This window comes from Pan paniscus, chromosome 11, assembly GCF_029289425.2.
Source record: "Pan paniscus chromosome 11, NHGRI_mPanPan1-v2.0_pri, whole genome shotgun sequence".
In the NCBI taxonomy this organism is placed as follows: Eukaryota; Metazoa; Chordata; class Mammalia; order Primates; family Hominidae; genus Pan; species Pan paniscus.
In genome coordinates, this window is record NC_073260.2 from 80691583 (window position 1) to 80979940 (window position 288358).

At 43.0% G+C, this 288358-nt stretch overlaps 1 protein-coding gene, 1 long non-coding RNA gene and 1 other non-coding gene across 7 annotated transcripts; 1 reads left to right on the top strand and 2 right to left on the bottom strand.

Annotated features, from left to right (window-relative positions):
• Positions 1 to 51123: 51123 nt before the first annotated feature.
• TLE1 (TLE family member 1, transcriptional corepressor) lies at positions 51124 to 158157 on the bottom strand. 5 transcript variants are annotated; one of them, XM_008963855.4, is made up of 20 exons: positions 158016 to 158157; positions 157129 to 157229; positions 155628 to 155691; positions 155471 to 155515; positions 123745 to 123807; positions 121983 to 122057; positions 103849 to 104053; positions 103099 to 103115; positions 90195 to 90311; positions 86384 to 86437; positions 85721 to 85873; positions 83139 to 83283; positions 81613 to 81800; positions 80066 to 80142; positions 60462 to 60711; positions 58242 to 58489; positions 55131 to 55278; positions 52960 to 53110; positions 51888 to 51964; positions 51124 to 51745 (listed from the first exon to the last, which is right to left on the bottom strand). In XM_008963855.4, exons 1-20 carry the CDS (start codon positions 158037 to 158039, stop codon positions 51638 to 51640), a joined length of 2310 nt encoding a protein of 769 aa, XP_008962103.2. In that variant the 5' UTR covers positions 158040 to 158157; the 3' UTR covers positions 51124 to 51637. The 5 variants fall into 5 exon arrangements, with proteins under 5 accessions (XP_008962103.2, XP_003811495.2, XP_008962098.2 ...); XM_003811447.6 differs by having other exon boundaries at positions 81613 to 81803; XM_008963850.5 differs by having other exon boundaries at positions 121953 to 122057.
• A 1434-nt stretch (positions 158158 to 159591) lies between these two features.
• On the top strand, positions 159592 to 218978 carry LOC134728542 (uncharacterized). The gene is made up of 3 exons (XR_010109058.1): positions 159592 to 159766; positions 214953 to 215064; positions 216689 to 218978. It is a non-coding gene; the product is annotated as an uncharacterized LOC134728542 (long non-coding RNA).
• Positions 192205 to 192311, bottom strand: LOC112440949 (U6 spliceosomal RNA). The gene has a single exon (XR_003028926.1). It is a non-coding gene; the product is annotated as a U6 spliceosomal RNA (small nuclear RNA).
• Positions 218979 to 288358: the final 69380 nt, after the last annotated feature.

Consider the following 288358-nt stretch of genomic DNA (forward strand, 5'->3'; position numbering starts at 1 on the left):
TTTCAAAATATTAGAAATAACTGCAAAATACCCATTTCTACTGTATTAATCTGCTAGGGCTCCCTTAACAAAATGCCACAGTCTAGGAGGCTTAAACAACAGAAATTTATTTCTCACAGTTCCAGAGACTGGAAGTCCAAGATCAAGGTGCCAATAGGGTTGGTTTCTCCTGTGGTCTCTCTCCTTGGCTTGCAGACGGCCACCTTCTACGTGGCCTTTCTCTGTGTGCACACATCCCTGGTGTTTTTCTCTCTTTTTATGGGCTGCCAGTCATGCTGGACTAGGAACCCACCCTTATGACCTCATTTAACCCTAATCACCACTTTAAAGTCCCTGTCTCCTGTTACATTGGGGGTTAGGACTTTAAAATACAAATTTTGGGCTGGGCGCAGTGGCTCATGCCTGCAATTCCAGCACTTTGGGAGGCTGAGGCAGGCGGGTCACTTGAGGTCAGGAGTTCGAGACCAGCTTGGCCAACATGGGGAAACCCCATGCCTACCAAAAATACACACACACACAAAAACTAGCCAATGTGGTGGCACACACCTGTAATCCCAGCTACTCAGGAAGCTGAGGCAGGAGAATTGCTTGAACCTGGGAGGCAGAGGTTGCAGTGAGCCGAGATTGTGCCACTGCACTCCAGCCTGGGCAGTAGAGCAAGACTCTGTCTCAAAAATAAATAAATAAATAAAAATATGAATTTTGAGAAGACATAATTCAGTCCCTAATACCTACCTTGCATGATTTCAATAATTCCCAGATTTTTCACAGTCTATGATGGGAACTCCTCCCTTGAAATGTGTACAGGGAATAAGAAGAGATAAAGAAGACCAAATCGAGGGGCACTGCTTTGGGAAAGTCTCCAAAGAAGGAGTGGGGGAGGAAGAGGAGGAGGGAAAGGAGGGGTGGTAGGGAGAAGAAGAAAAGGACACAACTTAGCTTGTATATTTTCTCTGTCACTGTTAGCAGAGATTCCATATTTCTTATTTATCAGAGATAACTAAATAATAATAACTAAATAAATAATAATTGTATCCTTCTCTTGTATTAGTAAGCATTGGGATAACCATAGTCCACATGGCCAGAATATGCAGCATTCTAATTTCTGTCCCTGCCATTGACTAATATGGTCATTTTGAATATTACAATTTTCTTCTATTTTTAGAGGAAATCAAATATTGCATAATAAACTGTAGCAAAAACAAAACTATGCTATGCTTCTCAGCAATTATAAATAACCAGATCAACCCTAATCAAATTGAGGGAGCATTTAGAGTCTACTGAGTCCATTAGCTGTGGTGTAAGGTAAACAGAATAAAAAGAATATTCTTAACAAGAGACACAGGTCCTTGCTAGCTCTGACTATACCCTCCTCTGAATGGACATGGTGATGCGCAGCACCTGGGGACCCTCAGGTGGTTAGACCTGGGGTGGATTCCTAACCCAAGATTTGCCTAACCTTATATTAGTCAAGGAAAGTTCATTGTTCCCACGTCTTCGCAGCAACCAGGCCCATAAGGTCCATTTGTTAGCACTACTTCCTGACAGATGCAGCAAAACCTCATAAGAACCCCTTCTCTTTTCTTGGGCTGGCTGCTGTAAGGTTTTCTTTCTGCAATCAAGGGAACTATCACTACTAATTTGGGGTTCAGCACTCTAGTTCGGCTGTGCCTTTCAATGTCATCAAATCTAGGAAAACACTCCAATGCCTGAATGTCTCTCAATCTAGTGTCTCTAGTACCAAAAAGGACTTTCTGTTGACATTCTGTTTATTAGACATTATGTGACTTTTTTATTACTGTTATTCCATATTCAAAGTGTGTGAGGCATCAGTTAGTACTGAATCACCTTAACATGGTATCTCCATTTGCAAAGCATTTGTCTTGGCATCTGCAGATGGATTTACCTATAAATAATAAAACATACCTTGAGCTAAAGAAAAACTCCAGTTGATATTGCTTAGCAGGAAAAAGAAAACGAAGAACCAATAGATGAGTTTTCAAATCAGGGTTCTTCCCAGTCATTGTGAAGCTCAATCAAAGGTTGCTGAATACAGAAGAGGAAAGAACCCAGAGCTAGAAATCAGGAGGCCTAGACACTGTGCCAGATCACTCAACAAATAACTCTGTGTCCTCAGGCACTTACCCACCAGCCCTTGCAGTTTCCTTACCTCTCTGAGCATAACAACAGCTACCTGAGCTATTGACAGGGTGCTTATGGGGAGTCAGCAACAATGGATGCACAGCGGTGACTCAGTAATTAGAATGCAACATGAACAATAGGTTTTTAAAAAATGTATTATCTACTGGTCTAAGTACAAGACTGCCTTGATTATTTCAAAGTAATGCTTATGCTTCCATTTTAAAATATAAGAATGTGACATTTGAAATATATGGAAATGTCCTTTTATCTAATGCCTCCACTTCGACATGCAGAATCTACTCCTGGGAACCAGCAAATGCAGTCAGCTTGGTGTTCCTGACCTCAGGCCTGACATGGACATGAGTTAGATGTGACTCGGACATGACGACTGACATCAATTTTCCATTCTCATCCACAGCCCCACTTCCTCTCTTCCTATTTCAATCTTAAGTGTCATGTAGATAGAAAGTAAATCTTACTTTATATTATGCACCCTGTGCTCAAAAAATACTAGGTATTCCACAATAAATATTGATGAACAGTTTTCAAGTCAATGAGTAAAACTGCCCTAAAAATTATTCCTTTTTATTCACTGACTATACTACTGCAACACGAGTTTTCTCTTCCCCTCATTTTTATTTAGGAATCCTCATAAAACTTTAAAAATATGTTTATAATTTTAGTCCTCCAATTTGATTTAAGTTATTGAGGTCAGGAGATTTATCTTTTTTTATATTTTCTCCATGGATTTTAATGTAGCAGCTGCTCAATAAACAGTGGTTGCTTGGCTAAATATTCAGTGCAACAACTGACAATTCATTTTTGAAAAAAAGCGTATATCAGTTGTGTCATGAATTGACTGATCAACTCTTCAATCTTTTAATACCCAAATAAACTCTTCTTCTCATTTTTGAGGAACAGTGGTTCGAATTAAATGTCTATATAGGACAGTAGGAAAGTCCTAATGAATGAATGAAATATGTCCATATAGGACATTAGGAAAGGTTGTTAATTCTTAACCTTTTTATTCATATTTTATACTATTTTATTACTTACCATATATCCTGAAAGTCTTCTTTATTTTAATGGGGAAAAAGATAGCAAAAGAATGTGTAAGAGACGCTTTTGGGAAAAGAAGATAAATCAAATTGGAAGTTTTCTAGTATGAAAATGTTTCTCTTAAAAAAAAAAAAAAAAGCATTCACAAAATAAAACAAGTCAGCATTCTCAATGCTGGAAAATGACAGTGACTAAAAAAGTCTTTCCGCCCGTGTGAGCACTGTCCTCTGTCCCATCCCTAGTGCTGGGTAATGCAGAGATATAATTTATGATGGATTCACAAACAAAATGGTCAATGGTTCAGCACAAACCAAACATGAGCAGACACATTTCTAAACCCAACCGTCATGCTGCTTACACAATCTGTTGATCCATTGAACAAATATATGTTGAAAGATTAAGCGGGAGTTGACTGCCATTCAGGAAGATAAATGTAGAGTAGACTCATTTTCCGCCTGACTTAATGCTTAAGGATTTGTATTAGAAGGATGTTGGGGAGGGCAATGTCTGCGGGGGGATAGGGGGAATGGAAATTCCAGTCACCCAGATCTTTAGAATGAGATTATCTCGCTAAGGACCTCACACAGAGGCCTTTGCCAGCCGTCTTTCACACCCTGGACTGTCTTTTCCCCTTACTCTTTTATTGTGGGAAAAAGAAAAAATTCAAGAAAATAAACTAGTGCTGCAGGAGCGCTTGCCTTACCTATTCAGGCCTTGTTGATGGAACGATAGGAGACGGATTGTCTTATACAGTTCAGTTTGAGATTTCAACGGGGAGAAAAGAGTCAGGCTGTCATAAAGGCACATTGTTATCCAGCTGTCTCAGAAAAGGTCTGTGAGCCATTAAGCTATAGAAAGAATTGAAAGCCTGAAGCTGGAAACGCGGTGTCCCTGCTGGTAGGGCCAGTGCCATCCCCAGGCAGAGAACAGGGCCAACCTTGATTCAACTCATCTTGTTGACACCTTCCTCAATTGGGGTATGAGGCCAGTCTTCTGGAGTTGCGTTTGTTATCTTCACTGGGCTGAAAAAGACAGCCCTTCACTGCTGTTGATCTTGTTATAAGTGTTTGAGCTTCACATCAGAGCTTTGTTAGAAAGAAATGGAAGAGGGGATAGAGAAGGAAGAGGGGAAGGAAGAAGGAAAGGAAAGAAAGGAAGGGAGCAAGGAAGGAAGGAAAAAGGAAAAGAGAACAAAAGAGAAAGAACAACCATTTGTACAACATAAGAGGGATTTTCTTGATTTGTAAACCTGGGACATGGCCACGATACAATAATGCAACCATGCAGCTTCCTTGTTTAGCAAGCTGTGAACAATTTTTAGAGCCATCCAACAACTCTGGCCTGGTCAGGAATGCATTCAAACAGAAAACCACTGAGCACTGCAAAAAGAGATGGATCTTGACCTACCAGAGTACGTGCGCCAATAAATGCACTGGAAAGCAATTCACTTTGATTCAACATTTATTGAGCGTCCGTATGGGTCATGACACAGGAGCAGAAACCACACAAACTTACAAAAGACATGGTTTTTGCCCTTGCAAAGTACTTATGCCAACAAAGACCATGTGGACGTGTACAGAATGTTGTGTAGCTGTCCAGGAGAGATATGTCTCCTTTTGTATTGAAGAGTAAGTTGAATCTTCTAAGTTGGGAATAATTTTAGGCAAGTGCTAGATTTACACAGTGCTGTGAAGAAGCGAAGAGAGATGAGCATGGAAAGTTTCATATATATGGGGTAGACATAAAGGCCAAAGAAGAAACAGTATTCAAAGTAAGCTAAGAACATCTTTATTTGCCAAGCAAAGCGATGAGTTTGTAAATCAAGTAGGTGTTGGGTAAAAATGACTGATGAAAGGTCTTGAAATTATTTTTAGCCAGTCATATGAGACCTTGTTTTTCACTTTTAAATGCATCTAGTGCAAGATGAAGAGTGGCTAAGACATACATGGATGCGCATAATTCTCTAAATCAGATCTCTTTGGGTTGTTCTTTTTAACTTTTAATTTTGTTTTTTCTCTTGAAATTTCCTACCCTGACTCATCACAGTCTCCAAGTCGAAGAAGTTAATGACCAACATATTCTAGCCCTCTGTATCAATTTCTTGTTGTCTTTTTATTTCACTGGAAAATTCTGTAGAGATTTTAAATGATGCCACGCAACAGCTGGGTATCGGCCACTTCTTTACCATAACATCCCCATCTTCTCCTCAATGCCACCATTATTAGCTTTATCCTTCACGAACACTTGACTTCCAAATAAAACTAACTATCTAATAGCATAAGTCTCAGTCAAGTTTTACCTTTTGGACCTGTGGGTCTGCAGCTCATTTTGTTCCATTGTATTTTAAGCGAACATCATTGACTTTCTTTTTTTCCACAGGTTTTTGGGGGAACAGGTGATGTTTGGTTACATGAATAAGTTAACCAATCATAATAAGAGTTGATTTCTGAGATTTTGGTGCACCCATCACCTAAGCAGCATACACTGTACCCAATTTGTAGTCTTTTATCCCTCACCCCCCTTCCCACCCTTTCCCCCTAGTCCCCAAAGTCCATTGTTTCATTCTTATGCCTTTGCATCCTCATAGCTTAGCTTCCCCTTATGAGTGAGAGCATATGATCAAACATCATTGACTTTCAATGCTTAATCTTAAGCATCTGATCTTTCCTCTTCTTGGATAGCTAGTACTTAGCAAGCCAAAACTTTATAAACATAGGAAAGAAAAAAAAACAGTGAATTCACTGGAAATGGTTTGCAATGTAAAGAAAATATGACCATCTGGATCAAATTACTGTAGGTTATGGATTGAGCTGTCTGTTTGGCTTGGTTTGGGGTGAAGGGAAGTTACACTGTATCTAACAGTGCAGTGTCAGAGAGTACCATTCTATGAGCAGCTTTTGTCTTCATGTAAGACTACCCCATTGGATAAGCAAATCTGTGTGAATTTTGCACATGATGAAGGTTGGAAAGCATTCCTAGATATATTCGCACAGCTTCCTAAATCTCTTTCTCCTCTGCCCTGGGGTGCACAGGGAACATAAGGATTATGTTACCCTCTCACCAGCTCCAGTCGCCTCAGGTCCAGGTGAGCAGCTTTGTCTTCAAATACCTCCATAAACGAGTATAAGCTAGCTGATAGCAGAGCCTAATCAGAGAGCCTTTTTATCCAAGAAAGGCAGGAACTGGTACACGCTCTCCTGATTGACTTGTGGCTGTCCAGGGAAGGAAACAGGGTGGATGTGGGCTCAATGCTACTTTGGCAGGAGGTAATACTAGCCTAGTCACCCCTCAATGAAGGAAGACAGGAAGACTAAATTGTCATTGGAGGATTTCAAGGAGAGAAAAGTTAATGATTCTGCCACAAATTCTATTCTGAACTGAAAGAAGTAATTCTGTTTTTATCCCCTAAATCTAAGAGAAATTCTTCCAGAATAGCAAAACTAATGGTAGCCAAAGCTAATGGAGTATTCTAAAAGTGTTTTATTCTTTTTCAATGAAGCTCCATGTGTATGATGACACTTTCAGAAAGAGCTAAATGCTATTTTGCCAAAATTAAAAGCATAGTTAGAAAATCTACTCCAAATACAATGTTCTGCTGGGTTTGAAATATTGCTCCAGAGACGAGCCCCATGGTGCTGGAGAATACCTGAATCAGCAGAAGGTGGGAGGGAGCACGAAGACTGTATTTATTATGTCTTGAGACGACTCCATAGGTCACTGCTGAGTTCTGTTTACACTGCGCTGACCCTTCACACTCCAGAGCAGTTTGTTCAGCTGTGATCTAAAACCAAGAATACATTCAGTATGTCATCTGCTAGGCCCTACTCCAGCCAACCGATCTACCAAGAATAGAGACAGTATACACTGAGAAACGTCCATTATCCTGCAGTTCTATGAATTGTCTGTTTTCTCCCTTTGTGCTTTTGTACTAATAAAAATTTATATGTCTTGGGACACCAATGTAAAGCATGATCCTAATAGAATGGATCTTAACAAAGCGATTATTTCCACTGTACGTTGTGGTAATTGGAAAATGAGCCTGTGGAAACAGTCCTATCTCTAGGTCATTATTTCACCTATCCCAATTAGGATGTGTTCAAATACTAAAGTGCAATATAACGCTTTTTATAATGGCCTGTGCCAGCTCTTTTGCAAAGGGCTATTTGAGGTCACCAAGCTGTGATAGAAAAGAAACCACATCAGATCTCTGAGGCTGACACCTACATTCTGACTTACGGCGGGTCTGTTTTTTGAATTTGGAGCTTCCTGATCAGTTTATCCACTCATTCAAAAGCAGAAGATTCCTCTACACTCCCACAAGAAATGTGTTTGTGATTTCTTTAAGGCCAAAAACAGTCTCACACACATAATATAAACAATAATTATATGGTGTTTGTTTCCCAGACAAAACTCCAATTCCAGGGACCTGACTACCTCTGTCACTACATTCTTGAGCTACAAGATTAGCTCATGTGGGGTCTTTTTTTTTTTTTTTTTTTTTTTTTTGAGACGGAGTCTCGCTCTGTCACCCAGGCTGGAGTGCAGTGGCGTGATCTCAGCTCACTGCAAACTCTGCCTCCTGGGTTCATGCCATTCTCCTGCCTCAGCCTCCCAAGTAGCTGGGACTACAGGCGCCAGCCACAATGCCCAGCAATTTTTTTGTATTTTTAGTAAAGACGGGGTTTCACCGTGCCAGCCAGGATGGTCTCGATCTCCTGACTTTGTGATCCACCCGCCTTGGGCTCCCAAAGTGCTGGGATTACAGGAGGGAGCCACCGCGCCCCTCTCATGTGGGGATCTCTTAAAGGGGAACTCCCACATACAGATTAACCTCCTCTAGACACCTTCTACATCTGCCCCGCCCCCCTGTTCACGTAGCACCTTGTGCTTCCACTTGCCATGGCACTAACACACTGCACAGCCACCCCACACAACCAGCTATTTTAAGGCAGGATCTTACTCATCTGTGGAGCCCCAGTGCCTCCCACAGTGCCTGACACACAGTTGGCACTCAATTAACATGTGCTCTATGAATGAATGAAACAAAGTTCAGGACACCAGTCATGATATTTTAAGTCTAGTGCAAGCCCACAGTGTCATATGAGATGAGAAGGCCCGTCTCCTTCGTCAACAGGTGTTCTGTCTGTTCTTCCTTCTCCAGTCACTGGGTGCTGTTCTGAAGCCGAGTGAGAGACCCGCGTTGTACAGCTGTATGCTCAGTGACTGATCTAGTGCGTCAGCTTCTCTGAATTGTAAGGACTTCAGGGGCAGGGACCACGCTATATTTATCTTGGATCCCCTATCACTGTTTATAGCAAGTGCTTGATGGATGTGTATTAAATAAATCTGATCTTTTAATCTATAAAACATTATTAGACAGTATGTTTTATGCAATGGAATGAATGGGCCCTCTTAAAATTTATACGTTGAGAGGTGGGGCACGATGGCTCATGCCTGTAATCCCAGCACTTTGGGAGGCCGAGGCGGGTGGATCACCTGAGGTCAGGAGTTCGAGACCAGCCTGGCCAACATAGTGAAACCCTGTCTCTACTAAAAATACAAAAATTAGCCAGGCGTGGTGGCACATGCTTGTAATCCCAGCTACTCAGGAGGCTGAGACAGGAGAATCTCTTGAACCTGGGAGGACGTTGCAGTGACCCAAGATCGAACCACTGCATTCCAGCCTGGGTGACAGAGATGAGACTCCGTCTAAAAAAAAAAAATCATATGTTGAAATCCTAACCCCTAATGTAGTGGTATCAGAAGGTGGGGACACTGAGAGGTAATTAAGTCATGAGGGTGAAACCTCATGAATGGGATTAGTACACATATGAAAGGGACTCCAGAGAGCTCTCACACCCTTCTTCCACCATTTGAAGATATAAGGAGAAGATGACAGTCTGCAACTGAGAAGACAGCCCTCGTCAGAACCTGTCTATGCTCATACCCTGATCTCGGACTTCCATCCTCCAGAACTGTAAGAAATAAGTTCCTGTTGTTTATAAGCCACCCAATCTGTGGTACTTTTTTATAGAAGCCCAAACTGACTAAGATACCTTATAATACAAATGACTGAGAATTCACAATATATTCTTGACTGGAGAAGTGAACAGTGATTCTTCTACTTTTTAAAACTCGGCCAGGTGCAGTGGCTCACACCTGTAATCCCAGCACTTTGGGAGGCCAAGGCAGGCACATCACCTGAGGTCGGGAGTTTGAGACCAGCCTGGCCAACATGGTGAAACCCTGTCTCTACTAAAAATACAAAAATTAGCTGGGCATGGTGGTGGGTGCCTGTAATCCCAGCTACCCAGAAGGCTGAGGCAGGAGAATCGCTGGAACCCGGGAGGCAGAGGCTGCAGTGAGCCAAGATCGTGCCACTGCACTCTCGCCTGAGTGACAGCAAGGCTATCTCAAAAATAAACAAATAAATAAATAAAAGCCCACTGGTGACATGGCTCTGTGGCCCTAGATTTCTCCAAAAGAAAGAAAGAGTGAGACAGAGAGAGCAGGAGAGAAAAAAAGGGGGAGAAATGTGAGAGGAAGGAAGAAAATGAAGAGGAGAGGTTTTTCAAAAAGAAAGAAAGGAAAGAAAAATAAATAAAAGAAACCCCATAGCTCTATGTCTAACATGAAGAATGCTGGGATAATAAAGGAAGTAATGTTGATGAATATAAAGTGATCAAGTAAGCACTATTTTTTGAAGATGAGACAAAACAGGATTTAGAATTCTATTTCCAGCAACATGGCAGACTAATCCCTCCGGGCATAACTAAAATGCTGTATAAAATATTTAAAATGTCATTTGAATGCATGGCTTGGCTGGCAGGAAAATATATGGATGGATAGGAGGCCAGAGATGAAAAGTGTGAATCTAGAAAGATAAGCAAGCAGTAGAGAAGGCATTGAAGAACCCTCAAGTGGCCTGTAGCTCATATTTTACTGGGCTACATCCAGTACAAGTTGGGGCTCTAGCAAAGAAACAGGTCGGATTAAAGAGCTTTGGCATAAAACTGGTTCCTCCAAATATATACATTCTCAGAGTGTAGGGGAAAATTATTCCACACACTGCAGAGGGTAATGTTTGGCATTTATGCTTCTGTTGATGTTGGCTTTGGATTTGAGTGAAGTAAAAAAATAAAAAAAAATTATACTGTCCCATTAAGGATTTCTAAACACAAGCCTTATTTGTGTGAGTTTGATGTCAGAATTTTCGTTCTCTGCATGACTCCAAAAAAAAAAAACACATACTAAAAAACAATGTTTTCTTTAAGTGGTCCAGCCGTCACATCCACATGCTATGAAGTTGTACACACCAATTCTGGCCAGAACTTAGTCACATGACCATGCTTAGCTATGAAGGATGCTGGAAAAAGTAGTCTTTATTATGAGTTCCAAGGTTCTATTTATGAAGAGAAACTGAAGAATGAATATTGAGGGTGGGGAGTGGGAGTAAGCTCCGCCTTGATCTTCAAATCCTGAGACAACTCCCAAAGAGAGAATTAAGGCAATACTTTCTCCTTGGACATCTTTTTGTTTGTTTTTATGAGATTTATTGTGGAATAAATCAGTTTTGTTTTGCTTCAACTTTTCTTTTCTTTTCTTTTCTTTTTTTGAGACAGAGTCTCTGTTGCCCAGGCTGGAGTGCAGTGACCTGATCTCCGCTCACTACAAGCTCCACCTCCCAGGTTCACGCCATTCTTCTGCCTCAGCCTCCCGAGTAGCTGGGACTACAGGCGCCCGCCACCACATCCAGCTAATTTTTTTGTATTTTTAGTAGAGACAGGGTTTCACCGAGTTAGCCAGGATGGTCTCCATCTCCTGACCTCGTGATCCACCGGCCTCAGCCTCCCAAAGTGCTGGGATTACAGATGTGAGCCACGGCGCCCAGCCTTGTTTCAACTTTTCATTTAAAAAGTATAAAAATAGGCCAGGCACGGTGGCTCACGCCTGTAATCCCAGCACTTTGGGAGGCCGAGGCGAGTGGATCACGAAGTCAGGAGTTCGAGACAGCTTGGCCAACATGGTGAAACCCCATCTCTACTAAAAGTAAAAAAATTACCCGGGCGTGTTGCTGCGCACCTGTAATCCCAGCTACTCGGGAGCCTAAGGCAGGAGAATTGTTGGAACCCAGGAGGCAGAAGTTGCAGTGAGCCGAAGTTGCGCCACTGCACTCCAGCCTGGGCGACAGAGCAAGACTCTGTCAAAAAAAAAAAAAAAAAAAAGTATAAAAATATATATATTTGAAATTGAGAATCAATTTGTTAAATAATAGGAAAAAGGAAAGAAGAATTCAAGAGCAAGAAATTACATAAAGTGCAATTAAGTTAAAGTTAAAGTTCTATGTCTAGGAGAACTTGCAGTCCCTAGGGTAGACAAAGCTGATCAGAACTGAAGCAGCCTTACTATTTCTTCTCTATTTCCTTCATTTTGCTCCTCATAACACAAGTTTCCTCAAAAGAGTGTAATGGTAAAGCCCCCCTGCAAAGCTAGAAAAACAGAGAAGTAACTGAATGGTTTCCTTTTAATGGAATGTTATTTTTTGTTCTTTTTTGTTTTTTTAGGTGTCTGACCAAAGCATAGGAAATTGCAAAGTTAAACTTTTTAAACTTTTTAAAAGGGATATTTTCTACAATCAGATAACATCTTTTAAAAACAGACACACAAGCTGGGCAAAGTGGCGTAGGCCTATAGTCCCAGCTACTCAGGAAGTTGGGGTGAGGAATCACTGAGCCCAGGAGCTTGAGACCACCCTGGGCAACATAGTGAGACCCCATATCTAAGAAACTCATAATTATTATTATAATAAAATTAAATTTAAAATTATTTAATTCATTCAAAAAATAAAAACACATACAGATAGCTAATGCTCTAAATTTCTTAGTGGAAGGCAATTGTAAGTTTCTCTTTATAGGATTAGCTGTACAGTATAAAAAAAAAAACAGAGCACCAAATCTGAAAGTCCACAAGAAGGGCCTATGTAATTTCTCAGAAATAAGGAAGGTATTTTATTTTTGTGTAGTGCTTCAGCTAATCTACAAAAAAAAAGTTAAAACTTGCTGTTGGGCAATTATCAAAATGACAATGACTGGCGGGAATGATTGTCCTGGCTAAGGCAAGAGTGGACTAAATCACTGGCTGATTTGGGGTGCAAAGAGGGAACCTCCTGTTGAAGCCTCTCAGACATTCACACGATTCTTTCACACTTGTACATACACCTGTAGACACACACCTGAATGTGAGTCACAACAACCCACTATATGAGCACAAAAGATTGCTGAATGATTCAGCCCTATTATCTGAAACTTCAGATTTCAGATCTATACTTAGTCCATGAAAATGGACAGCAATAAATCTTTATTTATTTATTTATTGAGACAGAGTCTTGCTCTGTCGCCCAGGCTGGAGTGCGGTGGCAAGATCTCGGCTCACTGCAAGCTCCGTCTCCCGGGTTCATGCCATTCTCCTGCCTTAGCCTCCCAAGTAGCTGGGACTGCAGGCACCTGCCACCACGCCCGGCTAATTTTTTGTATTTTTAGTAGAGACAGGGTTTCACTGTGTTACCCAGGATGGTCTTGATCTCCTGACCTCGTGATCCACCCGCCTCGGCCTCCCAAAGTGCTGGGATTACAGGCATGAGCCACCACGCCCGGCCATGGACAGCAATAAATCTATCATAATATAGTACTGCAAGCGGGAAGAAAGCAAACAAGAAAGGCTCTGTTGAAATGGGCTGCTTTTTGAAGGGTAGATATGATCAATATATTTTTATGTACATTTTAACTGAATCGAGATTTATTTAAGTTTATTCTTTGGAGCAGATCCTGCAGCAATCCTCTGCACTCCAGTCATCTTTCTTTTTCCTCTATTTTTGAGACTCCCTGGATCTGTGATAGTAAGGCACCAAAATGTAGAATTTATCCAATGGGCTTAACTTTCTGAAGGATTGGGATTATGAAAAATATTAAATATTAAAGATATTTCACTAAGTCATGACTTGATACGGGTATATTTTTGAGGATTGTTTTCCATTCAATTTATAGATCCATATAAAAAGGCTTTAACCAAATAGGGTTTTATTGACCTCATGTAACAAGTCCAAGAGTAGGCCATCTTATTATTATTATTATTATTATTATTATTATTATTATTCTAAGATGGAGTTTTGCTCCTGTTGCCCAGGCTGGAGTGCAATGGCGTGATCTCGGCTCACCACAATCTCCGCCTCCCAGGTTCAAGCAATTCTCCCGCCTCAGCCTCCTGAGTAGCTGGGATGACAGGCATGCGCCAACATGCCCGGCTAATTTTGTATTTTTAGTAGAGACAGGTTTCTCCATGTTGATCAGGCTGGTCTGGAACTCCCAACCTCAGGTGATCCGCCCACCTCGGCCTCCCAAAGTGCTGGGATTACAGGCATGAGCCACCGCGCTCGCCCTAAGCCATTTTATTCTATTTCTATGTTTTTTGTCTGCCTTCTTTAGCATTTTGCTATCATCCTCGGGGTCTCATGATAGTAGCTATTCCTCTGGGCATCACGTCCACATTCCAGGCAGGAAGAAGAAAAAAGTGACAAAGAGGAAAAGGGTGTGCCAATATCAGGAAAGCAAAACTTCCCTAGATATCCCTATAGAATTCAACTTATGCCTCACTGGCCAGAAGTGAGAGAAAAGCTGCAGGGAAGGTGGGAAATGGGCTGTTTTTAGTAGACACATTGTTACCACAAACAAATCAAGGTCCTGATACCAATGATAAGAAAGAATGGCATGAAATTTAATGCCAAAATTCTAGAATTTCAATCCACGGAGACAGTAATTTGGCTTCTCAGGGAAATATCATATTTACTTTTTGCTCTCCATGAGCTGACACACAGTATGCAGTCTTTCAAAAACTCTTTATTGATCTCCTATTATGTCCCGCGTGCTATTTTAGATGCTTGGAATATATCCAGATAAAAATTCTTGTCCCCTTAGATCTTCTATTCTAGCAAGCAGAGACAGTTTATAAACTATAGTTGCAATAAATAAATAAAGTCTACAATTTGTTCAGAGTTGATACATTCTATGGAAATAAGCAAAAATATAGCTGAGTAAAGAGAATTAGTAGTGGTGGGTGGAAGGAATGGGTTGTAATAAAAATAACACAGGAATTATGTATTAATCTGTTCTTTCATTCCTTCGACCCTTCTGATTTCTGGAGAGCACAGTGTGTTTTATCTTGAAAAAAACATAGTTCATTATTTTTTCAACTCCCATTCTTGGAAGCGCTGAATCCACTGCTGTTATTTACACAAGAAATGTCAACGATTGTTTCAGGCAGTTTGGTAGGCTAGACAATGCTTCACACAGGGGGAACTGTTTGCAATTTACTTAAAGGGTCTAATTCCATAAGGAAGAAGGAAAATTCAGTGGGGAAAGAAAAAGAGCAATCAACAAAGAGAAAATGCTGTCTTGACCTTGAGCCTTTTGAGTGTCAGAAGCACGGCCTTTCTGAGGAGTGTGGCTTTTCAATAGGCATAATGCTATTGGATTAACTCTTCTCTGCTTTAAATCTTAAAAGTAAGAACTATACACACACACACACACACACTTACAGTTTAGATTTTTTTTTTTTAATTCCAAATCTAACAACTCCCAGGGGATTGGGATTTGATTGATTTTATTTAAAGTCTGGGTGGGTTTTTGACCACTAAATATTTGCTTAATTATCCCAGCAATGAAGAGTGATGCTCTCATTAGCAGGGGTTAGAAGCCCATCTGTGTTCTCTGGCGGTTTTTTGTGCAGGACTGTAAACCTGCAAATTGCATGTACAGTTGGGGAGTCAGAAAACTGTAATTGCAGCTCTGATACTCATTATCCCATGAACTTGGGTAAAGTAATTTTCCCCCCTGGGTCTTGGCCTATCTGTGCACAAATTGTAGTTAATAGTACTCCACAGCAATATACAATTTCAATATTTTATGGTAAGCCAAAAAGCCTTGCCTTGTGTGCTTCTCACTGGCAAAAAGTGATGCCCTAACAGATCCTGAAGTTGAAGTTATTACACAGAACCAAAGAAACTGCCACACAATTGGAAAGCAAGAGGCATCTTATCACTTGGGAATTTGCAAACTCAGAGATCACAACATGCCTGTCCATGTCCCTAAGGAAAACCAAAAGTGAATTCTTCTCCAGGAAGAAACACTGCGAGCTCAATTTCATGGGTGTTTAGGGAGATGACCTAATGAAAGTCATTTGATAGTTATTCCCAGCAGGAGCAAATCTAGATTTTGTGAGGTCTGAAGTATTTACACTTTTGTAAGGGAAAGGTGAGTAATCTTTAGTAGGAGGATTACTTAATAACTATGTCTTTAGAATGAAAAAAGTCACATTCTAAATTTTTTAAATATTAATATCACAGATGTTACAAAAGGCAAAAACACTTAATATTTGTGACTGTCTGATACCCCTCTATATTATTTTTTCTATATTTTTTGGTCTGCATTCTTGACAACTGCTTCACAGAACAATCATTTTGAAAAAGTGTTTCCAGAAGTGGATTTACCATCAAACTTGAGCTTCGGGACCTCTCACTCCCATGGGTCCCTTGCAAGGCCCTATACCAATCTTGTATTTTCCTCAATTCTCATTTAAAAAGAAAATTAAAAATGGTGTTTTTATAATTGTACATGTTGTATTATCAGGTTGTATTCCTGAGAAGAAAGACCTTCCATTTACTGGGCTTCAATGAGAACCAAATTTTCTACTTAGAGCTGACAATTGGACAAATTTTCCATGTTTGCTACTGACTCTGTGTGTTTCCCTCCATCACTTACTCATTTACAATGTTGGGCTCTAAAAGACACGTTCATAGTGCAAGAAAATTCTTCCCCATATCTTCATGGCACAATGCTGGGTCAATTAACACAACAGGCAATAGGAGTATTTCTAGAAACCATTCCCATATGAGGATACCTAGCCTAATTATCATTCTAAATAAACATTCACTACGTACTTCCAGAAAGTTACTGGGAGCCACATAAACACATCCTGTTAACCTCAAACTACCTGCATTCCCAATTCAACTTCCTCTAACTTGGATTCCCAACACTCATGGCCATTCCAATGCCATCCTATATGAGAAAAGGAGTAGTAAAAGGGAAGTTGGAATGGAAAGAGACTGTGATCTTAAACAATATGTTTTCACTGTGATCTTAAACTATATGTCATACTTTTGCAAATTTTACAGAAACATATGACTTTGCAAATGGATGGCCCTAAAATTTAACCATCATTCATTCCATGATAAAGCTTCCTCTGATCCTGAGTCTTGATGTCTCCACACCTGCTCCCATGATGGAGGTGATGCCTTTGAGGAAATAGACTGCTATTAAGGTATCAAATAGAGTGAGCTTCAGGAGTAGCATTTTGGCATTTCTAGCTTCCATGAATATTGTGATATGGATACTGCTCCAGACTTCAGAGGACACAAATTATTCATTCAGCTGTGGTTCACTCATATATCTATCAAGTTACCCCCAAAATACTCACTAAACCCTATCATCATTAAAAGACTATGCTAAGAGTTGTGGCTGATTGAAAAATAAGTAAGCCACAGTCCCTGCCCTGAAGGAACCTAGACTAGTAAAGAAGACAAAACATACATAAATCATAGTGCAAGGTAGACTGCACTGGAAGAGCAAAGGAAGTAGATGTCCAAGTTGGAGTTCAAATAACCAAATTGTGGGCTTATTCCTTTGAATAATTTTATAGCCCCTGATTCTGTTTCCTCATCTATAAAATCCAAGTAGTAATACTCGTCTCACAAGACTACTATAAGGATTAAAGGAGATAAGCAAAATTGACTAAACACAAGGTTTTCTCTAAATATAACTCCCTAGAGGTAAAAAAAACAGTCTTATTCTTTTATGTACCTATTTATATTCTATTGCCTAATAAACCTCTGTTGAAAGTGGAATTATGAAAAACAGGTGAACAAGATAAAAAAATTAAAAAAAAAAAAAAAAAAAAAAGATGCAAGGGCTTCCCAGAGCACATCTGCCTTTACCCAAAGCCTCAAAGAATATATTGGACATGGAAAAAAAAAAAAAAGAGGAAATGGTTGGCTCATGAAACTAAGAAATCCAAGGGCAAATTTAACTCTAGGTGGGCAGAGCCTTGGGATGCGAACAATACTCCCGGAACCAGTCTCTCTCCTTTGCTTGGCTCTGCTTTTCTTTGTGTTGGCTTTATTCCCAGGCAGCCTCTTCCCACACCATGGCAAAAGGTCACCTGCCCCTTCAGGTATAGTGAGCGCAAATCTGCAATCTATGGTAGAAAGAATCTCAGAGTTGGAATATGTAAATGAGCTCACCCCTGGAGATAGTTGGAAGGGTGGTATGCAAATGGGGGAGGCATTTAGCTTAACTGTTGTCATGGGGACTGAGAATGCAAAAGGAGTGGATCCCTACAAAAAAATATCTCGGCAGCTAAGCAGAAGGAGGGAAAGAAGTGCTGTGGAATTCTACAAAGCACACTTCAGGTAGAGAAGAAAACGAGCAAAAGCACAAATGTTTACTGAGCACATACTGCCCTGGTGTCTGGGAGGATCCAAAGATTTGATTCTGGCCTCAAGCAGGGGAGGTAAGGCTTGTCTGAAAAATAAACAACCATAATCCAAGGTAGGAAGTGAGTAAAGCCCTAAAAGGGTCGATAAATGCCATTCATTCAGAGAAGGCTGAGAGCTCTCTGAGCTGGAAAGATTGGAAACTTTTCAGAAAAGGCGTAGCACCTGAATTGGATTTTGAAGGAGCTTGTAGGGAAAATAGTGTTCATAAATCACCTGAAAATTAAAATATCTCAAAACCAGCCCTAGCCTTGGGCTTTGAAGCTGTAGAGTTATTTAGGGGTCTGCAGAATCAGAACATTCAGTCATTTCTCACATCATCCTCATGGTCAAAGATTAAAGTGGAAACGGAGGCAGATAAGAAAGGTCACGGGGGTAGTTTGTGGCAAGAGCTACACTGCCTAGGCTAAAGTCCCCATTTTAAATGTTAAGTAATTATATCTCCTTACATTTGTTCATTTATCAATTTAACTAGATCTCCTTCTTTTATTGAGGTAAAATTCACATAACATAAAATTAACTATTTTAAAATGTACAATTCAGTGGCATTTAGTACATCCACACTGTTGTTCAATCATCACCTTTATCTAGTTCCAAAACATTGTCACCTCTCCAAAAGGAAAACAGTACCACTAAGCAGTCACTCCCTGCTACTCCAACCCCAACACCCCTAGCCTCTGGCAACCACTGACCTATTTTGTATTTCTGTGGATTTACCTATTCTGGATATTTCATATATATAGAATCACATAATGTACGATTTTTTTGTGTCTGGCTTTTTTCACTTAGTATATGTTCTTGAGGTTAACCAGAACTCTTTCAATATTCCTTTTCATATTGTGTAACACGGAGCTATAAAGACCAACTCTATACCTAAATTCCATACCCCAGCAGCCCCCTTGTGATGGGTCTCCTACACCCAATGTCCACTGACTCTGACAGTCAATGTTTCGAGGGGCTATTTCTTAAGAACTCCTTAGGGTTCTTCTGTAGTTACAAGGAAGTATTTTACTTGATATATAATGACTGGTAAATTCGCTGGTTGATTGTTGAGTGCTTGTAGACTCCAAAGTAGATTCTTTGACAAAACAGAACTCTTTCCCCAAGAACAGTCAGTCAAGCATAAGAAATAGGCAGGCAGCAGGGTAAGGGAGCCTGACTTAGAACCAGCCCAGCCTTCCATCCTACCACAGCTTCTTATCCATTACCATGGAATTTAATATTTGGAAGAGTTCTTGGAGAACATTCATTTTTTAGATAATGAAACTGAGGCTCTAATAAGTTTTTTTTTAATTATCCAAGATCACACAGCTAGAGCATCAGAGCCCATGTAAGAGCTCAGAAATTCTCAGGCTAGATTCAGCACTCTCTGATACAATATGGTGTCCAGTAGTTTTCTCTCTAGAAACAAGAATGAAATGTAAGAAAGCAGCAGGTTGAAAGAATACCTCTGGCCAGGTGCAGCAGTGCACTCCTCAGTCCCAGCTACTCGGGAGGCTGAGGCAGAAGGATCACTTGAGCCCAGGAATTCGAGACTGCACTCTAGCCTGGGTGACAGAGTGAGACCTTGTGTCAAAAAAAAAAAAAAAAGAAAGAAAGAAAACCTCTCTGGACTCTGGAAAAGCTGAGAGGAGTCCCGTTCAGTAATTTTTCAATCTGTACAAATAATAAAAGGGGGGACATTGCACTTCACAAGGAAAGAGAAGCCGGTATATCATAACTGAGAGCAATTTTGCTCTTAAATTATGAGCATATGAATGAATGGGCAATGCTTTCTATCATGTATAAATTTGAAGTTTCATTGGAGCTATTTTCCCCTGAGTGGGGTGCCTTCTTGTCAACATGGTCTATATCTTACTGCTTTATAGAAATGATGATCTGCATTTGACCATCTTATTTCAGATTTGTTCCCAAGGGTACTGAAAGCAAATGACCCAGTAATGGAAGGGGGGTGAGGCTGGTGCCGAGGGGACAATATTTAGGATATAGCAGCACTGAGGGCATCCCACCCATTCAGGAGCAACTAAGCTGCTCTTCTCCCTCTGCAAAAACACTGCTCATAAATGGGAGCTCAGATCCTTCTAGGGAGAAATGCAAGCCTATAAATACCATGTCAGGGTCTTTATTTTTTTTGTAACATAAAGTTAATGATGCTTAAAATATGCACAATATGTACCCCTGTGGAACACTGAATTATCTTGATGTCTGAACTTCTGAGGATGGCCTATAAAGAAAATAATTCAGAAGTGAGTAGAAATAGACAGAATTGTAGAATTGTAAAACGCAATTGGGGATTGCGGGGGAAGCCCCAAATGTATGTACCGCACAACAGAGGGGAAAGAAAAACAATGCTCAAATGTGCTCATCTTTGTTCTTTAATCTCGTCTTTAAAAGACTGACTTCCTGGATTTTTGCCTTAGAGATTCATGAGCATTTCCTTGACATAATTTAGTTTTTCTTTTTAACTCAGGGGAAAAGCTGCTTTCAAAAACAAGCCAACTGGACTGTTTTCTCCCTGCAGAGGTACAACACTCAAACCCTCTCCAGCTGAAACAAACAAACAAACCAAAAAACAAGAGAAGCAGGAAAAAAAACTTCTAACTAATATTTAAGCTTTCAAAAGCAGGTTGGCTGCGAGCCTCACTAGGATAATCATTTGCACCCTCCTTCAGCCACATATAATACAGTCTTTATTCAGCAAATAGCAAAGTCGTTTCCCAGAAAGTCAAAGGTCAGTTTTTGCTGTATTAATAGCTGCTCTGGGAGGGTCAGTGTTGTGCTATCCTACATTTTTTCCAGGGCCTGGAGATGCAATTTCCTACAATCTGCAGGCAATTTCCCACCAATTTTCTTGGGGAGCTAATAGGCTGTGACAGGAGATGGAGCTAGCAAGCAGCAGGCGGCTTCAGAAAAGACAAATTGCATCTCTGCCACCTAACTGGGCAATCTAGATCGACAGAGTTTATAGCTTTGTAGTGTTATTGGGCCCCATGCTAACAGCAAATCATTCACGCTGCTCGCTGAATTTCATATTCCCTTCCTTCTGAATTTGTTATTGCCACATATCACTTTGCAGCACTTTCCCTGGAAATTGCAGTAAAAAGGGGATCACATATATATTAGCGACTTCAGTGTCTCTTAAATGGCTTACCAGAAATTATTAGCATTCAATAATTTCTGTCTACAGAGCTAGGGCTAAGCTGGTAATTTTTAAGTCATGGGGTGGGAATGTTGGAAGGAAGAAGGCACCATGCAACAGGTTGCAATCCTTTGGGTAGCAAATAGAGACTTTTTTTTTTTTTTTTTTTTTTGAGATGGAGTGTCGCTCTGTCACCCAGGCTAGAGTGCAGTGGCGTGATCTAGGCTCACTGCAAGCTCCACCTCCCGGGTTCATGCCATTCTCCTGCCTCAGCCTCCCGAATAGCTGGGACTACAGGTGCCCGCCACCACGCCTGGCTAATTTTTGTGTGTGTGTGTTTAGTAGAGACGGGGTTTCACTGTGTTAGCCAGGATGGTCTCGATCTCCTGACCTCGTGATCCACCCGCCTCAGCCTCCCAAAGTGCTGTGATTACAGGCGTGAGCCACCGTGCCCGGCTGAGACTCTTTCTTATATCTCCTCTGACCATGTTCTTGTGTACAGTGAAATGCATTTCAAAAAATAACATAAACATTTGCAAAACATGCTTGCAACACTGATTTACGCTTTGCCTAGAATGTTTCTTTAAAACAGTGGAAATGTTTTCATAGAATGAAATAGAAACATCTTTATTTTGTATTTAAATCTTCTTTCATATTACATAAATAATACATGTTCAACCTAAAAGATTTAGGATAGATAAGGGAAGGGGGTAAGTCTGATTAAAGAAAAAACATAATCATTGTACCAACTCAGGCATTTTTTAAAAACTTTATTTATAAAAGACCTACTCTGTGCCAGGCCTGGCACGTCCTGAGGTTTACAAAGATGAATAAGACAGGATCCCTGCTGCTGGGGATTTCACAGTCTAGTGGAGGAGACCAGCATATAAACAGATAAATTGCAAGATGTTGTGGCCACAGTTGCCTGGATGCTTCTTTTGAAGAAAGGGGGAAAAAACTGCCTACAAAAGTAAACTGAGGTGAGAAACAGAACAACTCAGATGGAATTAAACAGTGCAAGTAAATAAACAGCAGAGATTCAGTCAGGTCAGCTTTCCTCAAGTGGTTGTATGTGAAGGGACTGATGGAAGGGTATGGAAATAGTAACCAATGCACTCTGTGATTATTTCTGTCTAGGGACGGTCACTGGAAAAGCAGATCAACAGGAATGTTTTGGACAACCTGATCTATGCTCTAAATTACTCTCACATTAGGATAATTGCACACTCATGCCCTGGCATAAGGAGGCTGGAGTGAGTCTCAAGGTTACAGGAGTCTAAAAGAAGGGGTTAAGAGCAGAGTATGTGGCCGGGTGCGGTGGCTCATGCCTGTAATCCCAGCACTTTGGGAGGCCGAGGTGGGCGGATCACCTGAGGTCGGAAATTTGAGACCAGCCTGACCAACATGGAGAAAACCCATCTCTACTAAAAGTACAAAATTAGCTGGGCATGGTGGCTCACGCCTATAATCCCAGCTACTCAGGAGGCTGAGGCAGGAGAATCTCTTGAACCAGGGAGGCGGAGGTTGCAGTGAGCCGAGATTCTGTCATTGCACTCCAGCCTGGGTGACAAGAGCAAAACTCCGCCTCAAAAAAAAAGAGCAGAGTATGTGCCAGAGAGGAATGCAGAACCCCTTGCTAATCTTGTGAACCTCGTTTCTAAATAATATCTATCTTCAAAGAACTTAAAGAAGGCTGGATTTTTTTTTAAAGGAAGAAACAAAATAAAAAACTAAAACCATCACTTCCTAAAGATTAGGAAGTACCTAATCTTCACAGGTTAATAAACACTGAGGCAGAAACACCTCTCATCTCTCTGAACTGGATTAGCCTCTGGAAAGAGTAGGTAGTCTCTGCTCTATTTGCTGATATTGCTGATACCTCTATAAAAAGTAGTATTATGGTGCTTTATTTTTGGCTCATTATCATACCAGTATGTGTAAGCAGTACACAAAAAAAAGATCACCTCAAAGAGAAAAAGCAACAAGTTTTGGCATGGAAATTTTCAAACCTTGAGAGTTGCAGGGTTGATTTAAGCAGATTACCCTGGCTTGCTGGTGTGGAGGACAGGCAGGGGAGGTTTGCCCAAGCAATAGAAAAGCAATAAGGTCTCTGCTCCAAACCATCTGTTCCACTTGCCGATTGTGGGATCTGAAGCTTCATCATCCATACTTATTCCTATCCTGAAAACTTATTTTGATGATCATGAGTCTTGAAGACAGAATGTTTTTAATCTCAAAGTGTCCAGAGCTAGGCCCCTAATAATCCTCCATAAACACTGATTGACTAAGTAGAATGAAGAGGCCCTTAGCTAAAATGCTAATACTTTCTGGTATAAACCAGTCACTATCCATTTGCCCCTCACTTGAGGAGGTTCCAATTGAATAGGTCTCAGGAAAGACTCCTGGCATCTCCTGGCGGATTCTGCCACATAGCTAGGTTGAAAACCCCTGGGATAGGTATGGGGTGAGAGGAATGGAACGGACACCAAATGTATACCTCATAACGAATCTCTAAGAATGGCAATGACACACTGTAGAAAAAGCATAGGAATGAGCCCTCAATTTAAAGACCCACTTTAAATCTTACCAGCTATGGGCATTTAGCCAAGTGAACTAGTTGTGGCTTTGTTTCCTTGTCTGTTACAGTGCAGGTGGATTACAGGAGGTAGTGCTTATGAAGCACCATGGAAGCAGCGCTTATGAAGAGGGTAATGCTTACTAACCTCAGCCATTATGACCAGCACTGGCAGAGCACCTTATACAGGGTACACTTACAGAAAGCCCCCCCTTCCTCTCCTCCTTCTACTCTTCCTCTTCCTATTCTGTTCATCATCCTCCTCCTCCATCTCCCAGGTTGGCAACGGATGCTCTGCTCCCCCTGCTTAAGCCACCCCCTAATATATGAAGTGCAAAGCTTCCCCCAGGTCTCAGGTATCACATGGAATCAGCCTAAGCACTGAGGTATAGTGTTTTCTCTTTGTTCTCCCTCTTCCCTTTCTCTGGCATTGCATGCCTCTTGGGCATAACTTCCAAATGGGTGAGCCATGATAGAATATTCTTGCTCCATGAATGGATGCAGTCAGTTCCTTCTTGTCATTTCTAGATAAAATGGTTTTGAATCAGATTCTGTACTATGCCTTATATGCTACATTCACTTCTCTTTCCATAAGTAACAGAAAAGTGAACCCTATAGTTAATACCATTGGAAATAATATACAAAATGGCATCCTTTTGCCTTGAAAGAGTCAGAGGGCATCTCTGAGTGTTTTACTTGTTACTTCAAGAACAGGAATTAGGTCAGGGAGAGAATTTGGCTCATTAAATTTCCTTCAAAGATAAAGACAAGTTAAGGACTTGTCCAAGGTCACATAGCATTTCATATATTCCTCAATCTCAAAATTAAAAGAAAAACTTATGGACATATTTTCATGACCTTCATAAACTTAGATAACAAGAAGTGCAGACTCTATAACTTTTCTCAGGGCATGTAAGAACTAGGAATGAACAGCCAGGTGCAGTGGCTCATACCTGTAATCCCAGCACTTCGGGACGCCAAGGCAGGTGGACCACGAGGTCAGAAGATCAACACCACCCTGGCTAACACGGTGAAACCCCGTCTCTACTAAAAAATACAAAAAATTAGCTGGGCGTGGTGGCGGGCACCTGTAGTCCCAGCTACTCAGGAGGCTGAGGCAGGAGAATGGCGTGAACCCGGGAGGCGGAGCTTGCAGTGAGCCAAGATCACACCACTGCATTCCAGCCTGGGCGACAGAGCAAGACTCCGTCTCAAAAAAAATAAAAATAAAAATAAAAATAAATAAAATAAAATTTAAAAAAAGAACTAGGAGTGAACTTGTAGAGGTCATGATGAGACAAAAAAAAAAAGAACTTTCAGTTATGCTTACCCTTTAATACTAAATGCATATCAGTTACTAAATCTAAGAATATTTAGAAAGAAATGATATTGAATAAAATTAGCAAGGTTTGCAATTTTTCATGATATGAATAAATGAGATAGAATTAAAAATATTTCCTACTTAACACTGTCCAGTGGGAAAGAAAATTAGTTTATGCTTAGTATAAGGATACATAAAATTTTACTATAATTCAGCCCTAAGGAATTTTTTAATTACCACAGTAATGAAAAATGTAAAATTACTATAAGCGTGTGTGCTGGGATCTTTCAACACCCACTCCTCAGCTTAAATCACTTGCCATTTTAATATCCAATTTCATAAATACAATATTTCCAAAATGTTTGGCCCTTCAGAACAAGGCAGGAGTGAATACATGATAACATCTAGCCATAACTTGCACTCAACAAGAAAAAAAAAATGGCAATATCCATGGATTGTACAACTCCAACTGTGTTTAAATGCCAGCCAGTCATTTCTTCATCAGGAGCAGTGACAAAATCACAAATTCCATTGCTGCTCTGTCTTCAGAATTGGGTCCAACAAATCAGAAATAACAACCTCCACTAGTTTGTGTGGTCTGGCAAAAGATTAAGCCAAAAAATTAAATATTTTCCCAATCAGCAAATGTTCCTATGAATGGATTGGCCAACAACCCCAAGTGCATTTCTTTGAATTATATCTTACATGCAATCCCATTTTTTCCAGTGATCCATTAGTTAACCAGAAATACTGTACATATTTTAATGGGTTAGGGGACCTTAAGGGAATTGATGCATCTCAAATGAATGCCTCAGGGGACTCTGGTTTATTACATAGAAGATAATTCTTTCCTGAAAAGGAGCAAGCTTCATTTGAAATTAAGATTTGGAGATCATAAATGGAATCAATTGAGCCAAGAAGTCTTTTGTAACGTATGGCCCATGGGAGACAAATAAGCCTTTGCAGCAGGTTATTCGAGTGGTGAGAGGAAAGGCTAGAGAGCGACACAAACCTCTTCTCCTACCTGCCTCTCATCAGAGCCTGTAAACACAACATTTTTTGAAGGAGACTTAAAGGATTTTCCTGGTCAATGTGCTGCACTAAGAAGTTCTTTCTTCAAAGGGGCAGAGAGGGAGAGAGAGACTGAGAGAGAGAGAGAGAGAGAGAATGAATGTTGGTTGTGTTCCAGAATATCTTGACGCAGTTAACCACAAAATAAGTTATTAGCTTATTGTAAGTGCAGCCAGTTTTAAAGTAATGGAGTAATCCACTGTGGATTGCAGCAAGGAAGTGGAACAAAGGGTGTGAAATGAACAGATGGATTTGATTTTAAACAAATTAGGCCCATGACAAGGGATGTAACAAGTCATTTTTTAGTTTTCCATGCTATGGGTTAACTTTGCTTGTGACCTTTCCAGCCTGTGAGCTCATTATTCCTTTACCAGGAACTCAGACCTTTCTGGGAGAACAGCTTTCATGCTCTGCAGTTGTAAACTACTGTCTCTTGCTTCTACTAAACTGATCAAACGAGGCACTACAGAGACTGCCAAGACAGAATGCATGATTACTTAATCTTCAAACTATTTGTTCTCTTAATCTCGTACTCATTCTTGGCCACGTTGATAAATACAAGAACAAATGTTCCGGAGGTGTCACACCTGTAACCCTGGGTTCTGAGAGCACTTGACAATCCCCTACTGGCATATCCATTCATGTGGCTGATACTTACTCCAGGCAGACTTGTGACATGGGCCATCTGTGTCCTTTCCACTCTTTCTTTAATCCCCCGTGTGCCTCCCTGTCCCAACTTCATGTGTTCAGTCACAGAAAACCACTGGAGATAGCCCTTCTGCAGTGAGGCACAGCCCTACGCCAAGCCTGAACTCCCTCACAGGATCCACTGCCTCAAAACGTCCTACTGTCTTCTCACTGCCTCAGTAAAACCCTCTCTCCTTACTGCCAATGCCATCTAGAGCTTTGGACAGAATTGATAGGTGTATAGAAATTCACACCAAGGGGTGAATGATTGGCCCCTTGACCTAAATTACAAATCTCTTGACTCTTCCCTCTCCACAGAACCACTAGGGTGAACGGTCTAAAATGATGATTCCCTGTGACCCACAGAAAATGTTAAAGTTCCCAACTTTACTCCTCCTGGATCCTCACCCTATTCAACCTAGCTCTGCCCAGACATCAACCCTGCTTCTCTCTCTTCTTGTCCCAGAACCCAGACTGACATGATTACCTTTCTTCTAAATCTTCTTAATCTAGAACACACTTGCTCAGTCACAACTATTTAGCAAAATCTGAGGCCAAAATCTTAGTTCAAGCATTACCTCCTCTAGAAACTTCCCTGACTCACACCCACTCAAGCAAAGGTTGTGGCTTACTTTTGGTGTCAAAACCTTACCTAGTTCATGACAGCGACTCTCAGCAACATTCACTTGATTTCTGCAAATTCAGCCCTACCCAAATTGTTCCCTTAATTACCTCTAAAATGTGACTGACATGACACTTTTGTACGAACAAAAAAACAAGGTAATTCAGTGTGTGCGTAAATGCTATGCAATGAGAGTGTGTGGTAGAGAGACACCAACACAAAGAGGAGGCTTGCGATTTGTTCCTGTTCCCGGAATGAGGGATCCTGAAGCCATATCCTTCAGTCTTGTCCCACAGTTAGATGCCAGGAGAAAGGCCTAAAGGGACTGAGGTGGGAGAGATGCTACAAGGATCCAGAGATTACATCAACCCTGACAGCCACTGGATGGACTGTCGAAGACTGCCTGCCATTTACTTCTTGCAGATTTGCCCTCCAGATCCCTCTCCTCCCTACAGAGAAGGCTTTGTCAGCCTAGCTCTGAGTTTGTGGTCATGCAGAATCCAGAAAATGTGTGGCAGGAAGAGTATGAGAGAGGCAACAGGAATGTGGAATGATAACTGCTTGCGGGATTGGTTCTCAGTTTCTTATTTCTGTGAAGAGAAGCAGCAGGGCAGAAAGAGCAAAACAAGAAGGTGAATGGGTCACAGGGAGTGAGGAGGGGGAGGGAAACTGAAAAGGTACAGGAGTCGGGTCTAAGAGATTCTTTAAGTTTAGCATGGGAGAGGTTTTGAGGCCCTTCAGGGGAGAAAAAAACTGAGCAACAGAGAAAGGGGTTGTTGGGAAGTGTTGCTGTGGATTTCACAAAAACATAAAAGTTGACTTCATTCAAAATGGCGGTTGGCCCTGGGGTGTGGGTATTGACTGACTGAGAAGGGGCACAAAGGAGCCCTCTGTGGTTCTGGAAATGTTCTCTATCTTGATCTGGGAGGTGTAGGCGTGCCAGATAAAATACAGGATGCCCAGTTAAATATTTGGGACCCATTAATACAAAAAATTATTTGTTGTTTATCTGACATCAAATGTACCTGGCTGTCTTGTATTTTGTTTGTTAAATCTGGCAACCTGAGGGTGGTAGTTACATGGTATAGACCAGGTAACCACCTGGGGGTGATTTTGCCCCTGCAGACATGATATAAAATCAACTGGGGGTGATTTTGCCCCTGCAGACATTTGGCAATGTCTGAAGATATTTTTGGCTGTCACAACTGGGTGGGTATGCTGCTGGTACCCAGAGGGTGGAGGCCAGGGAGACTGCTAAACATCCTGTATTGCACAGGACAGTCCCCCACAACAAAGAATTATCCAGCCCACACAGCAATAGTGTATACCTATGTAAGAACCCAGCAAGAAGACACTTGCTCAAAGCACCCTTGCTCTTTTTACTGTATGTATATTATAATAAATAAATTTATGACAGAAATAATTCTAAACCAACAAAACTATTTACAGTATCAGAGACCTTAAAATGGGTTAAAAAAATGAATTAGATAATGGGATAATGAATCTAAATAACATCAGGAAAAAAATGGACCTCGTTTTTAACATTTGTTCATTGGAATGCACTTTAATAAATTTGAGTCCTTGAGGAGACTGAGCAATATGCACTTGATGTGGTTTGGCTCTGTGTCCCCACCCACATCTCATCTTGAATTATACTCCCATAATTCCCACATGTTGTGGGAGGGACCCGGTGGGAGGTAATTGAATCATGGGGGCAGTTTCTCCCATACCGTTCTCATGGTAGTGAGTAGGTCTCATGAGATCTGATGGTTTTATCAGGGGTTTCCACTTTTGCATCTTCCTCATTCTCTCTTTGCCTGCTGCCATCCATGTAAGAGAGGACTTGCCCCTCCTTGCATTCCGCCATGACTGTAAGGCTTCCCCAGCCACGTGGAACTGTGAGTCCCACTAAACCTCTTTCTTTTGTAAATTGCCCAGTCTCAGGTATGTCTTTATCAGCAGCATGAAAATGGACTAATACACGGCTCACGGCTCTGGGATTTTTCGAGTTGCATATTTTTTCAGTATTTACATAAGACTTCATGGTTCCCTGTGGCTCCCCAGCAAACTCATAGAGATACCATGAGATATGTTAAATTCTCAAGAGAAACACAGAGGTACTTAACAACTGCCAGACACTGTACAAACTGCTAGCCTCAACTAGTTCAGTTTTAACATGAGGTCACAAAATTCAATATGAAACAGAAAGTGAGGGTTGGTGGTGCTTCCATAATTTGAGAAGCCGTAGTGTTCTCAACTAGCGTACACAATCTCATTAGTAAGTGTGGTCATCTAAAAAATTTTTTTTCTTCCGATTTATGTGTATTTATTTAAATGTTTACTAAGTAATATATAGGGCACAGGTATTATTAAGTTGTTTTAACCTAACTACTTAATAAGCAGAACTGGGCCAGGCATGGTGGCTCATGCCTATAATCCCAGCACTTTGGGAGGTCGAGAGGGGAGGATCACTTGAGGCCAGGAGTTCAATACCAGCCTGGCCAACATGGTGAAACCCTGTCTCTACTAAAAATACAAAAATTAGCTGGGTGTGGTGGTGTGCACCTGTAGTCCCAGTTACTCAGGAGGCTGAAGGAGGAGAATTGCTTGAACCCAAGAGGCAGAGGTTGCAGTGAGCTGAGATCATACCACTGCACTCCAGCCTGGGAGACAGAGCAAGACTCTGTCTCTCTGTCTCAAAAAAAAGCAGAACTGTAGATATTTTCTTTAGGTTTGGAGTGCCATGAAAACATCACTGGGTACCGTGAACAGAGAAAGTTTGGGAACCCCTGCCTAAGAGAACTGAATGATTGTATAAATTTAGCAGTATTTATACAATACATAGCACACTGATTTGCAGTTTTTGAAAGTAAGCGTGTTTCCTCCCCCTTGAAAAAAGGCATTGTCTTAATCGTCTTTGTCTGTCCAAAGACAGAGAATGTTTGCTGAATGGCAGTTGAATGAAAGGGGGAAAATTAGCAGCTTGTTACCCCCAGAAGAGCGTGGCTAACGTGTGATTTCAATTGACGGGATAAAATTTGAAAACCCACAAAACAGAGAAGAAAGCAAGGAAATTTTTAGACAGGGAGATGTGAGGAATGGGGCTTTCCCTGTGTCCTGACATGACAGAGCAGACACAATGGCCTCCTCTGTCCCTGGGAGTGGCTTGGCCTTCATGTGAGCACAAAAGACATAAGATAAAATTCCTTGGGCTGAACATTAGAGCAGTTGATGTCACCATATCTATCTCATAATCACCAGTGGAAAACAGCCCATTTGCCTTGAGCAAGCATAGAATTTTTCAGTTGTGTTCAAAGCATTGCCACAGCCATGTTCATTTTGTCACCTGCTTCTTACTTGGTGAAAAACATGAACATCACGGGGCTCCTGTGCCTGGCCCAGGTTCAAATTTCCTGGCTTTCCAAAAGGCATGCAGGCCTCTCTGCTTTTGCACAAGGCAGTAGCCCCTTGACCTTTTGCAGTTTTCCACAGTTGTGTCATATCCAGTCACTCACGGGCAAGCACAATTAGTGGTACTGCCAAGTGTCGGTGGAGAAATGCCAAGGCGGTGAGGAGGTGAATCAAAATGAATTGAAATTACCTGCAGAGAACTGATGAGGAGGACTCAGTCTGCCGCAAAAATCAATGAGTTACAAAACAAAACAAAAAAAGGTCTGCCTGAGAAAATCAATGAAACCCAAACGGGGTGACCATCGAGAAAAATTCTCACATACACACAAGTCATACCTGACCTCAGATGTGCCCAGCAAATCCAGCTCTTGCCCAGCTTGCTAAAGGGAGCATAACCCATCTACCCTCTGCAGCAGGATTTCTCAAGCTTCCCTGTGTATGTGAGTCACCTGGGGACCTTGTTAACTTGCAGAATCTGATTTAGTAGGCATAAGGTGGGGGTCTGAGAGTCTACATTTCTAACAAGGTTCCAGGAGACATTTCTGCTGCTGGTGTGTGAACCACGCTGAGTGGCAGGCATCTAGAGGTATGTGGTTTCTCAAAGGGTAGCCCTTACACCAGCATCATCAGTACATCTGGGAGCTTGTTACAAATGCAAATTCTTAGACCTCCACCCCAGTCCGACTGGATTAGAAACTCTGGGAATAGGGTCCAGAAATCTGAGTTTTAAGCTCTCCAGGTGTTCTGATGCATTCTAAAGTTTGAGAACTGCAAATATTCTGATCTGTGTTTTCGTGTAGGTCCATGCCCATCTCTACAATAAAAATGTTTTATGCTAACCGAACCCTAAGGTCTCTTGCCTTCCTCTGAAATCACCATCCCTTAAATTTCTATTTTATGTTGTTAACTTTTCAACAGTCATATTTATCTCCCAAATAGCTATTGTCTTGTCTTAGAAACGACATCAAGAGCTGCTTGAGAGCAGGGGCCATACCTTGTGTAGCTCTGTATTTCCAGCTTAGCACAGTGTTTGCCACATGGCATTTGCTCAACAAATACTTCTTGATAGGCTGATGGGTATTATGTGGATTCATGTTGAAGTCAAATATGAAGTGACACGCAGGAATTCATTTTCTAGTTTGAACATCCTTTTCAACTGAATATAGGCATTTCTGTGAATATCTAATGCTGCATAACAAACCACCAAAAAACTTAATGGCTTAAAGTGACAATACTCATTTATTATCTCTCATGGTTTCTGTGGATCAGGAATTCAGGACACATGTGGCTGGCAGTTCTGGCTTGGCTTGGGGTCTCTGATGAGGTTGCAGCCAGATATTGGCAGGCTAAAGTCAAGCAAAGGCTTGAGTTCCTCTCCACTGATGGCTGCTTGAGTGACCTCACAAAATGGCAACTGGCTTCCCCAAAAGGAAGCAATCCAAGAGACCAAGGTAGAAAGTCTGAGGCTGTCACTTTGTTTAGTATTCTATTGCTCACATAGGTTAGCCCCAGTGCGAGGTAGGAAAGGACTGCACGAGAGCGTGAATAGCAGGAGGCAAGGATAACTGGAGGTCAGTTTGGAGGCTGGCTGTCGTAGTAGGTATCTTCAGGTAGCCACAGACACTGCCTTTGCTCTCAAGGAGTTTGCATTCCTGAGGAAGACAACCAACAGTAAGCAAGTCCACAAATAGGGATTTAAGACAGAAATATATGTATAAAAAAAAATAAAACAAGCAGGCAACGGGGTGGGATGGGGGTGTGACTTCAGATAATGAGGCCAGGGACTCTATGCGGTCATGATATTTGAGCTGAACGATGCAAAAGAACCTCCATGTGGCAACCAGACAGAGGGAACAGCTTGTGCAAAGGCACTGGGCAGGAGGCACAAGCTTGGCATGCTTCAGAAACAGAAAGCAGGCAAGTGCAGCTGGAGAGTAGTAAAGAAACAGGAGAATGCCAGTGAGGAGAAGCCAGAATCCAGGGAGGCGGGAAGGGAGCTGGAAGGGTTTGGTGTCTCCAAAGCCAAGAAAAGAGAGCGTTTTTAGAAGGACAGAGTCATCCACTGTTCTAAATGCTGCTGAGAGGTTGAACAAGAAGAACATAAAGAATTGGCCAACGGATTTGGCAAGGAGTGCTTTGCAGACCTTGTCAAGAGCAGTTTCCATGGTGTGCTTGGGATTAAAACCCTGATGAGTGTGTTGAATTGAAGCCGGGAAACGAAGACGTGGAGACAAGCAGTGTGGAATAATTCTGAAAAGAACTGATGTCGTGAGAAAACAAATGGGGCAGTACCTGGGGAGGGGGGGGGGGGAGGGGAGGGGAACGTGGAGTTAAGAAAACTTAGTTTTGATTTGGTTTTGGTTTGGGGCTTTGGGTTTTAGGTTTTGGTTTTTGGTTTTAAGGTGGGAGATGGGACAGCTACATGGGCTGAAATATGCTGAAGGGAATGAGGTAGGATGCGGAAGTCTCTGGAACACAGCAGTCACTCAATACCTGCTGTTCCCATCATTACCCATGTGACTAAATTGTACTTTGACCCAACTAGCTCGAGACAGCAGATGTGGCAATTTGGGAGACTTCTGTTTACTCGGGAATTGTAGCTCGTTAACTCTTCTCATTTAACCTATGAAATTACTACTTATACCTTAGTGTCTAACTTGTAAAGTTTATGGAAGTAGTAAAGCAATCTTTTGTTTCTAAAATATATAACTTTAAATTGCCATTGATTTAGACTTGTCTCCTTCCTTTCACTCTTCTGCTTATTCCTACTGAGTTTTTTTGTGGTTAAATATGATTGGGTGCAGAGACTCACCCCTGGCTGTGCTCTGCCTAGGGTGTTCCCAGTGATCTCAAGGGGTATTGAATTTTTCCTACATTTTATTGAAACTGTCAACTTTCATTTACTTTAATTAAATATATAAGTTATAAAGAAGGGCTTTTTTTTTTTTAAACAAATATACAAAACATCCCATTGTTGCCTTGAGGCACCCTGGGGAAACCACAAGATCCCCTCAGTGATCCACAGTACTGGCAGCCTCTGTCTTCCTTGTTGTATTTTATGAATATTTTCCTTTTTTGTAAGTGCCATGAACTGCAGAACACTGGGAAATCTGATTTTAAAATACTGGATGGATGGAAGTCAAAAGAGACACAAGGCCTTCTTGCTTTCGCCTGGCTCCTCCATGGTGGGACCCCAGCACCCTCCCATCCTCCATCACCAGCTCTGCTTGTCTGTCTTGGAGACTTCCTATCCTCTTTCCATTCACCAGCCTTGTATAGGACCATGTTACACTTACCTTTGAGGCTGCTGCCTGGAGAAAGGGAGGAAACAAATAAAATCAGTGATCCACATGTATGTGCTAGTTAATGTCAATCTCCTTGGTTGCTGTGAGTTAGTACAAGCCCTCCTCAGGAATCCCCACTCTAGGGGCAGATGATTAGGAAGTGAAGAATCCTAAACATGAGTCCATTCTCCAGATTCTGCAAATGCTCCAAATAGCAACCTCTAAATCAGCACCAGAAGGCTCCTAAATTAGCATATGGGTGTTAGATTTAGGCTTTACATTGGGAAAATGTTTTCAAGGTGTATAGTTGGCTAAAATGATTATGCATGCACCACTGCCCTGCAGTCCGACACCTTCCAAGCGGTACCCCAGTTACAGAACTCCATGTGGTCCTGAATGGCCCCATTCACAGAGGACTCTGCTGCCTGATCTAGCTGGAAGACTTGCTGATTCTTCCCCGCAGGGGGCTGTTCTGAACTCCCAAGAGGACAGAGAACAGGGGCTGCACCAAGCCTAGAAAAAAGGTTGTATGATGCTTTTGAACCTGTTTTCTTACAAGTCTCTACACGTGAAAGAATTCTGTCTGAGACCAGCTTCCATTTTTAACCTGTTTCACTTATCTGCTGCTATTGACCACCCCCAAACCCAACGGCTTGAAGCGATGATTTATTATGTTTCATGATTCTGTTGGTTGGCAATCTGGGTCCTTTTGTTTTTTTTTAGATGGAGCCTCACCCTGTCGCCCAGGCTGGAATGCAGTGGCGCAATCTCAGCTCATTGCAGCCACTGCCTCCCGGGTTCAAACGATTCTCCTGCCTCAGTCTCCCAAGTAGCTGGGATTATAGGCACCCACCACCACACCCAGCTAATCTTTGTATTTTTAGTAGAGATGGGTTTTCACCATGTTGGCCAGGCTGGTCTTGAACTCCTGACCTCGTGATTCGCCTGCCTTGGCCTCCCAAAGTGCTGGGACTGTCCTGAATCCCATGTCTGGCTGTTGGTGCCAGCTGTCGATGGGGGCACCTCTGTTAATGCTTCCCCAGGAGACAGTGCTAAGCTTTGTCACAGCATGATGATCTCAGGCTTCCAAGGGCATGAGAGTGGAAGCTAAATAGCCTCTAGAGGACTAGCTCAACATCACTTCTGACATATGCCCTTGGTTAAAGTGAGTTACAGGCCAGCCCAGATTCAACGGGGGCGGAGAAATAGACTCTGTCTCTTGTTAGGACTAGCAGCAACATCACATTGCAAAGAGGCATGGCCACAGGAAAGAATGACCCATGAAAGCCATTATTATATTGATTGATTCCCTCATCTGGTAGTGAGATGGTGGCAGAGGAGGCAAAGAATTTCTACCCACTGCTGATCATTCAACGAAATAATCCAACAAATTAGGTTGAAGTACATCCTTTGTCAGAATAGATGTAAACCCTTTTTTACAAATCGTCTTCTTGATAATTTTGAATTTTTCTTCAGGAAAAACTTGTTAGGCCTAATGAAAACCTCATTTTTTTTTGAACCTCATAATTTGGCTGATGAAGAGTTTCTCCCAAATTGGAAAAGTGTCAGCATAGGCATTTTTGATTGCCTTATGTTTGCATGATTACTATTATCTTATTCAACCTCCAGCTCCATCGCTGGAGGATATCTAAGCCACCTATACAATTGGTAAGCGTTGCTTAAAATTGGACAGGCTAATACAGAAATCTGCTTTACCTGAACATGGAATCTGCAACACATCATAATTTGCTAATAGACCAACAGTGTCAATCCCTCTTCACCATCCCTGCCATCCCTCGAGATACCTTGTGAACTGAATGTGACATGTGTCCTGCTGACATATGGATCAGGTAGGGGTTATATCATCAAACCTGCTATTAAATAGTAGGAAGCCTTATTTTATTATTTATTACAGATTTTATATAACTCTATATTTATATTTTATAATATATTATTATATATTATATTAATTATATATTTATGTATATTATACCCATTTTTTCTTCCTATGCCTCTGGTGGATCATGTTTCACACCTCTTTGGAGATGATAAAAGTTACCTTCATGCAATGCATAATTTATTACCTTATTTTATAATTAATCGTGTGTGTGACATCTACCATACTCAGGACTAGGACTAGGGTGAGGTGACTAAGGCATTTGCATTTGCCATGTGCACAAAATTCAAGGAAACATCAGAAAACCCTGTAATCAAAATAAGTACTATTTTAATGCAATATTTTAAAAATCAAAGTTAATGCAAAAAAGATCCATGATGAACACAGTATGAAAGTCTTAAGTAAAGACAGCCTCCAACAGGGCCAAGATTAGCATTAGGCGAGTGAGGCTGTGTGCAAATGCAGAGTTGCACAGTGTTTATTCTACATGTTCATACTGTGTTCATCCATGAAACACAATCTGAGATATGAAATTTTTTAATAAGAGTTTTTGGATTCACAGCAGTATTGAGTGGAACATACAGCGAGTTCCTGTGCATGCCCCGTCTCCACACATGCACAGCCTTCCCCACTATCAACATCCCACACCAGAGTGGTGCATTTATTACAATCAGGGAACCTACATTGCCACATCATCACCATTCAAAGTCCATCATTTACATTAGGGTTCACTTATGCTGGTGTGCATCCTATGGGTTTGGACAAATGTATAATAACACATATCCACCATTACGGTATCACACAGAATATTTCACTGCCCTAAAAATCCTTTGTGCTTTGCCTATTCATTCCTCCCTCCCCACTAAGCCCTGGCAACCACTGACTTATTTACTGTCTCTATAGTTTTTCCTTTTCCAGTATGTCTATAGCTGGAATCATGCAACATGTATCCTTTTCAGATTGGCTTCTTAGGCTAGTAATATATCAATTTCCTCCATGTTTTTTTGTGACTTAATAGCTTGTTTCTTGTTAGTACTGAATAATATTTCTTTGTCTGGATGTTCCAGTTTATCTACTATATTAGTCTGGGTTATCCAATAGGAGATATATATATATGTGTGTATGTACATATATATGTATATAGGTAGGTACAGAAGGTACAGGGAAATGGACTGATGATAAGGAACTGGCTCATGCAGTTATAGAAGCTGAGAAATCTGAAGGTCTGAGGTTGGCAAGCAGAAACCCAGCACAGGAGGGCTGATGGTACAGATCCAGTCCAAGTCCAGAAGCCTGAGAATGCAGAGAGCCTATGATGTTAAGTTCCAGTCTGAGACCAAGTCCAAAGGCAGAAAAGACTCATGTTTCAACTCAATGATAGACAAAGCAAATTCTCTCTTAGCCTTTTTGTTCTATTCGGGCCATCAACAGTTTGGATGAAGTCCACCCACATTAGGGAGAACAATCTACTTTGCTCAGTCTACCAAATAAAATGTTCTTCTCATCCAGAAGCACCTTCACAGACACAGCCAGAATAATGCTTAATCAAATATCTGGACACCCTATGGCCCAGTCAAGTTGACACACAAAATAAAGCATCACATCTACTCACTTAGTATAGGATATCTTGGTAGTTTCCAAGTTTGGGCAATTATAGTAAAGCTGCTATAAACATCCGTGTGTAGGTTTTGGTGTGAACATAAGTTTTCAGTTCATTTGGGTAAACACCAAGGAGTGAGATTGCTGGATCCTCTGGTAAGAGTTTGTTTAGTTGTAAGAAACCAACAAACTGTCTTCCAAAGTGGCTGTACTTTGCATTCTCACCAGCAAAAAATGAGAGTTCCTATTGCTCCACATCCTTATACATATTTTGAACTAATTTTCATATCTTTCATATTGCAGTAAAATATATTGGTCACTGCATTTTTTGGCACCACTTTAAATTTTGAGCCTAAGGCCAATGCCTTCCTCACCTCACTCTAATCCTGGCTCTTGATTTAGCTCCTTCAGGGCAGAAACCATTTCTTCTAATTTTTGAAAATATCTCAAGTAAAGTACTTAGGAAAGTGCCTGACATATAGTAAGTGCTGGAAAAATGTTAATCATAGTAATTACTATTATGAAATAGTGCCTACCAGAGTTATTTGTACATACTAAATGTTCAATGATGTAACTGCTTTTTATATAATTGAAATATCCTTTTACCTTTACCTTTCACCTATTTTATTAATAAAAGCACATTGTTGCCTATTTTGTCCAGCTCAGCAAATTTGTTATTTGCGGCCTGTCCATAGCTTTATATTCACTTCTAACATTTCGAAGGTTGCATTTTTAAAAGTCAAGCCTTGTGCTTTCAGGTAGAGCAGATGAATCCCGGATGGAGAAAAGATTTTCTACTTGGGCTAGAAAAAAAGGCAGTTTCCCTTGCTTTCCTTGTTATGCAGTGCAGTGAGGATACACATTTGCTCTGAGATTCTACTGGTGATTAAAATAACATTATAATTCAATAAAAAGTGCACCAGGCAGCCTCTCTTCCAGATGATTACATGTCACTGTGGTTGTTTTCTATTTAAAGTTCAATAAAATAAAGTATAATTCAGTACTGACTTTAGGATTTGCTCCAATGTTTTCATCAATTATAGTTTTATGTACAGTCTTCTGATTTTCCTCACAGTCTAGAATCATTGAAGAGTTGGTCCAAATGACTTTAAAAATTTCAATTGCTGAGGCAGGAGGATCGCTTGAGCCCAGGAGTTCAAGACCGCAGTAAGCTATAATTGCACCACTGCACTCCAGCCTGGGCAACAGAGCAAGACCCTGTCTCAAAAAAAAAAAAGATTTCAATTACTAGCAAATTACAGAATTGTAATTCTTAAAGTAGAAATAGCCGTAAACCAGAATTCTCAATGTAAACAATAATGACAATTGAATCTTGTGAAAACAGCCTACAGAAAGGGTGGGAGAAAAATTTCCCATTCTGGCAGGATAGTCACTGATATTTTTGTGACTGTATCAAGAAGCTATTCCCAAAGTTCTCACAATTACGATAACCTGCTTTTGAACAGCTGTCAGTTGCCAAAATAAAGGATCACATTTACCACAACACAACGAAATTTCTGTTCAAATCAAATCAAAGGTTTATTTCACACATTTGTGTATCTCCCCACCAAAATAAAGAAATCACACATGCATCAAGGACTTCAGTCAATCCTAGCCCCGTTTACCAGTTGAATAAAGATAGAAGCAGAGGGGGAAGGAAAAGGGAAAGTGATCAGTTTAATATTTTTTTAGCTTGTGATAGTATTAGCTAACTGGTGATTTATCTTAATGTTTATCTGCTCCCAGGAGTGGAAAGAAAGATCAGCAACAAAATCCATTCAGTACTTTTTTTCCTTTTTTCTTTTTTGAAATGGAGTTTTGCTCTTGTTGCCCAGGCTGGAGTGCAGTGGTGTGATCCCAGCTCACTGCAACCTCTGCCTCCCGGATTCAAGTGATTCTCCTGCCTCAGCCTCCTGAGTAGCTGGGATTATAGGCATGTACCACCACGCCCAGCTAATTTTGTATTTTTAGTACAAAATGGGTTTCTCCATGTTGCTCAGGCTGGTCTCGAACTCCCCACCTCAGGTGATCCACCCACCTCAGCCTCCCAAAGTGCTGGGATTACAGGCATGAGTCACCGCACCCGGCCCATTCACTATTTTTTTTATGTGAGCCATTCAACCAAGCACCTCACTCTCAGAAACGTGTTCAGTTGTGGCTACCATGAACACTTCCTTCAGCTGCTGATGGTAAGAGGAACATGCCCGGCAAGGACAGTACGGCCATGGTGCTGAGCTCCTCATGCCTGTGTGTTGCCTTAGATTTCTCTTACCACACAGGCAGGTCTATGCTAAAAAAGTATAATTTATATATTCTGAACCACCATTAATAGGTAGCAATTGATATTTACTAAGTGCAAATCATCCATTGAGGTTTAAAACTTAAAGCAGAAAACTTCTAATAGATTTACTTTCAATGATTTAAGTCTAATGTCAGTAGAGAGTAGAGAGCATTCTGAATTGTATTCACTTTAACAAAAGATGGCTGGAAAGGCTAAAACCCATCTAAAATTCATGTGAGTGATCTGGCATCCCTACATGGGAAAGGCCCAGGCTGGAGTGCAATGGCAATTCACAGGAATGATCAACGCACACCACAGCCTTGAACTCCTGGCCTCAAGGGATCCTTCTGCCTCAGCCTCCTGAGTAGCTGAGACTACAAGCGTGTGCCACTGCACTCAGCTTCTTTTCCTTCATTGAGTCCTTTCTGCTACGAATTTGTCCACGTTACTAAGAAATAATCATCCTTTGTTGAAATGCTCAATTGAATTATGGCTGTGATGAGACATTAGTATCTCACTTACCTGTGGAGGATTCTGCTCCACAGATGCTAGCAACAGCATAGAGCTTTTAACTATTTAGATGCGTATATTAGAGATTTCTAAATATTACACACTAAAAATCCATGTTGTCTAAAAGTTAAAACATCTAAAATGGATACAAGCCAGGCACAGTGGCTCACGCCTATAATCCCAACAGTTTGGGAGGCCAAGGCGGGAGGATCAGTTGAATGCAGGAGTTCAAGACCAGGCTGGACAACATAATGAGACCCTGTCTCTAAAAAAATAGAAAATATTAGCCGGGCATGATGGTGTGTGGCTGTATTCTCAAGCTACTCGAGAGGCTGAGATGGGAGGATTTCTTGAGCCCAGGAGCTCGAGGCTGCAGTAAGCTGTGATTGCACCACTGCACTCCAGCCTGAGTGACAGAGTGAGACCCTGTCTAAAGTAAAATAAAATAACGAAATAAAATGAAATGGATATAAATTAGTAGACAGTATGACCAAGTTTTTTTTTTTTTTTAATTTTTTAGACAGCGTTTCGCTCTTGTTGCCCAGGCTGGAGTGCAATGGCGTGATCCCGGCTCACCGCAACCTCTGCCTCCCAGATTCTAGTGATTCTCCTGTCTCAGCCTCCCGAGTAGCTGGGATTACAGACATGCGCCACCACGCCCGGCTAATTTTTTGTATTTTTAGTAGAGATGGGGTTTCTCCATGTTGGTCAGGCTGGTCTTGAACTCCCAACCTGAGGTGATCCGCCTGCCTTGGCCTCCCAAAGTGCTGGGATTACAGGCATGAGCCACCATGCCCGGCTTATGACCAAGTTTTTAGGCACTAACAGAGATTTTCAGAAAAAAGACAACACTAATATTTATGTTCTGTAAACTGAAGGTACAGGAGGTCTGCATCTTCCAAATCTCTGAGTAGATGGTTACCATGCTGCTACGTGCAGGTCCAGAAACGAGAAAGACAAACATGGTAGATGACGAGTTTTGCACATTGACAAAGTGGATATCATGAAAAGCAATAATAAGCGCCTGGGCCATATTCCTGAATTATAATTTGTTTGATAAAATGCTAGAAGGATAGACATCTTGGCTAGGTGTATTCTATTTTATTCACTCTTCAAATAAAACAGTCTTTCCAGCCCAGTGATACGTCATGGGATTGTACAAATTGGCATTTGCGGATATCAAAAGGATGCCTGCCACCTAGAGAGACACGGGAGTTTGCTGTCAGCTGCTGGCTGTCAGTGGCCTTTCTGATCTTGTTTCCATGGAAATTGACATTAGATAGGTGAGGGGGAGGGGAGAGTTATGGGTTGCGTTTTTATTTCATTATTTCAAATGAGATGTTTGAATCCTTTACCTTCTTTGCACCCATCTGAAACTGGTTTCCCTGACAACGGCATCAGGGATGCTGCCCCCCCCAAGATCTGAGAGCAAGAACTCTTACTTCGCTGGTCTCAGACGACGGCATTGAAGAGGACAATCAGCCCAGGCTGCAACTCCCTCAATCAGCAGAAGGGGGTCAAGAAGAAAAGGAATTGGAAGTGACCTGAAACTTTCTAAGAAGGTTAAAAGAAATACAACAAGGTTTCCTTTATTTCAAAAACTAGTCATTCAAGTAAAACAAATGCACAGGTAGTGAGGCCTGGCTCAGACCTTAAAAACTGCCATCATGCGGATAACTACCTAATCCTGCTGGTCCACACAGCTCCTCTCTCTGTGGCTTGGACCACCTGCTCATGCGCTGTCTTAGACATCATGCTCACTTTTCTTGGATAGAAAAAAAGAAAGGAAAATTCCAGACAAGGGCTCATTAGGTCATTTTCTTTCCCCACCAATCAATGTTCTTCATACTGAGTGCTTTGCTTTCCAAGGAACTATAGTTGTTTTTAAAGGATTTTCGCTGCAGAGGGTATGCTAAATGCAGAATGTGGTGGCACTACAATGGCTGTCTGCTTAAAAAAAATACTATACAAGAAACCATAAGGGAAAGAAAAGAGTGGCCATTAAAGTAAACTATTAAGAATGGTTGCACTCTACATTCCAAATGTGAAGTTATGTATCAGGGCTATTACAATGGCAGAGAGCTGTGCAGTGGATTCAGTAGAATGGCCATGTAAATTGAAAAGCAAACTAATGTCTCTTAAAGCCTGGAAACCACAGAAGGAATTTGCTCCCAAGTGGAAAACTCCAGGCAATCAACCAATGAATCACTCACCCAAAGAACAAGAGCTTTGTCTTTCTCGACTGTCTCTTATGCAGAAGGATATGGGTCACCACACACAACATCAGAAGAAATCTAGAAGGGCACAGGCTTTGGCATAGGCCGTACTTGAGTGTTGATGGTTTCTATAATGAAAAGGGAAACAGTTTGTTCCTTTTCTTTAATTTTGCCATATAAAACGTTCTTACAAAAGGCTATACCAAAAATGCTTGATAAATAGAAAACTCTTGATTGAGATGCTTGTGTCAGGTGGAGGTAAATTTTACTTTTATGCAAGCCAACAACAGAAATGGAAAATAGGCTTATGATATAGTCACACTCTATGATGTAGAAATCTCATTCTTGAGATTATTGCAAGGTAATAGTTCAAAAGAATAAAAAGAAAGTTCTATATATGGAGACTTTAATACAGTATTAGTTATTAGAGTTAAAATAACCATGCAAGGCCAAGCACAGTGGCTCACGCCTGTAATCCCAGCACTTTGGGAGGCCAAGATGGGCGGATGTCTTGAGCCCACGAGTTCAAGACCAGCTTGGCCAACATGGGGAAACCCTGTTTCTATTAAAAATAGAAAAAATTAGCCAGCCATGGTGGTGTGCGCCTTATAGTCCCAGCTACCCAGGGGGCTGAGATGGGAGGATCACTTGAGCCCAGGAAGGTGAGCTGAGATTGTGCCACTGCACTCCAGCCTGGGTAAGAGGAGTGAGACCATCTCAAGGAAAAAACAAAACAAAACCATGCAAAATGGCAGTAGTCTAATAAATGGCATTGTATTATTTGATGGGGTCAATAAAAAGTACAGAAGACTATGCAGAAATAAAGGGGAAAAATTTGTGATAGCAAATGGAATGGGTGTTGTGCTTACATATGTATGCATGCATGAAGAAATAAATGTAAGGGAAATATACCAAAAATAGAAATACTAGGATGGAAGAGTTTTGTTTTTTGTTTTGAAACAGGATCTCACTCTGTCACCCAGGCTGGAGTACAGTGGAGCAATCTTGGCTCACTGCAACGTCCACCTCCCAGGCACAAGCGATCCTCCCACCTCAGCCTCCTGAAGAGCTGGGACTTCAGGCACCTGCCACCATGCCCGGCTAATTTTTGTAGAGATGGGGTTTCACCATGGTGCCCAGGCTGGTCTCAAACTCCTGAGCTCAAGCAATCTGCCCACCTTGGCCTCCCAAAGTGCTGGGATTACAGGCATCAGCCAGAAGACTATGCAGAAATAAAGGGGAAACAATTTGTGATAGCTAGTGAGAGCAGAACACAAAATGGAATGGGTGGTGTGTTTACATATGTCTGCATGCATGTAGAAATAAATGTAAGGGAAATGCACCAAAATAGAGATATTTTTGCCTGGCAGTTTTGTTTTTTTAATGCTTTGTAGCCTTTTCCTCCAACAATATATAAAATAAGGCAGTAAACTGAACGTTTGGGCCCTTCCTGCCTCACTTTTGCAAGTGGATTTGCATGTTGGCTGTTGCTTGCTGCATCAGTTCGTGGCATGTGAGCTGAGTCATTACACTGGTTACTTCTCTAACTAGACTTAGCATAAGGAAAACAGGATAAACAGTAGCATATCCTATTCACAGCAAAGGAAATGACCACTTACATCAAGAAATTGCTGAAAACTTGACAATTAACAGGAACATACAACAGGTGGAAACTGTGCAAGCCTTAATAGAGCTCACTCATTTTGAGAGATATGAATGTAAGTATAGCCTTTAAATTGCAAGAGATAAATGCCACCTATGCTTTAAGAGGTATTGAAACACATTTTCTTTCTATGGAAAATGGTCTGAACAATCATTGTTCTAGGATAATAAGGGTATCCTCAAAACCAGTAACATACTAGGTAACCCATTTGCTGACACCATCAGCATCTTTTTTTTAGAGCTGAGAGAAGCTATCCACAGATTGGACAAACATAAGTTGATCATATCAGGACTCACACAAGTCGACCATACCCCTACAATCCAGGCATGCTGCAAAGCATTACAAGTTTCTTCAAACATCACCTTTTCCGAAGGTAACATTTGAATTTGGTTATTTCTAGGAAAAGACGCCAGTTCAGAAGGTCCTGGATGTTGAGGCCTGACTTCCCAGTCACCACCCGTGCCCTTAAACAAACTAAACAAGAGTTGCTGACTGTGCTAGTTACACTTTGTACAAGCTTTTGTTAAAGTCTACCCATTTATTTACCACTCAAGGCAGGCCCAAGTAGATACCAGCTGGGGAGGTCCAGTGGCCAGCCAAACTGGGCCCAACATGGCAACTTCTCAAGGAAATGCATGACTAACCCCCATGTTAAATTCTCAAAGTGCAGTACCTGTTAACAACTCTGTGAGGTATACGCTTTTATTCCAATCTTGCAGCTGACGATTCTAAGAAGGGCTGAGGAAGTCGCTCAAGGATATACAGAAAAGGTAACTACGTATCACACCTGCCATCTGTGCCTGGTCTGGAGTTGATTACAAATGCAGTGTCCTTCTTAACACACTACAGTGCCCATGGCATATTACTCTTACAACTACAGAAGATCTTTTTAAATAATACGAATATAGGAGTAGGTTATAGGTCCCCACTCTTATTAAGGTTTATCATCATTGGGGTTTCTAAATTACCCCTTTGTGGCAAGTAAATGATAACAATGAAAAATAATTATGATCCTGGAAAACTATAGATTCTTAATATTGAAAAACAGAACACACAAGTATATACAATAGAAACTGATCAAGAAAATTAGGCATTCACGTTAAGTGTCTAAAAGAAGCTATCAAGAGTCTATGAAAGCTTTTCTAGGAATTGTTAACAGGACAGACATCCATTGTTCTTAAAGATGGTGTTAGCCTATGAACTGACTTCAGGATCCTTTAGAAAATAATGAATGGAAGCTAGAACAAAACTAGATGGAACATGAGATATTTATTGCCTATCATTAGCAAATACTTTCTTAGAGTAAGAATATTAATGAGGTTGACCTGAGAAAAGCAGCTATTGCCATGCTTTGCTAGGGACAGTATACATAAGCCCAGTATTTCTGGAAAGCAATTTGGCAGTTTATAATATCAAAGATCTGAAATATCTTATCTTTTGATGTGGTAATTCAACTTCTTAGGATTAATCCTAAGGAAAGGAGCAGAAATGAGGAGAGAAAATTATATATGAACATTTTCTTTATAAGGATTATAATATCTTCATGTTTAAAATGGCCTACATACCTAACAAATGAGAAATAGGTAAATTATAATATACCCAACACTGTAAATTTCAAGTGATTAAAAAAAGTGAGAAGCAGGTTATAAAACTTCATGGACAAGAAGGTAGAACAGAATTAAAACTTTGGAGTCTAAACATCTGAATTAAAATCTGATGCCACAATTCGCTGTGTGATCTCAAGCAAGTTAATCTCTGTGCCTCGGTTCCCTCATCTGTTAAATAAGCATGAACCCAGTAACTACCTCATTGGGCTTTTGTGAAGGTTCAGTGAGATAACACAAAGTGCTTAACTGTCCTTTGGTAAGTAGCAAACACATTATTAATAATCTGTATTACATTTGGCATGATTGGCACAAAAAAGAGCAGTTTTGGCCGGGCGCAGTGGCTCATGCCTGTAATCCCAATGCTCTAGGAGGCCGAGGTAGGTGGATCACTTGAGGTAAGGAGTTTGAGATCAGCTTGGCTAACATAGTGAAACCTTGTCTCTACTAAAAATACAAAAATTAGCTGGGTGTGGTGGCATGTGCCTGTAATCTCAGCTATTGGAAAGGCTGAGGCACGAGAATCACTTGAACCTGGGAGGTGGAGGTTGCAGTGAGCCTAGATCATACCACTGCACTCCAGCCTGGGCGACAGAGTAAGACTGTCTAAAAAAAAAAAAAAAAGAACAGTTTCTAGGTGAAACAATTATGGTGGGTTTTAATTTTCTTCTCTGCCATCAGCAGATTCTTCCCCAACTTCCCTCTTTGGAATAACTCCATCTTAGTCACCAGCCCAGTGACCACCCTGCTTTAGTCAAATGGCTGGTTGACTGAATCTAATATGATAATTTGAAGGACAACACTCTGTCAAGTCAGCAGCTTACTGTTTTACACAGTTAGGTATTCTAATTTTCAAGGAATTATTTCTAACTCTGCATCACCACTCCAGTTAAACACCATGTACATTCTTGTGGTCTCCACATTAGGTCCTTGTGGTATGTTTTCCAAACCTCCACAGACTCACATTGATTTATGTCTAAGAAAGAAGCAACATTTTTAAGAACTCGATTATTGTAGGGCTCTTATAGTACTCTGCTTCAAAAGTTAGTTTTGGGCAGAGACTACTCAAAGAACAGATGTCAAGCAACTTCAAAACAGTAAGCCTTACAGTTTATTGCCATCTTCCTTTTAATCTTCAGCCTCAAACTCTCAAATACTGAGAGGGTTCCAGTCTTTAGGAAATATTAATATACTCTCACAGTTTATTAAATTGATGGCTCTGTTGTAAAGATTATTATGCCAGATCACTAGTTCTCAAAGTGTGGTCCCCAGTCCAGCAGTCTCAGGACCACCTGGGAACTCGCTTTAGAAATGCAAATTCTCGGGTCCCAACATGGCCTACTGAAACAGAAACTCTGAGACTGGGGTCCAGAAATCTGAATTTTAACTAGTGATGCTGATGCAGACAAAAGTTTGACAACTTCTCCAGAAACGTGAACCTGATTAAGAACAAAATATTTAACTGTTTATTAAGTGCTAGTTTAAAATATGAGGCAAAAAAGCTTTGGATATCTGGATAGTAAATTCCCCGGGGCAGAAAATGACCCTTATATGGCTTCATCTTGCTCAGGGAAGCCTGAAATTGTGGTGATCTGATGATGTCACTGCCACATGAAGAGAGGACATCTTTGAGAAGTAAACAATCCACACACCCGAGCAGAGAGTTTGAAATGTCACCACTCAACTTCCTCGCCATGATGACAGAGGCAGCAGTCTCTTGAGGGAATTAAACAACATGCTGAAATTAAGAATCTGATCCCTTTCTCTGATCTGTTGGCAAATCTGGGAAAAGTCAAAACTATTAGCAAAAGTGTAATTTTAAAAATCCCCATGTTGGCTGAGCATGGTGGCTCATTCCTGAAATCCCAGCACTTTGGGAGGCCAAGGCAGGCAGATTACCTTGGTCAGGAGTTCCAGACCAGCCTGGCCAACATGGTGAAACCCCCACCTCTACAAAAAATACAAAAAATAAAATAAAAATAAAAATCCCCATATCAATGTTCTCAGCTTTGGGGCAGCTGCTATTTACCAGTCATATCTTAAAAGAGCCCATCAAAATCCCATCAGCCACCACAAAAATTAGAATTTATGTCAACCCCCTACCCTAACACCTCACAAACAACAGAAACTTAATAAATGGTAATTATATTGATGCAATACTTTGTCCTTAGTATATAATAGGTGCTAGAAACATCTAGCTATGAAAAAAGTATTACAAAACCAATCTCACTAGGACTTTGATTTTTCAACCCAATTCCATAGATGAGTTACATGGTAGAAACATACATGCAAGGCATGAGTAAAGACTGTGAGTGATTTAAAACATCAATATTAAATATATATGATTTGTTGGTAAAGAACGAGGAAAACAAATATTTACATAAATTAGGTTATAAATTAGTGAACGCGAACGTATTTATACACCTAATATTACATAAGAGTGCTACTTAAGGGAACAGTGCAAATTATAAATTTTTTTTTTTGAGACGGAGTATCACTCTGTCACACGGGCTGGAGTGCAGTGGCGCGATCTAGGCTCACTGCAAGCTCTGCCTCCCGGGTTTCAGGTTCACGCCATTCTCCTGCCTCAGCCTCCCGAGTAGCTGGGACTACAGGCGCCCGACACCACGCCCAGCTAATTTTTGCATTTTTAGTAGAGACGGGGTTTCACCGTGTTAGCCAGGATGGTCTCGATCTCCTGGCTACTTGGGAGGCTGAGGCAGGAGAATGGCGTGAACCCGGGAGGCGGAGCTTGCAGTGAGCCAAGATCGTGCCACTGCACTCCAGCCTGGGCGACAGAGCAAGACTCCAACTCAAAAAAAAAAAAAAAAAAAATCACAGCCCACTGTATGAAATTTGAAAGAACACAGACAAGGCTCATGGCAGAACCTGCATTTGGTCTGTCCTGTGAGGCCATGGGGACACAGCTTCCCTGACCCTTGGTTATATGAGGATAATGATAACCACCTTCTGACATTTTTATATGCGAAACTGCCACATACCTCTTGGCACATGGTGACCAAAGAATCTGAATTTGTTGAAACTTACTTTGTAACCCATATTCAGGGCAAAAGGTATACAAATATTTGGCTTACTAGATCTCAACAATCACATGATTCCAGTCTCCTGGGGGACAGGAGTGGTGACTCCTATGGTCACAGCTTAGGAAGAAATTGCTCTCCCACTTGCACTTGCATTTGTGAGAATCACCACTCACAACCCTGTTCTCATACCTACCGCCATCCTCCAGACCCTGAAAGGTAGACACAATTTTCACTGTTCCCATTTTCCAAGTGGGAAACACTCAATTGTCTGGGCAATTTCCTAAGACTCTAACCCTTCTGCAGCTGGGCTTGCACTAGTCATCTCCAGGACTCTTGCCACCAACACAGTCAGAGCCTCTTCCAAAATCAAATAGAAGTGGCTTCATCAGATTCAAGATGATCTATGAGTTGATAAAAGTTTCAGAAAAATACCGTTACAGAAAGAATGTCACAAGTTTGGGAACTATAAAGTATGAGGGAAAATGAAGGGAGAAAATCCACTAACAGAAAACAGGAGTATCTCTTTAACCCACACACATGCGTCCCCCTTCTCCACGGGCATATGGCTGCAAAGCAAGACATCGCATTTCCAGTCTCCCTTGTGGCCACCATGTGACAAACTCCCTGCCGATGGACTGGCAAATAAAAGTGATGGAACAAATTCTAGTCACCTGCTTAAAAACACATCCCTTTCCCTGGACTTCTGCTCTTTCCCCACTGCTGGCTGGAAGTGGTGGCAACTAGAGAGGCCTTACAAGTGCAGAGCCGCATTGTGGGCCTGGGTCTCTGGGTCGCAGGTAGGAGGGAGACAAACTCTAATGGTCTTTAAGCTACTTCATTGTTGGTATTAGAGAAAATAGGGAAGTAAGGCGGGGAGGGAGAGAGAACAGAAAAGATAAACACTCCATTACTCCATTAACAAGCCATCTGAGTCTGTCAGATAGAAACCTACTTCGTTATACAAGGAAGGGATGACAGCATAATCAGCTTTAGTAATGGGGGTTTGCCATTCACTTAATGAGAAGTGAAAATATTTAACTCAGTATATAAACATTTTTTTTTTGGCAAAAAGCAAACAAAGTAATGTTTTTGAATATATAAAGAACAAGGTCTTGGTAACAAATGAAAAATATTAAGACAAACTGCCAACAACTCGCTGGATCATAAGAGAACAAGAACATTAAAAATTCCTTAGGTGCTATTTTTAAACAGCCAGGAACACTGCCTTAAATTTATTAGCTATTATTTTATAAAATAATAGAAAATAATGGTATATAATAGTATATAGTATATAAAAAATAAGCCATGTAGCTTTTTCAGGAGGAAACATGGATGGTAACTTATTAAAAGCCCAGGGTTACAGATTTCATCTAATCAAATTAGTAAAAGCATGTCCACAAAGATAAAGACCAAAGACTAATGATAGACAATAATGGCTAGAGCTGCAGGGAGGGCCTTAATGAGAAGAATGTGGAGAAGTGATGGGTATGGTTGGCTTAAGTAAATTAATATAATAGACCAAATAAGTATTAATGAAGACAAAACCAGCTGACTTTCCACCTTTTACAGGTTAATGAACTCTGCAGCTTTCTGTGTATCACAGATCATAACCCAAAACCCAAGTGAAGCTTGTGAAGAGAGAGAATACAGATTTGAAACTACTGAGGCCGGCATGTAGTGGGTCATGCCTTTAATCCTAGCACTTTAGGAGAACAAGGCGGGAGGATCACTTGAGGCCAGGAGGTCGAGACCAGCCTGGGCAACAAAGTGAGACTCTGCCTCTACAAAAAATAAAAATTAAAAAAAAAAAAATTTAGCCTGGCTATTCAGGAGGCTGAGGTGGGAGGATTGCTTAAGCCCAGGAGTTCAAGGCTGCAGTGAGATGTGATCATGCCATTGCACTCCAACCTGGGTAACAAACAATGTGAACTCAAATCTTTAAACAAAAAAAAAAAAGGAGAGAGAGAGAACGAACGAAAGAAAGAAAGAGAGAAAGGGAAAGGGAAAAGAAAGAGGAGATTGGGCCTTCCTAGAAAAAGGAATATTTTGCCTTCCAGTGAATCACCAGGAAAAAGTAGAGCTTTAATTTGTGACCTTGAATCACAATAGTATCATAACAAAAGAACAAATCTTGATGAAGTAATTTTACTTTCCCAAAGAAAACTGTCATTAGTAAACCTTCAATCACTCACAATTCCTAGTCTTGAGTTCCCAGTAACTCAAGCTTGTGAAGGATTAGGTTCTAATGCAATGGGAGCCTACCACCAAATATATTTATAAAATAAGCAGTGCAATTCAAAACTTCCTCTACAAATGTATAATCTTTGCTTATAAAACCCACATTGATGATCCCAAAGCTTTAATAAAAAACAATAAAGAAAGAAAAGGAAAACCACTTATTGGTACTAAAGCCTTTACTGTAATAAACCAAATATATTTACAATTTATACAAATGTTTAACCTTCAACAAAAATACAAAAAAACATTTCACAAGATGCAAAACCAGGAAACAAGTTCATTGGAGACACCACTGCTCTACAAAGGACGGAAAGTGAGGTGAACTGCAAGGAACAGAAAGGTAATCTCACACTTGGGCAAGGCGTGATCCCCAGATCACCCAGAAAGAAAGAATGGGCTGTCATGTGAGTCGGCAGATTCCGTTCCTCAATCCTACAACCCATGGCCCCTCTGTCCGCTTGGCCTTGGTGCTCCATTTGGTCTATGTAGACAGGTGACTTTCTGCTGATGGACTTGTCGCCTCCTCTTTGTAGACTCAAAGTAGTTTTGTGTCAAGGTTTGGAAACAGGTGTTTGTAATTTTTTTTCTCTTTTAAAGTTACAACTTTTCTATTTCTATAAATTCGAAACATTTTGGCCCAATTCAACTATAAACGTTAAACCACATAATGTTTCAGTAGATGACTTCATAGACTGTAGCCTTCTTGTCCCCCGAGCCAGTGACTATGTACTTATCATCCACAGAGATGTCACAGCTAAGCACTGACGAGGACTCTTTGGACTGGAAGAGAAAACAATGGACATGTGTTTAATGTGGAACAACGGTACTCAGAGGCCCTGCTCCCTCGGAGGCACCTTCACTCCTGGCTTCAGAGGCGACACTGTGGTCAAACTGTGGATCTAGGTGAGGAGTACTTACTCACCTGGAATATGCTGGCTCCATAGGGGGTCCGCCAAGCATTGAGGAGGTTATCTTTTCCAGTACTCACAAACCATTTACCTAGAATTAGCAAAGGAATATCTAGTTTTCACAAGGTTAAAATTCCTACTATACAATTAGCAACTTGGACTTAATCAAACTAAGAACATTTTTAATATATGAGCTATCATGCCCTAAGGACTGGTCCATGATATGAACAGAGGTTTTAATCTGGGCTCCTCAGTGATTTATCAGTGATCTTGGGTATAATCTAAGAGGTATCAGCCTCCTTAGTCACTGGATACAGGACTAGTAGCATCATATCCAACACACGGTAACCCTCAAATATAGAAATCAATGAAGAATGTGTTCTATTTTAGTCAGTCTCCTCATGATAAAATGGGATTAAAGATTCCCATCTTTAATGGGAATTAAAGGATTAAACATCCAACTTAAGTAAAATGCCAGTCACATCATATAGCATGAAGAAAAATGCTGAATAAGTGATAGGCACTCATCCACCCATCCACCCATCCATCCATCCATCCATCCATCCATCCATCCATCCATCCATCTATGCGTACTGTGAACAGATATCTGCCCATCTGCAGCACACAAGAAGGGTCACCACATGAACTTCTTCCCTCTTCATCCTCACTGTAGAGTAAAGTGTAACTAAGTGTCTGCGTATAACTAAATATCGACTTCTCTAACCCTGGATTCCTCATCATGGCCAGCTCATAATGACTTCCACTGCCCCTGCTCCATTCTTCAATAAATTCCCACCCACCCCTCTTCAGAGTAGAAACTCATTGTCGTCTCCCAACCCTCCAAAACAAACTTGTGTCCAAACCGTGTATTAGGCAATCACATTGCCTGCTGACTTTTCTCAAATTAGCAAAACAGACTGAAACAGACATTGCTGTGCTCTGAAGGGCATATTAAAACAATAGAATTATTGCATCCAGCTGCTCGGAGAACATTTTTTCCAGATTATGATCTCTACCATATTTTTTTAAGAAGCATTTTCCATTTGGGCCATCAACGGCCTCCAGTTTCCTTTCGGCTGAACTCACCACAGTAAGCAAATTTCAGGGACAGCACGCAGCTCTCGTGCAGGTGCAGCTGGTACTTGTCAGGCTTGTTCACGTGCAGCACCTCCACATTGCTGCTCTCCATGCCCACCGCCAGCCACTCCCCGGTGGGGCAGTACCCCAGGGAGAAGATCTACAAGGAGCAAGACAGACTCACTCATGATTCCGCCTGATACACTTAGGAAGGGAAGACGCAATGTGAAAAGTGGGGAAATAGTAAGAATGGGGGGAAGTAATCAGCCAAGTCCAGACTGTGGGGAGGTCCACAGGGCAAGTGATCTAACGCAGATGAACCAAGTGTCAAAACCTTTAGGAAACCGGAAACATTTGAACCCCTCTGTCCTTTGGGATAAAATTAAGAAATGATTCCTAATAATAATGGCATTCATCTGTACATTTTAAAGGAGGCTTTACCTTTTAGAGACACTAACTGAAATACGATCATATATCACCTATCAAGGGGGATACGTTCTGAGAAATGTGTCGTTAGGTGACTTTTTTTTTTTTTTTTTGAGACGGAGTCTCGCTCTGTCGCCCAGGCTGGAGTGAAGCGGCGTGATCTCGGCTCACTGCAAGCTCCGCCTCTTGGGTTCACGCCATTCTCCTGCCTCAGCCTCCCGAGTAGCTGGGACTACAGGCGCCCGCCACCACGCCCGGCTAATTTTTTGTATTTTTAGTAGAGACGGGGTTTCACCATGTTGGCCAGGATGGTCTCAATCTGACCTCGTGATCCGCCCACCTCAGCCTCCCAAAGTGTTGGGATTACAGGCGTGAGCCTCCGTGCCTGGCCTTGTTAGGTGACTTTATTGTGTGAACTTCAGAGAGTGCACTTACACACACCTAGAGAGTGGAGCCTATCGCTCGTAGGCTACAACCCTGCACAGCATGTTACTGTACTGAGTACTGTAGGCAACTGTAGCATAATGGGAAGTATTTGTACATCCAGATACATCTAAACATTGAAAAGGTACAGTAAAAATATAGTATTATAATCTTAAGGGACCACTGTCACATATGCGGTCTGTCCTTGGCTAAAAGGTTATATGGTGCATGGCTGTGCTTATGGATAAAATGATATGCTGCTAGAGTTTATTTTAAAATAATCCAGTGTCTGGGGGTGGGAACGAGAGTTATCATATGGCCAAATAACTTAAAGCTGAGCGATGGGCATGTGGCATTTATTGTACAATTCTCTGTGCTTTCATAAATGCTTGGACATTTGCTGTACTCATATGTATTTGAGAATTTCTCTAAGAAGTTTTAAAAAAAGGCAGAACAAAAATTGTATCCTGCTTATGTTGGGAAAGAGTGAAAACAGCAAGACTCTAAGCAACTCAACAAAATGTTAACAGGAATATGAAATTTAGAAGTATATATGCTTGTTTTCTGTTTCTGTCCTAGTTTTCTAAGTAGAATTATTTTTATTACAAAACAAGGTAAAAAATAAATGCCAAGTCATGATCGAAAGAACAATTCTACCACCAGAAAGCATTTAAAATGGCAAACACTGTTTTTTCCAAAACAAGTCTACATTCAGACATTGGACATCAAAATACTTTTCACAATCTACAAAGTTGCCATTTATATATTATTTCAAAAGTCTGCAAATCTAGTCAGCCACCAGTTCATTTTTTAAAGAATGAGGAATAAAATGGGTATCACTGAGGTATCTGTGCATTTTTTTGAGCTCTCTGGTGCAGGGTAAATAAATGAACTTTCAGAGGAGCTGTGACTTTTCTCTACTCTTAGTGACATTCTGCAGATTTCTCAAGTTCTATTTATTTGGGAATCAAAAAATCATCTCCTACTCCTGCATTAGATGGTGAGAATATGTGCCACAGATCAAACACTGCTGAAGGAAAACTATACATTCTTCAATGTACAAATCCCTTAAACAAACTCATATGTAAATATAACAGAGAACACGCCTTAACCTACAGGATTCTAAAAACCACTCTAGTTTTGGGGAAGGTAGGGGGAGGGTCGTGAAGGAGGAGGTGGTGGTCATTGTTTTTAAATTAGTTATCTCAAATTCAGCCCTGATCTGTTTGTCCAGCCACTACCATTCTAGGGTAAGGAGGGAGGGTTGTGAGGAGGAAGACACACCCTAGCCACCTCCCAGACTCCAGGGCAGGCGGAAGCCACTCAGTCACCTGGGAGGTGAAGTCGTGCTGCTGCAGCTGCCGCCCCTCGCGCAGGTCCCAGGACCTGACTGTGTTGTCCAAACCACCCGTCCAGAGCTTGGTGCCATCATTAGAAATGTCAATACAGCTGGCTCCGTCTGTGTGGCCCTGGAATTGCCTGATAAAACAAACCAGATTGAATAATGATTTCCTGCCAGAGCTCAAGGTAAACACTGTTGTGTTGTTAGTTTTGGACCGTGTGTGTGTGTGTGTGTGTGTGTGTGATCCCGCCAGTGTCTGCTGATGTGCAAGATCAAACTAACCTTCCCTGAGGAGGAGGGCAAACAGCACCTGCGATTGTCTTTCCCTTTTTTCACCATCCAAGTGCTAAAGAAATGGAATGCCACTGCAGGTCACTACCCAGAACTTAAATATGCTACCCTGACAAAACCGTCTGGAAGGTAAAATTCTTTCCAGGTCTGGAAAAGTGTTTAATTGTTAAATAGAAAATAAAAGGCAAACACACAAAATCCCGATTGTATTCCTTATGGGAAGATAAAGGTCTGTTCTTTAATCGTGCAGGCCTGAGTCCGTGAGAGAAAGAAATGGGGACGTTACAAGCACAGGGTGTACAGAAGCATTCCTGTTTCCATGAGTGAATCAACACAGCAATGCCCTACGTGCCAACAGAGCATGAGCTCATGTATTTACTCAACCTTGCTTTCTGTGTTAGAAAGAGCCCTGCATTAGGAAATCTGGACTCCCAGATACAAAGGGTCACGCATGCCGGCCTCCTGACCTCAGAGGCATTGGGCAGAGACATAGGTAATTGCTGAGGCAGATCCATGGGCACCTCAGCAAGACTCTGCCTCCAAGCGGAGCACAAGGTTGTTCTTTAAAGAACCTTGTGCTTCATTCAAAAATCGCCATCAGAAACGATCAGCCAACAGGGATCTGCTGAGCACAGATGCTGTGCAAGGCAACTAGCAGAGCTGCTGAGGGGAGGTCAGTGTAAGCCCCAGCAGGGACGGTGACTGGTGGACTCAGTTCTGTATGCTGAGAGGAAGGTGGTGGGGGAGCAGCCAGAAAAGGCGAGCAAAGTCTAGACCCACCCTCAGAAGCAGGCGGGATCCAGTAAAGAACTGCGTGGGAATTTCAACACTGAGAAGAAAGTTATCATGCTGCTTCTTCCTCCAGGATCCCCACACCTTATCATTCCTGTAGAGCTCCAAACTTTTAACCTGAGCTTAGATTTTAAAGAGTGCAAGGGAAGGAAAAAGCACCACTACTGCCCTAAATTCTAAGCCAAGACGTGAACCATCACTTTTAAAATCTTCTGTCTGCAAGCCATCCCCAACTTCTGCACTTTAGGATCCAGGTTGAGTCCTCTCTCCTGCGGCCGTGCAGGTGGACCTCCAATGTTTCCACTTGCTTCCCAGACATCCCCACAGAACACCCAGGCCTGGAGCAGTCCCTGCTTCACTTGGTGAAAGTGTTGCTTTTCTTCCCTTCAAACAGCTCTGGAAATCCAGTGACCCTCTGACTTCTTTTGACCTTTCTAACTCATGAAACGCTGTGCCTCCTTGACTGAAAACACCTTCCTCTGCTGACATACAGTACCTCGCAGCTGCTCCCCCATCCCTCTGCCCTCTCTCCGTCCATATACTATACTCCAGCATTACTCTCAGGCACATCCTATGACTGTTCAGAACGTGCTAGGTTACAGTGGATACAAAGACATTCAATAGGCTGTACATGGCCCTATTACATGCAGCAGCCACTAGCCACCTGTGGGTGGTCCAGAGAAAGATTTGTAAGACGCTACCCCATTCTATCCAACAGGTATTTACTCCCCAGGAGCCGGCACGGAGCAAGGGTTCAGAGTACAGACAAGAGAGCAGAATGCCTGGGCCTCAACTTGGCTCCACCACATCTGACTGTGTGACCTGAAGCCAGTAACTTACCCTCTCTGAGCCTCAGGCACTTCCTCTATAAAATGGGGCAAATAGCAGGACAGACGTTATGAGAACTAAGTGGAGGAATATTTGAAAAGTGCTTAGAATTGATATTTTGAAAGTGCTACTTATGGAGTTTTAAAAAAAGAAAAAAACAAGTAACTTTTGCTAGGATAAAAGGTGGAGAGGGCGTTCGGCCCTGGCTCCATCATTCCATTTTGCTCACCTACACTACCCAGCAAACAGAAGAGGAAAGTAACTGCCGCACTGTCACCCACACGCAGGGACCGGGCCCGGCTCAATGACACTTCATGGATTTCTACAGTGGAGGTTTGAAGAGAGTGAGCTGTCATGATGACTTCTGGAGCCCGTCCCTTCTCTGTGCAGCATGAGAGGGGACTTACCAAACAAGCCACAGACCCCAAACTGCGCCATCCGCAGGGACGGCTTCCCAGCAAAGATGAAACAAGAGTAAAACACGTACTCATTTTACCTTTCATGTTTCATTCGTGCTTACTTTAAAAAGACTTTTTGAGAACAGCTCTGGTGTGAGCACTGATTTCTGAAGGGGGCATTTGGCGGGGGAGCTGAGGAGAGACACAAGGGTACCAGAACTGCAGCTGCTGCTAAGGTGACAGGGCTGATGCCAGAAGGCCAGGCAGAGCCCTGCGGGCTCCTGGGTGGAACCACCCCTGGGCAGGTCTATTTCATTATTGAGATACTTTAAAACCATTTTGTAGGCAAAATTCATAGAATCTCCTCTTCTCATGTACCTTTGTTGATTTTCTGTTATCTTTTATCAGTTGGCTCTTGTCTGCACCAAGTTCTAGCCAAAGCCCAAAACATCTAGTATCAAGGGCCTTTTGTGCTGCCGTGTAATCCACATTAGGCCACCCCTTGGCAAAAGCCAGAAATATTTTTAGAACAAGTTTGGAGTCTGTATGTGGGCTGAAGAATTGGCACATTAAGGAGATAGAAAGTCTCGGGTGACACCAGGCATAGTAATAAGACTGTAAGCCCCCCAAAGGCAGCAACACAGTTGTCTTTGTTCCCTCATCACCTAGCCCCATGCCTGGCATTCAAGAGGCTCTTACTGTGTGGGCTGCAGGCAGCCAGAGAGAAGCAGAGGTGATAGGCCCAGCTGCTAAAGAAGCGAACCCCTCCTTAGACGACCATCTTTGCTCACCTCACTAGTGTCTGGTTGTGCAGATCCCACACAGCGATGTTGCCGTCGCTGCAGCATGAGAAGCAGACCTTGGAATCAGGGCTGATGGCCAGGGCGTAGCAGGCGGGGGCCGAGGACGTCAGCTCCGCCTTGATGCGCGGGGTTGGAGCCGCCAGGTCCCAAATGGACAAAGTACTGGCTTCCCCTCCCACTATGAGAGTGCAGCCATCGGGTAGCAATTTACAGGAACGGATATAATTGTCTCTGTTCTGTAGAATAAACATAATTCATTGCTATAATGAATTACCGAGCAATCATAGCACCATGTTCTCTAATGGCTGTCTTGGTTTTTTGAGTTAAGAGTGGCGTTTCATGGACACTCTAACAGAGCAAGAGTTCTCTAGTCAAGATTGGGGTCCAAGTACAACTGTCTCCTTCAAAATAGTAAACAAAACAAATTCACAGGAGCTTAGGTAACTGCTTCTGGTGTCCTGCATCACAGAGCTGAAACTATCTAGGTATGAGGTACAGGTGTACACATAGTTCCCTGAGAAGAAACCACTTTTCCAAGCTAGTTTATAAATCCACCTCATCACCCTGCATTATTTACCACTTGGAAACTGCAGGCCCATCCTCTACATTTCAGTCTTCGTTATGCTGAGCACATTACCTCATTAGTCAGAAGGATTCTTGCTAAGAATTTACCAGAGCTGCTTTCTCAAGTTGTCATGTGGCTGCTGTTACACTTAAGCCCCTCAATGCAAAGGCCAAAGAACCTGATAAAAGCAGGCATCTTTCCATCAAAACCGACACATATGAAGGGGCTGTGGGTGGGGGGCCCTCATATGATCAACTCCTGAAAGATGCAGATATGGCTAAAGTTTGCTTACATGCTTTTAACGATGGACTATCTTTCAAAGATTAAAGAAACTTTAAGCACATGACTTCAACAAAGGATACTCCTACTGCTATAGAATATTGGGCCATATTTAAATAAGAATTTCATGAATGAAGACATTTTGAAGTTATTTGGTTTTTTTTAAAAATGCACTAATAACTACTCTAAAAAAAGTCTGTGTTTCAAAAACACTGCCACTCTGCTTTTTGGAAACACCTTCTCCGGAATCCTTACAATTTTCCAGGCAGGCAGTGGGTACGTGGCACCATCTGCAACAGCAGAGTGCAGGCAGACACCACACCAGGGCAGGGCAGGGCAGGGCAGCTCGGAGTCTGCTTAAGGCCAGTGGTATGTGCTCTGTAAATCCTGGGGTTATGGTTTAGAAATCGGCACATGGCCGGGTGCGGTGGCTCACGCCTATAATCCCAGCACTTTGGGAGGCCAAGGCGGGCGGATCACAAGGTCAGGAGATCGAGACCATTCTGGCTAACACGGTGAAACCCCGTCTCTACTAAAAATACAAAAAATTAGCTGGGCGTGGTGGTGGGTGCCCGTAGTCCCAGCTACTTGGGAGGCTGAGGCAGGAGAATGGCGTAAACCCCGGAGGCGGAGCCTGCAGTGAGCCGAGATCCGGCCACTGCACTCCAGCCTGGGCGACAGAGCAAGACTCCATCTCAAAGAAAAAAGAAAAAAGAGATCCGAACATGTCCCAACATGTTTTATGTCCCTGAAAAATGCTAAATGGTATTCTCAGGCTCTGAGCGGACGTGGCTTAGGTACTCTGGGAAAGCATTCTCACTGCTCTCTTTCGTTGATGGCTGCCCCGGGTCTTTGCAGTGACAGCCTTTAACCCTTTCCTGAAGTTAAGGCCATAAAACCTAACCAGCTCTCTCAGGTCTCCCTTAAAAACACAGACCCTGTTCAGAATGGTTTTTATGCCATGTTATCAAATATTTACTATTCTATATTTATCTAAAGGCTGTAGGTCAATTAAAAAATGAGTGGATGGCACAGATCAGAGTCCAGGCCAAGTTGTGCTTTTGTCCATTAAATGGGAAACCCTCTTTTGTAATACACATCCATACATGAGGAGAGCCTCTGTAAACCACTGTAAAATATTTTTTAAAAAGAAATCCATCAACTCTGGGATTTAGCCAGTACAACAGCAACAAATGAAACCTTCACATTTAAATGGGGAGCCGAGGGGGTTAAATAACCAACACAGGAAACAGAAGGGGCTTCTATTTCCTCATAATGGGAATAAAACCCAGGCCCACACAGCTATTTCCTTATTGAATCTCCAGGGAGAAATTGCCCTTGTGCACCAGTTCCTGTTCACTCACCAGACAGTCGAGCTGGGAGACAGGGCTCTTATTGCCAGGGTGGCTGATGTCCCAGACCTTGACGCAGCCCTTCCCGCCTGTGTACACGTGTCTCGTGGGGTTGCTGATGGTCACAGCGCACACCACCTCCCCGTGGTTGAGGGTGTTGATCTGGCGAGCATGCCGGGGGATTCCGGGTCCGATGAGGGCGTCGGGGGGAAAAGGGACAGGCTGCATCTGACCGTCTGCAGTAACGTGGAAGGAGTATGCACTTTTGGAAAAACGATTGGAGAGAAGACAGAAAACACATTTACAGAGGAAGCAATCGTTATCTCGGCAATGTGCTACGACTATGAAAAAGATGAAAAAAAGGAAAGATTCTCTTGTATAGTTTCCTTTGAAATCAATACAAATTGAAGCATTTACTGATGGTGCAAATTTAAAATAATTAATAGCAGAAATCTAGCGTGTACCAAATGACATATATATTGAACTGTATGTAAAATTTTTTTAAGGGTTTTAAATTGTTCTTACCCATTCTGTAAAGCATTCCCTCAAATCTCATTATAAAACACTTAATGTACTTCCAAATGAACATAAAATACCTCCTTCCATGTATCTTGTGTAATTGTATGATTTCTTAGTATAATTTTAAATGATTATTTTCCCTGCTAAAGATGAAGCCCTTAAGAACTAATAATAATTAAACAGAGTAGATATATTTCAACAGCAAAAGCAACCTCCAAAAAAACAGCTTTCTAAAAATACCAGTTTATGGTTTGGACTTCAACTTTCTCTTGCTTAAGGAAGAGAAAATAAGAGATTATCTTATATGGCTGTAAACAGAGATTTTAGGTTTCCTACTCAACAATCTTCCTTGCCTACCTTGGTCAGGAACGCCATTATATAAGACAGCAAAGTGCGCAGCTAAAAAACTACTACTCTTCCCCGGTCTCCTTTAGCCCAGCCTGCCTATGTTCTGACCAATGAGGTGTAAGAAGAAGCTGTTGGATGGCATTTTGAGGAAGCTCTGAACTTGAAAGAGGGGACAGGGATGGGGGATATGGGAACTCTCTGTAACTTTCCACTCTATTTTGCCAAGAACCTATAACTGCTCTAAAAAAATAAATAGGGAGAGAGCATACTTGCCCTCTTCTCTTCTTCCTTCCCACTGCCTGAGCTAAGAGCAAGATGACTGGTGCTCCTACGGCCCCTCTGGGCCACAAGTTGATTTCAAAGACAGAAATCAATTGCTGGATAGCAAAGACTTGGAACCAACCCAAATGCCCATCAATGACAGAATGGATAAAGAAAATGTGGCACATATACACCATGGAATACTATGCAGCCATAAAAAAAGGGATGAGTTCATGTCCCTTGCAGGGACATGGATGAAACTGGAAACCATCATTCCCAGCAAACTAACACAGGAACAGAAAACCAAACCCTGCATGTTCTCACTCATAAATGGGAGTTGGACAATGAGAACAATGAGATCGCGCCACTGCACTCCGGCCTAAGCGACAAGAGCAAGACTACGTCTTAAAAAAAAAAAAATTATGCACATTCTACTTTGAAGACCACTACTTCCACTTTCTTAACTTGAAATCACTAGGAGAGCTAGAAGTTCAAACCATAAACAATAAGTGAAGTATGTACTGCTTCCTCCTTCCCATTACCCTCGAGAAAAGTCTGGGCCCTTTCTGGAGCTTGTCATTGGCAGCTTTAAATATAATGTAAACACCATGAGTACTAACACAGAGCTTAAATTTTCATTTTAATACAAACTCAAATTTTGTAAAGTAACTTAGCAAGCACAAAACTGAAAACCGATTATGCCAGGTCTCTACCACCCTGCACTTAAAACCCACATACATTTGCTTGAAAATAAAATGCATGCTATTATCTTCCCTCCATAAAAGCAAAATATCAGACACATGAAGACTTTTAAACTTCCTCTCCACTCAATCACAGGACATAATCTCAATCTGTTATCTGCTGGCAAATTGGTTCCAGTAACTAATAGTAAATAGCTTTTTGGCCCAAATCCTTAATGTTACTCTTAATTTGAATGAATAAGCACATATAATGGGAACCATGGAGACTGTCCTGGGGAATAAATACACATATAAAAACAATACAGCTCAAAGCCCTCACATCACCAAACCACTCAATCTCATTTTTTATCCAACAGGATTATTTGGTGTCCTTAGCAATATATCGAGTCCACATGACATTTCAACATGCACATTATAGTTAGTTGAACAGGAACCTATGCCACTTATTATGGGATATTTGGAGTCATAATCAAATAGCATTTTGTTGCCCTTGAAGACTGCCACAGAACTATGGGAGTTTAAGTCTATTCATGTCCTACAAGAATTCTAGGCTTTGAAGAATGCTCAACGAACAAAGTCCAGTAGCCAAGTTCTATGACTCAGAATCAGGCTCCATGCTCTGGGTCCAAAAACAACAAAAAAATAGCCAGGTGATACTGAAGAAATGACAAGTAAATTTCCATAAAATTAAACAATTGAGGCTGGGCACAGTGGCTCACGCCTGTAATCCCAGCACTCTGGGAGGCCGAGGCGGGCGGATCACGAGATCAGGAGATCAAGACCATCCTGGCTAACAGAGTGAAACCCCACCTCCACCAAAAATACAAAAAAATCAGCCGGGTATGGTGGCAGGCGCTTGTAGTCCCAGCTACTTGGGAGGCTGAGGCAGGAGAATGGCGTGAACCTGGGAGGCGGAGCTTGTGGTGAGCCGAGATTGCGCCACTGCACTCCAGCCTGGGCAACAGAGACTCTGTCTCAAAAAAATAATAATAATTAAAAAATAAAAGTAAGGGCTGCGCTGGGAGGCGGCGATGAGAGGCTCGCACGCCTCCAGCCCGGCCCCGGCTCCCCGGGACGGAGAGCCGAGCAGCCCCGGCTCTGGGCTATGGACTATGGGCGAATAGCTCTGACCACCCGGCGAAGCATGCCGCCTGCCTTGGCCTCCCAAAGTGCCGAGATTGCAGCCTCTGCCCGGCCGCCACCCCGTCTGGGAAGTGAGGAGCGTCTCTGCCTGGCCGCCCATCATCTGGGACGTGAGGAGCCCCTCTGCCTGCCTACCCAGTCTGGAAAGTGAGGAGCGTCTCTGCCCGGCCGCCATCCCATCTAGGAAGTGAGGAGCGCCTCTTCCCGGCCACCATCCCATCTAGGAAGTGAGGAGCGTCTCTGCCCAGCCGCCCATCGTCTGAGATGTGGGGAGCGCCTCTGCCCCACCGCCCCGTCTGGGAAGTGAGGAGCGCCTCTACCCGGCCGTGACCCCGTCTGGGAGGTGAGGAGCGTCTCTGCCCAGCCGCCCCATCTGAGAAGTGAGGAGACCCTCCGCCTGGCAACCACCCCATATGAGAAGTGAGGAGCCCCTCTGCCCGGCAGCCACCCCGTCTGGGAAGTGAGGAGCGTCTCTGCCCGGCAGCCACCCCATCCAGGAGGGAGGTGGGGGTCAGCCCCCACCAGGCCAGCCGCCCCGTCTGGGAGGGAGGTTGGGGGGGTCAGCCCCCCACCCGGCCAGCCACCCCGTCCGGGAGGGAGGTGGGGGGGTTCAGCCCCCTGCCAGGCCAGCCGCCCCGACCGGGAGGGAGGTGGGGGGGTCAGCCCCCCGCCCGGCCAGCCACCCCGTCCGGGAGGGAGGTGGGGGGGTCAGCCCCCCGCCCGGCCAGCCGCCCCGTCCGGGAGGTGAGGGGCGCCTCTGCCCGGCCACCCCTACTGGGAAGTGAGGAGCCCCTCTGCCCGGCCAGCCGCCCCATCCGGGAGGGAGGTGGGGGGGTCAGCCCCCTGCCCGGCCAGCCGCCCCGTCCGGGAGGTGAGGGGCGCCTCTGCCCGGCCGCCCCTACTGGGAAGTGAGGAGCCCCTCTGCCCGGCCAGCCGCCCCATCCGGGAAGGAGGTGGGGGGGTCAGCCCCCCGCCCGGCCAGCCGCCCCATCCGGGAGGGAGGTGGGGGGGTCAGCCCCCCGCCCGGCCGGCCGCCCCGTCCGGGAGGTGAGGGGCGCCTCTGCCCGGCCGCCCCTACTGGGAAGTGAGGAGCCCCTCTGCCCGGCCAGCCGCCCCGTCTGGGAAGGAGGTGGGGGGGTCAGCCCCCCGCCCGGCCAGCCGCCCCATCCGGGAGGGAGGTGGGGGGGTCAGCCCCCCACCCGGCCGGCTGCCCCGTCCGGGAGGTGAGGGGCGCCTCTGCCCGGCCGCCCCTACTGGGAAGTGAGGAGCCCCTCTGCCTGGCCAGCCGCCCCGTCCAGGAGGGAGGTGGGGGGGTCAGCCCCCCTGCCCGGCCAGCCGCCCCGTCCGGGAGGTGAGGGGCGCCTCTGCCCGGCCGTCCCTACTGGGAAGTGAGGAGCCCCTCTGCCCGGCCAGCCGCCCGGTCCGGGAAGGAGGTGGGGGGGTCAGCCCCCCGCCAGGCCAGCTGCCCCATCCGGGAGGGAGGTGGGGGGGTCAGCCCCCCGCCCGGCCAGCCGCCCCGTCCGGGAGGTGAGGGGCGCCTCTGCCCGGCCGCTCCTACTGGGAAGTGAGGAGCCCCTCTGCCTGGCCAGCCGCCCCGTCTGGGAGGGAGGTGGGGGGGTCAGCCCCCCGCCCGGCCAGCCGCCTGGTCCGGGAGATGAGGGGCGCCTCTGCCCGGCCGCCCCTACTGGGAAGTGAGGAGCCCCTCTGCCCGGCCACCGCCCCGTCTGGGAGGTGTACCCGGCAGCTCATTGGGAATGGGCCATGATGACAATGGCGGTTTTGTGGAATAGAAGCGGGGGAAAGGCGGGGAAGGGACTGAGAGATCGGATGGTTGCCATGTCTGTGTAGAGGGAGGTAGACACGGGAGACTTTTCATTTTGTTCTGTACTAGGAAAAATTCTTCTGCCTTGTGATCCTGTTGATCGGTGACCTTACCCCCAACTCTGTGCTCTCTGAAACATGTGCTGTGTCCACTCAGGGTTAAATGGATTAAGGGTGGTGCAAGATGTGCTTTGTTATACAGATGCTTGAAGGCAGCATGCTCGTTAAGAGTCATCACCACTCCCTAATCTCAAATACCCAGGGACACAAACACTACGGAAGGCCGCAGGGTCCTCTGCATAGGAAAACCAGAGACCTTTGTTCACTTGTTTATCTGCTGACCCTCCCTCCACTATTGTCCTATGACCCTGCCAAATCCCCCTCTGTGAGAAACACCCAAGAATGATCAATAAAAATAAATAAATTAAAAAAATAATAATAATAAATAAAAGTAAAACAATTGAGTTGCACATGATTTATAAGGATGGTGGTTAAGATGGAGAAACTGCTTCTCAAAGATCTCGGTGCTATGAGAGAAATGACACATGTGAGGATTAGTTTTTCTCTGTGTACCACAAATCAAGCTGGGCGCCTCCAGCTAAGGCCAGGTTTCCATGAGGCACCCTTTCATCAATCTCAGATTTTTCAGAGAAAGGAAATTTTATCTTCCTCCAACTGGAAGCCTGCTTATCATAGAGTTAAATGTTCCAGATTAAATAGATGCACCGAGTAACAGACGGGAGATCTGTCTGCTGATCTTTGGAAGACACCCACTTCTCTCCCAGGTGTCCTCTTCTTTAAACTGCACAGGAGGCCTGCGATCATCATACGGAGGCAATTTAAAATTGATTCACAATGCAGCGAGCTGCTGTCAGAAGCTGTGAACACTCATCCATCCCACGGGAAACCCATATGGATGTTAATACATCAGTTACAGGGGGCCTCGCAGGAAGCTGGTGCTGCCCGCTGTGCTGGAGAGCCAAATCAAATGAACACACCAGAGCAACACAAAGGGTGGATGGGTCTTTAGGAGGGATCAACTGGAAGGAAAAAACCAGGGGAGGAAATTATTCACCTACAATAATAACAGAGCTTTTTCAATAAAAGGCCACACTGAGGGCTCATCATGACAATGGTGAAGGGATCCCAGAAGGAAACTTAACTTTCTCTACTGGTTGAGGAACTAGGAAAAGTAAAACCAATCAGAAAGAGGAATGTATAAACAGATAGTGAGCATTCATGAATATCGCTCACACCTGAATTCAGAATGAAGCCAGATACAAAATAATGGACATGGAAATGACTGCATTTCTAGAATTTCGAACACAGGCAAAATTCATCTGCAGTATTGAAAGTCAAGGTGGTGGTTAACCTTGGTGACTGCAAGGGGCATGGGAGGGGTTTCTCGGCAATGATCCTGCTCTGTTCCTTGATCCAAGGGCTGGTTACACAGGTGGCTGCCTTTGGTGAAAAGTCACTGAGCTAGACATGTATGATTCATGCACTTTTCCGTATGTGTATGGTATTCCAATATTTAAAGTTTAGATTCATTTACTTATTCAAGCAGAAGTCGAGGGGAAGGCTCGTAACCAGTTAACACATTAGATTAGGTCCACAGGCAAATCAAGTGCCCAAACTTTGCTGTTAAATGAACCTCTCTCTGGTTCTCTGGCTACATCAACTGCCGTCTTGCCAATCAGCCAGCCTGCAGTCTAGAATGTGTCCGTTTCGTGATCCATAAGATAGGAATAATAATAAAACACAGAGGTGGCAGGGGTTGCTGTAAGGATTAAAGTGGTAACAGCTGCAAAACACTTAACACAGCACTTGACACCTGCAGTGAGTCTTCAGGAAATGACAGTATTGTTATCGCACCACCACGACTTAAAAAAAAGCCAAGTGAAGATACGTTGAATTGAGGGCTTTATCTCAACCAGTGGACAAGTATGTGGGTCAGGGAATGCGGAAAGGGAGGAAGACGCAGGGTGGGGATCAGGAAAGCACAAGGGCAGTGACGAGGCAACAAAAAACACAAAATTCTTAAGTCATCAAAGGTGAGAGTGGGGGAAATGGCAGTTGGCAAAGACTAGAACAAACGCCCAAAGAGTAGAGATGGACGTTTGGATAGAATTGTGGCAAACTGCAGGGCAGACAGTCAGTCCTGGATCCCTCCTCCTTAGGGGCCATACAGCGAAGCCCACCTGCATCTCAGAAAGCCTCAGAACTGAGCCCCAGCCCCCACCTAGCTTTCTGAATCAAGCTCCTACAGATCAGGATCGCTTCTGCTTCTGAAGTCTGGTGTCAGAATCGAAAAGAATAAAGCCCACTCGACTTCACAGATGTAAAACATGAATGAAATAAAAACCCATTAAGAGCAAGGGGCTTTTCATTTACTGGGCACACAGCAGAGGTGAAGGAACTAAAAGCAAAGAGTCCCCACCGGGCTCCTTCGCAGCTGTGGTGAACTGGAAAACAAGACTGTGTTCCAAGGGGGCAGGTTGTTTTTTCCTAGCAGACCAGGCTCCTGTTAATAAAACTATGCTGTGTTCTGTGGTCAAACAGGTGTTTACAGGGTTGTTGGTTTCCTGGAAATAGGAACTGCAGTGGCAGAATCAAGTAAACAATAATGAAGAACCACAGACCCCAGAGATGACGGCTGTGGTCAAGCCCCGCTGCCTACGGACTTGGCACTCTGGATGTGAAATTGTTAGCTATATTAACAAGGATCAAAAATCCGATCGTGTCAAAAACCTTCATTCGCTCTTCAAGCTCTTTAGGGCTCATGAAGCCCTTTACAATTTAGTGCCAACAAGTCTTACTTCATGTGACCTTAAACTCCCAGCCACATAGGACAACAGGCCAGTCCCCTAAATTATCACATGCTGTCACATCTCCAAGTTGCGCACAAACTGTTCCCTCCTGCTAGAACAGCACCGCTTCCCTCCCAAGTACACGCCGCTTCCTCCCTCCCTCTGCCTGCCACGAACTCCCCAGCCTTGATGATTCTTTCCCAGGGTCCTAACCTTTCCTATTAACCTCTCTAATAGTATTTCTCATATGGTGAACATTTAAGTCTTTCCCATTCCAGAGTTCTTCAGGGGCAGGCAGAAGGTTTCACCAGCCGGCACTCCATCAAAGGATCAGAACACCACGAGCTGTCTACTGTTACCTAATCACTTACATATTGAGGAAAAGTTGCCCTGGTAAGGAAAATCTGCTAAAATAAGGTGGGCATTCCTCTCTAAGCCCCTAGGTTATGCCAGCCAACTTTTCCCAGGCAACGTCTAGCAATTATACCAAATGTCACTAAGAAGATGGTAGCAGTTTCCTAAGGGGGAAAGGCAGTCTCTAGACAGCTGACTTAGACCACAAAAAAGACAATGAAAGCAATGACAATAATGAAGTGAAATCCATAGCTTTCCCCTAAGCCAGCTAAATCCAGTGGATGCTGGGCCCTTCCCAAGTAAGCTGTGGCAGAAGCAACCAGAGGTCACATGGAACAAGCTCCATCCTGCATCTGGGCCCTGGAAAGCAGGACCCACACAGTCAAGTGCAAGAAGTCAGAAGGCACAAGCAATTGCTTCAGTTTAATGACCAGTAACATGTGGGCACCAAGCCTAACTAACTTGAGCCTCATTTCCCCATTTTTACAATGTGCCCTGACAAAACTTAGCCTATGAACAGGACTGCTGAGGTGTGAAGTAATGAAGCCACATGGGAAAGTACTTCAAGAAAGCTATGAAGCGCAATATAGTCAACCTTTGTTTGCCACATCACAGGAGGGGGCTCACTATCCCTTACTGTTTAGAGATGAGGGAAGGTGGCACAGGAGAGGCTAAGTAACTCGCCCATAACCACGGCTAGTAAGCGGTAGACCAACTCCAGCTCAGCCCAGCTGCAAAAGTGGAGCTGTTAATCTTTACCTTAGCTTCCAAGTCAGCACTACCTGTGACGTTATCCCCTCAAGAGGGATAACGTGGGACCCACCAGGACAAAGACACCTACCCCACACATCGTGAGCAACATAAGGCATGTCGACATCGTGAGTGTGACTGTGGGGGCTGGGGGAACCGGGCTCCTTATAGAATGGATGAGAATAATGTAATTTATGATTCCAGAGGATACTCTTAGCCTGAAAACTAATAAAGGTGGTGGCTGGGAGGAATAGTGACATGGGGCTCATAAGAAAATCAGTCTTATTATTCTAAGACTTTAGAAGAAAGTATAATTTACCTGCTATGGGTAAAACCTTCCTCTGTCAATTTTTTTTAAGGGTCTGCACATCTAACCCATGACATCTACAAAATTTTTCCAGTTTGGCCATTTGCGTATTCTTCCAAATAGAAAATATGCAGAACAGGGTATAATTCCCACCTTATTTGGAAGACAGCATTTTTGCGTTAACGGAGGGCTTTATTAACAACTAACTTGAAAGTAGCAAACTTCAAAGCATTAGGTTGGGAGACTCTTTGTTTCCTTATTTAGAGGCATACACTCTTATTTTCATTTATTTTTTTTAAAGGCAAATACAAAACTTCTTAAAATGGATATGTAAAAGAAGATTAAAGCAAAGAAAACAAGAAACAGATGACCTAAGTTGATAAATGAGGAAGTATTCCAGCCAAAGTCAACATTTAAGATTCTGAGTTCTAGGACCTAACTTCCTCTATCAATTACACATTTCCAAACTTCTCAATGTGCTGGGGCAGGAACAAGGCTCCTAAACAGGACAAAGATACAAATGGAGAAATTCTTGGATGGAAAGTAAAACAAAAAGAGGCTTAATATATTGCTATTTCAAAGCTAAACTAAAAAATTCCAGCAAAGGAACTATCATTACAGACAAAAATGAGCATTATCCAAGCAAGAAATATACACACTATATTTATATCCCATAAACCAAAAGTCATTTCTGACAAGGTGAAGAGGGAGAGAGAGAAGTAAAGTGAGGAATTATTATAGCTAAACACAACTGACATCAAAAGGAAGGTCCTCCCAGCTACTCAGGAGGCTGAGGCAGGAGGATCCCCTGAGCTCAGGAGTTTGAGGTCACCCTGGAGATCCCCATCTCATTTTTCTTTTTAAAAAGGAACAGCCTCACCTCAACTTAATTTCAAAAAATTAAGCTACATATTCCTATATCAGAAGGTAGAAAAACAGAAATTAAACTAATACCCACATGGCAATAATAAGGAACAAAATGGGCATGTTATTTTTAGCATTTAATAGACCAAAAAAAAAAAAAAAACCTACCCAAATATCACTGTGATGGTCAATTTTATATGTCAACTTGATTAAATCAACTAAGGGACACCAGAGTGGCTGACAAAACTATTTCTAGGAGTGCCTCTGAGGCTGTTTCTAGAAGAGATTAGCATTTGAATAGGTAACCTGAGTAAAGAAGGTCCCCTCACCAGTGCAGGTGGGTATCACTGAAGGCCTGGACAGGACAGAAAGTTAGAGGAGGAGCAAGTGTGCCCTTCACTTGAGCTGGAACATCTACCTGCTGCTCTCGATTATCAGTGCTACTGGTTCTCAGGCCTCAGTTTGGAGTAGAACTACGCCGGCTTTCCCGGGCCTCCAGCTTGCAGACAATAAATCATGGGATTTCTCAGTCTACACAGTCGTGTGAGCCAATCCCTCCAAATAACTCCTTCTCCATATCCATATCTATAGTTTATTGGTTCTGTTTCTCTGGAGAACCCAGAGTCATACAACCCCATCAAATAAAAAGAGGGCTGAATCAATTTTCAAGTCCACTAAATAAGCGAGCTGTGGAATCTAGACAAAAACAGAGAAACCAGAAGATCAGAAACAGAAAAAGTGGGGTGAAAGGGGGAAGCCCCTGGCCACTGAAACTTTTTCTTGGCTAAAAGCCTGGAAAGGGTCTCTAATCACTGCTGCAAGTGTTTTCCTATGAGGCAATTTTACCCCAAACGTAGTTAAGATTTTTCTTTTCCCTTTAGGCTCTAAACCAAAAAGGTACTTTAAAGATTTATTTAAACACTAAACAAGTGGGTAGAAGATTTCTAAATTACATGTCTGGCATTAAAACATAGGGTGAAAGGACCTGTAACTACCCTAGACTCTTAAGCCAAACTATCATTAGCCTGAGTTATTACTGACCTCTAGGTGCTAATATATAAGGCAGGTAGAGCACAGCCCCCAGGTATTTATAGGGAGAACAGCAGGGCTACAGTGCCAGAAAAAAAAAAAAAAAAAAGTCTAACTAAACTTTGGAATTTCTCTTACCAATGATCTCCACAGAGCTCAGGGGAATAAATGTCCTAAAACTAAAAATGAATTCAAGTTATGCTGAACTAAACAATACCAATTAAATCCAGCCTTGAGGGTATGAAAACAAGCTCAGGGTTACCTCTTATAAACCAACACTACTTAATAATTCGAAAATGCGAACCAGGGATCTCCTTTAGAAAAGAATGAATCACAGGGTCTTACACAATCCTGGACCTGTCTCCCACCTATTCAAGGCAACGAACATTTGTTTCCTGGGTGTCTATGCTCAAGGGACAAGACTTCGGGAACTTCCATCCTCCTGGGGAGGAAGCAGATAGAAACATGGCTTGTACACGATTATAATCCAAGCTCTCAAAAGTGTGAGAAGTGTCATAAGATGTTTCACGGTGCAACTGGAGGGAGACCATAGATGGGAAGGCATCCATGAAGGCTTCATGAAGGAGGCAGCAACTCAAGTGGACTTTGAAGGACAGAAAATACTTCAACAGAAAGAGACCAGTGAGAAGGGAAGCTGCTACAGGGAGCAGGGGCTGGAGTCATCAGGGAACAGAGGCTCATCCCATTGGGTTAGCACAGGATGTAAAGCACACAGGACATGGCACCGGAAAAGCAGGCTGGGGGGATATTACCAGCGGGGCCTTGAAGGGCACGTCGGTTTATACAGGTCGAACATCCCTTATCCAAAATGCTTCAGGACCAGAAGTGTTTCTGATCTCAGATTTTTTTCAGACTTCAGAATATTTACATATACATAAATGAGTCATCTTGGGGATGGGACCCAGTCTAAACACAAAATTCATTTCTGTTTCATACAGACCTTATGCACTTAGCCTGAAGGTGATTTTAGTTTTCCCTTGGGGATACCAAATAAACTGTGTGTTGTGTGTTTTGACCACACCTTGTCACATGAGGTCAGGTGTGGAATTTTCCATGTGTGGCTCATGTCGGTACTCAAAAAGTTCCAGATTTTGAAGCATTTTGGATTTTGAATTTTCGAATTAAGATGCTCAATCTGTATTCAACTTTTGAAGATCTCTGTGCAACACACGGACCTGATAAGTGCTTTACAATAAAGAATACACTGACAGCAATCTGATGAGGAAGGAAGACAACACTCAGCTAGGACCTTACTGACAAAACTGGGCATGAGAAAGGTGAGAATTTTAACAAAGAATAAGACTGTTAAAAAAAAAAAAACGAGTTAAATGGGGAAGAATCTAACACTAAAGTTTGGGCTCAGATGTCAGAGGGAATGGGAATGATGCTTTAACAAAGAGAAGAAGTTTGGGGAGGCTGGAATGGGTATGAGAGAGGAGGGAAGGTGACCAGGGTGGTTGGGAAACCCATCTTGTCATCTTAACACCGGAAACAGGAGTGTGGAATGGTAGCACTACAAGTCATCTTGCTCTGTTCCACTCTGATTGACAACAGCGTGAAGTCACCAGGCCTTTGCACATGCTGGTCTCTCCACCTAGAGGTTCAGCCCCTTCCCCTATTGGGTTAGTGCAGCTCTGAAATCCCTTCTGCAGGGAATCCCTGCTTGACCATTCCCAATGGGATCAGTCCCCCATGCTGTGTCATAGGCTTTCTAGGACACTGTTCCTCTGTAATAGCTCCGTGGTAGCCTCAGGGTCTAAAATTCTGCCTTGGATTTTGTGATTATTTAACTCATGTTCCCCTTGAAGGATCCTGTTCAGGATATGCCACACCAAATATGCTCTTTCGGTATATTGGTTATATTGAGCTGAAAACACTTGAGAAATGAGAGATCCAGGAAAGACTTTCTGACCTCTCACTTTCTATACAAAAACAGGCCATAAAATTTCCCATGAGAAAGGTGCCCTCCCTGTACCAGAAACAGAAGAACAGCCTTATCACCAGAGTCTGGGAATCAACACTAAAAGGGATTTCCACAAATAAACTTACCAAAATAAACTTTGTCTCCCACAAGTTTTCCCCCAATATATCTATCTCTTAGTTACTTCCCCACAATTTACTGCCTCCAGCCCAAAACTCTTTTTCTTGTCATGTCTTCACAAATTTGTCATTTCTTTGTATAAAAGTGATACAAGGTCAGGCGTGGTGGCTCATGCCTGTAATCCCAGCACTTTGGGAGGCCAAGGCGGGTGGCTCACCTGAGGTTATGAATTCAAGACCAGCCTGGCCAACATGGTGAAACCCTGTCTCTACTAAAAACACAAAAATTAGCCAGACATGGTGGTGTACGCTTGTAATCCCAGCGACTCGGGAGGCTGAGGCAGGAGAATCGCTTGAACCCGGGAGGTAGAAGTTGCAGTGAGCCGAGATTGGGCCACTACACTCCAGCCTGGATGACAGAACGAGACTTTGTCTCAAAAAAACAAAACAGAACAACAAAAAAAGGTGATACAAGCTGTCTGCTCTGGTCGCTTCTTTGGGTCTTCATTTCCTTGTGAAGACTCCCATGTACACCTAAATTCTTAATAAGACTTGCGTGCATTTCTCCTGTTAATCTATCTTATGTCAGTTTGATTCTCAGGCCCAGCGGCAGACTCTGAGAGGGCAAAGGAGAATTTTTCCTTCCCTGCACCCCATCCTAGGCTGTGAGCTCTCGGTGGGGTCCCCTATGCCTATGCAGGAGGTCTCAATAAAATCTGTGAAAGTGTGGATGGAAAGGAAGCGACAGGATCTGGATCTTAGTGAGCAGGTGATGTGGGAACCCTAAACCATGGCCCACAAGAGAGGGCTGAAGCGACAGACAAATTCTAGCCAGAAGAGAAGCCTCAGGGTGTGTGGAGGTCTCCAAACACTGAAGAGCTGCCATGAGGATGATAGATTAGCAGTGTGCTGTGTGGTCTCAGCGGGTAGGAAAGAGCCAGGATTGATGAGTCAAAGTTCCAGGGAGACAGATTCAGCTCAAGGGCTAGAAGAGTTTTCACACAGTCATGGAAAATGCATTGTTCTGGGCAGCAGTGGGTCCCCCATCCTTGGACACGCACGGTCAGAGGCACACAGTCACTGCACGAGGCTATCTTAGCAGACTTGAACCATGGTGAGCATTTATACTAAAGGGACATTAAGGTCCCTCCTGCCCCAACTGAACTCTTCTGGCTGTAACACTCAGGAGGCACTCATCCACCTGCACATGGATCCCTCAAGCTCTCTCTCTGTGCACGACACAGACTGTGCCTCCCCGGTTCCATGGGAAACTCATTCCTTCCTGCATGCGCTTCAGCTTCACCCCACGAAGTCTTTCTGACCCTAATTTTGGTCACTTCTTTACATGTCTCCCTATCACCCACTGCTCTGCCTCAAGAGCACATATCACAAGTCAAACCAGGATATTTACTTTTCTTTTAATGACATCATCAAGCCCCCAAAGGCAGAGAAGGCTGAGAGCACCCTCTTTCCTGGAGCATGCCTGGCATCGCACACAAAGCCTGACAGTTCACACTCAGTCTATGAATGGCAACTGTGCCTTCCGTCTGCCTCACCCAAGCATTCTTTCCGTGGGTATTTTTCAGAGAATTATTTGTATAACTTTTAACGCCTTGTTCACTCTATCCTGGACACATGAGTTTGTCCTCATTTCTCTTAAGTGCCTCAGACCAGCCCTACTCAACATGTGGTCAGCAAACACTGGCTACTGTTTGCAGTGAGATGAGTGCAGTCATCGAGAGTGAACGACAGCAACCTGAGGACTTAGGGCTGTTGACTCTTGTAACAACAAAAAATGGACTTGGATTTGGTATCTTTTTCCTCCTATTCATTTGTATTGTATGTTACAAATGTACCTATCTTTGACTTACGGGGCGGGGCGGGGAACTGGTCTGTCACCATAAATAGTTTGAGCAGCACTGCCTCAGGCAATATTACTTTACTAAATAGTAAGAACAACAAGTCCTCTCATACTAATTAATAGATATGGGCAGTCATACGTAGAAAGCTGAAACTGAATCCCTTCCTTACACCTTATATAAAAATTAATTCAAGATGGATTAAAGATTTAAATATTAGACCTAAAACCATAAAAACCCTAGAAGAAAACCTAGGTACCATTCAGGACATAGGCATGGGCAAAGACTTCATGACTAAAACACCAAAAGCAATGGCAACAAAAGCCAAAATAGACAAATGGGATCTAATTAAACTAAAGAGTTTCTGCACGGCAAAAAAAAAAAAACTACCATCAGAGTGAACAGGCAACCTACAAAATGGGAGAAAATTTTTGCAATCTACCCATCTGACAAAGGGCTAATATCCAGAATCTACAAAGAACTTAAACAAATTTACAAGAAAAAAACAACCCCATCAAAAAGTGGGCAAAAGATATGAACAGACACTTCTCAAAAGAAGACATTTATGCAGCCAACAGACACATGAAAAAATGCTCATCATTGCTGGCCATCAGAGAAATGCAAATCAAAACCACAATGAGATACCATCCCATGCCAGTTAGAATGGCGATCATTAAAAAGTCAGGAGACAACAGATGCTGGAGAGGATGTGGAGAAATAAGAACACTTTTACACTGTTGATGGGACTGTAAACTAGTTCAACCATTGTGGAAGACAGCGTGGCAATTCCTCAAGGATCTAGAACTAGAAATACCATTTGACCCAGCCATCCCATTACTGGGTGTATACCCAAAGGATTATAAATCATGCTGCTATAAAGACACATGCACACATATGTTTATTGTAGCACTATTCAAAACAGCAAAGACTTGGAACCAACCCAAATGTCCATCAATGATAGACTGGATTAAGAAAATGTGGCACATATACACCATGGAATACTACGCAGCCATAAAAAGGATGAGTTCACGTCCTTTGCAGGGACATGGATGAAGGTGGAAACCATCATTCTCAGCAAACTATCACAAGCACAAGGACAGAAAACCAAACACCGCATGTTTTCACTCACAGGTGGGAGCTGAACAATGAGAACACTTGGACACAGGTGGGGAACATCACACACTGGGGCCTGTCAGCAGGTGGGGGACTGGGGGAGGGATAGCATTAGGAGAAATACCTAATGTAAATAACGAGTTGATGGGTGCAGAAAACCAACATGGCACATGTATACCTATGTAACAAACCTGAACATTGTACACATGTACCCTAGAACTTAAAGTATAATTTTTAAAAAAACATATATATATAGAGAGAGAGAGGGGCAGTAAGACTGTATATAACCCAGATCCTGGCAACAATGGCAAAGTTCATTTTTCCTTCTGATATTAAGTCTATCTTCCTCACATAATATGGCTCAAACATGAAAGAGAATCCTAAAAAATATATTTTAGGCCGGGCATGGTGGCTCATGCCTGTAGTCCCAGCACTTTGGGAGGCCATGGCAAGAGGATCACTTGAGCCCAGGAGTTCGAAACCAGCCTAGGCAACCCAGGGAGACCCAGTGTCTCTAAAAAAAAAAAAAAATGGAGAGAGAGAGAGAGATTTTAATTATTTTAGAGCAAGCAATGATTGCCAAAGGCCAATGGCGATTTTGACCAAGATGAGAAAAGTACCCCGACATAGGATCACAACATTGGCCACTGTGTCCACTGTCCTTGTCCTTAGGCACATTGTGATTCTAGTTTGCACAGCTTTGAACACAAAGAAATGCAAGGTGCTCACAAGCCAAGGACATGAATACTTTAATAAGCATGATATTACTTCTGTCTTACAACTGACCCTGTTAATACACACACACACACACACATATAAGGAACAGAGTCCAATTTAACTGTGCCCACCCACCAGCCTTCCACCCTAGCATCACAGCTCACAGCTCTGCTCACCCGCCTTCCCCCACTGCATCTTCTATTACACCCAAGTGGGGGCTTAGCAGCTGAACACACGCCCCGTACCTCTAACTCTTGAAGCTAGCTTTTTCCCTAAGGATCAGCTGAACTTGGCCTTATTTGCCTATTATTCCACCAAAGGTTCATTGGTTACTGGTATTACTGCTTCTCATCACAACTTTACTGGTTTGCCCTTTATCCACTCACCAATCAGTAGAACACAACAGGTACAACACTGCTGGCAACCACAGACAGGAAATGCTCACAAGTGCCCCAAGGACCTCCCAGGCTGGAAGCAGGGGGGCATTCCCAAATCCCCAAGAAAACACACCAGGTAGTAACTAGTTCACGGGTACTCAACTGGAAGAGAACTACCAGCTAAGTGAACATTAAGCAATACTACCCCTGACTCCCTTCATTGGGCACAGAGATGTCATCATAAATTCCTAACATTGCTACTGATTCCTAGTGTAGACAAAAACCTCATTTCATAATGAATCAAATTATTGTGAAACAGATATTATAATATATGAAAAGTAGAGCAATGGGAATCGGCTTTCCTAAAAAGCAGGTGACAGGGTAAGAAATTCAATTTTATCTCATGCTGGTGGTTTATTTGAAACAAGGCTCTTATCAAAACCACACAAGGATGACCGGGCAGCTGAGTGGACTGCTTAAAATAATTCACCATGCTGGGTGTGGTGGCTCATGCCTGTAATCCAAGCACTTTGGGAGGCCAAGGCAGGAGGACTGTGTGAAGCCAGGGCCTCACAACTTTACTGGTTTGCCCCTTATCCACTCACCAATCAGTAGAATACAATAGCTACAACACCGCTGGCAACCACAGATAGGAAATGCTCACAAGTGCCCCAACGACCAGCCTGGGCAACATAGGGAGACCCTGTCACTACAAAAATAAATTTAAAAATTGGCCAGGTATGGTGACACACGCCTGTAGTCTTAGCTACTCAGGAAGCCAAGGCAGGAGGATGGCTGGAGCCTAGGAGGTCGAGGCTGCAGTGAGCTGTGATTGTGCCACTGCATTTCAGCCTGGGCAACAGAGCAAGACCCTGTTTCTAAAAATAAAAAACTCACTAATGTGACATGCAAGTGACGTACTGATAAAAGCTGAAAGCAACCACATGAAGGCAAGGGTATGACAAAAACAAACTGAAGGCCTAAGACATGTAGCACCAGTACCTTTATTGAAACAAAATCAGCTGGGCACGGCGGCTCACGCCTGTAATCACAACACTTTGGGAGGCTGAGCAGGGCAGATCAGCTGAGGTCAGGAGTTCAAAACCAGCCTGACCAATATGATGAAACCCCATCTCTACTAAAAATACAAAAATTAGCCAGGCATAGTGGCATGCACCCATAATCCCAGCTACTCGAGAGGCTGAGACAGGAGAATTGCTTGAACCCGGGAGGCAGAGGTTGCAGTGAGCCGAGATCGCACCACTGCACTCCAGCCTCGGCAACGAGTGAAACTCCGTCTCAAAAATAAAAAAAAAAAAAAAAAGAAAGAAAGAAAAAGAAAAAGAAAAAAAAGCAACAACATTTGCAAAGATCTGCTGCCTTAAAGAAAAAGAAAAAAAACAACATTTGCAAAGACCTGCCCCCTCCCCTCCCCTTTCCTCTCCTCTCCTTTCCTTTCCTTTCCTTTTTGAGACAGAGTCTCCTTCTGTCACCCAGGCTGGAGTGCAGTGGCATGATCTTCACTCACTGCAACCTCCGCCACCCAGGTTCAAGCGATTCTCTGGTCTCAGCCTCCCGAGTAGCTGGGATTACAGGCACATACCACCACGCCCAGCTAATTTTTGTATTTTTAGTAGAGACGGGGTTTCGCCACATTGACCAGGCTGGTCTCGAACCCCCGACCTCAGGTGATCCACCCGCCTCAGCCTCCCAAAGTGCTAGGATTACAGGCGTGAGCCACTGCGCCTGGCCTCTGCTATTTTCTGTCTTAGGAGAAGGCAGAGTTTTGCTGCTAAGCAAAACAGACCTTCACATTTCAATTCTGCTGTTTAAAAAATTTGAGAACTTTAGCAATTCTTTGAAATCACACTTCTAATTACTAACATTATGAAAATGAAGCAATTTTTAAAGTGACCCAGGAAGAATAGCCAATTGAGTTTTTTAAAATTCCAATTCTTTTGTGCACTGGACACAAAATGAACATTAACTTTTCCTGCTTCCCCACGAAGCCACTTTGCTTTTTATAATTCTAGATCTCTTGGAGCACTCATCAAAACTTTACTTGGGGGTAAACCTGGGGTGCTGGCATCCAACACAACCTACCCTTCAAATAACTCTTGTTTCCACCAAAATAAGAAAAAGGTGGCACAGAGCTGAGTAAAGAGATGACACATTTCAAAAAAGTGTCTAAGCCTACAAGAGTTCGTGACAGCTGACTGCCCACAGCACAGCACTGTTGGGAATCTCCAGCAGCTGCCCTCTAACCAAATGGCAGAGCAGAGCAGCTTTCTGAGGGGTCAGGCGAAGAGGGCCAGCCACCTCCAGCTCTTTCCTCCCACCTCGTCCTCATCTCCAACAGTTTCTCTCCAGAAATAACTAAGGAGATCACCCCCAGGGAGAAGACAGAGGCATGACACCTACAAGCTGCCTATTTATAGAAAGTGTTAACACTCCTCAGGAAAAGACACCAGAAATCTCCTTGGAAACGCCCAAGCCTGTACTCCCTTTGGAATTCTAGTCTGCTAATACCAATCACTGAGTAACCACCTTTAAAACAAAACCAAGGTCTTTGAGGTACTTACGGTTTCCCCCCAGGGATTCCTGCCAGGTTTGGAGGAATGGTAGGTACTCTCATGTGAGGGGGAGGATCAAACCCCACCTGGAAACAAAAATAAGGCATTGCAGACTCAGTTTATTGCAGCAGGCACTTTGTGAACATCAATACCGTTCATTAGAAACTCACAGATCCCCAAAGCAACATAAATGGGAACAGTAACATGGCCTAGTGTTTTTCTTTTTAATTACTATGCAAGAGGTAATATAAGCACCCCTGAACGCCACAAGACCCACTTCCTTTTTGGGAGGTAGAGAGGAGATGTGATCTATTTGTGCACTGAGAACCACCTCCCCATGGTAAATACTTCCCTTAGACTTGCAAGCAAGTTCACAGAGCAGTATGTTGTATTAGGATTTCTCAACCTCAGCACTATTGACATTTGGGGCCAAACAGTTCTTTTCTTTGTTAGGGGCCGTCCTGGGCGTTGCAGGATGCTGAATAGCATTCCTGGCCCCTACTGTTTATGTGCCAAGAGGAATCCACACCTGCCCCCCCCCACCCCCAGTTATGATAATCAAAAGTGTCTCCAGATATTATCAAATGTCCTCAAGGGACAAAATCATCCCCAGTTGCATACATGGGTCTAATTTAATGCTTAAGGATTCATACATGGATTCCCTACTTTGTGCAGCGTTAAGGACAGCATGTAGTCTCTCAGCTGACCACCTTACTTTCAACACTTTGCCCGCCACTGCACAGCCTCTCCTACAAGTGCAATATCAGGAAAAACAAATGAATCTTAATGTCACCGCAAACTAGTGGAGGTAATGCTATGTGAAGAGGGGACAAGAGAGAAAGGTAGAGGACATTTTTCAAACAGCCAAGAGAAATGACGGTGGGACTTTATATCCTTAATGCAATCAATGATCACAGAGCCAATTCTACCCTTCAAATGCAGTTTTGTTTCTTCTTGTTCAAAAATTAGATCATTTGCACAGTGGCAAGAGGCAGGGCAAACAGACGAGAGACGGCCTGCCCCCGTGGTTCAGTCTGTCCAGAATTCTACCTGTTTACAGAGACCATTGCTTATATATAAGTCATGCTATTGGGTTTAAAGTGTAACATAGGCATAGAAAGAGAAAGCGATGGCTTCTCAGACATTTTTTCCTAAGGTTTAATGAGAAAAAAAAAGTTCAAGAAAATGAATGAAAAGGCTTCTGTGAACCACTCGAATCATTTCGTCGCCTTCAAATAAAAAAAGTCGACTTTGGTGGGAGAAAACCAGATGTCCCCTGAACCACTGAAGGAGCTTCTAAACACTGCCTTTTTCATCCACAAAAACAGTAAAACAAAAAACGTTTGGCCCTCACTTAATGAAGCAGCATGCTGATGAAAGCTGACAAGAGGAAGGTGAGTGTGTGGCTGGGACACTGGGCGTCTTTGTCTCCGAGGTGTGTGGGGCTGGCTGCTCCTGCCCACGCAGCGCAGAGAGGCCTGGCCCCAAACCTGACAGCGCTCAATGGAGCATGCAGCGTTCCTACCCCAACCACAGCCCACCCGACAGCGGCCTACCATGGGGGAGCGCCCGTAGGCCACCACGGCGGCCGCGGCGGCTGCGGCGCTCATCTGGGGCGACATGTTGTGTAAACTGGCGTAGGCAGCGCCTGGGCTGGTCAGCTCGCCGTTCATGCCAGCGTGGGGGACCATCCCAAAAGGAGCAGGGTATGGGCCGGGCACTGCCAGGGGTGTCCTCAAGCCAGCTGCTGAAAGGAAACACAAGCCGCACATCATTCAACTGACCCACTCCATCAAACCTGACCAGCAAGTCTGGCCTCATCATTTGTTAGTGTCACTCATGGGGAGAGAGAAAGAGGTAAGGCTTCTAGGGGAGGGGGAAAATCACCTCCAATTTATACACTGGATCCCTCCTTCCCCAGAGCGAATTCATCTCCAGGAAAGAAAAGACTCCAGGGGAAGCACAACCCACACATTTTCTCATTTGTGTAAATGGCAGCACCAGGAAGCCAGGGGAATTAAGCGTATTCCATACCCAATTTACAGAGGGCAAACCAAGGCACAGGCACCAAGTGTTTACCTGACTTAATCTCAAAAGAAGATTTTCTCGATAAAATCCAAGATTTCTCTTTCAGTCCGAACTTTCCATTCCCTGGTACCAATTCCAAATGAAAATCCAATCCTGGATTTACGTAAACCAAAGCACGGGTTTAGGAGGAATATTCTGTTGCCTATTTTCCTTTGGGCCCAGGTTGTTGTTTTTTTCCTTTCCCACTGGGGAATATCAGGTTGCAAATTATGAGTTTTTTAAGGGCTGGAGTCGCAGAGAAACCCTCCTAATTTCTACTGCAGGAGAGACCACTGATTCCTGAAGCCTCCCCTAGCAGAAAACCAGCAAACTATAGTCTGCAAGGAGCACGGTTGGGCCAGCCAAGCCGCTGTTTCAGCCAGTATTAGCAAAGTCAGACGCACAATGCTAGTTAGGTAGGGAGGCTTGTGTTCAAAATAATTATCAGAAACTTTACTGAAGTCCCTAGGATTTGAATTATTTAAAACTAAAAGAAGGCTGGGCAAGGTAGCTCACGCCTGTAATCCCAGCACTTTGGGAGGCTGAGATGGGCAGATCACCTGAGGTCAGGAGTTTGAGACCAGCCTGGCCAACATGGTGAAACCCCGTCTCTACTAAAAATACAAAAATTAGCCAGGCGTGGTGTCAGGCGCCTGTAATCCCAGCTCTTTAGGAGGCTCAGGCAAGAGAATCGCTTGAACCCAGGAGGCAGAGGTTGCAGTGAGCTGAGATCGTGCCATTGCATTCCAGCCTGGGGGGACAAGAGCGAGACTTCGTCTCAAAGAAAAAAAAAAGAAAAGCTGAATGTAAACAGTTGGAGACTGAACAGAGTGCAGCTGCTGAAACCCAAGGACAAACATCTGTTTCTTATCATGGCTTTTTCAGAGATAGGAAGGAGGGTGGCCCTAAGTACATTTCATATTTGTAGGGCAATTGCGTCACAACATTAACAGACAACAAATCAAGCTGGGAATGGGAGAAACCAAACAAAGCACAACAAGAGGCGATGCTGTACCCGCTTGGTTAACGAGGGGGTCTATGGCTGGAGGCTTGCCGAGACCTGGACGGAGGCCTGGAGTGGCGCTGGTGCCCGGCGTTGGCATGTCGCTCCGAGGCGTTGGTGTGCTGGATTTCAGAACAGGCGTGCTGGCTTTTTCATGCTGGTGTCATTAAACAAATTAAATGAGTATTATTTTTAATCCAAGCCATATTACACAATTTATCACAACAGCAGCTGGGACACTGGGCACCTTCTAGCTACTCCCTCAGCCAATTTTCATAAATCCACACAATGTTGACAGCATTAACTTGTGAGCGAGAAATGTTGACCTTTCCTCTTCCTGCCAGAATTAAAACTCGAGCTAGAGACACAGAACATGATCACACTTCTTCCTCCGCAGATTTTATTTTAAAAGTATTTTCCATCAGCCTTGTGGACTTTGGGTCTACGCCAAGTTAGAAAGATGACCACCCAGAGAATATTTCCCAGGCACTCAGAAACACATGTCCTGGCCGCCAAGTCCAAGGAAGACCCCTTTTCTTTTCTTTTTTTTTTTTTTTTTTTGAGATGGAGTCTCACTCTGTCACCCAAGCTGGAGTGCAGTGGCGCAATCTCGGCTCACTACAAGCTCTGCCTCCCGGGTTCACGCCATTCTCCTGCCTCTGCCTCCTGAGTAGCTGGGACTACAGGTGCCCGCCACCATGCCCAGCTAATTTTTTTGTATTTTTAGTGGAGACGGGGTTTCACCGTGTTAGCCAGGATGGTCTCGATCTCCTGACCTTGTGATCCACCCGCCTTGGCCTCCCAAAGTGCTGGGATTACAGGCCTGAGCCACCGTGCCGGGCCAGAAGACCCCTTTTCAAGTCTCCTTTTTAGGTAGCCCTGGGACTGAGACAAATGGTGAGAGAGAGTGGGGCCAGTATCTCAGAGACAAAAGCCCCAGGGCTAACCTTACCAATATGCTTAAAAAGAACAACACTTTGGAGTTAAGAGTCACTGCCCACTTGCCTACATAACCAAAGTGGACCCACCAGTGCAGATCAGAGACTGAACACCAGCAAGGGGCCTTTCGGAGTCCAGACAGTAACAGGGTTACAGGGCACCTTCTCTGGCCTTTCAACCTTTCATGTGCTTTACAACACAGTCCAAGAACCACTACAGTGTGGCAAAGAGCACAGGCTAAAGAGAGCTCTTTCTGACCTTGGATCATGAGCCACGGCTGTGTAGCCTTGTTAAGTTATTCATTCCTCCCAACCGGTAAAATGGGATAATGCCTACCGGGACCAGGTAAGGATTAACTGCAGGGTTGTTATGAAATATTATTGTTAAAAGATGATGCAGTCTACAAAGTTTGATGGAATGAGTGACCACATGAGTGGGTTCTGATGCACCAGTTCCTGGCTTCCCCTGGGGCCTCCTTTGTGCATCACTGATCTGACGAGCTCCATAATATCGGGGCATGCTCTATGACATGCCCCGATATTAAGGATCAGTCTACCAGGTAAATGACCAGCCTAAGAAAATGAAGACTTAAGAATCTCGGAAGTTTGAGGCCAGGTGCGGTGGCTCACACCTGTAATCCCAGCACTTTGGGAGGCCAAGGCAGGCAGATTGCCTGAGGTCAGGAGTTCAAGACCAGCATGGCCAACATGAAACCCTGTAATAAGCCAAGAATGCACCACTGCACTCCAGCCTGGGTGACAGAGTGAGACTCCATCTCAAAAAAAAAAAAAAAAAAAGAAGAAGAAGAAGAAGGCGGCAATGAACATGGATGCGTGTACACCCTCTCTAATGTATGGTGGTACCAGGCGTGGTGGTGAGTGCCTGTAATCCCAGCTACTGGAGAGGCTGAGGCAGGAGAATTGTTTGAACCTGGGAGGTGGAGGTTGCAGTGTGCCGAGATCACGCCACTGCACTCCAGCCTGGGCAACAGAGTGAGACTCCGTCTCAGAAAAAAAAAAAAAGAATCTCAGAAGTTTGAACCATTTGTCAACTGGGAAGTTTCAGAGAGCTGTGTGGCAAAAACACATCCCCCAAGTAAGACGGCAATGAGGCTGGGCTTGTAATCCCAACACTTTGGGAGGCTGAGGCGGGTGGATCAAAGAGGTCAGGAGTTCAAGACCAGCCTGACAAACATGGCAAAACCCCATCTCTACTAAAAATACGAAAAAAAAAAAAAAATTAGCTGGGCATGGTGGCGCGCGCCTGTAATCCCAGCTACTCAGGGGGCAGAGGCAGGAGAATCGCTTGAACCCAGGAGGCAGAGGCTGCAGTGAGCTGAGATTGCACCACTGCACTCTAGCCTGGATGATGGAGTGAGACTCCGTCTCAAAAAAAAAAGGAGAAGAAGAAGAAGAAGAAGGCAATGAACATAGATGCGTGTACACCCTCTAATCATGGCCGAAAAGAGACGACTGAGAGGGGAAAAAGTAAACCCTGAATGGTGACAAAGAACAGAAGGATGAGTTTCACTATTAAACTCTTAAAAATACAACCCTCAAGCAGCAAAACCCCCACATTTCCAATACTTCAGAGTCCTCCAGTCCACAATGAAAAATACACTGCCAAACAGGCAAGTGTCAGTTTTCTTTACCTACCAAGCTCATTTCTTTGGATTTCAAAGAAGTGGAACTTGCTGAGGAGGCCGTGGAAGCTGGACTGCTAGAAGCATCCTTCTTTAGCAGGCGATTTTTGTCGATTCCATTTTCCCGAGGCGAGTGGGCAGGGCTTGCTCGCGGAGAAGAAGGGTCCTCAACAAGCATAATCAGAAGTTTTCATGATTTAGCTTGTAACAGACAGACTTTTCCCTTTCCACACTCATTCTCTAAATTTAAGGACAGAGCTGAAAGTCCTTCGGGTTGGGGTTGTACAAGGTGACCAACACCATGTTATAAATGAGCAATATGGTGTCGGCAAACATCCCTGCAAACATGCCATAAAAAAAACCCCGCAGTCATATCCCTCTTTGTGCCTCAGGCTTAAGAACTTTGCCTAAAGGGCACTGGAAGGAAAGGGGAGCCAAACATCCAACTTAGGCATTCAAAAAGTCTAGAGAAATATCTTTTTTTAAAGGAAATAAAACTTTATGTCAGTTAGACCATTATTACTCCATACATGAGCAACCATTAACTTCTTAATGTAAGAAGTTGCAAGAGGTCCCGCCACCGAGGGGGCTCTACTTCCTTCATTCACTGTTAGTTTTTTTTCCTAACATTATTCAAATCATTCTGAAGACAAACTTTGATGAAAAGAATGGTTACCTCATTAGACACATCCACAACTAAGTTGTCATCGCTTTTGTCACCATCACTGTCCTGGAAAAAAGAAACAGTAACGCCATTTACTAAAAGCTAAGGATAGGTTTGAGGCACAGTTAGATTTCTTTCTATAGTTCCTGGTGGCAGACAGACTAAAAAAACTACCTGGGACAGGCCTGCAGGCTCTCTATGAGTTTGCCAGCCCTAGTAATTATTATCATCTTCCCCCTCTTCTCATCTGACCTGGGGCTAGGCAAAGCTTCAGGCAGGAATTCTGTAGCAGTAGCAAACCAACTATCCAATCACAACTTGTTTACAGGTGATGGCAAGTTGCAAATACTTGGCAGATTGTAAGAGCTCAGTAAATGGTTGCAACAGCTGAATTTCTCGAGGGCTGAAATCTCTAATTTGAGATCTGCACACCCTTATATCAGAGTTTTTCCATATGATTTCAAGGGAAACCATTTTCCCATGGGATTACTAGTTAATGCAAAAAAAAAAAAAAAAAAAAAAAAAAAAAAGAATCCCGCAAAGCTAGCTGGTGGATCGAATAAGCGAACAAAACCCAATCTTTTTCTCTTAAGTAACAAAAAAGTAAATTAAAAATAAACCTTTTTAGCAATCAGCTTGAAGTATTTTTGGAAAGATAATAGATGGCAATATTTGAAGGGCAATGGCATTCTGCAATAGGGCTCTCATTGTCCCTTCATAAAGCTATCATATTTACTAATCAGAGGAAACTCCAAGGTAGCACTGGGTTTGGAAAAGATTCGGAAAAGCTGTTCAGCCGGGCACGGTGGCTCACGCCTGTAATCCCAGCACTTTGGGAGGCCGAGGCGGGCTGGTGGATCGCTTGAGGCCAGGAGTTCAAGACCAGCCTGGCCAACATGGTGAAACCCTGTCTCTACTAAAAATACAAAAATTAGCCGGGTGTGGTGGCGCATGCCTGCAGTCACAGCTATTCAGGCAGCTGAGGCACAAGGATCGTTTGAACCCAGCAGGTGCAGGTTGCAGTGAGCTGAGATCGTGCCACTGCACTCTGGCCTAGCCGACATAGCAAGACTCTGTCACAAAAAAATAAATAAAATAAAGCCTGTTCAATTTAATGATGTGGGCTGGGCGCGGTGGCTCAAGCCTATAATCCCAGCACTTTGGGAGGCCAAGGCAGGTGGATCACGAGGTCAGGAGCTCGAGACCAGCCTGGACAACATGGTGAAACCCCGTCTCCACTAAAAATACAAAAATTAGCTGGGTTTAGTGGTGTGCATCTGTTAATCCCAGCTACTCGGGAGGCTGAGGCAGGAGAATCGCTTGAATCTGGGAGGCGGAGGTTGCAGTGAGCCGAGATTGTGCCATTGCACTCCAGCCTGAGTGACAAAAGCAAGACTCCATCTCAAAACAACAACAACAACAAAAAAAAAATTCAATGATGTGATCATCCCTACATCAAGTTTGAGGCAGGCTGAAAAAGTCTACCTTCTTAGCCAAAACGTCTCATGTCCTTTAGGGCAGAGTAATACATTATACAATGTAGGCATATGGAAAAAGCAGGACATCTCAATGGGATTGAATTCTTGGAAAGGAAAAGGTCCTGAATTTATGATCTAAACAATTCTTTTACTGATACTGTTGTCAGTGAAGAATATAGAAATAATATCTGAAAAATATTAGTACAAACAAGTGCAAATATTATCCACATTGGCCTTCTAAAGTAGGCCCACAAATCTAGTCTAGAAAGTTTACCCTCAACTCTAAATTCAGGTCTTAAATGATTTGTTTCCTAATCATACCCAGAGCACTACACGTGAGAGACCCAATTTATTTTCTTCAATAGCGTGTTACAAGATATATTTTAGCCATGGTTACAGGGACACCATGCAATTCACTAGTAACAACTTCAAATTACAACCAGTGAGGAAGCCTGGGTAATCCTAAATAACAGTCTACTGAAATAAATATTTTCATGCAATAAAGAACAAAACTAATACTAACGAAAATCTGTTTTCTCTTGGTAAAGCCCACAGCAAAGCACAAATGTTTCCAGGTATTAAGGGTGGTGGTGGTGAAAAAATATAAACTAAAAGAGTTTCTCTTCTAAAAAGAAAATTATGAAAATGGCTAATTTAGTACACATAAGGAACTAGCAAAAAGTAGCAAACTATTCCTTTGTTACAATGGAACTCTGAAGTGAGTTTACTGTAATTTAAATCTTAGCTTTGTACTGGACACTTCTGCAAATATAAACCTTCACAGGACAGTACATGTCTGTCATCAGTGATCTAAGGTCTGAGGCCTCTGTTCCAGATTCTCCAACATACTCTCCACACATGGTCCCTAACCATCTATCCAACCAGACAAACCTAGTACATGCAGGTTACAAAACTACCACGGCAAGCTTTATGGATTCTAGAGCACTCATTACTAAATAACTTACTATACACAACAGCCTCATGAAGGGCAATTCAGAATTCTACATCAGCAAATCTCTGCATGTCATAAACCTTCCAACTTGCTTATTAACACTGAAAGTACACAATGAAAGTACATGCATGGGACATCAGCTCTGGGCAACAGGCAAGGGGAGAATGATATGTGCTAAAAAGTGTTGGGCTAGGGTGGGGAGAACCAACAGCTTTGTTTCTTAGTATGTTATTAAAGCATAGTGCAAAGTGTGAACCAATTTGAGGATCTCTGGTAAAATAATCCAATACTGGAGGTGGGTTTGCGCATCTTAGCATTGTGTCGAAGAGCAGAGATACTACAGCTGGCTCCAGCAAATCACTGGGATGTTATAAGAGTTAAATGAAATAATCCATGTAAAAATCACAAGGTACCTGGCACTAACTCCAGGTGGTACTCAAAAAGATGTTACCTATCATCAGCTATAGGCTTGGGCCAGCCAGCAGGAGACACTATCCTCTGTCTAGTGTTTAGACCTCCACATAGCCTGCACAGTAGATACCTCTTCCTCCAAGGGCATCAGGGACATAGCCCCATTTCAGCAACTTTACTTTCATACTGTTCCTGAGAATGCATCCATCCTGAAACAGACACTCAGGGACACACAGGCAACTCCAAGTCATACATCGGCTGCAATGTTTATAACCCTGAGAACAGAGCCAATGGCCATCTGGCTTGGTTTGGTTTCCTTTTGAATGGGGTTTTAGCTGGATCTGTGACAAGAGCCCTCACTCCATCAACCAGTAGAGTGATCTCATCTACAGAATTTAAACAAGATGCCTTTGGGGTTTCTTCCATTTTGACCATGAACTTAGATCACTAGAATGCTCACTATGGAAGACATTGAGCTCTGCCTTGAGAAGTACCATGAGCCTATATTATCAGAACAGCATCCACAAAGCTTTTGTGACACTATAATTTTTACTCTATTTTAGCAGGAGTGGCTACTAAATTCACAGAGTCCAGGACAAAATGAAAAATGCAGAGACCTTATTCAAAAATTGAGAACGCAAAGATGGTGAGATCAGAGCATTACACCAAGGGAGGCGGGGGGCCTGGGGGACTCCTAACAAGAGCAGGGCCCTGAGCAACCACACAGCCCACAAAGCCAGCCCTGCATTTTCATATTCCCTTTTGAGTAACAAAGGCAGGAAGTCTAAAGCTTAACACTGAGCCTGGCAGAAGCATAATTTACAGCCCCAAAGGGAAATACTATCCTACAATGTAAGAACCTCTCCTCTTTACAGTATTATTTTTAAGGACATGGAATTATCACTAAGATCTTAGAGTACACTTGGATACTCAGGTGAGCAGTAAGCAAACAAATATTATTTCAAGTCCTTTAATTACTTACATAGTGGCTGGAGTCCTTATCATCCACCTTCCTTTTCTTGATGTCATTGGAAAATTCAGGTCCATTTCTGCGTTTATCTGTGCCTCTTAGACTGTCTGGGACCAGGAGGGAATTACTCTGTAAGACAAAAAAATTAATCAAAGATTTCTTCCCAAGCCTCTTTGTACACATGAAAACCCAACCTCAATGTGAGAACTATTTTTGAAAGGTGATACCTACACAGCGTTTCATTCCATTTAATTCATCTCATCTAAAGACTTTGATGGCAAACATATCTACAGGTTTACACACTTAAAAGGGAGACCCTGACTTTGCAATCAAACCATCCAAAGCTAGGTGGATTCTTCAGGCCTCCTTGGAAATGTGCTTCTGTTCTATTTACTGTTTGAGAAATAGGAGCTTGCTGTGTTGTATGTGGATGTGTTTTTATTCTTTCCCACTGCGACTTCCTGGTCAGGAATACGAATGGCCTATGAGCAAATCTTGAGATTACTCTATTAGACATATTCTTTAACTGTAAGAGTCAATGTGTACCACTCTAAAAAGGCACAAAGGAAGCGGTGGGATTAACAGCATGGTTTCCTAAAAGGCAAATCACATTTTCCACAGCAACAATGAAGGAACTCTTTTGAATTCTTTTAATTTATTGTTGAAAATAAGACTTGGTGTTCCTCGCCAATAGCACTGAAATTTAAGATCTAAGGGGGGAATTTCAGCCAGTGAATCTTCAATAGCAAGGCCAGCTCCCACACACAAAAGCAGGAACAAGGACTAATCTTTTCCACAAATGACACAGGATACTTTCATTCGCATATGCCGAGTAGAACTGTTGACCCAAAGAAAACAGGCATTTTAGATATTTTGGGGTCACATGACATGATCTGACATCTCTTCAATTCCCATCTCCCCTCAGGCTAAAGCATCAGAACATGTTACAATGAGTTCTTTTAAGTGTGGGATTAGCATATGCAAGGGGGCAATTTGTTCAGTGATGTGTTACTGCCCTGAACAATGTTGAATGAGCTGTGCAAAAACCTCCTTTCACAAAGCCCAGATAACCCCAATCTCTGAAAGATGTTTGAGCACTAAGAGGACAGTGTCCAGGGCCAACAGACAATTATGTTACCTTTCTCTGCCACAATTTAAAATAGAAGGGGTTGGGGGATACCTTTAAGTTAGACCACATCTAATGCAACAGTATACAACAGGAGCAAATATTTTATGGTATCTTTTTAAAAGCCCTGAGTTTCATTCCTAACCAGCCAGAGGTAATCAGCCAGGTGGCCAGCCCTCAAAGCTCCCCTGAAAACCATGGACCCCACCATGGGAGGGTTGTCCCCAGCTCAACCATATGCAGGAGGAAATCAAAACTGGGGACCAGAAGGCAATCCCAAGCCTCTTGGCCCGCCTCAGGGACTGACTCTAAAGGAGCTGGGCTCTTTTATTCATGACTGTTCAAGCTACACAAATGCCAGGAGGCTTAGATAAAAGCAGCTGGGAGGGACCAACGCAATTCAATATAGAGAAGCTCAAAGTAATGTCTTTACCACAGTGTTTGGGGCTGAAAGGTGAGCCGGCTGGATCCCTGAACTAATTACCTAGATACATGTCCGCTAAAAGCTAACCCCTCCAACCCAGACCCCCAGCTGACAAGGCTGCAGGAGACCTAACTCTTGCAAAGTGCTAACACGCCCTCTGAAAAGCTGGGCCGGGGCAGCAGCTGCTTGTTCACACATGGGAAACGTGTTTAAATACACCCCTCCTAGTTTACTTCAGCCCCGAGGTCTCCTCCTCCAGACTCTGAGCAGCATCCAGGGCAGGGCTGTATCTTATTCAACTTTAAATCCGCCCAAGTACCCAGCAAAATGGGGCACAGAGGCTGTGTGTGCTGACCAGTTTTAAGTTCAAGTCTCTCTCCACAGCCTTCCAAGCCCTGCTGCTGTCATCAGCACTGCGCATCCAAGCCACAGGGCCATTCCAAGACAGCTTCTTAATGTCTTGTTTTTTTTTGTTGTTGTCGTTTAATGATGTCAAGTGGTACTGTGAACGTAAAAGTAAACTACACTTCTGTTAGAAACAATACAATTTCTGTTAGAAACAATAACCTTTCCGTGGCTGGACCTTTAAGACTGTCAAGCTTTGAGGCCTCTGCGTCTATGTGTTCAAAGTTACTACTGTAATTTCCGCTTGAGCGGCTTAAATGAAGCTTATAATCTGAATAGGTTTTGAAAAGCTCTGAAAGTTCCTCTAAATGTGGTAGACAGGGCTAGTAATTAGCACCCCTGCTTATCTGAAAATGGGCCCCATTCAACAGCAGACTTCAACAAGTTACAAAACAAGATGCCTCATCATACCTTTGATGCTGTAAAACTGACTCAAAACAAGGCAGCAGAGTGTGGGCTGGAAAGGCCCAGAAACACCACACTCAGACCCAGGGATCCCTGGCCCACGCAGCTGCCGGACGCCCGGCAGGCTTTCCACCTAAAGTCTACCCCACCAAAAACAGACCGCTTCCTTTTACTCTTGCTCCCATGAACCCAGTTTTCTGTGTATAATTGCCCATGACTTCTTCCAGCCCTGACGCTGCTTTCATTGTTGTTCTTGATATAAGCAAACAGTTCCAGCCTAATGAGCTTCGCTGGCAGCAACAGCAAACATTCTGGTTTTTAAACTACTGCCTGGGGGACCCTTACCTTCATGATTCCCTCATTTGTTCCCAGAAACCCAAAAGTGACTTTGTGGGTACTGCATTTCTTGAGGTGTTTTTCCCTCATGTTGTGATTTCTCCTCGTGCACTCCCTACTGTGTGTTGCTTATGGCTCCAGGGTAGAATACAGTCATTTTGATGGCCATTAAGAGCTACTTTATACATATTTTGAGAATTCAGAGACTAAACCTGGGTATTGACTAAATTGTCATTTCGATCCTCCAAAATTTCGAATGCTATGTTGTCTGGGTCCAAGTCTAACAAATCGAGGCAACATTTATGAAGACACCATTTGCAAAAGAATGAAACAGAGGTTGCTTTGCATTAAGCTATTTGAAAATGGTCATGAGGCCGGGCACAGTGGCTCATGCCTGTAATCCCAGCACTTAGGGAGGCCGAGGCAGGCAGATCGCCTGCGAAAAGGAGTTCGAGACCAGCCTGGCCAACATGGTGAAACCCCATCTGTACTAAAAAAAAAAAAAAAAAAAAAATTAGCCGGGTGGTGGCAGACACCTGTAATCCCAGCTACTCAGGAGGCTGCAGCACAAGAATCGCTTGAACCTGGGAGGCAGAGGTTGCAATGAGCAGAGATCGTGCCACTGCACTCCAGCCTGGGTGACAGAGTGAGACTCTGCCTCAAAAAAATAATAAAATGAAAAATAAAAATCAAAAAAATAAAAATGGTCATGCTTTCTAAACACAGAAAATAACTGGAATCAAACCTGAGAAGAGGCCAAAGCAACCACTGAGACATTTCGTTCCTCTTCCTCCTCCTGCTCCTTTAATCTGGAGGACTAGGATGTCCAGAGACAGAGGTGATTTGCCTGAGGCCAAGCGGCTCTGTCCACCACCTGCTGATTCCCATTACCGCCAAAGTGCCTCCCCTCTCAGAAGAGTGATTTTTAAACTCAAGTTTACATACATGGAACACTTGTACCCAAAAACTTACTTGAAATCCACCCTGGCTCTTTCAACTACTGCACTTAACATTCTAATGTGACATAATACCTGACGCATGGTTTCTCTGACCCACCTCCTAACCAACAGAATGCCTTGCTTTAATCAGGTTAGATGTCTTCCATACCAAAAACAGAAACGTGTAATTTTTAAATGAACATTTTAAAGTCTACTTTAAAATGAACTAGGAACAGTCCCAAATTCCTGCCTTTCCACTCAGAACCCAAAATTAACACTGAAAAAGGCCTCAGCAGAGTGACAAAGCAGCCCAGGTACACACAGGCTTCATGGCATGCCAATCACCAGAGGTAATCATCCTACAGACCTATTTGCCACTGCAGACACCTCTTCCTAGAGTCTATATTTTGAAAGATTTTAATCTACCAAACAGGATTCATCAAGCAGAATTCATTTTTCAAATATTTATTTGCCAAATAAATATTTAATCGAGAATCAGCTTTTTGATCAACATGAGAACCAGTGTTACTATCCTGACTGATGTACTCTAATTCCAGCCAAGAAACCCAATGTTTTATTTCACCTTGCAGCTGGTAAAATGTAAATATCTGCCAGGATTTTTTTAAAGACTTTAAATGTTGGGCAGACTTCTATTACAAGTGTCCCAAGGACTGAGGTTTCTAGACTGTATGTAAGTTTTCATTTAAAATTAAAAAAATAAACAAATAAACAAAATCACCTTATTTACATCTTCTACAGAAACTCAAAATAGGAGTAATACAGCCCACGGAGGACATTACAAACCTGGGCAAATCAGCTGAAAACACATTGTTCAAAACAAACTGAAATTCTAAAACCAAATAATTTTCTACACCTACGTATGGCATACACTTGTGGGTACAGGGTCAAGTACCCTGTACATAAAGGGAGAAGCATATCTGAGAAGTCTAAAAGAAAAGATCCTCCTAGAATGCTCAGTATCAGAAACATAAAGAGGGTCCAAAAATGGGCAGAACTGGCATAACTTTTATATAGAAAGTACTTGAGATGATTAGATGAGGTGCAAGAACACAGAAACCATATACTCCATAAGAAGGGACTGGACTCTCTCTCTCACAAAAATCTGGAATTCTGTGAGAACACCAGATCTCAAGAGGGCATCTTCACTGGCAACAAGCAAATTGCTATTTATTAATATATGCTTCCTAAGGGTTACATCTAACTTGCACTAATAGGATGACAGAACAGAATGGCTATGACAGCAAAAGAGCTGGTCAGAAGAAAAGAGGAATGGCAGATCTTCTGATATTACAGCCTGTGTGCATTCTGAGACAAATTCTGAGCACAATTTCCTAACTCTGGGAAATTTTATTAAACACACAGCAGGATCTTTCCCTGTGGTAGCTCAATGGCCTGAAGGTAACCAGATAATTGGCGAAGTGTTTGAATTTCCTGGATGCAAGAGGCCAATATATTCTTTTAAAATAAAACAAAACTAAACATTCCAACACAATTATGAAACCATACCTTCATGTAAGAACTTACAATGTAAGTAGGTGGGTTGACTGAACCTCAGAGAGCACCCAGTGGCGTCAAAAGAAAATGTTAAGATTGGGACTCTGTATTACTTTATCCTGACCATTCAACACAAGTGATGTGTCTATTTCATGCTCCAAACACCTGTTCAAGACCAAGGTAGCAAAGACCCAGCCACTTCAATAAGGATAACAACCAGTCTTTATAGTCTTGTTCCAAGAATTTGACTTTTCTTTAGCAATTTAACAGTAATGGTTGTTCACATCTACTAACATGTTCTGGAAAGTAACCTCAGAAACTACTAAAAAAAAAAAAAGCAACTTTAATAAAATGCTGCCCTGTCAATGCTATCAAACACTAGTTACAGAGGCCTTCATGAATCCTAAGACCTCCAAGCAACTTCTCTGCCAACAAGTTCGAACCCTGAAACCACCAGCAGCAAAATGGAAAGGAAAACCCTTTCATGCATACAGCAAAAGCAAGACAGGTTTCCCTAATGCAAAAATAAAACACATTATTCAAATGGATTTCTTTAACTGCCATGCTGATTCCCCTTGGGAACTTTCTCCTCCCCGCAGGAAAAGTGTTTGTGTCAGAGGTACAGATTGGAAACTCGTGACACCTCATTTATCCTCAGTTACACTAAGGCAGTAGGAACCTAATTTACTAGCACACTCCACACTGACAATTAACTTCTCGGTGAACATTAAAACAATTAGGTAACGACGCACCCCATTACATCTGTGTGCCTTCTCCATCTACACCTGGTGTCAATTAAGCCATCACCCTGCGCTGTACTTTTTGCTACGGTCCAATTGGTCATTTACGTACTCTGCCTAACACTTCGACTAATGTATTTTTAACCCATAAAACTAATGAGATCCCCACTTGTTAACAACATGGACAAAGCTGAAAATCTGTCCACTGGCAACCATATCATATCTCAGAACCCTGCCTGTGCAGCCAGTCTGAAGGGCACACGTTGATGTTTCACACAGTTTAAATGCAAACTATGGGAAAGAACCAGTGCATTCCTGCAACTCGATTTTGCAGCTCATCACTGTAGAATCCAGGTGGGTGACTCAGTTAGGAGGACTCATGGAAAGATAGCCGTGCAGGTGACACACAGGGCCGGTTAATGTTGAGGCTGGACAGGGTGCTAAAACCACGATGCCTTCGTCACCACCCTCTCATTTGTAGCTGGCCCTTCTACCCTCCTCCAGGCAAAGCAAAACAAACTGGAGCAGACAATAAATACAATTATTTAAAATTAATTTTTAAATAACCTCATGACACTGCCATTCCCCAACTCAGGACCTAATCACAGCAAAAACAAAATCTCTATGTCAAAGCTTTTTTGAAAGCATGGTTTCTAAGAGCTGCTCAGCTGTTTCTGTGCCTCTTTGCTCTCCAGCCCCTGTTGAAATACTTGCTAATGCAAGAAGTGGCCCTGAAACTAAAAAGCCATTAGGTCAGGACTTGACTAAGTCATCTGTGTATCTGACAGCACTTACATTTATACCTCCTTATCTCAAAGATGAGGACACAGAGTTTGTTGTCCACCTATGTCCCAGTGAGGAAATGATAAAAAGATTATAGGGACAAAAGAAAAAAACCTGCTCACAATTGTAGGTTTTCTAATTACAGAGCACAAACTCAAGTCAAAAAGAGGTTTTGGAGGGAAAAATTGTTCTCTCACTTTTTGTTTTTTTTTTTTTTTAGAGTAAAGATGCCCTATTTTCACTGTAATCACAGTGAGATAAAACCTGAATGTTAATCCAGTCCCACCAAGGCCCCGATATCCACCTGACTTATTGCATCCACAGTAAACAGACACCTCTACCTGGTACAGGCTCCTGACAATCTAGAAACCACTGGGGCTTTCCTTTGAAGGGTTCACCCTATTCACAGCAGTGATGCCAACTTTCTCAAAGAAGAACCATTTTTTTAAGCAGAGTTTTAAACTTGGCCAGAAGGGAAACCTGCCCAGGAGACTGCTTAAGAAAACCTAAGTGTTTTCCATTGTGCCCAAAAATTGAAATTTTAGGTGACTCATCTCAGTTTTAGCCTTTATTTCCAGGCAATCTCTTAACATGTCAGGTCATGATTAATTCATAAATATTTAGGCAAAAACAGTACCTCCTAGGCTGTGTCTACTTTTGAGAAATTTGATTATCAGGAAAGTGATCACGTTAATAAGCAGCTGAGATCAGTTCCACGGTGCTGACATGCTGAGAACCAATGGTAACTGCCACCTTGGCACGTGGACCCTTCTTTCCATAACCGCCTGTGTAATGTGTATTTTAGAAAGGATGAGAAAACCAAGGCTGGGTGCGGTGGCTCACGCCTGTAATCTCAGCACTTTGGGAGACCAAGGTGGGAGAATCACTTGAAGCCAGGAATTCGACACCAGCCTAGGCAACATACTGAGACTCTGACTGTACAAAAATTAAAAGAAAATTGTTTTAATTTAAAAAACAAATAGGAGAGAAACCCAGAAGTAACTGCATTGAGTGTAATGAATGATGCATTCACTGCCGTCTTGCTACTCTGCAAACGGCGGTGGGAGGAGGGCATTCCCTAAGCACCTTCTATGCTGTCTGCTACCCTCCCACCTGAGGCCTCCTAACCCCCTCCCTGTGAGGCAACCACTACTATCACCATTTATAGACAGGACTAGGAAGGCACAAAAGGATGAAAAAGCCTTGCCTGTGTAGCCAGAATTCCACTAAAGTCTGCTTTTGTACAAAACTCATGTTCATTCTACCACCCCTGATGCCGCCATGGTTCCCATAGGCCTCCGGGAATGAATGTGATTTTTCTTTTTTTTCCAGAAAAAGACCAACAGTATTCTTTTCCAAAGCAAGCCTCACATCTTAACTCCTCCTTGCCTTCTATAATGTTGTCATTTTGAGAAAAAGTGATGGATGGGTGGTCCTAACTAGGATTTGGTCCTGCCTCTGACAAAATTAACTAGTCAAGAACAGCTAGAGAAGAGTAACAAAAGAAAGAAACCACTTTATATAAAACAAGGTGATGTTTGTCATCATTATCTCTAGGCAAGTTCTAAATACAAACTCCTGGTGATTTTAGAAGTCAATTACAGAGTGACAACATGGTCCCTCAGATTACTAACTCTCAATCTGTTAACTAAGTAACTGTGTGACCGGATGCACCCAGCCTCCTTGATAAAACCATGGTGCTGTGCCATATGACCTGAAAGACAGATGAGTGGTGCTTAGACTGTTCTGAGTTAGGAACCCCTTTCCGAGAATTTGATGAGTTATAATCTCTCCCCAGAATTCTGCAAATGAGCACGGACCCACCCAGTCCATCCATGAATGCCACTGCGTAGGTCTATACACCGTCTGCTCTGGAGTCTCCCCCAGAGTCTCCTCCCTTTTCCAAACAGTGATCACACTAGCTAGGTATTTCAGTGCCTTACATTCAACAAATGTTTAACTGTGACATAAAATGGATCACTGCAAAATGATAGCAAGTATACGCAGCACCTCAAACAGTACTCGGGCACATAGTCAGGGCTCAACAAATATTTGTCAAATGACCCGAAGTATTTAAAAGCATGCCCTATTATAAATTTTTTTAAACCATACAACTTTTTGTCAATTATCTCTTTCAAGCAGATAAAAATAGCATTCCCTTCAGCCAAAATTTAATGTAATTTATCCTTATATTAATTAAAATATCTAAAGTTTTTTTTTATTACTACTGAATGCTATTAAGAAATAATGGCCTTTCTTAGGTCATTTCATATTTCTCTGCTCAAGAGCTGCACTTATATAACAAAAAACAGATATCAAAATTTTAAAACAGCCAAAATAATTTTTTAAACCAAAGCCAAACCTCTATAAAGTTGCTAACTTTATTGTTCATCCCTTTCAGAAATAAGAAACTTTAAGGCAGTTTCCATAAAAACTTTCACTCTTAGAACAGCCATGTGTCACTAAACAACAGGGATACTTTGTAAGAAAGCCATGTCAGGCAATTTCATCATTGTGCAAATATCGAATAGTGTGTTTACACAAACCTGGGTGGTATAGCCTACTACACACCTAGGCTACTGCTCCTAGGCTACAAACCTGTACATGTTACTGTCCTGAACATTACAGGCAGCTACAACACAATGTAAGTATTTGTGTATCTAAACACACCTAAACATAGAAAAGGTACAGTAAAAATACGGTGTTATACACTTAGGGGACCACCATCATATATGCAATCCACTGTTGATGGAAGTGTTGTTATGCAGTGTACTGATTGCACTTCTATTTCCTAGGCTTCACATTAAAACAGATTGCTTATTTAAGGCTCATTTGTTTTCCTACCATAAAATCTCTAACTAGCAAATTAATTTCTGCCACTAAAAATAAACAAACTACCTACCAACCAGTTTTAGGCTCACAGATAAAAATCCATACACACCCACATTCCCTGCGGATCCCATCAGTCTCTGATTTCTGCACTTGGTATAAATAATATGTTCAATATAGAAAGACAAACAAGAAGAAAAAAAAAACAGTAAGGAGTTCGTCTTATTTATGGCCAAGGTTCTCAGACTTTGGTCCAAGGATCCCTTAAGGGTCCCGGAGACCCTCGCAAATCTATGAGGGCAGATTCTCTTCCTAAACGTCAACTAAATACCACAAAAGAGCGAATGCAGAAGATGAGAATCCAGCTATCCTCTTTAAAACTCAATAAACTACAAGGCATTCAAGACATTTGTAGACATACATAACAATGCCACTCTTCCCACTATCATATTTTTTGCTTTGGAAAAGTTATTTTTCATTAATAATGTTATTTGTATTAACACAATTTAAATTAAGTAGCTCTTCATCTGTTTAAGTGATTTAATTTTTTTTCTTTCTTACCCAGTAAGTATCAAAAATCAAAATATTAACCTAGTAAATATCAAAATATAACCCAGATAAACAAAAAGTTCTTCAGGGTCCTCAATAATTAGATTTCAAGGGTATCAAGATCATGAGGCCATAAGGCTTTGAAAATCACTGGCCCGTAGCAACCACCCTTAACCTTTCACTGGATTAAAAAACAGCAGCAAACAGCAATTGGCTGACTTAATCTGCCAAGTAAAATTAGACTTTCTAATTCAAACCACTTTATTAAATAGATAAGTACTGTAATATTTTAGGCACTAATAGTACATATCATCTCATTATCCACTGCTTTTCATACTCATTTTTATACAAAGTTTGAAGAGCTACTTAATTTTATATAACTGTAGCAAAATCCCACTTATGTGGACAGTGAACAGTTTAATTCCTCTCTATGGACTGAATTAAATGCTTAGGTTACAATTAGTGTAGTTTTCCCATTTTAATCATCATTGCCCAACAGTTTTCTGCAGTAATTAGGCAGGAAACACAGCATATATACTTGTTCTGAAAATATTCATTGAAATGATTAGAACTTGTCAAAAATTTGATATAAAAAACATACACGTCCAAAACATATAAATCCACATTTGAACTAGAAAGTTCGTTGACTGCTAACCCTAACTTATAGACTTAAAAATAACCCACAGTTGCCTGTAACTCAAGAACTGCTTCATACTTCTTGAAGGGGACAACCAATAACCCTCCCTCCACCCACTCCAATGAACCCATGAATTAAGTACTTGCATATATTTTTCTGTCAAAAATACCAACAGGAGGTTATCGGACACATTCGGAAATTCAGAAAGACACAGAGGTATAAAATACATCTCTACTAGCTTAAGCATACAAACCTCTGCCTATTCACACCCCTGGCATTTCAGAGAGGCACATACCACGTGGTATCACTTCCACAATTCTGATACCAGTAAGTTATAGAACTTTTGCTGAAACTTTCTCCAGTCTTGCTTCTTTTAGTAATTGTGTCACTCACTCCTCCTCGATTCTCTGGGAGAGGGCTTTGTTGCATGCTTACATACCTTGAATTGCAGATGCGTGTCCCATAATGCCTTACATATATGGTATGCACTCAATGAACATAGCCATTTAAGGTGAAACAGGAGTACTGAAGAAAACATGTTAAATTGAAGTCCCAAAGCTAGAGTAAGTTCAATAGATTTAAAACACATAACAGCCTAAAGGGCATGGGCTTTCCCCAAATTTCTTCTGTGATTTCATCCAGGGTTAGGTTTTTAAATTTGACACTCTACTGAACAGACATAAAAGATGACTATCTCACCGGGCATGGTGGCTCAGGCCTGCAATCCCAGCACGTTGGGAGGCTGAGGCAGGCGGATCACCTGAGGTCGGGAGTTCCAGACCAGCCTGACCAACATGGAGAAACCCCGTCTGTACTAAAAATACAAAATTAGCCAGGTGTGGTGGCACAGGCCTGTAATCCCAGCTGAGGCAGAAAAATCACTTGAACCCAGGAGGCGGAGGTTGCAGTGAGCCGAGATAGTGCTACTGCACCCCAGCCTGGGTGACAGAGCGAAGACTCCATCTCAGAAAAAAAAAGACTATCTATAGGAACCCTGGAATGGCAAAACAATAAGGCTTCCTCCATAAACTAAAGCCAGTTTACTTATCTGTACTCTGTGTGTAGAATATTTTATTTCCCAGCTATAATTTTTTGTCCCCCCAATCCCCTCTCAACATTTTCCAGAGAAATTTATAGGACAAGAATTTTAAAACTAGCTACCCTTTCCTTCAACCATTCCCCACTCCTCCACGCACATCCAGATACATGAAATATACCAAGATCTGTCTCAAAGACAATTTTAAACGTAGCTACTATTCTACACAGAAGAGGGGGGGAAAAACCCTGAACTTTTATCTTCCCCCCAAAACTTATACCAAAAAAGTTATCAGATTTAAATGTTCAGTATCCCTTTTTTTTTTTTTTTTTTTTTTTACCATATTAAACACAGTCAAAATACTGCTATGTTCAGAAAGAAGGAGGCAAAACCTGTAGGTTATCCCAGCTGAAAAGGGGCTGAATTCTCTCTATTTGCTACACAACATTTGAGACATACTTTAAGTACAGGTCTCTCCAGAGCTAACTGGTAGATGCATGTACGGATCAAATGTACACATGAAAAATGAGTGTGACTTAGGCTGGTGAAAACATGAACTCTATGCACACAGCCCTGTCCACTGAATTTCCTTCTTTTTAAGAGCTTACTGGTATGCTCAGTTCTTATGTCTAAAATAGATATAAGATCAAGTTCACATTCCAAGGACAATTATGCAAAGAAAACAAGATATGGAAACCTAGCAACCAAGATGCATTCGCAGAGGATGACTGGTTTAAGTAGAAATGGTACATTACTAACCAACTTCACAAAGGGATTGTGATCTCTTGCCTCTAAAACTGATTTAAGATATAAAAATGAATATTCTTTTAAACTACAGCCAACCAGACTTAGAATGCAACCATTAACACTTTTAAAGTGAGGCAGGGGAATATACAGATCAAAGTGTATTTCCAAGTAAGTAAGCACAGCAAATAGTGTTGCCTCCAAATTATGCCCTTCTTGTCTGATGCAAGTTTTGTAAAAAGACAAGAGCAGAGCGAACAGTCATATAAGAAAAAGAAATTTTAAAGGAAAAAAAGTAAAAGAAAAAAGCCAGGTCACTGAGACAGACAGGGAGAGTGTGCATGTCTGTCTGTGCCTGTGTGGAGAAGTGTTGTCAGAAGGGGACCATATGTGTATGTGTGTGTGTGTGTGTGTGTGTGTGTGTGCGCAGCAGGCGTTTGAGTACTTACTGTGCCCGGCTCTCTGTCTGCTCCCGAGGTTACCAAGAAACGCACAGACATGCCCGTTCAGACACAGAGGCAAGAACAGAAATAAAAAAAAGGGGGGAATAATTAGAACACAAGCCCCAAACAGTTTTAAAAATGGCTTTTATTTATATAAGTCATTGCACATTCCTAATACAGTGATTTCCTGAAAATTACAGTATTTTGTAAACATAAGATTTACAGTTTAACCATACACAAAGCCTATTTTTTTATTTCTTGACAGAATAAATTACTTTTCTTCAAAAAATTAGTCAAGTGCAATTTTGCCCAATATTTAATGCATACTAGAATTAAAGCCTATGAAACTAAGTAGTAACAGATGCAATTATCAAACCTTTCATTTGAACACATTCACTTTCAAATTTAACTTCTTATTTCGCCCCATTTAACAACATTACTTTCTTTGAAAATTACCCAATTAAGCAGTTAACAGTTTTCCATAATATGGTACAGGCCACTGGCATTAACTAGGCAGTTGCCAAGATGTCAAGATGCCTGCAATCTAACGAGATCAAGAAATCTACAGATGCCCACAGCAAACCCTGCAAACTTCCAGGGTGACCTGTGTTTCAGTGGAAAGCTTTGCGACAGTTCCTCTTATCTCATTGTTTGCTCTCTGTATAAGGTTGGGGCTCTCTTTAGCGATGCACACAACTTTGCAGCACTGTAAGAGTATGAGGACAAAGTCCTAATCTGGCTTGCCCGGCCTCTCACCTCTGTGGTGCTCTGCATCGTGGTGCTTCTTGTCATCTTTTATTGCCAAGTGAGACTGCCCACTCAGAGCACTAGACAGCGCAAGAAGGCCGGCACTGCCCCCGAGGGGCGGGATTCCAGGAGGCTGAAGTCCCGAAGGGTGAGGCGTAAGGGGAACTGGGGGTCCGTGGCCATGAGAAAGATGCTGAGCTTGCAACTGCTGCTGCTGTTGGTGGTGGTGAGAGAGAAAAAGGAGGAGGAGGAGGAGGTAGTGGTGACAGTGATGGCGATGGAGGCGGCATCCAGGGGAAAACAGACATGACAGGAGGGGAAGGCGGAAACAGAACAGGAGGTTCAACAAACACACAAAAGGAGCCAAGAAAGAGAGGGAGGAAAGGGGAAAAAATGCGATTAGTGCTTTCAGTTCATCAAAAGCTTTCACCTGCTCAATTACCTCTCCCACCTTCCCAAAATATAATCCTCACATCTACATTGTCACTTTCTGGTATCACTCACTCCAAGAGGGGAGCTGTTTATTATTAAGCAAGGCTGGCTACATCAGTAAGTAAACATGAGCTAGTTCTGTCTTTATGCACCTCCAGGGATGAGATCCAGCATGTCACTGAATCTAAGATGCCACAGATTTTCAGACTCACGCTGTTTTCAGAGGGTTTAAAATGGGGGTGGGGATGCATCCCACAATATAGTAGCCATACTCTCAACCTGTCACCAGGTAACTCCATTTCACTCTACACCCTTGCATTGACTTACCACAGTAGTATGATGAGACAAAACCAAAATACATCACTAAGGAACAGAATTTGGAAAAGAAGACCCAGTAATCTGGGTGGGTGTCTCATGTACCACCCAGGCACTTGTGCCCCCTTATTCCATCAATCCCTCTCAGTACTGTGAGGAAGTATTGCAATTCCCATTTCCCAGAAGGAATGAAGGCTCAAAGGCATTGACTAAATTGCTGAAACTCTATCCCTAGGCAAGAGGGGACTGCAGTCAGTACAGGAGCAACTCTTAAGGCTGCTGTTTACCATGCTGCCATAGACAGGGGAGAGGATCTCAGGGAGCCAGGCTTGTGGCCGCTGGAAGAAACATTAGAGACGAAACTTTGTTTATCCTTTCCTTCCTACCAAGCTCCACAACTCAAACCCACTCTTTCATTGTGACTGATGAAAATACTGAGACCTAGAATGGGTAGGACCATGGATGAGGAAAGCACTTATGTGTGGGACTCCAGCCAGCGAGCCAAGCCCCCGTTCCCAAATGCCTTTTCCATGACTGCACTTTGCCCCCATTGCTTAACCCATTCCAGAAGTTCTAAGTCTGTTCTCATTACACAGTATCATTGCTCTTACACATTACATTTAAAAGCACATTGTATGAAATGAAAAAGTATCCAAGAAATGGCCCCTGTACCATGAATCTGGCCACATTTCAGCTGTCCAATATAAAACTTATTTTTGATGAGACAGTAAAAACGATTAAGGCTCAATTTCTAAGGTGTAATGTTAGAAAATTCTCCAGATTCTGATTTGTGCTCACTTCCTTGGGACTCAATTACTCATTTTATTTATTGTCCCTTTGCGTGCACTGAATATATTAAATCTTCATGCCAGATCTTCAGTCATTTCTACCCAGCCCACTGATTTTTAACGGAATCCCAAACACAGTTCCCAGCCTCAAAAGTTAGAGAAAACACCATCTTAAGGCCAGAAATCAGTGTCTGTGGAAATTTTACAATGAATTTTCAAGCACTCCAACTTTTCTAAAAATGTTTAGGGTCAGGCACAGTGGCTCACTATAATCCTATAATACCAACACTTTGGAGGCCAAGGCAGGAAGATCACTGCAGCCCAAGAGTTTGAGACCAGCCTGGGCAACATAGGGAGATTCCATCTCTATTTAAAAATAAATAAATAAAAATGTCTAAGAGCCAGCCAACCATCTTTATAAACTTTCATTCTTTTCAAAGAGAGCATGGTTCTAATTAGAAGCAAAATGGAAAAGGGGATGAGGTCAGAACAGGCAGCATTCATAGCATTCTTGGAAAGTATAAACTACTCATTCACCATTTGAGATCATAATAACAATTTCTTTATGCATAAAATCACCTTCCTGTCATCCCAAAGACACTAATTCTTGCTCTGTCACCTTTTAAGAGCTTGGCAATAGTGAGACATAAAACTGAAGAAGCTTGCAGTGGCATCACGGTCCACTAGGCATGCTCATTAGCACTTAATTAGGAACTAGACACCTGCCGTAAGAAATGTGCTTGGAGAAGGATGAGGAACAGGACTGCCCTACCAGCAATTACTATCATTACTTGGAGAGTAAGAGCTATGTCAGGCTTCTGGGTGGCGGGGGCAGGGGGGGGGAATGCAATGATGCATACACAAGCAAGTGCAGCGGGTAATTAAGCACGGCACTAATTAAAAGAAGATGAGAGAGGCTAAGCAGAGGGGAAGGAATCTAACTACAGGGTGGAGGATGCCACCCTCTCACCCCTCTCCCTGCTTCCCCCACTCCCCTAAAAATCTAGAATGGAGTCACCAGAAGATGACTTCAGAGGTGGGATTCTTATGTCAGACCAAACATACTCCGGTAATATTTAGATACTAACAAAGTAAAGATTTCCAGCCAGGCACAGTGGCTCACCCCCATAATCCCAACACTTTGGGAGCCCAAGGCAAGTGGATCACAAGGTCAGGAGTTCAAGACCAGCCTGGCCAAGACGGTGAAACCCCGTCTCTACTAAAAATACAAAAATTAGCCAGGTGTGGTGGCGGATGCCTGTAATCCCAGCTACTGGGGAGGCTGAGGCAGGAGAATCATTTGAACCCGAGTGGCAGAGGTTGCAGTCAGCTGAGATCACGCCACTGTACTCCAGCCTGGACGACAGAGTGAGACTCCGTCTCAAAAAAAAAGAAAAAAGAAAAAAAAATATTTCCCCTCCCATAAATCCAAGCTAGCTTTCAGAAAGATGAACTGGAGAAGGTGGATCATGCCTGTAATCCCAGCACTTTGGGAGGCTGAGGCGGGTGGAACACTTGAGGTCAGGAGTTTGAGACCAGCCTGACCAACATAGTGAAACCCTGTCTCTACTAAAAATATACATATTAGCCGGGCGTGGTGGTGCATGCCTGTAATCCCAGCTACTTGAAAGGCTGAGGTGGGAGAATCGCTTGAACCTGGAAAGCAGAGGCTGTGGTGGGCTGAGATCGTGCCACTGCACTCCAGCCTGGATGACAAGAGTGAGACTCAGTCTCCAAAAAAAAAAAAAAAAGATGAACTGGGTAGCAGATTCTGATATCTTACTGTGAAGAGGTGATGGCTTACATAATGGGGCTTTGCCACAGCTGTGAAGTAAACTTTTGTGGTTAAACCCAACAGTTTGACTAATATCTATCAACAGCAACATTCAACAGCCTAACTGGCCATGGGCAACTTCCACCTCTACCCTAATCTGATCTTCTAGGTCCCCTGAACAAACAGCTCACTGTCTGTTATCAGAGGTAACTGGGTTCTTCCATCCATTGCTTGGCTACAATGAAAGGTTCTTTTTTTTTTTTTTTAAGCAAAATCCTATCAAATTGAAAGGAGTACTAAGCAACAATCAAATGGATCACAACTGCTGAAGATGTCGTGATTCTAGGAAATGTGGCCACTCCACCTCATATTCGACTTCTTGTTTCTGCAGGGCAATGCTCCTAGATAATATCTAAGTGTCCATCGTCTGGCACAAGCTTGGAACACATCTGAGGCAGGGAGGGTAGGTATCATGATACCTACCCATTTCACAGATGATACTGGCTCAAAGCCAAGAGGCTTGCTACAGGGCTCAGAGCCAGAATGAGGGCTACAAACCTTTTGTTTCCTAGGACAAGATTTCTCCTGTAACCCCAGCAGCTCAATCATGTTCTCCAGAATAAGAAAGGAAAAGGGCAAAGTCATTCTCTACTGAGACTTCACATTTCCCCCACTGCTCAGCTAACCAGATGCTCTTGAGAACACCTGATACTACATACACAGAGACAAATCCACCCTCACCAACAGGCCTAATGGCAGTGACGGGGGAGTTTACGCTTAGACTGCATGAGTACCATCTCCTGTTCCCCCTTCTCAATGCCTGTCCTACATCTGCAAAAGGACACTAACCCTTGCCCCCAGCTCTCTTCCAAAGAAGCACGTCAAGAAGAATCAAGCCTAACAATGTTGGCTCTGGCTTTTCTCAGAAGTAGATGCTTAACATTATAAACACAAAGTGTCATTTCTAAGATAACATATTTATTTAAATGAGTAGAGGGGCCAAATCTAGAAGAGTAAAACAGCTATCTCCAAAAGGACAGCGCTCCTCTGTCCCATCTGTCTTTGGAAGCCCATTTTTTCTCAACAAGGCTTACCTGAGACAATCTTGTACTTATCACCTTCAACAGAAGGAAAAAGTATGGATGCTACTTGAATATATTTTAGTAAAAAGTGATACTGATACTACTATATAGCCAAAACCCAATAGCTCTGCCGATCAGGAGAATTTATGCACACTTTTCTTTTTTTGAGACAGAGTCTTCACTGTTGCCCAGGCTGGAGTACAGTGGCGCAATCTTGGCTCACTACAATCTCCTCCTTCTGGGTTCAAGCGATTCTCCTGCCTCAGCCACCCAAATACCTGGGATTCCAGGTGCACACCACCACACCCAGCTAATTTTTGTATTTTTAGTAGAGATGAGGTTTTACCACATTGGCCAGGCTGGTCTGGAACTCCTGACCTCAAGTGATCCTCCCACTCCGGCCTCCCAAAGTGCTGAGATTACAAGCGTGCGCCACCACACCAGCCGATACATGCATTTTTTTTGAAGCAAAGTCTCACTCTGTTACCCAGGCTGGAGTGCAGCAGTGCAATCATGGCTCACTGCAGCTCAAATGCCTGGGCTCAAGCAATCCTCTCACCTCAGGCTCCTAAGTACATACTTAGCTGGGACTACAGGTGTGCACCAGTACACTTGGCAAATTTTTTTTTATAGAGATGGGGTCTCACCATGTTGCCCAGGCTGGTCTGGAACTCCTGTTTTCAAGCAATCCTCCTGCCTCAGCCTCCCAAAGTGCTGGGATTACAGGTGTGGGCCACTGTGCCTGGCCACAGCTTGGCTAATTTTTTTTACACAGATGGGGTCTCACCACGTTGCCCAGGCTGGTCTAGAACTCCTGGCTTCAAGCAATCCTCCTGCCTCGGCCTTCCAAAGTGCTACATTACAAGCGTAAGCTACCATAGCTGGCCTGCATCTGTCCTCTCCAACCAAAACCTGCCCCTATCATTTGGAAAACTGCAAGATGTTTTTTTCAACATGACAGGAAGGATGAGGAAATTTATTCTTCTATCTAGGCATTAGTTTATAGTAATTAGGAAATTTGCTTAAAAGTCAAAATGCTTGTAGATTTATACAACATAGAACACACGTGAAAAAGTTTGTAAAGTGATTAGTAAAAGTTTTTTGTTTTGTTTTGTTTTGTTTTGTTTTTTTGAGACAGTCTCGCTCTGTCGCCCAGGCTGGAGTGTAGTGGTGCAATCTTGGCTCACTGCAACCTCCACCTCCCAGGTTCAAGCTATTCTTGTGCCTCAGCCTCCATAGTAGCTGGGATTACAGGTGAGCACCACCACACCCAGCTAATTTTTGTATTTTTAGTAGAGATGGGGTTTTGCCATGTTGGCCAGGCTAGTCTCGAACTCCTGGCTTCGAATGATCAGCCCACCTCGGCCTCCCAGAGTGCTGGGATTACAGGCATGAACCACCGCGCCCAGCCGAGAAAAAGCATTTTTGATAAGCAATGACAGTTTCTAGCAATATAGCTGGTTTCTCAGGCTATGATTCTAGACCACTGGTTCTCAAGCAGAACCAATTTTGACACCCCTCCCCTCCCTGCTTCAGGGACATATGGCCATGTGTGGAGGTCACTGCGGGGAAGGGAAAAGAATGCTACTGGTGCATCTAATGGGTGAAGGCCAAGGATGCTGTGAACATCCTACAATGCACAGGACAGCCCTCACCACAGAGAATTATCCTGCCCAAAATGTCAACAGTGCTAAGGTTCACTAACTTGAATTTAGACCTAAGCTGAGATTCTGTGCCATTAATTAGAATTCATGTTCTTGTATGCTAAATGACTTGCCAAATTCTTGTTTAAAAAATAAAAATACTATTCAACATTCAATCACATTCACTGTCCCTTCATCGCCATCTGAGTACCCTGTCACAACACAAAAAAATGAACATCTGTTTTCTTAAGCTGATTCCACTAACAATTTCAAAAATTAAAAAAAAAAAAATCCTTGTATTTTACAAAGCAATTTGAGAAAGGACTACACTGGGAAATTTTACATACTGGTGTTCTGGGGCCCTAAAGGGAATGACAGACGTTCAGATTTGGGGATAAAGAGATCAGTGCACTTGCTCTAACCAAAATCATTTGAATAGGCTGAGAGTGAGACAAATAAAACAAATGCCAAACCCTGAGTTAATGATACCGAAAACCCACAAGGAATAAAGCGACCTCATCCATGTCAAACAACAGCCACGCATTGAGAATTTTAATTCACATTTTACTTAGTGCAGCTTGGGTCAATTATATTACTATAATGAAACTGACTTTGCTGTTTACATTCAGAGTGTTACTGTAATGGTATAGTTTCTACACACAGTCACAGCACATGGCTTATCACCATGTTGTTGTAGCCTCTCACAACTGGGAAGGACACCCAGTATGAAAACACAGGCCAATGCCCACCTTCTCCTGACCGGAAACTAAGCTCCTTACCACCAACCATGGAATCAACTTTAATTTCTGAAACTTCACCCGCTTTGTAACCCCAAGAAAAACTATGTCATAAAAAATCACAGACTTAACCCAACCCAAACTAAAACCATGCCCCTAAGTGGCACCTCTGATGCTAAGAGTGACAGTAAGTGGCATTTATAGCACCCGGTATTTAAACACTTTCTTTTAAGGGGACAAAAACGTGAAAAGGAGCATTTGTGGACAGTTCTCTCCAAATCACTCTTCCTTGATTTCTGCTATTTCCCTGTTCTTTAAAACACTCAATTCCTATCTTGGGAGACAGCAAAATAAATAAATAAATAAATAAAAATAAAGAAGAAGAAAACTGGTATGCTACGTAAACACGTGGAAAAGAGCTGTCTGGCAGCAGAAAACATCAAGGACACTACTGCAGGAGTTATCGCAAAACCTCCCATTATGTGAATGGCCTCTCACGTAAAGAGGGGCAAGGGTGATAAACAGGGAGAAACTGCTTATGGGGCCAAGAATTCTCCAGCCACTTGAAGACAATAACAAAAACTAAAATAACAATCCAACTAAAGGCCCCATCTCAATGCAGGAGCACACAGAAAATGATGCATGGGCAACCTAAGGAATGGGAGAAAATATTTGCAAACCATACCTCAAATAAGAGGTTAACATCCAAAAAACTCAATAGTACAAAAATTTAAAAAAAGTATCCTAATTTAAAAATGGGCAAAGGACCTCCTGAACAGACATTTCTCAAAGAAGACATACAAATGGCCAACAGATATACAAAAAAATGCTCAATATCATTAATCATGAAGGAAACGCAAATCAGAGCCACAATGAAGTATCACCTCAGGCTGGGCGCAGTGGCTCACGCCTGTAATCCCAGCATTTTGGGAGGCCGAGGTGGACGGATCACCTGAGTTTGGGAGTTTGAGACCAGCCCAACCAACGTGGAGAAACCCAGTGTCTACTAAAAATACAAAATTAGCCAGGTGTGGTGGCGCATGCCTGCAATCCTAGCTACTCAGGAGGTTGAGGCAGGAGAATTGCATGAACCTGGGAGGCAGAGGTTGCAGTAAGCGGAGATCGCGCCATTGCACTCCAGCCTGGGCAACAAGAGCAAAACTCCATCTCCAAAAAAGAAAGAAAGAAAGAAAGGTCACCTCAAACCCGATGAGATGGTGGGTAACAAAAAGACAAAGATATGTGTTAGTGATGGTGTGGAGAAAAGGAAACCTTTGTACACTGTTCTTAGGAATGTAAATTGGTACAGCCCTGATGCAAAACAACAGTATAGAGGTTTCTCAAAAAGTTAAAAATAGAACTACTTTCTCAAAAAGGTTAATTATCCCTTTTCTGAAGTGCTTGGGACCAGCAATGTTTGGATTCTGGATTTTTTTCAGATTTTTAAATATTTGCAATATTCTTACTGGCTGAGAATTAGGGCTGCTCAATCTGTACATGATCCAGCAATCCCACTTCTGGGTATATATCTAAAGAAAATGAAATTGGGGTCCGGGGTCCGGGCACAGTGGCTCATGCCTGTAATCCCAGCCTTTGGGAGGCCGAGGCAGGTGGATCACCTGAGGTCAGGAGTTCGAGACCAGCCTGGCCAACACGGTGAAACCCCATCTCTACTTAAAAAAAAAAAAATTAGCCAGGCATGGTGGTGGGTGCCTATAATCCCAGCTACTCCGGAGGCTGAGGCAGGAGAACTGCTTGAACCCAAGAGATAGAGGTTGCAGTGAGCCAACACGGTGCCACTGCACTCCAGCCTGGGTGACAGAGTGAGACTCCGTCTCAAAAAATGAAAGAAAAGAAAGAAAGGAAAGAAAGAAAGAGAGAGAAAATGAAATCAGTATATCAAAGATACATCTGCAATCCATGACCACTGCAGTGCTATTCACGAGAGCCAAGATACCGAACAACCCAAATGTCTGTTGATGGATGAACAGATAAAGAAAATGTGGTACCTATAAACACAATGGAATACCATTCAGCCTTGAAAAAGAAGAAAATCCTACCACTTACGACAACATGGGCAGATCTGCAGGACAGTAGGCTAAGCGAAATAAGCAGATTCAGAAAGACAAATAATGCATAATCTCCTTTCTATGTGGAATCTAAGAGTACAACTCACAGAAGCAGAGAGTAGAATGGCGGCTGCCTTGCGGGGTAGGGGAAAATGAGGAGCAATTGGTCAAAGGGTACAAGGTTTCAGTTACCCAAGATAAAGAAGATCTGGATTTCCAAGGTACAACACGGTGACTATAGTTAATAATACGGTATTGTATACTTGAAATTTGCTAAAATGGTACTTTGTGGTGTGTTTGTTTTTTGTTTTTGTTTTTTTTTTTGACAGAGTTTCGCTCTCGTTGCCCAGGCTGGAGTACAATGGTGCGATCTCGGCTCACGGCAACCTCCACCTCCTGGGTTCAAGCGATTCTCCTGCCTCAGCCTCCTGAGTAGCTGGGGTTACAGGCATGTGCCACCACGCCAGGCTAATTTTGCATTTTTAGTAGAGATGGGGTTTCTCCATGTTAGTCAGGCTGGTCTGGAACTCCCAACCTCAGGTGATCCGCCCACCTCAGCCTCCCAAAGTGCTGGGATTACAGGCATGAGCCACCACGCCCGGCCCTTTGTTTTGTTTTCTTAGAGACAGGGTCTCATTTGGTCACCCAGGTGGGATACAGTGGCATGATTTTATCTCATTGCAGCCTTGAAGTCCCAGACTCAAGCAATCCTCCCACCTCAACCTCCTGAGTAGCTGGGACTACAGGCACGCACCACCACACTCAGCTACAGGCACGCACCACCACACTCAGCTAATTTTTTTGATTTTCAGTGGAAAAAAAGTCTTGCTATGTTGCCCAGGCTGGTGTCCAACACCTGAGCTCAAGCAATCCTCCTGCCTTGGCCTCCCAAACTGCTGGGATTACATGTGTGAGCCACCATGCCTGGCCTGTCTTTATTCTTTCTCCATTTCAGCTAATCCACACAGGCCAACTCCTCCTGCATGACCACTGCCTTGCTCATCCCATTTCCCTGGAAGGCCATTAAGGCTATGACAAGCCATGTGAAGGTGGATCCACTACAAAAACTATACAGGTTTTGATTGAAAAGATGTTCAACATCATCAGCCATCAGGAAAATGTAAATCAAAAACGGGAGATGCTGCCTCACACCCATTAGGATGCGAAGAATAAAAAAGATGGACAGGAAATGCCAGAGATCATGTAGAGAAATTGGAATTCTCGTACGCTATTGTGGGAATGTAAAATGATGCAGCCGCTTTGGAAAACAGTCTGGCTGTTGCTCAAAAAGTTACCATAGACCCAGTGATTCTACTCCCAGAGACAAATCCAAGAGAAAACATGCCCACACAAAAACCTGTACACAAATGTTCATAGCAGCATTATTCATAATAGCCAATCAGTGGAAATAACCTAAATGTCCATCAACTTATGAATGAATAAGCAACTGCAGTATATTGATGAAATGTTAATTGTCAATAAAAAGGACTAAAATACTGGTGATACGACAACATTGATAAACCTTGAAAACATGCTAAGTAAAAGAAGCCAGGCATACAAGGCTACATATTATATGATTCCATTCATATGAAATGTCCAAAATAGGCAAATTCATAGAGATGGATAAGCACATTGGTAGCAGCCAGAGGTTAGGGGAGGAGGCATGAAGAATAAATGGTAATGAATACGGAGTTTCTTTACAGGGTGACAAAAATGTTCTAGAAAAATTTTATAGTCGTGATGGTTGTACAGCAATGTGAATATGCTAAAAACCACAGAAGTGTATGCTTTAAAAAAGATGAATTTGGCCAGGTGCAGTGACTCATGCCTGTAATCCCAGCACTTTGGGAGGCAGAGACAGGTGAATCACCTGAGGTCAGGAGTTTGAGAACAGCCTGGCCAATATGGTGAAACTCCATCTGTGTTAAAAATGCAAAAATTAGCCAGGCGTGGTGGTGTGTGCCTGTAATCCCAATTACTCAGGAGGCTGAGGCAGGAGAATCGTTTGAACCCAGGAAGCGGAGGTTGCAGTGAGCCGATATCGCACCATTGCACACTGCACTCCAGCCTGGGTGACAGAGTGAGACACTGTCTCAAAAAAAAAAAAAAAAAAAAAGGTGAATTTGATGGTGTATGTATCATATCTCAATTTTAAAAATAACACACAATAGGCTGGGTGCGGTGCCTCACGTCAGTAATCCCAGCACTTTGGGAGGCCAAGGCAGGTGGATCACCTGAGGTCAGGAGTTCCAGACCAGCCTGACCAACATGGAGAAACCCTGTCTCTACTAAAAATACAAAATTAGCCAGGCATGGTGGCGCATGTCTGTAATCCCAGCTACTTGGGAGGGGAGGCTGAGGCAGAAGAATCGCTTAACCCGGGAGGCAGAGGTTGCAGTGAGCGCCAAGATCGCGCCATTGCACTCCAGCCTGCGCAACAAGAGAGAAACTCCGTCTCCAAAAAAAAAATAATAGTAATAATAATTCAATTGTAATTTTAAAATAACTAAAAGAGTGTCATTAGATTGTAACACAAAAGATAAATGCTTGCTGGGTCTGGTGGCTCACACTTACAATCCCAGCACTTTGAGAGGCCGAGATGGGTAGATCACCTGAGGTCAGGAGTTCCAGACCAGCCTGGCCAACATAGAGAAACCTCGTCTCTACTAAAAATACAAAATTAGCCAGGCGTGGTGGCACATGCCTATAATCCAAGCTCCTTGGGAGGCTGAGGCAGGAGAACCGCTTGAACCCGGGAGGCAGAGGCTGTGGTGAGCTGAGATCAAGCCACTGCACTCCAGCCTGGGCAACAAGAGTAAAACTCTGTCTCCAAAAAAAAATAAAATAAAATAAAAATAGATGCTTGAGGGGATAGATACCCCATTCTTTATGATGTGTTTATTAAACACTGCATGCCTGCATCAAAACATCTCCTGTACCTCATAAATATATACACCTAGTACACACAAAAATAAAAAATTTAAAAACACACAGGTGTAACTCCTATAATGGGGTACTCTATTTTCTATTCTGAAGCTTTTTTCTCCTTCTGGAAAAATGAAGAATATATAATGCTTTATTCCAGGGAATCAAGTAAAAATCACAGGAAACTATGTGGGTGGGTTGATAGGTGCAGCAATCACAGCACACGTTTACCTATCAAACAAACCTGCACATCCTGTACATGTATCCCGGAACTTAAATTAAAATTTTTTTTTAAAAGGAAAGAAATATGTGGGGAAATTAAAAAGTAAATGCTTCAACACTTTTCTAATAACTACAAAGCATGATGACAATAATCCGGACACTGAGGAAAAGTTCTGCATTTGTCAGGCGCCTAGTTGTGCTCTCAGTAAAAACAAACAAACAAATTTAACCAAAGGAGAAATGGGCTGCGAAGACTTCTTTGCAATATTGCTCTTTCCCTTCGGAAATTTAATAAAAGGGCTAGACTGTTGGAATTTAAGTAGAGAGTACGTCACTAAATACAAGTTAGTAGAGCTAGAAGATCCATGTTTGTTGTAGCTATTTAGTCTTCTCTCGGTAGCAGGATATGCATTATTCTCCTAGGGAGAATTTGTTTTATAAAGAAACTTACAGCTGGGTTACTGATGGCTTTCCAGGGATTAACCACTTACTCATAAGAATAAGAGGCCAACCTCATCCTCTTAAACTTCACATACTACAATCCCATAGATAGCTGACAGCTATAGCCAAAGGAGAAAAATAATCCAACATTTTACTAATCCTTAAACCAATCATCTCATGCAAGAGTGGAGAGCCCTTTAGGTCTACAACTCAATCTCTTAGGGATAGACAGGCTCCTTTTACAAATGTTTTAGGAGTTTGAGTTCACAGCCATCCCCTACACAAAAACATCTAGTCAGACATCACAAAATACCCTAGACTTATTTTTAATTTTATACTAAGTTGTTTTAAAATATACAAAATCAGATATTTGCCTATGGAGAAGGAATACAGAAATCTGACCAATAAACAGATTCCCATATAAGCCCCATATGACTTGACCAAGGTTATGTTCATGAAAAATAAGTCAGACTACATCCAAATAAGTGAGAAAGAAAAATGAGGTTGCCTAAACCCAAATTTCATGGTTTTTTTTTTCTCTTGTGCATAGGTTATATGTAAACAAACTCAAATTTCTTGATCTCCTAAAGTTCACAGGCATTACTATGGGTAACTGCTCAAATTTTCTTGCACCCAACTGTCAGCTCTGAGGCCACAAATAGAAACCTGGCATTTTGTGGACGGGAAGGACAGTCCCCACTGGTCATCTGACGATGTCTTCTCTCTCTTCCCTCCCAATTTTATCAGAATGATTCCTATAACCTCTTGTGCCAACAATGACACTATCTGCCTTATTCTTTGTGTTAGGTAAGGAAGCCAATGATGTCTTCACATTTTTGCTCTCAATTCTGTCTCCATCTGTTCCCCAAACTTAAGTTTGCACATCAAAAGCTAAATGGCCATCCTTTTTCACTATTGTTTCCTTATTAAAAGTCATTCATGCACAACAACTTAATGGCAGGAGCAAAGCATCTGGCTGGGTCTAATCTCAAACACCCACATCCCTGTAACCACTAAAGACAAAGGAGGAGGTGCACTGCTGCTTGGCACAACCACCACCGACCAGGACTTGACCAACTGGACCCACAGATCTGCTACAAGCACTTAGGGAAACCAGGCAGACAAAACTGCAGTTCAAGGAGTCAGGAACACATGTTCAGGGAAGGCTGGGAAGGTAGATGGTATTACCATCTACAGATAGGGGACACTGATAGAGGTTAACTGACTATATGAGGTCATAAAGCTAATAGATGGCAGCTAAGCATCCTCCCCAAGTCCATCTGATCCCAAGACCCATGCTTTGTCCAAGGCAACACAATGTAAATATTCCTATGTGGATTACCAAAAACACCATGAAATGGACCAACAGGTGGTTAGAAATAAAATATACAACTGTGCCATTGTTTACTATTAATATTTTTTAAAATGCAATTAGCTGATTCTTTTTTAACTTTTCAGTTAAAAAAACAACCATCTTTATGGGCAGGCACGGTGGCTTACACCTGTAATCCCAACACTTTGGGAGGCTGAGGCGGGTGGATCACCTAAGTTTGGGAGTTCAAGACCAGCCTGGCCAACATGGTGAAACCCTGTCTCTACTAAAAATACAAAAATTAGCTGGGTATGGCGGTGCATGCCTGTAATCCCAGCTACTCGAGCGGCTGAGGCAGGAGAATCACTTGAACCCTGGGAGGCAGAGGTTGCAGTGAGCCGAGATCACACCACTGCACTCCAGCCTGGGTTACAGAGTAACACTCTGTCTCCAAAAAAAAAAAAAAAACCCAAGCATCTTTAGCTCTTCTTTCACATGCCAAAAGAAAGAAAAAAAAAAAAAAAGCAAATATCTTTCTTTAGGAGAAGGGGAAAAACTGTAAGAATAATGGAATTCACTGGGGTCCTGGAAACCACCCCCTTATTGTGGAATGTGGGTTACCAGGTATACACAGGTATCAAAAATCAAGCTGTGCATTTCACTATATTACAATTATACATCAACTGAAAAAAAACAAATATATGTGTGTACAGATATGTATCTCTCTATATTATCCCTCGATTATCTGTGATGTAAAGAGAACAATAATTATTTAAAATCCCAATCCCAACTGAAATCAATTATTCAATATCTATCAGAGCAGGTAGAAGAGAGCTTTTAGTTCCAAACTCCCCAAATAATAAAGTGGAGAAGTGGTCTTGAAGAGTCTTTCAATCAATTATCCCTGCATTCCGGCAGCCATTAGCCATTCCACAAAAAAGATGTTACAACATTTAATAACCAATTTTGTTTTGATCATTCTTAATAGAAATTTTAAAAAACAAACAAAAATGTTGCTTATGGTGTAAAAACGATCCTGATCTAAAAACTCAAGGTCTCAAATGAGTAAGTTCCCCTCCCACAATGCGACTTGTTTTCTAAGGCCTAAGTGAGCTGTGTGTCAAACCAAATAAACCTTGTACATATTTTGTACACCTTTGCACTATAAATTATCCTTTTCATTGTGACAAGACTACAATACATTTAATAGGAAAAGAATTGGTAAGAAGCAACAGTCAAAAAGTAGGGCTGTAGTTATTATTCTGCCAGTCATCAAATTTGCTGTCAAAGCTGTTTAAAAAAAGGTCTACAAAAATATTTCAATAGTCTCTCCAGTATCAAATACCTAAGAAGCTTATTTTTCTTAAATACCGATACTCTATGTAAGTTGAAGGCAGGTGCTATGGTGAGAAAGAATTAAAATTCAGTATTTTTTGTCAGACAGGAGAACTACAATTTCTATGCTGGTGAGAAACGGGGACTGTTAATTCACTCAACAAGCACAGAAAAAATACAACCTCTCTCTGTCTCCTCAAAGAGCACCCACAGGCCCAAGACATACCTTGAACTAACCTAGAAGCTGGATGTCCTTGAGATGATTTACTTTTTCCAGGTTTGATAAAGAGAAATATCTTTAGCCCTGTCAAGCAAGCAGTAAAGCTCCTTGATTGTACCTTAAAGGGAATGAGAATGTTTCGGCTCATTTGCATTTTAAAGGGTACTCTTTCATGATCTTTCACACTTGTAATAGATGTCTAAACCGTTAAATTACTATTTCTTTTCTTAGCCTGAAAGTGGATGCAGACTAAGAGCGTGGCCTCTCCCATTGTTCTTTACCCTAAGTCGGCCCCTGAACAATACTGACAGCTGCTATCAAACCAGGCTGCATTTACTCTGTGCGCAGCTGCTGCTTGTAGGAACAGACAGTCTCCCGGTACCTCCTCCCCTCTGGGGAGACAGGTTGACACACTGCATGTTCAATGAAGGGGTGCAAAGGTCCACTGAATTGTCAACCCAATTTTATGCTACTTCAATTTTCCAGAACACACACAATTCCTTTCAGGCAAAAATCAAGCATATGCCACAGCATGAAACTTAAGGTGTGGGATAATTATTGATCACTACAAACTTGAAAAGAGCCTTCGGACATAAATTCATATACTAATCCAAAAATTACGATGATAAAAACCGCACATGCCAGTATGCCCAAGACACACAATGGGCGTAAGTCTCGCTTGCATTGCGCCTGATTCACCACTTTGGTTTACTGTTGCCAAGACATCCAGAGCTAACCTGCCTTTATAATAACCTCCACAACATTTTTCCTGGACTAAAGCCATTCGTAAAATTAGAAATTCATTTGCCCTTCTAAAAAGATCTGCTATTTTTATTCTCTGATTCAGCTCAAAATGGGTATTACCTATGAACATCTGGTTAATGCGATTTCCTCCTTCCTAAAGTGTAGGTGCAAAGCAGATTCACAAGAGCTGGGCGGTGCCTTTGAGAATTTAAACGTCAGAGTTTTACCATCATGAAATTATATGTCGTAATGTAGAGTCTATCAGAAAACAAACATGTTCCACAAAGTTTAACTGGGTACTTGAGAACTGCTTTGCATATGTTTTCTTTTAATCAAAACAGGCTTTTCCATCCTCATTCATTTGGGTGAAAAAATTCTGTGCTTGAGCTACAAAGTACAATTCACTATTAGTCTTTGCTAATCAAACACAGTACATGCGAAAGTACCAGTGAATATTTGATTTGATCTCTGAAATAAAGCAATTCATTACACAAGAAAAGGGTACAGAAGGCAGCAGACAAATGCAGATGTAATTGTGTTTTTTGTTGAATGTGATTAGAGAGCCCACTAAGTAACAGTCAAAAATGTGATACTGAAGGAGGGGGAAGGCAGTGCCTGGATCTGGGGGGAAGAGGAGGGAGAATTGTTTATGCAGAGCTAAGCTGTCAAGTGTAATAAAGCAGCTTGAATAAAATTTAAGCTGAAAATCCACTGAAGCTCCCCATTTCAGGGAGGAAAAAGCTATTAAAAGGAAATGAAGGTCACCCTCCTAGTTTATTTCACCTAATTGACTGCCAATAGCTTACCACAGACAACTCAACTGCAGATCTGCAATTGAGAAACTGATGAAAGGAGAGTTTTCAAGCTGAGGCTCATTCTTTAATCCTCCTTGGCTCTTATGTTTTTTCTCCATCTCCAGTTGGGATGTAATTTTAAGCCCTGATGGATTAACTGGTTCCATTGTCTGTGGCCGTCATTGGACTATGGCACTCTTAATCCGTACAGCAGCATGTCTAATTATCATTACAAAGTGTCTGAGGGAACTATAAAGACCAGCAGGGCATCATCTCACAAGCAATTAACATAAATTGATAAATGAGTGATTTGAATCTGCTCAAGGCACTCACATATGAATAAAATCCGAAAGGACGGTCCCTTGTTTCAGCTCCTTCTTTGGCTTAGTCTGGAAGGGGACGAACACATGAGAACCGTCCCAGGTCCTGCAGTGGGGGGTGGGGGATGAACTCATGCAGGGGATGGAATGCACGGTTCACCAGACTCATTAATGCAGAGCAAATGACTTGTGATTGACAACCAGTGGCTAGCACAGAGCACTAACTGAACTCAACAGAGGAGAGCAGAACCCCGGTGAAAAGGCAGGGAGCACTAGGGCAGACAATTAACACTTCTTCCATGGCAAGAGAGCGCTCTTTTCATTGGTGTGTGATTTAAAAATTCATGAAAGAGGCACAAGAAAGAACAAGAGCCAACAGTTATATAGGTTCGAATACCCCAGAAAGCAAAAGGCAAAAAGCAAGGATAACTAAATGAAATGATAATTCAGAGACCCATATTGACCTCACTGTGATCTAACATTGTAAGACAGAAGTGAGGAAAGTATTTAAAATTCTAACCTAAAGCTGTTACTAGACTAATGAAGCACGGGTGGTTTAGGTGTCACAGGATGAACTACATTTATTTTCCCACTTAAAAGGAGATTTAGGGCCGGGCAAGGCGGTGCCTGCCTTTGGACCCAGCTACTCAGGAGCCTAAGGCAGGAGGATCACTTGAGTTCCAGGCCAGACTAGGCAAAATACCAAGACCCTAGTCTGTCTAAAAAGAATTTTTTTAATTAATAGATTTATTTTTTGTCCCCTCCTAAAATGCTTCTCCTGTCATCTTCCTTATGCTAAGCCCTCTTCCTCCATATACCTTAGCACACCCCAAGTCTCTTCCTCTCCTCCTCCCACCCTTATCAAATAGGTCAACGTTAAGATACACACACACACACACACACACACACACACACGTAAAGCCATCAAATTAATAAGAAATGAAAGCTGGTTATACACACTGTAGGAGGTAGACCTGGTAGGCCACGTACCCCGATGATGGCATTCAACTCTGCCATGGTCACCTGTTTGGCACGTTCGACAGCCTGGGCCACCTGTTGTTGATGCTTTGAAAACAAGGAGAAGAAAGGGCATTAGCAACAGCCAAAAACTTCACTGTATATTCTAACAACAAAAAGTCAAATGCTGTGTGCAATGCAGGCTGAAGTAGAAGGGTTTAAATGCAGAATTTCTCAACCACACTTTATTTTCACAGAACATAGATAGGGAAAGAAAAACTGAGAATGGCGCTGCCCTTTATTTCTAAACATCACCAGTCACTACTTCTGGCTGTAAATTTCGGCTTGGAATGGTAGAAAACAAAAAAGGACATAAAGAATGATAACATAGGACCTTAAAAAATAAATAGAACAGAATTTGGAAGATCACCCTTGTTCACAAAAGGGGTTCATAAGTTTACAGCAATTTTAAAATATGCATTTTACAGCCAGATGCAATGGCTCATGCCTGTAATCCCAGCACTTTGGGAGGCCAAGACAGGGTGAGCCCAGGAGTTCAAGATCAGCATGGGCAACAGGGCAGAACCCTGTCTCTATTTTTAAAATAAATAAATAAAATACCCATTTTAATACCTAAAACTTTAACATTAAATCCGTTGATTGGTTGATCACTTGTCTGATCAACCAATCTTGACCCACCAGTCATTTTCGGAAACTCCTGGAATTCCTCTCATTCTTTTATAGCCTTTTGATTCTTTACCCTCCACAAGGCAAAGGAAGGACTCCAGCCTCAGTTCAGAGATGGAAACTCACCCCACACCTCCCAACTCCCAACTCCACCCACAAATAAAAACAAAGCCATAAATTTACTTTGGGAGGCATGACAATGTAACATAGAGCCATGGATCACTAAAGTCTAACAACTACTGATATACTCAAAAGGCAGACAAATCTATCGTCATATCAGACAGACAAAGGTTATGGTGGAAGAGGCTGTTACAACAATAATGAGATGGTGACCATCCGGCATGGAGCAACAGGTGCCAACCAGGATACCCAGTATTCCAACTCCTAGTCCAATAAACTTTCCACCCTGCGTGAAGATGCATTCATCCCGTGCACACTTAGAACACGTTACAGCATTTACTAGCTTATATCCAGAAGGAAGGTAAACTTTTCAAGGCAAAGCTAAAATACAATAGTCTTGAGTCAATTTCATAGATTACTCATATAAAGAGATTCCTCCCTCAAAGAATGTTATGATTAAACCTCTATGACTTTGTAACTAAACAAAATAGCTTATACATGCATATGACTCAGTAAGTTAATGTATTTTGGACTATTATCATCCACCCCTTCAAGGACAGCATTAAGACAACTGCCTTGATACATAAGTACAACAGAACTATCTGCCTCCATAGTAAAGTCTACCTTGATGGAACCATTTGTAAAAGTCAGTATGAGAACAGCTTTCTATTTAAAAGATATAAAAGACACCTGAATTTTCAGTAGCTCTCAAGCTTATGCTACTTAAAGCAAAAGCTGTACATTGGATAGTCATTTTGCAGTTTTCCACAGGAAAAAAAAAATTAATTTGGGGGTTGAGCTATTGTCACCATTTCTACAGTGTGCCCTCAGATGTGTTGGATAGACTAGCAGGGGGTTTACACACTTCAGCTGTAACAGATGTTCTTCACACTTGTTCCTTGTGATAAAATTAACATCTTAAAACTAGCTAATTTGCAAACAGAGAAGCAACATAATTGCACTTTAACAGCTGAACAGTTTTACTTACTTCCTGAGACAGAAATGGGATGACTTGTGCACAAATCGTATTCAATCTCTTGGCGATTTCAGTCTATAAAGACAAAGCCACACAAATGTTTAGAATACTTCACAATCAGTTCAGAAAGGTAAAACTTCATACCCCTAACACTTCAGTCCTCCTCTCCCTTGCTCTGGAAATGTGTATAAAATGGTTTCCCCAGGTTATGTTACTAATACTTATCTTGAAATAAACAGTAGATATTAATCCCACTTGCAAAGTAAGCCACAACTGCACACTTCATTGTAATAAGAGATGAGTAGTTTGATGGAGTTGGAAAATCTAGGTGGTTTAAGGCTCTATGATCATTTAATATGGTGACTATATATATATACACATATATATATATATTTTTGAGACAGAGTCTTGCTCTGTCGCCCAGGCTGGAGTGCAGTGGCACGATCTCGGCTCACCACAAGCTCTGCCTCCCGGGTTCACACCCTTCTCCTGCCTCAGCCTCCCAAGTAGCTGGGACTACAGGCGCCCGCCACCACTCCCGGCTAATTTTTTTGTATTTTTAGTAGAGGTGGGGTTTCACCGTGTTAGCCAGGATGGTCTCGATCTCCTGACCTCGTGATCCGCCCGCCTCGGCCTCCCAAAGTGCTGGGATTACAGGCGTGAGCCACTGCACCCAGCCAAGTGTACTTTTTCAATGATGGCACACCATGACACATTTATGTCATTATTGCAAGCTCATTCAAGCGGGTGTCAGAAGCCACTGCAGCTGCAGCACTGTCAAAGCAGTCCACCTTTCAAAGATGAGGCCTAAGGTGATAGAGTAGAAGAAAGGCCTGCTGACCTCTTTGCCACTTGTCCCAGCTCTTGTACAACTGAAAAAGGATTTTATTGTTCATAGCTTCCCTAAGTCTCAAACCTTCAAACAAACCAAGAAAACATGACTAAAAACATTCCAGTCTAGAGGGTGATGGTCAAGTCATGATATCCTGAGTATTCGGAAAGTTTCGCCACAGTTCAGTATCAAACTCAAAGACCTCACCGACAGGGCCCAGGGGTCAGCTGAACATAATAAAAGGTGTCCTTAGTGTCTATAGCATGGGCTGTTTTAAAGGAGGCAGGAAAGGCTGGGTGCGGTGGCTCGCGCCTGTAATCCCAGCACTTTCTGAGGCCAAGGCGTGTGGATTATGAGGTCAGGAGTTCAAGACCAGCCTAGCCAAGATGGTGAAACCCCGTCTCTACTCAAAATACAAAAATTAGCCGGGCGTGATGGTGGGCGCCTGTAATCCCAGCTACTCGGGAGGCTGCGGCAGAGAACTGCTTGAACGAGGGAGGTGCAGGCTGCAGTGAGCCGAGATCACGCCACTGCACTCCAGCCTGTGCGACAGTGAGACTCCACCTCAAAAAATAAAAAAAATAAAGAAGGCTGGAAAAACCTTTGCTCCGCTCCACATCCACAGCAGTCCCTCTGCTACAAGGGACAAAAACTGGCAAGAGAGGGAACAGAGGGTACTCTACTTCTAGCCTAGGGGAGGGTCCACCTGCAGCACCTCCAACACCCTACAACAATGCAAAGCAGCTCTGCTTTCCTCTACCTAGGAAGAACCAGTTCTGCTTTTTTAAAAAAGAAAAAAAAAAGTCATCTGTAAAGAGGCCCATCCTTGACCTTATTTATTTCATCATTTTGTCAATGCTTACTAAATGCCACCTATATTACTGAATTAAGCAATGAAAAGGATCACAAGAAAAAAACTTAAAAGCACGCAGTCCATGACCTTGAGAAATAGAGAATGGAAAAAGACAAAGTAGAAATTCCAGGAACAAAGTCGAGCCTGCGGTGAGCTGAGATCGCGCCACTATACTCCAGCCAAGGCGACAGAGCAAGACCCTGTCTCAAAAAAAAGAAAAGAAAAGAAAAGAACAAAACCCCAGGAACTTTACAATCAAGCATATAAAAAACAGCAGCCTTGTATCTTCTAAGATGATCTGAATTAACTAAGCAAAGTCTTTGGTTTTATAAGATTGGATTTAGTCTAACCCAACCCAATTCTCCCTGACCACCAATGAGACAAGGTTACAGACAGACCATGCCTTGGACAAAATGTACTAGAAGGGGAAATGACTGGTAGAGAGAGGAAGCCCGTGCATGACCTTGCTTTAGCCAGCGAGGCAGATATATGCAAAAAGGGTGCAGCTGTACCAGGTACAAAAACAGAACTGGGTCAGCCCCACCCAGTTCATTTGATCACAGCCACCCACTCAAGCTACCTCAAGGTCATGGCTCTCCTCGAAAGCATGGGCAAGGCTTTCCTTTGCAACAGGGTTCTGCACTGTCTATTTGAGTGCATGTAAAGGAGTAGAGATGCCTTTGGTAGGTATCCTACTTAGGTCCTTGCTCCCAACTCCTACCTACCACACATTCCTGCAACACTCTGTACATTCCTCTTCTCGGAAATTCACATTGAAGGTTTCCAATTTTAAAAATGATATATGCTCACTTTGAACTCATACACATGCACACAGATGTATGCTCACTTTGAACTCATACACATGCACACAGATACATATACAGAAATATAAAAGAAAGTTAAAATAACCCTGAGCCCATCATCCAAGGATAAGCATGGGTAACATATTGCTGATTTTAGGATACCATCATTCCAGGTTCTCGCTTATGTGCACAGAAGCCCAGAGTGAGAGAGACACATTTTAATACCAAGGGGTTTCCGTTACATACCCTGCCTTTCTATAATTTGTTAATCAAACATGTGTCAGGGACACCATCCCAGTCAATACAGATTAACAAGTACCTTGAAATATTCCACCATACAAGCATATAGATGTCTAAGTACTATTGACACCAGTGAATATTTATGTTTCATTTAATTTTGCACAATTAACAACTCTGTCAAATAAGCCTCCACACAGATCTCTAAAAGGAATCCCTAGATGTGAAACTGCTGGGTCAAAGTGTATGCATATTTTAAGTTGCAATGCATGCTGCCAAACTGCCCAGCAGAAAAGCTGTACCAATTATTGCAAGTTTAGGAGGGTTCCTGCTCTCCCATCCAGTGTCAATATTGGGTTTTGTTGACCTTCCTTTAATCTTCATCCATCTAATGGATTAAAAAATGACCTCATTTTTATTTGCATTACTTGAATTCTTCCTCTAGTTAAACATCTTTTCATGTATTTATTGCTCCACTCTATGTTTCCTTTCTCCATTCTTCCATTGTTGCTTAATCATTTTTGTCCTTTGGTGGTGCTTCCTTGAATGAGACAAATATTAACCCTTTATCAGAGTTTGCTCAGCTTGCCACTTGTCTTTCAACCTTGCTTAATATGAATTTTTTGCTGTATAGAACTTTAAGTCTTTATGTGGTCAAATGAAAGCATTTTCTTCCTATGCTCCTGGCCTTTAGGTAAAGATTAGAACACACCAATATCATAAAAGCCATTCTTACTTTTCTTCTAGTGTGCTATGGCTGCACTTTTTATGCTTAACTATTTAACTGGAATTTATTTTGGTTTAAGAAAAGATGCCCTCATCTTTAACTATGATAGCAACTATGTGTTACTACCTAGAATGGCATCAAAGTAGACTTGAACATGGTCGGAGTACAGTTAAGATCCAGTCTGAATGAAATGAACTTGTAAGCCTTTAATAATATTAAAGTTATCAAAAATAAAATAAAGAAAAGAAAGACATATGAAAGCAAAGGCAATGAATACAGTGGTCTCTCTGTATCTGTGAGGGATTGGTTCAGAATCCCCCATGGAAACCAAAATCTAAGGATGCTCAAGTCCTTTATATAAAATGGTGTATTTGCATATAACCTATGCACATCTACCCATACACTTTAAATCATCTCCAGATTACTTAAAATACCTAATACAATGTAAATCCTAGGTAAATGGTTGTTGTATTATTTAGGAAATAATGACAAGAAAAAAGTCTGTACATGTTCACTACAGACATAATTTTTTTTTTTTTTTTTTTTTAAGACAGAGTCTCGCTCTGTCACCTAGGCTGGAGTGCAGTGGCACAATCTTGGCTCACTGCAACCTCCACCTCCCGGGTTCTAAGGAACTCTCCTGCCTCAGCCTCCCAAGTAGCTGGGATTACAGGCACGTGCCACCATGCCCGGCTAATTTTTTGTATTTTTAGTAAAGACGGGGTTTCACCATGTTGAACAGGCTGATTTTAAACTCCTGACCTCAAGTGATCCACCTGCCTCAGCCTCCCAAAGTGCTAGGATTTATAATCCTAGCATGAGCCACTGTGCCTGGCCGACGCAATGTTTTTTTAAAAAAAGTATTTTCAAACCATGGTTAGCTGAATTCACAGATGCAGAACCCACAGATACAAAGGGCCGACTGTACTATGTAAGTTGGGTTAGACTGGATAAGCCTGAAACAGGAGGAGAAAAGTTAGAAATCAAAGCTCAAACTGATGAAAAACATCAAAAGCCATACCATATGTCCTGGAAATTCTACATAAATGGTCTGGAGAAGAAGCAAATAGGAGCGATAGAGGAGAGTCTTACCCAAGACTTCCCCTCCGTCTGCCAGGTCTCTAAACCCTAATCTTAAACTATCCTGACAAGCCAGCTTGACTTTTGAGCCAGAAAATCTAAATCCAAGTCTTGGACTGTTCTATTAACAAGCTGGTTTACCCCAGAAAAGGCGCTGACATCCTCTGAAATACCCTGGCTCCTTCACCTGCACAACCTACCTCCTGGCAGGTGAGGGTACACAGCTTACCCAACAATGCTCTGTGAGTCCTAAAACATCACTAGCTCTCCAAGAGGACTTCATGAACATCTTCCCTTCAAATAGTCTGGATTGCAGCAGCATACAAACTGGCAATAATTCTTAGTATTATCTCTTGCTTCAACAAAAGGGTATTCTGGTAAGATTCTTAATTTAGCACAAATTAACAAGTCTCGTAGTGACTTTATTTTATTTATGTATTTATTTATCTATTTATTTATTTTTTTTTTAGATGGAGTCTTGCTCTGTCACCAGGCTGGAGTATAGTGGAGCCATCTTAGCTCACTGCAACCTCCGACTCCCTGGTTCAAGCAATTCTCCTTCCTCAGCCTCGCGAGTAGCTGGGATGACAGGCACGCGCCACCACACCTGGCTAATTTTTCTATTTTTAGTAGAGATGGGGTTTCACCATGTTGGCCAGGATGGTCTCGATCTCCTGATCCTCGTGATCCGCCCACCTCAGCCTCCCAAAGTGGTGGGATTACAGGCGTGAGCCACCGCGCCTGGCCTCTCGTAGTGACTCCTGCCCATGCTTCTATTCTTGATTGGAGTGTGCTGGCAGGTTAACCTGGGTATTTGACCCTGCTGCCTTCCACCTCTTGTAAAGGCTAGACAACTCCAGTGAAAAACTGAGGGCTAACTGTATTTCCCACCTAGAAATAATTTTCCTACCCAATGATGAATACCTATTTGGTACCCACTAAGTCATAATGCTTATAAACTTTCCCTGTGCCTAGATTTTTTAATACTGTGTAAGGCAACAACAATAAATCTGCATTCAAGAGCTATCCACAAACCAAATCTGCATGAAACCCTCCACTCAGAAATGTAAGCAGCAGGATGAAGGCTCCAGCAACAAGACTTTCTTCACGGATGGCCACCGCCTACTGAGGCAGGAGGAAGCAGGAGTCCAAATTACCTGTCTACAACAGTCTTTCATTCTCCTTACCTATGCCAACTCTCCTCACTGATTTGCATATGGTAATACAGTTAGCCCTCATCATCCAAAAATTAGGGTTTGCATCTTGGCAAACTACTGCTAGGTGTTCTATGTTAAGTCACTTAAACCACTGGGTCCCAACCAGGTCTCGTACTTAACAGGATCACCACCAATCTACTTGAGAGTTTCATCAAAATCGAGTGAGCTGATGAGCTGGTATGTAAGGTAAGGTATACTATTCCAAAGTGCTGTACAAATATGAGAGATCTTCCCAATCCCTCAAGGCCTGCCTCAAATTCACTGAGAAGCTGCCTTTCCCCCATAACACCAATAAACGCACTCTTCTCTAGGCCCTTCAAGATCCTCCACAGCACTTACTGTCATTTGGTAAACTAAACCTATGTGCTTAAAAATCACCATGTCATACAAAGAAAGCTTCCATACAGTTTCTTAACAGCTTTCTACATAAAAGCCTTCTCAACACAACAAGATGGGAAGCATTACGAGAACACGACTCCTACTAAATACTGTGACACATTTCTTTGCTGTACCTCCCCTACTAAAACTGATGCCAGGGTACATATTTAATATACTTTCAAAGTCATGCCTCAATGAACCAAAACTTAATCTCCATGCACCCCTAAATTCAATGGCCAAGGTGCAACCAGATAAACCATTACTAAACAGTGCTAGACAAAGGCTGTTCACACAAAAAAAAAAAAAACAAAATCATACGTTGGTAAGTATAAAATTCATGTACATGTATGGTTTTATTTTTTTATTTTATTATTATTATTTTTTGAGACAGAGTCTCGTTCTGTTGCCCAAGCTGGAGAGCAGTGGCGCGATCTCGGCTCACTGCAGGCTATGCCTCCTGGGTTCATGCCATTCTCCTGCCTCAGCCTCCTGAGTAGCTGGGACTACAGGTGCCTGCTACCACGCCCGGCTAATTTTTTTTGTATTTTTAGTAGAGACGGGGTTTCACCGTGTTAGCCAGGATGGTCTCCAACTCCTGACCTCGTGATTCGCCGGTCTCAGCCTCCCAAAGTCTGGGATTACAGGCATGAGCCACCATGCCCAGCTACATGTATGTTTTAACTGAGCGGAAATACAGCCAAGGACCTCAAGAGATCAGCAATCAATCAAACTCTAGTGTATTCTGCGACTTTTAAATTCAAGATATGGCCAGGCGTGGTGGCTCACGCCTGTAATCCCAGCACTCTGGGAGGCCGAGGCGGGAGGATCACGAGGTCAGGAGGTCAAGACCATTCTGGCTAACACGGTGAAACCCCATCCCTACTAAACACACACACACACACACACACACACACACACACACACACACACAAATTTAGCCTGGCGTGGTGGCACGTGCCTGTAGTTCCAGCTACTCAGAAGCCTGAGGCAGAAGAATTGCTTGAACCTGGGAGGCAGAGGTTGCAGTGAGCTGAGATGGCGCCACTGCACTCCAGCCTGGCAGAGTGAGACTCGGTCTCAAAAAAAAAAAAAAAAAAAAACATATATATATATATATATATATATATATATTTTTTTTTTTTTTTTTTCAAGATATGGTCTTCTGAGTAGCTGAACTTAAGAGTTCAGGGTTCTATAATTCCTAAAACCACCTTTCCTACTTCTCATACTTTGTCTAACTGCAATACGGAGCCCACTCCTCAGCGCCCGCACACTTCCCCACTACACATACAGTAGTGCATAATGAGTGCTGTTTGAAGCTCAAAACAGGGTGAGGACTGCTTAAAAGTAATTGCCCATGGGCCTCAAAGTAATCCAATGGCACCTTGCCCAAAGTCAGCTTAGGGAGGGGAAACTCGACCAGCATTAAATTGCAAATTGATGGATCATAAAAAAATGGTGCTTATGCTGAGGGCTGGCAAACTGATCTTCTGGTTTCTTTGAACCAAGCGGGAAGCCAAGATAAAAACACAGTGGAGTGTTGGTAAGAAGTGTCTGGCAACAGATACATGGGCAAGAACATGAAAACAAAGCACACAAAGGAAATAAACAGATAACCTCTAAATCCCTTCTGACTAGAAGTTTCTGAGTCTGTGAAATGACAACCTTAAATCCACCCCCCAAAAAAAATGTACACAGAAACCTCACCGGCAACCAAACAAAAATGTAAATTTTGTTGTAAGTAAGGTAGGTCATTCAGGAATTTAAGGCAGTTTTTAAAAAATTAACAAAATCCAATGATGAAGCATCCTCAGGGAAAGTGGAACAATCATACGTTACTGATGACATTAAATTGGTAGCGCTGTCTTGGAAGGCAACTGGGCAATGTGTTTCAAGAGCATGAAATTATTCAAACCCGTTGGTAAGGCTTCCCACAGCTAAGAATTTATCCTAAGGAAATAGTTCAAATGAAAAGCATTCCATGCATGAAGCTGTTCACTGCAGCACTAGTTTCAAAGCGAAAAGAGAAAAAAACAGGTAAAGATGTAACAGCAATTCAACACATCACAACCATCTACCGAGTTTTTGAGAAAGTTAACAAATCAGTTGTCTAATACTAAGAGAACAGTTAAATACGCTACACACCAACCCACAGGCATGGCAAGTAGCCATTAAAGTCATACTTTGATAATGATGCTAAAATGACCAAGACATTCACTAGATGATGCAGGAGACACGGTGTTAGTATTAGTGTGCCTGTTTTGTTTGTGTGTGTGTGTGTGTGTTTAAAGGGCCAGGCGCTGTGGCTCACGCCTGTAATCCCAACACTTTGCGGGGGCCGAGGTGGGTGGATCACCTGAGGTCAGGAGTTCGAGACCATCCTGGCCAACATGGTGAACCCTGTCTCTACTAAAAATACAAAAAAAATTAGCAGGGCATGGTGATGCATGCCTGTAATCCCAGCTACTTGAGGAGCTGAGGTGGTAGAATAGCTTGAACCCATGAGGCAGAGGTTGCAGTGAGCCAAGATCGCACCATTGCACTCCAGCCTGGGCAACAAAAGTGAAACTCCGTATCAAAAAAAAAAAAAAATTAGGAAAGTGGCCAAGCACCGTAAATTGATATCCAAAATTAAGAGTAATTATGCTGAGGTGGTAGGGCTTTTAGTGACCTTTTTTCCTCCCTCCAGTGACTTGGAATCATTGCCCTTGATTTACTGTTTAAATGTTTTTGTTGTTGTTGTTTTGAGACAGGGTCTCACCCTGTTGCCCAGGCTGGAGTGCAGTGGCATGATCTCAGCTCACTGCAACCTCTGCTTCCTGGGCTTAAGCGATTCTCATGCCTCAGCCTCCCGAGTAGCTGGGACTACAGGCGTGCACCACCACGTGCAGCTAATTTTTGCATTTTTAGTAGATGGGGTTTCACCATATTGGCAAGGCTGGTCTCGAACTCCTTACCTCAAATTATCCACACGCCTCGGCCCCCCAAAGTGCTGGGATTACAGGCACAAGCCATTGCACCTGACCAATTTACTGTTTAAATTTAATATTTCATCAGGAAGGGAGATAAGCGCCGTCAGGCTCACCACGTTTGCGATCAACAGTGTTGCTGAGACACAACAATGCTGGCAAACCTGGAACCATTTGGGTACCCAGCCCTCTTACAATCCTCAAATCACAGGTAGAAAAACAGAGGTCTAAAGGAAATGATTTGTCCAAGATCATAGAGCAAGATTAGAAGCCACATATTCCCTGCCTAGTTCTTTCTCCAGAAAGCAGAAGTTGAGAATTGGGAGATAAAACAAGAAAGAGCTGATGAACTCGGCCCTGCCTGCAAAGCAACGCAGCTGCTGAAAGGCCATACAGCCCAAACAGGGCTGCAGCAGCACAAGGACAAGTCCGCATGATCCCTCAGCCAACAAAGGGACTACAGAAAGTGCCTCTCATCTGTCAATGACAGGGTCACCGTGCCCTTGCTACCCTAGCAGAGGTATCTGCACAGAATAGACTTTTTTGTTTTTTTTTTTTTGAGATGAAGTCTCGCTCTGTCGCCCAGGCTGGAGTGCAGTGGCACAATCTCGGCTCACTGCAAGCTCTGCCTCCCGGGTTCACGCCATTCTCATGCCTGCCTCAGCCTCCCGAGTAGCTGGGACTACAGGCACCTGCCACCACACCCGGCTAATTTTTGTATTTTTAGTAGAGACGGGGTTTCACCATGTCGGCAGGATGGTCTCGATCTTCTGACCTCGTGATCTGCCCACCTCAGCCTCCCAAAGTGCTGGGATTACAGGTGTGAGCCACCACACCCGGCCAGAATAGACATTTTATAAGGGACCACAATTATAAATTGCAAACCTTAAGTAAATGAGTTGCAGCCAAACTCCACTTTAATATTCTCCTTCACAGGCAGAAAGAATGATGCATCAACCCTAACATCAGACCATCTGGCCCACCAGTAGAACAAAATCCACAAACACATCTCTAGTTCCTGAAGATGACGTCTTATTTTTATACCTAAAGAAAGTTAGGAGCCAGGCATGGTGGCTCATGCCTATAATCCCACCATTTTGGGCGGGATGGATCACTTGAGGCCAGGAGTTTGAGACCAGCCTGGCCAACACAGCAAGACACTGCCTCTACCAAAAAAAAAAAAAAAAAACTTAATTAGGGATACATGAATAAAAACTGTGTACCAAAAATGATACACACAAAACACTGCAAATAATCTTCCAATACTCTCTTTCCCTTCATAGGAGAGGAAGAGTTCTTTGCCAAGAGGCCTCCTTCAGGATATCTGCTACTCAGAGTCTTAAGATTTCTCCCATCACAGTGCCTTGCTCACCAATAGCTCATGAAAAGGTACATTCATCTTTAAATCAAACGTGTCTGAGTAGCTTTTGTTTAAAATATAATTATGCCGATAAAATAACTAATCACATTTTGGGGAAATCCAAATTTAAAAAATGTGGGGAGGTCGGGCACAGTGGCTCACGCCTACAATCCCAGCACTTTTGCAGGGCTAAGGCAGGAGGATCCCTTGAGCCCAGGAGTTTGAGACCAGCCTGGGCAACATAGGGAAACTCAATCTCTCTTTTAATTAAAAAAAAAAAAAAAGTGAGGTACCTTTAAGTTGACCTTATAATGGATAGTGAGGTTATCAGTGGTTCTCAAACTCCAGCGTACACTAGGATGGTCTTGTGCTTATTAATACACAGATGACTAGGCCCACCTGCGGAGTCCCTGTTGGAGTCTAGGCCTGAGAATATTCATTTCTAACAAGTTCCCAGGTGACCCTGAGGCTCTTGGACTGGGGAACATGCTTTGAGAAGCACTGCCATCTATTTCAGCAGCATCTACTGCTTAGCACCTGCCAGGTGCTCTGACACCCACTCTCTAATCTTCATGTGGACACCAGGTCCCCTGGGAGAACAGACTAAAATAACTTGCCTAAGATCAGAACAAGACAGTGGAGAGGAGAGGTCAGGCCTGTCTCTCGCCAGAGCCCTGCAGCAACATGAGAGCTGCCCTCTCACACATTTTTACAAAACACTGAGGCAAGAACACAAACCGGGGGTGTAGGAACACATTTGCCTTCTGTGGAAAACCTCGCACAATATTCATTTAAGTTATTCCACCCATGGCAATGTAATCTCGCCCCTTCTTCAAGCCTGTGATTAAAACAAAACAAAGAGTACCAGATGACAGAAACCCTTTAGTGGCTCAACTAATCAGAACACAAGTCACCAATTACTGGCAGATAATAACTTTTATGTTCCATCTCCCCCTCACTTGGCAGCTCCTGCAGCATTCTAAATCTGAGCTCTCTCCAACTGGGCCCAGATACTATCCTTTCACTCCTCATCTTTCACACTTGCAGTTCTCTGAAAACAAGGAGGGGTTAAAAGAAAGGAAGGAAAAAAAAAAAAACCATGCTGAAGGCTGCTCGGGCAGAGATAGCAACACTAATTGCTCCCATTCTCTAGCTCCTCGTGAGGCAGATTGCAGGGGCCTGCATCTCCGGAGAAAGCTCTCCTATCTTCGCAGCAGCTCTCAGCAGAGCAACTCAAGTGCCCTTAATTGTTTATGTTCTTAATGCAGAGGCTCTTGAATGCATTCATTTTTAATAGCAGGCTTGAGTGTGGGGCCCATCAAAGAATGACAAAGCAACTCTATTCATTGGTTCTCCTTCCTGCAATGATGGTCTTTTGATTTATTTGCAAATGACAAGCTTGCCAGGCCCCACTTGAGGGCTGCCCTCATTTTTTTTTTTTAAAGAATTCAGTTGCATTTTCCAAGATGAAGTTGAGTCTGCAATGCTGTTTGTGTAAATTTTTCCCCCTTCAGTTCCGTCTAATTAATGACTTAAATGTTTTGACCCAACTGTTGCCAAGCAGAGCATTTGGGCTTTAATTTGTCATTTTGGTAAAGATGCATCTTTGACAAAAGCATCACAGCTGTTTTAGTTCCTAAATAGCACATTTCCATTATTCAGAAACCCTTGTTATGGAGTTCAGAAAGAGCCTGTTCACAGGAAATGGTATTGACTTGTCCCAGGATGGAAAAAGGACAGCTTTTGGTGGGCTTAAAGGAAAATGCACTCTGTGGTGGAGAAAGAAATCTTTCTCCAAACTCTGCAGAGTGAATCACAGATCATCACCGTGAAGTCATCACCTACTCTCCTGTGGAAAGCAAGCAAGCCTCTCCCTGGGCCACACCCCAAGCAAGCCTATACCTTTAAACCTCTTCACATATCTTAGTCATTAGAGAGCTCATAAGAAATTAGGTAATACCATACAATGGCAGGATTAGTGGGAGGAAAAGTAGACTACATCATCATCATCACTGGTTGAAGGTTAAAATTACAATTATGAAACTAAAGTATGCCTGTGTAGCCAGGCGCGGTGGCTCACACCTGTAATCCCAGCATTTTAGGAGGCCGAGGCAGGCGGATTATGAGGTCAGGAGTTCAAGACCAGCCTGACTAACATGACGAAACGCAGTCTCTACTAAAAATACAAAAATTAGCCAGGCGTGGTGGTGCACACCTGTAATCCCACCTACTCAGGGGGCTGAGGCAGAAGAATCGCTTGAACCCGGGAAGCGGAGGTTGCAATGAGCCAAGATCACGCCACTGCACTCCAGCCTGGATGACAGAGCAAGACTCGTCTCACAAAATAAATAAATAAAATAAAATAAAATAAAATATGCCTGTGTAAATAAAGACAAACGCCTGAAGCACTGGCTCACATCTATCAGCACTTTTGAGAGCAAGGTAAGAGGATCACTGGAGAGCAGGAGTTCAAGACCAGCCTGGGCAACATAGTGAGACCTCATTTCTACAGAAAAATTTTAAAAATTAGCCGGGTGTGGTGGTGTGGCCTATAGTCCCAGCTACTGGGGATGCTTAGGCAAAGGATCACTTGTTCGGAGTAATCCTTGGTTTGGAGTTTGGAGTTTTGATTAAGCCACTGCACTCCAGTCTGGGCAACAGAGTGAGATAAAAATATGTAAAAATCAGCCGGGCATAGTGGCTCACACCTACAATTCCAGCACTTCGGGAGGCCGAGGCAGGTGGATCACTTTAGGTCAGGAGTTTGAGACAAGCCTGGCCAACATGGCTAGAAATGCAAAAATTAGCTGGGTGTAGTGGTGCACACCTGTAATCCAGCTACTCAGAAGGCTGAGGTACAAGAATCGCTTGAACCCGGGTGGCAGAAGTTGCAGTGAGCCGAGAGATCACTCCAGACTGGGAAACAGAGAGAGACTGTCTCAAAAAAAAAAAAGCAAAAAGCAAGTTACCTCTGAATGTTTCCCTAACACATTGAAATCTTCAGCCAATCTAGATGGTAGAAAAGGAACTTTCTGCACATGGGCCATGCTACAGCTGAATGACCCACATACATGAGTAACAGCTGCCACTCTCCTTCCTGAGCAACTTCTTAGGGAAAACAGCTCTCTACAAGGAGATCTAGGCCCCCAGTGCCACATAATGGCTCCAAGTTTGATATATGTATCAAAGCCATTCCTGGCCCCTCAAACTCAGTGCTGAAACTTCAGCGGGGAAGTCCCAGCCCTTAAGCTGTATTCCTGCTCCTCCAAGCTGAGCGGCTGGGGAGAGGTGGCCCTTTGGGAAGGAAGATAAGGTTGCTGCCTTCCCGGATGGAACCTGGAATTATGTTTTTAATCAATATCACATGCCAGAAAACCTGCAATGCTCCGCAACTTACTCTCAAAGTAGCCAGAAGGACACTCAGACCCGGGCGTGGTGGCTCACACCTGTAACCCCAGCATTTTGGGAGGCTGAGGAGGGTGGATTGCCTGAGGCCAAGAGTTCGAGATCAGCCTGGCCAACGTGGTGAAACCCTGTCTCTATTAAAATTACAAAAATTAGCCGGGCGTGGTGGCACATGCCTATAATCCCAGCTACATCAGGAGGCTGAGGCATAAGAATTGCTTGAACCCAGGAGGTGGAGGTCGCAATGAGCCGAGATCGCGCCACTGCACTCCAGCAGCCTGGGCGACAGAACAAGACTGCATCTCGAAAAAAAAAAAAAAAAAAAAAAAGAAGGATATGTAAAGGAAGTTGGAAGTTGTGGTGGGCAAGGGTAGGGATTAAAATTTGGAGCCACTGAGGCAGAAAAAGAACCTGTGAACAGTTAACAGTCAAGAAGTTTTATTTTCTCAAAAGCATTTTAGTCACGATTAAAATGAAATCTGGGAATGTTAGCTAAATTTTTCAAAGCATAACCTTTGGAAAAGATTATTTTAAGTATTTAGAAGAGAGTAAGCAAAAGGATCCTAGATGACAGGTGCCATGGTGTATGGATTCACAGAATATTGACTCAGCCATGCATGTGGAGGCAAACAGGAGTAACATTTTAAATACAAATTACTTCTTTACCAAAAAAAACCCCAATCACTGCATCATTATACAATCCACAGAGGAATCTAAGTAAGAGAAAAATAATCACCATTCCTCCAAGATAACAATCAACCTACTTTCAGGATGGGAAAAAAAGTGTCGTATGGGACAGAATCTATTCAGGGTTACAGGGACTGACCAAAAATACACATAATTAAAAGTATGCCAAAAAAAAGGCCTTCATCCCCTTATGCTCAGTCATGTCAATTTATAATTTTAAAATTATAAAGCCTTACAGTATTGTCTAAGATATACTAGGGGAGCATTAAATAAGGAGAGAGGAACTGAAGATAATGGAAACGAGAACAATTTATAAACCAGGGGCCACCAGAAGTTACCACTCCTGTAATTCACAAGTTATTTTACAAGTGGACAAATCAATTTATATGCTCCTGTGTGTTTTTAGAAAACATCCTAGATATTCTTCCATTAATTATGTGGGTTCCAGGACATGTCAATTCTCGTTTCCCACAGCACCAGAAACCAAATTTAACCCACGTATTCTGTTACACTGGTCTGCACTTGTGTGGTTCCCACAGGGCTGGGCTGGCTCAATAATGCTGCACTCCTTCTGGAAGAACAGAATAGACTTTCTGCCATTTGGACTGTGAAACACAGTAATCCACCAGGGAATAAAGGTCAATGTTGCACTTTTGGTCATTACTGAATCATTTGAGATGATCTGTGGTGAGGATGAGAGGAAAATCGAAGGCTGTGAGAACGCTGCAAATGGCTTGACCTCAGACCAATTTTCATCTCCATCTGTCTAATAGACATGTGGATAAAAAGCCCTCCCTCCTTCTGGGCCACTCGGCTGTTTTCAAATCCGTGGCACAAGCCAGGAACCAGTTAAACAATATATTAATGAGGGGAAATAACCTTCTAAGCCACAGACTAATGCTTATTCAGGTTTTAGATCATCAGCTGAAGTTTGGAACGCAATTTTCCAGTCTGCAAGCAGTACTGCAAAGTAGAAATTTTAACTAATACAGAGAATCATCTGCAGTGTAGGGGCATGTGCCAAAATCTCCTCACTTGTACATGCAAATATATGCATGCTTACACCTCCACCCTCCCCCCCTACACCAAAAGACATGCACACAAAGAGGAAGGGCAGTTCCAAAAACTGCGCATTGCTGCTAAATAAATCTTTTTTTCCCCAAGTGTCCAATTAAAGCTGCTTAATCATTATTTAGGCATTTCAATCCTTAGATACAAAATATTCTTGGGAACCCAAAGTCTAATCATCATTTAAGCCATAGAATAAATAAATGTTAATATCCCTGACTTTATACCAATGGTCCCCTTTGCTGGTTTGGCCGATCGACTTTTTAAAGATAATGTTGTTCCACATATAAGTTTAGGCCCCCACAGTATATCAATGTCAAACAACATCGTGTCAAGCTAAGATTCAATTCAGGTAAGTGCCACTGCCAAATTTTCTTGTTCCCAGACGGGCTTTAAGATTATTTTATTGCTTAAAATTTAATTTGTTCCAACTCGTGTCTCCATGACAACGTTGGCCAACCCTGCAAATCATTTGGGTAATTGGATATCTTATCTTTCTATTGCTCTCAAATCGAATGATTCTGCTAGAATTGTAACAGCCAATCAAATTTACAGTCCTCCTGAGTAATAGACTTGGAAAAGTAGCCACATTCATCTCCTCTTTACAGCCATATTAACCAGTATGCGACAAACAGTAGAATCTGGTCTTCAAACTCTACTCCAAATTATAAATGGTGTCAATACCAATATTCTCACAATGCAAAGTCTACACAAAAGTCCCTTCCCTTTTTTTTTTTTTTGAGACAGAGTCTGGGTCTGTCGCCCAGGCTGGAGTGCAGTGGGGCAATCTTGGCTCACTGCAACCTCTGCCTCCCGGGCTCAAGTGATTCTTCTGCCTCAGCCTCCCTAGTAGCTGGGACTACAGGCGTGCGCCACTATGCCCAGCTTATTTTTGTATTTTTAGTAGAGACGGGCTTTCACCATATTGGCCAGACTGGTCTCGAACTCCTGACCCTCCTGACACCTCGTGATCTGCCCACCTCAGCCTCCCAAAGTGCTGGGATTGCAGGCATGGCCACCTTTTATATTGCTTTGAGAAGCAACAATTGTTACTTATTCCTTATTAACTTTGAGCAATTTCAGCACTTTGAGAATTCCAGAAGCTAATCAGAAAAAAAAAGAAAAATTTAAAAAAAAAAATCACAGCTTTTTTTAGGTATTTAATCTTGCCATAAAATAATAACCCAAACAATGGCTGCATAAGATCAGTGATACACTGACATTGATCTGTCTGGGACCCTTTCGGTAGGTAAGCCATACTTCATAAATTAGTCAAGAAATAAGGATGGGCTGGGTGCCATGGCTCATGCTGGTAATCCCAGCACTTTGGGAGGCCAAGGCAGATGGATCACCTGAGGTCAGGAGTTCGAGACCAGCCTGACCAACATGGCAAAACCCCATCTCTACTAAAAATCCAAAATTAGCTAGGCATGGTGGCGAGCACCTGTAATCCCAGCTACTTGGGAGGCTGAGACAGGAGAATAGCTTGAACCTGGGAGGCAATGACTGCGGTGAACTGAGATCACACCACTGCACTGCAGCCTGGGCAACAGAGTGAGACTCTGTCTCAAAACAAAAAAGAAACAAGGATGAATACAGATTTAACAACCAGTTCAAAACTAATGTATTCTTAGGCTGGGTATGATAGCAAATGCCTGTAATCCCAGCACTTTGGAAGGCTGAAGTGGGCGGATTGCTTGAGCCCTGGAGTTCAAGACCAGCCTGGGCAACACGACGAAACCCCGTCTCTATTTAAGAAAAATGAAGGCCGGGCACGGTGGCTCATACCTGTAATCCTAGCACTTTGGGAGGCCAACGTGGGCGGATCACAAGGTCAGGAGTTCAAGACCAGCCTGACCGACATGGTGAAAACCCACCTCTACTAAAAATACAAAAATTAGCAGGGCGTGGTGGCATGTGCCTGTAATCCCAGCTACTCGAGAGGCCAAGGCAGGAGAATCGCTTGAACCCGGGAGGCGAAGCTTGCAGTGAGCCAAGATTGCACCACTACACTCCAATCTGGGCGACAGAGTGAGACTCCGTCTCAAAAAAAAAGAAAGAAAAAAAAACCTATATACTCAGAAAAATCCAGTCAGTATTTGAAACCTCCTTATACTTCCTCATTATACTTCCATTTAATTCATAAATATCATAGCATCTAGGGTAGTCGATTATAAAATACAGATTTCTTACAAGATTCAAATGTCAGCAGTTCCCCTCCTAAGTTAGTGGTATGATTTTGGCCTTTGGTCAGCTAAAAAGTACAGAAGTTGGATACATGTCAATGGTCCAATTCCAATCTCCTCAGTAGCTGTGCAGAGACATTGGCTCTGAGGGAGCTCACGGCCCAGGCACTGTAAAAGAGCCAGCCCACTTACAAATGGAAAAAGTTCTGGGACCCAGGCCAACTGGCAGGCTAGGGGGTTGTCAAGAACCTAGTGCTTCCCCTACAGATCCTCAGGGTGTCAGGGCCACTTCTCAAGCTAAGCAGAAAGAGCCATGAACGCGGAGCTTCTCAGCACACCCAGATCAGAAGGCAGCCAACTTTGGAGCTTGTTTGAGAGCAGGTACTGGCACAACTTGTCTGAACTGTGCCCTGCTTTATCTCAAATACTTACAAAGACACACAAGAAGTTTCTACTGCACTGTGCTTGGGATTAAGAGTAAACAGCCTAAACTTCCAGTTTGACCAATCCCAATGGCTCTGCCTTTCTCCCCTGCAATAAATAATAATAATAATAATTATTATTATTATTATTATTATTTGAGATGGAGTTTCACTCTTTTTGCCCAGGCTGGAGTGTGATGGTGCGATCTTGGCTCACTGCAACCTCCGCCTCCCAGGTTCAAGTGATTCTCCCGCCTCAGCCTCCCAACAATTTTTTTCTTTTTGCTTCCCCAAATATTAGTACATCAGCAGCAGCTGTGAACCTTGACTGTCAACAAAAATCTCAAGCCCATGGAGTAGATGGAGAAAGATAGCACCACAACTACTCTACTCACAACTTTTGCACAGTACTTTACAGAGCAAAAAGAAAACTACATGCACACACTCCCCACAGGTGTACATATCCCTCATCAAAATGAAATTTTTTCTTTCTGTAACGAAGCAACAACTTGACCCTCTAATTCCATACCCTGCTTGTTTTCAAAATGACAAATTTTCCATGTTACATTCGAAAGAAAAACTCTGAAATATACCTCCTAGTCCTTATTCTGCCAAAACTTACTTTGATAGAATGAACCAAATCCTTTGTTGTTCTTCCATCCCTTTAAACGAAAAAACTCAACACAACTTTATTCTCACTGATAGTTACATTACTTAAAGTTATTGCCTTCCAAGGACACATTCTGCTGTTTGGCCAAAGTAAGACATTTTACTTAGACAATAAAGACTGCCAACAAGGCCGGGTGCGGTGGCTCACGCCTGTAATCCCAGCACTTTGGGAGGCTGAGGGAGGCAGATTACTTGAGGTCAGGAGTTTGTGACCAGCCTGGCCAACATGGTGAAATCCCGACTCTACTAAAAATACAAAAATTAGCTGGGCATGGTGGTGCATGCCTGTAATCCCAGCTACTCGGGAGGCTGAGGCAACAGAATCGCTTGAACCTGGGAGGTGGAGGTTGCAGTGAATCGAGATTGTGCCATTGCACTCCAGCCTGGGGGACAAGAGCGAGACTTCATTTCAAAAACAAAAAAACAAAAAAACAGACTGCCAACAAGTCCTTTTTTTTTTTTTTTTCCTTTTAAGCCTAAAGATAAATGCTTATGATCTTAGAAGGAAAGAAATAAAACACAGTAATGGGAAAATCAATTCAGAGGTAGGAAAGAAGCTGGGTTTGCAAAAACAAAATGGAAGTATCAGTGAAGCATGGTCTAGAAGTCCAAGAGCAGGGGTAGAGTTTTAAAGGGACTGCTATTTAGATCACAGCTATCCCTCAGAGCGCCCCCATGCCAGGAAACTACGCAACTGCTCCTGCATATGGTAACTCACTTAATCTTGGTAATTACCCTATGGGGTAGGTGCTACTGTCATCCCCTAATCCCACTCACCTGTTTTCTCTTTTTCAAGGTGGAATAATTAGTATCCACACAAAGGGAGGCTGGGAAGGTTGACGGGGGGGCGGGGGGCTCCTGGCGGAACAATTCCTAGGGCACATGGAAGCTCCATGGATGGGGACTATGACAACTCTAATGTTGTCATTGGAAAAGCTTACTGTAATAATAAACCCAAAAAGCCGACTTCTGAAAGCCAAAGAGCTGAGAAAGACAACTATGTGAGAATGGAGTGTGTACCTGTATCTGCAGGCTGCATGGGGACTGGATGCCCTTTCTCCATCTGGTGGTCCATCCTTTATTCTCTCCATACCAGACCAAGACGCAGATCAATGTTAAGACCCTCTTTCCTAAACCGAAAGCAACCTTTTTATTTTCACTCACTAATCCATAGAGGCCTTTCAAATGGCACAAATAACGGTGGCTGCATTTTGTTCTCTAAATCAATTTTCTCCCCAGCCATCAACTAGATGTTCCCACACAGAGAAAGAACAGCCCTTCCTTTCTAATTCAAAAATCCATACTGCCATTGCCCTTGCAAACTGCTAAACAAGCAGTATCGGCAAGTCACTTGTGTTCTGTAATACATTTACTGCAAATCCCAATGGCTTGCCTTCTAATGCAGTTTTCTATTGTGTCTGTGCGTGTCAATACACTGGCTGGCCACTGTACTTATAAGAAGCTCTGACCAGCTGTTTGCTCAAGGCATCAAGAGGGCACCGAGAGGAAACAAAGACTGTGCTCCTGAGGAGCAACCGGAAGGCCACAGCATTGAAGGGCCTGGTTCCACACACTGGGGTCCTCAATGAGGTTTTGTTTCTGGTCCTTACCCCCTTACCACCCAAGGTCCCTGAGGCCAACTGAAAATCTCCATCACGACAATTCCATACACACAAAGTTCAAAATCAGAGTCCTTCTGCAAAATTATTTCTATTTTCTTACCTATCGTTGCTAACAATATTTCCCCCAGCAAATATACTGGTTACATCTTAAAGGTAAAGTATAAGTCAAGTTTCATTGAGGGGTCAGAACAAAGAGAGGAGGACTTTGTAAGGGGAGTCCAGCTTTTCTGCGTTAAATAAAATCTCAAGTGACAGTTGAGAAAGAAATCACCTAAAAACCGTGTAATGGTGGATCACCTAATACAACCACGCCAAAAGTACAAAGGGCAAGTCTAGGAGGAAAACCCTATAAAAACAGGTGAAGACAGAATTCTTAAAATGTACATGGACGCCAGGTGTGGTGGCTCACACCTGTAATCCCAGCCCTTTGGGAGGCTGAGGTGGGAGGATCACTTGAGTCCAGGAATTCGAGACCATCCTGGACAACATAGTGAGACCTCATCTCTACTGAAAAAAATCAAAAAATAAATTTTAAAAAAAGTACATGGAAATCCCTGCTTCATGTTATCAGTCTAAACCAAGGTCGGTAGCTAAAGAAAGGCCTGATCCTCTATCAAGTCCTTCCAAATTCCCCATATTATTAATTTATTTCTTGATTTTGGGGGAAGGAGGAGCCTATGGAAGATATATGACAGATAGATATTACAAAATGTTAATTTATAGACTCCAGGTATCATACAGGTGGGTATAATATGGGTATTGCTGTGTATTTCTCTTTTATTCTGTAATTTGAAATTTTTCATAATAAAATGTTTGGGAGAATGGAAGACACTATGTAAAGACTAAGTAAATAATCAATGGTTATACTCATTATTACTAAGAAATCTGGTGACAAGTCAAGTTTAATGCCTTGAGAGAAGCTTGTCATGCAATTCATCTACACTCTATTGGCAGCTGCAGTTCCAGGGACACTAATGCCTGCACATGCTCAATTCACACCAAACCTAGGCCCCAGCAACATGCTAGTTTTGTTTATCTCTCTTTTTTAGTCCAAACCCAAACATATTACTACAATAAAACTCCTCACTAAGAAGTCTCAGTGGTTACTGACTACAGATCACTCTTCCAAAAGAAAAACTGAGCAAAACTGGTTAGATAAGGTTATTAGAACTGAAAAGATTTCATTTTTAATTTTAGCATAAGGACTCACACTAGTTTTCTTTTTTCTCTTTTTTTTTTTTTTTTTTTTTGAGACGGAGTCTCGCTCTGTCGCCAGGCTGGAGTGCAGTGGCATGATCTCAGCTCACCACAACCTCCAACCCCCTGGTTCAAGTGATTTTCCTGCCTCAGCCTCCCGAGTAGCTGGGATGACAGGTGCCTGCTAATTTTCGTATTTTCAGTAGAGACGGGGTTTCACCATGTTGGCCAGGATGGTCTCGATCTCCTGACCTCGTGATCCGCCCGCCTCAGCCTCCCAAAGTGCTGGGATTACGGGCGTGAGCCACCACACCAGGCCGACCCACACTAGTTTTCTTGATTCGAGTTTTTAATCTGAATTCCATGGACTTGTTGAAGGATCTTGAGATGCACACAAACAGCCAAAATCGTTGGGCAAAGCTATCCTGGGTATTTGTGTGTAAAAACATGTATAAACTTTTCTTGCAAAGTAGCTTTCACCTGATTTTCAAACGTTCAGGGTCCAAAATGGATACAACTACCACTACACATAAGGAGTACCCAAAACACAATATAATCAATGCCTACTCTGGATAACTCATCGGGAAGGGTAGATGGAAGTCCCTAACTCAGCTTCAAGCAGACTGCAACCTAGTCGGAGCAAGGAAAGAAGCACATGAAAAACCATTATTACAGGACACTGAGCAAAACAAGTGCTGTGACAGCCTGCCACTGGGTAGTCCCAGGCCGCCTTGAAGTAAACAGGTGGTGGTGTTTGAACTGGGACTTGAAGGAGACTGAGCAAGGCCATCTGAAGGTTGATACAAAAGCCTGGACTTTTTATAAAGAAAACAGGAAAACTCAAAACATACTTTCAGCAAGAAGAGGCCTATTTGGCAGGATAAAAGGAAATGCAGGAAGAGAAAGAAGCAGTGGCCAAGACAGGAAGGGAAAGTACTCAGGGGTAGACACAGCAGGCTATGAGGGACAAAGAGGTCATCACAGGGGGAAGTCAAAATTTAAAAGAACACACATGCAGGATAGGATAGATGTAATCCCAAGACCCTGAAGACAATTTACATCTGCTATCTTAAAGATGCTCCCTTTCCAGGGCTGGAGTTCCCAGGGTGCGGCCAGGTTTGACATATGGGCTAGCAGTCTCTGAGCAGTGGGGACACTGGGCAAGTCAATGGAATGTGTGCTGAGAATAGGAACATTTCATTTTACCACTGTTTAAAATGTTCATTTATTTTAAATGTATACAACAGTGTAATACAACAACATATGTATGTAACTTACACATTTGGCCGGGCATGGTGGCTCACGCCTATAATCCCAACACTTTGGGAGGCCAAAATGGACGGATCACTTGAGGCCAGGAGTTCAAGACCAGCCTGGACAACATGGAGAAACCCCGTCTCTACCAAAATGTAACAATTAGCTGGGTCCGTGGTGGCACGTGCCTGTAGTCCCAGCTACTCGTGGGACTGAGGCAGGAGAATAGCTTGAACCCCAGAGGCAGAGGTTGCAGTGAGCTGAGATTGTGCCACTGCACTCCAACCTGGGAGACAGAACGAGACTCGTCTTCCCCCCCCAAAAAAAAAGACCTTACAAATTTAAAAGTAAACAACTCAGGCCGGGCGCAGTGGCTCACACCTGTAATCCCAGCACTTTGGGAGGCTGAGGTGGGCAGATCATGAGGTCAGGAGATCGAGACCATCCTGGCTAACATGATGAAATCCCGTCTCTACTAAAAATACGAAAAATTAGCCGGGCATCGTGGCAGACGCCTGTAATTCCAGCTACTCGGCAGGCTGAGGCAAGAGAATGGTGTGAACCCGGGAGGCGGAGCTTGCAGTGAGCTGAGATCGTGCCACTGCACCCCAGCCTGGGTAACAGAGCGAGACTCCATCTCAAAAAAAAAAAAAAAAAGTAAACAACTCAGGTAAACGCACTCAAGCTTTTCACCAAGAGGTTGTACGTATACCTAGACTAGTATCATAGACTAGTAACCTACTTAGATCAGTCATGGTGCTAATACCAAACCCAGTCTCATGGTACATGTATTTCAGTAGTTTGACAAACTGCAAGATTTGGACGCGCAAGTTCAAACACACCTACATTCTCAAAGACTGATTCCACTTCATCTAATGGATAATGAATATCCATTAGTACACTGGGAATAGATTTCAGGGATGATCAGCAAGCTACATATACAACTCTATCCCTTCCAGCGTACAGTGGTGTATATCTAGCATACTTAATTTTTTCTCTATTTGGAAGATGAAAAAGTTAATTCAACGGATAGAATTTTCAGAATTTGTTTTTTCCTCCCAGCTTTTTCCTTCTACCAAAAGTGACTTGTATCCTACTCTTTTTCTGCTAACATATTTTGTGGTCAAAGAATGACTAAGCAGCAACTACTACTATAAGAAAAACTAAAATAAATAGCTGTTTTTTATACCTACTATGAGAGCTTACAGGGGAGGGGATAAACAATTGTGCCCACCATTATGATTTTTATATTGCTTCAAAGAAGGTAAATAGAATACAATTTATTGTTTGTGTGTTCTGAGACAAGGTCTTGCTTGTGTCATCCAGTCTAGAGTACAGAGGTGTGATCACAGCTCACTATAACCTCCCCACTCCTGGGATCAAAAGATCCTCCTGCCTCACTCAGCACTAGTACTAGCTAGTACTACAGGTCTGTACCACCAGGCCCAATTAATTTTTTTTTAAATCTTTTATTGTAGAGATAGGGTCTCGCTATGTTGGCCAGGCTGGTCTCTAACTCCTGGGCTCAAGTGATCCTCTGGAGCTGGGATTATAGGCATGAGCCACATGCCTGGCTTGCAACTTAGTAATTATTAAAAATTTAGGGGCTGGGAGCAGTGGCTCACGCCTGTTAATTCCAGCACTTTGGGAGGCTGAGGCACGTGGCTCACTTGAAACCACAAGTTCAATACCAGCCTGGCCAACATGGCAAAACTCCGTCTATACTAAAAACACAAAAAATAGCTGAGTGTGGTGGCACGTGCCTGTAATCCCAGATACTTGGAAGGCTGAGGCAGGGGAACTGCTTGAACCTACATACCTGTAATCCCGGCTACTCAGGGAGGTAGAGGTTGCAGTGAGCCAAGATCGAGCCACTGCACTCCAGCCTGGATGACAGAGCAAGACTCCATCTCAAAGAAAAAAAAAATTAGGGGCTGGGACCAGTGTCTCACACCTGTAATGCCAACACTTTGGGAGGCTGAGGAAGGTGGATCACTTGAGGCCAGCAGTTTGAGACCAGCCTGGACAACATGCAGAAACCCCATCTCTACCAAAAAATAATTTTAAAAAAATTAACCAGGCGTGGTGATGCACACCTGTAATCCCAGCTATTCCAGAGGCTGAGGCAGGAGAATCACCTGAACCCAGGAGGCGGAGGCTGCAGTGAACCAAGATTGTGCTACTATACTCCAGTCTGGGGAACAGATTAAGACTCTATCGCCATTAAAAAAACAAAAAAGGAAAAAAAATTGAATGTTAAATAATGAAACATGTAATTTTGCTAAATCACAGGTTATTTGATAAAATCATATATCAACACTTCCTGGATTTTCATTAAAAAATATTACGGTGACTGGGTAGTCTACAAACAATAATTTTAAAATTTTTTCTTCAATTTTTTTCTTTTTTTTTTCCCCTGTGGACCCTGCTCAGGAAGAAACACAAGCAGCAAATCTGAAATCATTCCTTTGCAAACAATTTTAGAAACCATACTTTTGTTAAATCAAGTGAATGGCAATACATGAATATCTTAATTTATGTTAAAATTTCAGTGCAAATTTATTTCACTTTTCAGATCAAACCACACCTCACGGGGAAAAAAAATCAGAAAACCTCTCTCCTCCTGCCCACACCTGCGCATCCTAGTTCCACTTAAAACATCACACCGTATTCACAGAACAATCCTCTGGTGAGGAGTATTTTGAAGGTACAGATGCCTATTCTTGTCAAATAAGCCCACCGACAAAAACAGCTGTCTAAAATTTACTTAAAAACCACTATACTAAATACCCTGTAGTAAAGGTACTAGTTGTGAGAATTTCCATTTTTAAAAATCAGAGGCAACAATAAGCAATAGAGAGGGGAGAGGGTAGGAAACGAAATCAATCAAAGCTTTGAGGAAAGCCAGTAAGTTTCTCAGTTTCCTCCCCTTTAATCCACTTCTGGAGACCACAAAAGGTTTAATAATAAAACAGCAAAGACTCAGATCCATGGAAACTTAAAATGGTTCCATGAGCCAGTAACTGAATATATTTTTAGTTTAACTACCACTCAAGATGATTTATTTAAATATTTACTAAAGAAACAGATTTTCTTTCTGTTTCTTAATAAACACTATTTGGGAGAACATCTTAAGCCCTCTGGCGAAGGACGCTCCTCAATTTGCACGCACGAGGTGCTGGGTTCTGCGGGTGTAAGCTGGGATGGCTCCCACCATACGAGGGAACAAACAGACTTTTGTCTAGTCTAACCCTCATTATACAGAGAGGGGAACTGAAGCCAGGGAACGTGTTCATGACTTGCCCAGTCCCGAATGGAAATCCCCAATTAAATGACTTCAATGAACTACAACGGAACCAAGTCAGAGCCTATAGTTCATGGCCACTCCCCACAGGACAGGTAACCAAAGGCAGAAAGAGCGGGAGGCAAGGGAGGTGCTGTGGCCCTGCAATGGCCTGACTCTACCTCCTGTCCTCACCCTATTCCCAACTCCCCCTGTTGGATCCTGCCCTAATACAAAATTTGGACATGTTGTTCCTTGAAGATTTTGGGGGCATTCCGTTTGAATTTTCAAAATATTGATCATGATAACTATGTTTTCTGATTTTCTTAAAATCCATGCCCAGGGACTCCCTTGCCTTACTCCAGTGCAAGTCCAGGACAAAAACCAGCCACTGGCCCACTGCTGAAGGGTGGGGAAGGTGACTGAGAGGTGAGAGATCAGTCCTGCTTGCTGATAAGAAACAAAGGCTAATCTTGCAACTCGTAATCTAGGCTCTAAATGCAGAGAGCCTTCTCTCTTTTAACTTATGCTTGCAAAGAACAGGCCTGGCTAATGAAGTTGAGGACCACTCCAATCTTGATGACAGCTACCCTCTTTGTATGACAAGATTATTAACACCTGCTGGAGCTTAACTCTAAGTGCCTATACTCTAGCTAGTCATTTCCCTGTGTGAGATGTTGACTTAGGGGGAAAAAAATCTCAAAGTGAGAAACTGTAGACAAAAACACACATGGTTAAAAAACAAAAAACAAAAAAAACACTAAGGTAAAATTTGCAAAAGAGTAAAATAATCACATCTAAGGAAATATCCCACAGGTGAGTCCGTAACAGTCCCATCTAAATACTTTTTTAAAAACCCACTAAAGAACAACGCATTTTTCTAAGAGAAATTTTAAAGCACACATCAAAACTGTAAAAGCAGTTACACTCCAAAATTTACATGGCCTGAGATGTTGCTTGCTGAAATATCACATGGAGCTCGTTCCCTTTCCCAACCAGGATTGCAGAATATATCATCCTTCCTTTCAGATTTTCAGAGCTAGTCCTTTCATTTATTTTTAAATGCTTCACCATCGGCCGGGCACAGTGGTTTACGCCTGTAATCCCAGCACTTTGCGAAGCCGAGGCAGGGGGAATCACTTGAGGTCAGGAGTTCGAGACCAGCCTAGCCAACATAGTGAAACCCCATCTCTACTAAAAATAAAAAATAAGCCAGGCGTGGGGTGGTGGACTCCTGTAATCCCAACTACGCGGGAGGCTGAGGCAGGAGAATCGCTTGAACCCGGGAGGCGGAGGTTGCAGTGAGCCGAGATTGTGCCACCACACTCCAGCCTGGGTGACGGAAAGAGATTCCGTCGCGCAAAAAAAAAAAAAAAAAAAATCTTCACCATCCTGGAGAGCCCAGTGCTCTCACTCTGCCCATTCTTCAGCAGAACACAGGCACAAAGTGACTGATCAAACTCCCTCCCCATCACTGGGTCTCCACCAGGATTCCTGACTTGTTTCTTCTTAAACATACTTTAACCTGAGGACAGTACTGCTCAGTAGTTTTACCTACCCATGGCCTGTGACCCTCCTCTCCCCAAAAAGACCAGTCAGCGGCACTGCTGATTTTCCTAACTTTTAGAACATACATTCAGGCCTGACATGTCTTATAAATCATGAAGTTCATCAGCACAAAGAGTCAGAACTGAAGAGGCAGGCACTAGGGAGACATGGTCCACCTCATCTTCCTGATGGCAGCATGAGGGGACAGGAAGAAGCACAGACAGGCCGGGTGTGGTGGCTCATGCCTGTAATCCTAGCACTTTGGGAGGCCAAGGTGGGTGGATCACTTGAGGTCAGGAGTTCGAAACCAGCCTGCGAACATGGGTGAAACCCTCTCTCTACTAAAAATACAAAAAAAAGAAAAAAAAAGTTAGCCGGGCATGGTGGCGGACACCTGTAATCCCAGCTACTCCGGAGGCTGAGGCAGGAGAATTGCTTGAACCCAGGAGGCAAAGGCTGCAGTAAGCAGAGATCGCACCACTGCACTCCAGCCTGGGGGACAAAGCGAGATTCCATCTCAAAAAAAAAAAAGCAGCAGCAGCACAGACAACCCTGGAGGAGGCAACCCAACTCAAGCTTCAATAGATGCGTGGCCTTGAGCAAGTCCCAGACTCTGAACACGTGCACACAGCTGTAGGCAGAGCAAAACACCTACCCAATCTACTCTGGAGGATGCCTACGGAGGTCACAGAAGACAAATCACACTGAAAACTGTTCATTACTGTGCAAATTAAAGCCACCAATGACAATTTATAGCATGGCTGCATCAGCATGCTGAAAAGATAACATGAGTGGGCTAAAATAAGGCTTATGTGTGCATTTACAGTACATCTTGTTCCCAAAAATATCCAATGAGGTAATATCAAACCATATGACAGACAAAAACATTTAAAGATCACGCCACCACACACACTAGGCACAGCTAGGCAAACCACCAGGCTCACATCAACTTGCTGTTTTTTAATGCACCGTAACACTCTGATGGTATCAGAACTGCCTCAATTTTCCATGAGACATTGTCTACCTCTACTGTATAGAGATATCTAGAGTTTACCATCCACACAGATAAAGATGGGCAGACAGGGATCTATAAAGGGCTCCAAGAAAAAAATATTCTTAGTGCTACCATTGAAGACTTAAGTATCTATTACCATTCCTGTTTCATTGCCTTTTCGGTAACCCACCACAAACGGGAGCAGAGAAAGTAAAGGGAAGGCTTATCAGGAAGTGTTGACACAACCTAAACACGGGCTGTGGGCACCACACCAGGGAAGGAAACCACAATTATACCATTCTTGATTTGGATGCACTTTCACTTTAAAACTTCCAGACAGGAAAGTCAGCAGTGAGATTTGACACTGAAATCTCTAGAACTCACTCCTTCGACAAACCCGTTGAAAGGTGGGAAGGGAGAGTGGTCGTCACACTGGAGACAAATCTTAACAGCATTAAAGCTCTCTGTACGGAAAGTTTCCCCATCACTGCATTTTTTTTTTTTTTTTAGTAACAAAGATGTTGTCAAAAATGACAATTTTTTGTGTCCCCTGATGATGCCTTGCTAGCATTTGGTTATAAGCCATAAAGCAGGAATAATTTCAGCCTGTCAGGAGTCTCGCTAATGCCCAGTTTCCCCCTAGAGAGAATTCCTGTCAAATCTAATGAGAGCTCCAAAGGCCCTCTCTACAATATAATGAGCACTTAGGCCATGCTGGTGATCAGGCGGCAAAAAGCATCAATTTGAGCTTGGCTACACCCTGGGGGCCAGACGTCACCAGTTTTAATAAGAATTATGATTACTAGCTGCACCAAATGCCTCCTCAGAACTTATTATTAATGTGTGACATTCAGAAGGATGTTTTTCAAATGTAAGTCCACTTTAAACTGAATTACAGCACTACTTTGCACAGCACTCTATTTAAGGGTCTGTCAGCATTTCCAATATCAACTAAATTTCAGGAGGCTCAGTACCCTACTATGAAGAACATGGTGTCTCTCAGCTTTTCACGTTTTTCCAATTGCTAAGCCAATTATACACAGCATATTATTAATGCATACAGGCTCACGGACAGACAGTATATAGCCACAAATGCCTCACGCTGTATAGAAACTCATTAGAAAACGATTCTCACACCATGGTGCTTCTGACCCACTTCACCCCTTCTCCCTACATGATAAAGAAGAGGTCATCCCGCCACATAACCTACAGGAACCCAGAAGAATTACACACCTCTTTTAGCTCCTCCAATAAACCCAGCACCAGCATATAGCATCACACTGAGGTGGTGTTCCCTTGTAAAAGAGTCAATGAGGTTATTAAATCCTTCGAGTTTATGGGTTTAAGAAAAAGCTCAGTCTCCTCTTACTCTTCCATAATATCTGTTATCCAAAAAAAAGTGCCCTTCAGAGTAACTTAAAAAAAAAAAAAAAGATTAAACCGCCTAGGCCAAGTTTATTTGCATAATTCACTTAAATGACGATAGATGTTAGCCATAGATCTTCTAGCCCATTTACTATTAACAAGTTACAAGTGCCTGGATAAGGCACTAGCCACTGAGAAACACACAAAAACAAAGGCACAAACCCAACATAAAATAGGCTACCAACTTTGTAAATCATAGTAAAATCTGCATTTTTAAAGGCCCAATTACATTATTAATAAAAGGCCCTGAAAATCACAATCTCTTTCCAAACACAAATCTGAGAACAGATCTAATGTACACGATAACTTAACATTATGAAATCTATGATGAATTAAAAATCAAAGAGTGCAGAGTTACAAAAGCAGAATTCAACTCTGAAACACACTTGCTTAATGAAAGTCTTTGAATATAAGGAAGATCTGAAGGCTGAACTAATCAATTTCTCCACTGTGCCCCAGCCGGTCAGCCATGCTCTTTAATTTAATGAAACAAGGGTTTGAGATGAAATAGCACATATACATCAAGTAAGAATTGTATTGTTGCACTTTGAAATGTGTCCAACTGTGCAACTTCATCTGATGATAATTTTTTAAGAGGCAATCGATTTCTAAAAGACTTATTGTACCAGCGTCTTGATGAAAAAGTGAATGTCAGCATATCTCCAGAATACTTACACCCTGCCATTAATGCTTTCTTTGGCAGACAATGACTACTCAATCGAGGGTCCTTTGGGCTGAGCAATCATTTAGCTTTTCTTCTCTTATGAGGTCCTTAGTGCCTTGTTCCAGCTCAATACTCTTTTTATACACCATTATAGTAGCCATAAGTGTGAATTTTATGGGAACTTGCAAACTCATAGTCATTGCTAGAGCTTTCCAGTCACTAATCTTTTCATGCTTTAAAAACCACTAGGACTGAAGCAACTCCCAACATATGCTCTGGCCATAAAAAGATGCTTTTTTCACATCCACACCTGCAACAACTGAGAAATTTTTCAAAAATTTGTTTGCTAATAAGCCACTAATCCTGACTGTTGCTTCATGCAGCCCCAAAGCATAAAGAATACTCCACAGATAGTCATATACCTTGATTACCATGATTAAAAAAAACTCCTGAATACCCTTCTTTCCCCCCCCAACAGGTCCACACTTCCTTGCAAAACAGCACAAAAACATTAACTATTCTAAACTTCAGCAACTGTAGAAGATACCCAGCCCTTTCAAGAGGATAAATCTATACAGGTGAAAAAGTAAACTCAAGTCTTAATTCCTATCTGCCAATAAACAGGCTAGTTTATATTTCCAAAACACCTCTCCCTCTCCTAGTCATTTAAACACTTGTAATTATCAAGAAGCAACCCTTGCTGCAGAATACTACCATCAATCCACAGGACAGGAAACCAAGGCAGAAAAATAGCATACAAACCCCCACCCCTAGAGCCCACTACTGAGAACAAAGCCAGTATTATTAAATCATATGAACTGATGTCTCATTTCAGCTTGAAGTTCAACTAAAGCTTACCTGTTTGTGCATTTCAATGTTTAATCCATATGACATTTCATAATACTGTAAAGAGAAAAAAGAATCAAGCATTTCATTAACTCATGTTTTTTACACTCTGCTAACACGTTTGCTAATATCATATGAAAAAGGAAAAAGTCCGATCTTTGATACCTACCATCACATAGTGCCTCTGCATTTCTGTCTTTTCACTTGCCAGTTTCTCACATTCCAATTTAAGGCTAGGAAAACAAAACAGGCAACTTAATGTAAACATTATGTCACTTGTTTTAACATCTGCCTCACATATTTGCACTTCAAGTAAAAACACAGACCAATTTGGAAAAGCCATAAACTATCTAGGTAAACACCCAAAAGCTTTGTCCTTGCATTTAATAGGGAAAAGGAATAATGTGAACAATACAAGGTGTCCATTCAGCTACCATTCTTCTTGGTGCCTATCTGGTTAGATGACAAGAATGAAAAAAATCTGTCAGAACCTCTAACTGATTCCTCCTCATGGTCATCTGCTCCCTACCTTCCTGCATCAGTTTGTTTCTCTGGACTCCACCAAAATCCGGCCCTTGCACAATCTTCACTCTTAGGCATAGGCTGTGCCATCTTTGCCAACTCAAACGGTCTCTAGGTTTGAAAATCCTATCTGTTAAGTTACTCCTACAATTGCTGGTCCCTTTCAAAACCTTTGGTTTTTAAATCCCTGCCAAAATATGTCAAGTAGCTACTGCAATAAAGTGGGTTGAAGTTCTCCCTGCTGGGTAAACACGGTGTGTGCAAGTATGCCTCAAGCTGCAGAGATATTATCTACAAGTAGACAAAAGGTCAATAATGAGAAAGCCCCTGACAAAGTAAGAAAATTCACACCCAAGCCACTTCGCCTCATCTCTGTGCTTTTTCTCAAGCATGACAAAAGCAAAAAATGTCAATACAGTTATTTCTGAGTTAGAATCAGGTAAAACTTCATAGGAACAAGGGAAAGAAACTAACCTTTCTGGGAGGTTCACTATTGGCAGAGTATTTTACAAAAATTTATAAGTCCTTTGAAGGTAAGTCTCATTACTTGAAGAAACTAAGGCTGAGATGGATATAAATGTGACTCCACTCTCTCATCCTACCCAAACCAATCCGAAATGACGCCAAAGCAGGTGAGCTTTCTTCTTTATACTATTATACCCACCTCCCTCACCATCACCAATGATGGGCAATGTTATAAGCATCTAGCCTTCCTTAATGGACTTTGCCTCAGAAAACCCAATTTTCTAGTATGGCAAACAGCGATTTCAACATGGCTTTGCTTCCCTGAACCCACACTCCAGGACTGAGACATCGATTGAACCAATGTTTCAGCTCAGTCTGCTGAAAAATAAATACATGAAGTGCAAATATTGACGATTCTCATGCAACTCCTAAAGACATGAAAAAGGACTCCCTGGAACAGTGCAAACCGGCAAAAGGGAAACAATGGGAGGAGGAGGAGACAAGAGAAGAGGCGGCCCGGGAAGAACCAGGAAACGGGGTAACTTGAATGACAGGTCTTAACTGAGACTCCACACGCCACCGCCTGGACGCAAGAACTAAGTACAGGCGCCGCCGCCACCCGGCTGGGCGCAAGGGGCACCGGGACGCCCGCGACCACTCGCCTGGCGCGGCCAGACACGCACCTGTGATACTGCGCCTGCAGGAACTGGAATTCCTCTTTAATCCGGTCCAGGGACTCCGGGATAGTGAACTTGAAGGGCTGGCCTGCAGTCTGGTGCGGCGTCTGGGGGCGACCAGCGAGGGGGACCGAGGGACGGGAATGCGGGCGGATGAATAAAGCAGTAAGTCAGAGAAGGCAAGAACGGGTGGGACATAAACAAAAAATAAAGTTAGAAGTGGCTGAAAACGAGGCCCCAAACTCGAGTTTGCCCTTCACTTTGGGGAGGGGGAAAGCGGACCCTCCCCGGGCCCCGGCTTCTAAAGAGGCTCGGAAGCTCTTCCCAGTTTCCAGGGCGCATTGCGCTAAGTGCGCCCGGGTCACCAGGCCAAAGGGAAGGGGGGTCCCCGGCGGCCAGGGAAGACCAGGCCAGATTGTCGGTGTCGCCGCCCCTTCCCCCACGGCGGCGATAATGACCCCGGGGACCAGAGGAGAAAAACAACTCCTTTACGCTCCCCATTCCCAGAGTCGCCGGGGCCACCTCCAGACGCACCGGAACCGGGGCCGCATTGACATGTAAATAGGCGAGAGAAGAAACAAAGGGGGGGCGCCCTGCCCCCACTCGGGGAAGGTAGGGGGGATATGGCTGCAGGAGAGAAACCCCAGCCTTCCCCAGCGCCCCTGTCCGCTCGGTATAGACGTCAAGTAGGAAGACGCCCAAAGGGAGGGAGAAAATTAAGAGTTTCGGCCCACTCCCCACCCCAGGAAGAGAGGGCCCCAGACCTCCCCAGCCTTATACCGCTGAGGGCGAGAAAGTCCGCCGGGCCGCAGAAGCCACCAGTCTCCCTACCGCCCGGGAGAAGCGCCTCCCCAACGGTCCTGCCCCCCCACCACCACCCAGCCGCGCCTCACCGGGTGCCGGCTCTGCGGGAACATCGCTCTGGCGGCGGCCGGGGCTCTGTTCCCCGGCAACTCAATTCTCCGGTCAATTTCCAACTTTAATCCCGCCGAGGAAAATTAAGCCGGAAAGCCAAGCAGAAGCGGGGAGCGCGCTGGCCACGCACGCAGGCGCGCTCCGCCGGGCGCACCGGCCACTCGGCACCCGCAGCTGCTCCGGCTCCCGCTTCCGTCGGTGCGGGCTCCGGCCCTCAGGGCCACATTAGTGGGCGCCCCAGGCCCAGCTGCTTCAAGAACCTGCGCGGAGACGTCGGGCGCTCGGGGACTGTGCGCGGGGGCAGCGCTCCAACCCCCGGCCTCAGCCGCCCGGGCGGGGAGGCGGGGGCGCGGTGACTCCGACCGCACTCCCCTCGGCGATCCGCGTGCGCGGCGCCAGTCCTGGGCAAACAAATCCAGACGGGCTGCTTTTCTTTGCTCTTCTCCTGGTCCGCCTCCTCTTCGGGCTTTCCCCGAGGCGGCGGCGGGCGAGGTGCAGGTGGCGCGGCGGCCCCCGCTAACCCCACACAAACGCGACGCTTTCGGGGCGACTCCCGCAAGATTCGGCTGCGCCTTCGGCCAGGTGCTCGCAGGCTCCCGGGACGCAAAGGGGAGCGAGGTTGAAGACGCGGCGGAGGCTCCTGGCCGGGGAGCGACGGATGACGAGGCGGGGAAAGTGCGGAGGGCGCGCCGGGAGGCGGCTCGGCACGCCCCGTGCGACCAGCACTCGGTGTTCTCCGCGGTTGCACAAACCCTCCGGGCCCGACGGGGCTACTCCACCGAGAACAGTCCCGCAAGTGGCCGCTGCTCCTCGAGCCCGGGGAGCATCAGGGCGCCGCGCCTCGGGCGCACTCGCCCTGCACGGCCGGACCGGCCGCTCCGGACCCTTCTTCCGAGCTCCTTCTTCCTCGGTCTTCTTTCTTTCCTTCCTTCACCTTCGTGTGCTTCTCCGCAAAGGGCGCTCCAGCCCACTGCGAAGTTCTCTCACCACCCGAGGGACGACATCCACGAGATGGTGGGGAAAACAGCAGGAGTGCGCTCCGCCAATCGGCCACCCTCCCCGGCGGGCAAACTCTGCGGGCGAGTCCAGAGTAGTCACAGCGGTGGGGCCAGCGGGGGTTTTGGTCGCCGCGGGACCACGGAGGTCCGGGCTGGTGGCGCGGGTCCCGCCCGGCCGTGCGAGGGTGGGGTGGCGCAGTCGGCTGCCTCCGGGACGCGGGGCACAGAGTACCCGCCGCTGTTTCTGCTGCTGCTGCTTCTGCAGCCGCCGCTCCCACCGCCGCCGCCGCCCGCGCCTCTCGCGCCGCTTACATTAACACGCGGTTTCACACTCCGGAGCTAACCAGCGCCGGCCCCGCCCAGCCCCGTTCGGGCGGGGGGCGTGAGCGCGGAGCCGGCGGGGGACGTGAGCCCGGGAGGTTGGGGTGGGGGGGGGGGGGGCAGCAGGAGGCCCGCATCAGCCAATCGCGTGCTCTGCAACCAACGTGGGGCGCTGACGCGCTCCTCCCCGGAGCCTATGGCAGCGCAGCGCCGGACGGGGCGTTCTCCCTCCCCCCTCCTCTCGCTTCCATCTCCGCCGTCTCCTCGGTCTCCCTTCCCATCCCGGCCCCTCCTCCGCCAGCCGCGTCCTCCCGGGCTTGGTGAGGAACTGTTCCTGGAGGAGCCGCGGGACGCCAAAACCAGCCAATGGGAAGCGGCGATTCGCGGAGATTGGCACTGATGATGGGAAGGTCGGTGGGAAGGAGAGCGGCGGGGCTGAGCTGTCAATCAAAGTAACGTGGGGCTGGCTAGAGAGCGCGCGGGCGCGCGCTAGCGGGAGGGACTGGCGAGCGTGCAGCCGAGGAAGCTGGGGGCTCGAGTTAGCAAAAATCCTGCCACTTGCTCACTTTTCCCTTTAATGAAAATCCTCAGATCTAAGTGAAAGTAACTCAAAGACTAGCTGCGGAGTTTCTTATTGGAGGCGGAGGGGGGCTTTTGGTAATTCGAGCAAATGTGTTTTTCAGTGCTGGACCCCTTGTTTGATGCTACTCTAAAAGTGAGGCCACATTCAAAAATTTATCTGAGGTTTGTTTTTCCTTGAGCTGCCTTTTTACGGATGTACGAGAGGGAGTGGACTGTGCACTTAGTTGGAAATGCGTAAATGAGCAACGCCACGGTTGGCGTAGGTACACCAGCAAAGACGACTATGATGTCCTCCCACCCCACCCACCCCCTTTGCACCCAAAGTGGTAGGATTTGATTTTTATTGCAGGATTTCAAGCCACTTTTCAAAAAGATCGTCCTGTCCCGTTTGGCGGGAAGGATTCCCAGGGTGCTGCCAGAACAAGGCACGCGTGTCCGCAGATGAGACGTTTTGCCCGGGGCGCGAAATCCCAGGTCTTCGTCTTAAAAGTCCTGACATCGCTGTGTTGGGAGAGGTGGGGAGCGACTGAGGTTTTTAGGAGCTTCTCAGCTACAAGACCACGAGTCTGTTTCCAATTCCTGGGAACAAAGAGAGACAATGTAATAAACCAGCACTGAGACCTGAAAAACCTGTCCCGCACACCCCACCCCCATAGTCTGGGTGGTACTCCTGAGCTGAGCTGTGTGAAGAGCTAAATGGGAAGAGTTAGGTAAATGACGTGGCTAAGGTTCTTATGAAGTGGAACTTGAGTTAAAAGGGATTTTGAGATTGTAATAATCAAGACATGCTGTATAATTAATGCTGAGAGTCTTTGGTTTTTGTGTATGTCTCTAAATACACAGCAGAAAACCGTCAGTATTGCCGCATTTATGCTTTTGTTTGAGGAACATTTCAACATGAGCAGTGAATGAATAATGCTGGTTTAGCCAAACGGTGGTAACTTCTTCCATAAGGGCACATCTTGGACAAGTATTTATCTTATGTTGGAAACTAGTTAAGTTTTTGGTATTAATAACCCCCACGTTATTATTTTATTATTTTACCTTCAAGAGACTTACGGGAAGGAGCTTATTTAAACAGACATACATTTTATTTAAAGATGTGCTTTTACAGAGTTCTTTTTCTTGAAATAGTTTTAGAAGTCGTTTTAGATAATACATTTCACTGTTGGAGTTGTTTTTAAATATGTATGATATTGATTTGTCTATAATTGCATCACTCCCAAATATCAATTATAAATGAAAAAATAAAAAAGCGATTTTAACCAGTCTGTACGAAGCCATAGTAAATTCTTAAACAAGTTGGGCATTGTAGCTTTGTGGTGTTCTCATTAAGTACAGTTGGGAAGGCAGCTGTATTATTCATTTTGCTAACATGGAGAACAAAAAAGAAGAAAGCACTGCCTCACTTTCCTTGGTTAAATTTGGTGACGATGAGAGTTTTGCTCGACATACAGGACTTTTTGGAATCATAGGATCCCAGGGCCTTTAGCAACCTGTTTTCCTTGAAATCATCTAGTGATTGAGCCACATATACCAGTCTGTGGCCAGTTCATCCCATAATCAGCTCCAGGACCGGATAGAAAGTGCTTGGATGCCACAAGTATGCTTGTATACATGCTGTGACAACTGGAGCAACTGATATTCCTCCCCGGCTTACCCAGGCTTTATGTGGTGCCTGTATCTTGAATAACTGGCACACTCCCATTAAGTTTAAACAGAGCCATTAAAATATGCTTTGAGACGGGGCAAAAGTGTTGCTACTTGTCTTCTTTCCCCACCCCGCTGCCCTCAAAATCAGTACTAAGGCATCTTTAAATGTTCTCTAATGTAACTACTCACAGACAATGTGTCTGCTCACCATATTTCCCAGTTTGCCATGAGTAAACACTAGAAATTCTCTTTTAACTAGTCTTTCCTTGCCAATAGAGTTTGAAACACCAGGCCTTCTGATTTCCTTATAATGAAGTATCTATAGTATCTACAGAGCATTATGAATTTAAAATTGGAAGGCCTTTAATTGTGTGCATAAAAATGGTTGGTTTTGGTTTTTGAAGCCTTGTTTTCCCATTTAGAGCATCGTCTGTCAGAGTGGGAGAAGGCTCTGCCCTTTTCAAGGTCATATTTTCTCCATGATTGTCATGCTGTAATAATTATACTACAAAACTCTCATCAAACTGCATTACAAATGATGGTGTTTAAACAGTCAAGTAGCTTTAATCTTATGTTTTAAATAAATAATATATGTGCAGATTGCCTACAGCCTGTTTAAAAGAAAATAGTCCTCCTCATGAAATCTATAATTTTGGTCTTCCATTTAAAGCCTGTTAACCATAATCTTCTTTACCTTTAACATTCATATGTCACTGATGTTTTTATATGAAATGTATGATGCTCCCACTGGAAATTTTCTCTGAAAAACACAGTACCCTTTTTATGCTCTGCAGAGAAACAGAAAGATTGTCAGCTTGTTCATTTTCTTTTGATGCATATGTGGGTATATTCCCATTCATTTGTTGCTGATTATCAAATTTTCAACTCAGCAATAGCCTAAGTAATTACAAAAGCTAGATGTTATCTGGTACAGATACTAAACAAAATAGGAAAAGTTATAGATGCTGATCGTAGCAACTAGACATCTTTTAAATCTATTACTTTTTTATTTGAAATAATAATTGTAATTTTTTAATTTTTTTTGGAGACGGAGTCTCACTCTGTCTCCCAGGCTGAAGTGCAGTGGTGCCATCTCAGCTCACTGCAACCTCTGCCTCTTGGGTTCAAGATTCTCCTGCCTCAGCCTCCCCAGTAGCTGGGACTACAGGCGTGTGCCACCACACCCGGCTAATTTTTATATTTTTAGTACAGACGGGGTTTCGCCTTGTTGGCCAGGCTGGTCTCAAACTCCTGACCTCGTGATCCGCCCTCCTCAGCCTCCCAAAGTGCTGGGATTACAGGCATGCACCACCACACCTGGCCAATAATTATAGTTTTTAACAGACCACTTTTGTTGTGTTCTCTTCCTTTTAGCTGAGAATTATTGCTCATACATTTCCTCATTTGACTTTTTTTTTTTTTTTTGAGTCAGCGTCTCGCTCTGTCACCCAAGCTGGAGTGCAGTGGTGCGATCTCAGCTCGTTGCAACCTCCGCCTCCGAGGTTCAAGCGATTCATGTGCCTCAGTCTCCTGAGCAGCTGGGATAACAGGCGTGTACCACCACGCCCGGCTAATTTTTGTATTTTTAGCGAAGACAGGGTTTCACCATGTTGGCCAGGCTGGTCTCGAACTTCTAACGTCAGGTGATCCGACCGCCTTGGCCTCCCAAAGTGCCGGGATTACAAGCGTGAGCAACCCCGCCCCACCTTTTTTTTTTTTTTTTTAATTGATAGTTTTCTTAAACCTAAGAATGTAGGGTCCAGAAGAATTTTTCCCAGCATTTCTTTGTAATCCTTTTCTCCCCCACTCCTTTACCAAAGAAAAGGGCAAGATGGACCTGGAGGTGAAAGGAAGAAGGCAGAGAAGGAAAAAAAAATCAGTAGCAGATCCATGCAGCAGTAAAACCTCAAATAAAATCACTTCCAAAGAATCTCTTGCGGTTTCACACAATATGGTAAAATTAGAGATTGCAGGAAACCAACTAAATTAAACTGGGAGCATTTGAAGAGAAATGAGCAGACTTTATGAAAATGACACATTGACTGACCAGTATGCTTTTTTATCAACAATTTCTTTGTTAAGACGAAGATCAAAGGAACCTGCATATGTTTTCATTTTGTTCTAACTAGAAAATTACATCCAGATGTTTAATAGGCATTTGGTTGGTTTTTCAGCATTGATTAGATATGTTGGTTCTGTTTGCTTACAAGTGCAGCCGGATCATTAGCTAATGCAAAGAAATGTTTGCTGTGAGTTGCTAATTAGGGCTTTTGGAAACCCTCCATGCTCAAGAACAATTTGTACTGTGGCCAGAAGAACTTGAGGGACTTGGGGAAGTTGTTTTCCCTTCTCTGTCAGAGTGGGGAGAAGCAGACAGCCCTATTCCCTAATCTCCCTTTGCCTAGGGGGATTGCGATGAGATCCCCAAGGATTGGAGTGCAAATAAAGTAGGAAGAGACCACACAGGCACTCCCAAACATGGAGAGATAAATGTGCTCTTTCTGGAACCAGCACTGTGCGGTCTTTTGAGGTGGGGGGAGCGAACATCTAAAACGCTGGATATTAACATGTGGAAGATGCTTGGTGCTAATGTTATCAAATACACAGCATTTTTAAGTATACTTTAGAGACAGATGGGAAAGCCCTTTATGATAAACGAGTGTACTTGAATTCATTACTGTAGTACTTATAATTAAAAATGTCTCCTTTGCAATTTCAGTACTTTTACAGGATACGAGAGACCAAGCTTGGGAACTAGAAGGCTGGGGAGAGTGAAAGGAGTGAGGGAGAGGAATTTTGGAAGCTAGGGTGAGCCTGGAAGGAAATGCAGTGTTTACTTTCACAGCCCACCCATTCGTTTACCTTGTTAAAGCCCCAGAACTTGTACAAGATTAGCTATTCCCTCAGTATTCAAATAAACTGTTTGGGAATTTGAGGAACCAGGCGGATAAACTTCTTAGCCCACCAATCACGTTTTTAAAAAAGCTTGACTGTGTCTGAGGCCTGCAGAAGAACACCACCTCAGCTGCGGCCTAACTTTTGTTTATTTAAGTCTATATTTCGAGAAAGATATCAGTCCAAAATAGCATGTGTTTATACGCAATCATAGCAGTGCAGATATAAATCCCATTGTACGACGTTCTTCTGCCTGTTAATGCCCCTTCTAAGTCTGTTTACATCTTTTTTTCCCCTCCCCCGAGACAGAGCCTTGCTCTGTCACCCAGGCTGGAGTGCAGTGGCACGATCTCAGCTCACTGCAACCTCTGCCTCCCAGGTTCAAGCAATTCTCCTACCTCAGCCTCCCAAGTAGCTGGGATTACAGGTGCCCACCACCACATCCGGCTAATTTTTGTATTTTTAGTAGAGACGGGGTTTCACCGTGTTGGCCAGGCTGGTCTCGAACTCCTGACCTCGTGATCTGCCTGCCTCGGCCTCCCAAAGTGCTAGGATTACAGGCGTGAGCCACCACCCAGGACCAAGTCTGTTTACAACTCATGCACATGTACGGCACACTCCTATGTGTTAATGTTACCTGATTAATTTGGGATTTTCACACCAATAGGATATATTCATGATTAGTTTCTTTGAAGTAGTTCAAGCAGAGGGCCTTTCTGCCAGAGCTTTCCCTGTCTACCAGCGAGATGCCCCGGAAAAGCAAGAACAGTATTTTGGGGCTCGATGAAACACTGCCTGGAATTCAGACCATAATAAAAGATCTCAGTGAAGTTTGTTCTGCCCCTCTTTGAGACGGAGTCTCGCTCTGTCGCCCGGGCTGGAGTGCAGTGGCGCGATCTCAGCTCACGGCAACCTCCGCCTCCCGCGTTCACGCCATTCTCCTGCCTCAGCCTCCGGGGTAGCTGGAATTACAGGCGCCCGCCACCACACCCGGCTAATTTTTTGAATTTTTAGTCAAGGCGGGGTTTCACCGTGTTAGCCATGATGGTCTCGATCTCCTGACCTCGTGATCCACCCGCCTCGGCCTCCCAAAGTGCTGGGATTACAGGCGTGAGCCACCGCGCCCGGCCTTCTTTTTATTTTTTTAACGCGTTCTAAAGTCTGAGGAAAGTTGGGATCATACACTTTTTAAAAAAATTCATTCAGTTTAGCATTTAGCTTGACTGAAGCTGAAGAGCATTTGGTAGAAAAAAGAAAAAAGTAAAGGAAGCACCTTTGATGCTCCTTCCTACATATTCACATAACAAGAGCAGACCTGGGCCCCTTAATGTTCTCTGCTTGAGCCACCTTTGCTGCAGGCCAAGGACTTGCTAGGAAATCAACTTTAAACTGAGACATCTTTCCTTTTCCTTTAAAAGCTTTCACTTTGGCAGTATCATTTAAATAACTTTTCTTCCTGAAGCCAGCCATATCATTGAAGGATTAAAGCTTGAGTTCAACTAATTGATGATCTCCAGATGTTCTTCAGAGCTGAAGGCAGGTGAACTCTCGGGATGGGAAGGGGACTAGAGTGCAAGTGTATGTTCCAGGTACCTTCACGTTTCAGAATACAAACTTTAAGTCTAGTTGAGCAAGTTAAATGGAATAAATACAGAATGTTGGGACATTCTACAAGACAGCTAGCCTGAGCTATTTAAAAAGTTAATGTCGAGAGAGACAGAGAGGAGAGAAGTGGGGAAGGACTATTCCTTAAAAACAAAGATATATAATGAAAAAGCAATGTGTAAATCTTTATTGGCTCCTGGATTTAAAAAAAAAACATGCAAGATGTCTTGGGCAACTTTAATTTGGACTGGATATTTATAGATAGTATAGAATTATGGTTCTCCTTTTTTTTGATGTTAGAATATTGTGGTTATTTTGGAAGATGTTATTCTGAGAAGATAGATGGTGAAGCATACAACTTCAAATAACACCTGCAACTGCAAATAAAAAGTGTATGTAGAGAGAGAAAAAGAAAGCAAATTTGGCAATGTGTTAACCATTACAGAATTTCAGGATAATGTCTATAGCTGTTCATTTTACTCTTCTTTCAATATTTCTACGTTTGAAAATTTTTCATGATGAAAAGTCTGGGAAAACAATTCTAGGTTCATTGTCTACATCTCTTTTTTTTTGTGCATTATAATGGAATTCACTTAATAGTTAAAAGATTTACTTGTAATGTTTCTATTAAAAAAAAAGAAAAAGAAAAAGTATGAGGCCAGCCGCAGTGGCTCACGCCTGTAATCCCAGCACTTGGGAGGCCGAGGCTGGTGGATCACGAAGTCAGGAGTTCGAGACCAGCCTGGCCAACATGGTAAAACCCCATCACTACTAAAAGTACAAAAAATTAGCTGGGTGTGGTGGCGGGTGCCTGTAATCCCAGCTACTCGGGAGGCTGAGGCAGGAGAATTGCTTGAACCCAGGAGGCAGAGGTTGCAGTGAGCCGAGATCGTGCTACTGCACTCCAGCCTGGGTGACAGAGCCAGAGCAAGACTCCATCTCGGGAAAAAAAAAAATATATATATATATATATACACACACACACACACACACACACATATATATACACACACATATATATACGTACATATATGTATATATGTGTATATATATGTATATGTGTGTATATATATATATATGAAAAAATGATTTTTTCCCCTGATCATGGGAAAGCTGTCATACTAATAACCAAAGTATTACCCAGTGTTTTTGCTCTGGATCTTTTAGTAGTTTTATTTTATTATTTATGATATTTTATTTTTGTTTGGTTTTCTTCAGGAGTCCCAAATGTCCATTAGTTACCAATTAATATAAAATGTAAATCTTTAAATACATTAGGGTATTACATTAATAATCCTCTAAAGCATTGTTTTATGATCCATAAATCTCAGAATCACCAGAAAATCTGTTATAAAATAAAGAAGAAAACTGTTTTATGTTAAGAATAAGGCAACAGCAAATAAACGTTAATTCCTTTATTCCTTTCTTTTTTTCTTTATTTCTTTCTCTTTTTTTTTTTGAGACTGAGTTTCACTCTTGTTGCCCAGGCTGGAGTGCAATGGCGCGATCTTGGCTGCAACCTCTGCCTCCTGGGTTCCAGCGATTCTCCTGCCTCAGCCTCCCACGTAGCTGGGATTACAGGCATGCGCCACCACACCCAGCTAATTTTCTATTTTTAGTAGAGACAGGGTTTCACCATGTTGGTCAGGCTGGTCTTGAACTCCCGACCTCAGATGATCCACTCATCTTGGCTTCCCAAAGTGCTGGGATTACAGACGTGAGCCACCACGACCGGCCTTTTTTTTTTTTTTTTTTTTTTGAGACGGAGTTTTGCTCTTGTTGCCCAGGCTGCAGTGCAATGGCACCATCACTGCAACCTCCTCCTCGCGGGTTCAAGTGATTCTCCTGCCTCAGCCTCCTGAGTAGCTGAGATTACAGGTGCGGGCCACCACACCCCGGTAATTTTGTATTTTTAGTAGAGACGGGGTTTCTCCATGTTGATCAGGCTGGTCTTGAACTCCCAACCTCAGGTGATCTGCCCGCCTCGGCCTCCCAAAGTGCTGGGATTACAGGCATGAGCCACTGCACCCAGCCCCTTTATTTCTATTATGAATGGTTGTCTTGCTAGCCTTTTCGTCATTTGACCTAGCAGTGAAACTTAGAAATTGTTAGTTTGATTTTTAAATTTCCTTAATATTTTGAAATGTAATGCTGATACAGATTATTGCGTGTACCAAGCTTTAAATATTACTCATGAAAAGAAATGAAAATGGCCGGGCACGGTGGCTCACGCCTGTAATCCTAGCACTTCGGGAGGCCGAGGCGGGCGGATCACGAGGTCAGGAAATTGAGACCATCCTGGCTAACACGGTGAAACCCCGTCTCTACTAAAAATACAAAAAATTAGCCGGGTGTGGTGGTGGGCGCCTGTAGTCCCAGCTACTTGGGAGGCTGAGGCAGGAGAATGGCATGAACCCGGGAGGCGGAGCTTGCAGTGAGCAGAGATGGCGCCACTGCACTCCAGCCTGGACAACAGAGCGAGACTCCGTCTCAAAAAAAAAAATGAAATGAAAATAGCACTAAATCTTGGACACTGAAGTTGTGCTCATGCAGAATCACAAGGGCACGTATTCATGATGTGTTAATAAATAAGCAGTTTTCCAGAAAAGTTGTGAAAAACGACAAGGCATAATCTGAGAGATGACAGTTGGGATATCCCGTCTATCAATTCTTTTTTCCTTTAATCATAGCTATTTAGTATGTTGTGTTTTTCCTATCACTGTTATGTTTATCGAAGGGAAAACTTTCTGTGACATTAGTAAACAAGTTTCTAGTTAACGAGTGAACAGATTAAATCCTCTATTTGTGATGTAAAATTTGAGTGTTTAGGGAGGCAAATATGAAAATACTGGGAAACCAGGACTTTTCACACACGGTGATAATCCATCCATCCAATACTTCGAGCCACCATCTACATAACTAATTATTACGTAAAACGAAACCATGAAAAGAATTGATGCTTCTCCATGGCAGTAGATGCCCCAGGGGAACAGAGTTCCCATTCCTGGTTTCCCCCATTTGCAGCCTCCACACTTCAGAAGAACTAGCAAGTTGCAATTGGCACTTGAAAAAGTGTTACAAAACACTGACAAGTATTAGAGAAACGTTGATTAATGTAAACAGCCTGCCTCAAGGAATGATACCTTTCTTAAGCAGTTTTCAATTCGCATTTCTATGTGCAGGTAAATGCAGTGTTTGAAGAGATGTGATTTTTGCCTTTGCTGGAGAGAAGAGAGGATTATCATATTTACATCTTAACTTTCTGAAAATTTGAAAAAAGAATTGACAGATTAAAAGTCAATAGGCCCAAAAAAAGAAGGAAATTCTGACACGTATTACAACATGGATGAACCTTGAGGACGTTATGCTAAGTTAAATAAGCCCGTCACAAAAAGAAAATGCCAAATGCTTCCACTTACATGAGGGGCCTACAGTAATACATTCTTGGAGGCAACAGTAGAATGGTGGTTGCCCAAGGCTGGGAGTAGGGTGTAACGGAGAGTTCTTGTTTAATGGGTATGGAGCTTCAACTTTGCAGGGTGAAACAGTTCTGTGGATGGATGGCAGTGATGGTTGCACAACAAGGTAAATGCACTCAGTGGCACCGAACTGTATGCTTGAAAATGGGTAAGATGGCCGGGCACGGTGGCTCACACCTGTAATCCAGCACTTTGGGAGACTGAGGCACGATCACTTGAGACCAGGAGGTCGAGACCAGCCTGGCCAACATGGCGAAAACCCGTCGCTACAAAAAAAAAAACAAAAACAAAAACAAAAAAAAACACACACACACACAAAAATTAGCCGTGCATGGTCCCAGCTACTCGGGAAGGCTGAGGTGGGAGAATCGCTCACGCCAGGGAGGCAGAGGTTGCAGTGAGCCCAGATCACACCGCTGCACTCCAGCCTGGATGACAAAATGAGATGTCTTAAAAAAAAAAAAAAATTAGTAAGATGGTAAATTAGGCCGGGTGCGGTGGCTCACGCCTGTAGTCCCAGCACTTTGGGAGGCCAAGGTGGGCGGATCACGAGGTCAAGAGTTGGATACCAGCCTGGCCAACATAGTGAAACCCTGTCTCTCCTAAAAGTACAAAAATTAGCCTGGCATGGTGGCGCATGCCTGTAGTCTCAGCTATGTGGGAGGCTGAAGCAGGAGAATCGCTTGAACCCAGGGGGCAGAGGTTGCAGTGAGCCGAGATCATGCCATTGCTCTCCAGCCTGGGCAACAAAAGCAAAACTCCGTCTCAAAGAAAAAAAGTGAGATGGTAAATTTTATGTTATCTATATTTTACCACAATCTAAAAAAAAAAAATAGGATTCCTTTTTTCATGTACCAGTTTTATTTTGGATTCTCATCCAATTCACTTTCTTTTTTATTTTATTTATTTATTTATTTATTTATTTATTTATTTATTTATTTATTTTTGAGACGTAGTCTCACTCTGTCACCCAGACTGCAGTGGCACGATCTCGGCTCACTGCAACCTCTGTCTCCTGGGTTTAAGCAATTCTCCTGTCTCAGCCTCCTGAGAAGCTGGGATTACAGGCGCATGCTACCATGCCTGGCTTATTTTTTGTAGTTTTAGTAGAGAGGGGGTTTCACCATGTTGGCCAGGCTGGTCCTGACCTTATGATCCACCCGCCTTGGCCTCCCAAAGTGCTGGGATTGCAGGTGTGAGCCACTGCGCCCGGCCCCTATTCATTTTCTAAAGTTATGCATGGCATGACTTTTTTTTTTTTTTTTTTTTTTTTTGAGACGGAGTTTTGCTCTTGTTGCCCAGGCTGGAGTGCAATGGCGTGATCTCAGCTTGCCGCAACCTCTGTCTTCCGAGTTCAAGTGATTCTCCTGCCTCAGCCTCCCGAGTAGCTGGGATTACCGGCATGCACCACCATGGCGGCTAATTTTGTATTTTTAGTAGAGACAGGGTTTCTCCATGTTGGTCAGGCTAGTCTCGAACTCCTGACCTCAGGTGATCTGCACGCCTTGGCCTCCCAAAGTGCTGGGATTACAGGCATGAACCACCGTGCTGGGCCTGCATGACATTTTTTAAGATTTATTTTATTTTATTTTATTTTATTTTATTTTGTTTTGTTTTTGTAGAGATAGGGTTTCTCTAAGTTGCCCAGGCTGATCTGAAATTCCTGGCTTCAAGTGGTCCTCCTGCCTCAGCTTCCCAAAGTGCTAGGTTTACAGGCATGAGCCATCATGCCCAGCCCCTGGCCTATAATTTTTTATTGAGCACTTACTATGTGCCAGATGCTGTTCTAAGTAGTTTACATGTTAATATGATGTAATTTACTGTACCCATCATTTCTTTTTTTTTTAAATTATACTTTAAGTTTTAGGGTACATGTGCACAACGTGCAGGTTTGTTACATATGTATACATGTGCCATGTTGGTGTGCTGTACCCATTAACTCGTCATTTAACATTAGGTATATCTCCTAATGCTATCCCTCCCCCCTTCCCCCCACCCCACAACAGGCTCCAGTGTGTGATGTTCCCCTTCCTGTGTCCATGTGTTCTCATTGTTCAATTCCCATGTCATTTCTATTAGGTAGGCACTGTTATCATCCCTATTTCACTGAAAAGGCATGTGGGGCCCAGTACTTTTCCTAGAGTCACAAGCAGGAGAGCTGGGTGTCCCATCCTGGTGCTCTAGAGAGTTCACTGGCAGCCAGTAGCCACAGCTGACTTCTTAGCTAGTCTTCCAGTGCCATTTCTTCCTCTGTTCTCACATTCCCCATGGATCTACTGATAGAAAAATGTGTATATGTATTTTGCCCACAAGCTTGGTAGGATTTCTCTTGGTACTTTTGAGGTGAAGTTGATACTTTAAGAATTCATATTCCTGCAAATAGTTCTATTCTAGCTGCCTCAGGGCTCTAGAACTGTATCTGCCAGTGGAAAAACATGGCCACCTTCAGTTGTGTGCTTTCTGGCAACACCCAATTCATCCCCTAAATTGCAGTTCCACAAAGAAAGGCAGGATGATTTACAACTTGGTAAATGCTATAATTAAGGGGGGAAAAGCAGAAGATTATCTGTCTGTCTATCTATCTATCTATCTATCTATCTATCTATCTATCTATCTATCTAAAGTTCTGTAATTAACAATGGTTTGGGATGATCTTGGTAATAGTAGACATGTAGTCTGAGTACTGATGTCACATTTGGAAACATTTGGTCTGCTGAATGTCAATGGATGTGTTTCTAGCCTGCAATGCCCTATTGAAATCAATAGTTTTAAAGATCTTTAACCATGAACTGTAGTAAGAAGTAAATTTTAGGCTGGGCACGGTGGCTCACTCCTGTAATCCCAACACTTTGGGAGGCCGAGGCGGGCGGATCACCTGAGGTCAGGAGTTCAAGACCAGCCTGGCCAACATGATGAAACCCTGTCTCTACAAAAAATACAAAAACTAGCCAGGCATCATGGCAGGTGCCTGTAATCTCAGCTACTCCAGAAGCTGAGGAAGGAAAATTGCTTGAACTGGGGAGGCAGGGGTTGCAGTGAGCTGAGATCGCACCATTGCACTGCAGCCTGGGTGACAGAGCCAGACTTAGTCTCAAAAAAAAAAAAAGAAGTATATTTTAAACATCTCAAACAAGCGTTGTGCACATATACACACACATAACAGGTTGCAACACACAGCTTTAAAACATTGCTTTAAATTATGCTATAGGATTTTTCAATTTGATTATTAACCCTCTAACTTGGAAAGTTATTGTCCTCAAAAGCATGTTCTCATGAAAAATGGCAACATAGTCTGCTCAATAATGTCAGAACAGATTTTTCTTTCCTTTATCCCTTTTGCAATGAGAAGTCGTAATCCCTGCCTTTGGTGAAGTTAACCTTAAATTTCAAATCAGTAGGATTCAAAGCTCTTCAGAGAATTTCTGAATAACTCTGTAGTCGCTCCCTTCCCTGCTGGCTCTTTTCTGCCTTGAGGCCCCCACCTGAACCCCCAATCTCAGCACCCCTATCCTGTCTGCCACATCTCATGGCATCTCTCAGCTGCCTCCCTGCCCATCTACTCACCCCAAGCCTAGAGTGGTCCAAAAACAGAGAACCAAGCTTGGAGACAGAGGGTCCTGAAAGGGAATTCCTCGCCACCCTCCCCCCACCTTACTAGATTGACCTTGGGCAAACCACTGCCACTCTCTGGGCCTCAGTTTCCTCACTTATAAAATGAGGATAATAACACAGTCTCTCAAGGTGGTTTCTTGGACTGAAAGAGGAGAACTGAGATAGGGTAGTAAAGTAATTAACACAGTGTTTAAACTTTGTGAACATTGTTCCCTTTCCCTTTTTTGCCTGAGGCATGTTGAAGGCCCTGTCTGAGGTCAGCAGGTGCTGGGAAAATAACACCCTGACTAAAGATGCATCCTGGACAATCACAGGGCAGCATGGACTCCAAAAGTAATGTTCTGTGAAACTCTAGTCCAGTTATGGCCCAAAACTCCAGGGTCCAAGAAAGACATCATCATGGTATTTCTAGGGGGCAGGATAAATGGATCTCAGGGAAAGGCAGCAGCCAATGACCTTGAATGCCCTCCCACCCCCTACCCATTCATAGACTGTTTCATACTCATGAAAAAACAGCACTAGAGGCCGGGCGCGGTAGCTCACGCCTATAATCCCAGTACTTTGGGAGGCCGAGGTGGGTGGATCACTTGAGGTCAGGAGTTGGAGACCAGCCTGGCCAACAGGCAAAACCCTGTCTCTACTAAAAATACAAAAATTAGCTGAGTGTGGTGGCGCATGCCTATAGTCCCAGCTACTTAGGAGGCTGAGGCTGGAGAATTGCTTGAACCCAGGAGGCGGAGGTTGCAGTGAGCCGAGATCGCGCCACTGTACTCCAGCCGGGGTGACAGAGCCAAGACCTTGTCTCAAAAAAAAAAGGAAAAAAGAAAGAGAAAGAAAAAGCAGCACGAACATATCTTTTTGGAACTGGAAATGCAAACTTTCAAACTTTGGGTGAGAGGGCTATGAAAACAAATAATGAACAATATACATCAGCTATTTTTGGTGGCTACTGCCCTGAGTTGCCCATTTAAATAATAGAACAAATGGTGCTAATCAGTGAGAGGTTAATGGAATCAGGTCTCACATATGCTCTCCTTGAATGTCATGCCATCCAATGAATATTGGCCATCCAAAGAATGTCACCCAATGAATATGAAGTTGTATGTTAGAAAGACCTTGAGAAACATGTATAGAAATTAGGAAGTCAATGAGATATCCGCTGGATTCTTTTCAGGAATATGATCTGAGGCCGGGCACGTTGGCTCACGCCTGTAATCCGAGCACTTTGGGAGGCCAAGGTGGGCGGATTACGAGGTCAGGAGATCGAGACCATCCTGGTTAACATGGTGAAACCCCATCTCTACTAAAAATACAAACAATTAGCCAGGCATGGTGGCAGGCGCCTGTGGTCCCAGCTACTCGGGAGGCTGAGGCAGGAGAATGGCATGAACCCGGGAGGTGGAGTTTGCAGTGAGCCGAGATCACACCACTGCACTCCAGCCTGGGTGACGGAACCAGACCCTGTCTCAAAAAAAAAAAAAAGGAATATGATCTGGTCTAGTATTAGTTTTTAACTAGGAACTTCCATTTTTCCTCCTGGAGACTTTCCTTAAAGTGATGGCTGAGGTCTCTCAAATCTGTGAATAAGGTTTAGGGAGAATTGATGAGCCCTGGTTAAGTAAGAATTCTAATGGCTATGGGTTGCCGCTATGTGGTAGAAGTCAAACTCAATTATCTTTTTTTTTTTTTTTTTTTTTTTTTTGAGGCAAAGTCTCTCTCTGTCACCTAGGCTGGGGTACAGCAGTGGGATCTCAGCTCACTCAGACCTCCGCCTCCTGGTTCAAGCAATTCTCTTGCCTCAGCCTCTCGAGTAGCTGGGATTACAGGCATGCACCACCATGCCAGACTAATTTTTGTATTTTTAGTAGAGATGCGGTTTCGCTATTTTGGCCAGGCTGGTCTTGAACTCCTGGCCTCAAGTGATCCACCTGCCTCAGCCTCCCAAAGTGCTAGGATTATACGTGTGAGCCACCACGCCTGGCCTAACCCAATTATCTTTTAACTCAACAATTCTCTGTCTACCAGGAGACTCCTAGAACCTCTTCTTTGTGTCTTTTTTCATTTGAAATCTTTCCTTTGAAATCAGGCCTACTTTAGAAAGACAAAAAAAAAAAAATCAAAATACAAAACCTTCATTTGTGAAAAATGAAAGAAAAGGAGAAGGGATTTTTCTCTAGATTTAGCTTTTTTCAGTAAGGAAATATTAGACCATCAGGTAATCAATCTTGGCTACACAGTTCAAGCAAAAAACAAAACAAACAAAAACCATAGATTGCTTAGCACTGCTGTATCCCTAGACGAATTCTACCAGCTTTTACATTGCTATTACTCCCTTCCCCATTGCAGCCATTTAAGAAAATTTCTATTTGGGAAGATAGAACAAAGCCTATCTTTATGCTGTAAGCAGTGCCTAGCTCTCAGATTTGGAGGAGGGGAGAAGAGAAAGGAATAATGAACAAGGAGGAGGAGAAGGTGGTATTTAGTTTCTTCTTAAATTTCACTTAGTAAGAATTTCTTCAGTGTCAAATGGGGAGGCATCCTTAGGATTTGCAGTTTGTTATATGTTATCCAATGTTTTCAGATACATTCTTTGGAATATATTCCTCTTTTTTCGATAGGTATATTCACATAATAATACATTAGCAGGCATTAGGAACAGCATGGACTGGAAGGTCCACGATTGTACCAAGCTAGAGCTAGGAAACTTTTTTTATTTATTTTATTTATTACTTATTTATTATTTTTATTTTATTTATTTATTTATTTATTTATTTTTGAGATGGAATCTCGTTCTGTCACCAGGCTGGAGTGGAGTGGCGCAATCTCGGCTCACTGCAACCTCCACCTCCCAGGTTTAAGCAATTCTCCTGCCTGAGCCTCCCAAGTAGCTGGGATTACAGGCACGTACCACCACACCTGGCTAATTTTTGTATTTTTAGTAGAGATGTCATTTCACCATGTTGGCCAGGATGGTCTTTATCTCTTGACCTTGTGATCTGCCCGCCTCGACCTCCCAAAGTGCTGGGATTACAGGCATGAACCACCATGCCCAGCCTACTTTTTAAATATATATACAGGGTTTTGCTCTGTCACCCAGACTGGAGTGCAGTGGCACAATCATAGCTCACTGCAGCCTCGACCTCCTGGGCTCAAGAGATCCTCACACCTCAGCCTCCCAAGTAGCTGGGACCACAGGTGTGTACCACCATGCCTGGCTCATTTTTTTTTTTTTTTTTTTTGTCAGAGTCTCACTCTGTAGCCCAGGCTGGAGTGCAGTGGTACCATCTTGGCTCACTGCAACCTCCGCCTCCAGGGTTCAAGCAATTCCCCTGCCTCAGCCTCCTGAGTAGCTGGGACTACAGGCATGTGCCACCACGCCTGGCTAATTTTTGTATTTTTAGTAGAGACAGGGTTTCACTATGTTGGCCAGGCTGGTCTTGAACTCCTGACCTCGTGATCCTCCCACTTCAGCCTCCCAAAATGCTGGGATTACAGGCATGAGCCACCGCGCCCGGCTTAATTTTTGTATTTTTTGTAGAGATGGGGTTTCATCATGTTGTCCAGGCTGGTCCCAAACTCCTGAGCTCAAGCAATCCACCCACCTTGGCCTCTCAAAATGCTGGGATTACAGGTGTAGAGCCACTGTACCCGGCCTAATTTTTCAACTTTTTGGAGAGATGAAGTCTCACTATATTGCTCATGTTGGTCTTGAACTTCTGGGCTCAAGTGATCCTCATACCTCAGCTTCCTAAAGTGGTGGGATTACAGGTATGAGCCACTGCACCCAGCCCTAGGAAGCTCTTTCATAAGGAGGGAATATTCTCTTCCCCATCATCCTTTTGGGTTGAAGATAGCAGCCAAGATGGTATTAGGAAAAGGTGGGAAGGTAGTGATGGTGGTGGTGGTGGCAGGTGGAAGGGATTAATGTTGAGAATTGTTATTTCCATTGCAAAAAGAGCCTGATGTGTTTTGTGAATACTATCATTCTCAGTTCTTGAAAAATACTCTGATAGGACACTGCCTAGTTCTACAATCTCAACAGATAATTAGTAAGTACCCCAAGTTGGAATTAGTTTCACTGAGTTTAGCTCAGAGGTCTGTATAGAAAAAAAAAAAAAACAGTTCTTTCACAGGTACAAGGAATGGTAGGGAAGCAGCCTCTTCTTAAGTTGGCTTTGGGACCCAGAAAAGTGCAAATAGTTTGCAGTTTGCTAGTGGCTAGATGGTGTCCAGCAAGCCTTTAAAATAAATAGAATAAATAGGCCATACCGTCCTGAATGCGCCCCATCTTGTCATAAAATAAATAGGATTTCTTTAGTGAAGCATTTTCTCCCCAAAAGCTATGACAATTCTTTTAGGGGCTAATGGCCTTCTCATCGAAGTCCAGCTGTACACCTCTCATGGTCCTCGTAGAATTCAAACTCCTGGGCTGTTGGTCCTTAGTAGGTGGACATTGTCTAATCCCTTACTCATCAAGATTTAGCTGCCCCATATCCACTTTCAAGGATGGGCGTGTGTGCGTTAATGAAAGTTAAAGTTTTCAAGCATAATCTGTTCCAGGTAACAAGTTATCAGCCAATATGTTTATTTAGATCTACCAAAAAATACAGTTCTCTTCTAGGTATTGAGGACATAAGGAACTATTATATAAATGTTAATTCTTCTCTCAAAACATATAGGATAGCCAGGAATCCAAAACTCATACTTTAAATTATAAGTAATAGTAAAAGACTATCACAGAATATATGCTACAGATCAAATAAGGGTTAGCTTCAGAGAGCGCTGGATGAACTAGTGAGGCCATGTGACTTGAAATGGTGTCATGAGTGTCACTGAGTCTTGATGCTGTGCTCCTGGAAGAACACAACCAAATGAAGACAATTTTACTCGTGGAAAATGGCTCTCCTATCTACGCAGTCTAAAATAAAAACCACAGATACATCTTCATGAAAAATAATCTGGCCGTTGTGCTAGGCCTAAGCAACTGTTTCTGAACTTTTCCAATAATACTCGTTTTCTACGTGTTAATTATTTCCAAATACTTATTAGCACTAAAGGTATAAAAACTTATGGCATGAAAATTTAAATTTAAAAATTTCTATTTGTTAACCTAATTTGGGCCAGGTGAGGTGGCTCACACTTGTAATCCCAACACTTTGGGAGGCCAAGGCTGGAGGATCACTTGAGGCCAGAAGTTCAAGACCAGCCTGGGCAATAATAGAGTGAGACACTCATCTCTACAAAAAGAAAAAAAAAATAGCTGAGTTTGGTGGCACACGCCTATATTTCTAGCTAGTTGGGAGGCTAACACAGGAAGATGGCTTGAGCCCAGGAGTTCAAGTTTACAGACAAAGTGAGACCCTGTCTCTAAAATTAGATTATAAATAAATAAATAGAATAAAAAGAGAAGGTCAATCAGAAGATATTAGGATCTCTATTACCCAGGAGCAGCAGAAAAGCCTGGGAAGGAAGCACTCTCTCTCTTGAGCTCACAGACAGTAGAAGCAACATAGTATTAGCACGTTTTAGATAAGTACAAGATTTGTCAAGTTGAACAATATATGCTCCGGTTCTTACCTAACATCTTTTTCTTCACTTCTAGTCCTTAAAGATGTTGAAACAGGCCCGGTATGGTAGCTCACGCCTGTAACCCCAGCACTTTGGGAGGCCGAGGTGGGTAGATCACAAGGTCAGGAGGTCAAGACCAGCTTGGCCAAGATGGTGAAACCCCGTCTCTACTAAAACAAAAATTAGCCAGGCGTGGTGGCGGGCACCTGTAATCCCAGCTACTCGGGAGGCTGAGGCAGAGAATTGCTTGAACCTGGGAGGTAGAGGTTGCAGTGAGCCAAGATTGCAACATGCACTCCAGCCTGGGCGACAGAGCCAGACTCCTTCTCAAAAAAAAAAAAAAAAAAAAGATATTGAAACAGCTTGAAGCAAGACCTGTTCTTTCTAGGGTTCTCAGTCTCTTTTGGAGTTAGTTTCGGTGGGCTTTACCAACGGAAGGGAGAGGTAAACATGGCTGGAGGGTATGCGTGGCAGTAGATTTGGGAGAGGGAATTTCTTCTCCTGCACATCTAAAATGGCTCTAGCAGAGCCCTCTTTGCCCTTATACTTCTGTCCCCTTTGTACCTTCCTCTTGACGACTCCCTCACCACCCTGCATTCCCCTCAGTATACTAATCTGGGCCACATTTATCAGCGTGTGTCATTACTGTTCGTTAAAGTTGAGAAACCACATTCCATTTTACTCTTTCTTACCTCCTGCCACCCCAAAGGATCAGGCTAGTCTTCCTTGTACATTCTGATGCTGCTTAGAATCAGGAAAGAAACAGAAGTGGAATGCCCTGCTCAGGAGTTCCGGCCTTGGCCATATCTTCTCCTAAAACTTAACCAGAGTTGGCCGGGCGCAGTGGCTCATGCCTGTAATTCCAGCAGTTTGGGAGGCTGAGGCGGGCGGATCACGAGGTCAGAAGTTCGAGACCAGCCTGGCCAACATGGTGAAACGCTGTCTCTACTAAAAATACAAAAATTAGCCAGGCGTGGTGGTGGGCGCCTATAATCTTAGTTACTCAGGAGGCTGAGGCAGGAGAATCGCTTGAAACCAGAAGGCAGAGGTTGCGGTGAGCCTAGATCAGGCCACTGCACTCCAGCCTGGGTGACAATGTGAGACTCTATCTCAGCACACACACACACAAAATTAACCAGAGCTGCACTAATTTGGGGAGGAGGTAGAAGTCGAGCTGTTTATACACTTACCAAGCTAGTTCTTTCTTCCCCCTCTGGCTCTAGTTCAGAATGTGTCTCTTCAGCAAAGATCTCTAGAGGACCAGAGAGGGGAATGACAGGAGCTGTGCATCAGAACTCTTCTCTGAGGCTCTCATATTTGAGGACACTGTCAGCCAATGCTACTGCTTTAATATTAGCAACTGACACTAATAGGCGAAGGAGAGGCAAAGGAATACAGTCCCAACAGAGCCCAACAGTAGACTGGCTGTACCTTTGTAAATATTGAACTAAGAGCCATAAAATATTTTACCTTTCCTAATTCAATAATCCCACTGTTGGAACTGCATCCTCAGAAAACAATTCAAATTAAGACAAGAGAATTCTAATGATACCTACTGCCAATATCTTAGTATCTGAATGCCATTACCCATGAGAAGGTACCAGAGCTCCTTGGAGACATGGCTGATTCAGATCTGGGGCAAGGAAACCTCGTGCTGTGTGTCAGAAAGGAAAATGATACTTAGAGGAGGAACAGTTTTGGGTAGAGAGGTGTTGAATTCTGTTTTGGATTGAGCTGTAGGTACCCGGGAGATGTACAGCTGGAGATGATCAGTGGTACTATACAGATTTGGGTGTCGATTTATACCTGTGTATCAAATCAGATAATCAATGTTGAAAATTTTCTTGTGCCACCTTGCAGAAGAATTCTCTCTGATGCTTGGTGAAAATGCAGATTTCTAGGTCCCACCTCAGAGGACGAGGCAACTGCATTTTAAAGATGTTCTGATGTTCTCCAAGTGACTTTTTTTTTTCTTCTTCAGACGGAGTCTTGCTCTGTTGCCCAGGCTGGAGTGCAGTGGCGTGATCTTGGCTCACTGCAACCTCTGCCTACCAGGTTCAAGCCATTCTCCTGTCTTAGCCTCCCAAGTAGCTGGGATTACAGGCACCTGCCACCGCGCCCAGCTAATTTTTGTATTTTTAGTAGAGACGGGGTTTCACCATATTGGTCAGGCTGGTCTCAAACTCCTGACCTCAGGTGATCCACCCGCCTTGGCCTCCCAAAGTGCTGGGATTACAGGTGTGAGCCACCGTGCCCAGCCTCCAAGTGACTTTTTAAAGCACACATTAGCTTAAGAAATACTTACTTTTTTTTTTTTTTAATCTTTTTTTGAGACAGGGTCTCACCCTGTCACCCAGGTGCAGTGCAGTGACAGGATCATGGCTCACAGCAGCCTCAACTTCCTGGGCTCACACGATCCTCCCACCTCAGCCTCTGAACAGCTGGGGTTACAGGTGTGCACCACCACACCTGGCTAATTTTTGTATTTTTTGTAGAAATGGGGTTTTTAACACGTTACCCAGGCTGGTCTCAAACTCCTGGGCTCAAGCAATTTTCCTGCCTCAACCTCCCAAAGTGCTGAGATTGCAGACATGAGCCACCGCATCCAGCCCAAAAGACACCCAACATGGTGTCACATGCCTGTAGTCCCAGCTACTTAGGAGGCTAAGGTGGGAGGATCATGTGAGCCCAGGAGGTCGAGGCTGCAGTGAGCCATGATCCTGCCACTGCACTATAGCCTGGGTGACAGGGCAAGACGCTGTCTCAAAAAAATAAATAAAAATAAATACTTATTTAAGGGATTGTGAAATGCAAGAGCCACTATGGGAAGCTGAGAAGAGTTGGAGAAGCAAGAGCAGAAGAGGGAACCAGGGCATTCTGTGCTTCCCAGGAAGGAACAGCACTTCCCTGCAGAGCCCTGTGGAGTGCCACTGAGAGGACAGGAGAAGTAACAAGGGCATAAATGTAACAAGGAATGCCAACAGTCACGCGTGATGGGCCCTCCTGTAGTACCAGCTACTCTTGAGGCTAAGGCTGTAGAATCACTTGAGGCCAGGAGTTTGAAGCCATAGTGTACCATGATGGCCATGATCACGCCTGTGAATAGTCACCTAGTCACTGCACTCCAGCCTGGGCAACATAGCGAGAGAGAACCCCATCTCTTAACACAAAACAAAACAAAACAAAACAAAACCAAAAAAGAAAAAAAAATTTTGGAGAAACCATAAAATAACAGAAGAATATATAAGTACATGGCCGGGTGTGGTGGCTCACGCCTGTAATCCCAGCACTTTGGGAGGCCGAGGCGGGCGGATCACCTGAGGTCAGGAGTTCGAGACCAGCCTCAACATGGAGAAATCCAGTCTCTACTAAAAATACAAAAAATTAGCCGGACGTGGTGGTGCATGCCTGTAATCCCAGCTACTCGGGAGGCGGAGGCAGGAGAATTGCTTGAACCTGGGAGGCGGAGGCTGCGGTGACCCGAGATCATGCCATTGCACTCCAGCCTGGGCAACAAGAGTGAAACTCCGTCTCAAAAAAAAAAAAAAGAATATATAAGTACATTTTTCACCTGTTCACAAGAGAGAGAACTTTGTTTCTATTTATTTTTTATTTACTATTTAGAGACAGAGTCTCACTCTGTTGCCCAGGCTGAAGGGTGGTGGCATGATCATAGCCCACAGCAACCTTGAATGCCTGGACTCAAGCTATCCTCCCACCTCAGCCTTCTGAGTAGCTAGGACTACAAGCATGCACCACCACCCCTGGTTAATTTTTCTATTTTTCATAGACACAGGGTTTTGCTGTGTTGCCCAGGCTGGTCTCAAACTCCTGGGCTCAAGTGATCCTCCTGTCTCAGCCTCCCAGAGTGTTGGTTTTACAGGTGTAAGCCACCACGCCTGGCCCTACTTATTTATTTTTAATGTTTAAAGTTTTTAATTTTTAAAATTTGAGATGGGGTCTCGCTACATTGCCCAGGCTTGTCTTGAATTCTGGGCCTCAAGCCGTCCTCTCACCTTAGCCTCCCAAAGTGCTGGATTACAGGCTTTAGCCACCATACCTTGCCAGTAGAGAATTTTGTAAGCTTAAAAGCAAAGGAAGAAAACAAAGCATTTCCAGATCTGACTACATGAATGTTAAATACTTCAGCATGTCAAAAACACCATGAAAAAAATTAACATGAAAAATTAGAGGGAAATCATACAGCATATATGAGCAAGTAAAGTAGTATCATTAATATATGATATTGATATTAATATAATCCGTGCGGAAAACTACTGCTATTTCAGTAAAAAATATGTGCAAACACATGAATACGCAATTCCCAAAGAAAAAAGAAAAAACAATTTTCTCTCTCTATATATAGAACATGAATATGAAATACTTATTAAAACAAAAAATGGAATGTCATTTTTAGCTCCTCAAATTGGCAAATACTTGTATGAGAAAGTATGGCTCAGGGAATCAAGGAAATAAGCAAAGTCATTCTCTGTTAGTAGAAATGAATTTGGTATCACTTTTCTTTTGTTGTTGTTGAGACAGGGTCTCTTTCCCAGGCTGAAGTGCACTCCCAGGTTAGGATCTTGGCTCACTGCAGCTTGTACCTCCCTGGGCCCGGGTGATTCTCCTAACTCAGCCTCCCTAGCTAAGACCACAGGTGTGCACCACCACACCCGGCTAATTTTTTGTATTTTTAGTAGAGATGGGGTTTCCCCATGTTGCCCAGCTGGTCTTGAACTCCCTGGGTTCCAGTGATTCGCCAGCCTTGGCCTCCCAAAGTGCTGCGATTACAGGCGTGAGTCACCGTTCCTGGCCTAGTATCACTGTTCTGAAAGGCATGTGTAAGTAATGTCAAAAATTTTAAAATATTCCTACCCTTTGAAAGCAATTCTGCTTCTGGGAGCTTACTTTTTACACTTACGTAAAAAAAAGTTTGTTCCAAGCCAGTTGTGGTGGCACGCACCTCTAATCCCAGCTACTCGGGAGGCTGAGGCCCAGGAATCGCTTGAACCTGGGAGGCAGTGGTTGCAATGAGCTGAGATGATGCCACTGTGCTCCAGCCTGGGTGACAGAGCAAGACTCTGTCTCAAAATAGACATATATATAAAGACTCGCTGGCCTTTGGCAACCTTGCACTTATTACCATTGCCAAGAAGTGTGTGAAAGTGTGAACCAGTGAGAGTTTCCCCGTTCTACGTTTTGACAGAGTTTTATATCTTCTCATTTGTAGATGTGCACTTTAATACAGACAGCTACATGATGAGCATGTAATACTGACTCAAGGCTCAGCAGCTCTGTTAGTTGAAATAGTACACATCTGTACCCTCTACTTCAGTTGTTCAAATGTCCCTATAAAAATAGTTATGAAAAAGTGGCTGTTCTCACAGGTACACAGGCAATCTTAAACATCAATGAGTTGGCTGTTTTCCCCTTTAGCCTAAGAACGGCCAGTCACACTTTGGAAGTTAGGCCAGCAAATCTGGGAATGCAAATAGAGTCAGAAACCTGGAGTGCTTTTATTCCCTTCACAGACTCATCTAGCAAAATAGATTGCTTTGCAATTGTGAAGAGGAAAAAAAAGAATAAGGAAGAAAAGAATGTGTTGGCTTTGTGAGCCCTGGTTTGAGTATAGGATGATTTCTTTTTTTTTTTTTAATATGAAAAGTGGGATCTTAATGGATGCTCACAGTCAGCTCAGGCAGCCTCTGAAAGCTCCCCTTGTCAAATAGCACCCAAGATAGAAGGACCCATTGTTTTCTAAAACTAGTTACCACTCTTCCCTTTATCCTTTCTTTTGTACCTTTTAGCGTTTGCTTAATCAGAATATTTTAATCCCTAATGTGGTGACTCGGTGTAATTTATCTCATTAAGCCTCTCCTATTTTCTCCTGTTTACATGACTAATATTATTGTGTTTTATAGAGCTTATACCAACAAGTCACTCCTTTGTCCCATTGTTTCAGCTCCAGGCCAAAAACCAACAATGAAGTTTTATCTTTCCAATCTTGGACCTCACCTACTTGTCATTCAGATTGTATAGATTGCATGAAGAGCATGTTCCTTTGAAAACAAAGCAAGGATTCATTTTTATGACCTAAAAACAAACAATTACCTTTCTCAAAGGTCCTGGTCATCTCTTTTTATGAGTATAGACTGGCAAAGACTCACCTTAGAAAAGGAAAAAAGTATATACTTCCTTGTGGGCTGAAAGCCCAAAGTCCCCTAGCAATAATGCCCTGCTCCCTAACTTATATTTCTTTCCTAGAGCATAGAATATCCAGAAGCAGAGAATCTGAGCAGTGGAGGGCATGTGGCAAGGTTATCTCATCCAAACCCCTGCCCTTCAGCAAGACCACACCCAAGCCAGACAGAGGAGAATCTATCTTGTTTTTCAACGCTTACAAAGCAGAGCCTTCTTTGAAAGTCCCATATTTGAAATACCATGTCAGAAAATTTCTTTTCTAAAAACCCAGCCTAGTAAAAGCTTTTCTTGTCATTTTCTCGGTTACTCTTTTTCTTTTCTAGGCTGAAAATAACCAGTTACCATCCTCAGGGACTCAACAATTTAATGAGCAATAACTTCTGGTGAGGCTGTGGTTCTCAAATGTTAGCCTGCATCAGCGTCACCTGGAGGGCTTATGAAAGCACAGATCGCTGCATGCCCCCAGTTTCCGATCTCAGAGGTCCAAGGAGGGCTCTAGAATTTGCATTTCTAGAGAGTTCCCAGGTGATGCCGATGCTGTTGGACTGGGGACCCCACTTCAAGAACTGCTGCTATCAGTGCTAGGAAATCTGAAGGATAGAAATATGCAGATGCCTAAGAGGTGGGAATAAGTGGAGTTAACAAGTAAACGGGTTAACCTCCATATGGAAAGTGCCAAACGCCCATCACATAAGCCCTTTGCTAGCTCAAGGTGCAGTGTGGGAGTCCGACGTGAATAGTAGTTTAGGATGTTAGCCATTCACACCAAGAACTGTGTGGGCATTGAAGGGGAGCACAGCTTCCTGCAGACCTGAAAGCATCAGAAACCATTCCTGGGCGGATTTGTTTGTTTGTTTTGTTTTGTTTTTGTTTTTGTTTTTTTGAGATGGAGTTTTGCTCTTGTCGCCAAGGCTGGAGTGCAGTGGCACGATCTCGGCTCACTGCAACCTCCACCTCCCCAGTTCAAGCAATTCTCCTGCCTCAGCCTCCCAAATAGCTGGAATTACAGACATCTGCCACCTACCTCTGTCTCCCAAAGTGCTGAGATTACAGGTGTGAGCCACTGAGCCCAGTCTCCTGGGTGGATTCTTTTTTTTTCTTTTTTTTCTTTTGGAGATTCCTCTTTGAAGGTTTTTTGTTTTGTTTTGTTTTATTATACTTTAAGTTCTGGGATACATGTGCAAAATGTACAGGTTTGTTACCTAGGTATACACGTGCCATGGTGGTTTGCTGCACCCATCAACCCATCATCTACATTAGGTATTTCTCCTAATGCTATCCCTCCCCTAGCCCCCCACCCCCAACAGGCCCCAGTGTGTGATGTTCCCCTCCCTGTGCCCATGTGTTCTCATTGTTCAGCTCCCACTTATGAGTGAGAACATGTGGTGTTTGGTTTTCTGTTCCTGTGTTGGTTTGCTGAGAATGATGGTTTCCAGCTTCATCCATGTCCCTGCAAAGGACATGAACTCATCCTTTTTTATGGCTACATAGTATTCCATTGTGTATATGTGCCACATTTTTGTGGATTTTTCAAGAAGAGAAGGTTTCCATACAAAGGGGCAAGGCGAGGCATGTGCTCTTCCAGCAGCAGAACAGCGTGGAACTGAGGAGGGGATGTGGAGTGTTCACAGAGCAGCAAGCCATGCAAGTGTCCCCAAGGGGAGCGTTCAAGTGAGGCAGTGAGGACAGGGTGCAGAGGTAGGCAGGGCAAGATCCAGGGAGCATGGCAGCGCAGGGGGAGGAGTCTGGGCGATATTCTGAAGGCTTCTTTGACATCGAGGACAGAGGAAGCTTTGCTAAGACTCCATATAAGGGGTCATCAGAGAAAAAAGGAGCAGGAACACAGCTCTTCCCAGACCTCTAGGTCCTCCGTGGTAGGACTTATCTGCCCAGTTCACTCTGGTTTCCCGCTGGTGTCAGGGCCCTGCTAGCCTCCTAGCCTAGGTGCAGGACTCGGCTTTCTCTTTACTTTTAATTTCGTTGAATGATTTGGGAATTTCATAGAGGGAAATTTGTAAAGACACTGGGCAAACATAGAACCAAAATGAACACAGAGAGAATACATGGGTCTAGAGATAAGGCTTCTAGCTCCACCTTTTGCAGGCTACATGGCCTTGAGCATGTTACTTAACTCCGTGTGCAGCTGTCTCTGTATTTAAATAGGGACCTTATCCCCTAACAAGACCCACAAGACCTTATAGGGCCCGGCACTCCCTGCTGTTTTCAGCCTGAGCTCACACTTACTGACTCTGCCCCAACTACATAAACCTCTTTTATTTATTTATTTATTTATTTATTTATTTATTTATTTATTTGAGACGGAGTCTCACTCTGTCACCCAGCCTGGAGTAAGGTGGCAAGATCTCGGCTCACTGCAACCTCTGCCTCCTGGGTTCAAGCACTTCTCTCGCTCAGCCTCCGGCGTAGCTGGAATTACAGGCACCCGCCACCACGCTCAGCTAATTTTTGTATTTTTAGTAGAGACGGGGTTTTACCATCTTTGCCAGGCTGGTCTTGAACTCCTGACCTTGTGATCCACCCGCCTCAGCCTCCCAAAATGTTGGGATTACAGGCGTGAGCCACTGCACCCGGCCTATAAACCTCTTTTAACTTGGGTTTACTGTGCTCCTTTCTGCCCCAGGCCTTTGCACACGCTGTTTCCTTTGTCTGCAATAGTCTTGCCCTCACCTCACTAATTAACTACTACATTAGATCTAAGACCTACTCCTTCAGGGAAACCTCTGCTCTCCCTGAATAGGTTAAATCTCTCTGATTATAGTGTTTTTTCGTATCAGGAACTTCTACCTGATGTCACTTAATGATTGCTTTTTGTGTAATTATTTGCTTAATGTTTGTCTCCTACTAGAACAGGGGTCAGCAAACCATAGCCAGCTTTGGCCTGAAGCCTGTTTTTATAAAAAAGTTTTATTGGCATGCAGCCACGCCTACTTTTTTACATATTGTGTGGTTGCTTTTTCACTACAGTGGCAGAGTTGAGTAGTTGCAGCAGAGGCCTTATGGCCCACAAAACCTAAAATACTTACAATCTGGTCCTTTATGGAAAAAAAAATTGCCAATCCCTGTATAATCTCCATGAAAGCAAGCACAAGGTCTATTTTTGCTTACTTACTTATCCTCAGCATCTAGCATAGTGTCTGCCACATAAAAGATGCATAATATTTATTTTAAAAAAGTGAATGCAAGAAGATTTTTTAAATGACTATTTTGCCAGGGTGTTGAAAGAGTTAAATAAGAGACAGTGTTATTTTTTAAAAACCAACAACGTATGCCTAGAACACAGTAGGTGTTTAATAAAAAATAAATGTTAGCAGTTTGTTGTTGTTGTTGTTATTCTCAGCCTTTCCTTAGTCAGTGCTTTTTTTGTTTTTGTTTTTGTTTTTTGTTTTTTTTGAGATGGAGTCTCGGACTCTCGCCAAGGCTGGAGTGCAGTGGCACGATCTTGGTTCACTGCAACCTGCACCTCCCGGGTTCAAGCAATTCTCTGCCTCAGCCTCCTGAGTAGCTGGGATTACAGGTGCCCGCCACCACGCCTCGCTAATTTTTTGTATTTTTAGTAGAGACGGGGGTTTCACCATCTTGGCCAGGCTGGTCTTGAACTCCTGACCTCGTGATCCACCCACCTTGGCCTCCCGAAGTGCTGGGATTACAGGCGTGAGCCACCGCGCCCGGCCTTTTTTTTTTTTTTTTGAGACAAAGTCTTGCTCTGTCACCCAGGCTGGAGTGCAGTGGCGTGATCTCAGCTCACTGCACCTCTGCCTCCTGGGTTCAAGAGATTCTTCTGTCTCAGCCTCCCTCCTGAGTAGCTGGGATTACAGGCATGTGCCACCATGCCTGGCTAATTTTTGTATTTCTAGTAGAGATGGGGTTTTTGCCATGTTGGCCAGGCTGGTCTCGAACTCCTGACCTCAGGTGATCCACCCGCCTCGGCCTCCCAAAGTGCTGGGATTACAGGCGTGAGCCACCACGACCAGCTGTCAGTGCTTTTTAGTCCTCTCTGTGGTACTAGACCTAAACTGTCCTCTGACCCTGGTGCACTCCTGTCTTCCATATCTTGTCCTCTGGCCTTGGTCTCCTGGAGGAGAAAGGCATTTCCATTTCTGTCTTCGGGACTCCTTCCTTGGACCCAGATTGTTAGCAATGTCTTCTCCACCTTTCCTAGAGATTTCCTTTTATGATGTTCAGTCTATTTGAAGCATATTATTTGCAAGCCTTGTCATAGTGTTTGGGTGATGCCCCTTTAACCTGTCCTTGGGGCTTTGCTTCACCAGGGTCATCTAAATGATGGCAGGTCCATCTTTCTTTATGGCCACCTCCTGCAGGGACAGCAGAACAACTGCTTGTGGTTGGTCAGGAGATGCTGGAAGACTGGAGGAGAGCTCCTGATGGGGCAGTGATGAGCAGAGGCTTGTGGACTGGACCCGTGTGGTTTCATAGGTGAGAGGAGCGGGCAAAGGAGAGCAGGCTCAAAGCCCGGCCTAGAAGCTGTTTAGTCTGGAGTTGGCCCAGCTGGATGTAGAATCCAAAAGAAGGGAAGGTTTGGTAAAACTAGAGTCAGCAAACTGTCACCTGCAGGCCAAATCCAGCCTGCTTCCAGTTTTTATGTAACTTTTACACTAAGCATGGTTTTTACCTTTTTACATGATTGGAGAAAAAAACAAAAGAAGAATAGTATTTTGTGACACATAAAAATTTTAGGAAATTCAAATGTCAGTGTCCATCAATAAAGCTTTATTGGAACACAGTCCTGCCCATTCACTTATGACTATGGCTGCTTTCATGTTACAACAGCACAGTTGAGTAGTTGGCTACAGAGACCATATGGCCCCTAAGCCTGAAATATTTACTGTCTGGCCCTTTACAGAAAAAATTTACCAACCCCCAAGTTATACTATTAGTCTGAGCTGTGACAGTGGCTTTGACCCAAGCCCATCAGAACACCTTCCCTGTTCAGTGTTGCGTGACCTCTGCAAACCCCACCAGGTCCCATCCTAGGAGTGGTAGGGAGAGAACAGGTTAATTAGATGGGTTAATTTGAGGAACTATTCTTTCAAGAGGTGAGAAGGGATGAGATGAGAGAACGCGATGGAGTTAAGACCATGGGCTCTGATTCAAATGTTGATTTCACCACTTATAGCAGTGGGACGGACCTTGAGCAAGTGTCTTAACCTCTCTGAGCAGCAGTTTCCATATAATAAAATGTGAATAATTATATGGTCAAATATATAGTGTCATTGTGAGGAGCAAATGAGCTAATGCATCAACAATGTCTGGCATATGGTAGACACTCAATAAATATTCACTGCTATTAATTACTGTGATTAGATGGAGTACAACAGAGGAAGAGTTGGCCTGGGAGAGGAAAAAGCTATCTTTCTTCGAGCAGCATGTGGAATAGAGTAAAAACAATAGGCATTCAAGATAAACAGACCTGGGATCAATTCCCTTTGTTAGTGATGCTGTGTGACTTTAGTAAAGTTGATTAACTTCTGAGCCTCGGTTTTCCCCTCTCTATGGAACTCAGATGTCAAGGGGTGGGGGTGGGGGGCCTTCCTGCTCTTGAATTTAGGAAATGTACTTCCTTTATAGTACTGCCTGTCACCATCCCAGGTGAAACACACGTGGCTTCTGTTTCACCCTATGCCAGAAAGCCCATTCAAAAATTCTCTTTCAGCATTTCATGAGCTTAGTAAATTTACTTGAGATTTTAAGACTTACGCTTTTGAGGGTAGGGGCGTATTGTGCCACACGAAGCCTTTCTCTAAAGCTCCTGTTCTTTTCTTGCCTCTTCCCCTCCCCCCTTCTTTCTGAATGAGGAGCCCACCATCCCCTCACCCTGCCCATTCCACACATATTTCCTCATCTCTCTCCCCTCCCCCCACATTGTCCAAAGAGGCTGATCAAGGCATTTTCCCATGAAGATGATTCTCTCCCCAAGATAAATTTTTTTTTTTTTTTTTTTTTTTTTTTTTTTTTTTAAACAGAGTCTTGCTCTGTCACCCAGGCTGGAGTGCAGACTGCAATTTCCACCTCCTGGGCTCAAGCTATTCTCATGCCTCAGCCTCCTGAGAAGCTGGGATTACAGGTGTGCACCACCACACCTGGCTAATTTTTTGTATTTTTAGTAGAGACGGGTTTTGCCATGTTGGCCAGGCTGGTCTCAAACTCTTGACCTCAAGTCATCCGCCCGCCTCAGCCTCCCAAAGTGCTGGGATTACAGCCCTGAGCCACCACGCCTCGCCCCCAAGAGAAATTCTCATACCAGCTGCTAAAAGAATATGATTTCCTCCATCCTCTAACAAGCAAAACAGGGATAATTATGCCTACCTCACAGGGTGTTTGTGGGAATTAAATGAGGTAATGTTTCTGCAAGCTGCTGGCACATAGCAGGCAGTCAATAAATGTTAGCTCCCTCCTCCTTTGATTCTTCCTTTGTGAAGTGAAGGAACAAAGAGAGATATTGAGAGATATTTTGAGGTGGGGAGGAGAGTACATAAAGCAGCCAAGAAGGTCATCTCCTTGACCATCACCCTCCAGTAAAGTGGAAGACATTATTTGCCAAGAGCAACTGGAAGAGGTGGAGGGGCTCAGGGCGGAAGCTAGACAAGCCTGGTTTATCTTGGAGTCCACCCAAAAGGGTTTAGTTACTAGAACAGCAGTTCCTCTACATAAATCCTTCAGGTTCTTGAAAAATGTTATTAAATCACTTCTGCATCATAAATAATCCTAATTTTATTACTCTGCCCTCTCAGGCCAAGGTGTGAGTCCTGCAAGGTCCCTCTCCTGCTGAGCTGCAGGCCCAGGCACACAGCTGCACAGGGGCAGGATCCCAGGCTTGGCTGAATAGGATCCAGTGGCCTGTATCGTCTGCTGGCTTTCTCTGATGTTTTCCAAGCTGTTTCATTTTTTTATTTTTCTTTAAAAAAACTTTCTTAAAAAATTATGGGCCAGGCGCAGTGGCTCATGCCCTAATCCCAGCACTTTGGGAGGCCGAGGTGGGTGGATCACGAGGTCAGGAGATAGAGACCATCCTGGCCAACACGGTGAAACCCCGTCTCTACTAAAAATACAAAAAATTAGCCGGGCGTGGTGGCGGGCACCTGTAGTCCCAGCTACTCAGGAGGCTGAGTCAGGAGAATGGCGTGAACCCGGGAGACGGAGCTTGCAGTGAGCCGAGGTTGAGCCACTGCACTCCAGCCTGGGTGACAGAGCCAGACTCTGTCTCAAAAAAAAAAAAAAAAATGGAATGCTTCACAGATTTGCATGTCATCCTTACGCAGGGGGCATGCTAATCTCCTCTGTATTGTTCCAGTTTTAGTGTACGTGCTGCCAAAGTGAGCACTCCAAGCCCTTTCGAAGTTGAGTTCTTCTTAGTAATCTTCCTTGAGGTGTAGGACTCCAAATGGGAGGTTTATTAGCAAGGTCCTGGGTGCAGAGTCATGGGAATTTGGGAATTCTGTTACTTGTCTATTTAGATATGTCTCTTGTCCTGTTTGTTTGTGTTAGTTAGCTTTTCTTTTTCTTTTTTTTTTTAAACCATAGATTTTTTTCTTCCTAGACAGAGTCTCGCCCTGTCGCCCAGCTGGAGTGCAATGGCGCGATCTCGGCTCACTGCAACCTCTGCCTCCCGGGTTCAAACGATTCTCCTGCCTCAGCCTCCTGAGTAGCTGGGATTACAGGTGCCCGCCACTATGCTTGGCTAATTTTTTTTTTTTTTTTTTTTTTTTGTATTTTTAGTAGAGACGGGGTTTCACCATGTTGGCCAGGCTGGTCTCCAACTCCTGACCTCGTGATCCACCTACTTTAGCCTCCCAAAGTGCTGGGATTACAGGCATGAGCCACCTCGCCTGGCTAAACCACGGAATTTTTTTTTAAAACTTCTTCCAAAAGAGTGGATGGATGGCTTTCGTCCATTCTTCTGTGGGCCAAGGATGTTTCTTCCCCATGTAAAAACAAATGATTGTGACTATTCAATATCAAATTGTGTCCTACACCTTAAGAAGTCCCTGCTATTTTCCCCAGCTGTCCTCATCCATATCTATGTATCTTTTCTTTTCTTTTCTTTTTTTGAGATGGAATTTCACTCTTGTTACCCAGGTTGGAGTGCAATGGTACAATCTTGGCTCACCGCAACCTCCGCCTCTTGGGTTCAAGTGATTCTTCTGCCTCAGCCTCCCAAGTAGCTGGGATTACAGGCTCATGCCACCACACCCAGCTAATTTTGTATTTTTGGTAGAGATAGCATTTTTCCATGTTGATCAGGCTGGTCTTGAACTCCTGACCTCGTGTGATCTGCCTGCCTCAGCCTCCCAAAGTGCTGGGAGTATAGGCGTGAGCCACTGCACCCACACCCGGCCCTGTATCTTTTCATTTATCTTTTTTTTTTTTTTTTTTTTAATTTTAGAGACGGGGTCTTGGCTGTATTGCCCAGGCTGGAGTGCAGTGGCTGTACACAGACTCAATCATATCACTCTACAGCCTCAAACTCCTGGGCTCAAGCAATACTCCTGCCTTAGCCTCCTAAGGACTACAGTTACATGCCACTGCGCTGGGCTGTCTACAATTTTTTAACCCACAGATTTCACGTAGCTTTTCTTCCCAGAGCAAAGTAAGTTGAAAAGTAGCAACACCAGCCGGGCATGGTGGCTCACGCCTGTAATCCCAGCACTTTGGGAGGCTGAGGGGGGCGGATCACGAGGTCAGGAGTTTGAGACCAGCCTGGCCAACATGGAGAAACCCCGTCTCTACTAAAGATACAAAAAATTAGCCGGGTGTGGTGGTGCACACCTGTAATCCCAGCTACTCAGGAGTCCAAGGCAGGAGAATCACTTGAACCCAGGAGGTGGAGGTTGCAGTGAGCCGAAATCGCGCTATTGCACTCCAGCCTGGGCGACAGAGCGAGACTGTGTCTCAAAAAAAATTTTTTTTTAAGTTAATTAATTTTAAAAAAGTAGCAACACCTGTCTCTTTTATGTGGCATTCTGGGCTTTAAAAAAAAACAAAAAACTAGAGTTTAGGAAACATGGGTTCAATTCCTAGTTCCTCTCAGTCCACTGTATGTCTTCTGAAGGATCCTTTCTTTCTTTAAATGTTTCGGTTTTATGACTTAATGTTTTTCCCAAATATAAAAATTGTGTTTGTTCCTGTGTAAAACATGGAAGGCACCAAAAAATATAAAGAAAATGTAAACAAAAACCATGCTTAAGTTCCACCCTCAGAAACTCCACTGTGAACATCTTGATAGATTTCACTAGGGTTTTGTTTTCTCTGCAAATGTGCTTACATAGTTACCAAATGTGATCCAATTGTAAACAGTTTTGAAGCCTGCTTTTCTACTTAGGTTTATTTCATGAGCATTTCCTAGTCATTAAAAATTCTTCAAAAGCCTATTTCTGCACCATAACATATTTCATCATTCTCAGATTGTTCCACACTTAGGCCGGGTCCAGTTTTTCACTCCATAAATAATACTGCAGTGATCCACTTTGTACCTTGGATTTGCATATCTGAAAATTCCCTTAGAAGGTATTTCTAGAGGTAAGATTTCTAGTAAAATAGCATCCTGGACCTCACTTTAGTCATCACTGTTAAGTCAGCCCAAAGTGTTTCATCTTGAGTCTGATAAAGTGTTTAGTCACTAAAATAGGAAAAGGACTTGGTAATTTTTGCCTGTATTGTGGTTTCATGGGATGCAACTGGAGAACAAAATAATACAATGATGTTCACTGTAATTATGATTTGGAGCTATTTAAAGGAGATAATAATAGCAGCTAACATTTATTGGGTGGTTTATATGTGCTAAGCTCTGTTTTAACTGTTTTTCACATACTACTTTAATTTCATCACAACTCTAGAAGGCAGGTGCTACTGTTATCCCCATTTTACAGATGGGGAAGCTGAGGCACAGAGAGGCTAAATTACTTATGCAAGGTAAATGGCTGAGCCAGGACTCAAAGCCAAGCACTTTGGGTGCCAGCCCATGCTATTAACCATGCTGGATTCTGTCCAGAAACAATCATGTGGGGAAGGGTCCTTACCTCCCACATGACACTGTACATGGCACAGGGCTGCCTAACCTCCCTGCTCACTTCGGAGTTCCTGCCTCCTCTACCCTTGCTCTTCTTGCTTCCTCTTTTTTTTTTTTTTTTTTTTTTTTTTTTTTTTGAGATGGAGTCTCGCTCTGTCGCCCAGGCTGGAGTGCCGTGGCGCAATCTCGGCTCACTGCAAGCTCCGCCTCCCGGGTTCACGCCATTCTCCTGCCTCAGCCTCCCGAGTAGCTGGGACTACAGGCACCCACCACGACGCCCGGCTAATTTTTTGTATTTTTAGTAGAGACGGGGGGGCGGGGTTTCACCGTGTTAGCCAGGATGGTCTCAATCTCCTGACCTCGTGATCCACCCACCTCAGCCTCCCAAAGTGCTGGGATTACAGGTGTGAGCCACTGTGCCCGGCCTTTTTTTTTTTTTTTTTTCTTTTTTTGAGACAGTTTCGCTTTTGTTGCCCAGGCTGGAGTGCAGTGGTGCGATCTCAGCTAACCGCAATCTCCACCTCTTGGGTTCAAGCAATTCTCCTGCCTCAGCCTCCCGAGTAGCTGGGATTACAGGCATGTGCCACCACGCCTGGCTAATTTTGTATTTTATTTTATTTTTTTAGTAGAGACAGGGTTTCTCCATCTTGGTCAGGCTGGTCTTGGAACTCCCGACCTCAGGTGATCTGCCAGTCTCGGCCTCCCAAAGTGCTGGGATTACAGGCGTGAGCCACCTGCACCCAGTCTCTTCTTCCTCTTTTACCAGCTGTGTCCTGCCGGGTACGGACAGGACAGAAGCCCAGCTGCAGAGCACCCAATTCTCTATCTGGAAGGGAAGAGGAATGCCTATCAGGCTGTTCTCCGTTAGCTGCTTATTCAGGAAGGAAGGATGGAGGGAGAAAATGAATGCAAAAACACTGCTTTAGGACTTTGGTGGTGTGTTTTGTTTTCAGTTTTGTTTTCCACAATTGCAAGAACATTAGCCTTGCCTATTTAGCAGTAATATTTCCTTTACATTTTTCACAAGTTCCTTTTCAAGAGGTTCTCAGCTCATCCATTGGTGCAGTGCTAGATGTGAACAGTAAAAATAGGAGTTATTAAAGACAATGGTGACAGTGAATTCTGAAGGAGGTGACTATCGTTTTCGATACTGTCCGTAGCAGATTATCTTGGTTACAAATGACCTCCAAACAGCTGTTCAGCTTGGACAGCTCCACAGGTGCCCCATTGTATATAGAGAGAGCTTGGGGCTTAAGTTCTAATTAACAGCCATTTTCTCTTGTCCCACCTCCTAATGTTGACTTAAAAGAATACCAGTGTCACACAAGACTACACAGGTTGTTTCTGTTTACGTCAAGTAGACTGGCACCCCAGTGAAACACAACACAATATCCACAACAAAAAATAAACACAGCCTTCATCCCGCTTCCTCTTTTTTACCTTGCCAGGCTCCTCTGATGAGAACCCCACCAGAGAGATTTGCCTGTGTTCACGCACTGGCACAAGAGTGAACTCTGTAGAATTTCTAATAGCACCAGAAGTGAACTTGGGTAGAAATGAGCCACAGAACCTTTGGGAAATGCTACCAGCATAGAATCTTCCCAGGGGTTTAGGTCTCTGCAGTAGGGGACTCTGTACAGCCAGAAATATGCTTTAAGCATCTACTCTGCCCAGATTTGAGCATGTTGTCTGGCCCATAGAGATGCCCAATCAATATAAACTGAATTGAAGTGAGTTCTGTTGAGTTAGAGTGGATGGGATAGTAAAAGGTAGAAAAAGGTGTGATGCTCTCTTCTTTGATTTTCAGGTAGTCTAATAACAACAACAATAATAATTAATATCTATGAAGTGTTTGCTATGGGACAGGCCTGTTTTCAAGCACTTTACATGCATTTTTTTTTAATTCATACAACATTCCCATGAAGTAGGTATTTTTAATGTTTCCATTTTAGATAAGAAAGCTGAAGTTAAATCACTGTCCCAAGGTCATAAAACTAGCATGCAGGCTAGGCTTGGTGGCTCATATCTGTAATTCCAGCACTTTGGGAGGCCAAGGCAGGAGGATTGCTTGAACCTAGGGGTTCAAGACCAGCTTGGGCAATATAGTGAAATCTTGTCTCTACAAAAACAAAAATTAAAAAATTAGCCAGGTGTAGTGGTGCATACCTGTAGTTCTAGCTACTAGGGAGGCTAAGTTGGGAGAAGGTGGGAGAATCACCTGAGCCTGGGAGGTCAAGGCTGCAGTGATCACGCCACTCTGGACTCTAGCCTGAGCAACAGAATGAGACCCTGTCTCCCCTGGCACGGTGGCTCACACCTGTAATCCCAACATTTTGGGAGGCTGAGGCAGGTGGATTGCTTGAGGTCAGGAGTTCAAGACCAGCCTGACCAACATGGTGAAACCCTGTTTCTACTAAAAATACAAAAATTAGCTGGGCATAGTGGCAGGTGCCTGTAATCCCAGCTACTCGGGAGGCTGAGGCAGGAGAATTGCTTGAACCCAGTGAGAGGTGAAGCCAGCTGGACTTCCTGGGTCAAGTGGAGACTTGGAGAACTTTTCTGTCTAGCAAGAGGATTGTAAAATGCACCAATCAGCACTCTGTAGCTAGGACTGTAAAACGCACCAATCAGCGCTCTGTAGCTAGCAAGGGGATTGTAAAATGCACCAATCAGCACTCTGTAAAAATGCACCAATCAGCGCTCTGTAGCTAGCAAGAAGATTGTAAAATGCACCAATCACCACTCTGTAAAACACACCAATCAGCAGGATCCTAAAAGTAGCCAATCGCAGGGAGGATTGAAAAAAGGGTATTTTGATAGGACAGAAACTGAACATGGAAGGGGACAAATAAAGGAAGAAAAGCTGGCCACCCCAGCCAGCAGCAGCAACCCACTCGGGTTCCCTTCCACACTGTGGAAGCTTTGTCCTTTTGCTCTTCACAATAAACCTTGCTACCGCTCACTCTTTGGGTCCATGCCATCTTTAAGAGCTGTAACACTCACCTTTAAGAGCTGTAATACTCACCTTTAAGAGCTGTAATACTCACCGTGAAGGTCCGTGGCTCCATTCTTGAATTCGGTGAGACCACAAACCCACCAGCAAGAACCAACTCCAGACACACCAGGAGGCAGAGGTTGCAGTGAGCTGAAATTGCGCCATTGCGCTCCAGCCTGGGCTACACAGCGAGACTCTGTCTCAAAAAAAAAAAAAAAAAAAGTTTGAGACCCTATCTCAAAAACAAAACAAAGGGTGGGCGTGGTGGCTCACGCCTGTAATCCCAGCACTTTGGGAGGCCAAGGTGGGCAGATGACCTGAGATTGGGAGTTCGATCCCAGCCTGACCAACATGGAGAAACCCTGTCTCTACTAAAAATACAAAATTAGCTGGGTGTGGTCACACATGCCTGTAATCCCAGGTACTGGGGAGGCTGAGGCAGGAGAATCATTTGAACCCGGGAGGCAGAGGTTGCAGTGAGCCGAGATTGTGCTATTGCACTCCAGCCTCAGCAACAAGAGCAAAACTCCGTCTCAAAAAAAAAAACAACAAAAAAAAACCAACAACAACAACAAAAACCTAGCATGCAGTAGAATCGGAGCCCCAACAGTCTGACTCTGGAGCCATTCACTATTCCACTGTCTCTCAAATGGAGCATTTTAGGGGCCTGAGTTTTCTATGAGAGGTAGTATATGTATACAGCATCCTGAAGAAATTACGGAGTTTGCACCCTAACAAACATGTATGTATTTATAGAAGATGTTATTTGTACTGTTAAATCATATGTATATATATATACCATGTATTTTATCTATATTTCTACAAACTAATCAGCAACATGTGATAGTGACGCTAGTTTGAGCAATCTTTTATAATTAGTGAAGTATATTTAAACATTTATTGAAGGATAATATACCTACAGAAAAATGTACATATCATATGTGTATAGCTTCATGAGTTTTCACAAACTGGAATACACTCATGCATCCACCTCCCAGAACAAGAAACAAAACATTCCCAGTACTCCAGAGACCCAGTCCAGTCTCTCCCTCCCCTAGGTGCAGCCTCTATCCTGACTTCTGACACCATAGATTACTTAGCAATGGGAAATTTTAAAATCTTTTTCTTATTTTCAGAGACTTGCTATGTTTCCCAGGCTGATCTTGAACTCTTGGCCTCGAGCCAGCCTTCTGCCTTGGCCTCCCAAAATGCTCAGATTACAGGCATGAGCCACCGTACCTGGCCAGAAAATTTTTAATGTGGGAAAATTGTCGAAGTTCATCAAGAAGCCTCAGTTTTGGCCGGGTGTGGTGGCTCACGCCTGTAATCCCAGCACTTCGGGAGGCTGAGGGGGGCAGATCACCTGATATCAGGAGTTTGAGACCAGCCTGGCCAACATGGTGAAACACCAACTCTACTAAAAATACAAAAATTAGCTGGGCATGGTGGCGTGCGTCTGTAATCCCGGCTACTCGGGAGGCTGAGGCAGGAGAATTGCTTGAACCCGGGATGCAGAGGTTGCAGTGAGCCGAGATTGCGCCACTGCACTCCAGCCTGGGCGACAGAGTAAGACTCTGTCTCAAAAAAAAAAAAAAAGAAAGAAAGTAAGGTGCCAACTTCACATTATAAGATAAACCTAAAACAATAAACATAAGAGAAATCAATCATTGAGTTCCGTTTCTTGAGGTTACATCATTCGAATCCACCGCCTTCTTGTGGAGATCCAGAAGTGCCCTTTCAAATACCTGTGAGAATGGGCTGGGAATGAGGAAGGGGCTGGCATACACTTATCTAAGCATATTTGTAAATAAAGCAAAAAGCAATTTACAGGGGAGTCTGTGGTAGGGTTTTGTTGTTGTTGTTGTTGTTGTTTTTGAGACGGAGTTTCACTCTTCTTGCCCAGGCTGGAGTGCAATGACGCAATCTCAACTCACAACCTCTGCCTCCCGGGTTCAAGCAATTCTTCTGTCTCAGCCTCCCGAGTAGCTGGGATTACAGGCCTATGCCACCATGCCCGGCTAATTTTGTGTTTTTAGTAGAGACGAAGTTTCTCCATTTTGGTCAGGCTGGTCTCAAACTCCAGACCTCAGGTGATCCGCCCGCCTCGGCCTCCCAAAGTGCTGGGATTACAGGTGTGAGCCACCATGCCTGGCTGTGGTAGATTTTTACACATGGATAAGACTATCCAAAATGCCTTCTAATATTCAGGTATCCGATGTATTGCTATGTTTGGGAGCCTCTGAGCCCCTTTCTAAGAATTTTCACAGGGAGCTGGGCAGCGGGAGTGGCAGCCATGTTGGTGCGATGTGGCCTTGCCCCAGTGTCATCTGATTGGACCGGAAAGAGACATCTGACTCAGGCTGGCCAATTAGATCATCTATCCCAAGAATTTTTCACTGGAGAGAAAGGTTGCAAGTTAGTATAGGCTGGTCTCTTAAACTAAGGGCATCTCAACTGAAGAGCTTTGGCATTGCATCACAGTCAAGAAGAAACACACGACACCAGACTGCAGAGAGAAGGAAGGAAGTTGACGTGCCGAGAGGCAGAGAGGAGGGCCACAAAGTAAGAGACCAGAGAAGACCATGGAGGCACAGAGAGGAGGGCACTGGAGCAAAGTAGCTGACTTGACTTCTGCTGGTCTTCTGGTTTAGGTTCTGGTCAACCCATCATGAGACCCAGCTGTGCCTCTTATTTTTGGGCTCCTCAGATGATTGTAGACCTTCATACTATAACTTTCTTCAACATGTTGCTGATGCTAGCTTGAAGGGCATCTGTTACTTGCTGTTTCAGAAACAATGGCTGCAAAATTCAGTGGCTTAAAACAAGAGCAACACTTACGTTTCTTACAGATCTGTAATTTGAGCAAAGCTTAGCATGGACAGCTCGTTTCCACTCCAACTTGGTTTCAGCTGACAGCTTGAAGGCTGGGGGCTGACACTGTATAACACTCACACATGCCTGATTCCTGGGTTGCAAAGACTCAAGCAGTTGGGGCTGGAAGAGTTGGGGCTGCATAGGAACCGCTCTGTTTCTCTGTGGTCTCTTATCATGGTAGCTTCAGGATAGATGAACTTTCCCATGGAGGCTAAGGGCTCCAAATGCACAGGTCCCAAGGAGAGAGGGACAGGTGGAAGCCACATCGCCTTTTAGTACCCAGCCTCCGAAGCCATGGAATATCATTTGATCTCATTCTATTTGTGGAAGCAGTTACAAAGATCCACCTTGGTTGGGGGACCCCATCTCTCAGTGAAGGAATGTCAGCATCACATTTTTATTTTTTGAGACGGAGTTTTGCTCTTGTTGTCCAGGCTGGAGTGCAGTGGTGCATTCTCAGTTCACAGCAACCTCTGCCTCCCAGGTTCAAGTGATTCTCCTGTCTCAGGCCTCCCAAGCAGCTGGGATTACAGGTTCCTGCCACCATGCCCTGCTAATTTTTTGTATTTTTAGTAGAGATGGGGTTTCAACGTGTTAGCCAGGATGGTCTCGATCTCCTGACCTTGTGATCCGCCCGCCTCGGCCTCCCAAAATGCAGGGATTACAGGCGTAAGCCACTGCGCCCGGCCAGCATTACATTTTAAAATGAGCGTGTGGCCAGAAGGTATATTAGGTGTCCATCTTTGGAAAATACAATCAGTGATACTTGTAAACAAATGAATGTTGATTAACATGTGGATTAATTAACTGAGTATGGTGGCACATGCCTGAAGTTCCAGGTGCAGCCTGAAGTTCCAGGCTACGGTGCAGCCTGAAGTTCCAGGCTAAGGTGAAAGGATCACTTGAGCCCAGGAGATCGAGGCTGCAGTGAGCTATGATCTCACCACTGCACTCCCGCCTGGGTGACAGAGTGAGACCCTGTCTCAAAAAAGAAAAAGGAAAAAGAAAAAAAAATGTGGATTAATCCCAAAAAATAAAAAAGGCATTAGAATTCCTAGAAAATTATCAGTGTTGTGATGGGAAATGGGTTGCTGGGTGTAATGATAATTCTTTCTTTACCCTCCTGCTCTGAATTGATGAACATCAAACTCATCCGTAGGTAGTCTCACTGAGTTCTATCCAAGAAGCAGCATTTTAAAGATGACTGGTCTTTCGTTCTGTAATTGTCCTGTGTTTTATTTTACTACATAACTTGGCATGAATCAAGTTCAAATCCCTTGTTATTTGTAATAAAAGGTTTCTAGTCATCTTGTTTTCAAATGTTACTTGTAAGCATGTATTAGTTCGTTCTTCAATTGCTATAATGAAATACTGGAGGCTGGGCGTGGTGGCTCACGCCTGTAATCCCAGCACTTTGGGAGGCCAAGGTGGGTGGATCACGAGGTCAGGAGATCGAGACCCTCCTTTCTAACACGGTGAAACCCAGTCTCTGCTAAAAAATACAAAAAATTAGCCAAACGTGGTGGCAGGCGCCTGTAGTCCCAGCTACTTGGGTGGCTGAGGCAGGAGAATCGTTTGAACCTGGGAGGTGGAGGTTGCAGTGAGCCCAGATTGCGCCACTGCACTCCAGCCTGGGCAACAGAGCGAGACTCTGTCTCAAATAAGTCAGAAAGAAAGAAAGAGAGAGAGAGAGAGGAAGGAAGGAAGGAAAGAAAGAAAAAGACTAGAGACTGGGTAATTTATAAAGAAAATAGGTTTCATTGGTTCATGATTTCACAGGCTGTATAGGAGGCAAGGTGGTTTCTGCTTCTGGGGAGCCCTCAGAAAACTTACAATCATGGCAGAAGGTGCGGAGGGAAAGCAGACACACCTTACGTGGCTGGAGCAGAAGCAAGGGCTGGGGGTGGGGGAGGTGCTACACCCTTTTTTTTTTTTTTTTTTTTTCGAGACGGGGTCTCGCTCTGTCGCCCAGGCTGGAGTGCAGTGGCGCGACCTCAGCTTGCTACAAACTCTGCCTCTCCGGTTCTCGCCATTCTCCTGCCTCAGCCTCCTGAGTAGCTGGGACTACGGGCACCCGCCACCTTGCCTGGCTAATTTTTTGTATTTTTAGTAGAGACCGGGTTTCACCGCGTTAGCCAGGATGGTCTCGATCTCCTGATCTTGTGATCCACCCGCCTCGGCCTCCCAAAGTGCTGGGATTACAGGCATGAGCCACCGCGCCCAGCCAGGTGCTACACACTTTTAAATAACTAGATCTCATGATAGCTCACTATCACAAGAACAGCCCCGAAGGAATGGTGCTAAAGCATTCGTGAGAAACTGCTCCCATAATCCAATCACCTCCTACCAGGTCCCACCTCCAACATTGGGGGTTACAGTTTGGCATGAAATTTGGGAAGGGACACAGATTCAAACCTTATCAAAGCATACCGTTTCTTGTTTGTATGAGAAACAAGAAATGAGGTTTCCCTCCAACTGGACCCTTCTCAATCTCCTCATAAATAATCCAGATTTTCAGGGTTCAAAATACTTCAGAGCTATAAAGTAGGGACTGCTGAAAGATGTATTAATTCCTCCAGGCCTCCTAGGTGCTATTTAAAATGTTATTGCTTCATATCCCATAATAGAAGCTGAAACCTTATTGATGGCCTTTCTCCTGATTGTTTGTATGTGGAGGGTGAAGGTTTGGAAATAAAGAGTTGGTGAACTAGAACAGAACACTGAATTAACTCTTTCAGCAAGGCTTAAAATAAAGGAGTTTAGTCTTATAAACTCTAAAGCCTAAAAGATACTGAAGCTTCCAGAATGAATCAGTAGCTAAGACAGTGTCATTAGATGCAATAATTACTGGAGGGGTGAAAACCTTGTTGATGCTGACTGAAAATAGGTACATTTAATACTTCTTTTATAGCAACATTTCCAATACTGTACTAATGTGAGTATTAACGTAGTGTCTGTGTATTAAAATATGCACATTCTGGTTATATAGAAGAAACTTCAAACAGCCATCTTTTTATTATTAATAAAAGGTTAATCAGGTTTATGTTAACATCTTCAATTCATAGATTGGTCTGTTTGCAATAGGGAAAGAAATGAGACCATCAATGGCTAGCTTAAAAAATTCTACCTATAATAATAAACAAATATGCGTGAATATAGAGGCAGCCTGAATAGTAGGTATATTTTGGATCTGGTGTAACTAGATACATGGGAAGAAAGCCCTGATTTGTAGCATTTGCCAAGCTATATGGTGCAAATATTTCTACCATGTTTGACTTCTGGCTACCACATGGCATCACAGAATGCGAAGTTGGTAGGAGATACACCCAGTTGGTTCTGTGAGATGTATGAGTGAGTCCTACATCATTGTTTATAATTCTTGGAAAGCCAGTTGGGTGGTAGGTACTTGGATAAGCCTTCTTATAATACTATAGGAAACAAGGGCAAATTTTATTGGCAAGGTCTGTGGCAGAGTCATGTAATGTGCATTGAATCTCCATTTACTCCCTGATAATTCTCATTGGCCAATGGACTGGGAGCAGAGATGGAAACATTTAAAAGTTGTGTTGCAACCCCTCAGCCCTCTCTTCCCTTACTACTGCCATCAGAGAGGTCGCATTCCCAATAGTGCAGATACAAGATGGTGTAACCCATATCAACCTGGTTCCATGAATGTCTGTGTGGAGCCCAATGCCCATTCACCCACACTGGGTATATACGATGCTTCAGTTTGCTACTACTGCCTAACAAGCTATCCCATACAAAATGGTTTAAAACAACAATTTGTTGTTACTTCTCCAATTTTATGAGTTGGCTGGGCTCACCTGGGGAGTTCTTACAGTCTCGCTTAGAGTCTGTCCTGTGGTTGTGTTCATATGGTGCCTGGGTCTGGGGTGCTTAGGAAACTTGACTGTGATTGAACTAAAGATGCTTCTTTGCTTATGTCTGGCACTTTGGTGCTCCTCTGCATAGAGGTTCATTCTTCAGATATTTTATATTGTGAATGGCTCCAAATGCAGTATCAGGAAGTGCCCGGATTTCTAAGGCACTGGGGAGAGCCACAGTGTCACTTCTGCCACACTTATTTCTGCACACTTCCTTGTTTAAAATGAGTCATGAGATCGTGCAGAGTCAGAGTGGGAGGTAACTTTCCAAGGGTGCGATTACCAGGAGGGAAGATTCATTGGGAGCCCTTTTTGGAGACTAGCTACCACATACCATAAGTAAGAAACAAACCTTTGTCATGTTAAGCCACTTAGATTTCAGGGTTAATTTGTTCCCTTGGCAAAAACCTAGCCTAATCTGATTAATCCAGAAATTGGTACTGTATTAGTGATGATAAGCTAGAAAAAACAAACGCCCAAATATCTGTGGCTTAACACATAGTCCTCTGGGGATCTGATGACGCTCCAGGACTGTGGCCTTCTAATGGTGACTCAGGGGTCCACGCTGCTTGCCTTTTGTTGGTTCACCATCCAGAACATGTGACTTCTAGCTAACTGGTGCAGAGGAAAGAGATCCTGGGGACTCATAGGTCTTCAGTCTCTATTGACCAGAACTAGTCATGTGCCCCCTCACTCTAGCTACAAACAGGCTGAGAAATTGTGGGGAGCATGTGGGCATTTGGTGATTAGTAGATGTCTTGGTCATAATGTGATGTGGGATTCTTGGCCTCTTTTTTTCCTCCCTTCCCCTTATCTCATCCTCTGTAAGAAATTTAAAAGAAAGAAAGAGATAGAGAGAAGGAAGGAGGGAAAATAGGAGGGAGGGAGGAAGAAAGGAAGGAATGAATGAGGCAGGAAGGGAGAAAAAATGGAAGGAAGAATACCGGCAGGAATTTGCTCTATAGGATGTAAAATGCAACCACTAAAACTACTAAAAAAAAATACTATCAACAGATACTGCTAAATAAAAACTATTAACAAAGAACTGTAATAGCAGAGGCTTTCACTGTGTTTTTAACCTGTTTCATTTTCCTTTTTAATCAGCAATGATAAGGAAACTAAACTGGATTAAGTGCTATCATCTTGGAGGTGCAAAGGCAAACAAGGAGAAAGAAGTGATTGAAGAGCACTTCAGAAAGCTTGGTACATTCAAATCAGCAGGGCTTGATTACTCACATCCCAGGACACTTAAGGAATTGGCAAATATAATTGCAAGACCACCAGCCTTTATTTTAGAAAATGAAGGTTGGACAGAAGAAGGTCCTGACAAGTAGAATCAGCAGATGGAGTACCTGTTTTTTAAAACAGGGAAAAGGACAGCTGTAGTAATTATAGACTATTCAGTTTATCTTGGATACCTGGGAAGATACAAGAGCAAATCATCAAACAATCAATTTGCAACCACCTAGAAGAGTACAAGGTACTGGGTCATAATCAATGTGATTTTGTGAAGTGCAAATTATGCCACACCAATTTAATTTTATCTATGATAGAGTGATGAGCCTGGCAGAAGAGGGGAAAGCAATATCTACAACTGGACTTCAATAAGGTTTTTAATTTTCATTTTTTTATTTAAAATATTCCATTTCCTGGCATTTTCGGCATCAATCTTCTGAGAGGATGCTACTTGAACAGCAGTTGGGTAGGCATGATTCTGGGTAAAACCCTCAAAATGGTAAAAACAAGGATTCTACTCCAGGTTGACATAGTTATTAGTAGTAGTTGTTATTATTATTATTATTTTATTTTTTATTTATTTATTTTTTTTGAGACGGAGTCTCGCTCTGTCGCCCAGGCTGGAGTGCAGTGGCGTGATCTCCGCTCACTGCAGTCTCCGCCTCCTGGGTTCACGCCATTCTCCTGCCTCAGCCTCCCAAGTAGCTGGGACTACAGGCACCCGCCACCACACCCAGCTAATTTTTTGTATTTTTAGTAGAGACGGGGTTTCACCATGTTAGCCAGGATGGTCTCGATCTCCTGACCTCGTGATCTGTCCGCCTCGGCCTCCCAAAGTGCTGGGATTACAGGCGTGAGCCACCGTGCCTGGCCATTGTTATTATTATTTTAATCAATTGATGTAGACAAAGATGACAGTAGTGAGGTGAAGATGGCATTCTCCATCACTGATGAGAAATATGACAGAAAATAGAAGATGTAAAAACTCATTTAAGGGGTCCAACAGCTAAGTAATATGAGATCCAGAAGTGGAGAACAGACAAAACGGTATAAGGGACATTACTCGAGAAATTATATAAGAAAATTTCCCAGAAAAGGACACATTTTTACATTAAAATAACCCTCTAAGTGCCAGCTGTGATAAATGGGGAAGATAACCCACTTGGACATAATTTTGTAAAATTTTAGAACTCTAAGAATAAACAAAATTTTTGAAAGCTTTGAGAAGGAAAAATTAGGCCACCTATAGAGGAATGTAAATTGAACAGCCAAATTCTCATTAACATCTCTGGCTGCTGGAAAATAATAGAGTAGTCCTTTCAGTTCTGGGGGAAATTAAATTTGAAACTAATTTACATATCCAGCCTACCTATCAATCAACTGTGAGGGTAGAATGTTGGTGTTTCATACAAACCAGGACTTGTAAAATTTACTTGGAAAGACTCCTTTTTTAAGTTATTTGAGCATGTATTCCAGCAGGATGAAGACGTTATCCAAGAAAGATTAAGGCAAGGGATCTTTCTAACACGAGAAAGGAAAGTAGTGTGTGATAAAAAAAAAAAAAAAAAAAAAAATCATCCGTTTTGAAGTAGGAGGACAAAGAGTGCCAAAGAGAAGGACTCTGGGACAAAAGAATTGCATGTAGTCCATAGTGTTACTAGGAGAACAACAACAACAAAAGTTTTAGTATATGATAAACTATATATTTAGTCAATAAAAAGATAGGCAATTAATAATGCCAGAAAAACAAAAAGCCAGTTGAGTATGTTATGGCCCAATTTAGAAGAATAACATATAATTTTCAGTAATTTAGGGAGTGTAAGAAAAAGACTAGTACATGGTGCTAAGACATTTTTCATTGAATATATGAAGGATATGATAAACATATGAAGATATGACACTGCCCTCATAGAAAGGAAAATTGCATTCCTAATATGCTACCTAGTTCAGCAGTGCACAATATTGATGTAGTCTTACTAATGTAATTACTTTTTGTTGTTGTTGTTTTAACTGCAGTCACCATCCTGGATATTAGATCTCTAGAATGTATTCATCTTCTAAGTTAAAGTTCATCCTTTACAGTCAACTTAAGGACAAAGAAAGGAAGATCTTGATTATTTTGCAAAAAAAGGCAAGCATTATTCTTCATAATATAAAAGTATAGCTGACAAAAGGTGGGAAGTGGAAAGAAGGAAATATGAAGAGAAGGATAGTATCATAGATACCTGCAACTTCTATAATCTGAAGTCAGGATACTGACTCAAGTTTTTGGAATGAAAAACTGATGTGTAGCATACTATGTTAAGTTAAAAGGTAACCACAACAAAACTTAAAAATAATGACATAACTACCTAACACTGAAGGAATTGGGAGGAAGAAGAAAACATAAATGAGCTAAATTCTTATCTTTTATACCTGGAGGCCATTAGATAACCAAGAAATTGGAAAGAAGAGTGATTTTTCCAAACACCTCATATATTCAAAGCATGCATAATTCATGAGTAGTTTTTTTATAGGCAGATCTGTATGGTCATGGGGGTATAATCTCAGAGCACAGGTGCAGACAATCTCTGTAGCATAAGGACACATTGTGTTACGAATGATCTTGCAGCCATAGCATTTTTTCCATTTCATTATCCATGCCCAGTTATAAGATTGTATTTGCAAACTTAAAGTTGTATTTGCTTTAATACTCTCTTAAATTTTCCCGGAATTATCTTTGATATTTCACAGAGTACTGTCTCCAAAATTTAATAGCTTGGTACATGGCCATGTGGCCTTTATCTAGTGTTTTATTGTCTCTGACTTCTGTTCCAAAAGAATATATTTTCAAGATTGGGTTATTGTTCTCACTGAATTAAATGCTTACTGGAACTTGCTCCTTAGATGACCTTGTTATAGAATAAAAACTATTTAAAAATTGTAACTCTAAAAATTAAAATAATAGGCCGGGGGTGGTAGCTCACACCTGTAATCCCGGTACTTTGAGAACTTGAGGTGGGAAGATCACTAGAGCCCAGGAGCTTGAGACCAGCCTGGGCAACAAAGTAAGACCTCACCTCTACAAAATATTATTTTTTTTTTATTTAAAGAACTTTTTTTTTTTTTGAGACAAAGTTTTGCTCTTGTTGCCCAGGCTGAAGCACAATGGCACGATCTCAGCTCACTGCAACCTCTGCCTCCTGGGTTCAAGTGATTCTCCTGCCTCAGCCTCCCGAGTAGCTGGGATTACAGGCATCCGCCACCACATCTGGCTAATTTTTGTATATTTAGTAGAGACGGGGTTTCACCATGTTGAGCAGCCTGGTCTTGAACTTCTGACCTCAGGTGATCCACCCACCTCGGCCTCTGAAAGTGCTGGGATTACAGGCGTGAACCACTGCGCCTGGCCCCTTAAATACATTTTTAAATAATTGAGATGAGCTATGATCATGCAGGGTGAGACACTGTCTTAAAAAATTAATTAATTAATTTAAAATTACAATTGAAATTAAAATAACAACATCAGCCAGGTGCAGTGGCTCACGCCTGTAATTGCAGCACTTTGCGAGGCCAAGGCAGGTGGATTACTTGTGGCCAGGAGTTCAAGACCAGCCTGACCAACATGGTGAAACCCCATCTCTACTAAAAATACAAAAATTAACCGAGGGTGATGGCAGGCATCTGTAATCTTTGCTACTCAGGAGGCTGAGACATGAGAATCGCTTGAACCTGGGAGCTGGAGGTTGCAGTGAGCCAAGATCGTGCCATTGCACTCCTGCCTGGGTGATAGAGTGTGTGAGACTACATCTCAAATAATAATAATAACAATAATAAGTTAACAACATAAAAGTCCATTGAACCACTTCTAGATTTAAATTTACATAACTTTTCAATAATAGCATGGTCTACAACCCACTGTTAAATGATGGCAGGTGCAAGTAAAACCTCATTGTAACTCAGTAAGTAGGGTCTACAATATTCAATTCCATAACATGTGATGCCAATTTAGTACAAAGTTAATAAAATGACTAAGATGATCCTGCTGCAAAAGGACAGGAGCCAATCACCAAACTCGTCATATCCAAATTCATGTTATCAAAGAGGACATAATTACAAGTTCCATTGTACTTCTGATTACCAGCTAAAGTGGCATGCCACATAGCCACGAAGATTAAGACAGTTGCCATTCTTACTGCCTCTTAGCTTTGAAATTGTGCAGCTTTTAAAAAATAACTTTTTATTTTTATTTATTTACTTATTTATTTAATTTTTTTTTTTTTTTTGAGACGGAGTCTCCCTGTGTAGCCCAGGCTGGAATGCAATGATGCCATCTTGGCTCACTGCAACCTCCGCCTCCTGGGTTCAAGCGATTCTCCTGCCTCGGCCTCCTGAGTAGCTGCAATTACAGGCGCATGCCACCACGCCTGGCTAATTTTTATATTTTTAGTAGAAATGGGGTTTCACCATGTTGGTCAGGCGAGTCTCGAGCTCCTGACATCGTGATCCACACGCCTCGGCCTCCCAAAGTGCTGGGATTACAGGCGTGAGCCACCAAGTCCAGCTTATTTATTTATTTTTTGAGACAGAGTCTCGCTCCTGTCGCCCAGGCTGGAGTGCAGTGGCACAATCTTGGCTCACTGCAACCTCCGCCTCCCAGATTCAAGCAATTCTCCTGCCTCAGCCTCCAAAGTAGCTGGAATTACAGGTGCCCACCACCATGCCTGGGTAATTTTTGTATTTTTAGTAGAAACAAGGTTTCACCATGTTGTCCAGGCTGGTGTTGAACTCCTGACCTCAGGTGATCCACTGGCCTCAGCCTCCCAAAGTGTTGGGATTACAGGCGTGAACCACCGCACCCGGCCTAAAAAATTACTCTTGACAGGAGTTAAATGATTTCAAATTTTGCACAAAACTGGGACTTTCTTATTTTTAAAACATTTATTTTTATTTATTTATTTATTATTATTTTTTTTTTGAGATGGAGTCTTGCTCTGTCACCCAGGCTGGAGTGCAGTGGCGTGATCTCAGCTCATTGCAAACTCTGTCTCCTGGGTTCAAGCAATTCTTCTGCCACAGCCTCCCAAGTAACTGGGACTACAGGTGTGTGTCACCACATCTGGCTAATTTTTGTATTTTTAGTAAAAATGGCGTTTCACCATGTTAGCCAGGTTGGTCTTGAAATCCTGACCTCAGGTGATCTGCCCACCTCGACTTCCCAAAGTGCTGGGATTACACGCGTGAGCCGCTGCACCCGGCCTATTTTTTTTATTTTTTATTTTTTTATTTTTATTTTTTAGACAGAGTCTCGCTCTGTCGCCAGGCTGGAGTGCAGTGGCGTGATCTCAGCTCACTGCAACCTCCACCTCCCAGGTTCAAGCAATTCTCCTGCCTCAGCCTCCCAAGTAGCTGGGACTACAGGCACGCACCACTACGCCTGGCTAGTTTTTGTATTTTTAGTAAAGATGGGGTTTCACCATGTTGGCCAGGATTGTCTCGATCTCTTAACCTCATGATCTGCCTGCCTCGGCCTCCCAAAGTGCTGGGATTACAGGCATGTGCCACGGCACCTGGCCTATTTTTTTAATTTTTAAAAAAATTTTTTCAGAGGTGGGGTCTCACCATGTTGCCCAGGCTGGTCTTAAAAACCTGGGCTCAAGTGATCCTCCCACCTCAGCCTCCCAAAATATTAGGATTACAGGAGTAAGTCACTGTGCCTGCCAAAGCTGGGACTTTCTTACTAGGCCAGTTATACTATTTCAAATATTCATTATTCTTTGTTTGCTTGTTTTTGAGACAGGGTCTTGCTCTGTTGCCCAGGCTAAGTGCGAGTGGTACGATCAGGGCTCACTGCAGCCTTGACTTCCCAGGCTCAAGTGATCCTCCCACCTCAGCCTTCCAAGTATCTGGGACTACAAGCACACACCACCACACCTAGCTAATTTTTTTTTTGTAGAGACAGTGTCCCTCTATGTTGCCCAGGCTGGTCTCGACGAATTCCTGCACTCAAGCTATCCTCCCGCCTCAGCCTCCCAAAATGTTGGGATTACAGGCGTGAGTCACACCACTCTTAGCCTTGTTATTCCAACTTATGTAAAATATGAGCATATCATAAAAGAGCAGTATTTATTTTAAAAGTTTTGGGTGAGAGAGTCTCTTTACAACTAGAAAACTAAAAGCAGAAATGTTTAAGAGAGGCCTGGCACAGTGGCTCATGCCTGTAATCCCAGCACTTTGGGGGGTCGAGGAGGGCAGATCACCTGAGGTCGGGAGTCCAAGACTAGCCTGACCAACATGGTGAAACCCCATCTCTACTGAAAATACAAAAATTAGCCAGGTGTGGTGGTGGGCACCAGTAGTCCCAGCTACTTGGGAGGCTTAGGCAGGAGCATCACTTGAACCCAGGAGTCAGAGGTTGCAGTGAGCCAAGATAGCACCACTGCACTCCAGCCTGGGCAACAGAGCAAGACTCCATCCAAAAAAAAAAAAAAAAAAGAAATGTTTAACAGAAAGTCTCACACAAACCCACAGCTAACATCATACTGTATGGGGAAAAGTTGAAAAGTTTTCCTCTAAGATCTGGATCAAGACAAGGATGTCCACTTTCATCACTTTTATTCAACATAGTCCTAGAACTGCTAGCCAAAGTAATTAGGCAAGAGAAAGAAATAAAAGACGTCCAAATTGGAAAGGAGGAAGTCAAATTGTCCCTGTTTGCAGGTGACATGATGTTATGTATAGAAAACCCTAATGACTCCACCAAAAAAACTGTTAGAACTGATAAACCAATTTAGTAAAGTTGCAGGATGCAAAATCAACATACAAAAATCAGTAGTGTTTTTTTATGCCAATAATGAACTATCCAAAAAAGAAATCAAGAAAATAATCCCATTTATAATAACTAATATATATAAATATATAAAATCTAGGAATACATTTAACCAAGGAGGTACAATATCTCTACAATGGAAACTATAAAGCATTGATGAAAGAAATTGAAGAGGATACAAATAAATGGAAAGATATTCTGTGTTCATGGACTGAAAGAATTAATATTGTTAAAATGTACATACTACTCAAAGTGATCTACAGATTCAGTGCAATCCCTGTCGAACTTTAAATGACATTCTTCACAAAAATAGAAAAAAATCAATTCTACAATTTGTATGGAATCACAAAAGTTCCCAAATAACCACAGCATTCTTGAACAAAAAGAACAAACTGGAGACATCACACTACCTGACTTCAAAATATACTATACAAAGCTATGATAACCAAAATAGCATGGTATTGGCATAAAAATAGACACATAAATCAATGGCACTAAATAGGAAACACAGAAATAAATCCACACACAGCCAGCTGATTTTCTGTAATGGTACCAAGAACATACATTGGAAAAAGGACAGTGTCTTCAATAAATGATGTGGGGAAAACTGAATGTCCATATGCAGAAGAATGAAACTAGACACCAAACTCTCACCATATACAAAAATCAACTTAAAATGGATTAAAGACTTAAATGTAAGATCTGAAACTATAAAACTACTGGAAAAAAAACATAAGGGAAATACTTCATGACATCGATCTGGGGAAAGATTTTTTTGGATGAGAACTCAAAAGCACAGCTGGACGCAGTGGCTCATGCCTGTAATCCCAGCACTCTGGGAGGCCAAGGCGGGTGGATCACCTGAGGTCAGGAGTTCAAGACCAGCCTGGCCAACATGACGAAACCCCATCTCTACTAAAAATACAAAAAAATTAGCCAGGCGTGGTGGTGAGTGCCTGTAATCCCAGCTACTTGGGAGGCTGAGGCACAAGAATCGCTTGGATCCGGGAGGCAGAAGTTGCAGTGAGCTGAGATTGCACCATTGCACTCCAGCCTGGGCGACAGAGTGAGACTCCCTCTCAAAAAAAAAAAAAAAAAAAAAAAGCACAACCAAAAATGGACAAGTGGAATTACATCAAACCAAAAAGCTTCTGCACAGCAAAGGAAACAATCAACAGAGTGAAAAGACAACCTATAGAATGGGAGAAAATATTTACAAACTGTGCATCTGACAAGGAATTAATATGCAAAATATATAAGGAATTCAACTCAATAGCAAAAAATAAATAATCCAGTTTAAAAATGGGCAAAAGACCTTAATAGGCGCTTTTCAAAAGAAGACACACAAATGGCCAAAAGGAAAAATGTAGGCCAGGCGTGGTGGCTCATGCCTGTAATCCCAGCACTTTGGGAGGCCGAGACAGGTGGATCATGAGGTCAAGAGATTGAGACCATCCTGGCCAACATGGTGAAACCCTGTCTCTACTAAAAATACAAAAAATTAGCTGGGTGTGGTGGCGGGTGCCTGTAGTCCCAGCTACTCAGGAGGCCGAGGCAGGAGAATGATGTGAACCCAGGAGGCGGAGCTTGCAGTGAGCTGAGATGGCACCACTGCACTCCAGCCTGGGTGGCAGAGTGAGACTCCATCTCAAAAAAAAAAAAAAATTAGCTGGGCATGGTGGTGGGTGCCTGTAGTCACTGCTACTTGGGAGGCTGAGGCAGGAAAATTGCTTGAACCCGGGAGGCAGAGGTTGCAGTGAGCCAAGATCGTGTCACTGCATTCCAGCCCGTTGACAGAGCAAGACTCTGTCTCAAAAAAAAAAAAGAAAAAAGAAAAAAAGACTTCAAGGAAAATATTTGTTCTTGAAGAGCTAAAAAGATAACAAGATAAACATATGCAACTCTGCTTCTCTCTTTCTGTTTCTCTCTCTTTCTGTTTCTCTCTCTCTTGCATACCCTTCTATGTAAGGGAACAATAATTCTTTTCAACATCCTTTAATGTAAGCCACCTCTTGAACACACAATAGCTAAGAAAATCTGTTAAGTTTTAAAATTCATGACAATGACTGGTTTCTTAATTATGTAGGGAGAAACATTTTGAGACTGTCTTTGTATCTTGTTTTGGTGGTGATCATTTTTTTTCATTCCCATGACTGCAGGAATATTGATCTCAGCGTTACTTTAACCATTAATGAATTATGATGGCAATAAGCAAAGATTCACACCTCTAGCCTCCGGGGAGCTTAATCTTCTGCTACATCATTTGCATTTGTAAGTCAGCACCTGTGTAATCTATATTCTATTTGTTATTCTCCTTTAATTACATATTGGTAGTGGTCCATTTGCAGGCTGGGAGCAACCAACTGGAGCATCAAAAAGATTATTAAAATATTGACTTTAAATTAAAAGGCCAAAAAGGGAACAAGACAGGGTTTGTTTCTACCCAGTCCGTTATGATGGTTCAGGAACAATTATTTCCTTTCATCTCATGAAAAGTTTCAAGAATTGTGCAAGGAACTCCCATATGCCCTTTACATTCATTCATTATTTATATCTTGCCCCACTTGCTGTCTTGCTTTGTATTATCTATGTAAGCCATAGTTCAAATGTAAATTCAGATTTTCTCAGTTGTTCCAATGATGTCCCAATAATTGATTATAAACTAATTTTTTCCCCAGGTTAGGATCCAGTCTAGGATCATGCCTTGTACTGAGTTCCCATGTCTCCTTTGTTTCCTCTAATATGGAGAAATTTCTCTGCCTTTCTTAGTTTTCTTAATTTGACTTTTTTTTTTTTTTTTGAGATGGGGTCTTGCTCTGTTGCCCAGGCTGGAGTGCAGTGGTGCAGTCGTGGCTCACTGCAGCCTCCGTCTCCAGAGTTCAAGCAATTCTCCTGCATCAGCTTCACGAATAGCTGGGATTACAGGCATGCACCACCATGCCTGGCTAATTTTTTGTATTTTTAGTCGAGATGGGGTTTCACCATGATGGTCAGGCTGGCGAACTCCTGACCTCAGGTGATCCATCTGCCTCGCCCTCCCAAAGTGCTGGGATTACAGGCGTGAGCCGAGGTCGCGCCATTGCACTCCAGCCTGGGCAACAAGAGCGAAACTCCGTCTCAAAAAAAAAAAAAAAAAAGTTGACCTTGATATTTTTTGCCTGGTCATGTGTAGCTCTTTTTGGAATAAGAAAAGTATTGTTATTTTATACAAAAATGGAGTGTCTTTGGTTTAGTAAATTGGTAATGTGGCATAAAAATGTCTTAGAGGGGGATGAGTTATTCATCATTCGGTTCTAGATATTTTCTAATTTCTTTTGTGATTTAGTCTTTGTACCACAAGATATTTAAAAGTAGGTCACTTAATTTGTGAATTTTCTTTCTTTCTTTCTTTCTTTTTTTTTTCAAGACGGAGTTTTGCTCTTGTTGCCCAGGCTGGAGTGCAATGGTGCGATCTCCACTCACTGCAACCTCCGCCTCCCGGCTTCAAGCAGTTCTCCTGTTCCAGCCTCCCGAATAGCTGGAATTAGAGGCTTATGCCACCACGCCCAGCTAATTTTTGTATTTTTAGTAGAGACGGGGTTTCATCATATTGGTCAGGATGGTCTCGAACTCCTGACCTCAGGTGATCCGCCCACCTCGGCCTCCCAAAGTGCTGGGATTACAGGCATTAGCCACTGCGCCGGGTCAATTTATGAATTTTCTAGTTACCTTTTCCCTAACGGTTTCTTTCTCTTTCTTTTCTTTTCTTTTCTCTTTCTTTCTTTCTTTCTTTCTTTTCTTTCTTTCCTTCCTTCCTTCCTTCCTTCCTTCCTTCCTTCCTTCCTTCCTTCCTTCCTTTCCTTTCCTTTCCTTTCCTTCCTTTTCTTTTCTTTTGTCTCTCTCTTTCTTTCGACAGGGTGTCTCTCTACTGCTCAGGCTGGAGTGCAGTGGTGCGATCATAGCTCGCTGCAACCTCGACTTCCTGGGCTCAGGTGACCCTCTCGCCTGAAACCATACTCCCCCTCAAGTAGCTGAGACTACAGGTACGTACCACCACACCCAACTAATTTTTATTTTTTGTGGAGACGGGATCTTGCTTTGTTGCCCAGGCTGGTCTTGAATTCCTGGCCTCATGCGACCCTCCCTCTGCCTCCCAATGCACTGGGAGCCACCGTGCCCAGCCCTGTATTTCTTTTACAAGTGATGTTTTAGCATAATTCTGTGAAGCCCAGGGAACAGATTCTGTATGATTTCAGTAATGTGACAGTTGTTCAGACTTGCTCTGTTGTCCAGCATACATCAATTTCATAAATGTTCCAAATACACTTGAAAAGGAAATGTTTTCTGTGGTTGTTGGTGGGAGTGTTCCTCTTGTCAATTGTGTCAAGTTTATTAACCTTGTTCAAGCCTTCTGTATTGTTAATGATTTTCTTATTTTTTGCTTGTTTTGAGTGTTTGCTTATTCTATCATTTATTGAGAGAGGGGTGTTAAAATCTCTCACTGAAAGTATGACTTCATTTCTTTCTTCAGTTTTTGCTATAAATATTTTAAGGCTAGGTTATTAGGATGAATTCAAATTCAGAATTCTTATATCTTCTGGTAAACTTAACCTTTTTCTGGTAAACTTAACCTTTTTCTCATAATAAAGTTTTCCTATTTATCTCTAGCGATACTTTCTGCTGTAACCACTAATTTAATATTAATATAGCTATACCTTCTTTCTTCTGGTTAATGCTTGCATCCGGTTTTTTTTGTTTGTTTGTTTTCGTTTTGTTTTGTTTTTTGAGATGGAGTCTCGCTCTGTCACCCAAGCTGGAGCACAGTGGCCCCATCTTGGCTCACCGCAACCTCTGCCTCCTGGGTTCCAGCGATTCTCTTGCTTCAACCTCTCGAGTAGCTAGAGTAGCTGGGATTACAGGCACTTGCCACCACGCCCAGCTAATTTTTGTATTTTTAGTAGAGATGGGGGTTCACCATGTTGGCCAGGCAGGTCTTGAACTCCTAACCTCAGGTGATCCTCCCGCCTTGGCCTCCTAAAGTGCTGGGATTATAGGCATGAGGCACCGCGCCAGGCCCATCCTTTTTTTATCCTTTTCCTTTTCCTATCCAATTACTTTCGATCATTTTTAACATTTCATATGGCTTTCCTTATTTTTTTATTTTTTATTTTTTTTGAGACGGAGTCTCACTCTGTCACCCAGGCTGGAGTGCAGTGGCGCAATCTCGGCTCACTGCAAGCTCCGCCTCCTGAGTTCACTCCATTCTCCTACCTCAGCCTCCCGAGTAGCTGGGACTACAGGCGCCCGCCACCATGCCCGGCTAATTATTTTTTGTATTTTTAGTAGAGATGGGGTTTCACCATGTTAGCCAGTATGGTCTCGATCTCCTGACCTCGTGATCCGTCCACCTCCGCCTCCCAAAGTGCTGGGATTACAGGTGTGAGCCACCGCCCCCAGCCTCCTTAATTTTTTAATATTTCCTTTACATATATTTTCGCTGATTTTTAAAAATTAAATTATAGACATTGTGAATATTCAAACAAACATATCTCCAAAAATAATTCCTTAATATCATCTAACACCGAGCCCACACTCAGCTAACTCCAGTTGTTTATAACGTGACTTTTAGAACTGTGTGTGTTGGCCAGGCGCGGTGGCTCGTGCCTGTAATCCCAGCACTTTGGGAGGCCAAGGAGGGCGGATCACGAGGTCAGGAGTTCGAGACCAGCCTGGCCAATATGGTGACACTCCATCTCTACTAAAAATACAAAAATTAGCCGGGCATGGTGGTGCATGCCTGTAGTCCCAACTATTCCGGAGGCTGAGGCGGAGAATTGCTTGAACTTGGAAAGTGGAGGTTGCAAGTGAGCCAAGATCGTGCCACTACACTCCAGCCTGGGCGACAGAGTGAGACTCCATCTCAAAAAAAAAAGAAAGAAAGAAAAAAGAACTGTGTGTGTCATTGCATTTAGCTGTATGGCTCTTAGTCTTTTAAAATCTAAAATAAGCTAACTTAATTGATAAATTGTTATGTCAGGAGTGACCAGAGAAAATGAAACAGATATTTTTTAAATCACTCTTAAAAATACATAAGGAATATATTCAGTACATCCCCTTTATAAGAAAAATCAGGAAGATAGAGAAAGTAGAAATAAGAAAATAAATATTTTTATGGCTTTTACCAATTGTGAGCATGACTACCTTCCTGATACATTTATCTCTGTCTAGCTCCTTATCTGTCAATACTTTTACAAGGTGAGACCATTCTGTATGTAATTCTGCATTTACTGTAGGCAGTTTTATATCTTGCTTTGTATCTTTAAAATTAATATGAGTATAATTTTTTTTTAAGAGACAGGGTCTCACTTTGTTGCCCAAGCTAGGCTGGAGTGCTGTGGCATGATCATAGTTCACGACAGCCTTGAACTCCTGGATTTAAGTGATTCTCCTGCTTCATCCTTCCAACTAGTTGGAACTACAGGTGCATACCACTGCACCCAGCTCATTAAAAAAAAATGTTTTTATAGAATGGGATCACTTGCATTGTTGCCCAGGCTGGTCTCAAACTCCTGGCCTCAAGCTATCCTCTCACCTCAGCCTCCCAAAGCACAGGGATTACAGGCGTGAGCCACCACAACTTGCCAGTAATTGTATTTTTAATGGCTGCATATTGTACCATTAAGTGACTACGCTAATTTTGTAAACAAACATCTTCTGTTGAATATTTAGTTTTTTCCAATTGTAATTGTTAATAAAAATAAACATTTTTAAAGAAATTTTAGTCTGCTTCACATTGTAGCCTAATCCTAGACTCTTAAAAGTGATATTTCTTTTTTCTTTTTCTTTTTCTTTTTTTTTTCTTGAGACAAAGTTTCGCTCTTGTCGCCCAGGCTGGAGTGCAATGGCACAATCTTGGCTCGCTGCAGCCTCTGCCTCCCGGGTTCAAGCGATTCTCCTGCTTCAGCCTCCTGAGTAGCTGGGATTACTGGTGCCCGCCACCATGCCCAGCCAATTTTTGTATTTTTAGTAGAGACTGGGTTTCGCCATGTTGGCCAGGCTGGTCTCCGACTCCTGACCTCAGGTGATCCACCAGCCTCGGTCTCCCAAAGTGCTGGGATTACAGACATGATCCGTTGCACCCAGCAATGAAATTTCTTAATGCAAAGGTTTAACCTCTTTTAAAGCTTTCTAGAAAAGTCTTCCAAACTTTTAAAATTCCAGTGAGCTAAAGTTTACTACATGGAGATTAATGTCCTCGTCATAGCAGACACAGCCTGTGAGGCTTCATGGATACTTGTTTTGGACACCTGTTGTGGAAGCTGAAGATGCCAGATACTTTCCCAGGATCTCTTGAAGTGGGGGCACTGCCCTGCGACCTGGGATAGACCAATCCAATTGGCTCCCTCCAGACTGCGACAGAGGCTGTTTATACCAAGAAGCACAGTAGAGAATCCCTCTGGGGGATGCCTGTAGTGGCAGGAGCTGAGGGGTGCTGCATCTGATGTACAGAGCTGAGGTGGTGGCCATGAGGTCCAGCACTCAGTGCTGGTGGCAGCAGTGTCCTCACCAGTAAGGGCTTAGTTATGATTTTGGCTCTGGCTGTGGCTGATTCTAGTTTTTCTTCTTCTTGCCCATTTACTGAGCCTGGTTGTCTAGCCTTTCCTGATCTTCTTTTAAGTCCCAGTATCCTTCAATAAATTACTTTTCTATTAAAACTAGTCAGTTTGATTCTATTGCTTGCAAAGAAGAATTTGATGAATCTTCTATACAGGGATTCTTCTTCTGTGTAGCAAGGCCCATTTCAAATAGCAGGAGAATTGGCATGCTGAGGGGGCGCCAGGGTGATAGAGAGAGCTCAGCGTGGTCACGTGTCAGGGCTGGGAGTTGGAAGAGCCCAGGTCAGTGAACTGGGACAATATTGGAATCTGAAGGTAAAAATAGCTTCTTAAGAAGTTAACATCAGCCAGGCACAGTGGCTCATGCCTATAATCCCAGAACTTTGGGAGGCCGAGGCCAGTGGATCACAAGTTCAGGAGATCGAGATCATTCTGGCTAACATGGTGAAACACCGTCTCTACTAAAAATACAAAAAATTAGCCGGGTGTGATGGCACACGCCTGTGGTCTCAGCTACTTGGGAGGCTGAGGCAGGAGAATCACTTGAACCCAGGAGGCAGAGGTTGCAGTGAGCCGAGATTGCACCATTGCACTCCAGCCTGGGCGACAGAGCAAGACTCCATCTCAAAAAAAAAAAAAAAAAAAAAAACAGAAGTTAACATCTATGGCCGGCCACGCCTCCACAACTTTGGGAGGCTGAGGCAGGTGGATCACTTGAGGCCAGGAGTTTGAGACCAGCCAGGCCAACGTGGTAAAACCCTGTCTCTACTAAGAATACAAAATTATCTGGGTGTGGTAGTGCATGCCTGTAGAACCAGCTACTTGGGAGGCTGAGGCAAGAGAATTGCTTGAACCCAGGAGGTAGAGGATGCAGTCAGCTGAGGTTGTACCACTGCACTCCAACCTGGAAAACAGAATGAGACTCTGTCTCAAAAACAAAACAAACAAACAAAAAAGTATGATTTTTGGGCGTGCAGTCTGTATGGTAATAGAGTGATTCAGGGGCTGATTCAGGAGTCCAGCTCTTGTAAATGTGTTACTAGAAACCAGGTCTGGGAAGGTGACTAAACATTAAGCCTCTGAATGGACAAGAAGCCAGGCAGCCTAGGTTGAGATGGGTGTTGGGTCTGAGACTATACATGGGCAGGGGACAGTGGTAGACAGAGCTGTGCAGAGTTGGAGTGGAAGCCAACAACCACCAGGGAAGGCCATGGCAACCACTTAGGAATTTCTTTTTGGCCATTTCTTTAGAACCAGTTTCCAAGTAATATGACAAAAGCAGCCTCGTAATGTTAAGAGGTAAACTTTGTTTCTGACCAAAAACAGTACTACTCAGTTTGATATCTTTCCCGTAGGGATGGGCTTTGATAAATTTAGGCCATTTCAAAAATCCAGAAAACCAAGTCTGTAACCACTAGGGACATTTAGAAGAACATCGCCAGCTCTAAAGGCGATCTTTAGAATAGCTATTTATTTAGGCTTTATGTGTTTCCAAAGTTAACCAGTGTTTCACATCAGCTATCTTCTCTAACCCTCTCAACAACCCTGAAAGGTAGGTATTAGTACCCCCATTTCGTGGATGGAAGAACAGGCTGAGAAATTAATTTATCAGATTAGATTGTAAATGAGTGGTAAAGCAAGAATTCAAACCCAGATCTGGTTTGCTTTTTCTGTAGGCAGTGTTTAAGGAGGATCCAGAAATACTTTAAGTGACGCCAGCGTTAGTGTTGCCTGCTCAGAAGACTGCTTTCAGGGGAACAGTATACATCCGCCCTGTAAATTCTGGGTGGTAAATATGACAAAAACTCTCTCCTTGACCCAGCTCTAGTGAGACTGCTCTAAGCCCTCTTCTCAACATGGCTGAACCTTGGGCTTCAGTGTACATTTTGTTGGGCCTGCATTGCTCAGTTTTAGCAAGAGTCCAGTTAAGTGAAAGAGAATCTCACAGCTTTGATATCAGATTCTTCCATATCTAAACAAATTCCTCATCCCCTACCTTCAATATCTGATCACTCTGCCCTGTTTGCACCAAGAATCTCCCCTCACCCTTGATGTTTCCTCTTAGTAATTTTCCATCCACCAATCTCTCCCCACTCTTCAAACCTGCTCCTTGGCTATAAGTCCCTACCCCTTCTTGTCTTATTTGCAATAGAGCTCAGTTCTACACTGGGGTCTCTTTTTCCTGATTGCAATAGTTCCTGAATAAAATCTGTTTTTACCGCTTTATCCACTGTCTAGCTCTGGTTTTCTTTACCAGAAGTCACAGTTAACACATGTGAAAACCCATTTGCAAAACAAATCCACAGGACTCAGTCCATGTGCTGTGAAGTCTTTGATTAAGGGCTTAAAAACAATGAAAAGTAATAAACGGATCTGAATACAATTCAGGCAATAAAACACTTTCATTGGTTTTCATACTCAGCAAAAGTATTTTTACTGATTAAAAGATAAATAATCCTCACTCTACTAACTCAATGACACATTGAAACATTAGCCTAACTTGTGCAACTTTCAGTGAAGCTACTCTCTTTGCATAGGCACAGCCCTTTCTGCCAAGGTACAGGAGAGCAAACCCACACATGAATTCCGTTCATCTCAGGGCATTTCTTTCTGTGGTTCTTAATGTGTCTTTGTGAAGGGACGCACACTCACAGCAGCTGAAAATCTAACCCCCTAGATTTCATTTAGCTAACATCAGGCCAGTCTTCGGACTGAAGCTAATGCCCACATATAGGAGGAAGGGAGAGGAATCACTGAATTGCAACCCTTTTAGACTTCCTCCATGATGAAGCAGAGGGGAGGACTATTGTTTGGGAGATGTGTGTGGGAGGTGAAGATTTCAGATTTTCTTTAAAATAATAATTGACTGCACAGGCAGCAGCAGAGCTGGCCTGTCCATTGTGGGATTGTCTCTGTGTTGGTATGAGGTCTGGCCAAGTTGGGGGCCTCAGCAGGGGATTGCTCAGTTGATCAAGTCTTAATTTGTCTTTTCCACCTTGGGTGGTGCTGTCTGTCCTTTTCATCTCCCAATCACCGACATGGTGGGAGATGTTGAGGGCAGTGCTGTGTTATCTTAAGGTTTCCTTCAAGAAAGCAAAACCAAACAAACAAGCAAACACTTTTTGCTTCCCAACTGTGCCCTCCTAGGGGAGATTCAAAGGCTCTTCTGAACCAGACAGGTGCTGATGTCTCTGCTGCCATTTGGATGTGGGTTTGGCGAAGGTGGCAGGAGTGAAGGGAAAGCAGAGGGAAGAGTTAGGCAGAGGGATCTTGATTGCCATTTCTTCCTGCTGCAGTCGCTTCAGACGGTTCAGCTTCCAGCCAGACAGTTCCTAATGGACCTGCACAGCATGCAAAAAAACCCTCCTTTGTAAAAATAACTTCTTTGATTTCTCCCAGCCTTGGGCCCTGTTTAGTTAGGGGCAATGACCGGGAGGCAAGTCATTTCGGGCCTTGCTGGTAGAGTGAGGGGGAGATCGCCCATGGCTTCCCCAGCTGTACTGCCTGTGGAGCAAAGGGTTCAGAAGCAGAGCATTTTTAAAAATATAATAATAAAAAAAAATGAAAGAAAGAAGCCCTCTTTGAAAATCCTTACTGTTTCCCACTATCTCCTACAGCGATTGCCCTTTCATTAGTGTGGAAATCCAACAATGTGGAAATCGAGTGTTTTTTTTTTTTTTTTTTGCTTTGATATCAGCCTAACCCTTGAGGCTAAACTTGTGGTAAGCCACCTATCCATGTTAGCTAAAATAAAGTTGTAGCTGGAATCACCACCTAGTCCTTTAGCAGTTGTACATTTTCATGTTTATCCTTTGAGGAGTGAGACAATAACCACATATTGTTTTATTATTCAGGATCCCCCGGGTTGCTGGCAACTGAAACCCAAATTGAATTTGTTTAAGAATAAAGGAGGAATTTATTGGGAAAATATTGGGATATTTTAAGTAACTGAAGGCGGGGTTAAGAGGTCAATCTATGAGAAAGACAAGTAACTAGCCAGAAATTTAACAATAAAATGAAATAAAACTGGAACCAGGACTCCAAGTGCTCCCTGGATTCCTTCTCTCTCTGTCTGCAGCTCTATCCCTCCTGGTATCCAGGGCTTTCTGTCTCATTGTAGATCTGAGTCTTACATACTGTGGGTTAAAACACCAAAGAGAGCCTGATTTTGTTTCTTAATTCTAGATAGAAAAGTCTTGGGGAAGGCTCTGACTGTGCTGGCTTCAGGCAGGGGCCCCAGCCAGGTCCAGGCAACTCTAGTTAGTGGAGGCGGGGTCATGTAAGAACATGGCCCCACTCCCCCCACCCCCTGAACCACATGTTTAGAGGGCGGAAAGGAGCAATTCCAAACAGGGAGCTGCTTTCTTGGAAGGAAGGATGGGTTCTAATCAAAGCAAGCAGCAGTCATTTACTAAACATACATAACATACTTGCATATGGACTTGAGAAATGTTTCTTAGGGATTTTGGCCATCTTGGTAATAATCAGAGTCTTGGTAAAAGTCAGAAATCAAAAACCTAATCAGATGCATCTATATGGCAAAAACTATAAGATTCTTTTATTTGTTTGTTTTTAACTCGAAACTCCAAAGATGACAGAAGATACTGAGAATGACTGGACCCACACTCTAAAGCAAACTAAATACACAGCAGTTACACTCATATTTATATGTACCATAGTGCACGGGACTTCAATGAGTTCTTATATCCACCTCTAGTTTCTCCTCCCTAAGGAAGCAGTGACCACTGCGGATTGAAGCAGCTAAGGGGGTTTTCTAGGCTTACTTGGATTGGATTCTCTTTAGCATGCTCACTGTTGTTTTTTTCTTGCTTGATTTGGTCTGAGCTGAGATGTCCACTCTTTACTGGAGGACTGTCATGTTGGAGACTTGCCTCTGCTAGCTCACTGGACGGGCTGTGCTCACTGTGGCCTCCTTATCTGGATGAGTCAGTCAGCACGCTCTCAAAGGGTCCTATCTCTTTCTGCATGGGTGGCTATCTCTGCAAGGGCTGTGATGGTGGGTAAAATGTCCAAAGACCCATAGGCAGCATGAAATGCACCATTGTCCATTTACTCAATTCAGTGGTATCTGACATAAGACCACAGAACACACCTTCTCTCCACCACCCATCTTGCCTGACCCTACCTGCTGGCAGTATGTTGCCAGCAACCTGGATATTATTGTTAATTAATTCATGCCTAACATGCAGTGGCTTATACTTGGTATTATTGAATGTCTAAGAATAGGCACAGAGCCTGAAACTGAGAAGTGAAAACTGCAAAATGGCTGGGTGGAAAAAATGATGGGACATGGAGCAGGCCTTTTGGTATTTTCCCTGTAGTTATCTTTTACAGGTTAAATAAGATTAATATTCATGGTGAACCAAGAGCAATTAGCTACTTTGCATGTGTTACTGCTTCTTAGCCTATTCTAAACTCTGTTTTATGTATTTATTTTAAAGGACTTTGCCTTGATTAGGGCCATTCGTATAAGACCTTGTACTTTGCATATTTGCAATCATGTTTGCATGTTTGCATTTCTAAAGTTTTGAATTTCAAATCAGGCAATGAGTTTCAGCAAATATACTTCATGTACACATGACCGTAATCAGGGCGTGAGACTATACTGCAATAAAATCCCAAAATGGCTTCTAGGAATAAAAGATTTTATGTTTTCTATGTATAATAAAAATTTGGGGTGAGGGTTGGCTTTATTTTAAAAACAGAATAATTCTGTATGTAATTTAAATGCAAAATTGTGAACTAGTATTTTTCTAATTGTATTCAAAATCTGAACCCCCTAATGGGGGCAAGGGAAGGTTGGAATATTCTTATCCATAATGATGACTGAACAATAGGCCTTTCCCCTTTTCTTTCCTCTGCTTCCCTGGGACAGCAGCGCCCACCGTTACGCACGTATCACTTACTCTCATACTGTTTTCCAGGATACTTGGCCAAGGCATCTTCTAACATGTTATAAGATGATTTCAGAAATAATTTTTATCAGATCATAGTTAATCTTTCTAACAGATCTATGAGGTAAACATCCCAGGCCCACTCGCTACAAATGTCAGGGCTGCGATTTTTAGCCAGATTTTTTTGACTTTTAATCAAGGACCTTTTTCACTTCATTTATATTTCTCACATTAAGGTCTGAAGATCCTTGAAAGTCTTCAGTCGTATTCTCAAGGGGCCTTGAGTTCTCTGTGAGAATTCAATTTTGTATTTTCATTTTGATGCTAATAATCAGTGAAGATCAACATATTTCGGTTCATTTGGATGATCAACTTAACGGAGAGCTTCCACATACTTTCAGGGCCTGCATTTTTATCTGTGTTTAAGATTTTCTTGGTGACAGGGAGTGACAGTTTCTTTGTCATAGAAAAATCATTGTAAATAATTTTTTAAAAAACAAAACACACAGACATGTGAATGTTGTGTTCTCACCAAGTGAAGGTCCGATGACCTCATCACAGGATGTACAAAGGAAGGTTCTGCATAACGTAAATAGAGACAAGCAGTGGAAGCATTGAGTCACTGCGAAGTATGAGGCCAGCAGGCTGAACTCAGGAGAGCCTGGGCAGGGAGCACCACTTTCATGCTGTTGAGGGGAGTGACCATTCTGTATTTGTTCCATTAAATTAAAAGTATTCATTTGAATTGTATGACTTTCCTACATTTGTTCACCTATAAGTTTGTTTTGGTTTTATTGTGGCATGATGTCTATATGAAAACATTCTTTGTATCTAGTTTTAAGTTTACATATATTAAAAATAACATTTTAATAAAAATCACTTAGGGATGACATCAGCGGTCCATGAGAATGTCTTTCCCTTAAAGACGGTCACACATTATTCCATCAGCACTCCATCATAGGCTAAGTTTCCAAAGAAGTTTTAGGAAAGAGGAAAGTATATTTGAGGGTTTTTGTTTTGTTTTGTTTTGTTCTTTTTTCTTTTTTTTTTGGACAGAGTTTCGCTCTTGTTGCCCAGGCTGGAGTGCAATGGCGCTATCTTGGCTCACTGCAGCCTCCGCCTACCAGGTTCAAGCGATTCTCCTGCCCCAGCCTCCAAGTAGCTGAGATTACAGGCGCCTGCCATCATGCCTAATTTTTTGTAGTTTTAGTAGGGACGGGGTATCACCATGTTGGCCAGGCTGGTTGTGAATCCCTGACCTCAGGTGATCCACCCGCCTTGGCCTCCCAAAGTGCTGGGAGTACAGGCATGAGCCACTGCACCGGCCCATGTTTGAGTTTTATGCAATTTATGTTGGCGACTTGTTAACAGCACCAGAGGCCCTACCTTCAAAATATATCGAGTCCAGTTGCTTTTACTCCCTCTATTCTTAGTGCCTGGTCTAGTCACCATTTCTCAGCTGCCTGGATGACAGCCACAGCTCCCAGCTCCTGCCAACCCCTCTGTCCATTCTCAACCTACAACCAGAGGGAGGCTGCTCAAGCCTGAGCCTGATCCTGTGACTCCTCTTCTTCCCACCTGCTAAATGGCTCCCCTCCCTCTCAGAGTGACTGCCAAAGGCCCCCTTACCAGCAGGCCCTGCACTAGCCCCTGTGCCACTCCAGCGTCTCCACGGCTCCCACTGTGCTCCCACCACTGCAGCCCCACTGACCCCTCCTTGCTCCTGGAACACACCAGGCCTACTCCTGCCTCGGGACCTTTGCACTTCCTTTCCCACTGCTTGGGAAGCTTTTCCCCAGATGCCCAGTGGCTGCCTGCCTCCCTTGGCTCAAGTCTTCTCTCAAATCTCATGTTGGCAGTGATGCCTTCCTGACCACTCTGTATAAAACTGTAAACCCTAGGCTGGGCACGATGGCTCACGCCTGTAATCCCGGCACTTTGGGAGGCTGAAGTGGGCGGATCACCTGAGGTCGGGAGTTTGAGACCAGCCTGACCAACATGGAGAAACCCTGTCTCTACTAAAAATACAAAATTAGCTGGGCGTGGTGGCGCATGTCTGTAACCCCAGCTATGTGGGAGGCTGAGGCAAAAGAATCGCTTGAACTCAGGAGGCGGAGGTTGCGGTGAGCCGAGATCGTGCCATTGCATTCCAGCCTGGGCAACAAGAGCAAAACTCTGTCTCAAACAAACAAACAAACAAACGAAAATTGTGAACCCCACCCCTCCAGTGCTTCCCCCCTCTTTCTCTGCTTCATTTTTCCCACATGACTTATCCTCAAACACACTATTTAATGTATTTATGTATTTGATGCAGTAAAGGCAGAAGTTTACCCATTGCCTAATGACCCAGGGGACTTTTTGTTTATATTTTCTTCTAATCTTATACTGTGTCCTTGTTACAAAATACAAAAGGTACAGAAGTGAATAGTAAGTCTTTCTTCATCCCAGTTTCTATGCTGTACTTTCTATGTATTTATCTTTTTGTTTTGTATTAATTCTGACATCAGCTTTGTTATAAATTAACATATAATCTTAGTAATATTAGTTCAAATTATTGTATTGCCATTACTTTACCTTTTCAGCATATGACAATTATTTGCTATTGTAAATAACACTGTGATAAACATCTTTGTGCTTGAAACTTTTCCATGTTTGGGTTATTTCTTTAAGATATATTCAAAGAAGTGGTATTCCTAGGCCAGTCCCTTGAATGGGCATTTTTGAGATTCCTTATTCATATTGCTAAATTAATTTTGTAAAAAGCCTATAAAAGGCCGGGCGCAGTGGCTCACACCTGTAATCCCAGCACTTTGGGAGGCTGAGGCAGGCGGATCACGAGGTCAGGAGATGGAGACCATCCTGGCTAACTCGGTGAAACCCCGTCTCTACTAAAAATACAAAAAAATTAGCTGGGTGTGGTGGCGGGCACCTGTAGTCCCAGCTACTCGGGAGGCTGAGGCAGGAGAATGGCGTGAACCCAGGAGGCAGAGTGTGCAGTGAGCCGAGATCACGCCACTGCACTCCAGCCTGGGCGACAGAGTGAAACTCCGTCTCAACAGCAACAATGGCCAGGCGCGGTGGCTCATGCCTCTAATCCCAGTATTTTGGGAGGCCAAGGGGGGCGGATCACCTGAGGTCAGGAGTTTAAGACTAGCCTGGCCAACACAGTGAAACCCTGTCTCTACTAAAAATACAAAAATTAGTTGGGTGTGGTGGCACACGCCTGTAATCCCAGTTACTCGGGAGGCTGAGGCAGGAGAATTGCTTGAACCCAGGAGGCGGAGGTTGCAGTGAGCCGAGGTCGTGCCATTGCACTCCAGCCTGGGTAACAAGAGTGAAACTCTGTCTCGAAACAACAACAACAACAACAACAGTCTTTAAAAATGTGCCATTCAAGGTCAGGCATTGTGGTTCAAGGCCTGTAATCCCAGCACTTTGGGAGGCCGAGGCAGGCGGATTGCTTGAGCCTAGGAGTTCAAGACCAGCGTACCCAACATAGTGAAATGCTGTCTCTACTAAAAATACAAAAATTAGCCGAGTGTGGTGGTAAGTGCCTGTGGTTCCAGCTACTGGGGAGGCTGAGGCACGAGAATCGCTTGAACCCAGGAGGCAGAGGTTGCAATGAGCCAAGATTGGGCTACCGCACTCCAGCCAGGGCAACAGAGCAAGACCCTGTCACACACGCACACACACACACACACACACATGCCATTCAAACAGCAAAATCTGAAAGATTTTGACCAATTTATTTAGTTTTTTGAAACGGAGTTTCACTCTTTTGCCCAGCCTGGAGTGAAGTGGCACAATCTCGGCTCACTGCAACCTCTGGCACCTGGGTTCAAGCTACTCTCCTGCCTCAACCTCCTGAATAGCTGGGACTATAGGCACCCACCACTACACCTGGCTAATTTTTGTGTTCTTAATAGAGATGGGTTTTGCCACGTTGGCCAGGCTGGTCTCAAACTCCTGACCTCAGGTGATCCGCCTGCCTCAGCTTCCCAAAGTGCTGGGATTACAGGCGTGAGCCACCGCGCCTGGCCTGATTTTTACCAATTTTTAAAATGTACCTTTAACAGACATTTTTTTTTCAGACCTGCATTCTTGTGATGATAAAAGGGGCCAGAACCAATTGAGGTTCTTTTAGAGCCTCTTCTCCAGCTGCCTGGGTGGCCAAAGGTGGGGAAGAGGGGGCAGGAAGGGTCAGGGCATATGGGCCCTGAGAATCGTTTGGTTTCTGGCTCCACTTCTCTTTTGTAGGGTCTGCTGAGGCTTTGCTAGGCCCAGAGAGATACAAGCAAGGGGTTGGGGCTGTAGAGACTGGAATGGAATATAAACAAAAATCAATAATCATATGCCTAAAAGTGTTCCCTTCATGACCTTTCAGCCTTGGTCAAAGCATTTTGGGGTTTTTTTGTTTGTTTTTTATTTTTTATATTTTGTAGAGATGGGGTCTCCCTGTGTTGCCCAGGCTGGTCTCAAACTCCTGGGCTCAAATGACCCTCCCACCTTGGCCTCCTAAAGTGCTGGGATTATAGGTGTGAGCCACCGTGCCTGACTGGTCAAGGCATTTTGTATTGAAAATTTCCGTCTCAGACATAGACAGAGTAATACCTAACACTTACACCATGTAAAAGGATGGACTTGGGCATTTAATGCTGCTTACGTGGCCAGTGATACATAAGTCTAAAGAGTTGACTACTCCAGCCGGGTGCAGTGGCTCATGCCTGTAATCCCAGCATTTTGGGAGGCTGAGGCGGGCGGATCACCCAAGGTCAGGAGTTCAAGACCAGCCTGGCCAACATGGTGAAACCCCGTCTCTACTAAAAATACAAAAAAATTAGCCAGCCGTAGTGGTGGGTACCTGTAATCCCAGCTACTTGGGAGGCTGAGGCAGGAGAATAACTTGAACCCGGGAACTGGAGGTTGCAGTGAGCCAAGACCATACCATTGCACTCAAACCTGGGCAACAAGAACGAATCTCCGTCTCAAAAAAAGAGAAAAAAAATTGTCTACTCCATTTAGTGATTAGTAGTATTTCAGTGGAAAAGACCTCAACTAAGGATAATTGTTTGGATAAAAATATTTCAATTCCCATAGCAAGAAAAAAAAAATTTCAATTCCCAATTCTATTGCTTCCCCATTTAAATGAAAGTACAGAAATCCATTAATTCTGTAGCACATGCCCGAGAGCAGATAATAGTCTAAAGCGTGCCTCCTAAGGAAGGGTTGTTGGTTCTTTCATTCTTCGCATTATTGAGAAAACTAAAAAATGTTAGTCTGTAAGATGATTTTGTTTTTTCCATTAGAAGAGAACAGAAGTAAATATAAGAAACGAGTAATATTTGTAGTCTCCAGAAAGGGGATGGCTTAGAAATTGGGATGAAGAAAGACTTACTCTTCACATCTGTACCTTTTGAATTTTGTAACAATGCATCTGTCAATAAAACAACAACGAAAGATGCACCTTATGTCTCCTGACACTGCCAAGAGGTCCTATCTCTGTGGTCTTTGCTCTTCAACCAGGTGATCCCTTCAACCAGGTGAACACTACAAATCCCATTAATAGGGCTCTACAAAAAAATACAAAAATTAGCCGGGCATGGTGGCACATGCCTGTAATCCCAGCTACTTGGGAGGCTGAGCTGGGAAGACTGCTTGAGCCCAGGAGGCAGAGGTTGCAATGAGCTGAGATGGCACCACTGAACTCCAGCCTAGGCGACAGAGTGAGTCCCTGTCTCAAAAACAAACAAACAAACAAACAAAAAACTAGTTTCACCTGTTTCTTTCTATTTGCATAATGTGACTACTAGAAAGCTTAAAATTATATATGCGGCTCACAGTATATTTCTCTTGGACAACACTGTCTGGAGTTTACGGTGAGTCCAATGTGTCCAAGGACCTAAAGCTACTAGAGTGTGGTTAGCACGTGAAGGGCAAGGGGGTTGTGGCAAGGACAGGCCTGGATATAGGCAGTGATCACAGCAGGCATGATTGCCCTTGGAGGTCATTTCAAGGGTTCAGACCTTCCTAAGGGCATGGGAAGCTACTGGGGAGATTTCCTCAGGGCAGTGATAAGAACAGATCTGCATTTTAAAAAACACTTGGCTTCTGTAGGAAATTCGCAGGAGGGGCTGCTGCAATCACCCATAGCTGTTCTGTGCACTTAGACGAAAATCCAAATTCCTCATCTCAGCCTACAAGGCCCTTTGCATTGGACTCCAGCATCCTGCTGCCACCTCATCAAATGCCATGACCTCCTATTGTCTCTCTGAAACAGGGCAGAATCTTTTCCATCTCAGGACCTTCTCACTTGTAATTCCCTTTGCCTGGAATACTTTTCCTTGGCTCATCTCAGAACTGGCTCTTTGTAGTAACCAGAGGTATTTTTTTTTTCAGCTTCTGTGTCACCTCCTCAGATAAGCCTTCTCTCACCCACCTTCCTAAAATATCCACCTCCAGTTAATTATTTCCTTCATTGCAATTATCACTGTCTGAAATTATCTTAGGATTTATTTGTTTGCTTGTCTGTTGTCTATGTTTGTATATCAGGATATAAACTTCTGGAGAGCAAAGGCCTTGCTAGTCTAATTTGCTCTTTTGCATGACGATGGGCGCTTTGAGGATAGAAAGGGTACGGGGAAACCTGTAGACCAAGTGCAGGAGAAAGCCCAGGATAGAACTCTAAGGAGGGTAAGTGTGCAGGAGGTGAATGACAGAAGGAGAGCAGGCGCTGGAGACTGAAGGAGCATCCAGGCAGAAAGAGCTGCATCCTGCCACAGAGGGCCATGGAAGAAAGGGTTTCGGGAAGGAGCTCTTGGTCAATAGCAGAAAGTGACGCCTAGAGGATAAGTATAGTGTCCACTGTCTATAGTGAGTAGGGGGCATTGGTAGCCTTGGGGGAAGTTCTGTGGAGTGATGGGGTGGAAGGCAGACGGCAGTGGGCAGAAGCACAAGGAGGCGGTGGTGAAGTAGAGGGGGTGGATGTACACACTTCCACTCCTCCATGACATGTGACAGTGGGAGATCCGGGGATGGGGCTGGAGTTGGACATAGGGCCTTTGGAGGATTTTTTTTTTTTTTTTTTTTTTTTTATCAAATGGGAGACAGTTGAGCTGATGGGCTGAAGCTGGAAAAGTTAAAGGAAAAGGAGAGATAGGAGATGATGGATGTCATGGGGTCTGTGAGAGGCAGGAGGGGAGGAATCAGAAGACTATAAGAGGATGGGCTTTAAATAGGAGAAGTAGGACACTGCTTCCATTATAACAGGAGAAAAGGCAGGATTTTTGTTTGTTTGTTTTGAGACTGAGTCTCACTCTGTCACCCAGGATGGAGTGCAGTGGCACAATCACAGCTCACTGCAACCCCCACTTCCTGGGTTCAAGCGATTCTCCTGCCTCAGCTTCCTGAGTAGCTGGGATTACAGGCGTGTGCCACCACGCCTGGCTAATTTTTGTATTTTTAGCAGAGACAGGGTTTCACCGTGTTGGCCAGGCTGGTCTTGAACTCCTGACCTCAAGTGATCCACCCACCTGGGCCTCCCAAAGTACTGGGATTACAGGCGTGAGCCACTGTGCCCGGCCAGGATATTTACTCAACACTTATGATTGGCAGACAAGGAACATGGTCCCATCTCCAGAAGGCTGCAGTCTGGTTGGAGTGGCAAGACATGGCAACAAAGGAGAATAACTCAGTGTGTGATAAGCCTACAGGAAATGAGTGCTGTAGTATTTCAGAAGAGAGCAAGATTAACTCCTGATGCTGTGATCAAGGAAGTTTTCATGAGAAGTGGCATTTGATTTGGGACTTGAAAGCAGAGGAGCATTTTACTAGCTGGAAAAATAAGTGGTAAAAGAAAATAAAGGAGAAGGAGAGTGCATTTCATGTAAATGGACTGGCATGAACAAAGGAATAAAGTAATGTATTTTAATTGGTTTATCCTTTTGGCAAAGAAACAGGGACAATTTTTTTTTTTTTTTTTTTTTTTTTTTTTTTTTTGGTCTATACTCTGATAAAACACGGCAATTTGGAGGAAGAAAGAGACTTTAGAGATTATCTCATCAAATGTCCTTTTTTTTCTAGGTATGAAAACTGAGGTGCAGAAGGAAATAACTATTGAAAGTCACAAAACTGGTAAGTGACAGAGTTGGGCTCTGGCTCACAAGTGTAGCTTCCACAATAACATTATTGTACAGGTTGTAAGGATAGAATATATTTAGTAAAACCACACCAAATTTTGTTGATTTACATCAGAAGTGCAAGGGAGTAAAGACTAGATGAATTTTTAGATTTTTTTTAAAAAAGAAATATAGTTGTAATCCCAGCACTTTGGGAGACTGAGGCAGGAGGATTATTTGAGCCCAGGAGTTCAAGACTAGCCTGGGCAAAAAGTGAGACTTCCTCTTTACAAACAAGCAAAAAATTAGCCAGGTGTGGTGGTGCATCTCTAGTCCCAGCTACTTGGAAGGCTGAGGTGGGAGGATCACTTAAGCCCACGTGGTTGAAGCTGCAGTGAGCCATATTCACGCCACTTCAGTCTGAATAACCAAGTGAGATCTTGTGTCAAAAAAGAAATACAGTTATGTAGTCATAGTGATTACAATTCCAACAAAGTTTTGCTACACAGGCATGTCATTGCAACCTACATAAATGGAGAGACAAGAATGATTTGTTATTGAGAGATTAACTTATGACTTCCTGCTATTCACCAGACTTATCCTGGTCTCCAATGTCATGGCCAAATTAAGCCCCAATTGGCCAAAAGTGAAATTGAAAAAAAATCTATGTTAACTCAAAGTATGAATTCACAAAAGAGCAGGAGAAAGATGATGAGAAGGTATTAGTTTCCTATGGCTGCTATAACAAGTTAGCACTTTTGGGGCTTCAAACAACACAGATTTATTATTTTACAGTTCTGAAGACCAGAAGTCCAACACAGGTCTCACTGGGCTGAATCAACTTTTGGCACAGCTACATTCCTTTCTGGAGGTTGTAGAGGAGAATTTGTTTTCTGCCTTTTCTGACTTCCAAAGACTGCCCACTTTCCTAGGCTTGTGGCCCTCCTCCTCTTCTGTTAAAGCCAGCGATATTGCACCTCCCTCAGGGAACTTTATCACCCCCCTGACCACAGCTGAAAAAGGTTCTCTGCTTTTAAGACTCATGTGATTAGACTGGGCACAGTGGCTCACGCCTATAATCCCAGCACTTTGGGGGACCGAGGCAGGCAGATCACTTGAGGCCAGGAGCTCAAGACCAGTCTGGCGAACATAGCAAAACCCCGTCTCTACTTTAAAAACTGCAAAAATTAACCAGGCAGGCCCCTATAATCCCAGCTACTAGGGAGGCTGAGGCATGAGATTCACTTAAGCCCGGGAGGTGGAGGTTGCAATGAGCTGAGATTGAGCCACTGCACTCCAGCCTGGGCGACAGAACAAGACTCTCATCTCAAAAACAAAAAACAAAAAACAAAAAAAAAACGACTCATGTAATTAGATTGGGAAATTGGATAATTCAGGCTTCTCTCCTTATATCAAAGTTCTTAACCTTAAAATCACATCCATAAGGGTCCCTTTGCCACAGAAAGAACAATTTCACAGGCTCTGGCATTAGGATATGGACATATTTGGGGATCCATTATTATTTTGCCTAATACAAAGAAGAAGGAGGAGGAAAAGACATACTGTGAATTATTAGAGAGATGACTTATAAATAATTAGAAAAGAAAATGAGCATCAAGAGCCAGTATAAATTCATTAAATCATAGCAGATATTTTCTTATGTAGCAGAGTTACTAGGCAAATAGATATGGGGAATGCCAGAGACAAATTGATCCTCCGGTTTTTCTCTTAGGATGTGCTTGTGGAAATATAATAGCATTTGTGTAGGGTGTCAATGCAGCACGTCTATTCACAACTCATTAAACAACTGCTGAAAACTGGGAACAGGCATAAACCTGATGAAGGTCTCCTGGTGTGTCATGGGGGTGTCTGTCCTTGGTCCATCTATCTGTAGCATGACCAGCAACCAGGATGAAGACTTGAAGGTCAGGTGTATCTGATCTGCAGGTGACACAACAGTATATAAATCTAAAGAAAATCTCAATACACTGGGAAGATAAGATGAACACACATTAATGTTACAATAGTAAACGTGAAGTCTGAAATGTCAGGGAGAAAATCAGTTGAATAAAGGAAGGATGGGACTGAATTTGGTGTCAGATTCTGTGGAAAATTAAAAACAAGGCTGGGTGCAGTGGCTCACACCGGTAATCCCAGCACTTTAGGAGGCCAAGGTGGGCAGATCACCTGAGATCAGCAGTTCGAAACCAGCCTGGCCAACATAGTGAAACACTGTCTCTACTGAAAAATACAAAAAAATTACTCGGGCATAGTGGCGGGCACCTGTAGTCTCAGCTACTCGGGAGGCTGAGGCAGGAGAATCGCTTGAACTCAGGAGGCAGAGGTTCCAGTGAGCCAAGATAGCACCATTGCACTCCAGCCTGGGTGACAAAAAGAGACTCTGTTTCAAAAAAAAAAAGCAATTGCTGTGTCTGTGAAAGTAAAAATTATATTAAGGGCATCAATTAGCAATTTTTTTTTTTGAGACAAAGTCTTTCTCTGTCCCCAAGGCTGGAGTGCAGTGGCGCGATCTCTGCTCACTGCAACCTTTGCCTCCCAGGTTCAAGAGATTCTTGTGCTTCAGCCTCCCTAGTAGCTGCGACTACAGGCATGTGCCTTACGCCTGGCTAATTTTTGTAGTTTTAGTAGAGATGGGGTTTCACCATATTGGCCAGGCTGGTCTCGAACTCCTGACCTTAAATGATACGCCCACCTCAGCCTCCCAAAGTGCTGGGTGTGAGCCACTGTGCCCAGCCCAATAGCAATTTTTTGAGCATCTACTATGTACCAGGTACCATGCTAAGGGGCTTTACATGTCATATATTTTCACCCTCACCAAAAAATCTATAAGGAAATAATGATTATCTCTGTTTCACAGATGAAGTTAGGATTCAGAGACGTGAAGCAACTTGTCCAAGATTACAAAATCATGTATTTATATGAACTTGGGTCTGACTCCAAAGACAAGTGTTTTCAAAAGGCCAAGGAATTGTAGTTGCATTAGAAAAAGTCAGTATCCATCCGGGCGCAGTGGCTCACGCCTGTAATCCCAGCACTTTGGGAGGCCGAGGCGGGCAGATCAACTGAGGTCAGGAGTTAGAGACCAGCCTGACCAACATGGAGAAACCCTGTCTCCACTAAAAATACAAGATTAGCCAGGTGTGGTGGTGTGTGCCTGTAATCCCAGCTACTCGGGAGGCTGAGGCAGGAGAATCACTTGAACCCGGGAGGTGGAGATTGCAGTGAGCTGAGATCGCGCCATTGCACTCCAGCCTGGGCAACAAGTGTGAAACTCCATCTAAGAAAAAAAAAAGTGAGTACCCAGGTCATTCTAGAAAACATCTGTGATAGATTTTCTATTTTGATCTCCTCACTTTAAGAGGGGCTTTGACAAACTTGAATGTGTTTAGAGGAGTGTGACCAGGGTTCTGAATGTTTTAGATGCTAAATCATATGAGGAGTAATTGAGTGAACTTGGTATGTTTTGCCAAAATATCTTGAGGTCAGGGTGGATAGCACAAAAACTTAATACTCCCTAAAAATATTTGAAGACAGAACAAAATTTTCTCTTCTGGAAGTAGTGCAGAGGCAATTTCGATTCAAGAGAACTTGATCATAATGATTTATGTCATGAAGTCACCATTCAAGGACAGGCTTAGTGTGAGTTTCTTGGAAGTAGCGACCAAAGTGCTTTCATCTTTGGAGTTAAATAAGTGGTGCTTGGCAAGAACAGGTGCTCAATTTGTGTCTGTTGAATGCATGAACAAGTGACTTTGTCAGGGACATCATACAAGATATTAGCAAATTAAGAAGCAAGTTAGAAGAGGTGAACTTTAGAGTTATTTCGAAGTTCAGGATTTTTCTTTGATTTTAGATTGTTGACTTGAGATAAGTAGGGGAAACAAGCTCCGGGTCTGCTGCCTTTTTTTTGCCTCATTGGTAAGTCAAAGCAAAATTCTAACACTCTGATTGACACTAAGTTCTAATGACCTGAATATCAACATCAAAAGTATTTCATATTTGCAATACAAATAGGTTTCTTTCTAAACACGTTGACATTCTAATTGTTCCTTAAAAAAATTTTTTTTAGAGACAGGGTCTCACTTTGTCACCCAGGCTAAAGTGCACTGGTACCATCATAGCTCACTGCAGCCTCAAACTCCTGACCGCAATCGATCCTCCCGAATCACTGAGATTACAGGCACAAGCCACTGTGCCCGGCTGACATTTTAATTGTTCTTGAGTTGCCCCCACTATTTTTTTTTCTGCATTCTTGCAGGGTTGATTGGCTAAATCATAGAAAAACAAATTAAATTTGCAATCTAGCCAATTTCTGTAAACAAGCTGGCAGTATAAGGGTCCTGAGGGGTTGTAGCTACGACAACAGCTGCCTAGAATGAAGTGGAATCTGTTTAGAGGGCTCATGTAGGAAGTGAGTCATACATTGTGGCGCAGTAAAGATGACCAGGAGGATACAGACAGGGAAGGGGATATCACAGAACTGGCCCAGAGTCAGCGTGACATATTTTATAATCTGAAGAACTCCAATAAAGGCTACTATCCAGCTTGAATGTATTCAAAATAATGTTGAGGCCATATACATGTATATCAAAATCCTATCTTAATACAGCCAAATATGTTAATATTACTTATTTGTAGTTCCAATGGAGCAGACAGCTGAATTTCTCTTAATATTTTTGCGTTATCTTTTGTGCTATTTTGATGCTCAGCTATTGGACCCCGTTAGTTGGATCCCATTAAGTTAGCAAGACTGCTATACTTTTAGATCCATCCCCCACATGCCAGTATTTTATACTCAGTTATTTGAACCCCTGCCGTTTAACTCTTTCAAAGTTTATTATAATATGAGACCACGTCACCATAGGTACATAGAAGTGACTTATATGTAGAGTTATTTAGCCCTTTGGAATGTGCCTCGTTGGAATTTAATCCTTTAGAATTTCCAAGTTATTTGCCATTACATTCATTCTAGCTAGCAACCACTTCCTCCTTTGTCCTGGTGCTTGAAATTTCCACTTTTAGGATTATTGTTTAGTTTTCAGATAACTCTGTTTACTTGGGAAGAGTAATCTACTAAAGCACCTTGATAGAGTTAGTTTATCAGATTAGTTTGCCTCTCTTTCCCAGCATCCTTTGTGTATCACTCAGGGTCTTTTTAGCAAACTGATGGCATTTTCAAGCTGAATAATTGGGGATTATTTATTTATTTATTTATTTATTATTTTTTGAGACAGAGTTTCACTCTTGTTGCCCAGGCTGGAGTGCAATGGTGGGATATCGGCTCACCGCAACCTCCATCTTCCGGGTTCGAGTGATTCTTCTGCCTCAGCCTGTGGAGTAGCTGGGATTACAGGCATGCACCACCACGCCTGGCTAATTTTGTATTTTTAGTAGAGATGGGGTTTCTCCATGTTGGTCAGGCTGGTCTTGAACCCCTGACCTCAGGTTATCCGCCCGCCTCGGCCTCCCAAAGAGCTGGGATTACAGGTGTGAGCCACCACGCCTGGCCGTAATTGGGGAGATTTTAATAAAAGAGCTATTTAAAAAGTGTGTATGGCTTAGGAAAAGCAAGAAGGACTAGGACAGTACCCCTGGCTAGTATCAGCGAGGCTTCCTTACCACACCTGGCCCTGATAGGTAGGTAGGGCCATTGCTGGAACCTGAAGAGGTAGTTGGTAGAGGGATGAAGCAGGGAGTGAGCTGGAGAATAAATAACTGGATGTCATTCTCTTCTCTCCTTCTGTCTACTGGTAGGCTTTCTCACGAACTAAACCAAAGCAAAACCAGAGGGCAAGGAAGCCCATTGGCATAGTCCATATAGGTCAATCTCCTGGGGTGGGATAGACAGTGGATCTGGAGGGGCAAAAGGAAGAAATGTAGTGCAACCTGTAACAAAGTTGATGTTCCCAGGGCACTGTGCTTGACCTCTTTCTTACACCAACTATTCCCCCATGCCATTTCTTTCTTTCTTTCTTTCTTTTTTTGAGATGGAATTTTGCTCTTGTTGCCTAGGCTGAAGTGCAATGGCGCTATCTCGGCTCACCCCATCCTCCTCCTCCCGGGTGCAAGTGATTCTCCTGCCTCAGCCTCCTGAGTAGCTGGGATTACAGGCATGCGCCACCACGCCCAGCTAATTTTGTATTTTTAGTAGAGACGGTTTCTCCATGTTGGTCAGGCTGGTCTGGAACTCCCGACCTCAGGTGATCTGCCCGCCTTAGCCTCCCAAAGTGCTGGGGTTACAGGTGTAAGCCACCGCGCTCGCCCCCCATGTCATTTCCTTTTCTTTTCTTTTTTTTTTTTTTTTGAGACGGAGTCTCGCTCTGTTGCCCAGGCTGGAGTGCAGTGGCGCGATTTCGGCTCACTGCTGCAAGCTCCACCTCTCGGGTTCACACCATTCTCCTGCCTCAGCCTCCCGAGTAGCTGGGACTACAGGCTAATCATGCCATTTCATTTATGGTTTTTACTACTCCCCTCACTCCACATGCCAAAGTCCAAATAAGTCCACCTGGTCTTTCCATACACGCTTAATCCTCAACGTGCCCTGAGCAAACTCATTAAAACTCATCATCTCTATGCCCTTTATCCAACCTGCTTCTCCTCTTGTATTCTGTATCCTAGTTAAGATATCACTATCCTGGTGCCCAAGTCAGAAATCCAAAAATTATTTCATACCATAATCTTTCCCTTAGCCCCAATATCCAATAATCAATTCTGCTGATTTTACCTCTAAACTATTTCTCCATATAGCTACTTTTTTTCCACTCCTGCTTTTCTGGTTTAGGTCATCACTGCCTCTTATAACATGTCTCTTGGCCTCCAGTGAGTTCACTCTTGAAACAATTAGTCATATTGCTATAGAGGGTGCATTTAGAAATAAAATATATTTCATTCATTCATTTATTTGGAAGTGATATTGTGCTAAGCACTGGACATTTGGGAATGAATAGATATGTTCTCTGCATTCAGTTGTATCTCGTGGTAGAGAGACAGAAGTACAGATTGGTAGGTACAATGACAGAATTATAAACAAGGCACTTAGCTTATAATAGGGGTAAAGATGGTAGAGAAAGCAACACCTACATTTAGCCCTGAACAACTAACAGGGGTTAACCAGGTAAAAAGAAGGAGAGGAGAGACAGCCAGGGAAAGAAGTTTCAGACTATGTGTGCAAGCTGGTACAAGTTCTGGAGTGAGAGAGGGCATAAAGAACTAGAGGAATTTAAAGTAATATATTGTGTGTGAAGCAGAAAGTGTGAAATCAGTATCAGATGATGAATTTTGTTGAGGACTTTGGACTTTATCTCAAAGATTATGGAGACCCCTGGAGGACTTTAGGTTGAAGTTTGACATGATCATATTTGTGCTTTGGAGGGATTATTCTTGCAGTTATTTGGTGAATAGACTTGAAAGGGGATAAGACTAGAGGCAAATTAAATGTGAGACATGTCTTTCACCTTCTGCCATGATTGTGAGGCCTCCCCAGCCACATGGAACTGTAAGTCCATTAAACCTCTTTCTTTTGTAAAAAAAAAAAAAAAAAAAAAAAAAAACTAGAGGCAAATTAGCCAACTGCACTGGATATGGAGTAATCAGAACTATATTAAAGTGAGATTACTTATAGGACACATTAAAAGAGACTGAATTGGGAGGGTAAAGGAGTGAAAGGAACCAAGACTGATGCTTAGGACCCTAGCTTGAGCAATTGGGTGGACAGTGCTAGTATTCACTAAGGTAGGAAATTTGGAAAGATAAGGCGTTAGCAGAGTCAGGTGATTAACTTGATTTTGGACATGCTGAATTTGTGATTCCTATGGGCCATTTTCATGGAGATGAATTGGATGGTCATGTCTAGATTTTCAATTATGATGGAAGATGAAACTTTTCAAGGAATGCCTATTGAACGAAAATAGGCTCCAGGAAGGACCAACATATAAAGCTTATTGGAAGAAAGAAAGAATAAATGTTTAGTAAACCAGGAGAAAAAGTTTTCAGTTTACTTTATCAAGCTCCGCCTCCCGGGTTCATGTCATTCTCCTGCCTCAGCCTCCTGAGTAGCTGGGATTACAGGCGCCTGCCACCACGCCCAGCTCATTTTTTGTATTTTTAGTAGAGATGGGGTTTCACCGTGTTAGCCAGGATGGTCTCGATCTCCTGACCTCGTGATCCGCCCACCTCGGCTTCCCAAGGTGCTGGGATTACAGGTGTGAGCCATCGCGCCCTGCCAAGGTCCAAGTTCTCACGTTAAAATTTTTCTCTTCAACTTCATCTCAGGCCCATTCCCAACTTAACATTTTAAGCTCTGTTAGTACCAAACTGCTGCTGATCCTCCATGTATATTGGGTCTCTGTTTCTTGGATGTCCATTTACTGCTTGCTTTCAGTGTTTGCTTTGCCTGAGATACCTGTTCTTTCTCCCCATCCTCCTCCTCCCCTCCTCCCCTCCTCTTACTTCTTTCCTCCTCCTCCTCCTTCTTCTTCTTCCTCTCCTTTCTACTTACGCTTTCTTCTTTCTTCTTCTTTTTTTTGTAGAGACAAGGTCTCACTGTGTTGCCTAGGCTGGTCTTGAACTCCTGGCCTGAAGTTATCCTCTCATCTTGGACTGCCAAAGTGCTGGGATTTGGCACCACTGAGACAAATCCCAGGCGTGAGCCACTGAGCCTGGCCTGTTCTTCCTTCTTTATAGGCTTAAAAACCTTCAAAAATTATCTCAAGATTATCCACTCCAGGAAGAACTTGAGCCTCATTGATTGAATTGGTGTACTTCTCCTCCCTTCCTATAGCATTTTCTTTATGTGTCTATCCTAGCACTTCTCACACAGTATTGAATTCATCTGTCCACCTGGCTCATCATACAAATTGTTCCATGAGTTCAAGGATCATGCTGCATGCTGGATTCCCCAGGAAGCTGATTCTGAGATGGAGTTTAGTGTATAAATATTTATGTGGGCCTTTGGATCATCACCTGTGAAAAGGAAGAGAAGGAAGCAGGAGTGGACCTAGGGTGAAGTGAAGCTCTGATGCAAACCTGACAACTGCCTCACCTGACACCTTGAAGAGCTCTGGAGCTAGAATGGCTTTTTGTTGTTCTGAATTGGTGTGAGGTAGCTAGGTCTTTACACCCCTGCCACCACCCATTATTGCGTATGGGCCAACCAGGAAGGGGCATGACCATGAGTGATGCAGCTCTGCAGCTGAAGCAATAACTGAAGAGGCTGACAGCTGAGGGCCATCTGCTGACAGCACTCCCTGCAGCTGGGCAGCACATCCTTTCTCAAAAGGGGATCAAGGCAGTTGCATCTCCATGTCCACCATGGACTATATATTTTCTTTGCATTCCTAGGGCCTCCCATAGTATATGGCACATAGTAGGCAAAACTGGAGGTCTGTAGGGCAAATTCAGCTAGTAGATGAGTATTGTTTTTTCACCCACAAAGAGATTTTTAAAAATTAGTTGTCAACATTTAAAAATAAAAAGATTTCACATTGAAATTATCATATTTTCTAGCTTTTCTTGAAAAATCAAAACATCTGGCAACACTAGATCTTTTTCTGAGATGGAGACTGTGGGCTGGAGCTGAGCCAAGGTTGTCCTCAGACAGGCTTGTGAGCTCAAGGTCTCCAGACACACACCTTCCCCAGTCCTTGAGACATGGAGCCCTGCCTGCTGCATGCATTTACGTTACCTGTTACCTGTAGTCCTTTGAGTTTGCCACCCCTATTAGTTATTAAAGAAATGTTTATTGAACTGAGCAAACATTAACATCACTGCATTATACTTCTCAAGGGATATTCATGTACATTCATTTATTTAATCCTTAAAACAACCCTGAAAACTAGATGGTATGATCACCCCCATTTTACAGATGAGGACACTGAATCCCAGAGTGGCTCAGTGATTGCCCAAGGTCTCTAGCTGGGAAAGTGGTAGGATTATGACTTGAAATAAAATAAAATGTTTTTATTTTTAATCCTGTAATCCTCCCACTGTGACACCTGAGGGCCCTGGGATGTTACCGCTGGAGGACAATCGGGTAGACCTAGGTTTTAACTAATCTTGGCAAGGTGGGAAGAAAAAATCTTCTTAGCAAACTAAAAATACACAGCAAGAAAGAAATTGGAATATTTCTAAGTTGGCAGCAACGACTGGAAAGGAGACTATTCTTTAAGGAGCTTCTTTTTTTCCAGATGGTTTCAAAGGAATAAAAAACAATTAGAGCTGCAAGGGAGAGTGGGAGACAAGACAAGGTTGGTGGTCAAAGGGGAGAGCTGTGTAGGAAAATAGCAACATGGCAGCATTTCACACATAGCCACACACACTGAAAATGTGTCAACAGCGCCAGGTCATTGGTAACTGCCAAGAATAAGACTGAAATAGATTGTTAAATAAGACACAGTATTGCCGAGGCTGAGTTGTGCCTTCCTCAAAAGGACAAAATTCTGAGAGATGTAATGAAAGAAAATTTAACCAATTTACTAGAAATATGATGACTCCAGTGCCAGATAAGGATTATAATTTTTTTCATTACACTAAACTTGAATAGTTAAAAGGCTTTGAAAATAACATTTTTCTTCTATACAGAGACTTCCTTCCTTCCTTCCTTCCTTTCCTTCTTTCTTTCTCTTTCTTCCTTCCTTCTTTCTTTTTTTTTTTTGAGACAGAGTCTCGCTCTGTCCCCAGGCTGGAGTCCAGTGAAACAATCTCAGCTCACTGCAAGCTCCGCCTCCCAGGTTCACGCCATTCTCCTGCCTCGGCCTCCTGAGTTTGTTTGTTTGTTTGTTTGTTTCTCTCTTTCTCTTTCTTTTTTTTTTTTTTTTTTTTTTTTGACAGGGTCTCGTTCTGTTGTCCAGGCTGGGATGCAGCAGCACAGTCACAGCTCACTGCAGCCTCTACCTCCTGGGCTCAAGCAATCCTTCTGACTCAGCCTCCCAAGTAGCTGGGACTACAGGTGCATGTCACCATGCCTGGCTAATTATTTTATTATTTTATTTTGTAGAGATGGGGTCTCACTCTGTTACCCAGGATGGTCTCCAGCTCCTGTGCTCAAGCAATCCTCCTGCCTTGGCCTTTCAAAGTGCTTGGATTGCAGGTGCACTCAGTCCACATAATTTTAAATAAAGGATTTTGTTTTTTAAAAAGAAATTTCCTTTTTATTAGAAATAAAGTTCTTGGCTTCATTCTTTAAAAACAAATTTTATTGATATATAATTGTACATATTTATGGGATACTTGTGATATTTTGATATATGCATTCAATGTGTAATGATCAAATTGGGATCTCTCTCACCTCAAATAGGTATCATTTCTTTGTGTTGGGAACATTCCAAATGTTCTAGCTATTTTGAAATATATAATACATTATTGATAACTATAGTCACCCTGCTGTGCTATTGAATACTAGAATGTATTCTCTCTATATAACTATTTCTGTACACATTAACCAATTTCTCTTCTTCCCATCCTTACACCTCTAAAAAGCATTTTTTTTTTTTAGACAGGGTCTCACTATGTTGCCCAGGCTGGAGTGCAGTAGCACGATCTTGGCTCACTGCAGCCTCTACCTCCTGGGCTCAACCAATCCTTCCACCTCAGCCTCTTGAGTAGCTTGGGACTTCAGGAGTGCACCACACCTGGCTAATTTTTTGTAGAGATGAAGTTTCACCATGTTGCCCAGGCTGGTCTCAAACTTCTGGGCTCAAGTGATCCGCTCTCCTTGGCCTCCCAAAGTGCTGGAATTACAGCTGTGTAATCCACTGTGCCTGGACTAAAAAACAGTTAAAGTTTAATTTGTATGATTACAAAATACTTATTTCAGACAGGAGAGATTTCAAGTATATGGATATAAAGATGAAGAATATAAAATTGTATGATCATAATTTCCATCACATTGTGTAAATCATATAATGAAGTCTCAGAGGTGACTTTACTACTTTGTAATTTGAATTCACATGTAGATTTTTAAAAACTAGAGCTTGGAAACAGTTCTTGAAAACATGATTGATATGAGTTTTTGGTGGAGGAAAGCATAGCTATTAAGTGGAAAATTACTAATAGCAATTTCCTTAGGTTTCATTAGTTGATGTAAATATAATATAGTTAGATATCTTTTACCACAGTGTAACTCTATCTATCTATCCACCTGCCTACCTGCCAATCTATCTGCCTGCCTATATTTTAGGGATACATACTCTTATGGACTGATTTGTGTTCCCTGCCAAATTCATACATTGAGGCCCAAACCCTCAAAGTAACTGTATTGGAGATAAGGCCTATATGGAGGTGATTAAGGCTAAATGAGGTCAAAGGTGAATCCCTAATCTCATAGGACTGGGGTCCTTATAAAAACAGGACGAGCTAGCAGAGTGCTCTCTTTCTGTCTTCCTAAATGCACACAGAGGAAAGGCCATGTGAGAACATAGCAGGAAGGCAGCTGTCTAAAAGCCAGGAAGAGAGGCCTTACCCCAAACCACCCTCCTGGCATCTTGATCTTCGGCTTCTAGCCTCCAGAGCTGTTGTTTCAGCTACCCACTCTGTGGTATTTTGTGATGGCGACCTGAGCAGACATATATAGCAGAAGTGGGAAGACAGGCTTTGAGGTGATAAACACCACGTTAAGATAGGGCCAAGAGTGGGACTGAAACAGAAGACAGGTGAGCATGGGGGCCCAAAACATTGCAGAGTTTTGAAGCTAAACATGATCCAGTTTCTACTAAAATTCTTTTCTTGGGGGGGATTGGTGGGGGGACAAGATCTCGTTCTGTTGTCCAGGCTGGGGTGCAGTGGTGCAATCTCGGCTCACTGCAACTTCCACCTCCCAGGTTCAAGCAATTCTCCTGCCTTAGCCTCCAGAGTAGCTGGGATTACAGGCGTGTGCCACCACACCTGGCTAATTTTTGTATTTTTGTAGAGATGGGGTTTCGCCATGTTGGCCAGGCTGGTCTCAAACTCCTAACCCCAAGCAATCCACCCGCCTCGTCCTCCCAAAGTGCTGGGGTTACAGGCGTGAGCCACTGCATCTGGCCTTAAAATTCTTCTTTAATCAAAACAACCAAAGTACACTTTGGCTCCTGTATGAGAAATAGTATGAGGCCGGGGCTGGTGGCTCACACCTGTAATCCCATCACTTTGGGAGGCCAAGGCAGGTGGATCACGAGGTCAGGAGTTCGAGACCAGCCTGGCCAATATGGTGAAACCCCATCGCTCCTAAAAATACAAAAATTAGCCGGGCGTAATGGCAGGCACATGTAGTCCCAGTTACTGGGGAGGCTGAGGCAGAAGAATAGCTTGAACCCAGGAGGCAGAGGTTGCAGTGAGCCGAGATCATGTCACTGCACTCCAGCCTGGGCAACAGAGCAAGACTCCATCTCAAAAAAAAAAAAAAAAGAAAGAAATAGTATGAACAGGGACCCAGCGCAAGGAGAGACCAGTTAGGAGACTGTTACCTTAGTGCAGGTGAGATATTATGGTAGCCTGGATTAGGGTGCCAAGAATTCAGAGGTGAAAAGTAAACACATTCAAGGCAAAAAAGTAGAATATCCAATACAATTTTGAAAATGAGCAAAGTTGAGGGACTCATACTACCTGATTTCAAGCCTTGGAATAAAGCTACAGTCATCAGGACAATGAATATGGGTGAGCAGATAGACACACAGTTCAATAAAATGGAGTAGAGACTTCTTATAGATTCACAAAAATATGGTCAGTTGATTTTTGAAAAAGGTACAAAGCCAATTCAATAGATAATGAATAGTGTCTTCAAAAACTGGTGTTTGAACAACTGGACATCCATGTGCAAAAAAAAAGAAAGAAAAAAATGAACCTTGACTTATACTTCACAGTTTATACAAAATTACCTCAAAATGGATAATAGACTTCAACGTAAAACATAAAGGTTTTGAAGAAAATCTAGGAAAAATATCTTAATGGGCTTGAGTTGGCAAAGATTTCCTACCTATGATACCATAAGCAAGATTTATATGAGAAAATCTACCATAATTAAATTTTTGGCTTTGTCCAAGTTGCTGTTAAGAGGATAAAAAGACAAGTCACAGGGTGGGAAAAAATACCTACACATCGTATATTTGACAAAGGGTTTGAACTTAAAACACATAAAGAACTCTCAAAACTCAACTATAAGCAAGAAAAAGCCGATTGGGTACAGTGGCTCACGCCTGTAATCCCAGCACTTTGGGAGGCCGAGGTGGGTGGATCACCTGAGGTCAGGAGTTCAAGACCAGCCTGGTCAACATGGTGAAACCCCATATCTACTAAAAATACAAAAATTAGCCAGGATGGTGACGCATGCCTGTAGTCCCAGCTACTTGGGAGGCTGAGGTACAAGAGTTGCTTGAACCTGGGAGGTGGAGGTTGCAGTGAGCAGAGATCACTCCACTGTACTCCAGCCTGGGTGACAGAGCAAGACTCTGTCAAAAAAAAAAAAAGAAAGTGAAGAAAAGAGAAGACAAGAAAAGAGAAGACAAGAAAAGAGAAGAGAAGAAAGAAGAAAAGAAAGAAAAGAAAGAAAGAAGAAAGAAAGAAAGAGAAAGAAAAGCAAATTTCGACAGTTACTTTACGAAAGAAAACGTATAGATGCTATATTAGTTCATTTTCACACTGCTGTAAAGGTGCTACCTGAGACTGGGTAATTTGTAAAGAAAAGAGGCTTAATTGACTTACTGTTCCACGTGGCTGGGGAGGCCTCAGGAAATTTACAATCATGGTGGAAGGTGAAGGGGAAGCAAGGCCTGTCTTACACGGTGGCAGGAGAGAGGGCAAACAAAAAAGAACTGCCAAACATTTTTAAAGCCATCAGCTCTCGTGAGAACTCCCTCACTATCATAAGAACAGTGCGGAGGAAACCACTGCCATGATCCAATCACCTCCCATCAGCTCTCTCTCCTGACATGTGGGATTACAATTCGAGATGAGATTTGGGTGGGGACACAGAGCCAAACCATATCAGATGGCAAGTAAGTGCATCAAAAAATTCTCAGTATCATTAGGCAGTAGCTGTTAGGAAAAGGCAAATTACAATCACAGTGAGATATCCTATACATGTATTAGAATAACTAAAATAAAAAACAGACAAGTGACAATACCAAGTCTTGATGAAGTTGCGTAACAACTGGAATTCTCACATTGCTATGGGAATGCAAAATGGCACAGCCATTCTGAAAAAGTTTGACAGTTTCTTATAAAATTAAACATATATTTACCATATCATTCAGTCATGCCACTCCTGGCTGTTTATCCTGGAGAATTATAAGCTTATGTTCACACGAAAAGTTGTACAAGAATGTTTATAGCAGCTTTATTTGTATTTGCCCCAAAGTGAAGTGAAACAACCCAAATGTTCTTCTTTTTTTTTTCTTTAAGACGGAGTTTCACTCTTATTGCCCAAGCTGGAGTGTAATGGCGCAATCTCCCCTCACTGCAACTTTCACCTCCCCGGTTCAAGCCATTCTCCTGCCTCAGCTTCCCGAGTAGCTGGGATTACAGGCATGCGCCACCACGCCTAGCTAATTTTGTATTTTTAGTAAAGACTGGGTTTCTCCATGTTGGCCAGGCTTGTCTCAAACTCCTGACCTCAGGTGATCCACTAGCCTCAGCCTCCCAAAATCCTTCTGGGATTATAGGCATGAGTCACCACGCCCGGCCCAAATGTTCTTTAATGAGGAAATGGATAACCAAACTTTGGTACCTTCATGCAGTAGAATATTACTCAGCAATAGAAAGAACAAACTTTGATACATGCAACAACATTAATGAATTTCAAAGCCATTATTTTAAGTGAAAAAAGCCAAATTCCAAAGTTTGCATACCGTGTGATTCAATTTATATGTCATCCTGTACAAGCTGAAGATACAGAGATAGAGAATAGACCAGTAGTTTTCCATGGTCGGTTGTATGTGTGTGTGTGGACGTGGAGGGGTGTTTGACTAAAAACAGTCTGAGGAAGTTTGGGGAAGTAATGGAACTTTTTTGTATCTTGATTATGGTTTTGGTTATATGTCTTGTCAACCTGAGATAATCAAAAGCATCAGAATCCAGTTTTTAAAAGTTTATTCAAGAGAAAAGCTGGGAATGGTCATCCAGCAGATATGGATGTCAGAGAAGTGGGGATCAGTGCTCCAGAATCAAAACTTAACATCAGCCAGGCACAGTGGCTCACACCTGTAATCCTAGCACTTTGGGAGGCTGAGGCCGGCAGATCACGAGCTCAGGAGTTCGAGACCAGCCTGACCAACATGGTGAAACCCCATCTCTACTAAAAATACAAAAATTAGCCGGGCATGGTGGCAGGTACCTGTAATCCCAGCTACTCTGGAGGCTGAGGCAGGAGAATCGCTTGAACCTGGGAGGCGGAGGTTGCAGTGAGCTGGGATCTCACCACTGCACTCCATCCTGGGTGACAGAGCAAGACTCCATCTCAAAAAAAAAAATTATATAAATAAATAAATAAATAAAACTTAACGTCTTTCATATATAGGCCCAAAACAAAGAAATTTAGTAGGATTACAATTTTTTATATAAGCCTGGTTTATCAGTGACAACAATTTAATTAGTTACAGTTTTTTTTAATATGCTTATTTTTTTCTTTCCTATTGAAAAGTACGTATTTAACATTCCGTCCTAGACAATGTGACAGTCATGAAGTCTTTATGTGAGAAAGGCAAGAAGAAAGTTAATCTATAATGAAGATCAACAGTGAAGAGAAATGAGGTCTGCCCTGGTGCACTTAAGTCATTCACAACATTTTACAAAACAATGTAAGTAAGGAAAAAGGCTCATCTATAATTAGAGAAACAAAGGTTACAGCTGCCTAAGTTATAGCTGTCTGTTTACATGACTCAGTTCCCATAATCATGTTCCCTTAAGGTTCAAAATATTACCAGCTTAGATTTTTGAATTACTTATTTTCACAGTCTCTATGCATTTGTCAAAACTCTTGGAATTATATATCAAAAAAGTAAATTTTATTGTATATAAATTAAAAATATAATTTTAAATAGTAAAAAGATGGCTTTAGGTTGAAAATCACACAAATGCAGTAAGCTGGGAGGAGAGGATCTAACCCCTCTGCCCCTTGCCCTAGTGGAAACTACAATTCTTTTAGAAAAGAATGCAGATACCTAATCAAGTGCATGCTGTTGGCAAGACTATGTAGTAGGGGACATAAAAGGGTCTGGGCTGGAGAAAGCAAAGAATAATTAGAGAGGACAGTTAAGTAAGATTCAAATGTGTGAAAGGGATACAAGTGGCCTGCTTGAATTCTTGAGTTCTTCCTGAATTGCCCAAATTGGGTTTACTTGTGTTGGTGATACCTAGCTAGTTCTCTTGGTCAAGAACAGACTAAGTGGAGGCCGAGCACGGTGGCTCATGCCTGTAATCCCAGCACTTTGGAAGGCCCAGACGGGCAGATCACGAGGTCAGGAGATTGAGACCATCCTGGCTAACACGGTGAAACCCTGTCTCTACTAAAAATACAAAAAAATTAGCCAGGTGTGGTGGCGGGCGCCTGTAGTCCCAGCCACTCTGGAGGCTGAGGCAGGAGAATGGCGTGAACCCAGGAAGCGGAGCTTGCAGTGAGCCGTGATAGCGCCACTGCACTCCAGCCTGGGCGACAGTGCGAGACTCCATCTCAAAAAAAAAAACAAACAAACAACAATAGACTAAGTGGAATAAAGGTTTCTCTGAAGTCCTAATATTGCATAACCACTCCCTTGTCCCCTCTTCCTTGTTCATGAGTAAGGGAGGATGGGTCCATCAGGCAAGAGTCTGGTATTTTTTTTTTTTTTTTTTTTTTTTTTTGAGACAGAGTTTCGCTCTTGTGGTCCAGGCTGGAGTGCAATGGCACAATCTCAGCTCACTGCAATCTCCACCTCCCGGGGTTGAAGCGATTCTCCTGCCTCAGCCTCCCAAGTAGCTGGGACTACAGGAATGAGCCACGACGCCCAGCTAATTTTCTATTTTTAGTAGAGATGAGGTTTCTCCATGTTGGTCAGGCTGGTCTTGAACTACCGACCTCAGGTCATCCGCTGGCCTCAGCCTCCCAAAGAGCTGGGGTTACAGGCATGAGCCACCGTGCCCAGTGAGTCTCTGGTATTTTTTGTTTGTTTGTTTGTTTTTGTTTTTGTTTTTGAGACAGAGTCTTGCTGTCGCCCAGGCTGGAGTGCAGTGGTGCGATCTCTGCTCGCTGCAAGCTCCGCCTCCTGGGTGCACGCCATTCTCCTGCCTCAGCCTCCCAGGGACTACAGGTGCCCGCCACCATGCCCGGATAATTTTTTTTTTTTTTTTTTTTTTTTTTTTTTGTATTTTTGTTAGAGACGGGGTTTCACCATGTTAGCCAGGATGGTCTCAATCTCCTGACCTCGTGATCCACCTGCCTTGGCCTCCCAAAGTGCTGGGATTACAGTCGTGAGCCACCGCGCCCAGCCCAAGTCTCTGGTATTTTTATACCAAGATTTCTTTTAGACTTTTAGCCACTTTTAATACTGTGCACCCCACTGGGACATTTGCAAATTAATACACTTATTCTTTAGGGACACATTAAACTATAGCAAACAAACAAACAAGAAAACCCAAACCCAGTTATCCACTTTTTCAGTTAAGATTAGTTAGAACCAAAAGTATATGATAAATTTTAAAAACACACCCCAAATTATGAATACAAGTATTAGAAGATAAATAAAAACCAAGCAACCTTACTAGACTCTCATATAGGCCCTCCTTCATAAATACACAACTTACGGCTTTTGATCACAAATCCTTTAAGGAAGGAATACTGGTTTTCCAAAATCCAATGGAGGGAGAAATGAAGCTAAAAATGAGTGTTCTCAAAAAATAACAAATAATAAGCCCGAGCATGGTGGCTCACACCTGTAACCCCAGCACTTTGGGAGGCTGAAGCGGGCGGATCACAAGATCAGGAGGTCAAGACCATCCTGGCTAACATGGTGAAACCCCGTATCTACTAAAAAATACAAAAAAATTAGCCCAGCATGGCGGCGAGCGCCTGTAGTCCCAGCTACTCGGGAGGCTGAGGCAGGAGAATAGTGTGAACCAGGGAGGCGGAGCTTGCAGTGAGCCGAGATCACCCCACTTCACTCCAGCCTTGGCAACAGAGTGATTCTCCGTCTCAAAAAAAAAAAGAAAAAAGAAAATCATCAAGTGAAATTCATTTATTTATAAAGAATATTTATTGATTTCCCACCTAACATTATTAGTTAAGTTTCCAGTTTTTCTTCCTGACAAGAAAAGCAGCTATTCTGGGTTGTTGATTCAATTCCTTTGCAGTGTAATGCTTACTAATTGGCAAAGTTGGGGGTAAGATGGATATTCTTTTGTGAAAGTTAAGGAACCTGATGATGACATACACATTTTATCTTTTTTTAAAAAAGAAGATCTCACTCTATTGCCCAGGCTAGAGTGCAGTACTGTGATACACTCCAGCCTGGGCAATAGAGCTCTGAGGTTATAGTTTGCTGTAACCTCAAACTCCTGCACTCAAGCAATCCTATTGCCTCAGCCTCCTGAGTAGCTGGGACTACAGGCATGTGTTATCAGGACTAACTAATTTTTTAAAAATGTTTTATAAAGACTGAGTCTTGCTTTGTTGCCCAGGCTGGTCTTGAACTCCTGGCTTCTAATGATCCTTCTACCTCAGGGTCTCAAAGCACTGGGATTACAGACATGAGCTACTGCACCTGGCCGTGTTTTTAACTAGAGGGTGGAATGTATAAACACCCTTGAGTATGACCCGGTTTTTTCTAATGCAGTACTTTCATGTTTGTTTTTATATACAGGTGCCTTTATAGGTGGTCCAACCTTCCCCATTCACCTCATGGAGTAAGGGTGGCTGATATCTACTGTGTGCTCCACCCCTCTGCTTTCATGTCTTTGCTCCCCACTGCCAGAATCCTTTTAAATGTAGTGCTGCAGGCAGCCAACAGCAACAACTCAGTGTATTAGTTTTCCAGGGCTGCCATAACAAAATACCATAGACTGGGAGGCTTAAACAACAGAGATTTATTTTTCCCAGCTCTGGAGGCTGGAAGTCCAAGAGCAAGTTGTTGGCAGTTTGGATTTCTCCTAAGGCCTCTCCTTGGCTTTTTGATGGCCACCTTCTGGTTCTGTCTTCACACGGCCATTTCTCTGGGCTCACATATCCCTGGTGTCTCTCTTCCTAGTCTTAGAAGGCACACCAGTTAGACTGGATTAGGGCCCACCCTAATTGCCTCTTTTACTTAAATTATCTTTTTAAAAGACCTTTTTTTCAAATACAGTCACATTCTCAGGTACGAGGGGTTAGGGCTTTATCATACGAGTTTTGGAGTGACACAGTTCAGTCCATAGCACTCAGATATAATCTATTTGCTATCTCTGCCATAAGCAAAGATACCCTACTTAAAAAGAAATAGCCTGAAAATGTTTGCCGACCTCCTGACTAAAGTTCATTACTTTGAGCATGAGAGTTCATTGCATAATCTCATCTTCAGGCAGGCTCCTGAGCTTTTAGAGCAGTGCAGGGGGGAGGTATCCAGTGTGAGCAATACTTCCCTAAAGGATACAGCAAGGAAATAGGTTCTCATTGGAATTTGTGTCCAGGCATTGCTGCCACCAGAGACAACCAAGGCCAACAGCCAAGTGTGGACTGCCCCTAAACACTGAGTCAGCATCACTGCACTTGGGAGGGTTCCTCTGCCTCCTTAGGCTGGAGGAAAGCCAGGACTGTAAAACCAAAGAATTTGAGCCACAATGATTCTGTTACTGGAAAATACTGCAGTTACATTTGCACACACATGCACATAGATTAGAAAGGTATTTCACAACAATCTTCATCTGACATTGTCACTGGAGAGCAACAGTAATTCCTTATCACTTAAGACCAATACCCACAGGTTGAAAGCTAGGAACACTCCCAATATTCTGTATGTAAGAGCCAAGGAAATTTCACAGAGAAAAGTGAGGAAGGGACATGTAAGGGTTACAGATGGGCATTCAGCAAACAAACTTTTACATATGTTTCTCAGGATTGGAGCAGTCTCTGGGATTGCGCAACAGATACTGGCTGAAAACAGTATTCCTGAACCAGAGCAGTGACTATGCTCTGGCTAACTTATTCTTACTTTTTTCCAGGTAATACATAATATTCTTTTTTTCCTTTTTGGGAGGTGGGGGTATGACAGGGTCTCGATATGTTGCCCAGGCTGGTTTCAAACTCCTGGGCTCAAGTGACCCTTCCACCTTAGCCTCCAAGTAGCTGGGATTAGAAACACATACCACCGTGCCCAGCTTATTCTTTGAGATGCACATTTTAGCATATCTGCAGTTGGACTTCAGTCTCGCAGTAAACATAAAATGTAATGTGTTCTTTCTCTTCCTTCTATTCATCCTCTTTTCCCTTCTTTTTTTTTTGTCCTCCTGGAAAACCCTTATTAAAGAGCAGGTGCATTTTACAGTTGGCGTCTTGAAATTGAGGTAATACACTTCCAATTTGTTTGAAGTCTAGGTTGAATAAAGTCTTTAATAGTGTCTCAGTTTAGTTTTCCCCATTTGGTTGCAGAATCGACATTAATAATTTGCCCTCCAAAACTGGAAGGCACCTCCGTGGGTCTGTGCACTGACGTCCTCTTGTACCTCAGATCTTAGTGGGACTCCTACCAGAGCTGTGTCCTGATAAAGCCCTGGGAGGGCTAAGCCTGACAAAGGCCATGTGATGCACGGGCAAGTGCCACCTTCCAGAAATGAGCACAATGTCTTTGATGGCAAAGCGATGTAATCTCTCTTTGCTCCAAGTCTATGCAAATTTAGACTTCATTTCAGAGAAAACCTCTGTTTTGCAAAGGCACTGGTGTGTGTGTGTGTGTGTGTAATCTCCAACACAAAAAGTAAAAGCCACCATCTTATGGTAAGTTAGAATAAAAGAACCATTAGCTCTTAAATCACTGGAATACATTAAAGAGTAATTACATCAAGAATAGTCTAGAAGTTAGTCTTCTGGAACAATCTGCTTCATAGATTAGCATGAGAGCTCATTTGCATATATGCTATAGACACATTTAAAAGAGAGAGTGTGTATATGTGTATATATAGCATATATGGCATATATAGCATTTTCAAGAGAGTAAACATCATGCTAATTCCTGTGGCAAAAGACAATTTCAGTGTTTTTGCAACATTTGACAATCGCTTCATCTTTGTAATACCATCTAAATTAGCATTTTAAAAAATCCCATATATTACTTAACAGAAAAGACCTAAGTGGTATCAAAAGAGACTGGAGGCAAATTAAGTTTCCTTTTGTCCAACTTTGTGTCACTTCCTGCCTCCATAAATAGGGAAAGCAAAATATCTGTGCTTCTTATTCATGTACATCTGCCAAACCAATTAACACCTCCTGAATGTTATCTTAATTGCATTTATTAACATAACATTAACATAGCAGGGAGATAACATTCAGGAGGTATTAATTGGTTTGGCAGGCACTCTTGAATGGGGAACATTGAGAAAGGCCCTTCTCAGTATCTTACTTTTCATTTTTTTAAATTTTTGTGGTGAAGAGGAAATGAGATTATGTTGAAAGAGAGAAAATATATCTTAACCAAAATGGTAGCAACATTCCTTGATTCTGACTCTTTGTCAGCTTACCCAGTTGCTCTCTCTGCAACAGTGTCTCTGTGCAGTCTGGCTAAGATGGCTTAAGGTATGCTTCTTGGGGATGCACCAAACTACAGTGGTGAATTTTTACAGCATCTCAACTGCCTTACAAATCATCCAAATAAGTTCCACTGATGAGAATTTAATAGGGCTCCTACCCTTATAGAATCACAGAACTATAGAATGTTATAACTAGATTCATCCACTCATTAACTCATTCATTAGGCATTATTGAGCTCCTAGTTTAGTCCAGGGACTGTAAACTGCTGGTGGAAAGAGATAAACAGGATTCAACACCTGGCTCAAGAAGTCCAGCTGGCACAGGAATTGGACGTGAGGACAATAATTGCATGTGTTTGGCATCAGTAGCTGCCTGCTACATATTGATTGAGTGGATGAATTAATGAAATGTGATTATTTTGTTTCTATCTGATGGTGGTATAGAGGGTGGTGAGTGTGGGTTGTAGGGATATGTGTATAAGAAGACAAAAACTGAAGACAAAGAGATGATTGTGAAAACATTTGAAATCATCAGGGGCTGAACTAAGTTGGAAACCCTAGGCATGAAGAAGAGGGGGTAGATAAAGAAGTCCACATGGTAAAAATAACTACTAACATTTGTTGAGGATTTTCTTAGCATTTTATATGAATTTAATTTTCTCAACCACCATATAAGGCGGACCTGTTATTACACCCATTTTAAAGATGAGGCAATTGAGCCAGGCGCGGTGGCTCATGCCTGTAATTCCAGCGCTTTGGGAGGCCTAGGCGGGCGGATCACCTGAAGTCAGGAGTTCGAGACCAACCTGACCAACATGGTGAAACCCCGTCTCTTCTAAAAATACAAAAAATTAGCCTGGCGCGGTGGCAGGCGCCTGTGATCCCAGCTACTCGGGAGACTGAGACATGAGAATAGCTTGAGCCCGGGAGGCGAAGGTTGCAGTGAGCCGAGATTACGCCACTGCACTCCAGCCTGGGCAACAGAACAAGACTCCATCTCCAAAAATACAAAAAACAAAAAAAAAAGATGAGGTAATTGAATGTGGTAGTCTGAATACTGCCGCCCCCATCCCCCGGGTTGCCATACCCTAATACCAGAGCCTGTGAATATATTGCATTATATAGCAGAAGGGACTTGGCAGATGTGATTGAGTTAAGAATTCTGAGATGGGGAGATTATCCCGGATTATCCCTGTGTGCCTGATGTAATAGTAGGGCCTCTATATGAGGGGGCAGAAGGATCGGTGTGAGAGCGAGACGATATAAGGACAAAAGCAGAGGTCAGAGAGGAGAGAAGATGCCACACAGCTGGCTTTGAAGATGAAGGGGCCATGATCCCAGGGATGTGGGTGGCTTCTAGAGGGGCTTTCCCTGGGCACTTTGTGTGATGAGACTCCTCCCAGTTACTCACCCTGTTCACTTTCTCTCCTTCCCTCCCTCCCTCCCTTCCTCTTTCTTTCTTTCTTTCTTCTTTCTTTCTTTCTTTCTTTCTTCTTTCCTTCCTTCCTTCCTTCCTTCCCTTTCTTTCCCTTTCTTTCTTTCTTTCCTTCTCTTTCTTTCTTTTTTTCTTTTTTTTTTCTTTCTTCTTTCTTTTTTTTTTTTTCAGAGTTTCCCTCAGTTGCCCAGGCTGGAGTGCAGCAATGCAATTTTAGCTCACTGCAACCTCCGCCGCCCAGGCTCAACGATTCTCGTGCCTCAGCCTCCCATGTTGCTGGGATTACAGGCCCATGCCACCACACTTGGCTAATTTTTGTGTATTTTTAGTAGAGACAAGGTTTCACCATGTTGGCCAGGCTGGTCTTGAACGCCCGACTTCAGGTCATCCTCCCGCCTTGGCCTCCCAAAGTTCTGGGAGTACAGGCATGAACCACCACACCCAGCCTCACTTTCTTTAGAGTGCTTATTTCTATGGGAAACTACTTTAATTGTATGATTATTATTATTTTTTTTTAAAGTTTCCCCAGTTAGATTATTTCGATGAAGGCTATTTCTGTATTGTCTGCCATTGACCCAGTGCCTAACACTGTGCCTAACATAAAAAATGTGCTCAATAAATGTTTGCTAAAAGAATATAGGAAGGGAAGAAGTTCTCAAACTTGTTCAGGGTGGCATATTTCCTGGCTGGCAGGGTGTCCTCTGAGGATCTTGAGATATTGAAATACAGACTTATGCTGGGTGCAGTGGCTCACGCCTCTAATCCTATCACTTTGGGAGGCTGAGGCAGGCAGATTGCCTGAGCTCATGAGTTCAAAACCAGCCTGGACAACATGGTGAAACCCCATCTCTACTAAAAATACAAAAAAATTAGCCAGACGTGGCAGCATGTGCCTGTAGTCCCAGCTACTCAGGAGGCTGAGGCAGGAGAATTGCTTGAACCTAGGAGATGGAGGTTGCAGTGAGCCGAGATCGCACCACTGCACTCTAGCCTTTGCAATGGAGCGAAACTCCATCTCCAAAAAGAAAGAAAGAAAGAAATACAGACCTATAATCACTCTGTGGCATGGAGGTGCACTGCTTTGATTCCCCTTCATTGAAGAATGTATTGGCTCAGCTGCTGGAAATGTGGTCCACAGACAATCTTTAGTTATTAGGGATAATCTCAACTGCAGAAAACTGCCTTGCCCAAGTACACCCTTCTCGGGATGGCCCACACACAGTGGGTGATTGAGATGGGTATAGAGGCCTGGCCATTTCAGTCCAGCATGGGACAACCCTGACAGGCTGTTTTTAGCTCCAGAGCTCCTTGTGGGGTTGTCCAAGGCTGTCATTGGCCCACATTGCCTTTGACCTCTGCCTCACCCAGTACTGCTTCCACTGCCTTTCCACAGATGTTGATCCCAAGGACTCTCCTTAATAAATATCCTGCACATTAAACTCTGTCTTGGAGTCGGCTTCCTACAGACCCCAATCTTGAACAATCACTAAGCATAGAATTTTATCTTGAGCTAGATAATTATAAACAAGCAGAAACAGAATATAAAACTTAAGAAAAATGCATGGAAGAGTTTAAGATTAAGGAAATGCTATCCATTAATTATTATAATTTCACTGATTTAGAAAAAGACAGCTATTATTAAAAACTTCGCTGGGCATGGTGGCTCACGCCTGTAATCCCAGCATTTTGGGAAGCCGAGGTAGGTGGATCACCTGAGGTCGGGTGTTCGAGACCAGCCTGACCAACGTGGAGAAAACCTGTCTCTACTAAAAATACAAAATTAGCCAGGCGTGGTGGCACATGCCTGTAATCCCAGCTACTCGGGAAGCTGAGGCAGCAGAATCGTTTGAACCTGGGAGGCGGAGGTTGTGGTGAGCTGAGATTGTGACATTGCACTCCAGCCTGGACAACAAGAGTGAAACTCCGTTAAAAGAACAGAAAGAAAGAAAGAAAGAAAAGGACTCGTCAGTGGAAGCCTTTAACACACTGATGTCCTCCCAGCGACATGGCTTGACAGCTGGCAATTTTGATTTTCAGGAGCCTGTTCACAGCCAGAATTTAACATGTCATCTTTCTTCTAATCTGATCTCCTTGCTGGGCTTTCTGTGCCCATGAATGACACCAACATCATTTCAGCTGATCAGGCCCAACCCTGGGAGTTGTCCTTCGGACCTCCCTCTCCTGTGTTCCCTAATTCACCAAGTCACAACACACTGTCTCCTAAGTATCTCTTGGAGTTGTCTCTCTGATCCATGACCATCATCATTCTTGATTCAAGCCACCTATTCCTCCTCTCTTGGCTTAATGAACAACTCTCTTGTTCTCTTGTTTTGTCTCTTTCCAATTTGTTTTTTTCTGTGCTGGGATGGTCATTGCCCAGCTTAAAGCTCTTTGAATAGCTCCTCATCACACTAAGCATGAAGTATAACCCCTTAACAAGACATCCAAAGCCCTCTCTAATCAAGTTTTTCCCTATTTCTAGATACACCTCTGATATGTCCTTGTTAACCTTGCCCCCTCTCCACTGCCTCCTTTGTTTTGGTTCCGATAAAATTCTCCAAAATATCCATGCTTGTGCAGAGGCCCATTATGGCCTGGATTCTCCCTGGGGCTCCAGTCTTTAATTTTGCCATCATCCCTTCTTCCTAGTCTTAGCCATACTGAATAACATATAGTTCCTCAATATGCCTTGTCTTTGTTTGCCTTTGGGCCTTTGCACATGTTGTTACCTCTGTCTGTACTATTTCCCCCTTCTCTGCCCACCCACCTCCCCAGCCTTCTTCACCATGTCGATTTCTAACTACTGCCACCCTTCTTTGATTCCATGAGGATAGATTTGGTGCCCCTGCTCCTATGTGCTCTTATAGCACTCTGTGCTTGGTCCTTTTGATAACAGTTGTACTATGTGTAATTGCTGCTAAACCTGGCTATCTCAGATACTAGATGAAACTCCTTATTTATTTGTTTGTTTGTTTGTTTTTGAGACAGTGTCTTGCTCTGTTGCCCAGGCTGGAGTGCAATGATGCAATCTAGGCTCATTGCAACCTCTGCCTCCCGGGTTCAAGCAATTCTCCTGCCTCGGCTTCCCGAGTAGCTGAGATTAGAGGTGCCTGCCACCATGCCCGGCTAATTTTTATACTTTTAGTAGAGACAGGATTTCACCATGCTGGCCAGGCTGGTCTCGATCTCCCAACCTCAGGTGACCCACCCTCCTTGGCCTCCCAAAGTGCTGGGATTACAGGCATGAGCCACCACACCCGGCAAAACTCCTTGTTCATAGCGGTGCCCCAGCATTAATACAGTGCCTATCACAGAGAAGGTATTCGGGAAACATCTGTTGATGAATGAATAAATGAATGTGTAACAAGTCTCATGAAAACCCTGATACATAGGCAGAGTAGACATTTTGTGGCCACATTTTAGAAATATGGGAATTGAGGTTGACTTAGCCAAGCATATATTGCATTTGGGTCTTCTGTTTGCAAATCTAGTGCTACTTACGATAAACATCTCCATTTTTCGTTCATTCCACATTATAGTATTCCACAGATACTTGAAAGCTTGCTCTGTGTCGGGCTCTATTATAGGTGCTCCATGGTCTGTCTTATAGTGCTTACATTCTTGAAGGAAAGATTGACAATAAACAAGTAACAAAATAATTTTGGGTAGAGGCAGGTTCTATAAAAGAAGTATGATAAGGTGATGTGACAGAGTGGACGAATATGGGTGAAGGTGGTTCTTCAGAAATGGCGTCAGGGAAGGTCCATTGGAGGAAGTAGCAGTTGAGCTGAGATCTGAATGAAGAGAAGGAACCACCCATGAGACAAGCCAAGAAAGAACCTTCCTAGCAAAGGGAAGAGCATGTGCAAAGCCCGGAAAAAGGAGAGAACTCAGTGTGCTCAAGCATCAGAAAGAAGGCCAGAATGTTGAGATCACAGTAAGCTAATAGATCTGTTCCCCATTATTTGGAGAAAGTGAAGGAAAATGTGGCCAGAGATAGCACTGGTCTAGATCATCTTCCTGGCTGGTAGATCCTAGCCAGGAATTTTTTTTTTTTTTTCCTCCAAAAATGAAATGAGAAGCCAATGAAGGATTTAAAGCAGGGACTGACAGTTACTTAATCCAGAATATGATAGAGTCATAGTCCTAATGATATAGGAGAACTTGATGATTAGAGTTTCAGGAAATAAAATTCCATGTAATTGGGAAAATGGAGTCTAGTGTGAAAAAAGCTCTGGAAGCAGTGTGGACCTGGTGACCATTTTCCCTTGAGAATTATAGGTACTTTTAAAAGCCACAATTATGGTTTTGACCAATACCTTCAAGCAAATAAATTCCAAGTCTGAATTTCCAGCCTATTTCCAATTTTCTGCTGGACAGGTCTTCCACAATGTCCTGAAATTCATATCTAAAGGCAAATCTATTCCCTTGCCCACCTACTCTAAGGTTCAGTGGTATGCTCCACCTTTATTAGTGATTTACTCAAGTTATAGGCATCCTAAATGACAATCCAATTACAGAAGCCCAGATGATCACCAAGTCCTGCTTCTTCTACCACCTAAATATGTCTCGGATTTGTCTTCATTATCTCTGTCTCTCTTCAGGTTATCATCAGCTATCACCAGGACTTTTGTAGCAATCTCCTACCTTATCACCAGCTTTCTTTCTTTCTTTTTTTTTTTTTTTTTTGAGACGGAGTCTCGCTCTCTCACCCAGGCTGGAGTGCAATGGCAAAATCTTGGCTCACTGAAAGCTCCGCCTCCCGGGTTCACGCCATTCTCCTGCCTCAGCCTCCCTAGTAGCTGGGTCTACAGGCGCCCGCCACCTCGCCCGGCTAATTTTTTCTATATTTATTAAAGACGGGGTTTCAGCGTGTTAGCCAGGATGGTCTCGATCTCCTGACCTCGTGATCCACCCGTCTCGGCCTCCCAAAGTGCTGGGATTACAAGTGTGAGCCACAACGCCCAGCCAACACCAGCTTTCTTTACTCCAACCCCTCTACTACCAGAACTAATCTTATTTTTTATAAAAAATGCTAGCCTTTTAATGTTTTATCTCCACTACAAAAATAATAACTTCATTATTGTTAAATAGCTAAAATTCTGTCACCCAATGAAAAGCCAATGTGCATTCTCCTAGAACTTTCTTCTGTGATTATACAGATATACACAACCTTGTTATATTTTTATTTTAGCAAAAATTGGATTGTAATATAATTGTTTGATAATCTGCATTTTTATTTAATAGAGTGTGGGTGTTTTTCTAAATGAGTAAACATGCGACATCAATTTTGGTGGCTTGAAATTATTTCATTATGTGAGTGTACTATAAGTTATTTAAATGATTTTCTTTTGATAGATGATATGGTTTTGCTGTGTCCCCACCCAAATCTCATCTTGAATTATAGCTCCCATAATTCTCATGTATTGTGGGAGGGACCCGGTGGGAGATAATTGAATCATGGGGGTGGTTCCCCCTACTGTTCTTGTGGTAGTGAATAATTCTCATGAGATCTGATGATTTTATAAGGGGTTTCTCCTTTCTCTTGGCTCTCATTCTCTCTCTTGCCTGTTACCATGTAAGATGTATCTTTCGCTTTCTGCCATGGTCTTGAGGCCTCCCCAGCCACGTGGAACTGTGAATCCATTAAACCTCTTTTTCTTTATAAATTATCCAGTCTTGGGTATGTCTTTAACAGCAGCGTGAAAACGGACTAATACAATAGCCATTCAGGTTATTTTGCTTTTATGAATGATGTGTTAAATGTCTTTCTAGATTTACCTATATATAGATCTCCATCTTTCTGTTTCTTAGGAAAAAATTACTTAAAATGGATTTTTTTGGCATATAAATGAACTTTAATAAGAAAATATTTCATATCTGTTTACTAATCTCCCAATGTAAAATGGAATTCTTGATCACATACAATTTCTTTTAATATTTTTGTAGTTTTGTGATTTAGAATTAAGTTTTAAATTTTTTTTATTTAGAAATCCTTAGCATGAGGTATGAATTCATGGTCTGAACTTTGTTTTTCCTAACATGTTGAACCAGCTTTCTCAATATTATTTGTAGTTAAATGCAATCTTTTTCCAATGATTTGAAGTGCTGACTCTGTCATACACTAAATTCTTATATATACTTTGGGTTTCTTTCTGGGCTTTCTATTCTAGTCTATCAGCCTGGCTGCAAATTAAAACAAAAATGCCTTGTTGTTTTAAATGTAGTAGCTTTAGTTGGTAGGCCAAGTCCTCCTATTTTGCTCCTCCCCTTTAACTTATTTATTTATTCATTTATTTATCTTCTGGCAGAGGCTTTCCAATGTTTCTTTTCCCACATTTTATTTTCAAATATAATTTAATACCATTTTATTAAATTTTTTTTAAAGAAAACAAACATGCTGAGAGTTTTATGTTGATTGTAATAAATTTATACATTATTTTGGATTAGTTTGGCATCTTCAGAACTATCTTTTTTTTTTTTTTTTTTTTTTGAGACGGAGTTTCGCTCTTGTTGCCCAGGCTGGAGTGCAATGGCACGATCTCAGCTCACTGAAACCTCCTTCCCTGGGTTCAACTGATTCTTCTGCCTCAGCCTCCCGAGTAACTGGGATTACAGGCACCCACCACCACGCCTGGCTAATTTTTTGTATTTTTTAGTAGAGACGGGGTTTCACCATGTTGGCCAGGCTGGTTTCAAACTCCTGACCTCAGGTGATCCACCCACCTCGGCCTCCCAAAGTGCTGGGATTACAGGTGTGAGCCACTGCACCCAGCCCAGAACTATCTTTCTAAAATAAACCAGGTTCATTTATATTCTGCTTTAAAACCTGTTTAGCTCCTACTAAAGGAAAACTGTCTCTTGGCATGGCATTGAACACCTTATGTATTTTGACCTCTGCATACTTTTTTTTGTCCTTCAAAGGCTTAGAAAATAAGGTGAATTCCTTAGATTATAATACTTCAAATAATATGGAGTTATTATTAGAATTTCAAATTTGGGGAAGGGGGTTGAGTGGTAGAGAATGCAGTGGCAGATTGAAGATGTGATTTGGAAATCTGTACTTACCTCATTTGCAGCTGGAGCTGGAGCCGAGGTCCCCTAGGCTTGATTGCATTTTGGCCTGTAAATACACCCAGTGGAAGAACATCAGTGCTAACCTACAAGCATTCCAAGAATATGTGCATGATCAAGGCTATCTTTCTTTTAAGTCTTGGGAAAACTGTGACTTTCTAAAAGTCTGGCTCCTGCCTCTTGACGTTGAAGAAGAAAATTCCACTAACTGCAAAATAAACAATTTGGCTGCTTTGTGTTTAGTTTATAGCATAATCTCCAAACCCTGGCCCCAGTAAGTTTCTGTTGGCTCTTTTATTCCTCCTCACCCTTCCTTGTGCTCCGTGTGTTTCCCTCTTCTCCGCCATGGACAAATCTGGTGGTGGAGATCTGGGTCAGTGATAGTGAATGCTTAAGAAGGAAATGAGAGGGAACAGGGAGAAACGTCAAGAAAACTAAACTTGGCAATGTTAACACGTGCTGAGAAAATTTTTTTAATTAAAAATTTATCTAATTAAAAATTTTTAAAAGTATTTTAAATTAGTTCATTCTTCAACTGTTCTTTGGGACATTGATAACATGTACGAATTCAAACACAAACACTATTGTAGAATGCAGACTATGATTTTTTTCAGACATCCAGCTAGGATCCCAATACTCACAGGGTACTGTTTATATATACCATGTTAGCTGAAAAAATCTCATAAACATTCAGTCACAGTATTTAAGAATTGGATTTTGTGGTTATCTCGCCAACATTTGAGATGTAAAAATGACTCCCTCATTGACTCTAACATTGGGAGAAGAGTAATTGGCACGGGTCTTCAAACTCCAGAGTTTTCATTTTGGTCAATGGCTTCAGGTTTCCTTCCAAACAGTCTCATTGGAGAGATGCTAAAACATGTGCAGTAGATTAGCTTGTGGGTTTTTTTTAACCATTATTTCTTGACCTCTTCTTTACTAAAGTTGATATTGAGCAGTAAAGTATTGAAAAAAGGAATAGAACAAAAATAGGAATTGAAGATAGGTACAATTTATAGATGGGATTATCACCATTGAATGATTTTTTTTTTTTGAGTTGGAGTTTTGCTCTTGTTGCCCAGGCTGGAGTGCGATGGCATGAACTTGGCTCACTGCAACCTCTGCCTCCCGGGTTCAAGCAATTCTCCTGCCTCAGCCTCTGGATTACAGGTGTGTGCCACCATGGCCAGCTAATTTTTGTATTTTTAGTAGAGATGGGGTTTCGCTGTGTTAGCCAGGCTGGCCTAGAACTCCTGGCCTCATGTGATCTGTCCGCCTCGGCCTCCCAAAGTGCTGGGATTACAGGCGTGAGCCACCGCGCTCGACCACCATTGAATGATTAAAAAGCTTGGCATCGTAGTCCATATAAGTTGAAATTGAATTGCCATAAGGCAAAATTATGCCAAAAAGTGTCTAGACCTTTATTTCCAATGTATGTTGTTTTCAGGATGTCCTGTGTGTGTTTGTGCAAAGACAATATCCCTACTTTATGATTATTTTTAAAATGAAGCTGCAAAACTGTTACTATTAACTGCTAGAGGAATTAACAAATTTTTGAGAATCATTTTTCAAAAGTGCAGAATAGCTATTTCAAACTAGTAAAAACGTGGTCATAATGTAACAATAATTAAACATAAAAACAAGAAGGGAAATACAGAAGACACGTATGTACAGTTTTTGTCCTAAGAAATGTTACAGGCCAGGCTCAGTGGCTCACGCCTGTAATCCCAGCACTTTGGAAGGCCGAGGTGGGTGGATCACCTAAGGTCAGGAGGTTGAGACCAGCCTGTCCAACATGGTGAAACCCTGTCTCTACTAAAAAATACAAAAATTAGCCATGCGTGGTGGTGGGTGCCTATAATCCCAGCTGCTCTGGAGGCTGAGGTGGGAGAATTGCTTGACCCAGGAGGCAGAGGTTGCAGTGAACCGAGATCACACCACCGCACTCCAGCCTGGGTGACAGAGCGAGATGCTTTTGAAAGAGAAAGAAAGAAAGAAGGAGAGAGAGAGAGACAGAAAGAAAGAAAGAAAGAAAGAAAGAAAGAAAGAAAGAAAGAAAGAAAGAAAGAGAAAAGAGGGAGGGAGGGAGGGAAGGAAGGAAGGAAGGGAAAGAGAGAAAGAGAAAGAAAAAGAGAGAGAGAAAGAAAGAGAGAATGAGAAAGAAAAAGAGAGAGAAAGAAAAAGAAAGAAGAAAAGAGAAAGAAAGAAGGAAAGAAAGAAAGAAGAAAGAAAGAAAGAAAGAAAGAAAGAAAGAAAGAAAGAAAGAAAGAAAGAAAGAAAGAATACAAATACACCATCAGCCTGGTTTCTCCTTTTGAGTGCAGAAGCTTAGTCATCTAAGCAGGAATTTTTTTAAAAAATCAACCAAGCTACTCGCCTCTCCCAAGATCTGATCATGAATTATAGAACTTGAGATTCAAGGACACTAATTGCCCATGCAACCCTGCAGGGAGTTGAACTAAGCTTGGTTGGAGGTCACAGCAGGGCAGAAGAGGACAGAGGTAATGAGATGTCTGGGCAGCAGGGCATTGGCTCATTGGCTGCTCATCTGAGGAATCCTGGTGTATGGATGAGGACCAGACTCTGAAAAATAATGAGGCAGATATGACTCATTGGTTCAACTTGAAGCAGAAGAATAGTGAAAGACAAGGAAGGGGACCAAAAAATAACTCAAGATGGTAGGAGACATCGAGATGAAAAGCAGACTTTACAGGGGGCATTGTCTAACCAGGGCTAAGAGTTAGAAATGTGCCTTGATCTGCTATTTGTCCACTTACTTGAAGGGAATTTCTGAGGCCTCATATAGTAGCACCAGTGCATGCACACACACATTAATGAATTACATCCTTTGCATAGGGAAGAAGCAAAGTTATCAAACATTCTAGAACTTAACATTCAAATATAGAGACAGACTTCTGGAGTTTTTTTCTATTAATAAAAGAACACTTCAAATATACAAGGAAGTAGAGAGGAAAAATATACTGAAGCTCATGTTACCATTGCCCAGCTTCAACAACTGTCAACATTTACCTTTTCTTCCTTAATTGTAGCTGTGCTTGGGAAGATTTTTTTTCTTTTTTTGAGAATATGGTCTCGCTATATTGCCCAAGCAGGTCTCAAACTCCTGGGCTCAAGCTATCCTCTCGCCTCTGCCTCCCCCAGAGCTGGGATTACAGGTGTGAACCACTGCGCCCAGTGATTTTTTTCTTTTTTTGATGAAGAGAGTTGGCATAAGGAGAAGAGACCTGGAAGGTAAAGCTAGTTTGAAGAGGGGGAAGCAGAAACCTATGTTGTCAGCACGGCTTCCTGAATCCCTCCAGTGTGACATTATTACAGCATTACCTGCATTACTTGGTAAATGAAAGGCATTAACTCTGTGAATAATCAGGTAATCAAAAACTAGTTACTGCTTTGACTTTTTATTATAGGTTCTTCAGCCACTTACATTTAAAATTTTTAAATATATTATTATTTTAAACACACATCATTATTTTAATTATATCCAATTAAATATACCTGCATCTCCTCAGCATGCATCATTATGTACTTTACTAAAAAGCACTTTGAATCAAATTGCATACCAACGTTCTTTATTATAATTTATGTGCACATGTCTGCAGCAGATTTATACATTTTAGAGATTAATTATCAAGAATTTTATTTAGACTTTTAATAAATGTGAAAGTTAACTTGAATCTCAATGTACTTTGGTATTTAGAATTCTATAATATTATTCTATTGTCCTGTAAGACACCATTTTGTTTTTCTTTCTGAGAAGAGTATGGTGCAGATACATGACTAGCGGAAGTTATTATGGTTACCAAAACCATTTGTGTCCAGATCCTTAAGTTATTCATCTCTTTTGTGTCCGCTGAAACTCACAGTCTTTTTAGATTCTGCCAAATAGTGGCCCAAAAGATTTCCCGAGACTCAGTCCCAATCACATGAAAATAATATTACTAGGTTAAGGAATCTAAAAGATATAGCCCTTAGTGATTGCTTCTCATTCTAGTTGAAGGATTTTAGCTCCTCTTACCCATGGATCTGTAACTTTTTATATCTGCTCTTGTGTCACTCAGAGGGCCTAAGAAATTTGCTCCACTGACGTTTGACACATGATAGAGTGGCACAAAGATCTTTAAAATAAAATTTTGACATATAGTATTTGTATTTTAGCCAGCTCTCTGCCATCAGCTGCCACCCCATCTCACTGGCTGTTTGCAACAAATGGATCCACTAAATAAACTCCCAAAGGAAAGACCTAATCTCTCGCAGTGCTGGAGGCAACCAGTTGGTTCAGTGCGAAGCGAATGTCTTGATTGGTTCCCATATCCTAGATCCTAAATCCTTGGATTGAATCTGTGACTTGAATACTTGCCTCTTCCACAACCCATATCCTCTGGTTTTGGCATATTTCCTTACTTCCTCCAGTATTTAAACAAAAGCATTTCTGTATAGCTTCTGGATTAACTCATCTCTCAGACCCTGGCATCTCTTGTTTTCTCCAGGGTGGATTGGCTGTTATCAGAGAAGCTCTGTGCAGTCCCCCACTCTGCCTTTAAATGGAGTTTGGGAGTTCAGAATTGGGTTACTTTATGACCTGGGGTAGATCAGTTTGATCCTCTTAGTCTCAGTTTCACCATTTATACATGTCTTAGGTGGTTCAGGATGCTGTAACAAAATACTATAAACTGGGTGGCAGAAATTTACTTCTCATAGTTCTGGAGGCTGGGAAGTCCTAGATCAAAGCACTGATAGATTTGTTGTCTGTTGATGTCTGTTTTCTGGCTCATAGATAGTGCTTTCTCACTGTTACCACACGGCAGAAGGGACCAGGGGGCTCTCTGGGGAGTCCCTTTTATAATGTCACTAATCCCACCGTCCATCCTCATGACCCTAATCACCTCCCAAAGGCCTCACCCTCAAATACCATCACATTGGAGATCTGGTTTCAACATATGAATTTTGGGGGGACCTACACATTTAGTCTACAGTATTAAAATTGGGAGATTTGGGACTAGGTCATCTCTAATAGTCCTTTCATTGTTAACATTCTATTTTGTTTACGATTTTTGCCTAATTCTTAAATATTACACAATTAATGTACGATTATATTCTCATTGTAAAAGTTTTTTGTTTTTGTTTTTGTGTTTTTTAAGTCAGAGTCTCACTCTGTCACCCAGGCTGGAGTGCAATGGTGCAATCTCCGCTCACTGCAACCTCAGCCTCCTGGGTTCAAGCAATTCTGCCTCAGCCTCCTGAGTAGCTGGGATTACAGGCGCCCGCTACCACACTCGGCTAATTTTTGTATTTTTAGTAGAGACGGGGTTTCACCATATTGACCAGGCTGGTTTCGAACTCCTGACCTTGTGATCCACCCGCCTCAGACTCCCAAAGTGTTGGGATTACAGGCATGAGCCACTGCGCCTGGCTGTAAAAATTTTAAATAGCACGCAAGTATACAAGTGTACAGAAAATGGCTGTAGAGTCCCTTCAGCTTCGCTGTCTTTCCCACCCCTCCTTCCACAGCCAAAGACAACTACTTACATGAACATTCCTTGATTAATTTGTATAATAAAATTTTGTCATGCAAACTTGCTTCTCTGTGACCTTTCAGCTGCTATGATTTGTGCGTTCTATTTTGGATGCTGTTAGTCATTTAAGAGGCCGGGCTTGTGAGGAATGGTGTGGATGATCTCAAAAGCACAAGCCTTCAGTAGAAGATCTGAAACATGAACAATGAATTATTCTCCTTGGTTTGAATAAGAGTCTGTGAAGTTAGTTCTTTACCTTTTGAATGACAAGAAAATTGGAGAGGAAGGAGGTGGTGGTGAGAAGAGTGAGGGAGAAAAAGAGTGTTCTCCATCATTTTATATATTCAGTGTGTAAAACCAGTCTTTCAGAGATTTTCTTCACTATAGCTCATGAAACTTATGTGGTTAAGAATTTTTTGGGGATTGTGTTTTGTGACTTCAGTGAGTAATTTGTCCATTGACTAGAGTAATTGAGGACATAGATTTTGGTTAAATTCTATGTAGATAGATACAATATTTCTTTAGAAAAATGTTCTCTGTTAAGATGATAAAATATGACAATTTCTACTGCCACATTATTGTATAAACAGCAGGGTACTTAAGAGCAAAATTTAAAGAAATACAAATGCATTGTTATGATCTGGTTCCTTTGTTACTAGCACTACCTATTATCAATAGCTAATTATTTGAACAACACTACTATTGTAGAGAACCTTTTTTTTTTTTTTTTTTTTGAGATGGAGTTGCCCAGGCTGGAGTGCAATGGCACGATCTCGGCTCACTGCAACCTCCGCCTCCCAGATTCAAACAATTCTCCTGCCTCAGCCTCCCAAGTAGCTGGGACAACAGGCACCCGCCACCACGCCAGGCTAATTTTTGTATTTTTAGAAGAGACGGGGTCTCACCATGTTGGCCAGGCTGATCTCGAACTCCTGACCTCAGGTGATCTGCCCAACTCAGCCTCCCAAAGTGCTGGGATTACAGGCATGAGCCACTGCACCAAATTAGACCTCTCCTAGAGTGAACATAGTTCCCAGGCTTTAAGAACATGATTAACAGGCACACGAAGCTCCTGTAGTTTCCTTCCTACTGTTAATCTCTTCACTTTCAACAGGTGGTACTTAGAACTCATTTTACATTTATAAGATTGAATTCCATTTTCAGTTTCAGTTTCATTCTTTCTTTGCCCCAGGTAAAATTAGAAGAATGGGGAAAAGGCTGGCAGCAGTGCCTCATGCCTGTAATCCCAGCACTTTGGGAGGTTGAGGTGGGCGTATCACGAGGTCAGGAGTTTGAGACCATCCTGGCCAACATAGTAAAACCCTGTCTCTACTAAAAATACAAAAATTAGCCGGAAGTGGTGGCAGGCACCTGTAATCTGAGCTACTTGGGAGGCTGAGGCAGGAGAATTGCTTGAACCCGGGAGGTGGAGGTTGCTGTGAGCCAAGATCGCACCACTGCACTCCAGCCTGGGTGACAGACCAAGACTCTGTCTCAGAAAAAAAAAAAAAAAAAAAAGAAGAAGAAGAAGGGGGAAAAAAGGCAATTCTCATATGTATTAAACGCCAGCCTCAATAATATTAGGTTGGTGCAAAACTATTCGTGGTTTTTGCCACTACTTTCAATGGCAAAAACCACGATTACTTTTGCACCAACCTCAATATGTTTTGCAAGCAGAAAAATTGCGCACATTTTCTTTTCACTGTTTTTGAAACTAGTGACTAGGTGCAAAAAGCTAGAATACTAACAATTATGCATTCCTTAGAGCAACTAATTTTGTACTTCAGATTCTACACCCAACCAAACTTGTGTTCCAGTGGGAGGACAAAATATACTTTGGGATATGACCACAGACATTCTTCAAAAGTAATCTTCAAAACACTTTGCTGGAAAACAAGAAAAATAAATTTTATAAGTTTTATACACTTATACAATTTGAATTTGAACACATGTATGTATGAATACATGTTTTTTTGTTTGTTTAGTTTTTTGTTTTTTGTTTTCGAGACTGACTCTTGCTCTGTCATTCAGGCTGGAGTGCAGAGACCCGATCTCGGCTCACTGCAAACTCTGCCTCCCGGGTTCAAGCGATTCTCGTGTGTCAGCCTCCCAAGTAAGCTGGGATTATAGGCGTGTGCCACAATGTCCGCCTAATTTTTGTATTTTAGTAGAGACGGGGTTTTACCATGTTGGCCAGGCTGGTCTCGAGCTCCTGAACTCAGGTGATCTGCCTGCTTCGGCCTCCCAAAGTGCTAAGATTGCAGGCGTGAACCACCGCGCCCAGACACAGGTATTTTATGAATAGAACAATGGGAAAGATGTGGGTCGAAAAACATTAAAAATGTAGCTGAGTCTAAAGAACTATTGATGCATAATATAGAAACAATTGTTAATATGGAACTAGAATTTCAACCTGTAAGTAGAAGATGTGGGAGTACAGAGATTAGAGAATAGGAAACAGAAGTGGGGTCAAAATTAAAATCTTTAAAATTCATGCCTTAATCAAGATGACAATGGAGGCCCTGATTATTTCTAGACATTGATAAGATATAGATATTTAAATGTGAGTATTAAAATGTAAAGGCAATTCTTAAGAAGAATAGAAAAGGAAACAGTTTTTAAAAAAACATTTAGAAAAGAAGAAAATACAGAACAACTAGATTAATCAAACAAAAGACAGAGAATAAAAAGAGACAGAATGCAAAATGATGACAAATAAAAACATATAAGTAAATGGTGAAAGACTGGCCGCAGTGGCTCACACCTGTAATCCCAGCACTTTGGGAGGCCAAGGTGGGCGAATCACCTGAGGTCAGGAGTTCAAGACAAGCCTGATCAACATGGAGAAACCCCATCTCTACTAAAAATACAACATTAGCCAGGGGTGGTGGCACTCCCCTGTAATCCTAGCTACTCAGAAGGCTGAGGCAGGAGAATCGCTTGAACTTGGGAGGCAGAGGTTGCGGTGAGCCGAGATCGTGCCATTGCACTCCAGCCTGGGCAACAAGAGCGAAACTCTGTCTCAAAAATAAATAAATAAATGGTAAGAAATAAATAGAACATATAAGTACTTGCATTAAATGTCAATGGTTTATATTCTTCCTTTAAAAATCAGACTTTCAGACGGGATAAAGAAAAAAAATCCAAATTTATACCATTAAAATATGTGACACTCCAAAGCAAAATAATACAAAAGGTTTGACAAGAACAGCAATAGTCATGAAATTGTATGCAGGACAAAGTTATGAAATACAAACCCCCCCAAAAAACAAAAAAAACCCACAAAAATTATGCAAATGCAAAGAGAAGTTTGTAAACTCACAGTTATAGAGGGAAAACTTTTTTTTTTTAGGACAGAGTTTCACTCTTCTTGCCCAGGCCTGAGTGCAATGGTGCGATCTTGGCTCACTGCAACCTCCGCCTACTGGGTTCAAGCAATTCTCCTGCCTCAGCCTCCTGAGTAGCTGGGATTACAGGCATATGCCACCACGTCCGGCTAATTTTCTATTTTTAGTAGAGATGGGGTTTCTCCATGTTGGTCAGGCTGGTCTTGAACTCCTGACCTCAGGTGATCCGCCCACCTTGGCCTCCCAAAGTGCTGGAATTACGGGCGTGAGCCACCGCGCCTGGCCTATAGTGGGAAAACTTAATACAACTTTCTCAAAAACTAATAAATCTAGGAGTCAGAATTTTTTTTTTTTTTTTTTTTTTTTTTTTTTGAGGCAAAGTCTTGCCCTGTCCCCCAGGCTGGAGTGCAGTGGCGCAATCTTGGCTCACTGCACGTTCTCTCTTCCGGGTTCACGCCATTCTCCTGCCTCAGCTTCCCAAGTAGCTGGGACTACAGGCGCCCGCCACCACGCCTGGCTAATTTTTTGTATTTTTAGTAGAGACGGGGTTTCACCATGTTAGTTAGTCAGGATGGTCTCGATCTCCTGACCTCGTGATCCGCCCGCCTCGGCCTCCCAAAGTGCTGGGATTACACGCATGAGCCACCGCGCCCGGCCAGGAGTCAGAATTTTAAAACACATTTAATAGTCCTGATATAAAACATGAAATATATATTTTACGTATTTATGACCTTCGAATTCACATTATTTTTTTTTTTTTTTGAGACGGAGTCTCGCTCTGTAGTCGTGGCTGGAGCGCAGTAGCGCGATCTTGGCTCACTGCAAGCTCCGCCTCCAGGGTTCACGCCATACTTCTGCCTCAGCCTCCCGAGTAGCTGGGACTACAGGCGCCCTCCACCACTCCCGGCTAATTATTTTTGTACTTTTAGTAGAGACGGGGCTTCAACGTGTTATCCAGGATGGTCTCGATCTCCTGACCTCGTGATCCATCTGCCTCGGCCTCCCAAAGTACTGGGATTACAGGCTTGAGCCACCGCGCCCAGCCCATTATTTTCAATCTATGGCACATTTACAAAATTTGATCATGTGTTAGTTCACTAGGAAAATCTCCATAAAACCCAAATAGCAGAAATCATAGTCCATATCTCTGAACAAAATACAGTAAAATTAAATAGTAACAACAAAAGAAGAATTCTCCAGGCCTAATTAATCAATTTTGAAAAAAGTACATACTATTTATTGGGCCGGGTAGTTGTTCATGCCTGTAATCCCAGCACTTTGGGAGGCCAAGGGAGGCGGATCACCTGAGGTCAGGAGTTCAAGACCAGCCTGGCCAACATGGCGAAACCCCATCTCTACTAAAAATACAAAAAATTAGCCGGGCGTGCTGGCATGCTCCTATTGTCCCAGCTACTTGGGAGGCTGAGGCAGGAGAATCACTTGAACCTGGGAGGTGCAGGTTGCAGTGAGCCAAGATCGTGCCACTGCACTCCAGCCTGGGTGTCAGAGCAAGACTCTGCCTCAAAAACAAAAACCAAAAACCAAAAAAAAAAAAAACAACAAAAAAACCATACTATTCTAAAGAATTTTTAGGTTAAAGAGGAAAGAAACTGGCCAGGCGCAGTGGCTCACGCCTGTAATCCCAGCACTTTGGGAAGCCGAGGCGGGCGGATCACGAGGTCAGGAGATCGAGACCATCCTGGCCAACATGGTGAAACCCGGTCTCTACTAAAAATACAAAAATTAGCCAGGCGTGGTGGCAGGCACCTGTAATCCCAGCTACTCAGGAAGCTGAGGCAGGAGAATAGCTTGAACCAGGGAGCCGGAGATTGCAGTAGCTGAGATCGCGCCACAGCACTCCAGCAAGGCAACAGAGCGAGACTCTGTCTCCAAAACAAAAAACAAAAAACAAAAAAAACAAAAAAAAAACCATTCACCATTAATAAATAAATAAAAATTGGAAGCTCTACCAATCAAGACTTACTATGGCTAAAGCAGCACTTCAAGTAAATTTTACAACCTCAGTTCATTTATTAGAATCTAACAAAGGTTTAAAAAAAAAACTAATAAGAGAAGAAGCAGTAAAATAAGCCCAAAGAAAGCACAAGAAGGGAGATAATAAACTGAATTAAGGATAGAGAAACAGAAAAAACAAAACAATGAACTTTATCTATGAAACCCAAAGCTACTTTTCCAAAGTGGTGTATGAAGTAGGCAAAACTTTTGGTGAGACTGATCTAGAGGAAGTTGGGCTGGTGGGTCATGCATATAATCCCAGCACCTGGGAGGCCAAACCGGGTGGATGGTGTTAGCCCAGGAGTTCAAGAGCAGTCTGGGCAACATGGTGAAACCCTGTCTGTACAAAAAAAAAAAAGATTTAGCCAGGCATGGTGGCATGTACCTGTGGTCCCAGCTACTCTGGAGGCTAAGGTGGGAAGATCACTTGAACCCAGGAAGCTGAGGCTGCAGTGAACTATGTTTGTGCCACTGCATTCCGGTCTGGATGACAGAGTGAGACCCTGTCTCAAAAACCAAACCAAAACAAAAAACCAAAAATATGCAAATACACTTTGGAAATGAAGGAGAGGAGTTAACTACAGATTCGGAGGAAGTTAAAAAAAATTATTCAAGTACAGGGTCTTTTACCTTAAAATAACAAATTCAAAATTTATTTGAAAAGGGTAATTTTTCTAGGAATACATAGATTACAAATATTATTTCAAGAGGTAGTAGAAAATCTAAAGAGAAAAATAAGCATAGAAGAAATTTACACAGTAATAGTAATAATAATAAAAACTACTCTCAAAAGATACAAGGCCTGGACAGTTACATGGGCTTTAAAAACATTCAAACTTTGAAGAACTAGTTAATCCCAGCTGTAAATAAATAGATGGAGCTGGGTGCGGTGGCTCTTGCCTGTAATCCCAGCACTTTGGGAGGCCAAGGTGGGCGGATCACCTGAGGTCAGGAGTTAGAGACCAGCCATGGCTAACACGGTGAAATCCCGTTTCTACTAAAGATACAAAAAAATTAGCCGGGCATGGTGGTGCATGCCTGTAATCCCAGCTACTTGGGAGGCTGAGGCAGGAGAATCACTTGAACCCAGGAGGCAGAGGTTGCAGTGAGCTGAGATTGTGCCATTGCACTCCAGCTTGGGCAACAAGAGCAAAAACTCTGTCTCAAAAAAAAAAAAAAAAATAGATGGAAATCACCCCAACTCAACTATCATTCTATCAATTATCATTCAGTCCAACTTTTTCTTGATCAGTCTCACCAAAGGTTTTGCCTACTTCATACACCACTTCAGAAAAGTAGCTTTGGGTTTCATAGAGAAAGTTCATTGTTTTGTTTTGTTTTTTCTGTTTCTGGTATCACTTTGTTGATACCAGAAGTGACAATGACTTCACACACACACAAAATGACCACTATAAGCCAATCTACCTTATAAGTATAAATACAGAACTGCAAGGAAAATATTATCAAATTGAATTCATTATTGCCAACTAGTATTAAATCCAGGAATGTAATGATGATTGGACACTAGGAAATCTGTTCATATATTTTACTATATTAAAAAGTTAGAGGGCAGGGCACGGTGGCTTACGCCTATAATCCCAACACTTTGGGAGGCCGAGGCAGGTGGATCACGAGGTCAGGAGTTGCAGACCAGCTTGGCCAACATGGTGAAACACCATCTCTACTAAAAATACAAAAATTAGCCAGGCGTGGTGGCGGCGCCTACAATCCCAGCTACTCAGGAGGCTGAGGCAGGAGAATCACTTGAATCCGGGAGGCGGAGGTTGCAGTGAACCAATATCGTGTCACTGCACTCCAGCCTGGGCGACAGAGAGAGACTCCATCTCAAAAAAAAAAAAAAAGTTAGAGAAAAATCATTTGTTCATCCTGATAGTGCTAAAAGCAGTTGATATATATCAACACCCATTTGTGATTTAAAGTAATCATAATAAAATAACTTCTAACATAGAGAATAAAACTTTATTAACTTGGTAAAATTGAAAGAGTTACTGATCTGAAGAGAAACAAAAGTTTTTTGTTTTTTTTGTTTTTTTCTGAGACAGGATCTCACGCTGTCACCCAGGCTGGAGTGCAATGATGCAATCTCAGCTCACTGCAATCTCCGCCTCCTGGATTCAAGCGATCCTCTTGCCTCAGATTCCCAAGTAGCTGGGATTACAGGTGTGCACTACCACACCTGGCTAATTTTTGTATTTCTAGTAGAGATAGGGTTTTGTTATGTTGGCCAGGCTGGTCTCAAACTCTGGACCTCAAGTCATCTGCCCAACTCAGCCTCCCAAAATGCTGGGATTACAGGCGTGAGCCACAGTGTCTGGCCAATAAATAGTCCTTTTTGTTTTGTTTTGTTTTGTTTTTGTTTTTTTGAGACGGAGTTTCGCTCTTTTGCTCAGGCTGGAGTGCAGTGGCACAATCTTGACTCACTGCAAACTTTGCCTTCTGGTTTCAAGAGATTCTCGTGCCTCAGCCTCCCAAATAGCTGGGATTACAGGCTCCCACTACCACACCCAGCTAATTTTTTTTGTATTTTTTTTTAGTAGAGATGGTGTTTCACCATGTTGGCCAGGCTGGTCTCAAACTCCTGACCTTGTGATCTGCCTGCCTCGGCCTCCCAAAGTGCTGGGATTACAGGAGTGAGCCACTGCGCCCAGCCTATAAACAGTCTTAATAGCAGTACCTATTAAAATTAAAGCTGGATATTTCTTTCAACTCAGGATTACTTTCAACAAAGTAATACACACATGAATATTTATGGCATTGTTGCCCATGATAGCCCCAAATTGGAAATAACCTCCGTGTCCTGAGGTTAGAAGAATTCATAATAATTTATGGAGCATCTATACACATAATATTAGAGGAAAAAATAAAGTGGCAAAACCTGTGTAAAGGTTTTGTTGTTGTTGTTGTTGTTTTTAGACAGAGTTTCACTCTTGTTGTCTAGGCTGGAGTGTGATGGCACAGTCTTGGCTCACTGCAACCTCCGCTTCCTGAGTTCAAGCAGTTCTCTTGCCTCAGCCTCCCAACTAGCTGGGGTTACAGGCGCCTGCCACTATGCCCAGCTAATTTTTGTATTTTTGGTGGAGACAGGTTTCACTATGTTGTTCAGGCTGGTCTCGAACTCCTGACATCAGGTGATCCACCTGCCTCGGCCTCCCAAAGTGCTGGGATTACAGAAGTGAGCCACCGTGCCTGGTCTAAAGTTTGACCTGATCTATGTTATATGTTAACCAAAACTAAACTACATATTACATGCCACACTGTAAATCGATTATCCTGTGGAGTTGGGAAAAAAGGATTGTTACGGAGGGAAGATGTACTTTCATTGCTGATGTTAATATAAACTTGTGAATAATTTGAAATGCATTCTTTGTTGTATTTTGAAAAGCCTCTATCTCCTTTCATATTTCTAATTATAAAGGGGAAAAGTCATGAATCCACCAGTTTATATTGGATATATTTTGTAGATGATGTTCCATTACAAAAGAGAAACACTGTATTTTTATTATGTGTTATGCTATTTTTTTCACTCAATAATATTTATTGGGTGCTCAATTTGTGCATTAAACACTATCCTCAGGCTCAGTGGCTGAGAGTGGGCATGTTCTCATGCCAGCATTACTTTGGTTGATTTGCCTGAAAGATCACATGCCCCGTGACAAAGCCTAGGAAGAGGCATAGAGCATCTTCCTCCGGTACTTTTGTGCATCTCCCTAGTGTACTGAACAGAGATTCCTTGGTGATGGTGGCTAGGCCAGTGCTATTTTGTGTGTGGCAGAGGAAAAAGTCACTGGGACCAAGAGCTTCTGTGAATTTCACATGTAAGGGATCACATTTGGAATCTTTGCCCTTCTGTGTTTACAAGATCTATTTTTCACAGAAGAAAGTCAAATTATTTGAAATAACTTTCTCTGCAACTAGCCATGTTGGTGGCTATTCATGGTTTGTATTCTTCCCTGGGATAGTAACAAATTTAAACTGACCAGTGTACAAACCTATTTCTCTCTCTCTTTTAAAAGACAGTTATTTTACATGCCCATTTGATATTTTCAGTTACATCCTTTTCTGCCCATAGTCTCTCTCTTTTTTTTTTTTTTTTTTTTTTTTTGAGACAGATTGTCCCTCTGTCACACAGGCTGGAGTGCAGTGGCACCATCTTGGCTTGCTGCAGCCTCTGCCTCCCAGGTTCAAACAATTCTCCTGCTTCAGCCTCCCGAGTAGTTGGGATTACAGGCGTGTACCACCATGCCCAGCTAATTTTTGTATTTTTAGTAGAGATGGGTTTCACCATGTTGGCCAGGCTGCTCTAGAGCTCCTGGTCTCATGTGATCCGCCTGCCTTGGCCTCCCAAAGTGTTGGGATTACAGGCATGAGCCTATGTGCCTGGCTGCTGCCCAGTCTTAAACCAAATACTAATTTAACTACAGATCCTGACAATTTGAATACATGCAACTTCTGAAAAAACACCTCTCTGCTATTCTTTCCCTCTGCATCCTTGAGTTTGAGCAGAGAAGTGACACAGAAAATGGGATGCACTAGGAGTCAGAAGACTGAGGTTTGACGCCTGCCTTCTGGAACCTTTTGCAAGTCTCTTCTAGGCTTCACTTTGTGTCAGCTGTCAAATGGAGAGGATGGGGAAAATTGGGGAGGTGGGTGTAGGTGATAAAGAAGAAAGAGTTTTTGAAAGGCATAAAACATCAGATCAGCATGAGACTTCATACAAGCCCCTTTCTCCTCTTCTTGTGCACATACAGTCACACACACACACACACACACACACAGCCACAGCTGCATGCATGCTCTTTGGGTTTCTTTTTATCTTTCACCTATGTTCCCTTTAAAAGTAGGCATTTGAATCCCTCCAAGCACAGCCAGCTCTGTCATTTGTCACATGCACCCATTGATCTCCCTGGTACCTGAGGCCTTGAATTGACTTAGTTCTCCCTTTTAGGCAGTACCTGTTTTCTCCCAGAAGAGCATTTAGCTTAGTGTTAAAAGCACAGTGTGTTCCCTCTTTGTTAACTTAACCTCTGTGTTGTTTTTTTAAAACCAGATTTGAAAGAACAGGGACCCTAGAAAGTCTGTGATATGTAAATATTTAGCCAGGCAGATAGGGATAGTAAGCATTTTCTCTCTTAACACAAAACATGATTTTATTTGCTAAAGCTGTAATCTTGTTTGATAATCCATCAGTTTATTATCAGCTATGTGGTGAGACATAATGCTACAGGGAGATAATCAAGAACCTTGCCTGACACTACAGGGTTGATTACAGTGCCTGGAGAAGAGAGAGGCTTCTGGAGAGGATTATGTTAAACATAGCCTTTCTATTTGCAGTTGATTTCCTCCGAGCGCTTTAACCATTCTGCTCCCAGCCTAAGTAAGTAGGTCATCTGAAAACCTTCAAGGAAGAGGAGTCTTTGCAGGTGTGAAACAATGAGACATGTCTCTTTACCAAGCCCCATTAAGTCATTGTTTCATGCTCAATGCATTTCTGAATCGAAGAAAAAAGAGATATAGTGGTGTTTCATTGAAAACACCAAAAGCAAAGAATAACAGGAAACCAAAGAACCAAAAGAACAAAGTGGTGCTTTATTAAACAAACCAAAACCAAAGAACAACAGGAAAGTCCAGGCTGAAAACAGAACAGGAAATCCTACCCACAGGTAACACTGGGACTCCAGCTCTAACTATTAGGTCCAATAAGCTGCATTAGTAAAATGAAATTTGAATATGACATTGATTGATAGCATTCTCTAAATGCTGTAATCAATCTGTGGTTTCTAAACCAACGGCAACACACATGTAGGGCATCCTCAAAGCTTCTCCTGGTCAGGGCAGTTGGAATGCACAATCCCAGAGGCAGAATTCACATGTATTGTAACAGGAGTGGTGCCATTGGATTACTGAAAAAAGGTGGCACTACTTCCATTCCTTAGTGGGAGGCAAAAGAGCATTTTTTTGTAACTTTTTGTTTTTTTGGAGACAGAGTCTTGCTCTGTCACCAGGCTGGAGTGCAGTGACACAATCTCGGCTCACTGCAACCTCTGCCTCCCAGGTTCAAGCGATTCTCCTGCTTCAGCCTCCTGAGTAGCTGGGACTACAGGCACACCCCACCACGCCCAGCCAATATTTGTATTTTTACTAGAGACAGGGTTTCACCATGTTGGCCAGGATGATCTCGATCTCTTGACCTTGTGATCCGCCCACCTCGGCCTCCCAGGGTGCTGGGATTACAGGCGTGAGCCACTGCGCTGGGCCTTTTTTGCAACTCTTATCCTTGTCTACCCCATTCTTCACTTTTTTGAAATTTATCTCCTCAGGATTACCCACTATGCAAAATGTGCCCACCACCCACTGCTAATTCAGCCTTCAAGTCACAGGCCTGTGATTACTTGACTGATTTCTGGCCACTGAAAATAGAGGCTGCAGTACTCTGCAATTAAAATGCCTTCAGGTACATTATCTCACTTGAGCCTCTCTTAAGATAAGCAGATGAAGAGACTGAGTTTCAAAGAATTTAAGTATCTTGAGTTTATACAGTTGGTGATTTCTTCCCTTCTTTTGTTCCCTTCTTGTCTTCTTGCTTTTCTTCTTTCCTTTCCCCTCCAAACACATATTATTAAGAATGTAGACTCAGGCCAGGCGCGGTGGCTCACGCCTATAATCCCAGCACTTAGGGAGGCCAAGGGAGGCGGATCACGAGGTCAGGAGATCAAGACCATCCTGGCCAACATGGTGAAACCCCATCTCTACTAAAAATACAAAAATTAGCCAGGAGTGGCAGCGCGCGACTGTAGTCCCAGCTACTCAGGAGGCTGAGGCAGGAGAATCGCTTGAACCTGGGAGGAGGAGGCTGCAGTGAGCCGAGATCGCACCACTGCACTCCAACCTGGGCAACAGAGCAAGATTTCATCTCAAAAAAAAAAAAAAAAAAAAACGTAGACTCTGAAGCCAAAGGCCTGGTTTTAAATCCCTGGTTCTGCATGACCTTGGGCAAGTTTCTTATCTTAGTATGTCCGCCCTCAGCAGTAAAATGAGAATAACAATATTATCTACTTCATAGGTGATTGAGAAGATAATAATAATACAAATATACTAATTCTCATAGTTAGAACAGCGTCTGGCACATAACAAAGATGTAGTAAGTCTTATTATTATTATTATTATTATTGTTGTTGTTTCCTTCCATTCTTCCCTCATCAAATATTAATCATCTTCTCTCTGATGAGCATTAGGCTAAGCCTCAGGGCTGAGTCAGAGATGTCCCTGTTCCCTGGAACTCACAGTCTGTGAAGGCATAGGCCATCAGCTAAGTGCAGGAGATGTCATGGTGTCATGTAATCACACATGATATGTTTGATGCCCATGGTTAGCTGTGAAGGCCTCATGGAGGAGACCAGGCATTGGAGTTGAACATTGGAGATCAAGAAGTGTTTGCCAGGCCAATAGTCCAGGGATGTGCATGTGGGCAGAGTAATCAGTATGCATGAAATGAGGGGAATGAGAAGTTGTATTATTTTTCTTTGGTTGCCTGTAACAAAAGACCACAGATGGGATTGCTTAGAAAACAGAAACGTAAGGCCGGGAGTGGTGGCTCACACCTGTAATTCCAGCACTTTGGGAGGCCGAGGTGGGTGGATCACTTGAGGTCAGGAGTTCGAGACCAGCCTGACCAACATAGTGAAACTCCCTCTCTACTAAAAATACAAAAAATTTAGTCAGAGTGGTGGCGCACGCCTGTATTCCCAGCTACTCGGGAGGCCGAGGCAAGAGAATTGCTTGAATCCAGGAGGTGGAGGTTGCAGTGAGCCGAGATTGTGCCACTGCACTTCAGCCTGGGCAACAGAGACTCTGTCTCAAAAAAAAAAAAAAATTAAAAAAGAAAAAAAAGAGGCTGGGTGCAGCGGCTCACGCCTGTAATCCTAGCACTCTGGGAGGCCGAGGTGGGTGGATTGCCTGAGCTCAGGAGTTCGAGACCAGCCTGGGCAACACGGTAAAACCCAGTCTCTACTGAAATACAAAAAAAGAAATTGGCTTGGCATGGTGGCACGCGTCTGTAATCCCAGCTACTCAGGAGGCTGAGGCAGGAGAATTGCTTGAACCTGGGAGGCGGGGGGGTCACAGTGAGCCAAGATCGTGCCACTGCACTCCAGCCTGGTGCCAGAGCAAGATTCCATCTCTCCAAAAAAAAAAAAAAAAAAAAGAAAAGAAAAGAAAATAGAAATGTATTTCCTCACAGTTCTGGAAGCTAGAAGTCAGAGAGCAAGGTGTTGGCAGGATTGGTTCTCTGAGGCCTCAGGGCCTGGGCTTCTAGATGGCCACCTTCTCGCTGTGTCCCCACGTGGTCTTCCCTCACATCCCTGGTGTCCTAATCTCTTCTTATAAGGACAGCAGTCGGTTTGAATTGGGCCCACCTATGTGATCTCATTTTGCCTCAGTGGCCTCTTTAAAGGGACTTTCTCCAAATACATTCTGAGGTACTGGGGGTTGAGGATTTCAGCATATGTTTTTGTGGGATACAGTTCAGCCCATAACAAAACCATCTGTGAAGGAGGGCTAGGGTCAGGTCGTGTGGATGTGTGTTCTGGGATGAAGCCAGAACACCAGGCATTCTGCATCTTGAAAGGCCTGGCCTCTCATCAGTATGAGAAGGATATTGGGGAATGGACACCACCACCTTATGTAGGCTCTGCTGGCCCCCCAGGCTGCAGTGTGAGGGGCAGACTACAAGAAGCCACCCTGTACTCTGTCTGATGAGTTACGGATTTGAATTCGAGTTCTCTTCCACCACACCCCAGGGTCTGCATAGCAGTTTAGGGGAGGCAAGGATTCCCCAGTAGCAAGAGTGTCCATGAGAACAAGGACGTGTGTGGTTGTAGGGGGCAGGTGGATGGGGCAATGGAGGCAGCGACAGCTGATCATTTGCCTGTGAAGTCCCTGTCGCCGTGTGAAGTCAGTGAACGGCTTTCCAGGCGGAAGGTACTGCAGCTCATGCAAGTGAAGAAGCACCAGAGAATGGATGAAGCCAGCTCTGGTGTTTTCTTTTCGCCCAGAAGCCCCTTCAAGTGTTCCTAACAGAATCACATCTCTTACTACTGTACTGTGTAAATGAGAGAACAGCCTCCCTTTCTTTCTCCTGCCAGGTAGAAGCACACAGCAGCTCATGGCTGTTGACAGTCAGAGAATGAGATAATTACCCTTCTCCATTTTTAGATTCCTGCTCAAACTCAGGCATTTTGGTGCAAAAAGAGACAACGCATTGGGAGGAGCAGTGTTGTTTTGTGTAGTTCCCATTTGGTTCAGAGGCCTGAGACAGAGGCACCCTGCTCTGGTTTGACTCATTTCTGATAAGGCTCCTTGAGCAGGTCACTTCTTCTACCACTTGGGCTTCTCTTTTACAAAATGGGGATAATCATGTATAAATGACCAGGATAGTGGTGAGGATTCACCAAGAGCCCTTTGCAGTCATTGAAGCGCTATGCAAATGTTAGTTCTGGGGATTAAAAAAAAAAAAAGGATTCACTTTACTAAAAGGAGACAAGGTGTTTGCATTTTGCAATTTTGGTGACTTGCTGCCTTACTAGAAAAAAAAATGAGCATTTTCGATTCTCAGCCCGGCTCTGTTGTTGCATGTGAGGCATTCGCAAAGCCTGCTTGTCGGGTACAGCTTTGCAAAGTGGGAAGTGGTCTCTCTCGCCTTCAACTCTTCTTCTCTGAGAAGCTGTAAGGATTAATTGGATGGTGTCCGTGCTGTCTGCCAGGAAGATAGAAAGTGTGAAGTATCATCTGGATGGGTTTGGTAAGCACGAGATTCTCTTTCCTCTGCTTATGACAAACAGAGTGACAGCCCAGTGCTGTGTTTAAACAAGTTAATATGTATGTTCCTTGACATAAGGAAGCGCTCTAATCACGAAATACAGCTTGCATGTCATTTGGTTTTGAGATTTTATTGAGTACTACTAATCTTGACATATTTTGGTTGGCACCACATTCTTGGTATAGTGGGTTAGTGGTTGAATAGTTTGCAGACTTTGTGAAACAAAATCCTCATTTAATGGTTTAGTTTGGCTACATTTTGAAAATATACAAAAACATAATGCGCTTTTATTTTATAGGGAATTTTTTTTCAACTTGTGGCTTTGTTTTTTTTTCTTTCTTTCTTTCTTTCTTTTCCTCACTGCCCTTTCTTTCCTCTCTGTCCCTGTCTCTTTGTCTCTGTCTCTCTTTTTAATGTTCCAGTTGCAGCAGCCTAGGAGGAAAGCAGCAGAGAAAGACGAACCTGTGACCCTACTGAGCTGCAGGCAGAAGAATCTTCTTTGTACTGCTCGAGGTCAAGAATGTGTTTACCCCCCGGCCTAATGCTCTGAACTTTTGCATCTGAGTGCAGGACTTCAGGACCTCTGAAGGCCACCACGCAGTGGAATGAAGCTCCCTAGCAGAAGCAACTGGATTAAACGTGCAACAAGACCAGTCCACACCAGCCCCCCAAGTCACTGAACTCAATGACATCATGCCCAGGCAGAGAAAGTCAACAGGCCTCTGGCCCGGGTCCCCTCCACTCCTCTCATTTCTTCTGCCTCTCGCTGTTCTTAACCCAGGGACAATATTTAGAAAGCAGAGCGGGTTCAGGCAGCCCTCTCAATTACTTTGGCTGGAACCTTCCTGAGTACATTTTGCTATCTCTTTGTGATGTAAACAGGGGCATTCACAGTTGGCAGGGGATGCTTTTTCTGTTTTAATTACACATGGCATAATTATAGTCCCAGGGTCTGGAAACAGCACAAAGTTCTTTGGAGAACTTCATAGGGATTTTTCTGTTATGACATAGTTTATCAGGAGAAAAAAAAAGTAAGGCAAAAGACATTTCCAAAGAGGAACTAACAACACTATTTATACTAGCATTCCATTCCATAATGAGCAGATCACAAAATCGGAGTAGACATTTTTTCTGGAGGCGGGGGTGGAGTTTCAAAATTTTGGACTCATGGACAGTGGTGGCAAAATCTAGATAAATACTAATGAATGTATGTGGGTGGAGAAGGATATATACGTAAATTTTTTTTACTTAAGAAAGCAATTAGAAGGCATCCAGCTGTATCTGAGGGAATTTGCACGTACCCTGGACCCTGAGGATATGGAAAAAGATTCTACCATAGTCATAGTAATCTGGCCTAAACCTGAGTGGTAAAATTCTCTCTGCCCCCAGATGTGCAGTATGAGGGCACTTCATTACTCTGCTGATGTAGTGAGAAATCGCAGAACTGCCATGGTAATGGAGAGTGCAGTGACAGAGTTGGGGAGAGATGGCTGTTTCTCTGTTATGAAACATGTTTTCATAGGTAATTCTGATGTACAGTAGGTATTAAATAGAGCAACGAAAAGATGTTTTATTTTAGATTAGTGCTACAGTGATATTTCCCTCATGGCACTAATAATCTGGCTGCTTTCTAAAGCCTATTTCCTCTCCCAGTTTCTCATAGACTCCCAGCACTGTTTTGGCAGAAGGGTAAGCCATTGCATTGAAATTTCTGCCTTGGAAAAGGAGAAGATCAACTTTATATATTATGCATTTTATATTTAGACTAGAGGGACATGGTGCATTTTTTTCTGGTGGGGAGGAAGATATTAAATAAGTTCTGCTTTTGCAGTGTAGAGATAGGAATATATAGGGGGTAAAAATATTTCAAGAACGGCTTTTTGTAATTGAGTGATTTTTTTTTTTCTAAGACAGAGTCTTGCTCTGTTGCCCTGGCTGGAGTGTAGTGGCACGATCTTGGCTCACTGCAACCTCCGCCTCCCAGGTTTGAGCGATCCTCCTGCCTCGGCCCCCCTAGTAGCTG

Bases quoted from the DNA above. Each gene is read 5' to 3' on its own strand.
- TLE1 (XM_008963848.4), bottom strand. From the start codon at position 158,039: ATGTTCCCGCAGAGCCGGCACCCG. The intron at 104,054-121,952 runs GTGTGTATAACC...CACCACCAACAG, and splicing joins TACCAGGTCTACCTCCTACA to CAGCAGCAGTTGCAAGCTCA. The intron at 58,490-60,461 runs GTGAGTGAACAG...TTTATTCTACAG, and splicing joins TCTCCCAGCTCGACTGTCTG to AACAGAGACAATTATATCCG.